The sequence below is a fragment of the Lynx rufus genome, unplaced genomic scaffold (assembly GCF_022079265.1).
Source record: "Lynx rufus isolate CCGP_SWC_20201006 ecotype Redwood Valley unplaced genomic scaffold, mLynRuf1.p SCAF_1, whole genome shotgun sequence".
NCBI lineage: Eukaryota > Metazoa > Chordata > Mammalia > Carnivora > Felidae > Lynx > Lynx rufus.
The window spans coordinates 100924950-101155004 of record NW_025814823.1 but is presented as its reverse complement, the minus strand read 5'-3'; the positions used below and the strand labels follow the sequence as shown (position 1 = coordinate 101155004).

Genomic DNA, 230055 nt, shown 5'->3' with positions numbered 1-230055 from the left:
AAAGTCTTTGAAACCACTCACAAAAACCAGCCCGAACCATACAGATGGGCTGAATTTCCACTCTGTGGCAGAAATCACTGTGTGACCCTGGGCAAGTGGAAGCTCTCTTTCAGTCCTGGTTTCTCCTGCCTGAAAACCAGGAAAGACAGTGCTGGACTCTTACTTTCCCAATGTTTACCATGAAGCTGACAAAACCCATTCTCCAAAGTCCAGAGGTGCTCTAAGTGGAATGAACACATATGCCATTGGGCCCCAGATACTTCCCGTTTTTGCTGTTATCCCAGCATGATTATCAACAGCTCCCCTTGCACTCACAAAAACTGGCCCACTGTCGGTCATGAATTCTATGGTCGCCCAGGTTTTGAGGAATTCTCATGGACGTGGCAGAGAAAAAGTTACAACACGAGCCTGACCTTGGCCGGACCCTGCACAGAGCACCACAATCATCTCAGGCATGCGCCCTACAGCGATGCAGTTAGCGTTACTTGCCCTCACTGTGTATCTTTCACATATATGCATATTATTTTCATTTACAGTTCGTTTCAGTACAGATGGAAAATATAGTCGGTATGTAGGATTGTATAATATTGTGTATCGAACACAAAATACCCAGTGTGTTTAATAATTGGATGATTGGCGTGCCTGGGAGGCTCAGTTCGGTGAGCGTCCAACTCTTGATTTCAACTCAGGTCATGATCCCATGGTCGTAGGATCAAGCTTTGCAAAAGGCTCCATGCTAAGTGTCGAGTCTGCTTGAGATTCTCTCTCTCCCCGTCTGCCCCTCGCCTCTGCTCATGTGCATGCATGCACTCTATCTCTCTCTAAAAAAAAAAAGGGGGGGGTGCCTGGGTGGCTCAGTCAGTTAAGCGCCTCACTCTTGGTTTTCGGCTCAGGTCACGATTTCATGGTTTGTGAGTTCGAGCCCCACATTGGGTTCTGCGCTGACCATGTGGAGCCTGTTGCAGACTATGAGTCTGAAGTTCTCTCTTTTCCAGCAAGAGAGTGGATGCAGAATTGAATACCAGAAAGGTTAGTATCCGGGAAGAGAGAAGAGCCCTGAAGCGGGGTTTCTTCTCTGTATTTACTGAGCGCTCAAGATCTTACCCATATGGCGAACGTGAAGAAAACAAGATCTTACACATGTGAACATGGAGAAAGCAATCAGATAGTAATCATTAACTTGTGTAAGAAGCAAAGGGCCTGGGTGACAAGTGGAATTTACATCAGAGTGGAAGAGTATATTGGCGTCAGATGGAAAGTGATTTCCTGCAGGTGATATAACAAGTTGCTCGTGTTCCCATTACAGTATCTCACCAGCCCACCTCAGGCGTTTTTGCCCCATGGTGGTGGCTTTCCACCCTAAGCTTTTTTTCTAACCATTTATGTAAGTAGAACCTATTTCCCCACAGGATTCTGCTTGGGATACTCTCTCTCTCTCTCTCTCTCTCTCTCTCAATAAATAAATAAATAAATAAATAAAAGATAATAAAAATTAGATGATTGGTGTTCTTAACATTTTATACGATGCAGAAATCCATGATGAACGGTTGTACAGACATCTGAGATGTTTGGTGAAGTCTGGAGCAACTTGATTGCACTTCTGGGTAAGCCTAGAGTTCTCTATGATTTTTTTTTATATTTAAAATAACAGAATATAGTCTCTCTCGTTCTGCAAATCCCCTATCTGGCACATTTTCAGGAGCAAATGAGATTGGTAAGGAGGGATACTTGTATGTCACTGGGTTGTGAAAACTAGCACACACGTATAGCAAGCACAGGGCTCACAATGGCTGCCTCGTCCCCTCTGTTGAAATGAAAACTCTATGCAGAGAGCAGGAATCCCAACCCCCATGCCCAGTGTGCAAGAATCCTCACCTGCTTTATTTAGAGTTCTCATTTAGGCTGCGTGACCCGTATTTCACGTTGCTTGGATGGAGCTCGCCTTGCCTTGGATTGTGACAGGAAATTCTGGGGCACTCCTGTGCCACCAGGCAACTGGGTCCTTGGTCACCAACCAACACGGTCATGGGGGGTGCGGAGGGCTTCCCCTGCCCCTGCATGTGGTTCCTTGAGCTCTCCTGCCGGCCTCCTGCTGGGCGCCACCTGGGGCGCGAGAGGTTCACCGCACAGCCTCCTGGGATCCCTGCCCCCACTGCCTCCACCTGAGCCCCAAGTGCTGCCGTAACAAATTACCACAAACACCACAGATGTATTATTACCTTGCAGTTCTGGAGGGCAGAAGGCCAAAATGGGTCTCAGGAACTAAAGTCAAGCTGTCAGGACCAGCTGGCTCCTCCTGGAAGTGCGAGGGGAGAATCTGCTCGTTTGCTTTTGCCACCTTCTTGGGGGGGCTGGGGAGAGGGCACCCGGGTGCTGGGACTCCCAGCGTTTTCCTCCATCTTCTAAGCCAGCAGGGTGATGTCACCACACCACCGGTGATCCTGTTCACCTGCCTGCCTCTGGCAAGGACCTTGTGCTTACACGGCATCCTGGGTACTCCAGGCTGATTTCCCCCATCGTGAGTTCCTTAACTTAATGCTATTTGCAAGGTCCCCTTTGCCGTGTAAGGTCACATATGCATAGATTCTGGAATTCTGGAGGGGCCATGACTCAGCCTAGCACACCTCACAGAGTCGTTCCTCCCTGGGGCCTTGCTGCCTCCCAGGCGCTCCTGGAAAGCAGGGCACAACCCCCTCTGCTCTGGGAACCCCTCTTCACATTTGTGTCCATGCACTCGCCCCTTAGCTCTCCCCATCCCCGCCTCAGCCCGGGAGAACCTTTTTTCAAGTTTGGAGGTGAAAGGAAAGCACCCCCTCCGGAGCATTTTGTTCAGATCCAGAATCTTCTAAGCTCCCCCCAAGATTTGGTCTATGGTAGCACAGACATAAGTAATTTCTAGGGTGCTTCTGCTTTTTGGCCCGGTACCTCCTTTTCCTGAGGTTATGGACCAGAGCAAACCATCTGATTAAAAGATGGGAGATGAAGGGGGGAATGTGACAAAAGTCTGTAAATTAATATCTCAAAGTATTATCCAGTTACATTTGCAAACCAACATAGCTCTGCGCGAGGGATAAAGGCAGAGGCGTGTCAGGAAGGCGTCCCAGAGGAAATCCGCCCGAAGGCTGGCTCTTCAGCCTCTCTCTCCCTCTGGTGACTTCTCACCCTTATTTCTACTGCGGTCACCAGTCCGGGTGGCTCTGAAAGCACCCTGCTTCCCCTTCAAAGTACTGCCCCTAATCTGCACAGAACTTTCGCCCGTGCTTCCCTCAGCACACCTAAGACAGGCTGGCACTTTCACAGAGAGTGGCACTCAGTATCAAAACAGACAGAAGGAAACAGCTACACGAAATACAAACAGCATAAAAATGATTATGACTCCGTCAGGCAACCGTCTGGCCATGGTAACAGCCGGCTGTGACAGCCGGCTAAAAAGAGTGTCTGGGGGCGCCTGGGCGGCTCAGTCGGTTAAACAACCGACTCTTGATTTCCGCTGAGGTCACCATCTCACGTTTCGTGGGTTCGAGCCCAGCGCTGGGCTCTGGGCTGACAGTGCAGAGCCTGTTTGGGATTCTCCGTTCAACTCTCTCTGCCCCTTCCCCTCCCCAACTTGAACTCTCTCTTAAAATAAATAAATAAACTTAAAAAAAAAAAATAAAGAGTGTGGCTTTCTCTCTTCTCTGCCATTTCTGCTGTCACCCCTATCCTTACCTCTCACTCTAGAGCAGGTGTCATATTATCGTCTGACACACGACAGCAAGCCAGGCAACTCTTCTTTCTGGTCCCCATTAAATAGAAACCCACATCTCCAAATGTGCCACCCACCATACTGCTCAGCCCTGGTTCATCAGGGCTGTTTTTGAGGACGGCAACATGGTGACTGACAAATGACCACAAATGAGAACCAAGAGACGAGGAAGGATCTTGGCCTTCAAGCCTTAGGCTCTGAGCTCCACCTGTGGAGAACTTCAGATGTTACACACAAGTGAAGAAGACCCCCGAACATGTACACACACGCGCACAAAATATCTTTTCTGTACATGATTACACACTTAGGGAGCAGGCAGGTAAATTTTCAAGGGAGAAGGTATATAGAATTTTAGTGGAGAAATCACAATTTCTTCAAATACAGAAATGACCCAGTTCAAAAGTGGGCAAAGGACTTAATAAACATTTTCCCACAACATATGCAAAGATATGCACAAGATATGCAAATGGCCAATGAGCACATGGAAAGATGCTCAATATTATCAGTCATTAGGAAAATGCAAGCCAAAACTACAAGATACCGCTTCACACCTGCTAGGATGACTACAATTAAAACACACACACACACACACACACACACACACACACACACACACAGAAGATAAAGCATCAGAGAGAATGTGGGTAAATTAGAACCGTCATACATTTCTTTTGGAAATGTAAAATGGTACAGCCACTGCGGAATACAGTTTGGCAGCCCCTCAAAAAGTTAAACGTACCATGACCACATGACCCAGCCTTTCTACTCCTAGGTATACACACGGTGAATTGAAAACATATGCCCACAGAAAAATCTATACATGAATGCTCATAGCATTATTCATAATGTTCAAAAAGTGGAAACAATCCAAGTATCCATGAGCAACAATGAACATTATTTGAACAAAGGTCCACAAATTCTTAGCAGCACTGCTGACAAAAACTAAAAAGTGGAAACAACCCAAACATCCCTCAATGAATAAAGAAATCATGGTATCAGCGTAAAATGGAATACTACTCACCCATGAGAAGGAATGATTCATGCTACAATGTGAATGAACCTCAAAAACAGTATGCTAACCAAAAGACAGGCACCAAAGGTCATGTACTGTATGATTTAGTTTACATGAAACATCCAGGAGAGGTAAACCCATGGAGCCAGAAGGCAGATTGGTGGATGCAAGAGGCTGAGAGTGGCCGCTTAATGAATGGGTAGAGAGTTTTCTTTGGGGGCAATGAAAATGTTTTGAAACTAGATAGAGGTAACTGACTGAATAATATTGTGAATGTATTAAATGCTACTGAATTGTACATTTTAAAAGTGTTAATTTCATCCTATGTGAATTTCACCTCGTTTTTAAAAAACGTTTATTTGTTTATTTTGAGAGAGAGAGAGAGAGACAGAGAGACAGAGAGAATCCCAAGCAGGCTCCATGCTGTCAGTGCAGAGCCCAACATGGGGCTCAAGCCCACGAACCGAGAGATCACAACCTGAACCAAAATCGAGAATCATCGCTTTACCAACTGAGCCACCCAGGCACCCCTCATCTCATTTTTTTTTTTTAAAGAGGAAAAAGAAATACAGAACTAGGAGTAAGAGGACCAGAGACTGAATCCTGATCTATTACTTGTTAGCCATTTTACTACAGGAATGTAAATTAAAGTCTCTCTGGGCTTCAGTTTCCTCATCTGTAAAGTGAGACTGATAATGTTTGTACCATCCACATCATAGGGCTATTGTAAGAACAAAATGAGATATTGTTTAGGACATATGACTGTCATGTCACAGTTTTATAAGATACAGCAAAACCTTCTATTGTGAGTAACTTGTTCTGTGAGTGTTCCCCAAGATGAGCAAACATTTCTAATAAATTTTAACTTGATAAACAAGTAATGTCTTGCAAAACAAGCGGTACCGGATCAAATGTCACATGATCACAACTGAGCCCATGGTTCTTCTCTCTCTCTCGCTGTGGGATTGGGGGTGATCATCACTGTGATGTCACATTTCCACAAAATCCTCAGAAGTAGGCAAAAGCAAGTGTCATTGGATAGGTTCCTTGTTAAAAAAAAAAATTGCACGAAAAGAAAAAGATTCCGCTGAGCCAACATATAGCAGTGATTCCATTAGTGATAGTGAAAGTTGTCCTACACAATCACCCTCCTCTCTTGTCTCCCTCACACCAGCCACAGAAGTTTGCAAAGGTAAGCGCAAGTTAATTTGTTTCTTTTTCTTTATATTTTATTTATTATTTTGTATTATATTACAGTATTATAATCATTTTTATATGAACATTTTTGGGTTGTGGAATGAATCATCTGAGTTTTCATTATTTTTTATGGGGAAATTTCCTTTGATATACAACTGCTTTGGATTACAAGCATGTTTCTGAAATGAATTATGTTCTCAAACCAAGATTTTACTATACTAGATACGATTATTCAGGTATTAGTCATTAAAATATACATTCCAGGGGCACATGGGTGACTCAGTCGGTTAAGCGTCTGACTTCAGCTCAGGCCATGATCTTGGGGTTCATGAGTTCGAGCCCCACATCGGGCTCTGAGCTGTCAGCACAGAGCCTGGAACCTGCTTCGGATTCTGTGTCTCCCTCTCTCTCTGCCCTTCCCCTGCTCAAGTTCTGTCTCTCTGTCTCTCAAAAATAAATAAAAACGTTAAAAAATATTTTTAAAAAATAGACACTTGATCAGAACATCAAGAGCTTCCTTTCATACTTTTGCAAGATCCGAGTTATGATAAATGTACTTGCAACATTCTATTTTTAATTAATTTATATATTATGAGCAAAGGATTAAAATAGACAATCCTTATCCAAATCAGCAAGCAACATCTTCAAAATTTACGCCAGGCTATCAAGCCTCATTATGGAATTGACCCTCAGGGAGGAAGATAAAACACATGACACAAATTCTTTGATGGACAGGTGACGGAAATGTGAGTCATTTTACATGCCCAACAGGCACAAACACATGGTTCCTTGTGGCATATCAGTCTTCCCTGGAGTAGGTTCTCACAATATTTTCAACAGAGTAGTGATAAAAATATGGGCAGGGACAGTAAAAACATCTGTGGTTTAAGAAAGCATAAATAGGATTTATCTCATGGTGGCAAGGACTTAACGGTTTAGAGGCTCTGTTAGTAAACATAAGGTCCTCCCTCCCAATTTCAATCTGGTTTCAGTCTAACTCAAATCAGGATCATGGGAAATTTGAGTTAAAAATATAAAATAACAGAGGCACCTGGGTGGCTCAGTTGGTTAAGCATCTGACTTTGGCTCAGGTCACGATCTCACGGTTCGTGGGTTCAAGCCCTGCATTGGGCTCTGTGCTGACAGCTCACAGCCTGGAGCCTGCTTCGAATTCTGTCTCCTTCTCTTCCCATCCCCAGCTTGCACTCTGTCTCTCTCTCTCTTTCTCCAAAATAAATAAACATTAAAAATATATATATGATATATATTAAATATATATTAATTAATATATACAGTAACATAAAAATCTCTACATATTAAAGAAATTAAGAAATAGTACCAACACATCAAAAGATCTCTCTCTTCCTCTCCCTTCTGCTTTTTTTTTAATGCCACAAACAGTCCCATAGGAATTTGGTAATAAACAAATAAACAGATGAAGTCTCATGAAATCATTAGGGTTTTTATAGTGTATTCAGGAGGCTGGTAGTTACTCTTCTTTGATTTTATATCTCTATCCTATCTCCCCAAAGTATTCTAGCTGATCATGTCTTGAAACATTTTAAAGAGTAAAATGCAAGTGAGCTGAGGGTTTTACAGGATTTCACAAATAATCTGGACTATTTAAATATAACTATTTTTCTTTAGAAGGCCATAGTCATTTCATGCCACTGTGAGATTCTGGCCATCTAATAATAAAAGTATGTGGTAAAATGATTCATTATCCACTATTTAGTAATGTGCAAGAAAATCCTCTAACAGAAACTAGATGTGTGCAGTTGTGATGAGTTTCAGGCAAAATTATACTCGCTTAGTCTAGTTGGAACATGTGTTTTTATTGTTGTAAAACTGTTGGTTTTTTTTTTTTTTTTTTTGAGGAGAGGGAAGAGGCAGAGAGAGAGAGAGAGAGAGAGAGAGAGAGAGAATCCCAAGCAGGCTCCAAGCTCAGCACAGAGCCCGGGACTCAGGGCTCAGTCCCACAACCCTGGGATCATGACCTGATCTGAAATCAAGGGTCCAACGCTCAACCGACTGAACCACCCAGGTCCCCAAAACTGGTTTAGTTTCATTGCTAAACACACTCAAAATGTCCAGCGGTGAACACCCAGTCCTCCAAACTCTGTAAGCCCATTGTAATTACAGAGCTGAGAGCCAGGCCCCAAACACGGGTCATCCTATATAACCAAAGATCCAACATAGTTCTAAGAAACCAAGGACACTTCTTAAATTTTGAGTGTTTGTACACTAAGTTACATATATGAATAGTTCATTTTTAATTAATCTGAGACATGCATGTTCTGAGAAAGATTGCCTACTAACATAAGACAGTAAGTTGATACATTTCCCTAAAGAGCTTAACGTTTTTGTTAATATAACAAATGTTGAAGTCAATATAACAGTTCTGTTCGTCTTTTTAAACCATTAAAACTAGTTAGCAGCCCCTTCTTACTACTTTCAAGTTCTATTAATCAGGAAGCTGCTCGGTGAATAGAAATGATCCAGCATTGCTGAGTACGTATGATGTGCTCGATTCTTAGACCATCCTAGATATATAATTTCACTAAACTCTCATCAAAATCTTGTGAAGGTTATCACCTCCTTTTTAGAGATGAAGACACTATAGCTCGGAGAGTTTAAGTAGGTGGTCTGAGGCCCCATAATCAATGGGTCACACTAGGGCTCAAACCCAGGGTCTTTGGACTCTAGGAGAAAGGCTTACAAACCCAAGTTAATGAGTTAATTATGGAACCTAGCATCTAGACACCCAACGAGCTTCCTGGGTGATGAGACTGGAGAGCAAGAACCAAGCCTGTTCCTCTAACAAGTATTTTCTAAGCACCTGCTAGGTGCCTTGTGAAGGGTGAATTAGACAGACCCGGCCCCCGCCTTCACAGTCTAGAGGTGAGTTAAGACATCTCTAAAGCCAGTGCGACTCAGTGACTCAAAAGAACTACAGAAATGGTAATGATAACATGGCATGGGAGAGGGGCCTTCTGACTCCCAAGCAGACTCTCAGGATGAGGGGGAGGAGGAGAACATAAATCTTGTAACTGTGTCAAGTATAGTAAGTTTAATAGGAGACCTGTGATTGATTTAACAAGCGTTGCTGGAACACCACCTTCGTCCAAGGCACCAAGCTAAGCCTTCCTTCTCATAAGGGTATTCCAATGTTTCACGCATTTCCTGTTTCCTAAATACAGGCATCTCCTAAGAGAAAGCTGTGCTTCCATGGAAAGATCACAAGTATTTCTTAAAGATCTCATTGATTATCATGAAAGTGGTATGGCTGCAAGAGTCCCTTCCATGTGGGGGAACTGGTCGGACCTGAGGACACAAGGGCAGGGTGTTCCAGACCAGATTACATGCAGGCAATGACCACAGAATTGAAGCATTCAGGCCGTGTCTCCCTCCAATGCATCCAACTGTGGAAACTCAATCAGGTCCAGAAATGAATCAATTTCCTTTGCCTGTGTCCTTAAATTTGATGAATAGAGCCTTTGCTTAGAGCTACTGAAGCTGCTATTCATCTCAGTTAGTTGCTAAATAAAACGTTGTTCTTGGATGTAATTCTGGCGAATATGACTTTGGAGATTTTTCATTTAACTATGTAAGTCCAAATTATTTCCCTAGTGATTCTACATTTGAGCTATTTTTGTTCCACATGCTCCATATTTTTTTCCATGTTAAAGACTAGGAATCTAGGAAGACCAGGTTTTCTTGTTGACCGTACAGAAGATAAACCCAAGTGCAAGTGCCAATTTTTGTGACAAACAGGTAAAGTCATCATCAAGAGTTACTTTTCTATTCAACGCGAATGGACAATCAGGAAAGAGTTTGGGACCTTTAGACACACAAAATTTAAAGTAATTATGAAAGATAAGGTTTAAATCAACAAATAAGCTGTATCTGAAGAGAGTAGCAATGATTTTGACTTGAAGTAGAGGGGCCACTGGAACTTCTCCACAGAACAGTTCAGAACGCCGTGGTCTTTGTGGTTAAGGACTTGCCTAGTCATGTAACTAGTAGTGAGTAGAATGTAATTGGACCTTGAGTCCTTTTTTTCTCTTCTTTCTTTAAATTTTTAAGCAGGGGCACCTGGGTGGCTCAGTCGGTTAAGTGTCCGACTTCAGTTCAGGTCATAATCTCACAGTTTGTGGCTTCAAGCCCTGAGTCAGGCTCTGTGCTGTCAGTCTGGAGCCTGGAGCCTGCTTCGGATTCTCTGTCTCCCTCTCTACCCCTCCCCCTCTCATGTTCAGTCTCTCTCTCTCTCTCTCTCTCTTTCCTTCTCTCCCTCTCAAAACTAAATAAACATTAAACATTTTTTTTAATTTTTTTTTAAATGTTTTTATTTTTTTGAGACAGAGCATGAGCAGGGGAGGGGCAGAGAGAGAGGGAGACACAGAATCCTAAGCAGGCTCCAGGCTCCGAGCTGTCCGCACAGAGCCTGATGCAGGGCTCGAACTCACAGACTGTGAGATCATGACCTGAGCTGAAGTCAGACACTTAACCGACTGAGCCACCCAGGTGCCCCCCCAAATTTTTTTAATTAAAAAAATAATAAAAATTTTTGAGTAAATTTTTATTTTTATCTAAGTGAGGTATGCTCATCATTCACAAAGTCAGAAAGTATCAACTAAAAGGCTTTTCATGGGGCGCCTGGGTGGCGCAGTCGGTTAAGCGTCCGACTTCAGCCAGGTCACGATCTCGCGGTCCGTGAGTTCGAGCCCCGCGTCGGGCTCTGGGCTGATGGCTCAGAGCCTGGAGCCTGTTTCTGATTCTGTGTCTCCCTCTCTCTCTGCCCCTCCCCCGTTCATGCTCTGTCTCTCTCTGTCCCAAAAATAAATAAACGTTGAAAAAAAAATTAAAAAAAATAAATAAATAAAAAATAAAAGGCTTTTCATAAAAAACACTGGTCCCTGACTCACCCCTTTACCATACCTCTCATCTCTGTCTTCTGCGAGTACCCCTTTGAATTGTTGCTTCCAGCATTTACACAGCTTTGTTTTTCTAGGTCCTATAACTTTATCCATAAATTTTTATTATGAAAAATTACAAAAAGCACATATCTACATCCACATAGTTATGCACTCACATTTTTGATGAATTCTTTAACAAGTAAGTCGCAACCATCAGTCTTAGATACTATATGTAATTATGCTGTCTTTGCTTCCTCTCTTTTAGACACTATCATGTGACTTTCTGTTTAAGGGATTTAAGGACTGAGGTTTTGTATACCAGCATCTATCTCTTTCACATCCCCCATCCTCCCAGTATCATTACAGTACAATTTTTGGGTAAACATATTCAATGTTGTATACTCTTTGTTTTTCCTGAAATGAATAAGTGCCTTGATTTTTTTTCATTTTCTTACTGTCTTTGCTTAGTTTCTTACTAATTCTTCCTGTACCTTCAATAGCTTTTTTTTTTTAGTTTTTTAAATGCTTATTTATTTATTTTGAGAGAGAGAGAGCACATGCAAAGGGGGGGGGGTGAGGGGGACAGAGAGAGGGAGAGAGAGTATCCCAAGCAGGCTCCATGCTGTCAGCACTGAGCCTGACGCTCGGCTCAATCTCATGACTGTGAGATCATAACCTGAGCCAAAACTAAGAGTTGGATGCTTAACCAACTGAGCCACCCATCCTTCAATAGCCTTTTAAAACATTAAATAGCCCCTGCACAGCCTATCAGTGTGTGTGTATATATAGGCTATATATATATATATATACACACACACATATAGGCCATATATATATATATATATATATATATATATACACACACACACACACATATGTATGGGCTTATTAACACACACACACACGCACACATATATGGGTTTATTTCTTTAGACATCTCTCTTAGACAACTCTACTCTCCCTTGGTTGCCATCTGGAACTGCCTTTGCCTATCTTCAGGTTTAGAATCCCTGTCTCCTGACTCTCATGCTTGGCGCACCCCCTCATTTTGGCAGAACACGGCCTCTAACAGGTTCATGAGGAGAAAAGAGGAACATAAGGGACGATGTCTATCTCCTGAGTCACACTGTTCCAGTCGGGACTGGTTTCCCTCCTCACCTGTTGTGCAGCTGTCATCCTGGCATCCTGTTCCCAATTATCCTGAGGATTGCTGTGACCATGCTCATGTGTTCCAGCTCTGCATACAGCATGCTGCGTCTTCCTCTTTCCTGGCTTATTTCCTCCCTTGCCTTGGTGGCACAGTCTCCGGGAGCTTCCTGAGAAAGGGTGCACAGAAGGGAAAAATTTTTAGAGCTTTCACATCTGAAAATGTTTTTATTCTACACCGGACTGATATTTCGGCTGGCAGTGCATTCTGGGCAGGAAATAACTTTGCTTCAGAATTTGGAAGTACTCCTCAATTGCGTTATAGCTTCCCTTGATGCAGCTGAGAAATGTGAATTCTGATTCCTTCGCTGTTTTTTTTTAAGGTTTATTTATTTATTTTGAAAGACACAGAGAAAATGCCAGCTGGGGAAGGGCAGAGAGAGAGAGAGGGAGAGAGAGAATCCCAAGCAGGCTCTGTGCTGTCAGCACAGTCAACATGGGGCTCGATTTCACCAACCATGAGATCGCGACCTGAGCGGAAATCAAGAGTGGGATGCTTAACCGACTGAGCCACCTGGGCACCTCGTGATTCCTAATCCGTTGTACGTGATGCTTTTTTCCTTTTCTGAATCGTTTAGACTCTTCCTCTTATTTTAACTGTTTAAAATGACGTCCTTCGCTGTGGATCACCATAATTCATGGTGCTGGATACCTAGTGGCTCCTTCAGTTGAGATGGGAACCTTTTCAAAAATTAAAAAAAAATTTTTTGCTTCCTCCCCCTCTTTTCTCTATGCTCTCTTTTTCTAAGCTATTGTTGAAACATCTGTATTAATTACCTAATATTATTGTCTTTAATCTTCTACTTTCCATTTCTTTATCTTTTTTCCTCCATCTTCTGGAAAATTTCTTCAACTTTCTTCTTTAACTTTTTTTTTTTTTTTTTTTTGAGAGAGAGAGAGACAGAATGCTCACAGGGGAGGAGCAGAGAGAGAGGGAGACACAGAATCTGAAGCAGGCTCCAGGCTGCGAGCTGTCAGCACAGAGACTGAAGCGGGGCTTGAACTCATGAACCATGAGACCATGACCTGAGCCAAAGTCGCATGCTTAACCGACTGAGCCACCCAGGCGCCCCTCTTCTTCAACATTTCTAATCCCAACCCTAGCACTGTTTTTGCTATTTTGCTCTTAGTTTCTAAAAATTATTTTTTGCTCTTTAGAAGTCTTTGGGGTTTTGTTTTTTTGTTTGTTTGTTTTGTTTTGGCTAATAGCATTTGTTCCCTAAATGCAGTATCTTCCCTTAATTCTCTGAAACTAGTAATGAATGGGGGGGGGGTGTTTTGCCTTGTTGTTTTCTTCTCTCTGCACTGCTTCTAATGTCTCCAATTTGGTTTTCTCCCTCTTGGTTGATTTTAGCGTCTACCTTCAGGGTTAGTGACGTCTCTCAGATGTTTGGCAATCTTTGGCTGTTGGCTTATGTTTAACATGGCAAAAATGAAAGCCGAGTGGAAGTTTTGAGATGTTTGGTTTGGGCTTACCCATGGTGGATTTTGCTGTAGAGCAATCTGTCTTTGGAGAGTTAAACAGCAGAAAAGGCTGAGAGGATTATTTAGTCCACAAACATTTGCTTAGTTTTGCTGTTTACATATGGTAGCCCCTCTCTCTGCCCTCCTGCTTAGTGCTGCCTGGCATCTTCCAGTCTGGACATCCTCTGGACTTCTACAGGAAATTAACCTCCAGGGCCCCACGGGGCTGGCGAGGGGCCGAAGCCCAGGGTGGAGGGCAGTCAGGGGTATATTCCATCCAGGCTACAACGGCTCTCATCAGGCCTCCGGATTTTGCTCTGCATTCCAACCCTCCCCCTCAGATTCCAGAAGCCTCCTCTGCTGCCAGTTCCTAGCCTGTGAGGACTGCACAGACAAGTCAGCTCGGGTCTTCACTGCCCCACTCCAGGTTTAGAATGTGGTTCCCTGCATTTGCTAAGACGCCTCCCATCCATCCATTTTTCAGTTTACAAAACGGTGTTCTTATCTCCTGTTATATCCATCCTGGCCTGGTAAGTTTATCTTTTACCTTAAACCTCTTTACCGTGGTCTTCATAGGGCTTCAAGAAGGAGCGAAATTAGACAAGTATGTTCAATCTGCCAAGTCATCCAGAAAACTCTGTTGTGTTTTTTTTCTACTATATTATAAATGTTTGTGCCAACTGGGTAAAGTGTGTAATTCAAGATTATATGATGAATAACTATGATGCTTCTATAAATATGATACTTTTATAACCACCTTATTCAGCTAGAGTAACCATGAGGTAATGACCAGAAATTCTGAATTTTTTTAAGAAATTTTTTTTAATGTTTATTTTTGAGAGAGAAAGCAGGAGCAGGGGAGGGGGCAGAGAGAGAGGGAGACAGAGGATCTGAAGCAGGCTCTGCGCTGATAGCAGCCAGAGCAAAGTGGGGCTTGAACTCATGAACCATGAGATCGTGACCTGAGCCGAAGTGGGACGCTTAAGTGACTGAGCCACCCAGACGCCCCCAGAACTTCTGAATTTTCAAAGGAAAAGATGGTTGAAAATGAGAAAGGAAGAGAAAGCATTTTAATGTATTTTGCATGATGTTATAAGTTCCAACTTCCATCAGGGAAAATAGAAATGACTAGGGAAAAAAAAAAAGGTAAATGTAGACTAAATCTCCCTTAAATGGTAGAGAGGAAGCTCCAGAAACAAATGTAACGTTGACATGCCCAGGAATAAAAGTTGGGAACAATGGATCAATGATACCTTATTGAGTACTTAATAGAAACAAACCCTAATCTGTCTGTCCCCTTTTACTGTATTTTACATACAATCAAAGTTTTTTTCATAATACTGAAACGCACATTAATTTGTACATGTCTGTAGGATAGCTGAAATCTACAGTCATGTAGTTAGCATGTTTGTCTCTTCATGTGGACAACTCAAGGAAGATGGTCTCAAAGCAACGAATTTTTCAGCACTTGTTCATTAAAAAAGTTAAAGTGTTGGGTACCTGGGTGGCTCAGTCGGTTATGCGTCTGACTTTGGCTGTGGTCATGATCTTGCGTTTCATGAGTTTGAGCCCCACGTTGGGCTCAGTGCTGACAGCTCGGAGCCTAGAGCTTGCTTCAGATTCTGTGTCTGTCTCTCTCTACCTTTCTGTCCCTCTTTCTCAAAAATAAATACACATTTAAAAAACATTTTTAATATAAAAATTAAGAAAATAAGGGGCGCCTGGGTGGCGCAGTCAGTTAAGCGTCCGACTTCAGCCAGGTCACGATCTCGCGGTCCGTGAGTTCGAGCCCCGCGTCGGGCTCTGGGCTGATGGCTCAGAGCCTGGAGCCTGCTTCCGATTCTGTGTCTCCCTCTCTCTCTGCCCCTCCCCCGTTCATACTCTGTCTCTCTCTGTCCCAAAAATAAATAAACGTTGAAAAATTTAAAAAAAAAATTAAGAAAATAATAAAAAGTCAGTGTCAGACACCTGGGCTACAGGGCACTGCAAATGGAATTTCTTCTGTTTTTAAAAAATATTTATTTTTGAGGGAGAGACAGAGCGTGAGCTGGAAAGGGGCAGAGAGAGGGAGACACAGAATCTGAAGCTGGTTCCAGGCTCCAAGCTTCCAGCACAGAGCCCAACGTGGTGGTTGAACTTGTGAACGGCGAGATCGTGACCTGAGCTGAAGTCGGACACTTAACCAACTGAGGCGCCCCACAAATGGCATTTCTGAAGTAGGTAGTAGAATTTGAACAAGAGGAAAGAGTTTGAAAAATCTTCAGTCAAATAGATTGTCCTTACTACTCGAAACTTAAAAAAAATATATACCATAATGTATTCATTGCATTGTTATGGGTAAAGAGGATAAAGGGGACACCTAGGGAATGACCTTCTTCCCTCAGGGAGAAGCAGCCAATGCCAGGCATGATGTATTGAGTTCTCTCTGATGGTCAGCTGCCTGGGCTTGTCCCAAGGTGGATGCCACAGAGATTGAGTTGGGGCTCAAAGCACCACCTAGACAAGCAAGCTGTGTTTTTGCAACAGGACTCTCCCTGCCCCATAAAACTTCCTTCCCTCTGAACCTCCTCCCACCTGTCAATCAAAGTACTGGTCCTTCACAGTTCTTCTGCATGGGGTTCACCTCATCAGAAGAGAGAACTTAACTTTGGTTTGCTTTTGTTTCTTCCCATTGACTAGCAAAGACAAGCCAAAGTAACCTGAAATGAAAACCTTTTTTTATGATATTTTGGCTGATTGAGCCAAATTGCTTCTGATTTATTTTATATTTTAAACCAAAATACATTTGTGATCTGATGTTAACTTATTCAGTATGGAATTTCCTTCATTCATCCAAAGAATATTCTCTAAAAAATGTCTATGATATCTGGGGAGGAGATAATCATTTCCTCATTTCCTCATGCCATGGGGGAAAAAAATCACTAATTACATTTTTATTTAAAAAAAAAAAATTTTTTTAACGTTTATTTATTTTTGAGACAGAGAGAGACAGCATGAACGGGGAAGGGTCAGAGAGAGGGAGACACAGAATCTGAAACAGGCTCCAGGCTCTGAGCTGTCAGCACAGAGCCTGATGCGGGGCTTGAACTCACGGAACGTGAGATCATGACCTGAGCCGAAGTCGGACGCTTAACCGACTGAGCCACCCAGGTGCCCCACTAATTACATTTTTAAAAATTATATATATATATGTTAACATATATATAATGTATATATATTTAATTAATTAATTAATTATATATTTAAGTTTATTTACTTATTTTGAGAGAGATACAGAGCACATGAGTGGGGGAGAGGCAGAGAGAGGGAGAGAGAGGGAATCCCAAGCAGGCTCTGCACTGTCAGCACAGAGCCCGAGGTGGGGTCCCATCACACAAAACGTGAGCTCATGACCTGAGCTGAAACCAAGCGTCAAACCCTTAACCGACTGAGACACCCAGGCACCCCGGCCACCACTCACGTTTGTCATCTCTGCCTCCTAATCCTAAAAATCATGTCTTCTTGGTGACAGCAAGGTCACATGTGGACACGGGCCACAAGGACGACTGGGGGAATGTAGTTTTGGCATTCCAGCCCTCACAGCACAAGAAGGAAGAGAGGGAAGTTAGGAAGGTACTGAGTGAGGCATTTGTGCCGCGCTCTGAACAGAATGGGGATTCCTGACATTACTCATCTGGGATGGAGCCCTCCCACCCTTGGGCCTGGGGCGTAGCAGCCTAAATAGGAGGATGTTCCCGGGATTCTCTTAAGGAAACAAGATTCTCTGCACAGGATTCTCTTAAGGAAACAAGCTCCTAGATCCTAAGTACAGACCCACGGTGGTGACAGGGTGTGGCTGTTACCAGTTGCCGCAGGATGGATCACCCCCCAAAACTTGGCGTCTGTAAGCAACACCACCTTCCTGTCTCTCACGCTTCTCTGGGCCGGTGGTTCCGGCTGGCTCCCTCACAGGCCTGGCAGCCGGTGCTGCTGGTGGGGCCCGATCCTGCCCCGCGTGGCCTCTCAGCGCCCCCGGTGGAAAGGGCAGAACTGCAAGGCCACTGGAGCCTGCGCCTCAGGGACCACCTCACTTCCACCACGTTCTACTGGACAAAGCAAACAAGGTCAGCCCAGATTCGGGGGGGTGGGGGGGGGCGGGCGACCCATCTCTGGATGAGGGGAGCAGTAGAGTGACATCAAATACTGGGCTGGGGCCTGGGACTGGTTGTCATTAAACGGCCTGCCACACAAGTGGTCAACGAGAACTGATACAAGGCAGCATTCAGGGAGGATACAGAAATCCCACTCTCTTCTTACCAAGGCAAACACAACCATTATTATGATTAAGAATTTCCCATTGGGTGTGATAGAGTTAAGAGCAGAAATATTTTTATGAAACTGCAGTGGAAGGCAGGAATTTTTTTTAATTTTTTTTTTAATGTTTATTCATTTTTGAGACAGAGAGAGACAGAGCATGAATGAGGGGAAGGTCAGAGAGAGAGGGAGACACTGAATCCGAAACAGGCTCCAGGCTCCGGGCCGTCAGCACAGAGCCCGACGCAGGGCTCGAACTCACGGACCGCGAGATCATGACCTGAGCCGAAGTCGGACGCCCAACCGACTGAGCCACCCAGGCGCCCCGGAAGGGAGGAATTTTAGTGACCTCTGACGATGGAATTAATAACCTCCTTGGTTTATTTGGAACTGTAGCTTAGAAGTCACCTGCTCATAACAAGAATACCACCGAGGGGCACATGGGTGGCAGAATCAGCTGAGTGTCCTTGACTCTTGATTTTGGCTCAGGTCACGATCCCACAGTTGTGGGATCAAGCCTCGCGTTGGGCTCTGCGCTGGGAGTGGAGCCTGCTTAAGATTCTCTCTCCCTCTGCCCCTCCCTCCCCTGCTCATTCTCCTCTCTCTCTCTCTCTTTCTCAAATAAAAAACAAAAATAAACAAGTTAGAAAAAAAATGTCACCAGAAAGAGCCCCGTCCAGCCACAAGAGTCTAGAACTCCAGCATCTACATCAAGCCTTGAAGGACTTTACTGGGTCCTGTTACCGAAGATTTCATAGCTTTCAAGTTTCTCTGGCATATTCCCTCAGCGAGTGGAAACCTTGGAGGCTTTTCAAAATCATTCAAAACAGTTTACCATGTGGCCTTGGTAGAAAGAGAGGTAAAAAGCCTCCTTCTCCCCTATTTAAGAACTTCCATCTGGTCTGACGCTTGCAGACAGGCTGACTGTGGCCCCAACGGCTGGGAAGTCCTTGGGGCACAGCACAGCCACCAGGCAATGCACGAGGGGCCCTGCGGTGACAGTCCCACCCAGCACAGACTTCCTCCCTTGCCCAGACCTTACATTCGTATCTGTCAGAGGACAGGCACCAGATGAACGCCTTTCCTGTTGTGGTATCAGAAGACTCGAGAAGCGGGGCAGATGGGACTGGGCATTTCTGCCAGCCCCCAGCCACCTTCCTCCCCAGGCCTGGCTAGCACAGAGGAGGCACATGAGGTGTGCCAGGGGCTGGTGTGGCCCTAAGAGTGGGGATGTGGAGGTCTCACCTGAGATGCGAGCGGGTCTCTGAAGTCTTCCTGCTGAGGCTGGGATTTTCTCCTTCCCCCTGCTACCTTCTCCAATTGCATTTTTCAGTTGCTACATCTGGAAATGACTATGCGGTGTTTATAAGATTTGAAAATCTTAGGGCGCCTGGGGGGCTCAGTTGGTTAAGCATCTGACTCTTGGTTTTGGCTCAGGTCATAAGCTCACGGTTCCGTGGGTTCGAGCCCTGCGTGGATTCTCTATGTCCCTCTCTCTGTCTGTCCACCCCCCCACTCTCTCTCTCAAAAATAAACAAACAACAACAACAAATATTGTCTTTTGAACAATTTTTTTTTGTTTTGTATTGCAGGAGTGACAATACTTATGCTTTTTCATTTCTGTAAGCCACCTTACAGATATCTTCCAAAACATTTTATACTTATGTATACCATAAAAGACATCCAAGAACATTACATTAGCTGAATTCATTGAAAAAATAAAATTCAAAGTAGGATGAACAGAGTAACCAAAAGTCTGAAAGAGAAATGCCGATATATTAACAGTATTTATTTGGGGGCTTGGGATTTTGAAAAGTTTTTTCCTTTCATTTTCCTGAAGCATAATAACCATTTTTATTATAAGACGTTTGTTTACATACAATTAAAATGAATTTGCTCCAAGTTATTTGTTATATTAGGCTTACACTTAGAGCCACATGTTTAAGGAGCAATTAAGAATTTTGTTTTCACTCCTAAAATAATCCATTAGCTTGTTTGTTTAGATTGATGTGAAAACAGTGGCCTGCAGTTTATCTTATATTTGACTCTAATTTTATGGCCATGGATTAGCCCTATGACAGTGAGTACAGGCTAGATTTACAATATCAGTGTCTCTTCTCTCCAAAGAAAGCATATTAAATGGCCACTCGGGTTCCCTGGGCCACATCAACCTGAAAGCTCCACGCCCTTTAGACCCTACCTTCAAGTAGGAAACAAACAAACAAACAGGGCAGAGGAGAAGAAACATTTTCTGAAACAATTTCAAATATGTACTGTCAGCTCTCTTTCTTGAGCAGGGCTCTTGACCAGAAATCCTCAGAGCTACTGGCTTATCAGCTGATGGAAGAAAGATACTCAAGGAGAAATCCACACAGATGTTGTTAGCCAGTGGCCAGCGCTGAGCGCACAAAATGATAAGAATGCCAATGTTTGAAAGAGCTGGAACTTTTTGAAACAGAGTAGTACATGGATTTTGTCAATCTGATGTTTTAACGAGGAGACAGATGCCACCATGTTCCTTTGCCAACTTATTTTTTTTTGGGAGGGGGGTGTGTTTGTATCTGAGGACACCACTTATATCTCATACTGCAGCCAAAGAAAAAATTGCTCTCTGGACCACTGCTCTACCAGGGATCGGGTGTTTTCCTACAACAGTAATGCTGGAAGTCTTTCAATGTCACTTAAAAATCCTAATAATTTGAGCTCTCCCAAATTTCCAGTTTTTAAAAAATCATTCAGGCAATTTCTATCACCAAGAACACAACCGCCATAGGTGTATTTATAGTGGGATTTCTCTCTTTTTCTACAATCGTGGGGTTTCCTTAAACACACTAAGTCGTTACCAATAGACCAGAGTCAATTTGTATTTCACCTTTTAAATGAAGCCTCATATATGGTATGATTCAGTTCCACAAACATGTTTTGAAGTAGATAACTATGTTCATAGTAACTTCATAAATGTCCCCTTGGATTTATTGTTTCAACTGTATCTGGTGAGGGCATTTCATATGCTTATAAATCTCTTCAGTTTCTTTTTCTGTTTTAGTGCTTCATGTTAATGGACTCCATAACTGTTACATAAAACACATCTATCAACAAAGGGTTGGGAACAAACATTTATCCCAAGACTGTTTAAAAGTTGGCAGTCCTGGCGAATAGTAAATAACAGTGAATAGGAGAAACATAAATATACACATCAATTAAAGAACAGATTGTCTCCAAAGAATTTTTTAAAACGTTGTCTGAATGGGCAAGGTAGACACATGTAGCACTCAGATCAATGCAGCACAATGTGGGAATCCTCAGAGTTCCGTAGCCCTCGGTTTTAGTACCCTCGCATAAATGGATTTTCCCTAATTTTGGAATATAATCAATATTTAACCAATCTCTGACTTCACTCTAGGTTGCAAGAACTATATTCACTGGCTCACCACTTCTCTTCACTCCCCAGTTATCATACTGAAATCCAACTGGACTTCCATGTTCCCTGAACTAACCATTTTTTAAAACATGTATTCATTTTTGAGAGGGGGGAGGGGCAGAGAGCAAGGGGGACAAAAGATCTGAAGCAGGCTCTGGGCTCACAGCAGCGAGCCCGACACGGGGTTCAAACTCACGAACCACGAGATCGTGACCTGAGCCAAAGTCAGACACTCAACCAATTGAGCTATCCAGGTGCCCCCTCTAGAGTAGCCGTTTTTGACTGCGCACTTTAGAGATTTGTGAGAACTCCATCACACCTGAAATTCACAGAAGCATGGCTCTTGGGCCTCCGGGTTGAGTTCGGTGCCTCAGTTTCATGTAACAGCATGCACCCCACCGGGGTCATAGTGTATGCAAGGTGCCTCGTACACAGTGGGAACTCAGTGTTTAGATTTCCCTTCTGCGATCCTTCTCACGGGGGGCTGAATGTCGTCCCACCTCATACCCTCTGGCCCACTGACTGGCATGCAGCCAGGCACTTTACGTAGTTTAAGCCCTTCTCAGGTACACAACCTACCTTTGAAGCTCCTTGAGGGCAGGAACCCTTGCAACTGTACGTCTTCGCCAGGGCCACTGCTTCTTCTCTGGCTGGGGAAGGAGCTCAGGGAGGGGGAGAAGGGAGACATCACCTGTCATTAAGAGTGTTGCTCAGCAGAAGGGGGCAGGGGTGGGGAGGGATGGGGAAAACGGGTAACGGGGATTAAGGAGCTCACTAGCTGTGATGAGCACCAGCCGACACGTGGGACAGAGTGAGAATCACTATATTATACACCTGAAACCAATATTACACTATACGTTAACTAACTGGAATTTAAATAAAAACTCCAAAAAAAAAAAAAAGAGTGTTGGTCAGTTTTCTTCAGGTTGGCAAATAAAGAAGGAAGTTACTTTCTAATTCCTTGGAGACTGTGTCACTGAAAGTCTGGCAGGATGGTCTGTAAAGGGGGGAACATTAGGGCAAATGACAGGCTCTGGAAAAATATGCCATGCGGATTAGGACAAGAACAATAGGAAAGTACCAGTAATTTGATCCCAAACCAGAGTTCTAGCAGGTAGACCCTAATGCCTCCTGATGATCTAAGGGGACTGCTCCCTTTCTCATCTTAACACGTGGAAGAAATGTCCAGGCAAAAAGTTCACCGTTCAGATAGCTAGTTGTTGACAAAAGCCTTAGGCATTTACTTGCTAACCATGAATTTAAGTTACCACAGGTATTTGTGCCAGTTTCACTGTAGTTTGAGGGGAAAGTACTACCTGACTCACCTAAGATGTTATTTATATAAATGAGGATAAAAGCTAACACAGGGCACAAAAAATAAAGGGTTTTGAAAGATAGTGAAAGGTAGTTTTGAGAGCCACCTTTATTTAAAAAAAATAGCAGAAATCGAAATTTGTTTTTTTTTAAATAAAGTTTATTTATTTATTTTGAGAGACAGAGAGAGAGAACACAGGAGGGGCAGAGACAGAGGGAGAGAGAGAATCCCAAGCAGGCTATGCAATGTCAGTGTAGGGCCCAATGAAGGGCTCGAACTCACGGAAGGTGAGATCATGACCTGAGTCAAAATCAAGAGTCAGATGCTTAACCAACTGAGCCACGTAAGTGCACCCAAAATTTGTTTCTTATATACTAGGAAAAAGGCTATAAATGATAAAACTCTACTTTCTGGTACTCATAAACCATTAATAAATGAAACACAAGCAGTCCTTTTTTGTAGTGAATGAAAACTAGAACAAAAATGGCAAGCTATAATATTTCACCAGTTTATTTTGATATTACAAACATAACTGCTAACAGATTAGCTAGTTCCTTTTATCATTCACACATGCAATACATTCGCATAGGTTTAATATTATTCTCGCATTTAACTTTTTAACTGTACAATTTACAGTACGACCGCTTCAAATGTTTTTTGAAACATGTGAAAAAGCCTCTAAAGGACTGTACACAAAACAAAGTAACTGCATTATGTAGTGAGATTGATTAAAAGTGATTTTCAAAGAGTTAATGACAGAGTTTTCCAAAACTGGTAAAAGACATCATTCACAAGAGTTAAGAGGCCTTTTGAATTCCAAGCGGGATAAATAAAGAGAAACCTATACCTAAGCAAGTTCTAGTAAAACTGTTTAAAAGATCAAATACAGAGAGAAAGTGACTAATATCATTGAGATTAAAAGAAGACAGATGTGTGGCTCCTAGCTGGCTCAGTTGGTAGAACATGTGCCTCTTGATCTCAGGATTGTGAATTGGAGCCCCAAGTTGGGTGGAGAGATTATTTAAAAACAAAATCTTAAAAAAAAAAAAAAGACAGATTAACTCTAAAGGAGGAACAATTAGAATAACAGCAGATTTCTCATTAGAAATAATGGAACCTGGGGGCGCCTGGGTGGCGCAGTCGGTTAAGCGTCCGACTTCAGCCAGGTCATGATCTCGCGGTCTGTGAGTTCGAGCCCCGCGTCAGGCTCTGGGCTGATGGCTCGGAGCCTGGAGCCTGTTTCCGATGCTGTGTCTCCCTCTCTCTCTGCCCCTCGCCCGTTCATGCTCTGTTTCTCTCTGTCCCAAAAAAAATAAATAAAAAAAAACGTTGAAAAAAAGAAATAATGGAACCTGTAAGTCAAAAGAAATGACGTAATTATGCTGCTGAAAAAAACAAAACCGTCATTCAAGAATGACATTTTCAGGGACACCTGGGTGGCTCAGTCGGTTAAGCGTCCGACCTTGGCTCAGGTCATGATCTCACGGTCCGTGAGTTCGAGCCCCGTGTTGGTCTCTGTGCTGACAGCTTGGAGCCTGGAGCCTGCATCGGATTCTGTATCTCCCTCTCTCTCTGCCCCTCCTCTGTTCGTGCTCCGTCTCAAAAATAAATAAACGTTAAAGAATGACATTTTCAGGGGCACCTGGGTGGCTCGGTCGGTTGAGTGTCCGACTTTGGCTCAGGACATGATCTCACAGTTCATGAGTTCGAGACCCACACGGGGCTGGCTGTTGTCAGCGCAGAGCCCACTTCAGATCCTCAGTCTCCCTGTCTCTGACCCTCCCTCACTTGCACTCTCTCAAAAATAAATAAAACATATAAAAAAAAGAATGACATTTTCAGATAAACAAAAAATAATTTCTCACCAGCAGACTAGCACTCAACGAAATACCAAGTGGAGTTCTTTGGGCAGAAGGAAAATGATAACGGGTGTCAAGTCAGAAATACAGGAAGTGATGAAGAAAAGTGATTGTATACATATGTGGCTACATCTGAATGCATATGAATTTACTAGGCAATAGTGATTACGTGTTGTGGGGATAAAAATTGCATGATGATAATTGCATACAATTCCAGAGGAAAAGTGTCCTGAGGTTTCCTATGAGCTAAAAAGAGTAAGAATAACAGGTAATATTAGGCTTTCAAAAATCAAGAATGCATGTTGTAATCTTTGGTAATACCACTGAAAGAGTATTCAAAGGAGTATGTAACTACCACACTGGCAGAGAAAGAACACAGAATATTAACATCTATCCCATCAAATCAGGATAAGGAGAGAGAGGAGAGAGGGAGGAACATAAAAGAGGGTACAAAGAGAAAGGAAGCATTAGGATATTAGGATTAACTCTAAACACGTATTTATTTTATTTATTTTTAAGTTGACTTATTTATTTTGAGAGAGAGAGAGAGAGAGAGAGAGAGACAGAGCAGGGGAGGGGCAGAGAGAGGGAGAGAGAGAATCCCAAGCAGGCTCCGCACCGTCATTGCAGAGCCCAATGAGTGGCTTGAACTCACGAACTAGGAGATCATGACCTGAGCCAAATTTGTACACTTAGCCAACTGAGCCACCCAGGTGCCCCTAAGTAAATACTTTAAATGTAAACAAGTTACATATTCTATTTAAGATAAAGATAACCAAACTTTATTTTTAAAAATTATGCTATTTACAAGAGATATATTAAAACATAAGGACACAAGGATTGACAGTCAAGTACAATCACAGAAGAAGACAAACCGTGTGTTCAGTAACCACAGAAAGATGGTAAGTTATAGTAGTATCTGGCTTTAAGGCAAAAAGTATCACTACAAATCACGAATGACACTTCATAATGACAAAAAATTAAATTCATCTAAAGATGGTATTAGATTTGTTTGCACTCAATAAAGTTGCCTTAAAACACATTTAAAAAATACATAAATAACTTAGAGACCTACAAGGAGACATAGATAACCTACAGTCATGATGAGATATTTTAATACACTTGTCTCAGTAACCAATAACAGGCATACAAGTCAGTAAGGATAAAGATATAAAATCCAGGATTGACAAACTTGATCCCATGGACAGACAGAGAACACAAAATCTTAACAAGGGCAGAATAATACACTGAATACACAGAAAACAGTTTAAAAAAATTGATCAGATCCTATGTCATTAACCAAGTGTCTATGTATTATAAAAGAATACAACTAAGAGACAGGATGTGGAGAAAGGAGAGCCCTCTTGCACCACTGGTGGGAATGCAAACTGGTGCAGCCACTCTGGAGAACAGTATGGAGGTTCCTCCAAAAGTTAAAAATACAGCTATCCTATGATCCAGCAGCTATTTACTCAAAAGGATACAAAACTATAGATTCGGAGGGGGTACATGCACCCCGATGTTTACAGCAGCATTATCAACAGTAGCCAAACGAGGAAAGAGCCCAAGTGTCCATCAACTGATGAATGAATAAAAAAGACGTGGTATACACATTCAATGGAGTATTACTCGGTCATCAAAAAGAATGAAATCCTGCCATTTGCAATGATGTAGACGGAGCTAGAGCGTATTATGCTAAGCAAAATGAATGGGGCAGAGAAAGACAAATACCATGTGATTTCACTCAGGCAGAATTTAGGAAACAAAACAGATGAACCTATGGGAAGGGGGGAAAAAGAGAGAGACAGAAAAGCAAACCATAAGACTCTTAATGATAAAACAGGGTTGATGGTGGGGGATGGACTAGATGGGTGATGGGTTTTAAGGAGGTCACTTGTTACGATGACCACTGGGTGTTACTAAGTGATGAATCATACAATTCTACTCCTGAAACCAATATTACACTATATATTAACTACCTAGAATTTATTTTTATTTTTAAATTTTTTTTAACATTTATTTATTTTTGAGACAGAGAGAGACAGAGCATGAACAGGGGAGGGGCAGAGAGAGAGGGAGACACAGAATCTGAAACAGGCTCCAGGCTCTGAGCTGTCAGCACAGAGCCCGAAGCAGGGCTTGAACTCACGGACCGTGAGATCATGACCTGAGCTGAAGTCAGATGCTTAACCAACTGAGCCACCCAGGCACCCCCTAACTACCTAGAATTTAAATAAAACTTTGGAAGAAAAAAAAAGAATACAATCAAGCTAGAAATCACTAACAAAAAGATTTTTTTTAACTCATATTGAGGAAATAAACTACTAATCTTTTTTTTTTTTTTTTTAAAGAAGGCTCCACTCCCAGTGTGGAGCCCAGTGTGGGACTTGAACTCACAACCCCAAGATCAAAACCTGAGCTGAGATCAAGATTCAGGTGCTTAAACGACTGAGCCACCCAGGTGTCCCAACTAATAGACTTTTAAAAACACATGGGCTTTTAAAAGTGTAAATTAGAAAAATTTTTAAATGGGAAGAATAATGAAAATACTACATATCAAAACTTGTGGGAAGCGTCTAAAGCTGTGCTTATTAAGGGGGATTTTATCATTGTAGTTGCACACTGAGCAATACAGAAGAAGAAAGGATAAAAATTGATGAACTAAGTGAAATAAGTCAGAGAAAGACACATACTATATGAGCTCTCTTACATGTGAAAGCTAAAAATACATACATATAAAAAATAAGTTCACGGGCACCTGGGTGGCTCAGTCAGTTAAGCATCTGACTCTTGATTTCACTCCGGTCGTGATCTCATGAGATGGAGCCCCCAGCTGGACTCTGTGCTGAGCCCGGAATGTGCTTGGATCCTCTGTCAGTTCTTCTGTCTGCTTGAACGTGCACGAGCACATGCACACACCCTCTCGCTCTCAAAATAAACAAACAGGCATCAAAAGAGAAAAACAAAAAAAAACCCCAGCACCTAAGTTCATAGATACAGAGAACAGACTGGTTGGTGGCTGTGGTCAGAGGAGAAATGGGTAAACTTTTATTTTTCTCTTACTTTAAATAAATTAAAAAATAAAACTAACTTCTTTGCGTCTTTTCAGGATTCTTTCTTCTCAGGGATGTTGTGATCTTCCTGGATTGAAAAAAAAAAAAAAAAAAGAATTCGGCAGCACCTGAGGTGGCTCAGTTGTCGAAGCGTCACACTTTTGATTACCCCTCCAGTCAAGATCTCATGGTTTGTGAGTTCTAGCCCCGAGATGGGCTCTGTGCTGACAGAGCTCTCTCTCCTTCTCTCTGCCCTTCCCCTACACATGCTCTCTCTCTCTCTTTCAAAATAACTAAATAAACTTAAAAAAAAAAGAATTTGGCTTATACAATATTATAAGCTAAAATACTACCACCACATGCCTATTAGAATGGCTAAAATCCAAAACACTGACAACACCCAGCACTGCTGAGGACGTGGGACAATAGGAACTGTCATTTATTGCAAGGGGGAAGCCAAATAGGTACAGCCACTTTGGAAGACAGTCTGTTAATTTCGTGTAAAACTAAACATACTCTTGCCATATGATCCAGTAATTACTCTCCTATGTATTTACCCAAAGGAGTTGAAAACTTATGTCCACACAAAGACCTGCACACAGATGTTTATAGCAGCTCTATTCATAATTATCAAAACCAGAAAGCAACAAAGAGATTTCTTTTGCTTGAGTGAATGGACTAACAGTGGCACAGCATATAAGGGACTATTACTCAAAGATAAAAAGAAATGAGCTATATCAAGCCATGAAAAGACACAGAGGAAATACAAATTCAAATTACTCAGCGAAAGAAAGAAAGAAAGAAAGAAAGAAAGAAAGAAAGAAAGAAAGAAAGAAAGAGGATCTAAAGGAGATACAAAAACTAAGAGTAAATTAAACTCAGAGAAAGTAGAGGGAAGGAAATAATAAAGTTAAGAACACAAGCTAATGAAATAAAAACAAATGTAATTACCAGCTCTCTTGGTGAAGCTGTTCAAAGAAAAAGAAACAGTGAGAGGAATGAAAAAGAAGACATTACTCTAAGGCCTACAGATCTATAAAATTATAAAAAGATGTGTTGGGGGCGCCTGGGTGGTTCAGTTGGTTGAGCGTCTGACTTCAGCTCAGGTCATGATCTCACGGTTCATGAGTTCGAGCGCCACATCAGGCTCTGTGCTGACAGCTCGGAGCCTGGAGCCTGCTTTGGATTCCGTGTCTCCCTCTCTCTCTGCCCCTCCCATGCTTAAGCTGTCTCTCTCTCTCTCTCTATCTCTCTCTCTCTCAAAAATAAATAAACATTTAAAAAATTAAAAAATAAAATACAATTTGAAAAAATTTACACAAAAGTAAAAAATATAGTAGAAAAAATTTAAAGAAAAATATTTTAATAAAAATTGAAAATAGAAATGAATTTTTTCCCTTTCTGTATTTAAGAAAAAGAAACAAAAAAGAGAAAAAAGAAAAAAAATTAAAAATAAATAAAAATAAAAAGATGTATTAAACAACCTTATGGGAGAGAATATTAAAATATAAATAAAATAGAGAAATTCCTCAAAATACGCTACATGTAAAAACTGGTGGAAGAATAGAAAAGTTAAATAATTCATCAACTACTTGAAAAAATTAAACCTATAATTTAAAACTTTTCAATAAAGAAAAGTCCAGGCCCTGACGGATTCTAAGAAACATTCAAGGAAGAAAAGGAGCCACACACACCCGTTCAGAACACAGGAAGGATAGCTACCATTTGCCAAGTCCTATTAAAAGGTCCAGAATAACCCTGATATAAAAACTTACAGGAAATTCCAAGAAAGGAAAATTTCAGGCTGGTCTGACTGATGAATACAGATGCCGACATTGTGAATGTAAGATTAGCAAACTTATCCATTAACATAAAGATGAAGTGTTAAAGATCAGCTTGGTCTGAACTAGAAAGCCAGAACCACTTTACCCACTATTTTTTCCCCAAACTTCAAGAGAAATGCCTTTTTTCAGTTTTTGTAAGTTTTTTTTTTTTTAAATAAGCACACAATATTTAGCAATATATAAAAAGGCCAATATGTGCTGGGTGTATTCCAGAATGCAATACTGGGTTAAGATTTAAAAATCAATGCAATTCACCACATTAACAGACTGAGGGAAAAACGCCTTTCAATTGATTTCAATAGATGATGTCGATCAAATTCATCACAAAGACTTTTAACAAATGAGGACTAGAAAGGAATTTTCATAAGCTAAAAATTAATACCCATTCCCAAAAGAACCTTCAGCAAGTATGAGACTTTATGGTGAAATACTGGAAGCTTTCCCTCTGTAACTGGGACTAAAACATGTTGACTTTGTTGCCTAGGGCTGCTATAACTAACTACCACTAACTGACAGCTCAAAACAGAAATTTATTGTTTCACAATTCCAGAGGCTACAAGTCTGAAATCAAGGCATTGGCCTGGCCGTGTTCTCTCTGAAGGCCTTGGCGGAGGATCCTTCCTTGCCTCTTCCTAGCTTTTGGTGGTTGCCAAAATCCTTGGAATCCCTCGGCTTATAAACACATCATTCCAATTTCTGCCTTGGTCTTCACATGGTGTTCTTCTCTGTGTATGTCTTTGTGTCTCGTCTTTTTAAAAGAACACTAGTCACACTGGAGTAGGGCACCTATCCTATTCCAGTATGACTTCATCTTAACTCTACATTAACAAAGACCCTATTTCCAACTACACTCGCATTTACAGATTCTGGGGCTTAGGGCTGCAACTTATCTTTCAGGAGAACACTGTTTAACCCACAAAACAAAGACTCCCCCTACTGTTACTTCCTTTTGTACTGATGGTCCTGGCCAATGCAATAAGACAAGAAAAAGAAAGGAAAGATGTAAAGATTAGAAAGGAATAAGTAAAACACATTATCTATGGACGATATAGTTGTCTCTGTAGAAAATCCTCAATAATTCACAGATAAATTATTACAATTAGTAAGTTTAACAAAGTTGATTTATTCAAAATTAATATGCAAAATTAATTTTGCTACAACAGCAACAAACAGGAAAATAAATGTTAAAAGGGTATAATTTATAATAGCGCACACACACACACAAACCCAAACACATTTTAGTCAATCTAACAAAAAACATAGAAGACCCTTGGGTAGAGAACTATAAAATCTTACTGAGAGGGGCGACTGGGTGGCTCAGATGGTTAAGCGTCCGACTTCGGCTCAGGTCATGATCTTGCTGTTCGTGAGTTTGAGCCCTGCGTCGGGCTCTGTGGTGACAGCTCAGAGCCTGGATCCTGCTTTGGATTCTGTGTCTCCCTCTGTCTCTGCCCTTCCCTCATTCATGCTCTGTCTCTCTGTGTCTCTCAAAAATGAATAAATGTTAAGAAAAATTTTAAAAAATCTTATTGAGATAAATTAAAGAAGACCTAAATAAATGGAGGAATATGCCATGTTCATGAACTGGAATATTACAAATATGGCAAGTCTTTCCAAAAGGATCTATAGATACAAGGCAACCCTAATCAAAATCTCAGTTTATGGAAATGACAAAGTGATTCTCAAGATCATACAGACATGGAAAGGGTCAAGAACAGCCAAGAATCTGTCATACAAGGTGACAGCATTTGCATTACTAAATATGAAGACTTATTATAAAGCTATTTTCATTAAGACAATGTGATACTGGCACGAAGATAGGCAAAGATGTCAGGTGGACAGAAGAGAGGGCCTACAAGCAGATCCATGCATGGAGAGACACTTGTTCCATGACAGAAGTAGCATTACAGAGCAGTTAGTAAAGGAGACTTTCCAAAAAATTGTGCTGGGATAAGTGGATATTCCTAGGGTGAGAAAATGGAATTTCATCCCTACCTTGTGCTATGCACCAAAATAGCTATGTACAAAAACATACATGCATTTCACCAGCATAAATTTGAGCAAAAGAATACATGCTATGAGATTCCAAATAAACGAAGTTAAAAAACTAAACAAAACCATAACGTAAGAAGTCGGGATTGTGGTTCCCATTTGGGGGAAAGAAAGTGTTAGTAACTGGGAGCAGGTACAAGAGGAGTTTTCAAGGAACTGTTGACTATCCCATCTCTTTGGGGGCAGACAGTTCTAGTGGTGTTTTTGTTGTGATAATTCATTGATTTTCATTCTGTGCACTTTTCTTTATTTGTATTAACCTTCTCAATACAGTGATTTTTTCTTTTTTTAAGCAGGCTCCATGCCAAGCATGGAGCCCAACACCAAGCTTGAACTCACCACTCTGAGATCAAGACCCTGAGATCAAGAGTCAGAAGCTTAACTGACTGAGCCACCCAAATGCCGCACAATAAAGTGATTTTTAAAACGTAGGTAGACAGATTCATCCACTGAACAAATATTTACTGAGAAATCACTATATGCCAGACATTGTATTAGGTCTGTGTCATCAACAGGAGTAAAAGCAGGTATGCTCCCTGCTCTGGTAATGCTTACATTCTGATAAGAGAGTCAGACAAAAACGATTACAGTAATGAGTGAGATAAATAAATACAAGCATTCCGTGTGATAAGTGCTCCGATACACTTAGACTGCTACAATTTATATACAAGAAGGGTGACTTTATTGGGGGCGAGAGGTTATGAGGAAAGCCACTAGATCTTTCACTGGACTGAACTATTAAAGTAATTCAGAAGTGTTCTACCTGCCCCTCTAAAATAGAAGTCACTCCTTTTATACATAAGAAATGGTTCCAGTTTAATTTTAGATCTACACTTACACAGAAGAATCCTATCTGCTTAGTCAAGGAAAATCTTGGTTTGAAAGTCATGGCACCAGCCACTCGGAAAACCAAGACAGGGGCACCTGGCTGGCTCAGTTGGTTAAGCAGCATCTCCTGGTTCCTGAGTTGGAGCCCCACGTGGGACTCGTGCTGACAGCTCTGAGCCTGGAACCTGCTTTGGATTCTGTGTCTGCTTCTCCCTCTGCCCCTCCCCAGCTCAGGCTGGCGTGCTCTGTCTCTCAAAAATAAACATTAAAAAAAAGAGAGAGAGGAAAAAAACCCCAAGAGAATACTATTCTTAATTTGCAGTTAATTTTGGAGCTATTACTCTACAACTTTAAAAGTCCTTTGAAGCCCTAATTCAGAAAGCACTGAGCTTTAAAATAACATTTTCCTGATTATAAAGTACTTACATGCTCGGTATAGAACACCTGGGAAATCAGAAAATTACAAAGAAAGCAAAAATCCCTAATTCTGTCACCAGAGCTACCGTAAATATTGTGGTACGTTTCTCACCGTTAAAAAAAAAAAAGCCTTTATATATTTATTTTCACAGATGAGATCAAAATTTCCATGTGATTCTGCAACCGGAGTTTTCCATTAAAGGATATAACGAGCTTTCCCCATATCATGAAAAAATCTTCCTAAACCTACTTTTAAGTTCGTAAAACTTGTATCTCCAACTTGCATCATCTCAGTGAAGGGTCGTTCATCATGTGCAATCGAGTCACCACATCCAGGGCTCCCAAAGCTCTGAGAGACGTCCAAGCCTTTAAGCTAAAGTCTCGGATGGAGCACGGGAAGCCGGCAGGCGCGGCGGGGGCTCTTCCTCTGATGTCGCGTCACCCACGCGGACCCTTCCGCAGACACCCGGCCGCGCGCAAGTTGCCAGGCGGCCCCGCAGCGCGGGGAGTCCTGAACTTTGCGGCGGGGTCAACGCGCTCCTACGCCGTAGGTTGCCGGAGATGCCCCGCGCGCGCTCTGCAGCTCTCGGGCGTCGAGGGGCCGCGCCTCCCCCCGGGCCCCGCGGGTTCGCTTAGACCCCCGGCGCCCCGCGCACCCGCCGCAGGAGCGGCCGTAAGCCCCGGCTGCGCCCTCCGCGGCGTGCCGCCCCCAGTCCCCAGCGGGTCGCCGGGCTGAACTGCGGTGGGGCGCGCCCCAGGTTCCGGCCCTGCCCCGACCGCCCCATCCCATCCCCCCCGCCTCCACCCCCCAACCCGGGAGCGCGCAGGCGCGGCCGCCCGGGAGTCCGGCCAACGGTCCCGTAGACTGCGGTGGCGCCCGAGCCGCTGCCGCCGCTGCCACCGCTCGCCATGGGCCCGGGTCCCCGGCTGCTGCTACCTCTCGCGCTCTGCGTGGGGCTTGGCGCACTCGTGCCTTCTGCGGGGGCCTCGCGCGTCGGCAGGCGAGGCCCCTCGGTGACGGCCAAGGTGATCGAGCGGCGGGCAGCAACTTGCCTTCGTGCGCGCCAGGGGGATGGGGGAACTTCGGGGACTGGGTCCTCAGCGTCCGCGGCGGCGAGGAGGGGGCTTCCCGGGCGCAGGCGAAGCGAGGCGGCCGCGGGGCGGGGGGGGGGGGGGGGGAAGGGGGCTGCCGGCGCGCGGGGGCGGCGCTGTCCCGGGAGACTTGGGGGCGCTGGGCCGAGCTGTTTGAACTGAGTCCCCTGGGCGGGTGGTCGGGTCCGACGTGTCCTGCCGGGGGGGCTAGAGGAAGCTTCCGGAACTATTGGGCCCTTTCTCCAGGAAGGAGCCGGCGCGAGTACTTCCTTCGGCGTGGCGGGGACTCGGGAACAGAAGGAGGAAAAGAATGCTGATTGGGGCGGGCGGAAGAGGCGCGCTCTGAGCCGCGGGGGCGCAGTGGGCAGCCGCCGCCGCTGTCACCCGGGCCTGGGGGCGGGGGGGGGGTCCCGGGGCCAGCCTCTGCGCGGGAGTGTGCGGGTCGGCTTTACGTGCACTGCTCTAGAGACCGACTGGCCTCCTGTACTTAGGAACCGTGGTCCTCCCGCTGGGGGTGGGGAGGGAGAGGTGTGCTTTTAGACTTAGACTTTTTTCGACTTTGGACCCTGAGCTTGGGATGGGACTAGCTCTGCCAGCCTTTTAAAATCTCTATCGGGAATGGAGGGGCAGGGGGAGGGCAGTGATTATCTACCATGAACTGTTTCTCTCCACTTTAAGCTCTTTTTTTTCCAGCATATTTACCCAGGCTAGAAGATAATGGGAGGGTGCAGAGAGCGAGGGAGGAAGGGAGGGAATGGTTTGGTGCCCTTGATCACCACTTCTGGAAAAACCCACTGGCAGCAGTGTCTTGGAATCTGGAAGGAGGGGCAGCTGCTAGTTGTTTTAACGATAAAGCTGGTGTTTGCCAGTGGAAATGATACTGTGGAGCTAGTGGCAGAGTGCCTAAATCCTCCACCACAGACCCCACGCGAGGTGGTGGGGTGGGGAGAGGGAGAGCACCCCAACATCTGATGCAGCCCAAGAGTGAACAGAAAGGCCATACCGCGCTGTGGGTGCGTGTGTGAAAGAGAGAAACTTAGCCCGATTGTTTTGAGCACCGATTTCACTTCCAGCCTCTCCATGTTTTGGGCTGATCTGATTTTTTTTTTTTTTTTTTTTAAGTAACACTGACAAGATTTGCCCACGGTTTAGAAGGGAGTGGGGGATACGAAGTAAACTGCCAGCTGAGATAGAAGTTTGTCAGTTAGGTATGAATTTCAGATAAACCGTGAACAATTTCTTAGTGTGAGCATATCACTGGCAGCACTGGGGAACAGACTTGGCCAGGGAAGCTTTAAAACCTAAGGGTGCGGTCACCCACCGCAGAGCAAGTGAATCAGGACGTCTGGAGATGTGTAGCCTGGGTTGGGAACTTCTAGAAGGGAGGCCGAGAGGGGAGGAAGCTGGTGGCTGCAGGAGGGGAAGACTTGGAGCCTCTTAGCCACTAGGCTGGGGTGCTGTCACTGAGGAAGTCTGCATGCACTCTACTCTCAGAATTATTTTTTTTATGTTTATTTTTGAGAGAGAGAGCACAAGCGAGTGAGGAGCAGAAAGAGACAGAGACACAGAATCCAAAGCAAGCTCCAGGCTACGAGCTGCCAGCACAGAGCTGTGACTCGGGGATGGAACTCACGAGCTGTGAGATCATGACCTGAGCCGAAGTCGGACGCTCAACCGACTGAGCCACCCAGGCGCCCCCACTCTCAGAATTTTTAATATATGTCCTTTTTCTTTCCTACCAAATTTATCATTAAATTCTAAAAGCTAATTGTGTAGGTGAGTCTTCTGCAGATTTGACCCTGTTGAATGACTTTTTCAGTGGACTTTTTAAAACAACTGAACCTACTGGAAAATAGAGACCTTAAAAACTCTCTGAGTCGGGAGAAGTAGATTAACTTGCACTAGTGTTTTCCCCATCAGTCTTTTTCCTTTCTGTCTGATTTCGTTTAAAAGTAGGAATCTGTTATAAGAGAGGTGGGAGGCGCTGTCACCCACAAGGCCTACAGTGGCACTCACCGGCCACCGCCTCAGCCACCTGCTCAGCCCAGCCCGAGAGCCTCAGGTCCAGGCTCTGGCTCACCGGTCTCAAAATCCACTGGATTGGCATGTGCAGCCCTGACTGTTTCAGCAGATGCCCTGGGGTGTGTGCAAGGTCAGGCACCTAGAGTGGGGAGAATAATGCTGCCATCTTCCTAACTGCCCAACGGCACAGCACGCTGGCACTTTCTACAGCATGGAGGGGCCAAGTGGCTATGGCCTGGTGACCCTGGGCAGGTGATTTCCTGTGTGAGGCTCTGTTTCCTCCTCTGTAAGTGGAGACAGAGATAATATCTACCCTCCAGGCTTTTGTGTATTAGATGTGATAAAGCAGGTAAAGTGCTTAGCGGTGATTAAAAAGGCCAGTTGTTACTGTTATTCACGTTACCTTATTAATCTTCCTGTGAACTTGCAGCCCTGAAAGGAATGGTCATCTCCGGAACAGATCCTCCCTGCATCCCCCCTGGTTGCTCTGGAAAGGGAAGCAGGATTAACCCAACAGGGGTTTGGATCGGGCTCTGAGTGCCTCTTCCCTCTAACCTCTTTGCCCACCTCCAGTGGCCCATCATTTTCAAATGACTTTCAAAAGTAGCCCTCAGGGGATAAAAGAAATGACTGAGGTGCTTACTCTTGAAGGGCAGTGTGGAATTCAGATGCCACCTCAGCCAGGAAGCCCACCCTGATCTGCACAGATAATCATCACCTCCAACCATAACATTTCATCTGTACTTGTCTTGTTATAAACCTGATTTCCCATTATGTTACACCTACTTATATATACATTTTTTCTTTTCTGTGGGACTGTAGCCTCACCGCTTGTCCGCTTCTCAAGGGCACGCAGCAGTCGGAGATGATCTTAGGGAGATAGGGTCTGCCTTGGGTCCCCTGGTCCTCCTGTAACATCACCTGGCATTGAACTAGTCACGTTTTGAGGACCCGCTCGAGCTGACGCTGTGCTAAGCACTGGGGACCTAAAAACACCATTTCTGCCCTTTAGGGGTCCCCTGCCTGGCCCGAGAGAGCCAGGATTAACCACAGTCCAGTTAGGTGTAACCTGGGACTGCAGAGCTGGCTTTCCTGCTCCCGGCTGGGAAACCTTGGTCAATCACTGAGCCTCCCTCATCCTTACTTTTCTCGTGTGTTAATCGGTGATGACAGCACGTGCCCCTCGCCCAAGGATGTGGGAGGATCAATTATACGAGACATGTAGGCACAGTGCCGAGACACCACTGACTAGGTCCTGTTTGTTTCCTTCCCTCTCTCTCCTCCTCCTCTCCCTCCTCCCTCTCCTCCTCTCCCCTCCCTCCCCCTCTACTCCTCCCCCTCCTTCTCTTCTGGTTCTTCCCTCTCTTCCCCCTCTACTCCTCCCCTTCCTCCCCCTCCTCCTCTCCCCTCCCTCCCCCTCCTTCTCTTCTGGTTCTTCCCTCTCTTCCCCCTCTACTCCTCCCCCTCCTCCCTCTCTTCCCCCTCCTCCTCCTCTCCCCTCCTTCCCCCTCCTTCTCTTCTTGTTCTTCCCTCTCCTCCCCCTCTACTCCTCCCTCTCCTCACCCTCTACTCCTCCCTCTTCTCCCCCTCCTCCCCTTCCCCCTCCCCCCTCCCCCTCCTCTTCCCCCCCCCTCCTCCTCCCTGATCTAAGAGCTCCCAGATTCTCCTCCCCCCAGCTTGAGTAATATCCCCCGTCTTCCCTGGATCCTGTTACTTCCCTTTCTACTGCCTAACAAAACCCAGATCTCATAGCCGCAGCCTCCCTTCTGAAACTGGTGAGATTCTCTCCCTGTTGCTTCTGTGCACAGAGACCACATTTCAGGAGCTCTGCCAGGTGGGGCTCATGATTGTTCTAGTCCCCCCACTCCAGGCCTGCTCCCCATCACGCCTTTTCCAGGATGCCTGCCCTCAGCCCTCAGCCCCCCTCTGGGCCCCCTCTGGCCCCTCGTGTGCTTGTTGCCCGAGTAAGATTTGACTTTATCATTTCCACTGGAGTCAGGAAAACTCTGCTGCGTTTTCGTGCTGTCAGTCATGAAGTTGAAAGCTCAGTTGGGGGGAAAAAGCTGTTAGTACGTGTGCTGGGCCGCACGTAAGAAAGTCAGATTTTTTTATTGACGCGTTTTGCTGGGTGACAAGCCCTCTTCTTCATCTTCTGCTGCCCTCCCACATTTTCTTCTTCGTGCTGTCTCAACACTCAAAGGCAATATTTTCTCTTCTGTATTTTACAAGTCTGGCAGGCTTTTCTAGCGTCTTGTATGGTGTCCCTAGAAGACTGTGTCCCTGAGTCTTTTCCGGATGCTGGTTCGTTACTGCCCGTCATTGAATTCTCTCGTTGGCTTGTAAATCGCTTTGGAGAAACGGCTTCTCTGCGACGTGGGCTCTGCACGACCGGGCTTGTGGCACATTCATGCAGCTTCCTGTCCCCCAGCCGCATTGACTTGTTCTCCTCAAGTGCGTCGCTGCATCTCAAGGGCCCAGTCTCTTATACATTTTATAAAGTTGTGCCGTATAAATAATAATACGGTTTTGGCTGCTGTGGCCACGTAAAAACTCTCAAATGCCACACGGAACACTAAATATCACATCACCCCGTGACAGACGTGCTGATGTATTGGCAGAAGCTCTTGTCTTGGACTAACGCTTCACAGTCTTTACTTTATGATTTTTCTAAACTGTAAGACATCTTTTTCCTCTGACAACCCTTCTTACATTTTTTTAAAGCCATCTCTTGAATGTCTTTTTTTACCCATTCAAACCGTAAATTGGTTCATATAATCTAAACTTGCTAATAGAATGCCCTTCAACTCGGTAGCCTTTTCAAGCATTCCACCCCGGAGTCCTCGTAACACAGTGATCTGTGAGGCAAAAACGTGGGTGATTTCGTTTCGGACGGAACAGGGTTTTGTTTTGTTTTTTTAATTTGTTTTAATGTTTACTCGTTTTAGAGAGAGAGAGAGAGAGAGAGAGGCAGAGTGTGAGTGGGGGAGGGGCAGAGAGAGGGAGGCCCAGAATCCTAAGCAGGCTCTAGGCACTGAGTTGTCAGCACAGAGCCCGACGCAGAGCTCGAACTCATGAACTGTGAGATCATGACCTGAGCCAAAGTCGGACGCCTAACCAACTAAGCCACCCAGGCACCCTTCGGATGGAACAGTTTTTTACAACATAGTTTAAGAGAACTTTCTAAGGTTTATCCACACAAGTGACTCACTCACTGTGGGTCCATGTTTCCTTTTATCTGCTCTAAAATGTGGTGACAGAAAGAGAGAACGCAGTTCCCCCCCCCCCAATTTCGGGAGCATGACCCCTGAGTTCAGTGGTGGAGTCCCCAGGGTGAACGGTTTTGTCGGGGGTGGGGGTGGGGGGTGCTCTGGATGAGGCTGGGGAGCCGGAGCCTCACAGGGCTCGCAGGGGAGTGGCAGGCCTTTCAGAGAACTTGCTGTGCGTTCTGATGTCTTACAGTTCCCTTGACAGCAGATGTCTATGAGAACTCACTGGGAATTGGGCCCTGTTCGAAGTCACACAAAAATAAATCTGGATGGTTAGACGATTTCTCTCTCCACCAGTTTTTCTCTCCTGCCAAGATTTGGAGCGTCACCCTTCCGGAAGAGCACAGAGCTGGGAGATGGGAGGTGGCAGCTGTGCGGTCTGGGGTGTGCGGGGGGCGGGGGGGGGCATGGAGTTTTCTCAGAGACCTCACTGGCTGACCAACTTCAGACCCAGGACCTAGCACAGGGCCCGGCCTGCGGGGGCTCACTGAGTGCTTGCGGAATGAATGTTTACAGGTGCCTTGCACCCACACGAGGGTTTTAGGGCTCCCTCATAAGCTGCTGTGGGGGCAGGGAGGCCTTTGGCATAGCGATGCGTTCTCAGATTTTAACCTTCTCTTACCTTGTACCTGTGCTCTGCCGGTCACACGCAGGTCTTCTTTGATGTGAGGATCGGAGACAAAGATGTTGGCAGAATTGTGATTGGCCTCTTTGGAAAGGTTGTGCCCAAGACTGTGGAAAATTTTGTCGCTCTGGCCACAGGCGAGGTAGGTCTCAGCTGTGGGTCCCTTAACTGTGCACAAAATGGGATCTTCCTTCTTTTAAGCCCAGCGTAAATACAGATGTTTTGTGGGAAAATAAGTGTGGAATTAGCAGGTCCGGTGAACCCGGGACGTCTTAACAGTATTTTACTTTATTTTTGTACAAAGTCTTACTCTTTGGGCACCCTGTGTCCTTGGGGTTCTAGAAATTGAGGGGAACTGCATCATATGAAAACGCAGATTGCTCTGTTTTCACTTACTCACATTAATCCTTGACTTCCACAGTTGGTTTCTTTATTTTGGGTCTGCCAATGAGAACATTTCTATTAGTACCTTGTTGCAGGGACCTCATCAGGTTCTGCCGATAGCTGGTGTCATTTTCTCATTGTGTCCTTTCCAGATAAACGCTGGGGTTTATCTTTTGGTGTGGGTTATACCTACTCATATATTCAATTGACATAATCTCTTTAGAAAGGCTACGGATATAAAGGAAGCACATTTCATCGCGTCATCAAAGATTTCATGATTCAAGGAGGAGACATCACCAGTGGGGACGGCACCGGCGGTAACACTGTCTTTTGCATTTTTCCTTTTCTGTCTACCAAACTGACACCTCAGCTCAAGTCAGTGTATCCACCCCATGAAGTGAATTCCCAGGTTCAGGAAACCAATTCATCAAGACCACCAGACTAATTCTTCAGAAGCACAGCGTTTGGGCTGGGGGTGGGGGGGGGAGGACCTCATCTACCAAAATCTAGTCCTAGGTGTGAATGAGCGAGCTTCCTAGTTTTATTTTTATTTTTTTATCTTTTTTTAAATTTATTTTGAGAAAGAGAGAACACATGGGGGAGAGGGAGAGAGAATCCCAAGCAGGCTCCACACCACCAGCACCGAGCCTGACGCAGAGCTTGAACTCACAAACCGCGAGATCGTGACCTGGAGGCTTCCTAATTTTAAACAGTATTGCTTTGGTGTTCCTTATCTTTTCGTGGTGGAGATATATTCATCCAGTAGACCACTGTGCAGTTTTTAAAATGCTAGACTCCCAGTTTGCAACAGTAGGGAAGGCTATCTGACACAGGAAGGAAAGGTTGAGTATAACACCCTGTGCAGGCTGGGGTGGCAGCCAGCCTCAGACGGGGATGCAGGAGAGGAGAACTTGCAGGGGAGGCCACCACTCTGGGAGGGCGAGCCTGGAATTTAGGAGGCAGGATTACAGGTGGCTTTACCCCTTTCTTTCAAAATTCTTTCATTTTGTTGTCAGCTTTTCCAGCAACGCTAATAATAAAAAGTAACAGAGGAGTGGTCAAAATTATAACATACGCTTTTGTAAACAAAGGCAGAGCCCTGCGAAGCACAAATAATTAAACTGACGCAACGTCGGATATCCCCGAGGCTGTGGTTCCTCACTGCGGATTGCAGGTGCCCAGCTCCCTGGAACGTCTTCCCTCGGGGTCGCCGGGAGTTTGTGACCTGGACACACACCATACCTACAACCACATTAGGATTTCAGTTTCATTCAGGTTTAAGATTTCCAGTTCAGCAAATAACTTGCTTTGATGGGTATTAGATTGCTAACTTTTTAAAGAAACACTCGGGCCGTGTGCAAGCACTATTGCTAAGTGTATGCTTACCGCCATGGCTTATCTGTAACAAAATGGCGACCATTCAGCCCTCGGATTGGCCGGGTCCTTCGGGAGAGTTACTTTCACTCCCTGCCAAAATGCCACAGGGGTATGGGGATGTAGAGTGGAGCAGAGAAGTGGTTCGGGTGACTCGGGTCAGTGGGGCCAGCCAGGGTGGATGCCTGGGGAAGCAAGCCCCCGCTGCTGCAGAGCTGGGCCTCTCTGGAAAAGCCTGCAGGTCCGGTGGCAGTGTCCTTTGAGACCCGCATCATCTCAGGGTCCCGCCCTGGGGCCAGGCAGGAACAGTGACTGAGCTTTCCTGTGGCCGCTTTCCTGCTTTTTTCTCCCTCTCTTTTCCTTCCCTGCCGTGTGTGTGCATGCACGTGTGCAAATGTGCACGCACGTCTTGAGTTAAAATTCTCTGAGTTTTGGAGAGAGGACCTTTCGGGTCCCTTCACTTCAGTCTCGATCTCTCTGTGAGCAGAGCTTTCTCCAGGCCACCTCGTCTGTCCCTGACCCGTCAGCTGTGAATCACTTGCCTTGGACACCCACTCCTGGTCCGTCTAACTGACCCAGGATGTTAAGGTTGGCAAGCGAGGGATAAGGAGCCCAGCAGAAGGGGAGGCGGGGAGGCGGGCGTGGCAGGCGTTTCAGGTGGGAGAGGACAGAGCAGAATCTTCTCATGGTCTCTCCCGCTGTCGTGTGAGGAAACCGTGTTCCGCTCCACTTGGGGCTTTGCCAGAACTCCAGTCCACACGCCCGCGTCTGGTTCTTCTGTTCAGGGGTTGGATCCCTGGGTGCTCCTGTTGCCACCACCCTCTGTCTCCTGATGAGACCGGAGGTCATCGTGCCTGATGACCTCCTGGCGGGCTGCCCTTGCTCGGAGCGCTGACGCAGGAGGGAGCAGCAGCTTTAGTGACAGAAAGTCCTCTGATTTTCCAGTTCTGCTGTGCAGTTTTCAAACTTTGGAACCCCTGTTGCCTCACTCACAATGGGATTGAGAATACCTGTTCTGTAGGGCTGTGAGAATTAGCTGAGGGTGGCAAGTGCTAATTGCATCACGGTTGGGTGCTGAGGTAGGAGTGACACAGGACAAGTGACTTGAAGCTCCGGACAGAGATTGAGCCAGGAGGATGGCTCACCCGCCTTTCCATGTGGCTCTACGATGTCATCCCGCCCTTCACTTCCTTAGTTCAGAGTGAATTGTTGGCTTAGCCAACGTTGGGGTCTTGCTTGGAGGCCAGAAGGTACTGCCACGTCTTTTGTGTTTATCTGAGTGTCTAGAGCCAAATTGTATCACCTCCTTTGTTTTCCTTTGTTTTACCATCTTTTCCCCATCCCCACCTCCAGAGGTTAACCAATTCTATTAAAACCTTATGTCTCCCTTTGAAGAATTTACTTTCATATAACATCTGGTGATTCTCCAGATTCTCTTTTTTTTTTTCCCACTTTGTCTCACCCAGGTATAAGCATTTATGGTGAGACATTTCCAGATGAGAACTTCAAACTGAAGCATTATGGCATCGGGTGGGTCAGCATGGCCAACGCTGGGCCTGATACCAATGGCTCTCAGTTCTTCATCACCTTGACCAAGCCCACCTGGTTGGACGGCAAACATGTGGTATTTGGAAAAGTCCTTGATGGAATGGTAACTTGATATGTTATTATTTCTCATTCAAAGCCTTCTATTTATAATGAAGGACTTTCAGTGATTTATTTTCATCTTAAAATGTGTCTGTTAGAGGTTCATCATTATATGATGACTGGCTTCTTCAGAGGTGAATAAACTGGTATTTTATTTTTTAAATTTTTTTAATGTTTATTTTTGAGAGAGAGAGAGAGACAGAGCACGAGTAGGGGGAGGGGCAGAGAGGGAGACACAGAATCCAAAGCAGGCTCCAGGCTCTGAGCTGTCAGTACGCGGAGCCCAATGCGGGGCTTGAACCCATGAACCGCGAGAACATGACCTGAGCCGAAGTCACACGCTTAACTGACTGAGCCACCCAGGCGCCCCATAGTGTGGTGTTCTGACTGTTAGGAGCACCGGGGCAAAAGCTGGAGACTTGACGTGGAAACACTGAGTACTTAATTTACTACTTGATATAAATGAAAACTTTTTTAATGTAACCAATTAAGACTCGGGTCCCATATGTGTACACAGTAGAATAATATTCTGCCTTAAAAAGGAAGGAAACCCTGTAACGTGCTACGACGTGGATGAACCTTGAGTATGTTAAGTAAAATAAGCCAGTCACAAAAAGACTGGATGATTCTACTTTGGTATCTAAAGTAGTCAAATGCACGGAAACATGAAGGAGAATGGTGGTTGCCAGGGGCTGGCGAGGAGGAAGAAATGGGAGTTGGTGTTCAGTGGGTGCAGAGTTTCAGTTTTGCAAGATGAGAAAGTTCTGCCCATGAGCTGTGCACTGTGAATATACGTAAGACTGCTGCATTGTCCATGTAGGAATAGGTAAGATGGTACATTTTATGTTATGTGTTTCTTACTACAATTAAATATAAACTGTTAAAAAAAAGACACTGAGCCCCAGGTGCTTCAGGACACAAACAGGTCACTTTCGAAGTCACAGTACAGCAACCAAAACTGCTAGAGAGAACTCAGATTTGCTGGTCTGTCTGAAAGAATAGCGGAGGGGTCCGACTCCTAATCCACGGGAACACGTCTTAAAATCCTTACTCTTCAGTTCCCAACACTTCTCCTTAGCAGCTAGCTGCCCACAGCAGCTCTCCCAACTCCTAAACTAGCAGCTGTAAGGTCCGCTCACCCCAACCCTGGACCATTCTTAACTCCCCTGCCCTCTTCCATATTTGCTTTTGTTTCATTCTCAGGTCCGAGTTCTGCCTCTTCCCTCCAAACGTTAGCTCCGTTATGGCGATTCTTCCCCACCTTCTCCCCGCTATCCTGATTCTGCCCATCGAAAAGCCAGGAACCGAGCTGACCCCCCTCAGAACCTAACCCACAGGGCAAGCAAGTATTCAGCCTGCAGTGCTGAAGATAGGGTTCTCACGGGCGAGTGAGATGAAATATGGCCAACACGGATGACTTCGCAGCTCACTTTACATCCTGTCACGATAAAGAACAGGCCTGTGTTCTCACGAGACGTCACTGTCCTCACAGGACTGTATTCTTACCCAGTCACAAGTGCACCACTCCGCCAGCCTCTAAGGGAATGCTGTTCTTGGCGTGAGCCGAACGGGGGTGTGCGTGTGTTCAACCAGTCTGGGTTTTTGACCAGTGGGCCGAACCAGGTTTTGAACAGTTTAATAGTAAACTGGTTCAGACATTCCCGCAATGAGTGTTGTGGAATACATCACGCTAACCCGTGAGAGAATGAAGAGTGCATGTGTTGTGTTTTCTTCTTCTGGTCATGGTTTTTCTAGATCTTCTGACCTCTCGATCTTCTGATGGCTGTAACTGACTGCACTGAATTCCTTCCACCCACTGGGGTGCATCCTAGGAGACCTGCCTGGCCTCAGAGGAACAGTCCTTAACATTCTGAGTCATAGACTTCTTTGAGAGATTAATGACAACTATATTCTCTCCAGAAAAAAAAAAAAATCACCAGACGTTTCTCTCCAGAAGGAAACAATCGTGTGTGTGTGTGTGTGTGTGTGTGTGTGTGTGTTTCGTACTGTTGCCCTCTTTGTCTCAACCCTGTGTGGGAAGCAGGTCAGAAGCCAGTATTCCTAGTCCTGGACAAATCCTCCCTCCTTCAGTGTGAAGCGTCAGGTGTGTACAGCCTTCCCAGGTAGAGATAGGGCTTTCATGCCACTGTGGGGCTGGGGTCTCTAACTCAACCTGGAGGTTAATGGCTGGGGTTGGCTTGAAAATGGACAAACCCAGACCCCGCTCCGCTTCTAAGGCTGCCTTCTGACCTGGTTTCTTAACGCCTAGACCGTTTACAGGGCAGAGCAGAAACTGATCCATGCTCCATGTTAACTCTTACGTTGGGTGTGAAGCAGGAAGAAATGTATTTCATGACAGCCATGTGTGTACAAAAATATCTAATTATGTTTAGAATATAAAATGCTAATTAAAAGAGGGAAATTCACAAATACGTTCTTTCACTAGCAAGGGAGTGGATACACTTTATTCTGTTATATGTAAATTTCCTGAATATGGTAAGTTTACCATGGTTGGCTTGTGTGGTTCTTGAAATCATACCAAGGTCGGGGGGTGGGGGGTGGAGAAAACCAATAAAGAGCAAAAACGAAAAAACAAAAAAAAAACACCTAAAAACAACAACAAAAAAACCCTGGTTTCCCACTTGGGCTTTCAGACTGGGCAGCGATTTCACCTTCTGACCGCCACGGTTGCCAGTCAGAAGCGAGCCATGGGTCTGCTTGTCTTTCCTAGACAGTGGTCCACTCCATAGAACTGCAGCCAACTGATGGGCACGACCGTCCACTCACCGACTGCACCATCGTCAGCAGTGGCAAGGTAGACGTGAAGACACCCTTCGTGGTCGAGGTCCCTGACTGGTGATACAACGGGCAGAAAACAAAGAACACACTCTGGCAGGGATGCGTGTGTGTGTGTGTGTCTTTTGATTCTCCAAAGTTATTGTTTGCCTTTCTGTTTTGTTTTGGTTTTTTACTTCTGTTTTCTACCCCCGATCACAGGGAAGTTCAGAACATCAGCCACTCAGTGTTTACTTTGCATGAACTGCAGTAAATCACTTGCCTTGGGACTTTGCACTTAGAAGACATATCCTCTTTCTCCAATGGTGCTATTTTTAAACTAGAAGACTTTGGATGATCTCTTTTCTTTCTATGAGCACAATCATTATTCTGCTGAATTAAATGTGATCCTCAGGTTGAGGGATGCTGAAGATTTGTCTGAAGAAGATGGGGACATGAAGTTTGTTATTTTATATTCAAACAAATTCTCTGCAGGTAAAGAGAGATGTGACTAGTGGAATCTGATATATGTCATCGGGACTTTTACCTGGTGGAAGGTGCTTCTATGTTCTCTATATTAAATGCTTTTTATATAGGTCAATTCTTTTTGCAAGAGTTTTTTTTTTTTTTAGTTTAAAGTTCTTTAAAAAAATCCATGTACAAAAATATACGTACTCTGATGTTAACAGTGAACAGACTAGAGGGGGTTCTGCCCATCAAAATACCAACACGATTGGCTAATTTGGGATGGGAATGCACACAAATGACGCCTGACCACATCCCAAACACTTGAGTGGATTAACTCACTAATTTTTAGTCACTGTAACAGTTTGAGAAAGTTCCCTTGAGTCCCACTGCAACAAAAGGGCACCTTTTTTTCCTAGTTACACAGTGGGCACGAAGATTCGGGCTGTGCTCAAACCGGATGAGAAAGTGGAACCCTCCTGGGGCCTTGCTGGAACATACCTGGCTGGAACAGAGTGCCTGGCCTCAAATGGGGGCAGGCTCTGCTCAAAAACGGCCCCAGTGCTTCTCCTCTAGGACCCACGCAGTCAGGACCCCCCCAGGATTCCAGCTCTTCAATAAAAAAAGAAAAAGAACAGTAAATAAATTTTGAGAACTACCTTTGAAAAAAATTCCATCTCTTGGGCTGTATTCTAAGCAAATTGTTTCATCTCAACTGGATGGGAGATGAAATGAGCATTCTCACTGCCGACGGGGGTGTTAGCTGCTGTAACCTTCTTGGTGAGCAACCTGCTCATTTTTTTTTTTTTTTCCTAAGAAAAATTCACTGAAGGCCTTCAACGTGCCCAGTACCAGTTTGGAGTTCCAGAACAGCAAAAAAAGGACCCCACGGAACTTACATTCTAGAGCTGGAGACAGAATAAATAAGGTGACAGGGTGCTGATGGGGTGAGGAAGAGACACCCATGTGTGTGAAGCAGGTGAAAGAGGAGTCCTGTTTGTGTGGTCAAGGAAGGGTCTCCTGAGGGGACGTTGGAGCTGAGGCCCGAGGCTGACAGGGTAGGTGGGGGTCAGGCAGAGAGGCCAGCAGAGGCCGGAGGGTCCCCAGGTGAGAAGGTGTGGGTTCCGGGGCTGCAGAGGAGTCAGGCTGAGACTGGATTGTGCGGGCCTGGGTGCCACAGCCGGGTTCTTCCGTTATACACCGTACAATGGGGAGCTATCCGTGTTAAGTTGGGGAAGGGTGTGATGCGGTCTGCATCGAAGAAAGATTATTTTGTCTGCTATGAGGAGAGTCTTTTTTTTTTTTTTTTTAATAGGGGAGCTAGTTTACACCTCAAGAAACTCAAATGGCACCTGGGTGGCTCAGTCGGTTAAGTGTCGGTCTTTGGCTCAGGTCATGATCTCATGGTTCGTGGGTTTGAGCATTGGAACCTGGGGCCTGCTTCGGATTCTATGTCTCCCTCTCTCTCTCTCTCTCTGCCCCTCCCCTGCTTGTGCTCTCTCTCAAAATAAACATTTTTACAAATCAGAAGAAGAAAAAAGAAACTCAAAGCATTCACATCCGTATTTTAAGTCCTATTCCTGGCACTTTGCTTTTGAAAGAGATGTGAAATGGTCATGGGCCCCAGTGTTTGGTTGGTCCAGCACCCAGTTCTCCCTGCCATCTGGGCATGGCTGCCCATTTTCTTTGGGGAATCACACCACTGCTGCAAGTATTTCGTATCAGTAGGGGAGGCTGACCCTACGGACGGGTACATCCATGGCCTGCCAAGCTCATTTATTAGCTCACTTGACAGATATTTATTGAGGGCTGGGTAGAGCTGCTCACAGTGACAGCCTAGTGGTTCCCATGAAGACAAATAATTCAAACATTTGCCACATGAATATATAGCAGGACATCAGGTAGGTGTAAGTCTCTGGAGAGAAATAGCACAGAGAGAGGACAGAGTGAAGAGGTGAGGTGGTCCGGGAAGTCGTGAGTGTAGGCTGAAGGGAGTGAGGGGGCAGCAAGCCCAGGGGACACAGAGGGAAGAGTGTGTGAGGCAGTGGGCCTGGCTGATGGTCAGGCTGGTGGCTTTAAGAAACATCAGAGTCCGGGTGTGCAGAGTGAGGGTGGCAGGGGGTGAGGTGGAAGAGGGAGCGGGGATGTCCTGAAGGCTAACCAGAACATTCCTTCACCCTGGGCCCCGTGACTGGCTCAGGGAAAGGTGTTTGACCCAAGTCATGGTAATGAGTCTCAATCGTGGGACTCCCAGTGGAAATATTGGGAAAGAGTGGCAGTCTTTCCTCTCAGAGACTGTACAGGAGCAAGGCTGAGAAACTGACACAGAGGGAAGTGGATCCAGGAAACGGAAAGATGTGTTCCGGAAGACACCATCGAGCCCCTGAGTCCCGCCATGCCTGAAGCCCATCTCCACCCCTAGCTTTTTAGCTATGCGAGCTAATACATTTCCTCTTTTGCTTCAGCCAGGGCAAATTGGTTGCTTGTGACTTGGAAGCTAACATCTTTGTCTAACACAGCAATATCGAATAGTTTTAAGTACAAAGGTGTGAATTGCAGGGGTGCATGGCTGGCTCGTTGGGTAGAGCATGCGACTCAACCTCAAGGTTTTGAGTTTGAGCCCCAAACTCATAGAGTTTATGAAAAAAAAAAAAAAAAAGGATGTGAACTGCAGGCTTATTTATGATCCCAAAATCCTTGAAGCCACTTGACTGTCCCAGAATGGTTATAAAATTTATGTCCCGTAACAGAAGAACATGTGTTCATTAAGACGATGATACAAAACTTAGAGTAACATGAGAAAATGGTTGTTTTTGAGAAAAAAGTAGAAATTTTGGATGCAGCTTGATCTCAAGTATGTAAATGCATTCTCATAAAGCAAATGCAACAACATATAAATTGACATGAAGAAAATAAAATGGTGGGATTTTTAAACTCTTTTATGTTTATGGTTTGGTTTTTTTTTTTTTACCTTTTTGGTCTCCCAATTTTTCTCTAAGATACATTTCTAATAACTAGAAATAATCTATTTTTTCATTTTTTAAAAAAATTATTTTATTTTAGAGAGTACAAGCTGGGGAGAGGGGCAGAGGGAGAGGGAGAGGGAGGTAGAGAATCCCAAGCAGGCTCTGCACTCAGCGTGGAGCCCGACGTGGGCTCGATCCCACAACCCTGGGACCATGACCTGAGCTGAAATCTGGAGCCGGCCTATCCAACTGAGCCACCCAGGTACCCCCAAAAAAAGGCTATTTAAAAAAAGTTTTTTAAGGTAACATGTCAGGAAATTGGCAACAAATACCTGTTAGATATATGAAGTGCCTTAAGTCTCATGTCAGAGGGCACATGAGCCACTGATGTCTCCGTGCACAGGAGCACAGAGTTCACCCTGTAGTGCTTTTATTAGCATGAGCATAATCATAGACATCTCTCTAGTGACAAAGCAAAAAGGAGTTCATTTTCAAAGTGCTGAAATTCTGAGACCACTTATCGCCCACGTAGTAAATTGTCAGGCAAGGTGCTATATGCCAGGTGGCTGATAAGCTCACAACACACACCCTGTTCAAAGCTGTTTCTTTCTTGTAGGCTCAGAGTTGCGCCTTATACCAAAACCATCGGCAGACTCACAACTCTAAACTACTGCTTTACAAAAAGCCTCTACTTTCTGCAAAAGCTTTTGAAACTAACAGTTCACTCTTTTGGCAACCGTGTGGTGAAAAGGAAACATAGTAGCCAAGGGCGTATACAGACTCAGAGGAAAATTATACTGGCCATCACCACCACCGTGCCCAAATTATTAAAATTTTGATCCCGAATCACTTTAACAAACAGTTGAAAACATTGCGGTATCCTTAGCCATACATTGTTTTATTCTAAGTGCTATTTTGCAATTTCGAGGATCATCAAATAAGATAAATTCTAGTAAAATTTATTCTTGGGACAGACTGATTAGAATGACACTTTCAAAACTTTTAACTACTCCATTTCGGATGAGTTTTTAGGTTTTGAACAGAACTCACCAGCCTCATATTTTAGTTCAGCCGTTTTGAGTTACATAAAGACAAAAACATGGCAAGGATTTTATAGCAGGAAAAGGATTTGTTTTTGTTTTTAACATTCCTATAATTCAGAGGGCTGAAGAAATCTTTGATCTGGAAGGCTTGGAAATCCAAAGCCCCCTCAAGGCATTTTTTTTTTTTAATTAAGAAAGAGGAAAAACAGTATCTGTAATGGAAAATTTTTGTGCTGTTAAGTACCTAACGGCTTTCACTTAAGTCTGTAATTCATCTTGTGGACTTCAGATTTCGGCCAAGCCTAAGTTTTAGGTGTGATATAATATCACCTGCTTGGAGATTCACTAGTGTTGCTGACATTCTCGAGTGATGGAAAGAAAACCGGCACTAAAGCAGAATTACAGTGGCTAGTCACAGGAATCCTGTCTGGAAGAGGAGGGAAGAAAAGTCCATCTCACAAATATTAAAGTCACAACAATATGCAACCCCAAATCCATACGTGGAATTTTCACCCTATGACTACTTCTATGAGAACGCTCGAGGCTCTCAGATTTGGAGGATCTGGAGAGAACTCAACATGCCAATATGCCCCCACCGCCCACTTCTGAACTTTTATTAGGAGTCATCTGTTGCCACATCCACTCATTTTTGAGAGGGTGGGAAGGATTTTTCTTCCCAGTGTGCTATTTAAAGTGCTATTCAATTGGCTGTTCAAACTCTGGTCCCTTTCTGTCCTAGGTGGCAAATAGTATGTCCTGTAATTTGGATAGATATCTCCATTTGAAATTGTTTTTTTTTTTTTTTAATGTTTATTTTTGACAGAGAGAGCAGGCAAGTAGGGTAGGGGCAGAGAGAGAGGGAGACACAGAATCCGAAGCAGGCTCCAGGCTCCGGGGTGTCAGCACAGAGCCCGATGTGACGCTCGAACTCATGAGCCATGAGATCATGACCTGAGCTGAAGTTTGCCGCTTAACCAACTGAGCCACCCAGGCACCCCTAGATACCTCCATTTGGAAACCTGAATCTTTTCTTCCAACCTGGATACAAAAAGAGGTCTGCTTCCTGTGCCTCTTCTGGGCAGCAGGACCCACACTGTGACGGGACGTCAGGAGGAGAGGAAGAAGAAGTGGTCAGCCTGGAGCAGAGAAAATTCAAGACTTCATTTGTTCCTGTCACAGCAGACCTCAGAACTCCTGAACTGCTTCCCAGCCTTGTACAAGCTGTTCACTCTGCCTAGCCAGCCTCCCGCATGCGTTTCTGTTCCGCGCGGCTTTAGGACTCAGTACAGGGCTCCCTCTGGGAGCCCTCCCTGGAAACTTCCTCCCCGGGGGGCTCTAACTGCTTGCTTGCTTACTTACTGACCTGCTTGCTGTCTCCCATCTCCTCTTGGACTGGAGGCTCCTCTAAGGCAAGGATTAGATCTTCATTGTAATCCTCCCCCTCCCCGGTATCTTACACATAACTGATGCCCAGCAAGTACATTCAGAACCGGTAACCAACAACAATAGGTCTGCATTTATACCATGAGGTACTTAAAATCTCGCAGGACCGTAAAGGTTGTTAAACGCGGGCATGCATCTTCCCACTGTTTCTGCTTTCCTCAAAGACTGTAATCTTCTAACAACTTACGCTTTTCCTCTTTACCTTCTGAGTGGAGGTGTGAAGGGCTTGGTGGAAGTAGATGGTCCAAAATGAGGTGGGCGTCAGACATTAAAGAGGAAGAAACCCAGGGGATGGTGAGGTTAAGGGGCGGTGTCTGTGGCGGATGCTAGCCGGCTTCAGTGTCAAACCGTGGTCATGAGCGCGGCTGGCTCTGGGCAGCTGGTGGAGAACCAGGCCCCGGGGGAGTACTTTGGATTTGACCTGAGAGGTGATGAGAAATCAGTCTCTCCAGCCTTCAGTACTGTGGAAGTCATGGCGTCCGCTCTGGAGACCACGGTCGAATCTTCGTTTGTTGGGGGCTTCACGTGGCCTGCCTGGAGGAGGGGGTCAACGACAGAAGTGTGTACAGTCACCCCACACACCGCCTGGAGACTCAGGTAGGCAGCAGTATGGAGCTCTCTGTGCTTTGCTTTGTTCCCGGCTGCAGAGCATGTTCCCGACCCTCGTGCAAGAAGCGAAAGAGGCTTCGGCACAAATCGATCACCACGGTGGGAAAGATCTAGGCGAGCTTCCTTCAGCTGGGGGGGGTGGGGGTGGGACAGTGTTGCATCTAGTTTTGCTTTCATGCTGCTGCAGATGAAACTCATAAAGGAGAAGTCACAGTATATCCACTGGAGAAGAGACCAAGAAGGAAAGGATTTATCCCCAAACCTGGAGCTCCCTGGGTGACAAGGGTCCTGTTTGCATTCAGGCTGCTACAACAAAACCATCGACTGGGTGGCTTACAAACAGCAGAAATCTATTTCTCACCATTTTGGAGGCTGGTGGCAAACTTGGGGACTGGTGACGAACCTCTTCCTGGTTTAGGACTCACGTGTTTTTGCGACAGCCTTGCATGGTGGAAGCAACAAGGGAGTTCTCTGCCCTCCTGCCCTGATCACCTCCTAAAAGCCCCGCCTCCAGAGACCATCACACAGGGGAGTGGGGTTCAATGTATGAATTTGAGGGGGACACAAACATTCAGCCAAAGGCAGGTCCCGACCTCCCACCCCCAGCCCTCATCAATGAACGGCACCACCATCGGCCCAACCGTGCCGGCCAAAAACCCATCCTTGACTTCTTTCTCCCTTCCTTTTACCCTCCACATTCAAGCCCACCAGCAAGTTCACCGGTAGCTGTGCAATAGATCTCACATATCCGTGTCTCATCCTCGTCCCTGCTACCACCCTAAAACAGGAGGTCATCTCTCACCCAGATTATTCAAGGGGCCTCCTAACAGTCTCTCTGCTTTGGACTGTGCACATGGCCAGTCTATTCTCCACGAGCAGCCAGAGTGATCTTGTTAAGTTGGCTCAAGAGGGACAAACCATGTGCATGACCCTAAACTGACGATCGCCTGCTGCTGTTTGCCAGCTGTCTGGAGGGTTTTTTAAAAATCATGTTTTAAAATGTCTCATGCCTAATTAATAAACGAATATGAAAGACAAAAATTTAATTTGTCAATAAACCTGAATGAAATAAAATAGATCACATCCCTCCTATGTACAACCCATCAATGGCTTTCCATTGCACACAGGCTAGGAGTCAAACTCTTGAAGGCCACCTCCCGAGGGAGCCCTGTGGGATCTGGCCCCAGCCCCTCACTATGCTCCACATTCTCTGGCCTTCCATGGGGAGCTTGGCTACAGCTCTCTCCTGATTCAGGGCTTTAGAACCTGCTGATGTCTCTGGAACACATTCTCCCTACTCGCATTCTTTGCCCAGCTAATTCCTCCAGCATTCTTCAGGTCTCAGATTCAATGTCACTCACTCAGGGAAGGGTCCTGCCCTGCCCCAATCTAAATTAGGTATCTTCTCTGTGCATAAGTAAACCTTCTTCATAGTCCTTCAGAGCCCTTGACACACTTCATAATGACACATTTTGGGGGCTTTTAGGCATCCAATATCACATTATTCTGTAAGTTCCATGAGGTCAAAGATTCTAGTTTACTCGGTTTCAAATTTAGAAAGATATCAAGGATTTAGAAAGACATTTTGCTGCCTTCTGTGCTGAGGAAAAATTACCATGATAACCAGATATAACAGTTCTTGTGAAGGAAGACAATTTCTAAGTGTGATGGTTCTTATCTTTTACTACATTTAAAATACCTTGTTCGTTTTGTTGAGATGCTGACGGGTTGGACTGTTGTCCTAAAGGTATCACCAGCGTTCTATTGTACCATCCTGACTTGATTTAACTTTCTGTCCGGTTCCCCTAGAAGTATTGAGGGTTTTTTTTTAATCAAAAAAAAATTGAAACATATAAAAAAATACACAACATGAAAATACTTTGAAATGTCCTAGGGTTACAGTTCTCACACTTTCTGTGCACAAGAATCATCTAAAGGGCTTATCAGATCTCCAGGCCCCAGATTCAGAGCATCTAAGACTGTAAGTCTGGGGCAGGACCTGAGAAATTATATTTCTTTTTTTTTTTTTTAATTTTTTTTCAACATTTATTTATTTTTGGGACAGAGAGAGACAGAGCATGAACGGGGGAGGGGCAGAGAGAGAGGAAGACACAGAATCGGAAACAGGCTCCAGGCTCTGAGCCATCAGCCCAGAGCCTGAACGCGGGGCTCGAACTCACGGACCGCGAGATCGTGACCTGGCTGAAGTCGGACGCTTAACCGACTGTGCCACCCAGGCGCCCCGAGAAATTATATTTCTAACAAGTTCTTGGATGATGCTGGTCCTGGGTCCAAACTTCGAAAACCACGCCCCATGGTGTCACACAACATAGGTTTGTAATCACTGAATTAGCTTAATCATTTGTTAACAGGAGAGTTTAAGAAATCATCCAAGTGTATAGTTACCCAACGTATTACCACTCTATATGTGAAGTTGATGAGGAAACTGTAGAAGACAGTTGTTTTCAGAACAATCGGGATGTAATGAAACATTATGGGAACTTGGGAAGATGTTAGCAAATCCTAACTCAAGGTCATTGACTCCACATGCATCTACGAAGCTTCTGCTGTGGAGCACGTAGCCAGCATTGAGCTGGGGCTGGGAAGACAGGGCGCTGGCTACCTACTCCTTCCACAGTGGCTCCTGAGATCTACTCCTGGCCCCATAATGGAGTGTAAACAAGTCAGAAAATGGCCCTGCTCTCACAGAGTTCATGTTCTTTGGTTAAATGCTAAGAAGGAACACTTTGCTATGATACACAGTAAGCCAGAGAAAGACAAGTATCATATGATTTCACTCGTATGTGGAATCTAAAACACAAATGAACAAACACACAAGCAGACTCAGATACAACCTGGTGGTTGCCAGAGGGGAGGGGAGTGGGGAGATGAGCAAAATAAGGGCATTAAGAGACATGAGCTTCCAGTTATAAAATAAGTCACCGCGATGAATAGTACAGCACAAGGAATATAATCAGCAATAATGTAATAACATCGTATGGTGGCAGGTGGGGACTACACTTACCGTCCTGAGCACTGGGTGAGGTACAGAATTGTTGACTCATTAATGTTGTACACCTGAAACTAATATATGTCAACAATACTTCGACAATAAAAATTCTAAAAACTCATGGTGCAGAGTGGCGGGATCAACGAGGGGCTCTTTGTGGAAGGAATATTTAAGCTGAGACCTAACAGGTGAGTATGAGCATCTTCTCAAGGGAGACACAAAGGGTGTTTCAAGCAGAGACTAGTAGGAGCTGGGTCTTTAGGGGGTAATTAGGGTTTGGTGCCCTTGTAAGAGGCTCCAGAGAGATTCCTTGCCCCTTTTCCACCACGTGAGGACACAGCAGAGAACGCTCACCAGACACTGAATGTGCCAGTGCCCTATCTTGGACTTTCCAGCTTCCAGAACTTTGAGAAATAAATTTGGTTGTTCATAAGACACCGTGTCTGTGGCATTTCTGTTACACAGCCAGAACCACTAAGATAAGTACCTCCCTGTGGCCACCTGCCACCCCAGGGCTAAACTGATGTTCTCCTGAGACTGGGTCCTGCACGAAGTATACAAGTCAGTAACCATTAAAGAAAGGTAGTTCGAGGCGCCTGGGTGGCTCAGTCGGTGAAGTAGGGACTCTTGATTTTGGCTCAGGTCACGGTCTCACGGTTTGTGAGTTCAAGCCCCGCACTGTGCTCTGTGCTGACAGCTCAGAGCCTGGAGACTGTTCGGGATTCTGTGTCTCCCTTTCTCTCTGCCACTCTTGTACTCAGGCTCTCTCTGTCTCTCAAAAATAAACACTAAAAAATTAAAAAATATATATATCATTTTAAAATCTGAGGTTGTCAGGGATATGAGACTAATACCAAGTAGGTGTGCCAAAATCTGTTCCGCACCCTGGCAAATATCATTAACTGGTTGTTACATCCTTACTCAAAAATCCTTTAAAAACAACTTAAAAATTTTTTCAGTAAAATAGGCATAACACTTACCATTTTAACCATTTTTAAACGTACAGTTCAGTGGTATTAAACACATTCACACTGTTGTGCAGCTCTCACCACCATCCGTCTCCAGATCTTTCTCCTCTTCCCCAACTGAAATCCAGTGAACATTAATGCCCCATTTCTCCCTCCCCCCAGCCACTGACAACCACCATTCTACCTTCTGTTTCCACGAGCTGGACTATTCTAGGTACCTCAGGTAAGGAGAACCACACAGTAGTCATCCCTGGTGACTGATTTCACTTAGCATATCTTCAAGATTCATCCATGTTGTAGCACATGTCAGAATTTCCTTCCTTTTTCAAGACTGAATAATATTCCGTTGCACGTATCTACCACAGTTTGTTTCTCCATTCATCCATTCATGGACGCTTGGGTTGCTTCCGCCTCTTGGCAAGAACGTGGGTGTTTAAACAATCTGCTCAAGTCCCTGCTTTCACTTCTTTCGGGTCTATACCCAGAAGTGGAATGGTTAGATCACATGGTCACTTTGTATACTTTTCTGAAAAAAATGCCATGCCATTCTCCACCGAGGCTGTGCCCTTTTACATTCTCGCCAGCAACGTACAAGGGTTTCAAGGTCTCCGCATCCTTGCCAACAGTTGTTATTTGCTTTTTTTTTTATAGTAGTCACTCTAAAGGGTGTGCCAGAATCCTTATTAAGTGGCCCTTATCATTTGATCACAGGTGACAGATGATATGAGAGCCATGTGTTATTTCTAAACTGTGATCATGAGATTTTGACACTTCTTTAAAATCAAAAAATATTTTTATTGGGAGGCTAGAATTTTAAAGTAAAAAATTTGTGTAAAATGGTTGGCAATTCACATATGTTGTTTTCTACTGACATTTTTATTTTTGTAAACCGAGTGGATTACATTTCCACACTTTGCAAAGCGAACTGAGGATTTACCAGGTAGGGACGGTTGGTGTATTCAGGGTGGCAGAGATAGAGAGCTGTTTGAAAAAGTGGGGTGGGTCAAAGAGGACAGAAGGGGTGCTGGTCAGGAAATGGCCAGATGATGGAGGTGAGGCCTGAGAGGCTGCGCAGGAAGCACGGGGAGACTGTCTGAGACCCAGCCCAGACAGAGATTCATGAACTAGGAGCACAGCAGATGACAGCTTTCCCGGGCTCCTGCTTTAAGGGACAGTGTGGTTACCCTTCCTTTTATTTTTTTCTTCCCTTTACTCTTTTACTGCTCTATTGTCTATGAATCCATGTCTTGGAAAATCCTTGTTTTGTAAAAAAGGGAGAAATGGAATATGTATACTAAACATGATTTTGTATGTATGTGGCTGAAATCTCTGTAGGTACACATATAAACTAAGCACAGTGGTTGTTTGGGGGGCGGGGACGGGATGTAGGAGACGGGGTGGGAGATTTTTCTTTTTTTATATATCCTTTTTTATGTTGTTATTAAATTTTCAACCATGGAAATATATTCCAGCCTATTTCCAATGTCCATTCCTGCAGTGCAGGGACCAGGCAGTTCCAAGCCCTCCTAGACTCCCTTGAGGCTGGGGATTGATCATAAGGTTCTGCCAAGTGGATACGCTTTTATGAGATGGAAAATGGAGGTGGGTGAACACCATCTTCCAGCTGTAGCTGTGGGCAAGCAAAGTCAAGGGTGTTGAGAGGGGATGTTAGTGCAGGTGGCAAAGGTGGACACTCTGTTCCAGGGCCCAGTCCCCAGATTCCTGCTATGAGGCAGTTATAGTGGTAACAATTACCTCCTGATCTTGCTTGCTGATACCCGGATCACAGCTACAGCGTAATTTTTTTGTTTTGTTTTGACCTCAATAGCTCCAGGAGCAGCCTCCTGGCTCCCTGAATTCCTGCTTAAGGCAAAGGTTGTAGCTCCCCTGGCAGGTGGGTATTAGATGTTGCTGGAGGATTCTGGAAGTCATTCCTGGATTATCCACTAGAAGTTCACTCTCCTCATCCTTCCAAAAGATTCTATGAGCATCCAATTTCTCACTATTCCATCCTGCTTAAAATACCTACCGTGGTTTCTATTTCCTATAACAGAATTGAAATGAAACACAAAATTACACATTAAAAATTAAATAAAAAATAAAAGTCATCACTAAATAAAAATCCTCAAAAAACGTTTCCTGAGGTGTGTGCCACCAACAGGGCTTGGTTTATATATTAAAAAAAAATTCTTACTATCTTGGTAAATCATCAACTATTTAATGGGTACCTACTGGCTTAATAGATGTGGTAATTTAACACTTCAATTGGAGATAAATGTGAGTATGTATGTGAGAAGTTGTGTGTGTGTGTGTGTGTATAAAGAGATAAGACACAACTGGTGTTTCCAATAAAATCCTAGGAGAAGACAAATTGAAATATTTCTTCATCTCTGTTTTTATTTAACTCAAAATAGCTAACAATGAAACATTTAAAAAATATCTCCCAACACTTGAGCATTCAGTTATTTTCGGTTCATGACACTTGATTATTTAGTCCTTGCGTGTTTCCAGCATGAAGTCACATAGCTATCATAAATGTATCTCTAAAAGTCTGCAGCAGGCTTGAAACATATATATATATATATATATATATATACGTTATATATATATGTGTGTGTATATATATATATATATATATACACACACACACACACACACACACACACATATATATCCTAACCAAAAACCATGATTCAGTTATTGGTCTTGAATCCAAATATTTTTCTCCCACAAAGCAGCTTAGTAAAATTAATAACCATAAATAGGCTAGCTATGAGTTTTCAATGAAATGCCTGAATAGAGCACATACATTGTTTGCATATATGTTTTTATCCTCGTACTCCTCAAAATACGAACTTGTGTGAGATGTAGAGTGGCGTTAGATGATACACACATTTAACTTACATAAATTCCATAGAGGAGGTAACAAGGAAACAATAAGGAAAATAACAATTAATCTGGTGGCAATTCTACTCATTTAATGAACGAGTAAACCTCGATGAGTGCTGAAGAACCGCGAGGAAATCAAAATGAGGCTTGTCACTCTGGTGTCTCCTCAGGCAAGTCAGTTCACCATCTGTCTCTCGGAAAGCAAGCATCTTCCAGGGCTAAGTACAATTCTAGTGTGGAAAGGTATGTGGTTTTATACAAAAGTGTCCCAAACAAACACCAACTCCCATTGGTCTTCAACAGAAGAAACAGTCATTTCTTCCAACATTGGCAGAAAACCTGGATGTGTTGGATGTACAGAGTTTACTGATGGCGCCTTTCTGAAGGGCAGTCGAGGATGATCTCGATGTTCCATTTTATTTTAGGTACTGACCCCAGAAGCTAATTCCTAGGTAAGATGCAACCCTACTGCAATGTAAATAGAAATGACGTGGTTTTTTAAAAATGCCCTAACATTGACAGTGAAATATAATTTCCAGTTTAGTTCCATCCTCACATTTAGCACAGCATGTTTCTGTGATACTCTCCCGGTGCGGGCACTTCAGAATACACGTATCGCTGACTGAGAAAATCTCATGATGAAAAGATTAGTGTGTCACGACATCTGAACAACAACGACAAAAAGTTACCAAAGTAGATGAGTCTCTGTATGTTTCAGGATAAGATGTTCAGTTAGCAAGTGGTGCAACGAAAGCAGAGAGTACCTTCGTTTTGTTACGCTCGGTGCTCACAGGGACATTCTACAACCTTCTCACCAGGTTCGAAATTGGCAGCTACCTTCTCCTTCTCAAATGCTCGGCCTTAACCTCAGCACCGCCCGGGGTTCAGTTTCTATTTTTAAAAGCACCATTCTAATGGAAATGTCCCTGCCCTGAATTAAGCTGGGACTGTGAATTTTACCACTAGCTAGAGCTGTTATGTCATAGAGTTTAGGTTAATTTGGTAGGTATCGATTTCCGTGAGACCTGCTTCAGCTCCTTCCAGCCATGTAGGATTTCTACCTGGGCTGCAGATGAGGGTAAAATATCCCGTGGAGAACTCCTTCAATAACCACATTTGGAAAATCTGAAAAACAAAAGGAACACAGCTTTTCTTAAGCACATCAGCGAAATACAAAATACAATTGCATTTGGTAGAATTTAACGAGGTGAGGCCCACGGTAACTTAGGGATCCGCACCACCTTGTTTAGGATGCGTTATCTGTCACGGTGCCTTGGCCTAAAGCCACTTTAGTGCAGGGCCAGGCGCTGCAGGAATGCACGGCCAGATTTGTAGCTTATTGATTTAAGGGATGTTCTAATGGTTAATGCTGCTAGGCCCCAGCTCTTTATCTGAATGTTTTCTCACAAGGAAGATGGATTACACTGGCAATTCAATTTCTAACAAAATCTCAATATACTTGAAGGAATTCCAAGATTTCTACAGGGAATACTCGGCTGCAGTTTTTCCATTGTGGTTTACAGGAGCGTTTAGTCCAAGTTGTCTCGAGGATGATCGTGCTGTTACGTGAGCTTCCAAGGAGCAGTAACATTGGGGGGCCGTCTTCAAAGCTTAAAAGGGCACATTTCCGACAAAAACCATCTTGTCAAACTTGAAAAACCAGCCATGTTTTTAGAGGAGATACAAAGGAAACCCAGAGGTGTATGGATGTGGAACCACAAGCCAGTGATCGGAGCAGGGAGAATACGAATGGTAAGCTGCACAGGGGGACCTATCCATCACACGGCTCAGAGGTTCAATTTCTAAACTTCAAGCTGCACATGATTATACCCAGGATCTATGCTAAGCCACCCACTTTAAATAATACAGTTATTATGTGAGGAAATTAGCTGGTCCAATACTTTAAGACAAAAACGTTCTTACAAACACTGTTCACGTAGTAATCCAACCTCTAGAGAGTTCCTACCCTGTAAAAGCACTCGCAAGGCAGGGCAGAAATGTTCTCGGAGGAGTGGACTGGGCAGATGAGCTAGCCATGTGGCACGTCTGTGGCAGGAGGGACCCTGGAAGGATCAAAGACTGAAATGGGGGCCAGGGTGGAAAAGGGAATGAGGGATGCCTGGGTGGCTCAGTCGGTTAAGCAGGTTAAGCGTCTGACTCCTGATTTCCGCTCAGGTCATGATCTCATGGTTTGTGGGTTCGAGCCTCACATTGTGCTGCTCAATGCTGTCAACACAGAGCCTGCTTCGGATCCTCTGTCCCCCTCCCTCCCTCACGCGGTCTCTCTCTTTCCCTCTCTCTCTCAAAAATAAATAATCCTTAAAAAAGAAACAAAAAAGAAGAAAAGGGAATGAGGGAGAGGCCTGGGGGCAGGAAGGCCAACTCAAGCACAGGAACTGGTTTCATCTGAAAAGCAACGGGAAGCTCCTGAAGGAATTTAAGCAGAGGGAGAAGGAAATGAATTGTGTTTTGCAAAGATGACCCTGGCTGCCATTGAGAGTAGACAGGAACACGGTCAAAGAGGTGACGAGTTCCACATGACTAGCGAGGGACTTCATAATAGTACCTACCTGATAGGCTGTAGTAGAAACTGGTGGGAGAAACAAAGCACTTGAACCCGACCTGGGCACACGATGAAGTACCAGCTACCATCAGTACCAAGTGCTGTCTAATTACCCGGGATCTAAGTAAATAGCAGTCCCTGCCCATGCCACAGAACTTCTACGCTAGTCAGGGAGGCAAGCAAATGAATACACAGACAAAAGAGGTTTTAAGAATATCTCCAAGGGGTGCCTGGGTGGCTCAGTCGGCTAAGCATTCGGCTCTTGATCTTGGCTCAGGTCATGATCTCATGGTTTGTGAGATCTAGCCCTGCGTCTGGCTCTGTGCTGACAGAGTACAGCCTGCTTGGGATTCTCGCTCTCTCTTTCTGTTCCTCCCCTGCTTGTGCTCTCTTTCTCTCAAAATAAATAAACTAACTTAAAAAAAAAAAATGTCTCCAGTACATGAGCATTCATTCAATCACCTTTGGGCGATGACACTTGATGTCTTACTGTTTGCTCTTATCCAACATGAAGTTAACATAATTTTCCATAAAACATATCTTTCATAATCTGCAACAGAACTTAAGCCTATATATGTTGATCTCAATCAGAAACCATGATTTTGCTAAGTGCATTTTAGTTCTAAAAGTTTTTCTCCCTCACAGAGGTATACTGAAACCAAGAGCCATAAACGGAAATATTGATCAATTTTCTTAAAAAATTTTTAAAAAATTCTTTATTTTTGAAAGAGACAGAGAAACAGAATACAAGTGGGGAAGAAACAAAGAGAGGAAGACCCAGAATCTGAAGCAGGCTCCAGGCTCTGAGCTGTCAGCACAGAGCCTGATGCAGGACTCAAACTCATGGACCGTGAGATCATGACCTGAGCCAAAGTCAGATGCTTAACAGAATGAGCCAGGTAGGCGCCCCATAATGATCAATTTTTAATTAGATGCCCAAACAGCATATATGAACATGCATTGTTAGCATATAGGCATTTATCTTTTACTGCCCAAAATATAAAAGTCTATTTGAAGGTTAGTGATTTACATCATCAGCATATTTCGTATGGATTTAAGTAAATAAGCTTGGCAAAAAGAACAATACCATGTATTACTCAGAGAAATTCTGCACCACCTGGACAGGTCCAGCAGTGGCTTAAAGGCAAAGGGGGAAAATGAAACGGCACGGGGCTTGAGGGCAACAGGATGGGAAGGTGAGGAAAGACCTCTGTGAGCAGGTGCCGTGTGAATGAGGGTACAGCAGCCAGCTGTCCTCACAGGTGCCAGGGCGCACACCTTGTCTGGGTGAAGGGCATTCCCAGCAGAGGGAACAGCACAGGTCAAGGTGCTGTATTTACTGTCCAGCGAGTGGTGAGCATTTGCTAGATGCTGGAGATTAGCAGGTAAACACGACAGAGAAAAAGAAGGGAACAAAGTATGCGATCACTACTATAAAGGAAGCAAACGGGCAGGACGCTAATCGAAGTGAATGGAACAGTGGGGTTTTTTTTATTCAAAAAATTTCAGTATTTATTTATTTTTTTAATTTTTTTTTTCAACAATTATTTATTTTTGGGACAGAGAGAGACAGAGCATGAATGGGCGAGGGGCAGAGAGAGAGGGAGACACAGAATTGGAAACAGGCTCCAGGCTCTGAGCCATCAGCCCAGAGCCCGACGCGGGGCTCGAACTCACGGACCGCGAGATCGTGACCTGGCTGAAGTCGGACGCTTAACCGACTGCGCCACCCAGGCGCCCCTACAGTATTTATTTTTGAGAGAGAGAGAGAGAGAGAGAGAGAGAGAGACAGAGCATGAGCATGAGCATGAGCATGAGCAGGAAAGGGCAGAGAGAGAGGGAGACACAGATCTGAAGCAGGCTCCAGGCTCCGAGCTGTCAGCACAGAACCCGATGCGGGGCTCGAACCCACAAACCGTGAGATCATGACCTGAACCAAAGTCGGACGCTTAACTGACTGAGTCACCCAGGGGCCCCTGGGTGTATTTTTTAAATGTGTATTTTTTAAACACAGAAGCAAATGCTAGAGAAAAGTGATTAAGTATTCCTTACTGAAAAGGATTTTATAGGAAAAATACTATGAGACTATACTCTTATATAGCAAAGGAAGCTCCCTCTGATCAGGGTGTTAAGAATGGACCCTCGCCAGAGCCGGGCTGTGTCCTGCCAGCCTTCTTTGAACTGACAGCTAAATCAGGGATCTCAGTGCATGGACTGCGGCTACAGAACGGTCCTTTCTCTCTTGCTGGTGATAAGGTTTTATTGTCAGAATGCAGGAATGGTTTCAACAGATAATTTATCTACTGCTGTTTAGCTGCCATGCTATTTAGTTACTCTCAGAAACAAAGGCTGAAAATTCACTCTGTGCACAGAGCACACAAGAAGAAATCAGGCACCAGGGGTCTGCCCATCAACTATGGAGACTGGGCAAGTCAGGGACCTCCTTGAGCCCCGATTCTCTCATTAACCAGTGATGATACCTGCCCTGCCTAGTTCATAAGGCTGTTAAAAAAATGCAATGAGATAATGTCTGAGAATGTACTCACAAAGAGCTGGACAAGGGAACATTTTGAGAGGGACTCTGAATAATTTAAATTTCTTGGCACAAAGAAAGGACCCAACTAAAATATTGATTATATTTATGCTTAAATTAATTCATTATATTTACGTATACATCTTCTAAAAATATACATCGCATCACCTAAGATGCCATAAATGAAATGGAAGTAGAGATACACATGTGATATATGCAGACAGCTTTTGGGAAAAAGCATTTAAATAAAAAAGAACCAGAGCCTTGGAATCAAACCTCAGCATCTGGATAAAAACATGCAGAGACCCAAATAACATCATCAAAAAAAAAAAAAAAAATGAAAAGACGATAAATACCTTTCCTCCTTATTACTCTAATTCAAAATCGCCTGGTAAAGTAGAAAGAAAAATTACATTTCTTGCCGAAAGCCCTGCCCCAATTAAAATTCTGAATGTCTCTTACACCAAGAGCACTGTTTTATTGGCAGATTATTAAGCCCTGGACCAATGTCACTCTGTTAGACCTGTATTAAAAACGTGGTTTATGTGGTGCAGGGTCAGATCAGTAAAGAGCTGTTAGCAGATGACAGGTTTGATTACCGCTGGCTGCAGGCAAGACGTATGGATCCCTGAGGAACAGTAGCACCGGCTGGTGGGACAGTTTGCTGGAAAGGTCAAGAACAGGCATGTCAGCATCAGGGGACGACGGTAAACAGAAAACACTACAAACTAGCTTTGAGGGGATCAAACTGCTGTGTGGGGACATCTCAAGGTTTATGTATCTAACCGCGTGGGTGAAGGATAGCAAGCCGAGTTACAGGGAATAAACAAGCCGGGCGCTCACCTTCTAAACATTTCTTTGTGGAATCTGAAGCAGATCTACAATCTATACGATAAATCACTGCTGAAAAGCGTCGCTGTCGTCTTTTTTAAGCTCGTAGCACAATTATTGATAAAAGAGTATTCTTATTACTTGCACAATACAAAGCAGGGCTCCTATGGCTTCCCTCCTGGATATAACTGTTTACTTCTCTAACTTTCTATCAAATATTTATAATCTGAAAATCAATTTGCTAACAAACGTTTTCAAGAAGATCATGACTTGATACCCTTACACCAGGGTTAACTAAACATTTCACAAAACCACAGTCCTATTCCTGGTTTTATGTAAGTCTTGACTGGCCAGTATTAGTTCTTACCTTGATTCTTCAGATTCTGTCTCATCAAACGATCTAAAAATTTTTTTAAAAGAGGAGAAAAAAGACCATATAAGTTGGGTGACTGTTTATACCAACCAAGGAAAAAAAAAACCAGCCAGCAATCCTAGAGCTCTGAAATGGGAAACATTTTGAAAAGAAAGGGGTTTTCCAGAGTCACAGCACGACTGACGCCTCCTTCTAAGGAATCTTATGAGCACGATATTCTCGAATGTCAATCTTACTGACGATCACTTAAAAACCTGATGGCTTTACTTTCAGACTTGTATAAGGGAGAAACGATTTCACTCTGTCATTTCCCACATTTCTTCTTAAAAAACATCCCTCTATAAACCCCCACCTCATAGCAAGTACACGCAAGTCAGAACAGGGCACACTGACAACGCCTGCTATTTGGTGAGCAGTGTGTGTGTAATTCTCGCTCTGGGGTGAGTGGAAGGTGGCCCTGAGCAAACACTGCCAGTGAGGGGGTCTAGTGTCTGCAGCGTCTTGTCCCGCGGACGGCTGGGGTGTAACACGACTTTGGGTGTGGTCAGCTGGAATCTTGTAGTTTGAATGAATACAACCCTTTCCTCCGCTTGGGCTCCCAGAGACTTTGTGATGATGTGTTTCTCCGTAATGGATTTAATTGGTCAGGGGTGTTGCTAACTGCTTTCAGCAACAAGCTTCACGCACGTCAGGGGCCTGGAGCTGGGTGAGGAGCTTGTCTCAGAGTTAATTCTGCAGAAGAACACCTTCCCAAGTGCTGAGGGTATCCAATGTTTGGTTCCTTGGAAGACAAAGACGGGGGTCTGCAGCCCCTCAGGAAAAGGTTCTGCGAGAGAGGCAGCAGGGCAGCAGAGAGAGTTCACACAGGAAGGCCTGGGCTCTACCAACTACAAGGTGAGAGATTGTGGGAAAGATGCTTAATTCTGTGTCTCTACAATAAGGCAGTTGGGTAAAATCATCTTAAGGTCCTTCTCAGCTTTATGATTATGTGACTGTATGTGTATGGGGATATAGACCTAGCTGAAGTATCCACAAATAAATATATGAGTCTCTCAACAGGCTATCTAGGTTCATAACTCCCGTCTTGTAACATCACTCCATGAAGCAGCAGAACTTAAAAAGTCAATTCCTTAAGTCTAAAGCTGAGTTACTAAGCCTTGGTCATTTGGCCACAATATAGTGATGAGGGCTGATGAGGAATTCCTTTGACTACAGGCAGGGGGCGCGTGAGCGCTGTCCCGGCAGAGAAAAGGGGTGTGGCCAGGCTGGCCCTTTCCAGTACCAATGGGGTTATTGGTTAGGCCAACAAGTGACTGCAGAGTAGTTTCAAATACATGTCCAATGGGTGAACAACAATCCTTACCCACAACTCTCTGCCTTTGGTAGAGAGGGCAAGTGTCGCACATTTAGGAAATCAAGGAACAGCTTGGGGAGCTCTTCATTTTCTAAAATGACAGCCTGCAAAAGTAGAAAACAGAACGGAGAAAGTGAAATTTGCTAGGCGATCTATCCAACGAACTACTTCCAAACATCATGAGCACCCATCTACGTTCTTAGCAGTATCATTCTTCACACTCTGTTTGGGGAGTGGTCCCCATCTTCCCCACTAAGAATTCAGGAGCCATGCATGCTGTTCAGTGCCAGCAAATAGTCCATTTCATCTATTCTCTCACCCAGTCGGCATTTACAGAACATCTACTGCATGTTAGGTGCTGACAAGGGCGCAAGTCAGTGGGCGACCAGGCAGATGTAGTTCTTGCCTTCATGGAGGTTCCAATCAGAGTATTTTAAAAACCTGGGTATGTCAATAATACCGCTAAGATATGTACATCAAATTTTCCTTACTGAGTGATAAGGTGGTCTGGGCTGTGTGTGTGTCTATAAGAGATCGCTATTGTTTAGGAAATATTACATATGGCTTTGCTAACTGGAAGACTGAGACAAGATCCCTCAGCTCTCACCTCTTTGGGCATTAGGATTAAGTGACATTAATTGCTCTGTGGACAGCTCCACTTAAAGGGTCAGTAACAACTTTACCACTAAGTGTAAATCAGCATATATACTAAAAAAAAAAAAATCTATACTGTTCTTCCATTTAGGGAATGCTGCTAAAGACGTGGCATAATGGCAGAACCATGTCAGTTCTCGGCTATCCGAATTATGCAAGTGCAAGTAGAAATCTAATGGAGAACTAGAGAGTGCATTTTCATGGGTACCTATTTTTTACAAAGAGAACCATGGTGTGTGAACCGATTGCACATCTGCCCCTCCCTCCCGCACCTCTGTTTTTGTTTTTGTTTTCAAAGACCATGGAGAAAGCATCAAAGACTGTACAATAATCTCTGAAAGTAACAGAACTCTCTACAAGGGTCCTTTTCATATTGTATCACGGTTCTCCTCCCCACACCCCAATAAGCATGTGTGGTTTACAGGACAGTGAGAAGTGATGGTCAAGTATCACTCACACGGCTGATCAGGTACAGCTGTGCAGCGTGATGCATAAGGCTCCAATGACAAAAAGGCCAAATGATGTATATTTAAAATACCTAGCTCAACATAATCTGTTGCTTTTAGTCATAATTTACGCACCAAGTGGTTGTATTTCTAGCACAGTTTGCAGATAGTTGCCCAGTTCAGGACAAAGAAATGGAATGAACAATATAGGCTGACCCCTGCACTATGCTAGTGGCTCAACCTTCCTGCTGTTCAGTTGCTGGAGAAGACTCATCTGGAAAGCCAGCTCTGTTTTGGTCTCTTCCTATTCCTTACATAGCCGGCTATACCCACTGAGGCTTAAGGACAGTAAGTAAAGAAGCAGGAAAACAAAGCAATACACAAAATAGAAAAAAAAAATCCCTTTTCCAGGGGCATGCTTTCATTACTATTTCCACTGACCTTCACCTAAATTTTTATCTACTCAAGGAAATTTTGGGAGTGCCTCTAAGGTCATTATTTCAGTGCCTGGAACTCAAAGGCTGTAAAAATCATCATATATATGAAGCTCCCAGGAATGTTTGCCGTCAAGTTGCAGTGATCATTTCCTCGTTTCTAGATATCTGTTTAACAGGATGATACAATACCTATCTGAATAATAAAGCTTAATGCTGTAACAAATACAGAGCTGGTAACCCAGGCAATAGTTTTAATTATGTGTACAAGTGGTAGCTTTCAGATTAAAAAAAAAAATGGGGGGGTAACACTCTTATCTCCACCCCCACCTTTTAAAATAAATTAAATCAATAACAAGTGTGGGACACTTTTAATGACCTGAACTACTTAATTTCCAGGATCTTTAGACATGCCATCCATCACCGCAGTATGGAGGAAGACATCTCTTGAGTGTTCAGGGGGTTAGTTTGGTTTTATTAATGCAAGATTTAGGGAATTTTAACAAGGTGAATTGTTTATTTGCCTTGACAGATTGGCTTACAATGCACTGGCTACATCTACAGCATGATCATTAATGACAAAAGACAGGCAAAAAGCTGTTTACACTGCAACACCAGGACAGGAATTAATCCTGCTCAGCCTCCCCAAACAGAGTAACTACAAAGAGATGATCACATTTTTTTTTTTTAGGTAAGATATACTTGCAAAAAAAGGAACATCGAAAACTCCAGAAATTTGTGAGCATTTTTGTTAACTGTTCGCTGAAAATTCTCAAATAATATTTTTCATAAAAGTCACCAATGTGGATTTCAGGATTTACAGTTGTAAAGAAAGTAGCATTGGGGGAAGAGGGTGGGTCCGTTAAGCATTCAGTTACATGGTGGCAATACCTCCTAAACTCTGCTAAGGCTTGTAAGAAAATGATTAATACTTCAATCCAAACAGAGGTAGAGTGTAAAATGGTAGTTTACCTAATGTAATATAATACGTACAAGTGAAATGACTGTCATTAATTAGCGCGAAGATGCACAAGAGAAATTACATGAGTTTCAACTAGATTGTTCAGTTCATAAACACACGATCTCACTCTCTGAGAACCCCAGCAGTGATGTGGGGCCTCATGACTGTTCAATTACAACTTTTTCTATGAGAAGCTTTCACTGAAGAAGATCACTCCTTAAAACTGCACCCTGGAGCGTTCCACCTTCTTGGGACCTCCGTCAGGTCTAAATACCCAATTTTATTCAATAGGTAAATAAATACATATAAACCTATAATAAATAAAAAATATTCTATATAGGGGCGCCTGGGTGGCGCAGTCGGTTAAGCGTCCGACTTCAGCCAGGTCACGATCTCGCGGTCCATGGGTTCGAGCCCCGCGTCAGGCTCTGGGCTGATGGCTTGGAGCCTGGAGCCTGTTTCTGATTCTGTGTCTCCCTCTCTCTCTGCCCCTCCCCCGTTCATGCTCTGTCTCTCTCTGTCCCAAAAATAAATAAACGTTGAAAAAAAAAAAAAAAGAAAAAAATATTCTATATAAATATAAATAAATATAAAATAAATATATAGAAGTTACATTTTAGATATCAAATTAAATTTCCCCATTGCTATAGCTTGCTTAGTATGATTTTTTATTAATTTTCAATGTTTCGTCATTTCCATTTCTTAGAGAGGCACGATGGTGTGGTAGGACGTATGGAGCTTTAGGACAAGAACTGGGTTCCAACACCCCTTATTTTTCTACCTTATCAGCTTTATAAAATCCTGTGGCTACCTCACAGGATTAGTGTGAGGATAAGATGATGTGATGTCCCCAATAGTCTTTGGCACACCATGAGTCTTCGACAAAGGTTCATTGTTTCCTCAGAATGTCTTGTTATATCAATTCCCAACAACCTCTTTTATTGGTTTTAGAAGTTTGGATCACTGTCCATCTAGTGAGCCGGGGCTTCTTAACCCTCCATGATTCATGGATCCCTTTCAAAATTGGATCAAACCTGAGAATCTCGTTTGCTGCAAAATATGTATACATATATAACTGTGCTGACAGTGGCAGGGGGGTCATAGGCCCCTGACAGTCCAGCCAAGGACACCCGCTTTCAGTTCCCATATGACAGTAACGCTGCTGGGCACACTCTTCATTTGGCTGGGAGCCTGCAGCACTCACTGTTGGGCCTGTGCTGTAGGCCAGCTCCCCAAAGGACACACTGGCCCTCTTGTTCTAGTTTTCTGCCTCTTTGTCAATTGCAACCCCCACTGGGCTGTGTGCTGCCTTGCTATTAGAATTCATTAGTGCTTTCGGCTCTGGGCTGTGGTTGAAAATATTTATCTGGCAGTGGGGCTAACTTTCGGAAGGATTCTTTCTGGTGGTTCAAAATCTACTAGTGCATTGAATTTAGAAAGGAGTCCAGGGGTGCCTGGGTGGCTCAGTCGGTTAAGCGTCTGACTTCGGCTCAGGTCATGATCTCACGGTTCGTGGGTTTGAGCCCCGCGTTGGGCTCTGTGCTGACACCTCAGAGCCTGGAGCCTGCTTCGGATTCTGTGTCTCCCTCTCTCTCTGCTTCTCCCCCTGCTCATGCTCTGTCTGTCTCTGTCTCTCAAAAGTAAATAAACGTTAAAAATTTTAAAAAAAATTAGAAAGGAGTTCATACTCATGGCTTCTGTGTCTTTCATACGAAATTCGAGAATTTAGCAATCTGTAGTGTTGAGGGTTCACAAGGTTAGCAAAACATGGAGGAAAATATTGTTTAAACGCCCATCACTGCTGGGTCAGAGTACAACCGAGGAGACATGAGTCCCCTACATGTGTTACAAGAGGAGCATTTTGAACTGCTGTGCAGTGATGGCCCCAGACCCAGTGCTATTTAATCGATTAACTGATCACTGTGATGGTAGAGGTCTGACACTGGATCCGAGTTTGGACAGATGGCTGGACAACTCATTTATGCAGCAGGACAACACAATTCAAAAATGAATATGGCAAGTTAGAGAAGAACTTGGAAATAAATCCCATTAAATTCCATTTTACAGGTATAAGTAATGAATCAAATACCCCAAGGGGCAGAATTCACACCACAGATGTAAGACAAAGAGTAGGTGCTTGTATACAAGTGCTGTTGTCTCGAGTGGTAGGTCAGCAAAAAGAGTTGCTTCCTTCCAGAACTTTTATAAAACGAGCTAAGCAATCAATCCTCTTGCTCCCCTTAATGCAATATTATCTAGCACCCCCAAAATGAGAAATAAGAATAAATTTAGAAAGGTCTAGAGGTGAGCAATGAACATGAAGAAAAGGCTCAAAATCATTTCCAAAAGTGGTCACCCAATAGCAGGTACCAAGCACAGAATGATGTGTCGTTGGGCCAAGGAGTGTGGTCCTTCGATTAACTGTTTTTGTTTTTTTAAAGGAAGGTGGGGATGTTCAAAGCTGCTGGAATGAGAAGAAAGCACTGTGCAAACCAGCTGAGAAGGTACCTGTCTACATCTAATTGAAACCTGTGCAATAAAACAAGCAAAAGTGGCCCATGTGGGGGAAGAGCCTGCTATGTTAAGAGCTTCCAAACAGCCTGGGCTCTGAATGTCTTTTAGTTGCGCTTTGATACACATGCAGATTGTAGAAGCTGTAGGATTAACAGAAGAACGCATTGAAGAAATGTGCATGTAATTCATCACGTAGGAGCCATGCAGACTAAAACCCAGGTTATTATTAAGAGGTACACGGGAAACGGGGTAAAATCAAGAAATGGAACAAGTTTGTGCTATACTATGTATGTAATGGAGGGCTGTTGCTGTATCCAACTCGGATACGCATAAAAACTGGGAAATTGAGTGCAACTTGTAAGAAGCAAAAAATATTAATTATTATTCTTTACACAGTGTTACTCGCTTTCAGGATAATAAATAAATGACTTTGCATACAACAGGTTTCCTGCAGAAACCTCACTCTAAAAGAATGGGTGCCCAAAACAAAAAACAAAACCGAAAAAACCCCCAAACCAAAAACCTCATAGTCTACAAAAACATTTACAAAAAAATCGCCTGAATAGGGCAAAAAAAACAACAGCATTGCTACCAGCATCCCCCGCAAGCTCAATGTTTACTCCAAGAGAAATGTCTTTTTTATTGAAAAGGTGCAATTATCATCATGTAACACAAATCACAAAATCCCGATTTTTCTACCTTATCAGCTTTATAAAATCATGTTCCCAGAGGATACCATTGATTAGTTGCACATGTTCTTTCTGTGACATCCCAAATACTTAATTGTCAGTTATCTTTTCTTCTTCGGTAAGTAAAATGCAGTCACAAAATTACAGAGGGACCTGTTCTGCCTTAACCTTTGCTAGATGCCATCATGCAGTGGAAAACACTGGTAAAATATCACAGGATAACGCCATCCGACAAGGGAGACATATAAACACTGTAATGATTTCCCACGAGTTTCCATTTTAGAAAATTGTCACTAAGGCGAGCATAAACGGTGACACATCTCCACCGAGGACACGGCGAAATCGAACGCTGGCATTCTAGTTAGGTCCAAACCTACCCAGCAGCCAATTATAACAGGAACGGAACATCTTGTTGAAAACTTGGACAAGACCACTTTGCTAACCTTCCGAGATCGCTGCACAAAGCTGCACTGTTTTCACTGATTTGATCCTTTTATTCTCTCCTCAAAACGTTAAAAAAAAAAAAAATTTCTTCCCTATCGTCGGTCAAGGTTTGTTACAAACTGCAGGGAACCTCTCTTGTCACAACAGCCAGGATGCTGAACTAAGTCGGGAGGTTTTCAGGAGTCTTTAAAGCCCTGTTCCTCCTCCATCTGGTTTGGCTGGAAATGTCCGTTTGTTGGGGTGACAAAGTTCATGACAGGTTTTCCTCTCCTTGCCAGGAAAGATGCTTCATACCAGACCTGCCTCAGAGGTGCAGCTAAGAACAGAGAGGGAGAAAAATCAATGCCTCCTCACTGCAGTAAGCGGGCTGCAGTGTCACTGTCCTCTGGGACCGAAGCTACCAGTGCACAGAGGCTCTGCAGTCCTCAGGCTTCTGCTCACCTGCACCCCAGCAACTGCTCAGAATTTCAAAATTGAGTCATAGTAAGCTTATCAAAGGAATAAATACTTACTATTGTTTAATGTTTATGTATTTTTTTGAGAGACAGCGAGCAGAGGAGGGGCAGAGAGAGAGGAGGACAGGGGATCCCAAGCAGGTTCTGAGCTGACATCAGAGAGCCTAGGCCGATGCGGGGCTCGAGCCCACGAACCATGAGATCATGACCTGAGCCGAAGTTGGATGCTCAACCGACTGAGCCACCCAGGCGCCCCTCAAAGGAACACTTTTAAAAAGTCAGATGACCACCTAAAAAAAAAAAAAATCAGATGTGTGTCTGAAGAGCCCAGTGTTGCCACGTATCCTTCATTTTGTGTGTGACACCATTCCCAACATGCACCTAACTCTGTGTCTGGAAAAAACTGCACTGTTCACAGAATTCAAAGAGACAAGTGCTATGGTTTCACAGGGCTTTACAGACTATCTTGGAAGAAATCTGAGGACCTTGAAAGCTGAATGCCACAAGAACCTATTTAAAATGGTAAAGAAAAAAAAATATGTGAAAAGAAATAATGTAATTTGGCTTACGAAAGATCTTAGAGAAGAAATACCATTTTATAGCTAAAAAGACCAAACTCATCGTGGAACAACAGAAACTGAAACACCAAGCATCTTCAGAGCTATTTTAATATAAAAATTTATGTGCTGTGTACTTCTGGAATATTCATCAAACACCTACTGGGTACAACCACTGACACAATGGTTGGCCAAACAAACAGGGCATACAGTCTAGTGGGGAAAATGAATGGTGTTCAAACAATCCCAGTAATAAGTGTAGGATTACAAACGGAAACAAGTACTTTGAAGGAAGTGGCTAGCTGTTTTAAGTGTTAGTAACAAAGCATCCTTGTTAACCTATGGAGCAAAGGAACGCTTCCCTGGGAAGGTGATCCAGGAACTGGGAGAATGAGCTGATAGGGCAAAGGAGCGGGATATTTCAGACACACAGCATAGCATGCTCAAAGGGGGAAGCGTGGTCATATTAGAAAAACAGACACCAGTGTGGCTGTGTCTGAGAAAACAATGAAGCTGAGCTGGAGAGGCTGGAGGGGGGAGGGGGGGCTTCTGGGTCATGTCAAGGATTGTACTCTTTTTCTGTGGATTTTGGGGCCAGTGAGCAGTGTTACCTGTGTGAGTGGTAGGTGGGGTATCCGGGTACACATGATATGATCTGAATGGTATGGTGACTATAAATGGTGACAGCAATAGTGCCCCTCAGATCCAGCAAATAAATCCTTTCTCTGGTTGTCTCTAAATTCCTTATTTTATTTTATTTTATTTTATTTTATTTTATTTTATTTTATTTTATTTTATTTTGAGTGAGAGAGCATGCACGCATGAGCAGGGGAGGGGCAGAGAGAGGGGGAGAGAGAATCTCAAGAGGCTCCACACCCAGCTGGGAGCCCAACTCGGGGCTTGATCCCACGACCCTGAGATCATGACCTACACCAAAATCAAGAGTCAGATGCTTATCCAATGGAGCAACCCAGGTGCCCCTCTAAACCACTTCTTAATCAAGCCACTGAGTTCATGGTAACAACTGTATTTTCATTTCTACTGGTTCTTTTCTAAATCTACCTGGCCTATTTTTCTTTGATGCTTGATCTTTTCCTATGCCTTCAATTATTTTAACACATCTTCATTTTTGGTTTTCATTAAATTTCCTTTACTTAAAATTCTTGGGGTTTAATCCTGTTGTTTTGTGTCTGTTGACTCTCACTCATAGCTATTTATTTTCTTCTGTGTTTTGTAGTTTTGATTCATAAGCTCATCATCAGCAGGGCATATCTGCGGGACAGTTCAGGTCAGGTTCAGGTATGACCTTTCTGTGTGATTTTGTTTCTGTTCCTAGGAAGCATAACCCTGGCAGGGATCCCTAGGATACAATCAGCTTTCAGCCAATGATTATGTTAACTTTTCAGATTGGAACTTACGAGACCCTGCGGAAACTGAAAAATATAAACCTGAAACTCTCATAAAACCTGGTTAGGAAGCATTAGGAAAACTGTCCATGTTCATTATGGTTTTCCTAGGTCAGTGGTCTCTAAAGTAGGCTAGAGGCATGTGGGAAATTCAGCAAGATCACCACGATTCAGGAAAACAGATATTAGAATTTCTTTTTATTTTGGGGCCTGGGTGCCTCAGTCAGTTAAGCATCTGATTCTTGATTTCGGCTCAGGTCATGATCTTATGGTTCGTGAGTTCGATCCCCGGGTTGGACTTTGCACTGGTGGTACAGAGCATGCTTGGGATTCTCTGTCTCTCCCTCTCTCTGCCCCTCCCCTGCTTGCATTCTCTCTCTCTCAAAATAAATAATAGACTTTTTAAATTTTTAAATTAAAAAAATAAATCTATTCTTTCTAATAAAAAAATGTTTATTTATTTATTTTGAGAGAGAGAGAGAGAGAGAGAAAGTATGAGCAGGGGAGGGGCAGAGAGAGGGAGACAGAGAATCTAGAGCAGACTCCACACAAACAGTACAGAGCCTGACACGGGGCTCGAACCCACGAACTGTGGGCCAAAACCAAGAGTCGGATGCTTAACCAATTAAGCCACCCAGGCGCCCCTATCCTTCCTAATTGTTAATGTATGGATTTATACAGGAGCACAGTTATATAAGTTATTACTAAATGTGCATATATTCGAATGTTTTGCTCAAACATTTTTCATGATAAGGATCTTGGGCCAGTAGACTCTGCCGTTGACAACAGAGCACAATAGAGCTGGTAAGATCTGGTGAGACTCAATCTATCCAGACAACACTTGTGAAACAGTCTACTTAGCTTAGTTTATCCTTTTACTAAGAGAGTAGCTCCATTACCGGAAATGCCCTTCCTGCCTCTTTTCAAAAGGCCAACGCCTACCTCCAAGTCTCTGCTCAAGCATTATTTCCCTTAAGAAACTTTCCCCAAACCTTCAGTATGGGCTAAATTCTTTGTGAAAGAAACAAAAACAAACAAACCAGAATCATTTCATGTGCTGTGAGGATTAAGAGTGGACTGAGTCATACTAACTTTCCAGAATTTTGACCTATCAAATATGGACATTTTCACAGTGGTTTAAAACTACAATAATATTTACTTAATGCCTACTTTGTGCCAAGCCCCTCATCTTAGTTAATTTTCACAATACTGTGAGACACCATCATCATGCAAATTCTACACAGGAAAGATTTGGGGCTTGGAAAGGCTAAATCACCTGTGCGAGGTTTCTCAGAGGGTAGGGGGCAGTCAGGATCAGAAGCCAGGTCCCTCCAGCTTGAAAACTACTGGGCCAAGTGATGTCTCCATTTGGTCATTCACTCATTCCATAAGTATTTACTGACATGTATTGTACTGTGCTACAAGTTTAGCTCTTTTCTTAGTGAAATTAATTGGAATCCTGATTTTTCCCAAAATATATTTCCCGCTGTATTTATACATTTAATTGACCCCGTTGACAAATGTAAAGGAGACACTGAAACTGACTCTCTTAAAATACATTCCTGATTTTCCTTGGATTTTAAATTTATCTTAACATCTCGACTAATTCTTACATCTTACTATTCTTCTTACAGAAGAAGAAAGGCAATAAATTCCATTAATCTCTGCCCTATATTAAAAAAAAAACAACAAAAATAAAACCACAAACACCTGAAAAAACAAAAGCATAATCCAAAAAAAATCTGGCCTCATAACACTTCAAAACCTATTTGACAATCTCTGACCAACTCAATTCCTTTTTGACTGGGAAGAATACTTTAAAGCCACATTTTATACACTTTTGATCTGTTCCAATGACCTAATTATATGTTGAATAACAATGTGACTCAATTACAGATTATAGATAACACCAGCATTTGTGAGGCATTTCCCTGATGATCCAATAAAAACAAATCAAAACAAACAACCAAATGAAACAAATTCTAAAAGCAATCATAAACTGACTGCTTACCTGTAAGGCAAAAGTAAGACCATGGGATGAACATTTGAATAAAACTTATTACAAAGCACACCAAACCTGATTTGGTAATTCAAATAATGGGGGCTGGGGGGGGGGTAAGACATTAATTTAAATACAAATTATAGGATATGCTTATGGAAAGGCTGTCTTAATACTTTAAAGAAGAAATAGTAATCAGAACTGGGCTTGTGTGGGGTTGCCTGGAGACAGCCTCAGGAGACTGGTTTTTAATGAAAGATTTACAATTAGAATAGCCTAGGCATGTGGATGAACTGATGTTTTTAAAGTATTTAAAGTGCTTGAAAACAATCTGCTCTCTCAAGTCCCTTAAACCTTCCTCCAACTACCTAATTTATGCCTCTGATTCACTTAAGCAGTCTCCTTCTTCATGAACTGTACACTTGGAGCCAGCTCTGGCACTGGTGGGGTTCATGTGGTAGGGTCAGATCACTTACGACTTCCTAGGCCTCCATGTCCTTATGACACAGCAGTTAAGACATAAGACACCAGGCAAGTATCTTTTCTTTTCTTTTTTAATGAAGACCCCTAATGCCATTTTATATTTGTCAAATTATGAGTACCGCATTGAGTCTCCTGTGTAAATGCTATAGTTGTTATTTTGCAGGAATTTAAGACCCTTGGATGAGCAGAACTCATCGTGTTTGGTACTCAGTGGGAAGACTTAGTGGAAGAGGCCAGATGGTGAGTGGAGACTGTGTCAAGATGCGGGAACAGGTCCTCAGAGAAATGACACAAAGGATGGGAAGTGGCCCTTGCAGAGACAGTTCAGAGGTTTAAAGTTAAAAACACACCTAGGAAGGAGTAACAAAGAAAAGGGGAAAGAAGCCCTTGACCTCTTGGCTGCAACCAAAAATGTAGTCAATAAAATCGCTTACATAAAACACACTGGTGGGTTAAGAGCCGTCCAGTGGGACCACACCAAGGAGGATGCAACACAATAGCAAGAAGAGAAGAAAGTAGGCCTATATGTACATGGCTGTTAATCATTCACAGGAAGTCTAAGTGGGACCCCATTCTTTGCATCCATGGAAAGAGCCTATCTATTCTAGCCCTTCTCCCAAATCTAACGCTGAGATAAATACTCCCATACTTGGAACTAAATTATAGATGTTTATTCAGGGATCATACTTTCCTGGAGGTTTTCAGGTTATACCAGCCTTTTTCAGATAAACTCCCAGGTATCCCGGGAAGGAGGAACAGAATGAACGCACGGGAAGCTACCCTACACCTAAGCAGAAACATGAAATTTCTGCCTTGCCTTCTGCCACTGGAGGCTGTGGTTCTGACCGTCAGGTGCTACCCAAGACCCATGCTTCCCTTCATCCTTATAAATGGAACATCAGTTTTGTTGGCGGGTGTGACCATTAGCCAAGGTTAAAAGAGCAAACAACAACAAAACCATCACAACATCTGTTCCCCCAACATTTTCCAAATGCCTTTGCCGTGGGACACAGAAACGGCCACTAAAATGTCAGTGGAAGTCACTGGATGGCAAAGATCCAAAACGTTCCCGAAGAGGAACGGTCAGGTTCTGCTGGCCCTCCTTCATCTTCCGCTCATCTCTCTACCTGCTTCCTCCCTCTTCTTGCCTGGAACATGAAGTGTGATCTCTAAGCTCAGCTACCACCTTATGATCAGGAGGGAAAGGCCACAAGAAACAGAGAGATCCAACCCCCGATAATCCTGAGCCACTGAACCAAAACCCACAATTACCTACCATTGGTAGCACGTGAGAAAATACTATGCCTGAGAAAGATAAACCCCAATTTTAGTTCAGTCCTTTTATTTGGGCTGATATCTGTGGTCAAACACACATGCTACTGATGGAAACCTCTTGCTTCCACAGATCATAAAGTCCTATTCTTGGCCCACAGAACAGAGTACTGGGGAGAATACTTTAAAAGAGAAAATGAAAGGAAAAAACCCAACTCTGCAATTCCACCTTTATTACTTCAAAGTGAGTAGAATAAAAAGGAAAGAAGGAAAGAAGGGAAGAGAAACAACCAACAGACCGTGATATTCTATTTTTAACTTACTAAAGATGTCCATACCATAAGGAACAGACTATGAAAAATGAAAAAGCAATTAGGCTCACATATATATTGCACAATCTATAAAAAGCAAGAAAAGGACCATTGTATGAAAAAACATGTCCATCACACACAGCAGGTACCGAGAACATGTATTATGGAACAGGAAAGAAATCAAGCATATAGCTAATGAGATGAAACTAAACAAAGAAAAATGTAAGCTGATTATCCAGAAAAAATAGTCTACCAAATTGGGTCTATTAAACAAATCATAGACAGTATCCCTGTGGAAATAGAAAGGGTTTCATTAAACTTATTTTACAAAGGATCGTCCAAATCACTGTAGAATGAGCCATAGGGAATAATTTAGCATTGGCTGGTGGAAGAAAATACAATTCTCCTTACCCGGGTCCTTTTAATCACAAATTTTATGATCTTTTAACAGCTTTCTATTAAGAGCAATTAAAGGAAGATAGTAAAGGTTTACACTAATACTCTAGCAAGTTAAAATGATTATATACATCTTCAAGCAGTTTATAGCTTCAAGATCGTAGCTAAGTTTGAGGGAGAAACACAAATTTATTTTTTAAAAAAGAAGAAGAGGAAGGAGAACCTGAAAGACATTCAGAGATAACACTTTTGGATTCCTTTCTGCTCCCTGTAGAGGTACCTACAAAAGTATGGCCGAACACAACACAGGACCCATTGCATGACAACCTAGACACCTTCTCAGTCCTATCCACTACCCACATTAGTCAACCAGACCAATCATCCCAGGCTCTGGTTGACTCAACTGCCCTCGCCTCCAGCCAGCCCCATAGGTGCCCTGGAAAAGGAGCCGGGGAGGTACCTGGGAGCAGTGGACAGGCACACTCCTGTATTTCTGTCAACAAATCTTTTTTGTGTGTTTCCACAAGATTCAGTAGAGGTGATCACCTGGGGCAGCCAATGATCAAGTGAAAATGACACCTGTTATTTCATACTTAGTACCAAGAAGTGATAGGGAGGTAGTTTCAGTTTACAAGAACTGTATGCACTTCCCAGCATTTATCTACCTCAATTATTTAAAATTAATGTTAGGCAAGTTTCTTAGTTTCTCTGTGCTTTAAGAGGGTCAAGTAATAGTATTCCTCTCAGATGCTGTAGTCATGATGAAATAAGACCCATGGCCATGAAGACACCACTGTGGTACCTGATAGACCATAAGGACCTAAAAAATATCATTATTTCTTCTTCTTCTCCTTCCCCTTCTCCTTCTTCGTAGCAGCAGCAGCAGTATAAGATGAACAAAAAACCCAATCTGACTGTGATATAATGATTTGGTCATTCAGATGATCAAATAATGTATTTCTTAGGTATATGTGGTCACCATCCATACCATAGTTCCTGAAAATGCTTCCGAGCCATAAAGTTGAAATCGGTGTCTTGTTATTAACGGAGGTGAATTTTGGACCCACCCAAGGTCAGGGGCTAGTTGCCAGTCAGATCAACCACATGATCAGAGGATTGGAACTTTCAGTACCAGTCCCCACCTCCCCTAACCTCTGGAGAGGGAACAGAGGCTGGAGGTTGAATCAGCCAATGGCCAATGACTTAGTCAACCATGACTATGCAATGGAGTCCCCATAGAAACCTAAGAAAATGGCTTTTGTAGTCCTTTTGGGAGAGCTTCCACACTTGGGGAATCGGAACACTTCCATGCACCCCCAAGCTGGGACCTAAGTTCACGAGGACAGAAGTTCCTTTGTTTGAGATCTCACTCTACATATCTCACCATCAGATTGTTCATAAGTAGCCTTTATCCTGTAATAAGCTAGTAAACTTAAGTGATTCCCTCAGTTCTGGGAGCCCCTCTGGCGAGTTACTTGAACCCAAGGAGGAGGTCAGGGGAACCTCTACTCCATAGCCAAGCAGTCAGAAGTACAGGTAAGAGCCTGAAGCTTACCACTGGTGTGTGAAGCCGGGGGTGGGAACAGTGTTGCAGGACAGAATCCATAACCTGTGGGATCTGATGGTATCCCTGGGTAGGTACTGTCAGAATGGAGTTGAACTGGAGGACACCCTGTTAGCGTCTGAGAATTTCTCAGTGTCGTGCGTGGGGAGAACCCCCTCGCCCATGATGGACCTGGATCTGGGAACTCTAAAAAGATTATTACGGAAGCTAAATAATGGAAAGAGCTGATTTAAAGAAAGGAAACATTTTCTTATATGGTTTTACTTGTGTTATTATTTTAAAAAGCTTGTGCTTTGTATGCGGTCCAACTATGTTGTAACTTCCTGGCCTCTTAATGCAGGCACTAATGCACGCACACAGGCCAAGTATTTGTTCTAAGGAATTTTTATGCAGAACTCATTTAGTCAGATCTTCAAAGCATTATCTCTACGGGCCAGTAAGCTCAGACATGACCTTGCTCTGCTATTATACAGATCCCTTCCTTGCAATGGCATTGCCCTTCCACTATGTGTGAGACCTCCAATGCACCGATCTGGGACTTTCTCATTTCCATCAGGCCCCTCTGGCTTTTCTGCCCTCCTCGTCCAGCTTAAGTTTCCATGATCTACCATCAGAATCAAACACTTCCAACCCCGTGAGTCCCTTTCCCTCTGTTGGACTCAGGACACCACAGTTCTGGTCGAACCCTAGCATCTCTTACCCATGCCTCAACCCAGATGCTAAAATACTACAAGAAAACCACGCAATACGAACAAGTTGTTTTCACTTTAAATTCAAGCTCTTTACTCACAAAATATGGTCTTGCTCCCTTACTCTAGAACAGTCATTCCCAAACTTCAGCCAGCATCAGAATCATGCCAGAAAGCTTGCTAAAACACAGGCTGCTGGGTCCCATGTCCAGAGTTTCTGATCCAGTAGGTCTGGGGGTGAGCACTCAGAATTTCCATTTCAACAAAGATTTCACGTTCCCAGGTGATGCTGCTGCTGCTGGCCAGGAGCCAGACATTGAGAACCACTGCTCCACAGGAACCACTTTTCCCCATTTCATACTTTCTCTTCTCTGAATCCCCCTGACTCCCTACGTCTCAGCTGATAACCACTCTTCACAAAGGCTTTGACGAGAATGCAGAAGCCACCAGATTTGAGGTCCCTTATCTTCACCCTACCGACTCTATCCACACGTCTCCTCCATCAACCTCTCTTTCTTCCTCTGCGTGAGTGGAAGAAATGCCCCTTCTTCTGTCAGAGGCCAATTCTTCTAGTTCATGCTCTGGTTCTCAGCCTGCTTCTCAGCCTGCTTCTTGACTTTCCCAAGTATTTCTTTCTTTAGTTACAGCCCTGGTCTCCTCAGCCTATTCCTGATCCAATTCCTTCCTTCTTTCCATCCATCCGCCCTTCTATCATGTCTGCTGAATTGTTCCTATCAGCATATAAACTTATTCTAGCATCTCATTTTAAAACAACGGGACAAAACAAATGACAAAATGAGAAAAAAAAAATACCCCCCTAGAAGATACAGCTTATTTCTCGGCTTCCTTTCATGGCAAAAGTTCTCAAGAATGTTCTGCAGATGTTGTGTCCCCTTCTTATCTCCAGTCCATCCATTACACCACTCTCTACAAAATGGCTTTGGTTTCTGCCATTCTCAGCTTGTCAAGATCACAGACCTCTTCCCTGTTGCTAAAGCCAATGGCCACTTTTGTCCAGACCTCACTCAGCTTCTGGGCAGCCAGTACTCAACCAGACAACCACTTGACCCACTTTTCTTTGCAACTCTTCTGGTGTTTTTCCTCATTCTTTTCTACCTGGCCTCAAAATATAGGGATTTTTCAAAGCTTAGCCACCAGTCTCTTCTCTCCTCCCGGAACACTCTCCCTAACTCAGCAGTACCAACTGCCATGGATTTTAAGACCTTGATGCTGATGAGGTGCGAATTCACTTCTCCAGGCTGGCTCTCTCTTCTGAAACTAAATACCTATTTAACATCTCCACTGGGAATTTCTTACAGACATCCTCAATTCAAAAGGTCCAAAGTATAACTTGATATTTCCTTTGAAAAACAAAACCAAAACACAGGGGTGCCTGGGTAGCTCAGTTAGTTAAGCGTCCGACTTCAGCCTAGGTCAAGATCTCGCCATTCCCGAGTTCGAGCCCAGCATCGGGGCTCTGTGCTGACAGCTCGGAGCCTGGAGCCTGTTTCGGATTCTGTGTCTCCCTCTCTCTCTCTGCCCCTCCCCGACTTGTGCTCTGTCTCTATCTCTCAAAAATAAAATAAACATTAATGACAAAAAAACAAAAAACAAAAAAAAATAAAAACAAAAACATGAACAACCCCATCCCCCACTACCACCCATCACCTTCCTCAATTTCTCATCTCAGCAAAGGATAGCACCACCACCCATCTTTCCCTCACCTTCCACATATAGCCTTTTATTAGCACCCATCTGGAGCTCCTCTCCCACTCGCTGAAAAAGGTGCAGCCACAGGGGTCACCAGAGCCACAAACGTGCCTTTGCTACTTCTGTCCCCAGCCCTTCCCTCTAGCTGCCTTGTACACATCTCCCTGGAGTTGTGCTCCTGGATCAGTGAAACCCAAGCACTCCCTCTTACTCCCTGGGAACTTGTTTTCTGGCTCCCTTATTTGCTTCCTTTAGAGCACACAGCACTTGCAATTATTTCATGCAAATGTCCACCTGGCTTTTACCATATACCTTTACTTTTTTACCTCTGCATGCAACACAGGGTTTTGAATGCATGAGGATCATTCCACAGGCACAATCGGGGCCAGCTATGGAAATGGTACTGAGAAGGCCAAGTCTGGCTTACTGTAACAGAAAACTTTACCACTGGAGTCTGCCATGATTGTTACACTTGCTGGAGGTAACCAGGGCCTCTGCAGCAACTATATGACCAAAAGCAGCGGGAGGTCCAGTTGCTACAGGATGGTGTAGCAAGGATTTACTGATAGGTAGGAAATGAAGCAAGGCCTTAGCTGAGAAAAAACAGTAATATGTATTATTTGCAGAATATTTTATGGCTTGCAAAGTTGTGTCACATACACGAGGTCACTTAATCCTCACTACCACCTTTGTGGTAGACAGATCAAAAGTATTCTGTGGATGAGCGATCATCCAAGCCCAGCAACACCAAGCCCAGATCCAAGTTGGAGAGTCTGCCCCTGGGGGAGGATAAGCTGAGGATCTAGGTCTTGCACTAATTCCTGGCTGTACTCTCTCCCTAAAGGGTTCTAGCAGTTCCGTTCTTTCTCTCACACCCAACTGATCCTTCAAGGGTCAGCAGCACCCCCCTTCACCCTATGGCTGGAGGTGGGCTCAGATTCCCCTCCTCAAGCTCTGGAGCACAGCCACGGTGTGGCTGAATATATAATCAAGATTCAACCAAGGAGGATGACAGAGGGAAATAAACAAAGAACATCATGAGACTAGATGAGGTGCCTTACAAACTGCCAACAAAATAAGCAAGTGCTCATCTACAAAAAATAGCCAAACAGAACAGCGATGCCACTATTTCGTGTCTGATTCACCCTGCTACTCGCATGAGACCCTTTTTGACCCCTTTATTACAGCTCATTAAAAGCTAAACATCAATAGGAATAAAAAGGGAACTGGCAAACAGCCTTGTTCAACTTACATTTGAATGGAAAAAGGTAGGATGAAAAGGAGTATGCTTAATTTGTCTTTAATTTTTTACTCGATCAGAGTAAGTGCTGAAAACTATAGTTCCAACTCCAAATGTTTTAATATCTTTCTTTTCTTTCTTTCTTTCTTTCTTTCTTTCTTTCTTTCTTCCTTTCTTCCTTTCTTCCTTTCTTCCTTTCTTCCTTTCTTCCTTTCAATGCAGCCCACCACGTCGTCATTTTTGGAGAAGGAAAACAGCTACTTGCTAGAGCAATCTTGTCTTGAGCACAGTTTTGCAACCAGAAAATCACAGAGCCAGACAGCAAATAGGAATCTTCTAAAACATGCCCCCAAATAACGAATAACGCGGTGAGAAGCAGCTTCCCGACTGTGATAACTTTTCTTGTTTTGTCTCACTGATATTTTCTTACGAGGGTTTTTGGGTCAGAGTAAACTCCTGAGGACTGAGCTGACATTCCCTCTGAAACTAATTACATTAAACAGCAGGTGCCCACTTCAAGTCTGAGCAGGAGAATGCAAGACGTTCAGGGAATGCAGTGCACTTGGGGTTAATGCTCTCATTTCTTAGGAGCCTCTTTAAGCTTAGAAATCCCCAACTCCACTAACTGTGTCATTTGCATAGAGAGAAAAGAAGGATCAATCGGATGCATTGAAATAACAACAACAACAACAAAAAAAGATACAATGCACATGTGGGCAGCGTACAGCAGCTGCTCTTAAAATACACTCTGGAATGTTGAAATGCTTAGCAACGAATTGGCTAATTATATTTTCAGGGGGGAAAGCTACCTTTCAAGGGAAGACTTTGAACAGATGGCTGTGATGAGCATATGAACAGCAGGGGGCAGGAGCTACAGCAAAGAAGGGTGGACTTACCCCTGTGTTTAAACTCTCCACAAGTAAACCCAGTGTTCAAAGAATGGGCATTTCTTCACGAGTTAATGCAAACAGGGATGACTCTGGAAAAAACAGTGGCCTCAATAATTTTTTAGTGGCCTTCTGTCACTGATATGATGAATGACTAGCACAATTAATGGGACTACTTGACCAACCCAAAAGGACACCTTTTCAAATACACCAGCTTCATTATAAATAAAAACAGGAGCAATACACACATAGTTTTGAAAGAATGGCTCATTACTCTGCTGGCTCTGTATGAAGGATTTTTTTTTTTTAATTTTTTTTTTCAACGTTTATTTATTTTTGGGACAGAGAGAGACAGAGCATGAACGGGGGAGGGGCAGAGAGAGAGGGAGACACAGAATCGGAAACAGGCTCCAGGCTCTGAGCCATCAGCCCAGAGCCCGACGCGGGGCTCGAACTCCCAGACCGCGAGATCGTGACCTGGCTGAAGTCGGACGCTTAACCGACTGCGCCACCCAGGCGCCCCTGTGTATGAAGGATTTTGATGAAATTTGAGCAGCCAGTCATGCTAACACTACAAGCTAATTCCTGGTCTTGGCTTCAAAGTCTGCCCTGGTCAGTGACTTAAATGGATTTGACTGAGGTCAACAGCATCTAAGGAAAATAATCTATATTTTACGTAGGTGGTATATGGTAAAGCCAAACACTGCAACAATGCTTGAAAAATCACGGGTTCTAGTTGCCCTAAGGGAGTCAAAGAAAAAGAGAAGACAAACTAGAAGATGCCTTTCGTTATGCCAAAGTCAATAGGATATGCAAAATTTAAATACTATTCCATTTAAGGGGCACCTGGGTGACTCAGTCGGTTGAGCATCCAACTTCAGCTCGGGTCATGACCTCGCGGTCCTTGAGTTCGAGTTCAAGTTCTGCGTCAGGTTCTGTGCTGGCAGCTCAGAGCCTGGAGCCTGCTTCGGACTCTGTGTCTCCCTCTATCTCTGCCCCTCCCCTGCTCATGCTCTGTCTCTCTCTGTCTCAAAAATAAAAATAAACATTAAAAAAAATACTATTCCATTTAAGAGGGAAAAAAAGGGATGGAAGTGAAAGAATGATCAAAATACAACCTAAATTGCTGCACTTGCAAAAAAAAGTATCAGGAAAGTTCACTTGAGCTCTTTATTAACAACAGATATGAATTTCCTTTACTTTTGTCTTTGGGACTCTTTTAAGCATTGAGAAGAAAATATTACTTATTGAAAATATAACTTCCCTTTAGTCTGATTTCATCAATTTCTTTCTTTAAAAAAATTTTAAGTTTATTTATTTATTTTGAGAGAGAGAGGCGGGGAGAGGCGGAGAGAGAGGGAGACAGAGAATCCCAAGCAGGCTTCACGCTGTCAGCACAGAGCCCGACATGGGGCTGGAACCCATGAACCGTGAGATCATGACCTGAGCCAAAATCAAGAGTTGGAGGCTTCACCAATTGCGGTGCCCAGGTGCCCTGTGTTATCAGTTAATATTTTAGATGACTGAGACGTCTCCTTTTTTCAGAAGCATAAATAATTAAGTTGTGCTATAATTCTAAAGTTTTGTAATAGATACACCAGTTTACCATGACACAGAACACTGCATCTTACAGGGTAAATGGGAGAGGATCAAATGGGTGCTAAAAGAACAAGCTTCACCCGGTGGAGTAGGACACAAGACCTCCTTCAGTTCAATCCCTCCACACCTAGGAAGCTAGGGGAGTCCCTCAGACACAGCAGGGGCTCAACAAATGTAAGTTCCCCTTCCCTTTCCTGCTGGATCCACCAGTAGGGGAGGCATCAGGGACAAAATGAGCATGGAAGACGTCTCTACTGTCTACCAGCCATTCTCTCCTGGAAAATACACGTGTGTGCCAAAGGAAATGACTAAGGCACAAATAAAAGGAAAGCTCCATTATTTCTTTCCTGTCTTTCCTTTCCCCCACTTCTTACCTCCTCTTTCTCCTAACTGCCTGGGAGTTCGAGTTCCAAAAGCCATATTTGAAGATGCGGCTACAACCTTGCAAGGTGGTCTCCACTGCAAGGACCTGAACTTGAAGGAGACCGCTGAGCAGAGAGTCAAAGACTAATGAATAAGAAAAGGGAGACATCAGGGTGCCTGGGTGGCTCAGTCAGTTAAGGGTTAAGCATCTGACTCTCCATCTCAGCTCAGGTCTTGATCTCAGGGTTGTGAGTTCAAGCTCCACTGGGCTGGGTGTGAAGCCTACTTGAAGAAGGAAAAAAAAAAAAAAAGGAGGGACCACCAACTGATAACATGTATTTGGTATTTCAAGTTTATAATAAAAGTTGCTCAAGCTGTGCAGGGGGAAAAAGGAGATTCTGTGGGCACAAAGGAAATTTTGCGGGTGAGAAAAATGTTCTAAGAAATGGATTGTGAGGGGCGCCTGGGTGGCTCAGTTGGTTAGGCATCCGACTTCGGCTCAGGTCATGATCTCGTGGTTCATGAGTTCGAGCCCCATGTCGGGCTCTGTGCTGATAGCTCAGAGCTGGGAGCCCGCTTTGGATTCTGTGTCTTCCTCTCTCTCTGCCCCTCCCCCACTCATGCTCTCTCTTTCTCTCCCAAAAATAAACATTAAAAAATTTTAAAAAAAACACAAAAAACAAAAAACAAATGGATTGCGAAAATGGTCACACAGCTCTCTTAAGTTTACAAGGAACTGTCCACGTGTAACATGCGTATTCCATGGAAGGGAGTTGACACCTCAGTAAAGTTATAACAAAAAGTGCCTGTTTTCTGTCTTTCCACTCTTCGGCAGGTGACATTCAAGAGTGTGACTGTCAGTTGATAGAGCTAAATAAATACTATATGCTAACCAAGTTTTTCTTGGGTCAGCCAAAAGACTGTTCAATAGGGCTGGTACTCGGTATTGCCACAAGAATGGGGAGGAATTTTTTTTTCTAACAAAAGACTAATTAAACATACCAACTTTTTGTATACATAATTGTATGTCAGGTGAAAACAGTACTTGCCTACTAAAAATATACTAAATTGGCTCCTATCACCTGTCTTACCTGAATTAGAACAAGTCCAAACAGAGAAGCTCGAAGGAGAGGTCAATAACCTACCGTATAAACTATCTAAGAGAGTCTATCAATCCTAACCTTCATAATTTTGCTTTCATTTCTTTCCAACCAACACAGTGGCATGCAAAGAGAGTGTCGGTCGCTTGGTCCTGAACCATTCTCATCTGTCCCTTACAATCTTGTTGCACCTTCCGCCTCCTGATCACCTGCTGGCCGCATGGACCCAGCGCTTGTTTGTTTGAGACAAAGCAAGAGCACTGCCAGTATCAGAGGTCCTGCCTTGAGTTTCCTTTCTCAGACGCGTCTCACTCACCCACCTGTAGCAAACAGGGAAGAGACGGGCTTCCTTGTCTGCAACTTTCCTTTTCGTTTCACAAACCTGATGCCAACTAGTCTTGTCTATCTACCTTGGAAACAAGAGCTTATTGTTCATAGAAAAAGCACTGGGGCGCCTGGGGGGCTCAGTCAGTTGAGCGTCCAACTTCCGCTCAGGTCACCATCATGCAGTTCAGCCCCGCATTGGGCTCTCTGCTGTCAGCCCGGAGAAGGCTGCTTGGGTCTCTCTCTCTCTCTCTCTCTCTCTCTCCCCCCCCCCCACCTCCTCTCTCTCTGCCCCTCCCCAGCTCAAGCTCTCTCTCTCTCAAAAATAAGCAAACATTAAAACAGAAAGAAAGAAAGAAAGAAAGAAAGAAAGAAAGAAAGAAAGAAAGAAAAGGAAAGGAAAGGAAAGGAAAGGAAAGGAAAGGAAAGGAAAGGAAAGGAAAGGAAAGGAGAGGAAAGGAGAGGAAAGGAAAAGAAAAGAAAAGAAAAGAAAAGAAAAGAAAAGAAAAGAAAAGAAAAGAAAAAGCACCAAGTAGGTATTCTCTGGGTCACCCTGGTCAGGGGGAGGGATTCAGAGTAAGTAAAATGTGGTGATGGCCAATCAGAACACACAACGCCCTCAACACACAGGCACTTCACACAAGTCCCTTTCCACCTCAAACTCCTCTGGTCTCCAAGTTGGCTTTTCTCATAGGAGGAGAAGAAGAGATGAGAAAGAAACGTGAGGAATAAATGCTCTTTGTTATAGAAGCAAATGAATAAATTTCACCTCCCCAAACCTTTATGGCCAAGGTAGGGGGGAGGCTGGGGGACATGGAGCTCACATGACTCAGGACTCCCCTGGGACCCAACCAGGTGAACTTACCCCTCTCCCCACAAACAAAACAAACTTGCCCCTCTCCCCACAAATAAACAGCCTGCAGTAAAATGTTTCCATTGTAGGGCCACCTTGGTGGCTCATAGGTTAAGCACCCGACTCTTGATTTTGGCTCAGGTCACGATCTCACAGTTTGTGGTATTGAGCCCCACTTTGGGCTTCATGCTGTCTTTCTCTCTCTCTCTCTCTCTCTCCCTCTGTCTGTCCCTCCCCTGCTCACTCTCTCTTTCTCTCAAAATAAATACATAAAACTTAAAAAAATGTTTCCATTTTAAAGAATAACAGTTATGGGAATGATTTTAGGACTGTCATTTGTACTAACAGTTTATTTATGAGAAAAAAAAAAAAAACCCAGTGGAGTAAATCTGCAAAATTTTGCTATCATTGGGCGAGCAGCTTCATGATACATTTTTGTTAGGAGTATTTTACTTATATTTAAAATTATAAATTACAAACAAAAATTAAGTTATTCAGCTAAACTTCACTTATATGTGCATCTCTGAGTAACAAATACATGCTTTATGATGTAAATAGATTTGCTATTTGTTCATATTGCTTTTGACAAGTGGTTTTCAGTATTTAATAAGTTTGGAAGGGGGGGTGAAAGTCACCACGGGTAGGTTAGTCTATCCTTAGTTTTTGAGATGTAAAGTCATTGTTGGATACAGCTTCAAGGAAAATATTTATAAATTCAACATCTGTAACTACCTATTACGGAAAGACATTTCAAAACCAAATGTGATTGCTGACAGAGGCTATGGGCGGACTGTTGTATAAATAGAGATAAAGCACAACTGGTTAAGCAGTGGACCGTCGGCACAGCTCACTCGGACATTTATGTCTAAGGCCAGAAGGCTCGGCAGTGGACATTACGTGATCTATCTGAAGATTACCTCATTCTACCCCAGAGGCAGGGGGAAAGATTTTATTTAGTTTTCTTTAGATACAACATGCTTAAAATGAGTATTCTCTGATTATTACTCAGTTGGCGATTCACTGGAGACATCTGCCTAAGTGATGACCACAAATGTTCTTTCTCTAAAAACACCAGCACACATCTGATTACATTAATTCAAGTTTCCATTTAAGTGGATATTCATGGTTTTCAAATACGATTTTTTTTTCTCTCCTTAGGATTAGAGGGAGGGCTAGTTGGTCCTTCTTGGCTTCCACCCTGGCCCCCAAACCTGCGCCCCTTTTCACCATGCAGCGGGCATGCAGGGTTGCACGCTGCTCCTTAACTATGGAAGCAAATCGATAGCAGCTGAATGCCATCTGCTTCGGGCCGCAGAACAGAACCAAAGTGTAAGCCATGCATCTTCCCTTATTGAAAGGTTATTTTATGCAAGTAAACAATTCATCGTCTTCTTGCACGCTTGATGCTCATTTACCACTGTGATCAATAAAATATGCAAAACAACAAAAAAATTGAATCCTAAGAGTAGTTCTGATGCCAGCGTGATGGTTAATCAATACCCGGCCTCTGCTCACGAGGGCAAGCGGTGGGGGTACTGCTATTGTAACCTGCGAGACCCACAGCAGTAGACGTGGCCGTTCCCGAAAAGACAGTTTCCAGAAAGGAGATACATTACGTTTACCCTAAAGATTAAACAGGAGAACACATTCTCGTTGAATTAAATCAAAACACTAACATCAACAGGCTTGAATGTTACTGATTCAAAGACAGCACTTCTCAAAGCTCAAGAAAAAAGTAATTTGGGTTTATACGCCTTTTAGAATCTCAAAGACAAATATCGGATGAGATCGCTGACGTGGACCTTTGGACAGCAAGCCCTTCTGCTCTTCCTTACGGTCTGTCTTATTAAGTCTTGCTTCTCAATGTATTCATGTTTCCGGGGAACTCAGTTTTTCTTGTAAAAACAAACTGCTGTGGGAATTTCATGTGCACGGTGTTTCTTTTAGTCATACCACAAGCTGCCTTATTATATTAAACCTCTTGACAATTGATTCAGGCAGAACACTTTTCTCCCAACAAAGAAAACTATATCATCTCACAGATGCTACCGTATAAAATCCCTCAATTCGAGACTGTTTTCTAGCAAAATACAAAGCACTAAAAAAAAAAAAAAAAAAAAAAAAAAAAAAAAAAGGAAAGAAAGAATGAAAAGACAAAAAAACCAAAACACATAAAAACCAAAAAACTGGAATTTTTTCCATTTTAACCAGGTCTCTCGAGCTGAATTATGAATTTCAGCATAGCACGGGAATAAGAAAAAAATTAAGATAAATTAGACAGCTTTTCAGAAAGTCTAAAAAAAGGGTTTAAGAGAAAGAAAAACAGTGCCAAGTGAAATAAGGATTGCCCCGAGAAGGTAGCTTTGCTTTTTGCGTGTTTTCAGATTTTCTGTATATTTTACCACAAGAATGACAAGTTTCCTACCAATCAAATACTCTTTAGTTTTCCAGAATACTATTGCAACAGTTTAAAGACCTAACCTTTTTCTTACTTACCCAGATCTACTGAATCTATCACACTTACACGTACCTCTCTGATCACTGGATAGAATGTGTACTGTCCAATAAACCTATCGTGTCCTCTGTTTTACATATATACCTAAGAGCACTGTTAAAAATCTGATATAAGAGGAAAATGAGTAATGCTATTTAATCTGTAGGAGGAAGGAAAATAAACAAATATTACAAGTGTTAATGGGGATCTTTAGCATCAAGGAAAAAAAAAACAAAGAAATATCCCACTGGATTTCTATCAGTATGTGTTTGTAGTCATTTCACGTCAAAGAGTTATCTTACAAATACTTTTCTTTACAAAGTAGTTAGAGTAGGCTAAAATCTCCCCGAAGTTCTCCATTATGACACAAGCTACATTAGAGAACATTGATTGTGGGAAGTAGTTTTCCTTGTCATATTCCTAGTTTCACACACTAAAACTCTCTATTTCTAGCTGCTATTTCAAAATCATCATTCTAGAACTGTATCTAATTCATCTTTGCGTTTTAAAAACACCACATAGTGCAATTTAAATATTTATTTAAGTCAAATAACAGTGATGCAATTAATAACAAGAGCTCGACTAGGGAAGTGGAGTAGCTTTGAGTCAATGACCCAACCAGCGGCAAGGGTATAATTTAAAGGCAGAAATTTCCAGTGCACGCACCGTTAGCCACAGTGAACCTGTTACAGCTCTAAAGGGAATTGTTTGCCTCTTATTAGATTTTCTACAGCACAGCCATAAGTGATAAATGTACTGCTGTACTCACTGTCAAGTTAATCAATGCTGCCAAAGTTTTGTTGACCTAACAGTAATCCATAAAGTAAGCAGCATTTTCTCCATGCCTATGACATCTCAGTCCACAGAAGGGCTACGAATCCAAAAGTAGCCACACATGATAAAGACTTGGGGTGGGGGGAAGCTGGAGTCAGAGAGGGTTGATAAGACACACCAGGTGATTTTCCAAATTAGCAGTTATTATGGGTCCCCTGCCTTGATAAAAAAGCATTTAAGATCACGACTACAAAAACAATTTTTTTTTCAATTTTGATGTTCAAAGTCCTAATAAATGACTACCTCTCCCAATGAAAGGCGATTTCTTCCACAACGCTCCCCGCCCTGACCTCAGAGCAAAATGAATAAACAAATAATGAAAACACCCAGAGCTTCCAGAATCTCAAATCAAAACAGCCATTTCTAGCGCATGGTCTATGCCTGTCTACAGTTCAATGCACTGATCAAATCCAGTCCAGGGCACCGGTAATAAGAATGGTAATATGGACAAGAAAAAAAGGCCCCAAATTTTGCTTCACTGTAAATCAGGGCATGTGAAAGACATGTCCATTAGAAATGAGGAAAGAAACAACGGGAGAGGCAAAGCCGCCCTGCAAACAAACCAGTGCCATGCTTTCACAAGCAATTATAGACATATGAAATATGAATTGCAATTGATTTTTCTTCCTGGGGTCACTCTGCTCCATGTTTTACGGACTCTAGGCATTTATTTGGGCAGCAAACTGACAAGTTTTGTAGAATGACCTGAGCAGGGTAATCTTTGCTCAGTCACGAGCACTTCATTGTGGCTTCTCATCCTTGACACTTGTCCCTCCCAAAAACTTACTGGCAAGGGATTCCTTGATAAAGACATGGAACAATGCAATTACCGCCGTAAAGGGCTGGCAGAACCTGACCAGGGGATGCTCAGCAACCTTTTCTGTGCCAATGAAAAATAAATAGCATCAATCTGGAAGAGTGACTGTCATCCTTGTATTTCCACAGCAAATTTTCTTATTCAGCTGGCGGGGATACAGCAGGATACTAAGCTCGTGTGATTTGTCTTGCCAGTAAGAAGAATAGCAAGACAAGGTTGTGGTTATAAGGATAAATAAATACCACGGATTTCTTCTACTTAAATAAGGCTTTTAAAAACTTCAACCATAAAAAGATAGGATCTTCCCCATTTGTCTGTTTTCTATGACTCCGATTACAAGATTTCCCTGTGTTTTGGTCTTCACAGAGCTCTGAATTGTGAATGTTACTAATCATAAGACAAAGCATTAAAAGGGTCTCTGGAAAATCTCCCTTATTTCTTCTGGCATCAGTCCATAATGCTTAGACATCTTTCCCTGTCCCTACATATAGACAGTTAAAGCATTCTTTGGAACTGCTGTGGAGTATTTTGGAGAGCTTTCCACCGTAGTAGAAAGGAGTAGTGTATTCCACTACATTTTCCACTAATGTGCACCTTATTGGGCAATTTTTAGTATAATTACACTGCAATGAAATAAATGCCTTACATACAGCATAGCCCAACTATGCAAGAATAATTGTAGGATAAATTCCTAGAGAGGGAAATGCCAAATTGCTTCTCCAGAAGGTTGCCACAACGGGCAGTCACCTTAAAGGTATAGTACAAATGTTTTGTTTGAATCTTTGCAATTCCATAAGTAAATATCTCATTTTAATTTACTACCCTCTGATTAATAATGAAGTATCTTTTTCTCTTGTTTCCTGAGCATTTATAATTTTTTAAATAAGTGAATTCTGTCCATTTTCCTACTGGGTTATCTATCTCTTAGTGATTTGTAACAGCTCTTTGCATACCACAGCAATCAGACTTCTGTCCTATGTATTATGCATATTTTTCAGGCTTTTTGTTTCATGATTCGAATTCGTGGTGACTTTTTTGCTGTATACAATTTAAAATTTCTATGCAGCCCCATTTTAAATGTTGTACATACCAAATAATACAGAAATAACACTATCAACTCAGAGAATACAATGCAGTGAAAAACTGCATGATGAATGTGGGCACTACTGTTATTTCAATCTCAGATTATGTCCCCAACTACCAGAGAGGAACAAAAAATAACAAAAGAAAGGGTCAGAATGATACCAGATATCTGTTAAAACCAAACTATTCATCTTGCAGGCTTGGACAGCCATCAGGGTGGGCTGAACTGAAGTTGGAAGATGTTTAGGGGAGCCCAGGTGGGTGGCAGGCAGGACTGAAAACTTGGTGTGGAGAAGTTAGCCCTAGGAGCTGTAACAGAAGGTAAGATGTGCTGGTGTATGTACAGCTAAGGTGCATTCAGGCTCCACAGTATCACATCTGGGTGTGGAGAATCAAGAAAGGTCTCACGAAGGAGGGGCAACTGCAAATAAGCCTTTCAGGATGCTCTGGGGAACAGAGATGCGAGAAAGGGACATACAGGGTATGGGGTACCCAGACATACAGGGTACAGAGTAGGATAAACACAAGGGTCAAGACAAGGGGGCAGGTAGTCAGCTAGTGTGATTGGCACAGAAGAGACAGGAAGAGTAAGGCTGGAATTCTGGACACCTGGCCTAGGAATATGACAGTTTGGTACCTGACAAAGAGCCATGAGACAATTTTTTGGCAGGTCAGAGATGACGGTGAGTAGGAATATCCACCTCAGGGTGAACTAGAGTACCCCAAGCGAATGAGGAAAACTGCCATGAGGATCTAGGAACACTGAATAATGATAATGGCAGGGTGATGACAACCAAGGAAAGTACTTCTCTGACTATGAATAGCTTGCAGGGCACAGTCATGGGACTATTTTTAGTGAAAGGAATGATTTTATAAAGGAACCTATGAATGGCCCAAAATGGCCCAGATTTTTCCAAAATAGTACCCGAGAGGCTCTGTGGAGAAAGCGTCCACCAGAGAGGTGCCAGCGCGATGATGAATAATGTTGGAAATAAGCCCAAGGCGCATCCTGGGTACAGCGGTGCCAAATTCCGTTGTGTATCTGGAAGATGAAGACGGTCTCAGTAGGGCATGAGGCACCATCGTGAACGGTTTGAAACAATAACAGAGACAGACAATCAGAGTTCCAACAACATATCCTCTGTTCAGATGTCGCTGCTCTACCTTCCTGCCCAGGTGGATGAGGGAGAAAAAGCAAAAAATCAATTTATGTATCTGCTACATGAAAGGCATGCCGAGGCAAGAGACAATGACCCAAATGTCATCTCAAATCACTAGGAGGGTCAGGGAGCACAGAAAACAGGGTAAAAGCCACAATCCTCACTGAGGAGGCAAACAGCATCTGCGGAAACAGTAAAGTTAAAATAAAATAATACTCATTCTGTAAATGAGAAGAAAAAGTAGAGAAGGCAAAGCCAGGGAATGCTTTAGTATTAGACATTCTGGGGCACCTGTGAGGCTCAGTCAGGTAAGCATCTGACTTCGGCTCAGGTCATGATCTCATGGTTTGTCGATTCGAGTCCCGCATTGGGTGAGCTCAAACCCCACTTAAGGTGAGCCTGCTTCTCTCCCTCTCTTTCCCTCTTTCCCTCATGGGATTCTCTCTCTCTCTCTGCCCTTGCTCAGTTGCCTGCTCGCTCACTTGGTCTCTCTCTCTCTCTCAAAAAAAAAAAAAAAAAAAAGTATTAGACATTCTTTAGACTCTAAGTGTATTGCCACAACTAGAATTTACTCTGGCTTCAGGGATATGGAGGTAAGACTCTCCGTCGAGGCTGAAAATAACCCGCCATTTTTAGTCCAAAAGCAAGATGGGAGTTTTCCAAGTTCTGAACTGGGAAAGGCCCTTCAAAAATTTTTTTGGGAAACTGAGCACTTTGTTTAATAAATTACAAATAAGCCCAACAGGAAAAAAAATATTTTTTTCACAAGTTCTAAACACACTGTGACTACATTAATTTTACTTACTTAAAACACCTTGGCACGAATGGAACAGGGGGTTCTGCCAAAGAGGGAGCAGTGTATCCCAAAGACTTTTCATCATAGGCCTCTCAAAGGAAAAGGAGTTCAGCCCCCATCCTAAAATATACATATTTACTTAATTATACACCATTAAGGTATCACTGTCTTAATTATGTGCTATGTAAGACATACACAAAAGGAAATTTTAAGAAATATAAAGATGAAATAAGACATTTATTTATTTATTTATTTTAACATTTATTTATTATTGAGAGACAGAGAGAGACAGAGCATGAGCATGGGAGAGACAGAGAGAGGAGGATACACAGAATCCAAAGCAGGCTCCAGGCTCTGAGCTGTCAGCACAGAGCCTGATGCGGGGCTCAAACTCACGAACTACGAGATCATGACCTGAGCCAAATTTGGATGCTCAACGGACTGAGCCGCCCAGGTGTCCCAAGATGAAACAAGATTTAAAACAAATTTTATTTTATTGTGCTTATTATCAATGATACAAAGAATGTTTATTTTTATTAAAAAGTACAAATAACGATACTTTTAACATGAGAATGTAACTGAGTATGCTGCCTTAAGGTGATCTCTTTTTTGTTAAGTTTATTTATTTTGAGAGAAAGAGAGATAGGGCAGGGGAGGGGCAGAGAGAGAGAGGGAGAGAGAGAATCCCAAGCAGGCTCCACGCTGTCAGCCCAGAGCCAGATGTGGGGCTTGAACTCACCAAGTGTAAGATCATGACCAGAGCCGAAATCAAGTGTCAGTGGCTTAACTGTCTAAGCTGCCCAGGAGCCCCTCTTAAGGTGGTCTTAAGTGACTATTCTGCACTATGTTTGAGAATGACTGAGAATTTCGTTCATTTCAGAAATATTTGGTGCTAAGAACTGCCTTTGTTGCAAACACTATCTCACAAAGACCAGTAGGTCCAACAGCTGCACTTGCTAAGTCAGAGTACCAATTTTTCCAATTCCAACCTCCAGGAAGACAAAGACATTTTAATGAGGTTTGGCCAAGAAATTCCCTGCTTTCCTGACGTCACACGGTTGTTCTTGGAGAGCAAGTGGAAAAATGTTGCATTTAGAAAAACCTGGATCCAAGACCCAACTGAAACTCTTCTTGTGAAAGGTTTTTGAACAGGCTAGAAAATTGTTTCCAAGTTTTAAGGGAGGTAGAGAGAATTTTAGGTTACACACATTCATCCTGGCAGCCAAATCCCATAATGATAGAAACTTTGTCAGACATCCATTTTCAAAACGTTCTCTCCCAGGCTTGTGTTCTTTCAAAAGCCAGTTACTTTCCCACTTGGGGTTCCCGGAGCCTTCGGAGGCTGGGGGGGGGGAGGGTGGGTTATGCCGAGGCTGCAGCCAGCTGGCAGGAGTTGGGGGACAGCGCCCGCACCAATGCTGCCTCCTTCCTGCTGTTCACCGGGCAAGCAATCTTTAGTTTTGTCTTCAGTCTGCCCTTCCTTTGCTAGGCTCGCTTTTAAGCAACTTGCGCCTTCCGTGAGGTTCAGTTGGTAATACAGCCTCATGAGGCACCTGACAGGCAATAAGCTATAACGAACACGCAATCAAGGGCACCAGGGCGAGGCCCCTGGTTGTGGACCCCAGGCTGCCTGACATCTGGACTTGTGAAAGGGTCGGAATCAGTCTGAGCAGCAATATTCATAAAGCTGGCTTCACTTGTTTGTCAGACAAAAAAGAAATATAATTGCAAGTTTCCTGACTGCTTTCTACATTCCAACGGGGGGACTGTGCACAGTTGGCCTTGTATACGCCGGTAAGAGGGCTCCAAGTGCTGCCCCCCAGGGATGAGATGCCTACACGGGCTCTCCTCAAATTGTCTCCCCTGACCAGCAGGTTCTTCAAAAGGTTTAAGCTGATTTACCTGATTTACTTCCTACTATTTTGTCTACTGAGGAAAACAGAGGGGCTTTTCAGAGAGCCTCAGTGCACGTCGTCCTAGACGAAATGGTCCATATTTAAACAGACTCACTTCAACCTCAGATACCAGATGACGCCGTTGAGCTGGGACTGGGAAGGACTAAACATAAAGCGCCATGCAGACTCTGCGGCCCAGCACAGGTCCTCCAAGGGTGTTTATTTTATGAATCAATGAGCGAGTGAATGGATAAAGCATTTCCATTGGAACTTCCTAGTGACAACATCTTGCAGCATCTTGGACATTTCTGCCCATGACGGCCCCCAATAGTATTTTAAATTAGTCATGGTTTGAGCTGACTTGATGAGATGGTTCCTGAAGGAATATCCTCTAATTTAATTTCCACGGCTAAATAATTAAGATTAGGCATTAATCCTTGTGGCTCTTCGGAGTCCTGAGGATATTCTGGGACTGGGGGAAAACAGATCTAAGGAAGAAGGGAGAGCTGCTCTTCAACATAGGCCTATTCTATTTTAGGAACTAGATGGTACTTCATATACATTAGCTCAAGTGGTCCTCTTTACCAACTCTAGGAGGTAGGCCTTTTAAACTCCCTTTACAGAAAAGGTGACTAGGGCACAGACAGGTTAAGTTACAACCCCAGGTGAGACAGCAGTGAGTGGAGGTTCAGGACTCTGAACCCATGTCCCCCCCCCCCCCCCCCCCCCCCAGTGCCAGGCCACACTCTTCCATTCCAGCCCTCTGCTGTTCCCCATCTGCCTCATTCTAGACCGGCTTTTAAATTCAAGGGTCAACTATAGACCGAGGCCCAAATCTGGCCTGCTGCATCCCCTTGTAAATAAAGTTTTATTAGAACACAGGCCCTCTCCCTTGCTACGTACCGTCTTTTAACATCTTACGGCAGCCTTCACACGACAGTGGCAGAGTCCTGTGGTTGTGACAGAGACTGTATGGCCTGCAGAGCCTAAAATATTTACCAGCTGGTCTTTTACAGAAAAATCATGCTGATTCCTGACTAGTATAGACACTCTGGTGTTTACAACCTTATTCCTTCCTGTCAGAGGGACATTATACTTTTCTCTTTTAATTCATTCGCTGAAGTCATGGGTCAATTTTGATTTAGAACACGTCAAAAGTCTTTCTCACACAACCTGAGATTCGAGAAAGCAAAGAGTTTTTGATACTAAAAACCGTAAGCAATATGGTAACCTTTCATCAATTTCCTTTTTTGATTGGCCAGAAGGTGTGACACTGTTCCCGTGCCAAAAATTGCCCCAAATCATTACTAATATTCGTTCACATGGCCTGTTTTCAGGAATCTGGAACTAACTGGTCTCAATTCATCTCCTCTACTCTTTGATCGCTTATTTATCAGACTGGGAAAGATAGATTTAATAGCACTTGCTTGAAACAGGTTCCTTAATTGGAAACATCACAGCATTTAGCTCACTTTGTACTCCAGCAATTAAGAACAATTTGGAAAAGTGTTGTTGATTTTTTTTTTTTTTACACTATTGTCTCCCTGATTAGTTTTCCAAAGATCCAGACAAAACAAATGACAATTGCAGCTAGCACTATTGGTCCCAATGAAAGCCCAACAGCCAGATTACTTACTATGAGAAATGTGAGGCATCCTCATCCATTTCGTCAGTGTCTTACATTTATTTCCCCGTGCCCTTGTCTCTTGTGGAGGTAAGTGGCAATACCTCTTAGAAAAGGCACCACTTTGCACGTACCTTTACACAATTATCTTTTCTCCAAATAAGCCAAATCAACAGAAGAAATTATTTTTCTTGATTAAGGACCCACATTTCTCTTGGGAGGGCCCAAAACAAACAATTAATCTTTCCTTATTTGTTCTCAGAAGTCCCTGCCTCCTTAAACGCAGGCTATCCAGGTACCTGTGGCAGCCAGTCGGCAGCAATTAGGCCTGAGCAGAAAATGAATGGACTCTGGGCTGAGGGCCTAATCTGCTGAGAGTCTGTGTGAGAGGGCAAGGTTAGACCAGGAAAATTCCCTTGTTGTCGGAACAGTGTTCAAAATTACTACCTGACTTCAGCATAATTAACCAGGCTTGGGAATTTATATGAACTAAGTAATTGGAAAGAATTAGCAAGAGATATGGACATTAATCTTTACCAGTTACACAGTGTTTAATGAAATTAAGGGTCTTGTGCTCATTCTCGCCTTGCTTAGTTTGCACACTTTCCCCTTCAGCAGGGGAGAATATGCCATATGAAGATCTACAAAAAACAAAAAAACACCGAAAACAAACAAAGACAAACCCCAAAAAACCCCAAAACACTCTAGGTTGAAAATTAAAAAGAATCCCAAAACTTAAGAGCAGGCTCTGAAATAAATGATAATGCATCCATAGCATAGAATATAATGGAGCGTTTATTAAAATAGTTTTTAAAAAAAAAAAAAACTTTATTGGGGCGCCTGGGTGGCGCAGTCGGTTAAGCGTCCGACTTCAGCCAGGTCACGATCTCGCGGTCCGTGAGTTCGAGCCCCGCGTCAGGCTCCGGGCTGATGGCTCAGAGCCTGGAGCCTGTTTCCGATTCTGTGTCTCCCCCTCTCTCTGCCCCTCCCCCGTTCATGCTCTGTCTCTCTCTGTCCCAAAAATAAATAAATGTTGAAAAAAAAAAAAAAACAACTTTATCTATTAAAGATACATCCTGAAATATTTATAGATAAAAGATATCTGTGAGTTTTTTCAAAATAATATGGGAAGGTGGGATATGTCTGGGAATATGGACAAAACTGTCTCTGAGTTGATAATTACTGAAGATGTAATTATCCCAATGACCCTGAGATATGTTTTTAAATTAAGAAAAGAGTTTATAAAACATTAGAGACATATCAAATCTATTAAAATATACGATTAAAAACATGCACAGAAAAAAGACAAATGAAGCACACCATAATTCAGAGATGTTTAAATCAGGGTTTGCCACTAGTAACATTTTGGAGCAAGTGTTGGGGGCTGTCCTGTGCACTGTAAGATATTGAGCAAGATCCCTGACCACACCCTCCATTAAATGCTGGTAGCACCCCATCCTCTGACAACCAAAAATGTCTGTATGTGTCATCTAATATCCCCTGTGAGGAAAAACTGCCCCTGGTTCAGAAACAGTGGTCTGAGTGGAAGAATTACAGAAAATTATTTTTATCCTTTATGTTTTTCAAAGTTGCTGAATATGAACACCTGTATAAATCAGAACAGTAACAAAAATACTGATATACTAGAAATACATTAATCTGCAAGGAAAGATTTTTTTATTTTAATGTTTATTTAGTTTTGAGAGAGAGAAAGAGAGAGAGAGAGAGAGAGATAGAGCGGGAGCAGGGGAGGGGCAGAGAGAGAGGGAGACACAGAATCTGAAGCAGGTTCCAGGCTCTGAGCTGTCAGCACAGAGCCCGACATGGGGCTCGAACCCTCAAGGTGTGAGAACGTGACCTGAGCATAAGTTGCGTGCTTAACCGACTGAGCCACCCAGGCGCCCCTGCAAGGAGAGAATGCTTGATGTCTGTGAAGAAATAAGACTGCTTATATCAGAAAATAAAAGACCATGGAACAGATTCTTTGATTAAACTGAAGTCATCAACCTAAAACTAAACCTGATGAAAAAAGCCAGTTCTTTCAAAAGTCATGAGTCTATCACATACAAATCTGATAAAATACAAATCAAAAGTATCTCAGGAATAATGTCAGGCTTGGGACACCTGCGTGGCTCAGTCGGTTAAGTGTCCGAGTCTTGATTTCGGCTCAGGTCATGATCTGATGGTTTGTGAGATCAAGCCCGGTGTCGGGCTCTACTCTATGCTGAGCATGGAGCTTGCTTGGGATTCTCTCTCTCCCTCTCTCTGTCCCTCTCCCCACTCACACATGCAGGAGCATGCGCGCGCTCTCTCTCAAAATAAACGTTAAAAAAAAAATGTCAGTCTTCATAACATCTTCTCTGAATGGAAAGTGGTAGCACCGAAGACAGAGTCAAGCCCACTATAGCCATCTTTGTAAAAGAACGAAAAGTCACAGAAACGTAATGCTGGCTCAGGGTGTTAAGTTTTCATCAGACAAAGGCATCCACATTGTAAGGTGAGTTTGCATGCGAAGAAAAAGAAGTATGTGGCTACCTTTGCGTCCATATAGATGAAATGGCACAAGGGGGACTACTTGTTTCTAGAAGGGGCTTGGAGCTGGCGTTCCGCAATGAGTCCAAGTCTGTGTGTTAACACCCCACATCTCACCCACCCCCTTTCTAGAAACAGCACGCAGCCCTGAGCTGGCCAACAAGCAGAGACAGCTGTCCAGGACGATTTAGCCCAGACATTCATCTTATCAACCCAAGGCTCCCGTCTAGGGCACTAAAGCTAACTTTATGACTACTAAGAGGGTTTTGGTTTTTAAATCAGTACATACCGCCAAATCAGGTGGTCAATATTTGGTAATTCATAGTCTTAAAAGTCCCCAAGTTTTAAGTTGTAAGCCTCATTAAAGGCACTTTGGAGCATACAGCTTGTTTGCCTTCCCTTCCCTTCTTCCACACAGGTTCCTCCCCATCACGTGTGAGGTTCCTAGAGCTTTTCACATTGCCTTTACTGCCCTTACCTCCACTGACCTATATTACCTCTGAAGGCTCAATATCCATAGCTGTGCAGGTCAGGCTTCCTTTGCCAGGCTCACCCACCCAAAGTAGGCAAGAATGCACTATGTGGATTTTCTAAATACCGGCAGGGGCTCCTGGGTGGCCCAATCGCTTAAGCGTCTGACTTTAGCACGGGGTTTGCGAGATCGAGCCCCACTTCGGGCTCTCTGCTGTCAGCACAGAGCCCGCTTCAGATCCTCTGTCCTTCTCTCTCTCTGCCCCTCCCCACTCATGCTCACACTCTCTCTCTGTCTCTCTCAAAACTAAATAAGCATTTAAAAAAATACTGGTTTCATGTATTTCCTCGAAAGAAAAAGGTATTGTTTTCTTTAAAGGAGTAATACATATGGCTAGTACCGGAAATTTAAAAAAATTGTTCTTTACTAAAAATTATTTTATTTTATTTTAAAAGTTTTAAAAATGTTTTTATTTCTTTTTGAGAGAGAGAGAGCAAGCAGGGGAGGAGGAGAGAGACAGGGAGACCGAGGGTCCAAAGTAGGCTCTGTTCTGAGAGCAGAGAGCCCCATGTGGTGCTCAAACTCACAAACCACAAGATCATGACCTGAGCCGACGTCGGACGCTTAAGTGACAGAGCCACCCAGGCGCCCCAAGTACTAAAAATTATTTTAAATGAAGTTCATTTCGAGATGAATGGGAAGCAAGCAAATCACTGAGAAAACGAAAAACACATTTGATATTAAGTAGCACAATTCTCTATAATTAAAATTAAAAATATTTATACAAGAAGAAATATCATATACTGTGCTAAGTACTTATAGCTTTCATAGTGTTTTCAGCTCGGCACAAAAAAGTCTTCAAGAACTATCACAAAACCTAAGAATCTAGAGGGCAGTGCCTACAAAAATGAAACTTAGGAAACACAGTTTTTCTTCTTCCCGTTTTGACAATTATTTCACCAAGTATGACAACTAACCTGCCTTCTAAATTCTGGATAAGCGGTTAGGGTTTTCCTATATGAACAACCAACCAGTGAAACAAGGTTCCAGGATTTCTAACCAGGCACAAGAGAAACGTATGCGCAACAGAATCTGAAAACACTTGCTAGCAATGATGGATTTAAGTTATTAACAGATCAAAAAGAGATGGATGGTGGTTTGCTTTTCTTAATCTACATCATCATCTAGATCTATTTAAAGATACGTGGCACACTAACAAACTTGGTTAAGGTTTCGATGAAATCACTAAAAATAATCTGCCCCGTTACATGGAGTCTGTATCGATCAATAAAATCACTTGTACAAGGAAAGTACTGTTAAGTACTGACAATCCCGGCCATTAATATTATTTAACACCCTGTTCACCATCTTTAACGAGAACAAAGAACAGTTTGTCTCGTGTGATAAGCAGGACCTTTATACTTACTGTGACTTCTCCAGGCTTTTATGGTGATTTGGTGAAGCCCAAATTGTACATCCCTCTTTTCCCGGTACGCCCCCCACCCCCAATACACGAGATCTTGGTCTTTACTTCAGGTGCATTTTAAAGGAAGTCCTTTGTAAGAAGCGAAACCACCATCATATGACTTCTTAATTTGTGAGAGAAACTCAAAATTCTAAGGACCTGAGCTGAAAGGCATAGATAGGGTGGCCATCGGAACAACACGGGGCTTCCCGGGTATGCCCTCCAAGTTCACTCAGCTTCATCAATGACACTACCATGCCAGGGGTGGATGAAGAGAGAAAATTTCAATAATAATTGAAATTCTGGCTAAATACCTCAGCCAGAACTGGATGGCCAGGAAGAGACACACGCATATATCTTAAAAATACCAAAATGGAAGGTAGAGAAAAAGGATGAAAATATTACACAGAAGAAAATTTTCACCTTTGGAAATATCTATGATTATATGAGAATAAAGAGGTGGAAACTCCTTTACGAAGTAAAACTAACTTAATGATAATTCTAAGATCTTAGATAGAAACTTGTTCCAAACTGAACCTTTCTGGTTCTGACCACTCACAATCCTGGAAGCTTATGACACATAGTGCTTTGCAATTTTGCTGGGATAAAGCAAGAGGGAGCCCCTCTCTGGTAAGTGAACCTTGAAAACATTAAAGACTTGAATCTCAGCTCAGTTTCATTTACTTTGTCCTTGTCAGCTCACTTGTGCCTACCTTACGATGCTCATGGAGTGATGAAAACAAAAAAATACATTTTAGGGGGTCTGCACAGCACATGGAGAAAAGGTGCCCCCAAAAGAATATTAATTCCTGGTGCACTTCAAAGAAGTGAACCCAAAATGAAAAAAACAGATCTAAAAAATGGCTGCTGGCCACAAAATTGACGTTTTATGTAATGTACGAGTAAAATATCTGGTTTATAAGTGGTTTATGGTCATTAAAAGATAAATCTAGAAGGAAAGGTACAGCATAGGGAATATACTCAGTAACATCTGTACGGTGACAGATGGTAACCGAGCTAATGGCAGTGAGCACTGCGTAGGGGAAAGAATGGTCCACTCACTATGCTGTATGCCTGAAACCAATATAACATTGTATGTCAAGTATACTTCAGTTAAAAAAAAGAAAACGGAAGGGTGGAAGAAAATGTGATTCACAAAATGGTTTAAGGGTGTGCTCCAACTAGTATAGAAGTTGCTTATTAAGCAAAAGAGGACAGTTCTGAGACAATGCCGTGGTGGTATCAGACACTTAATGACCATGCGATTCTGGGGGTACCTGGGCTCTTATTCCAGCATTTTCCTGTAGCACCAGGTGACAGGCATCACAACGGCTGTTCACCCAACAATTACCAAAATAAAACGCCACTCCAGCGTGTCAGCCGTAGTTTCTTACTGCAAAATGGGGAACGGGATCAAGTTGCCACAGAATCTTTAGAAGGGTAAAGAAGCTCATGAAAAAAGAAAGATAAAGACAGGTTAAAAATAAAGAAAGGCTGGCGTGTCTGGGTGGCTCAGTCGGTTAAGCGTCTGACTCTTGATTTGGGCTCAGGTCATGATCTCAGGGTTCGTGGGTTTGAGCCTTGCATCCCACTCTGCTGACAGCACAGAATCTGCTTGGGTCTCTGTCTCCTTCTCTCACTGCCCCTCCCCGACTTGCTCTCCATCTCTCTCTCAAAATAAATAAGAATTAAAAAAAAAAAAAAAAAAAGATACGGGAGGCTGGGTGGCTCAGTTGGTTAAGCGCCGGACTTTGGCTCAGCTCATGATCTCACGGTTCATGGGTTTGAGCCATACGTTGGGCTCTATGCTGATAGCTCAGAGCCTGGAGCCTGCTTCAGATTCTGTGTCTCATTCTCTCCTGCCTTTCCCTCACTTGTGTTGTGTCTATCTCTCTCAACAATAAAAAATAAACATAAAAAAAAGATAAAGAAAGGCTGGAAAGTATGCACAGTGGAATCAGGAAGCCAGCCTACTTTGGAAGAAAGTGTCTTCTTAAGTACACTGGGGTGGGGAGGGTGGTGGCTGAGTAAGAGTCAAAGGCAGATAAAAAAAAAAAAATTATTCTATGTACCCCATGGCATTAAGCCTACATACTAGCTATGTAATTTAAAAACAACAACAACAACAAAAACCAAAAAAACATGTTTAGGTCACGACGCAACCTCTTTGGGAACTAACTTGTGGGAACCTTTAAGGCCTATTTTCCAGCACATGTATATGACAGGTAGCATTTTATAAACGCTTCTGCTCCGGTATGGAACAAGACAAGTCACTTGCTGAGGCAGGTGGACCCTCCCAGAGATTCCTGCATAATCACATACCCTCCCCTGAATGAACAGGATATCAAATCCATTTTGATTTGGGAAGCAAACACTGTCAAACAGAATCTTATAATCAGTAAAATAATTAAACTTATTTTCCAAACTTTTCTGTGTTTGAAGAACGTATTGTAGCAAATTATGTATGTAACTGCAGAGAGAAGTCCATATGGTAAACCCTGGTAGTAGTATCTGGCTAACCATGAGGAGTGATTTAGCACTTGAACATTTCACTAAGCCATATTTTCTTGGAAACGAATACTGAGGATCCTAAAAATGCTATATATGTAAATACACTCACAATATATACATTTAAATATATTTCACATATCTTATATTTATAAATATAAATATATATTATTTTAAAATACAAATACATATTACATACAATTACACACACACACACACACATATATAAATATATATAAGAAATTTTTAAAAAATGCATCACTGAGGTAATAAAAAAGTAAGGAATCACGAGCATCCTTACATCAAATGTAAATTGAAATCCTGATAGATAAGCAAGCACCAGAGCTGGTCCTTTCCCACAGGCAAGTCGAACCCTAGAACTTTGAGCATCTACTATGAAAGCTGCATGGACAGAAGAAATGAAGATAAAGCCTAAGCTTTGCTCAAGACAGGTGGGCATCAGGGATCTAAGAGGCGAACTCCAAATGAAGCTGCTGAAGGATACATACCCAGAGGAAGGGAAAGAGAGAAAGAAACCCACTCACAGGTTTGGAACCTAATCTAATGCCTTTTGTGTGGTCCAAAAAAACTTTCAAGCTAAGAAGTCCCACCCAGTTGGTAGTGCTCCTAGGTGATTAGCAAAAGCAAACAAAAATTCTATCCCGTGTAAAAAGTAAATTGAATCCTGGACATGAAAAAAAATCCCCAAGGATGAAGGTACAAGGAAATGCATTACCCAAGCTAAAAACTGAAACAAACAAAAACCACACATAAATACACTAAGAGGAAACAAAGTACCATGTGCAAAAACCAGCAGAAACAAATGAGACCTATGAAGACATCACTTTTATCAGACTGAGAATTTAAAAAATAAAAAAAAAGGGGGGGGGACGGAAGAGGCAACAATCAAAGATATGATACCTGGGCATTTTCCAGAGACACTGAAAGGTACCTATATTTAGATTGAGAGAGCGTGTGCGCACCCACACAAACGCACACACAATACACAAAAATATAAATGAAAAAAATCTACACCTAGATACAGAATAACTACAGTAACAAAGTTCTACGGTAAAACAGAACACCAAAGATGAGAAGAAGAATCAGAAGAATGACAGATTACATTTAAAAGGCAGAAAATTAAGGGCGCCTGAGTGGCTTAGTCCATTGAGCGCCTGACTCTCGATCTCTGCTCAGGTCATGATCTCAGGGTTCATGAGTTTAAGCCCCGCTTAGGGCTCTGCAATGATGACATGAAGCCAGCTTGGGATTCTGTATCCCCTTCTCTCTGCCCCTCACCGGCTTGTGCCCTCTCTCTCTCTCTCTCAAGATAAAGGAATAAACTTTTTTTTTTTAAAAGACAGACAGAAAATTAAGTGTTTCTATTGATAAAAATTGGTATTTTATAACGTTTATTCTTTCTTACATGTCTTCCAAAAAAAGAAAATTCGTGTATCTTTAAAAAAAGAGAACCAAATTCCTTCACTCTTAGGATTACCATATGAATCAATTGGATTCTTTCCTAATACACATTACTGAATTTTAGTAATCTTATTTTTCCTATACCTTGCAACACTTTGCTACTTTGTGATTCTAAGTATCATTTCATCATTACTCATCAGTTATTCTCAACTGTGCTAAGAAAATATGAAAATAATAAGAACATCTATAGAACAACGGAATCATTTGGAAAGACAATGAAATAAATAATAATCATTACAATATGCTTTAGCTTTCTTACTATGTTGCCCAAAGTACTCATTATCTTTCAAGGTTTGGAGACATCATCTTTGAAGTTACTTAAAAAGTTTTCATTGAACACAGTTAAATATTTAGCAATTTTCATTTTCTACCCAAAAGAATAAAGAAAAAAAAATCAAGGGAGTAAAGTGTTTCCTGATTATTAGATGACTCAGATAATGACAACAGAGAGAGACAGGAATACTCTAGACCACCACGATCCAACAGAAGTAAAATGGAAGCCACAGATATACTGCATAATAATTAAAAATGCAAAATTTGGGGCACTGGGGGGCTCAGTTGGTTAAGCTTCTGACTCTTGATTTCGGCTCAGGTCATGATGCCGCATTTCATAAATTCAAGCCCCAACATCTGGCTCTGCGTTGATGGTGTGGAGCCTGCTTGGGATTCTCTCTCCCTGTCTCTTTGCCCTTCCCCCTCTCTCCCTCTCTCCAAATAAATAAACTTTAAAAAAAAAAGTAAATTTCACATTTAAATTATTTGGTAGCCACATGAAAAAAGTAAAAAGGAACAATATATTTTGTTCGACCCTATACAAAATATTACTTCAAGTGTAATCATTATAAAAGCTATTGAAATATTTTACATTCTTTCTTGTACTAAGGTTTTGAAATCTGTGTATATTTTACAGAACATCTTGATTCAGACTAGCCGCATTTCACTACTGGCTTCCATAATATATACCAAAATTGGGTGCATAGGTAAAGTCATAGATCATGAAACTTCAGATGCTATCACAGATGAATTTTCTCACACTTACAGATCAATGACGAAAAAGGAAATACAGTATTCTCTTGGAGATATTCATTCAATAGGAAGAACTTTACCATACATTACTTCACATCCAGAACTTGGACCATTTCATTTTGCTAAAAGAATGTGGAACACTATTCTTTCACTTTTTATGATGTTTGTGTACCAAGATTTATTTAACACATGCTTTATTTTACTTGACAAAAGCATATACAAAGGTGTCTGGAAGGAAACAGTAGAGTAGAAGTTTAAAAAAAGTTTATTAATTTAGTCATTCTAGTTGTGTCTCTAAATCTAAAAAGGAAAATATTTTGCAATTAGGCAGCAAAGATATAAGCCACTGTCTCTTCAACACATCTATTAACCGTCAAGGTTTCCAAAGATTTGGACTGTGAAAATGCATGTCTAAGAAAAAGAACCATTAACAATGGTAAGCTAGAACCTACTAGAGATATACTTAAAATCTGGAAGCTTTTACAAGGCTTACAAGATGATTTATGTTTCAGGTTCATGCAGAGTAGTTCAAGATCAAGGAGGTACACTGTTCAAAAGATGCTGCCCATTTAAAAACTAGGAAAATAAGGACTAAAACTTTTGAGTTTGTGATGCTGAAATTCCGATCAAAATTCTAGTGAAGTTGTATTTCACTTTTCTCATTTGAATTTCTGTAAATTATTCATTAAAAAAACTACAAAAACAGTAGTGATTACTACAAAAAATGGTGATAACCATTTTTCCTGGGAAACCAAGAGTTAAAGTATTTGAAAAAGATAAAAACAGACCTCCAAAGAAACATCCAGGCAGATTAGGGGGGAAAAATCAGACAAAATTTCTAAAACAAAAAAGTATAATATTAAAACCTAAAAAATCAAAGGACAGACTTCCAGTTCTGTTAAGATGGAACAGCTATACTTTTTCCCTTTCTCCTGCTGAATGCAACTAAAACATTTTATTGGACATTGTACCTAAGGTTGAGGGAAGAAATGAAACCTGCCAGCACCTAAGGAATGCCACAGAGGTACATTTTATCTTCCCTGGGATTTCGTTTTGCCTCACGTATCTTGACATACAGCAGAAAAAGCTGGCAGCCAGGAAATACCAAGAGTTGCAGACAAATAAAGCCCCGATAAAAGCCCATTTCCTTTAGTAAGAAAGCTGTGAAAACGATAGCCTAGTAAGAGAGAAAACTTTTAGACACCGATCACTCTACTCAACCCAATGACCACAGAAAGAATAGGTGTTCCACTTCCACTCAAGCCAGGGAAAGCCTAGAAGGAAGCCTAGACTTCCAACCTCATGAGACTTCAATGGGGCACTCAATGCCAGGGGGGTGTCAGAGAAGGCCAAGCAGAGAGCCAGGATTCTCACTGCCCCAAGACAGTAACGTGCCCCACCCAAAGCGTCAGTGGCAACCAAGGGAGAGCTGGGACTTCTTTCCTCTTAGCAGTAATGAAGAATACCCTTTCCAGCCCAGGTGTCAACCAAGGCCAAGTGGGAAATCTGGTCTTCTACCTGCATCTGGCAGAAATGAGATAAAGTCCCCCCACCTGTCCGCCAGGCTGAGGGGTATCAGAGAAGGCCAGCCAAGACGGGAGGTTTAAATAAGATCCAGAGTCTTGTCACAAAATACAAAAATGTCTAGGAATCAACCAAAATCATTCCTCGTATCAGACCCAGGAAGCTCTCAAACTGAATAAAAAAGACAATCGATAGACGCCAACACTGAGAAGACAAAGATGTTAGATAATAACTTGTAAGGCAGCCAAGATAAAAATATTTCAATGAGTAGGGGCACCTGGGTGGCTCAGTCGGTTGGGCGTCCGACTTCAGCTCAGGTCACGATCTCGAGGTCTCTGAGTTCGAGCCCTGCGTCGGGCTCTGTGCTGACAGCTCAGAGCCTGGAGCCTGTTTCAGATTCTGTGTCTCCCTCTCTCTCTGACCTTCCCTCATTCATGCTCTGTCTCTCTCTCTCTCAAAAATGAATAAACGTTAAAAAAAAATATTTCAATGAGTAATTATGAACACGTTTGAAACAAAAGAAACAGTACAAAAACTCAACAAAGACATATAGGGGGTCAGCAAAGAAATAAAAGCTATATAAAGAACAATCAGTGGGAATTTTAAACCTGAAAAATACAATAATCAAAATAAAAAGCTCAGTGGACAGGTTCAACAGCAGAATGGAAAGAACAGAGGAAAAAGTCAGCAAATGGAAAGACAGAACAACAGAAATGATCTTATCTGACCCACGCAGAGAAAAAAGTCTAAAAAAAAAAAAACCCAGAAGAAGACCCAAGTCTCCGTGGGACTACAGCACAAAACACCCCATGTATCCCTACGATCATAGTCCTAGAAGGAGAGGAGAAAGCAGGGAGGAGAGAAACAAAACTCCAAACAGGAAAAACCCAAAGCAATACACACCAAGGCACATAATGAAGCTTCTGAAAACTAACGACAAAGATAAAATCTTGAAAAAAGACATCTTAAAACCTCATCTCACATACAAGTGGAAAACACTAATATGACAGTGGATTTTATCATTAACTACAGAAGCCAGAAGGAAGTGGTACAGTATTTTCCAAGTGGAAAAAAACAAAACAGGGACCGTCAACCCAGAATCCTAGATCTAGAGTGGTCTAGAGTGATGAGATGTGAAACATCCTAAAATCCTTGTTGTGCTCAGGAGGAGACTAAAGAGAACAGGTAACTATGACAAGAATAGATGCAAACTAACAGAGGAAGGAAAATGGAAAGAGAAAAAGGGGGGTTGGGGGCAGGGGAAATCTGCTACCAATCCAAACGTGGGCAACAAAAGCAAAAGCTCACAAAAAAAGGGACCAAGAGAGAAAGGATGGATGTTTGAACTAAGCTCAATCATAGGAGCGATCAATCCTTGAAACGTAAGTGGAAAATTTGAACACACCTTTTTCTTGCAGATCAAAAAGCCACGTTTGACTGAATAGCACACTTAACCAGCTTCATTTGATTATATATAGCTCAGTGCATTCAAGAATTAGAGAATACGCGTTTTCAAGCACACGATGTCAATTTTAATAAATGTTTCATGCACTAGAGGAAGAGTTAAAAAATATAATACTCTGGTCCACCAGACTACTGGCCCAAGGGAACATTGTACTATATTGTACATGTTCAAAAAACAAATGAGGGGCAGGCTAGTCAGGTAATCGGGTCCTCTGACTATAGCACTCTGCAAGTGCTTTTTGACAACCCCCACACCAGCTGTGGACTGTTTTCTCTAAGTGAACTTTTCTTTTAAGGCATTTCTTTCTGGCTGAGATTATCCTTAGTCTTGATTTCTATGGGTCACTTGGATCTCTAGCTCCCAACACTCACTGCAGAGTTAACTGTTGTTCCCTCCTTATGAATAAGATGAAAACGTAAACTGCTGTTGTTCTTCAGTAAATGACATGAGATGTGTGTCCCTTTCTCAGAAACATAAATCTCACATTACTGCAACAAGTGACGCATGAGAAATACGCATGAAAAGTCTTTGTCTAAGCCCGGCCAGCTTGCGATTTCACGCTGCTACTGAAGAACGGAGAGGGACCCACCCATTCGACCAGTCTCAGATAAGAAAATGAGGCCAGGGCGGAACCTCAACCTTGCCCACTGTTTGTTTTTCTTTTCTGGAAGAGTATGGATCTTTATTTCTGACATACTGAAATTTTGCCAGCTGTGTCCGAGCCCTGGAGGGCTTCTATGGTTCTCTGGGTTCTGCCCTCAGGGCACCTGGTCTATATAAAGGCTTGCAGCCTCCAGCCGGGGAAAATGTTCAACTTTTTCTCCTTTGATTATTTCCTCCCCTACTTTTGTATTTTCCCCTCTCCCTTCTTTCTGGGACTCTGCGACGTTAGACCTGGTTAGGCCCTCTTTGTGTCTTATCTTTCGTTGCAGAGTAGGTGTACATGTACTTTATGGAACAATTTCACAACCAGAGAGAAGCTATGGAACTTTTCCAGTTGGAAGACACAATGAATCCTAAGAATTCTTTTTTTCTTTTTTACTTTTTTTAATGTTTATTCATTTTTGAGAGAGAGAGAGGGAGAGACAGAGCATGAACAGTGAGGGGCAGAGAGAGAGGGAGACACAGAATCTGAAGCAGGTTCCAGGCTCTTGACATGGGGCTCGAACTCACAAACCATGAGATCATGACCTGAGAGGAAGTTGGATGCTTAACCGACTGAGCCACCCAGCTGCCCCTGTAGGATTCTAAATAATCCAGTTATAGATTTTAAAAACTCCCAATCTATCAATCTATCAAGGGAGATGGGGGTAGGTAGTTAAATAAATTGTGAAAGTTTATGATTATAAGGACATTTCTTTTACAATTATTAATATAGCCTTAAGTAAAACTATGTCAAGGCTGAAAAATTAGAAACTCTACAATGCAGCTTGAAAAGAGCCTCCTGAGAGTTAAGAAACTAACATTTCAGGCCATCCCATTAACTAATAAATTCCAGGAAGTGAGGCAGGTTTTGTAACCATACTACACCTCAGTTTCTCCAACTCTAAAATAAAAGAGCAGTGTGGGCCACCTTAGGGAATGGTGTTGCACTCACCCATGGTCCAGAATGTACTACTAGTTGATCTCTGGACAAGTGTTTTCTGCGGCCCTCTCAAAGGCTAATCTGCCTGTTCTACGGGTGGGAAAGTGAGGCCAGACAGACAATCATGAACGTAAATGAAGGGCAGGAGACAGGTTGGACTAGGTAACGTCTAAGGTCACAGTGAGCTTTAGATGCTCTGACTTGGGCTATAATACTCTCTCAGGTTCATGGGCCAGAAAAGAGCCAGTTCATGAAAAGACTGGCCTACTCCTTTTTTTTATATATAAGTTTATTTATTGATTCTGAAAAAAAGAGAGACAGAGCGAACAAGTGAGCACAAGGCGGGGAGGGGCAGACAGAGAGGGAGAGAGAGGATCCCAAGCAGGCTCTGCACAGTCAACACAGAGCCTGACATGGGGCTCAAACTCATGAACCGTAAGATCATGGAGGCTGTCTTACTCCTCAAGAGGCTTACATACCACAAGTTATCCCAAAATGATGCATAACCCAGGGTGTTCATTTCACTTGGGACAGATAAAGCATTCCCACTCATCTTTCCAACTTCCACCTAGCTCCCACTGCCCACAAAGAGAATCAGGTAGAAAAGGGAGAAGAGAAGGCTCCCTGCAACTCCTTGGAGACCGAAGTGACAAGAAAACGAATATTAAACTCACAACAGGAACCAAGCCCTTTTGGTCCCTCAACCACATCTTTCAAGCCCCATTTCTGAGAATAGAAAATTCCAAGCCCAATTTGAGAGTCACTGTAATCTCCTCTCGGTGCCAGATGATTTTATCTGCATATTTATATTCAAAGTACAAACAACTTAAAATGTTTACACTAAGTAGTAATGGAAGTCATGTGTCAAAGACAATGGGAGGAAAAAGAGGAAAGCGTTCTTCACAACGAAAGCTTGAAGATATACAATATCCGTGGAAAATCTGGCTTATGAGTAAGAATGCACTGTTTACCTATTCCATTTAATTACAGAGAACATGACTTTCTACCCTTTGCATACACAATGTCTAAAGTCTCGTGTTTTGGTTTTTTGCTTTGGTTTTGCTCTGCAATGCTGCCAGAAACTTGGGAACACTCACAGCTCCATGTACAGAGTCCCAGGGAACACAGCCACACATGTTCCTGTCCTTTGTGGTCCCCCTTTCCTTTAATCTCCCACTTTCAGGGAGAGGCAGTGAAAACCGCCATGCCCAAAGGAAGAGAACAAAAACAGTCAAGACAGCCCTCCTCAGATGATCGCAAGGTCTCCAGCATGTCAACTCTCCTTGGAGAACACCATCAAGACCAAGAAAACTATGCAAGGCCACCAAGAGGCTCTTGGCATCTCTCTAGTGGGAGAGAGTCATCTGAAGCGTGCAGTGACAGCGTATCCTCCCCTTGTAACCAAGAGCGATTCAGGCACAACCACCCAGAAAAACTCTGTCGTGGAAACTGGGTCCTGGCTTCCCAGAGCCTCCAGCTACCTGCCTGCACAGAACCCACCCTAAGATTAAAGCTTACAGGGGTTACAAGGTATTATTCATAAAAAGGAGAGTAACAGCCGCTGTTTCTGTGATGTAACATGTCTCAAACGGATAGCTCATCACGGCGAATCCATAACCCTCAGGTGAGGTCCAGCTCTGCTCTTCCTTATCTTCCCAGCTATGCTCACCTGGGTCATTCCCATGCCTGTCAATTGTTCAGTGTCCCGGCTGAACACCTGACCTGTGCCATCCCTGCACCTGCCCTGTATGGTTCTCTTCGGATTAATGACTACATGAAATATTCATCTGAGGCCTTTAGCCTTTTATGTTTAAAAACAGAGAGAAGTTGGCACTGCTCTATCTTTTCTTTTGCTTTTCCTGTCACTTAGGACAAGCGTTGTTCTTTCTTCCCTCAATAGTTCCACTTGCTCCTCTCAGCTGCAGAAAAGAGCCTCCTATCGCATTCTTTCACAAGCACACATTCTAATTTTCAAAGAAGCCGACACTTCATCAGAGGCAATTAATTTTTATGCACTTGTTCTCAACTTGATTCCATATATGGACTGGCCAGGCCCAACAAAAATTCAGTTTCTCTATGTCCTCAAAACCCAAAACTAAAGGCTAGGAATGCCATGAGAAAGCAATAAATCTTGGAAAGCAAACAAAAAGGAAAAAGTAATTCACAGAGCTGAATTAAAACATGGACAGATTTGCTTTACATCAGTTTTTACCTTTATACTAAATTTTCACTTCCTCGATCCAGAGAACCAATTACAAATACAACTTCATTAAAGCTAAAAGGACCAACTGACAACATATTTTTAATTTTAAACTTTCTTTATTTTAATCTAGAATGTTTGACTGTTGATATATTTTGCATCTCGCCCAGAAGTTCTGACAAAAAAAATATCGAGACATAAATTTATTTAAACTGCATTTTATTGACTGAGGATCTAAACACATCTTACCTGTAAATATGTTTCCAAACCTTGTCGTCGTTGCTCCAAGACTTTTGGGACCCAGTTCCTAACATGTTTAGAAGGGATTTCTGGAGTTTTTATACATTTCTTAAGCTATAAAGATAGAAACAAACAAAAATACAGAAAAATGTCTCAATTATAAAGACATTATTTGAGGGGGAAAGGCAGTAAAAGAAAATGAGCCACAACTATCTCCAATAAAAAAGATACAAGAAAGTATAATTACAGTGAAATTTCGGTAACAAATTCTTTACTTGGCTTTCCTAAGTGTTTAGGTTTCGGGATAAGCGTTTAATGGTTTTGGTAGATTTTGCTATGCTTGTATATCACTGAGTATTTCAGACTGGATTACTTTTTTCCAAAAAATTTAAAGCTCAGTAAATGCATTATAATGGAGGTAAAGACATTTATAATCTTTTTAAATTTATTTTTTAACGTTTATTCATTTTTGAGAAACAGAGAGCACAAGCAGGGGAATGGCAGAGAGAGGGGGAGACAGAACCTGAAGCAGGCTTCAGGGTCTCAGATGTCAGCACAGAACCCGACGTACGGCTTGAACTCACAACGTGAGATGGTGACCTGTGCTCAAGTCGGACACCCAACCGTCTGAGGCACCCAGGCACCCCTATAATTTTCAAAATCAATTAATATAATGAAATTTTGCTCAGAAGAAGTAAAGTCTTTCTACATATTATTTCACATAAAAAAGCAAAATAAAATGCAATGTTTCTAACTATCTCGCTGGAAATGACACGTAAACTAGACCAAACTACTTGGAGAGTTTCTCAAAAGGTCTACGATAGAATGAACTTAAGTTTTTTAAAACAGAGAGACTGATCCTTCCAATGCTCCTAAGATTTAGGTCCAAATTCTGTTCATGAAAAATCACGGTTCTCAGCTAAGCCTTTCCGGGCAGCAGTTTTAAGGGACAACATATATAAAGAAAAATTCTACTGGAACCTGAGTTAGCGCTGCCTGTGGGAGACTCATCCTATGACATCAACATCCTAACCTGTGAAGGCCACCTTACATGGCCAGGTACTTTGCACAGGGGTCTTTTTTTTTTTTTTTTAATTTTTTTTTAATGTTTATTTATTTTTGAGACAGAGAGACAGAGCATGAACAGGGGAGGGTCAGAGAGAGAGGATGACACAGAATCCGAAGCAGGCTCCAGACTCTGAGCTGTCAGCGCAAAGCCCGACACGGGGCTTGAACTCACGGACCCTGAGATCATGACCTGAGTCGAAGTCGGACGCTTAACCGACTGAGCCACCCAGGCGCCCCTGCACAGGGGTCTTAAAATGGAACAATTCTCCTCGACTATCCAGGTGGGCTCACTGAAATAATAAGATGCCCGATGAGAAGGAAGCAGGAGGCTCCGATTCAGAGAGAGCCTGGAGGATGCCACGTGGCTGGCTTCATTGACAGAGGGAGGGTCGAGAGCCCAGGGGACCTCGAGAAGCTAGAAGGAAAGGGAATGGACGCGCCCCTCCAGCCTGGGGATGCCTTGATTTTAGCCCAGGGAAACTCGTTGTGGACTTCTGACCACAAGAAGAATAAGAAAATAAATATCTGTTGTCTTAAGCCCTCAGTTGGTGCTAACATGTTAGAGCAGCAATATGAAACCAACACACGGACTCAAATGGAATGAAGTTTAGTGTTCTAATTAAAAATTTGGAAACCCTGCTGAGACTGTGTAGCGGGAAGCCAGACCTGGTGTTGGAAGTAAGAATATAGAGATTAAAGGGGCACCTGGGTGGCTCACTTGGTTAGGCGTCTGACTCTTGATTTTGACTCAGATCATGATCTCACACTCTGTGAGAGCGAGCCTTGCATCGGGCTCTGAGCTGACAGCGCGGAGGCTGCTTGGGATTCTCCGGCTCCCTCTCTCTCTCTCTGCTCCTTTCCAATTCTCATACACACTCTCGCCCTTGCTCTTTTGTTTTCTCTTGCTCGCTAAGATATAAATGAGTAAATAAACAATAAAAAAAGAAAAGAATATGCAGATTACGACCTGCTGAGTAAGGGGCATACGTCCTGAACACCTGAGCTCCCACTTTGGGGAAATGGACCCTATGGGCTTGCTGTGAATGAAGGCAAGGTTTCACTACACCCGCGGAGAGGAAAGAGAGTCAGAAGACTTGTCAGAGACCCCAGAAGCGGGGGAGGGGTGGCAGGTCAGGAACAAGCAGGAGACAAGACAGCAGGGTGACAAGCACCTATCACTGATCACTTTCAGCTGGTCAGGACTGAGGTCACCAAATTTCCGAGGGCTTGACTCCAAATGGTTATTTTAAAAGGTGCCAGGAAAGCCAAGTGGGAATGTATGGAGGGAATCCTGAACTCAGGTCCTTACCTAAATGTCCAGACTCTGGGTGTGAGCAGGGTTATCATACTGTTAAATGCCTAGACAGCAGCCTAGGAAATCACAATTGTCTTTCAAAGTTTCAAAAACTCAGGGGCGCCTGGGTGGCGCAGTCGGTTAAGCGTCCGACTTCAGCCAGGTCACGATCTTGCGGTCTGTGAGTTCGAGCCCCGCGTCGGGCTCTGGGCTGATGGCTCGGAGCCTGGAGCCTGTTTCCGATTCTGTGTCTCCCTCTCTCTCTGCCCCTCCCCCGTTCATGCTCTGTCTCTCTCTGTCCCAAAAATAAATAAACATTGAAAAAAAAAAAAATTAAAAAAAAAAAAAGTTTCAAAAACTCAGATAAACAAGTTTTTCTCCTCACACATTGCTCCTTTTTAAAAAAAATTTTTTTAATGTTTATTCGTTTTTGAGAGACAGAGAGAGAGAGAGAAAGAGAGAGAGAGAGGGAGGGAGGGGCAGAGAGAGAGGAAGACACAGCATCCAAAGCAGGCTCCAGGTTCCGAGCTGTCAGCACAGAGCCTGTCATGGGGCTCGAACCCATCATCGAACTGTGAGATCATGACCTGAGCCAAAACTGACTGAGTCACCCAGGTGCCCCCATATCATTTTAAATGGGAAGCTTAGTGAATGTCTTGAGCAAGGGCATGACTTAATATAAATTCACTTTAAGGAGGTCATGAGAGATTCCATAATCAAGCAGCACTATAATGGGGCTCTTTTTCCTGACAGAAACGCGAAGCACTCCTGGAGCGACAGCCGCTGTACTGTAACCAGAAGAGTGAAAGGCGCGTGCTAAAATAAAGACGGTAAAGCAGAAAGACCAGAAGGAACTTGGAATATGGATACTGCGGAATTGCAACATCAACTTGGAGCGTCTGCTTTTAGTTTTGTTGCAGTGTGAGAATCTTCTTGCACCTGTTTAAGAAACTTAATCAAGTTCCTAATATATCCAATGAAAAATACTCCTAGCACAAAGGAATCCATTGTTTAGTTTTGGTGATTCTAAGTCTCAGATGCCCCCGAGGCACTCACATAGAGATAAGATGTAGGCAGGTGGAAAGGAGTCTAGATCTAGGTGTCAGAATACGTTAAGTGGTACTGAGAACCATGAAACTAGATGACGTGACAGTGGGGTGTTTCTCTGTTGGCACAGATGGGAAAAAACTGCTGTGATGGCAGAATCTGAAGACAGCTCCCAAGATCCCTGCCCCTTAGTGCATGTGTGCCTACATAATCCCCTCCCATGGGGTCATATGGGATCAGTGAATGTAGGCAGGACAGCCGTTCCTTTGATGAAGTTACCTTTTATGAGACCCGGTCCTAGCACACAGACTCATGGCTTTGCCATGTTCCAACCACATGGCATAGATGCTGAGAGCTACCCTTGGCCAAAAAATCAGCAAAAAAAAAAAAAGGGGGGGGGGCCTCAGCCCCATGACAGCAATAAACCTACTTTCACCTAAACAAGCTTGGAAGAGGACCCTGAGCCCCAGATGGGACCATAGCCTTGGCCACACCTGGATGCCCACCTGGTGAGACCCTAAGCAGAGAACCCAGTACACCTGTGCCTGGACTCGTGCTCCAGAGAAACTCCCAAATGATACAGTTGTCTTGTTTTAAGCTGCTGAGTGAGTGGCAGTTCCTTACACTGCAATGGGACATGGCTACAATGGCAGAGATCTCTGATTCTGAGAGGCAGGGCAGAGAAGCAGGCAGGCACTGAGCAGGGGGTGAAACCGCACCTTCAGACAAGAAAGGGTTCCAAGAAGCGGGTACAGTCCGACTGCCCAGCCAGGCTGGGGAAGTCAAACAGTGGGTAAGGAGGGAGTAGGAAGGGATAGAGCAGAGCCTCCATTTTCAAGGAATTCTACCAAGAAAGGAGAGTAATGCGGGCAACATGGGAGGGAAGCAGGGAGGCAAAGGTATTACGTTAAATGGGAAACACTAGCACATGTTCATTTATTTATGAGACTGATACAATACTGAGGAACAAGGGAGAGAGAGAGAAACCATTTATGACTGTATGGGAATAAATATATATCTCATCTCTACACCATTTGAGGTATTTCTCAAACAGAGACAAAGCCAAAGATGCTCAAGTATTCTGTGGTAATAAATTTATTCGGTTACAATTTAAACCTCAGGAAACTTCCTTTAAAACTGTTGAATCGTGGGGCGCCTGGGTGGCTCAGTCGGTGAAGCATCCGACTTCAACTCAGGTCATGATCTCGCAGCTTGTGAGTTCGAGCCCCACGTCAGGCTTGGAACCTGCTTCCGATTCTGTGTCTCCCTCTCTCTCTGCCCTTTCCCTGCTCACTCTCTCTCAAGAATAAATAAACATTAAAAAAAAAAACTGTTGAATCGTGACATTTCTTACATTGTAAAATAGAAAATCAACTCCATTATCTGTCTCTCCTTTTTTTTTTTTAAATCTTGAAGATAGAGTACTGAAAACACTTTTCCTTTTTATTTATGTCAGGAGTATGGAGGAGGCCGATCATCATAGCTGCGGGGATCTGTGACAGCGTTTGTAGGTGAGTAATGAATTGCTTTAGATGAGGAGAGACAAACCCAAGACAATATGTTTCCAGCAGGGCTCAGCTGCTCACAAGATAAATACTCCTCTGCCACTCTATGGGATGATTAACTGTTCTGGCCATGCTGCGTCCGGCCACACGGCCTTTCTGATCCACACGGATAGCCACCAGATTCCGTGATACTGAAGGCACAATCCCCTCTGCCTGGAGTCATCTTTTTATTTTTATTATTTTTTTTAATTTTTAAAAGGTTTTTGTAAGTAATCTCTACGCCCAACGTGGGGCTCGAACTCACGACCCCAAGATCAAGAGTCGCACGCTCCAGCGAGTGAGCCAGCCAGGCACCCCTCCCTTTCCTCTTTATACCATTCAAAGAGTTTACTCAGACTTTCCTCCACACAGATGTCCCACGTATTCACTGGTGATAGTGCCAATCTTCCAGAGAAAGGAACACAGATACTTTCCCAAGCACCTAAACAAAGAGCTGGATATGTGACAAAAAGGTTAAGGAAAGAAGTGAGGAGCCTTTGGGGTAAAATTCAACCTTTCCCTCCACCTCGGTACCCGTCCGTCCTCAGGGTTCCCTCTAGAAGCACTACATGAGGCGCTTCATTCCTGGTGTGACCCCATATGGCAGCTTCGGGTTCTTTTGAAATGTGTACTTCATTAATTTAAATATAAGAATGTACTATTTTATTCAAGCCAAAAGTAGGCAATAACAAGAATGAGGACAGTTAATTTCGTAACAAACCAGCACCGTATTTCCCTGAAACCTCTGGGCCGGAACGGAAAGTGAACAGCTGAGAAGGCATGTAAAATATGCTCCCCAGTTGGCCATGCAGGGCAGGACTTTCTCCGCACGCCCGTGACCGTGGGCCTGGGGAGGCAGAGCTGTTCTCAAGGACCACCATTTAAAGTGGTAACTTGCTTGTCTACAGGAGATGCGGGCAGGTGCCACTGGGGCACAGGGGAAACTCATACAAGCCTAAGGCTCTTCCCATCGCCGCCGGGCCTCAACAGTAGCGAGGAATCCCCATAACTTTTTTTTTTTTTTTAAAGATACGAGGCTAAGAGTGAACAGAGAGGAACAAAGTGGGGGCCCGCTTGGGTTGCAGTGTGGTGTGCGTGCCGGTCCCATCTGGGACTACACAGCTACAAAGGAATTACTCGTGTAACCTGGGATGGAAATTACAGGGAACTGAACTCCCGCAATAGAAATGAGTTTTTTAGCCAAAACATTCCTCCAGTTAATTCATAAATATGCAGAATGTCCTCCAAACATCCCATTTGCCGACTACTTATTTAATGCCTAATACGTGCCCAACGCTAACAGGCAGGGAGGAAGATATGAAAGATAAGATACGGTCCCGACGTGTATAAAACCCCCAAAAAAGTGTCTTCTAGTTAGACAAGACTTAGAGACAAGTAAATTTTAATGATCTCTTACATGCTTTAAATTTAAGCAGAAACGTCTACTCTAAAGGAAGACGAGGAGGTGCCTGGCTGGCTCAGTCAGTACAGTATGTGACTCTTGATCTTGGGGTCATGAGATTGAGCCCCACGTTGGGCAGAGAGATTACTTTTAAAAAAAAATAAAATAAAATAAAGGAACAGCAATTCCAAGAACAAAGACCTGAGGGAATAAAAGAAACTCCCAGGAAAGAAGGAGAACGTGAAGTATTTCAGTTTGGTTTGAACAGATCAGAACACAGAGGGAAGGCCATTCAGCACGGCAAAGACAGACAGCGATCTTCTTACACGAGGGTGAGTGGGGAGACTAATTGGCTGCCACCGCTGTTTTCTCATGAGAAAGTGAGAAATAAGGTCAACTAGAAAAGGAGTTTGTGGTTGACAGACTAACGGTTCCCTCCTGCAAAAGATGTCCATGTCCTGACCCTTAGAACTTAAGACTGTGTCCCCTTACCTGGCCAAAGAATGGGCTTAAGTCAAGCATCTTGAGCTGGAGACATTATCCTGGGGTATGCAGGTACGGCCAATGGAATCTCAAAGGAGAGGCGGAAGTGTCATCATCAGAGAGGGTAGAGGCAGAGACAGCAGAGGTGATGATAGAAACAGAACCCGCAGTGACCGACCGTACTGCTGGCTTTGGAGATGGAGAGGCCACAAGCCACAGACTCTGAGCAGCTTCTGTAAGTGAGAAAAGGCGGGGAAAGGATTCTCTCCCAGAGCCTCCCAGGGGGAACGAGGCCCGCCGATGCATAATAAATGCGTGTTGCTTTAAGCCACTACGTTTGTGATGACTAATCCTCCCAGTAATTGGAAACTAATAGAGAGTTTAAGATAAGTGGTCGTGAGGGTCAATGTCCATGGTACGGTTGACAACACCGACCCATTTCAATGCGTTTGCGCCACAGAATGATGAAAATGGTGTTTTAGGGAAACTGATCTGTACCAGAGAAAGAATCAGAAGACAAGGATCAGAAATTGCTAAAGCAATACTTAGACAATTAGTAAGACTCTGGCTTGGGAGGGAAAAAGAGAAGAGGAAAATTAAATGGTGCACATTATAGAAATTTGGAAGACTGAATCAACGGGACTTGGTGACGCTCTGAACACAGGAGGTAAGAGAAACACAGATAAGACCCCTGAGGTTTCAAACCTTGTGGCTTCAGTGCACCTGATAGGCAGAGGGTGGGTGAGGAGGGGTGTCTAAGACATGCCTCTAAAAATATAACCACACAATAGGAACTGTCAGACTTCAAGAGGCACTGAGATCACCTGGGATCCTGATTTAAAGGGCAGAAAACTGGGGTGCCTGGGTGGCTCAGTCAGTTGAGCATCTGACTCTTGATTTTGGCTAGAGCCATGATCTCACGGTTCGTGAGCCCCACATGGGGCTCTGCACTGACAGCGGGGAGTCTGCTTGGGATTCTTTCTCTGCCTCTCTCTCTGCCCCTCCCTGACTCATGCTCTATCTGTCAAAATAAACAAACATTTTTAATAAACAAATAAATAAAAATAAAGGACGCATTACGGGGCTCCATCACGGAGATTCTAATTCAGCATGTCCCGGTAGTACACAGAATCTTCATGTCATTCAATACTGTTCTGTTACAGATGGTCCAAGGTGCACACTATGAAAAATACCAATCTAGAAAAGCTAAGAGAAAATGGAAGCAGATACTCATCACCACTCTGGAAGAAATGACTACTATTCAGAATCTGAGAGAGTGAAAACTGACATAACAGATAACATACACATTTAAAGCTTTTGTAAATTAAAATAAATATCAGGGCCAAAAGGTCCTGTGTGAAAAGTACTTTCAGCTAATGGCTAAAATTTTATTAGCAGGCCACACAAACTAACGGGTAAAAATAAATCAGACTCTAGTAGATAGACCAGTCCAAAAAAAGGGAATACAACTTCTTTTTTTATTTTTATGTTTCTTTTTTTTTTGAGAGAGAGACAGACAGAGCACAAGCAGGAAAGGGGCAGAGAGAGGGAGACACAGAATCTGAAACAGGTTCCAGGCTCTGAGCTGTCAGCACAGAGCCCGATGCGGGGCTCGAACCTAAGAATGGTGAGATCATGATCTGAGCTGAAGTCGGATGTTTAACCCCATTGAGCCACCCAGGCACTCAGGGAATACAACTTCTAAACAAACTTAAGACACACCAATGAAAATAGCAACAAGGCAACACACATTGTTTGCTAAAGTAAATAAATATAATTTTGGGGGGTAATATTCAAACACAATGAGATTTTGTGGTACTTTCCAACGTGCTGGCTGCATTTTAAATCTGCTATAACCATCGTGAAAAGAAATTTGGTAGGATATATGCAAATCCTTTGACAGAGAAAGCTGCTTTTTGCAATCTAGCATAAGGAAACCACCCTGAATATGGAAAATATTATATCTAATGAAAGCCATCAATAATTGGAAGTTTACCATATGATGCACACACAATGTCATTTAGTTTGTAAAATAATCCTATGACGTTAGTACTGTAATTATTCCCATTCTCCAAATGGGGAACGTGAGACACAGAAAGATCTTGTAACTTGCTCCATGAACCTGACAGCCAGGAAGAGGTAAAGGCAGACTCAGGAAAGTTCTGCTTCCAGAGCCTACACACTTAACTTCGACACCGTAATTACCACCATGCAGGAACATGGTTAGCCCAGCAGCATTTGCTTTACTAAAAAATTCAAGAAGAGAGGGGCACGTGGCTGGCTCAGTTGGTGGAGTAATCGACTTGATCTTAGGGTTGTGATTTTGAGCCACACGTCGGGTAGGGAGAATGCTTAAAAATAAAATCTTTAAAAAAAAACAAACAAACAAAAACTTCAAGAAAAGAAGGAAAACAGCCATTATGGTAGCAGAGTAGAAATATGTGTGGGTAACAATGGGTTATTTACCCTGTCCCCAAACCTCCTGCAAGGTTTAGCTTTATGGTGTGAAAAAAATGAAAAAACAAAAAACACCTTTTGAATGTTCCCAAAAAATAGAAAGAAATCCTGAGAAAAGTGTAAACGAATGGGATAATGTTTTTGTATAGGGGCGCCTGGGTAGCTCAGGTGGTTAAGTGTCTGACTCTTGATTTCAGCTCATGCTTCAGGTCACGATCTCCATGGTTCATAACTTCGAGCCCTGCACTGGGCTATGTGCTGACAGTAACGGAGCCTGCTTCAGATTCTGGGTCTCCCTCTCTCTCTCTGCCCCTTCCCTGCTCTCTCTCTCAAAATAAATAAACATCAAAAAATTTAAAAAAATAAAATTATAAAAAAAAACAATTATTAAAGTTTGGGAGAAGTGATAATCATTAAGAACTTTCTTTAGACAACCAGATGAACTGTGAAATGGGTAACAGTCTCACCTTCTGCCTCAAAATTAGCCCGACAATAAGCCAGGAAGCATTTTTGTCTGAGGCACACAGAAGAGCTATGCCCCTGTTATTCTAAAGATGCAAAGCACCTGTTAATAGCTCATTTATCATTTTAGAATTAACTTGGGGACACTGGCCAAACACTTTTAACAAGTGAGAAGGAAAAGTAAAATTTCAGAAAAACCAGGACACTAGCAGCACAGCAAATTGCACACAGCACAGAAATAGTTGAGGATTGCAAGAAAACTACATAATAGACTTGACTGAATTTAAAAGGAAAATATTTTCGATAAAAATGTAACAGCCAAGGTGCGCTGGGCTGGCTCAGTCAGTGGGGCGTGTGACTCACGATCTCAGGGCTGTGAGTTCGAGCTCCGTGCAGGGTGCAGAGATCGCTTAAAAATAAAGTCTTAAAAAGAAATAGCACTCGGAACACATCACAGAATTCAAATACGGAAACTGGGGTATCAGAATGTAATAAAAAGGTCAAGTTGTACCACAGGCAGCAGCGATCAGTAGAGCTTGTGGATTCTGAGTAAATTTTTGGCTGATTTCAATCCTTAACACAGTTGTACACTCAAGATGACAGATTTCTGTTTTTTGCACACACTACTACCATGATCTGTCCTTAACTAGCTTCTATGGTAACCTTTTAGCCAAATCTAATACGGTCGCAATGGGGCAAGTAAATCCGTAACTAAAACTCTGCCTCACAAAGCTATTTTTATCTCTATGTACCAGCCAGGATGTTTTAAACACACAAAATTGAGACGTTTGAGAATTTTTACTCTCTCAACTCTGGTATAGGCCTGATTATATGATTGTAAGAATAGCTAACCTTCTTAACTGAAATGCAGAAATTGAGACAAGAATCCCAGAAAACCCAGGAATTTTTTTCTGACTCTGAGTATCTAAGAACTGCCTATAATCGCTGGGGAGAAAATAAAATCCTGTTCGAGAAGAGCACGGGGGGAACGACCCTGCACTGGTTAGAAGCACGGCAGGCTCTCGCTCGGGGTGGGCCTAATTGGCAGTCACCCAGCTGTGCCTGGTGTGGAGCTGCTCCTGGAATATCTGCTGGGGACAACTGGGTTGTGTCGAGGTCATGGTGAGCTAGGAGGTTAGGAAGGCAGCCTGCATGTGACAGGCGCCCTAGTCCGTACCCTGGGCATCAGAGGCTGAGCAGGGGGCTGAGATCTGGTTTTAATCTTAGCGTCAGAATTTATTACAGGAGGTGCCCAGCAGAAATCTCCCTGGGATCTGCTTCCGTGAAAAACAAGCAAACAAAAACAGAAGCCCTCGCAAAGGCACAGAGACCCAGAGTCCAGGTTTGTTCCTCTCTCAGACTCCTAGGTTGGAGCTTTCCTAAAAGCCAACAGCAACGTCTGGTTTAAATCTGTACCCACCTGCGTTCTTTCTTTTGGAAGTGAATCTGGATTTAACAAAATTTTAATTGAGGAATGACTTTTATGTTATCCCCTGCCATCCTAAGAGAAAAGTGTACAGAGGGAAACAGTTTCACTGATTTTTCAATAATATCCTGGTAAAGTTTATACTGAATACTCCATTCTCTTGACTTAAAAAAAAAGTGGGGAAATTCACTTTAAAAAAAATAACCAAAGAACTTTTAATATAGAGTAAGCACACTGTCACTTGATTTATGTACTGATAATTTCCAGAACATTTAAGAGGTCTTTAATAAAATTAAAAGAATAGACTCTTTCTTAACATATTCACTTAGTATCTTCCCATCTAACTTCTTAGCTAATAAAGTAACAGAAGTGAAGAAAATGAATTATGGCATACATTTACGTGTGTGTGCATATTCATGCATGTGTTTATATACTCATATATACATATATACATGTGTATATATATATATATATATATATACACACACACTATATATATATACACACACACATATATATTAAGGTAATGTCAGCACCCCAAAAATAATTTCTAGCCTGCAAAACATTAAATTTTGTCAGAAAATAAAAAGTATTCACTCTTCTCTTCTTTACCATTTCTCCCCAAACTCAGCCAGTCCTTTTGAATTCTTGTTTCTTTTATCTCAGACTTTTAATGAAATGAATCCAAGAACTCGAACGCCAGTCTTACAAAGTGGCCTTTACAATTCAAAAGGATCGTGCATGTTCTCCTTTTACATTTTCCCCAAATGCTCCTGGACACATGTGACATGCATATTACTTTTCCAGATACCTGTAAGTTGATTTTAATAAATTTCTCCCTGTAAAGTCATCATTTGCTTCTTTCTTTCCTTTTTGTAAAGCACATTAAGTGTATTTCATGGATGAAATAAGGCCTCAGTCTTATTCTTTGTGAACCCATAACACCCAAAGAGCTTACACCCTCACATCTATTTATGTAAAAGACCTTAACAGAAAACCCACCTACTCAAAAAGCACACCTTTAAGGGGCTGAATAATTTATTTTAAAAGGAAACCTCAGTCATGATAAAAGAAACTGTATTGTTCCAGGAACTGTTAATGCTCACAGAAAACACAGTCTTAACCTTACAGCATCTAACATACAAGGAAAAGGGAAAAAAAGTTACCTTTTTGTGCAAGGCATGAAATTCGCTGTACCTTTTTTCAACAAAATGTTTTCTTCCATTCATTAGTACTTCTACCTTAAACACCTAAAGAAAAGAAATTTAAAAAAAGATTAATTCCACCAGTTCAAACCCCTCAGTTGTCTGATGTGGTAAGTTTGTGACCATGATATATTTCATCCCTTTAATTACAGTAGCTGAGCCCCCAAAACCCAGAAGGCTCAGGAGACCCTGGTCCAACAGCACTGATTAATGAGCATTCCAGCCAAATGCTTTAGTTAGTACCAAGTGAGGTCTCCCTGTAACATGTCTAAAAACAACAGAAACTTAAATGCATTCGGATGCTCCTTAAACTTTTAAAATCAGAGCACATTCCTCCCTTAAAATTATTTCACCAATGAGTATGATGGTATTGAAACAAATTGTCTGACAACAGCGAGAGTCTGGCAGACACAGCAGGCTGGAGCATTCCATTACGGGTGGGTATTTCGACGCCCGGCCATGCTGTGTCACCTAGAAGACAATCAGGCAAACAGCAGTGCATTTTAGGTTAATTTCTTCCTAAGCTGCATATTCATCTCTAGCCTCAGCTGGGCTTATTCCGCTGTTTGCAAAACAGGGAAAACGTAGTAAAGGCTCATTTTCCCTGCATGATGCCAGTGACAGCTTGCGTTCCTACCTCCAGAAGGTTGAAAGGCCAGAAGAAAAGGCTCTCTGGGTGCGCTAATTAGTAGGCACTAACATGACATTTTCTTGATTCTTAGGTCATTGGGGTCAAGACTGGGAACAAGGGATGAGAGATATTGTGAAATCCTCATGAAAACACAATGTTAAGGTGGGGTGGGGGAAGGATGCTTGGCAAGAATGGAAGAGAAGGTGATCTGTTATTTTCAAGAGTTTGTCTTGAACTCCTGTTCTGCTGAGCGAGATGTGGTCAACACCAAGATGAAGGAACACTGTTCAATTACTTAGTAAGCCTATTTCCTCTTTCAGTCACCCTTCTGGAAAAAGCTAAACTTGAGGTCACAAGACACGAAAGAGTGTTAAAAGCATGCTTACTTTAACCCTAAAGAAAACTACTTAACGGTAGCACATGAAATATGAGGTCACAATGCCATGATTATGAAATCAGATCCCCTCTGGCTCTGTATTTCTACCTTATATGTATTACTTATTTGAAAAGACAAAATTAAATCACCAAACATAAAATATTTGTATATTTGTACTTCTTTGAATCAGAAACAAAGTCGTCTGTTCTTTGACTCTGTTTAAGAAACGTGCTTTTATCAAGCAAATGGTAAATATTTATGAATTTAATCAATATTTTATACTAACATTTGGTTTTTCAGGAAACCTCCCCAAATATACTTTTCTTTGGTCAATTAGTGAAAATAGAAACTATTTTCTTCTCAAAACATATCCATATGCTTCAAAGTCTCATATATATGTGTATTATTTTTTTAGAAAAAAAATTGGTTACTAATTCAATAAAGAAAATTCTTTTCCTTCAAAGATGCTGCCAGGAATCCGATGAGGAATACACCCTGAGAAACACAAACAAAAGAAGCACAGCTCCCATGTCCGGGCTTGGTTAATAGGATGCAGAATCCCTTTCTAGTGTCAGGTCCCAGAGTTAAAGCAGGACAGTGTGGAGGCAATAAAAGTAGTTTCCATCTGCTGAACTGCATGAGACAATTGAAGTTATATTCTGAGTCCAGTTACATGAGGCTTCATCGCAAAACCTACCATGGTAGATAAAGAACGGAGGGGTTGGTGGAGGGAGGTGGGTGGGGGGTGGGCACTAAGCAGGGCACTTGTGATGAGCACTGGGTGTTGTATGGAAGTGATGAATCACTGTATTTTACTCCTGAAACCAGTATTGCACTGTATGTTAACTAATCAGCATGTAAACAAAAATTTGAACACCCAAACCAAAAAATACCACTTTAATTGGCATGTTTGCTGCTGGATACACAGAAGGAGAGTGTTGAAGACTCAGAAAGGCTCAACCTACTGGGTCAGCCCTCAGGGTCACCCCTCTTGAAGGCCAGGGATAAGACACATCACACAGTGGCTGCCTCATGGAATGTCATCCCTTCTATCGACCAGATGGCTCCATTACTAAGTTCCACAGTTATTTTTCAGTCAGTCAGTTCAGGGGGGCGCGAGGGTGTGGGTGGGTGGCGGGGCGGGTGGACACACACACACACACAAACACACACACACACAGACACCGTGTGTGGTACATTTTCATGCCACTATTTTTACCGTGTTGCCATTTAAAAAACGTACAATATACCTAATATCGTTAGGGGTTTTTCTTTTAAATTCTGGGAAAATATCTTGGAAAGGAAGTTGGTTAATCAGAATTTCCAGGCCGATGTGAAGAAATGGCATCAATGTCATAAATCTTATTTTTCGGCGGGCGCCTGGGTAGCTAAGTCAGTTGAGCATCCGACGTGGGCTCAGGTCATGGTGTTGTGGTTTGTGAGTTCGAGTGCACTGTGCTGACAGCTGGGAGCCTGGAGCCTGCGTGGGATTCTGTGTCTCCCTCTCTCTCTGCCCTTCCCCCACTTGCAGGTGTGTGTGTGTGTGTGTGTGTGTGTGTGTGTGTGTGTGTGTGTGCATGCGCTATCTCTGAAAAATTAACATTAAAAAAAATTTATTTAATCTTATTTTCTTGAAATCCATGGCAGCACCCCCCACCCCACTCCTTTTTTTTTAAGAGTTTCTGATACATGTTGTCCCTGCTGCCTGGAAAATCTTTTTCCCTGCTTTGTTTTCCTGGCAAACTCCTCAAGCCTGTTACCTGCCTCTAGGGTTGGGACAGCACAGGCAGAGGCTGGGAAAGCAAAAGCGCAGGATTTGTTTGATTCACTCATGTCTTTAGCAGATATTTACTGAGGGGCTTGAGGGACTACAATGTACCCAGGGGTTGCTCTAGGCTCTGAGGATTCAGCAGTGAACAAAAGGGACAGGAGCTCAGGCTTCACGGCACATACAGCCTATCTGGTGAGGAAGGCTGACTATAAACATATGAATGAATATGGTAAGGTCAGGAAATAAGCACGTGAAGAACAAGGCATCAGGGTAATGAGACACAACTGAACAGGGTGCTGTTTCAGACAGCATGCTCTGAGAAAGGTGAGAGCTACAGCATCTGGAGAGAAATACCAGGAAAAAGGTGAATGTGGCTGCCTCTGGAATTTCAGACTAGGAGTAGGTGGACAAGGACTTTTTTTTTTTAATTTCTGCTTAAAAATTAAAAAAAAAATTGTTTTTAATGTTTATTTTTGAGAGAGCCGAAGCGAGTGAGAGAGAGAGAGAGAGAGAGAGACCCAGAATCCAAAGCAGGCTCCAGGCTCTCAGCTGTCAGCACAGAGCCCGACACAGGGCTCGAAGTCACAAACCATGAGATCACGACCTGAGCCAAAGTCAGACGCTTAACTGACTGAGCCACCCGGGTGCCTCTCCCGCAATTTTTTAAAGTTAAAGTCTAGGGCGGGGTGATTTCCACTTCTGTTCAAGATGGCGTAACAGGGAGTAGACTGACCCTCCCATGTGGAACAACTCAAAACTGGGCAAAATATGTGGAAAAGATGGCTCTCAAGACATCAGACACGAGGAAATGAAGAAAAGTGAGACACAAAAGAAACAAAAAGGAGCCCTATGGTTACCCCAAACAGAGCCCTGAGGTCCCCTGAGTTAGGGTGCAGTTGGTGGGTGTGAGGGGAAGCAAGTTCTGAGGACAGGATGCTGGACAAGAGTGAGGTGCACAGAGAGGACTCCTGTGACCTGCCAGTCGTCTCTCCCTCCAACATTCAGCTGAATCCTCCCCAAAACAAGGGATTGGACACGTTTACCAAAGGATGGGAAGACACAGTGCTCAGAGCTGACAGACAACTGGGCATACAGCCTGTCCCCAAACGTCAGGGTAGAAAACCTCATAATTCTTGAGGCACTAGTTAGAGTTCTCAAAAAGGTCTTGCCTCAGCAGTGGGACAAAATCAACTGTAGACTAAAGGCTCTTCTAGTGCAGCATAAATAAACAAATAAAACAAACAAACACAAATCCCAAAAAACAACATTAAAGGCAATGCCTAGAGAGTACGAACTGTTTCCAAGTAACTTAACCACATGCCAAGACAAAGTTCAAGAATATTTTTAGGAATATAAAAATAATAGTACCCAACAAGATAAAATTTACAGTGCCTGGCATCCAATCAAAAAGAAGCAGGAAGATACAATCATAATAAGAAAAACCAATCAAGAGAAATTGATGTAGAAATGACAAAGATGATAAAATTAGTAGACAAACGGATTAAAATCATTATTATAAGGTAATTTATTACATTTAAGTATCCAAAGGAAAGGGTGAGCATATCCATGGAAGATAATAAAAACACACACAGCAAGCCTGGGTTCCACTGATGAAATCAACAATGTCTTTGCTTATCACAAAAATACAATGGATGGGATTTACAGCAGATTAGATATAGCAAAAGAAAAGGTAAGTGATCTTAAAGATCCACCAACAGCAACTATGCCAAATGAAAAAGAGAAGGGGAAAAAAACTAAAAAACAAACAAAGCTTCAGAAAACCATGGAACATCCTGAAACAGCAGAATGTATGTATACTTGGAGTCCCCACAGGAGAGGAGAGAGAGGAGACAGGGCTGATGGAAAAGACAAATAAATTTAAAGAAATCACGACCAAATATTTTCCAAATTGGATGGAAACTATAGCCCCAAAGATCCAACAAGATCAATGGATCCAACTACAAGAAACATGTGAAAAATAAAAAAAATCTAAGGCAAATCATAACCAAATTCCTTAAACCCAGTAAGAAACAGAAAATCTGAAAAGCAGCCAGAGGAAAAAAAAGAGACATTAAGTAGAAAAGAAAGGTCAGTCTGATACCAAATTTGTCAAGTATTTCTATAAATAAACAAATAAGAGTGAGTCAATGCACATATACTCATGTTTTTAAACATCATAGAGGGGCGCCTGGGTGGCGCAGTCGGTTAAGCGTCCGACTTCAGCCAGGTCATGATCTCGCGATCCGTGAGTTCGAGCCCCGCGTCGGGCTCTGGGCTGATGGTTCAGAGCCTGGAGCCTGTTTCCCATTCTGTGTCTCCCTCTCTCTCTGGCCCTCCCCCGTTCATGCTCTGTCTCTCTCTCTGTCCCAAAAATAAATAAACGTTGAAAAAAAAAATTTTTAAACATCATAGAAATATGTGCTACGCGAAGACACCTGGCAGGGACAGGAATGGTGGTGTCCTGAGGTCTTTACCCTCAACTATTTGGAGGCTGTGCCCCTGTCAATGGAATCAGACCAATGATCTATATAAAAAGCATACAACTCTGCAGAGTACAAGGTGCTTTTTTTATATTACCTCCTCCTACCAGGCTCTGTGCTCACACTACCCCCTCGATCTCTTAATACTGTGGTTCCAAATGTTAGCTTGTATGGTTTTTTCTAAAAAAAAAAAAAAAAACACACAAAAAAAATGTACTGACGGGGGAAAAGTTTCAAAAAGTTCAGACTGTAAACTTAAAAGTAGAAGTTTCTTACAGAAGAGACTTGTATAAGTCCTTGCCAATTCAAGAGGGATCTCAAATATCCTTTCAGAAGTTGTCCACATACATATAAGCTCTGTAGGTACCCATGTATATAGAAGGTGTTTTATTCTCTTACACACTGGAGCCCCATCACACAGTTGTACTACTTCTACTATTTTTATTTTTTACCTTATTTATTTAATACATGTTGAATATCTTATCAGCACATTTTGAAACACCTAATTCTCTAATGGCTACATAGTACTCCTACGTATAACTGTTACCATACTTTAATTAGGACCCTGTGGTATATACTAAGTTACCTAAGTACTAAGTTACAGTACAAGTTACTGTACTATTCTGTCCCATATTTATTGTGTTTATATATGTATATGTTTATATGTGTGTCTATATGCATGTTTATGCAGTTGACCCTTGAACAGTGCAGAGGCTAGGGGAACCAGCCCTCTCCCCACCCCACGCAGTGAGAAACCTTATATAACTTCTGATTCCCCCAAAACTTAACTACGAATGGCCTACTGTTGACTGGAAGCCTTCCTGATAACACAGTTGATTAACATATATTTTGTATGTTATGTGTACATTATACACTGTATTCTTATAATAAAGTAAGCTAGAGAAAAGAATATGTTATTAAGAAAATCATAAAGAAGAACAAATATGTTTAAAGTACTATACTATATTTATTAAAAAAAAATCCAGATATAAGTGGACCCATAGTTCAGACCCATGTTGCTCAAGGGCCAGCAGTATATGTTTAGGTATATTTGTACATATATGTATACATATATAAAATAATGTATATATTATATATGTACTTGTACATATATATTATACATATTATATATAACATAATACATAATATACAATGTATGCATTATATGTGTATCTATATTATAAAATATATGTGTTATATAACATTATATAATCCACATTATATGTATACGTGTATATTATATATGTACACATATATGTACATATGGAATATACGTATACATTTTATAACATATGTACATATATTTTATATGTATTAATATATTCCTTATTTCGGTAAACAGACTTACACACAGAGACGAACACAAGATAAATTACCAAAAATTTTGCCAAATTTACCCCCACTTATATTTACTAAGTTACAAACCTGCTAAAAAGATATGGAATATATGGAATACATATAATACATATATATATATTATATGTACATATATAGAGAATATGGAATACGTAGATACAATTTTAAAGACACTATTTCCATTCCTAAGTATGGTATGATTACATGTTAGAGGCAATTTTCTTCCTTTGTGATAGTATCTCTGAAATTAAACTAAAGTCAAGGATAAAATATTTCAAAATTTGGGTGCACACCCGATTTTCCAGGAACTTATTTTAAGAAATAAAATAAACTTTGGCACAAAAACAGACACACAGACCAATGGAACAGAACAGAAACCCAGAACTAGACCCACAAATGTATGGCCAACTCATCTTTGACAGAGCAGGAAAGAACATCCAATGGAAAAAAGACAGTCTCTTTAACAAATGGTGCTGGGAGAACTGGACAGCACCATGCAGAAGGTTGAAACTAGACCACTTTCTCACACCATTTACAAAAATAAACTCAAAATGGATAAAGGACCTGAATGTGAGACAGGAAACCATCAAAACCTTAGAGGAGAAAGCAGGAAAAGACCTCTCTGACCTCAGCCGTAGCAATCTCTTACTCGACACATCCCCAAAGGCAAGGGAATTAAAAGCAAAAATGAATTACTGGGACCTTATGAAGATAAAAAGCTTCTGCACAGCAAAGGAAACAACCAACAAAACTAAAAGGCAACCAACGGAATGGGAAAAGATATTTGCAAATGACATATCGGACAAAGGGCTAGTATCCAAAATCTATAAAGAGCTCACCAAACTCCACACCCGAAAAACAAACAACCCAGTGAAGAAATGGGCAGAAAACATGAATAGACACTTCTCTAAAGAAGACATCCGGATGGCCAACAGGCACATGAAAAGATGCTCAACGTCGCTCCTCATCAGGGAAATACAAATCAAAACCACACTCAGATATCACCTCACGCCAGTCAGAGTGGCCAAAATGAACAAATCAGGAGACTATAGATGCTGGAGAGGATGTGGAGAAACGGGAACCCTCTTGCACTGTTGGTGGGAATGCAAACTGGTGCAGCCACTCTGGAAAACAGTGTGGAGGTTCCTCAGAAAGTTAAAAATAGACCTACCCTATGACCCAGCAGTAGCACTGCTAGGAATTTACCCAAGGGATACAGGAGTACTGATGCATAGGGGCACTTGTACCCCAATGTTTATAGCAGCACTCTCAACAATAGCCAAATGATGGAAAGAGCCTAAATGTCCATCAAGTGATGAATGGATAAAGAAATTGTGGTTTATATACACAATGGAGTACTACAGGGCAATGAGAAAGAACGAAATACGGCCCTTTGTAGCAATGTGGATGGAACTGGAGAGTGTGATGCTAAGTGAAAGAAGCCATACAGAGAAAGACAGATACCATATGGTTTCACTCTTATGTGGATCCTGAGAAACTCAACAGGAACCCATGGGGGAGGGGAAGGGGAAAAAAAAAAGAGGTTAGAGTGGGAGAGAGCCAAAGCATAAGAGACTCTTAAAAACTGAGAACAAACTGAGGGTTGATGGGGGTGGGAGGGAGGGAAGGGTGGGTGATGGGTATTGAGGAGGGCACCTTTTGGGATGAGCACTGGGTGTTGTATGGAAACCAATTTGACAATAAATTTCATATATTGAAAAAAATAAAAAATAAAAATAAAAAAAATTTTTTTAAAAAGAAATAAAATAAACTTAAGCTAAAGAAAGACTTAACCCACATTCCAGGTGGTACAGTCTCTTGCCTTCAGAAATTTGTACTCTACAAAGTTATTCACTTCCAATGAAAGCAAAAATAAAGCTTTTCCTTTAACATGCTAAAAGTATCTAATAAATAACTTAAAACCTTCCAAATACAGATGGGGACTGTATACACAAATAAAGCTTACAGTCCCGTGTTCCAAGTTGTCTGGGTTACAAAATTGTTATGCTGAGGGGCTCCTTGGTGGCTCAGTCAGCTAAGCGTCAAACTTGGGCTCAGGTCATGATCTTACAGTTTGTGAGTTCAAGCCCCATGTCGGGCTCTGTGCTGACAGCTCAGAGCGTGGAGCGTGCTTCGGATTCTATGTCTCCTTCTCTCTCTGCCCTCCCCCACTTGTGCTCTGTCTCTCAAAAATATATAAATGTAAAAAGTAATAATAAAAATTGTTATGCTGAGAACATGAGATACACACAAATGGCAAGTACCTGCTTCAAATATGACTTTTCTTATATATGTTTTAATACTTGCTCAGTTAGAAAAACATGGCCCAAATATTAACTCAGGGTTGAAGTCAACTCTGGGTTTGAAATATTTTTTTTAATGTTTCATTATTTATTTTTAGAGAGAGATTGTATGTGTGAACAGGGCAGGAACAGAGATAGAGGGAGAGAGAGAATCCCAAACAAGCTCCACACTGTCAGTGCAGAGCCCGATGAGGGGCTTGATCTCATGAACCACGAGATTATGACCTGAACCAAAATCAATAGTCTGACACTTAACCAACTGTGCCACCCAAATGCTCTGAAATATTCTCTTTCTTGACTTGAATGAGCAAGAAAGAAAAAATAAATTTAAGCTTTCTTTTTTTAATGTTTATTTTTGAGAGAGACAGAGACAGAGTATGAGTTGGGGAGGAGCAGAAAGAAGGGAGCCACAGAATCCGAAGCAGGCTCCAGGCTCTGAGCTGTCAGCACAGAGCCCAACACAGGGCTTGAACTCATGCACAGCCAAGTCATGACCTAAGATGAAGTCGGACACAACCGGCAACCCAAGAAAGATAAAATTTAAAAGGCTGTTATTAACTTTAAAAAATTACATCTCTAAAAAAGCCATTAATTGTGTGCCTGTTGGGGGCCTGGCTTATAGCAGGTATGAAATCACCCGACAGTTTTTTATGAGTGAAAGATGGTACTAAACCCTCTAATTATAAATGACTATGATATTCAATGACTAAGTACACAATTCAATAATGCTTGTATAAAAATTTAATTTGTTCTTATTCTGAACCTTCAATCATATTTCCTCTAAGATGCCACAGTAATGAAGTGACAGACATTATTAATTTAATTGTACTATATTTGGCTGCAGAAAACTGCTAATAACTGTTCTCATGCCTTTGAAAATATGTAAATTTCATACATTTTAAAGTATTTTGAGAAAAAGATGCAGTTTCAAATAAACTACTGCTTAAGGAATAAGAAGAATTCTCTAAATAATTGCCACTATCAAACAGTGCTGTAAGAGTTGGGCATAAGTAAATGTGTGTGTGTAGTTTTTAAATACAATGCTACTTGGGGCCCCTGGGTGGCTCGGTAGGTTGAGCAACCAACTTCAGCTCGGGTCATGATCTCGCGGTCTGTGCGTTCAAGCCCCTCATCGGGCTCTGTGTTGACAGCTCAGAGCCTGGAGCCTGCTTCAGATTCTGTGTCTCCCTCTCTCTCTGCCCCTCCCCCACTCATGCTCTGTCTGTCTCAGAAATAAATAAGCCCACATTAAAAAAATTTTTTTAAACATGATGCTTCTTTGCAAAGAAAACTCATGATACCAAAAAGACCCCCCTCCCAAAATAAGAAAAATCTCCAAAGAAAGAAGAAAAAATAAAAACACAAGCAAAATTACAGCAAAAGCAAATGTCAGATCAAAGGAAGTCTAAGTTTTCTAAGTTGGGAAGATCAAAAGAAATGACCATATCCCAGGGAAAAATAAGACAGTTACCTACTCTGGATTATTATTATTTTTTAACGTTTTATTTTTTTTTTTTTTTGAGAGAGAGACAGAGAGAGAGAGAGAGACAGAGCATGAGCTGGGAAAGGTCAGAGAGAGAGGGAGACACAGAATCCAAAGCAGGCTCCAGGCTGTGAGATGTCAGCACAGAGCCCACACAGAGCTTGAACCCAGAGACCCAAGATCTTGACCTGAGCCGAAGTCAGATGCATTATTATTCACATGAAAAGGCACAAAAAGTCCATCTTAGCTGTGAGCAAACCCAGAAAACAAACAGCCCACCCACACTTTTTGAAAAAATTAATGAAGATGTAGAATTGTCAGGGCGCCTGGGTGGCTCAGTCAGTTAAGTGTCTGACTTCAGCTCAGGTCATGATCTCATGGTTTGTGGGTTCGAGCCCCACGTCGTGATCTGTGCTGACAGCTCAGAGCCTGGAGCCTGCTTTGGATTCTGTGTCTCCCTCTTTCTCTGCCCCTCCCTACTCGTGCTCTGTCTCTCTCTCTCTCTCTCTCTCTCTCAAAAATAAAAAAAAAATTAGGAAAAAAAAAGCTGTAGAATTGTCAAGGGATAGATGAATCAAAACTAAGAACTCAAAAATATATCAAAGTAATATATTTTTATATATTTAATATATATAATTATTTTTATGCATTTATAGTTAATATAGTTTTAAATATATGTAACATATTTAAAATTTTTAAAATATAATTTATATTTGATATATAAAATAGATAATATATAATAAAATAACAAATACACATCAAAGTATATATCAAAAAATATGCCAAAAGTAATATAAAAGGCCAGCCATTGTTTTTGTCATTATCAGAGCCTATGATCCATGGACATAGTAAATGAATGTAGAGAAAGGCAACGTTATAAAGTGGCCACTATCCAGAGAAGGCTGAGGACTTCTCCAGCAGGAAGCATCATGGCGGCTTCATGGCCACATGGAGACTGCTTTCTCACAAGTTACTTTGCTGCTTGTTTCTACAAAGAAAGCATTTGGGGTTGAAGTACTCGGTACACAAAGAAACAAAAGAGCCTCCAGAAACCCACAGAAAACCCATTGCAAATGTTTAGCGGCATATACCTTCAAAGTTTGATGGCGAATGATCTTTACCACAGAATTCCACATCCAGGCAAATTCTCCACCAAGAAGAAAGTCAAGTGCTCTTTTCAGACACACAGGAGCACTTTATGGATTATGTAGATTCTGATGGGATTTTCTTTGACATTATTTCTTAAAAATGGAATTTTTTTCAGGCCACCTGGGTGGCTTAGTCAGTTAAGTGTCCGACTCTTGGTTTGAGTTCAGGTCATGATCTCATGGCTCATGAGTTCAAGCCCTACATCGGGCAATGCGCTGACAGTGTGGGGCCTGCTTAGAATTCTCTCTCTCTCTGCCCCTCTTGCTCTCTCTTTCTCTCAAAATAAATGAATAAACCTGGGGCACCTGGGTGGCTCAGTCGGTTGAGCATCCAACTCTGGTTCAGGTCCTGATTTCATGGTCTGTGAGTTCAAGCCCCGTGTCGGGCTTTATGCTGACAGTTCAGAGCCTGGAGCCTGCTCAGATTCTGTGTCTCCCTCTCTCTCTACCAGTCCCACACTTGCATTCTGTGCGTGTGTGTGTGTCTCTCTCTCTCTCTCTCAAAAGTAACATTAAAAATTTTTTTTAATAAAAATAAATAAACTTAAAAAAATGGAGTTTTTTTCAAGAAAAGCCAAAAAACTTGTGGCCCTAACCTAGAATAAAATGGTGGAGGGGCACCTGGGTGGCTCAGTCAATTAAGTGTCCAACTTCAGCTCAGGTCATGATCTCACAGTTCATGAGTTCAAGTCCTACACTGGGCTTTCTGTGGTCAGCACAGAGCCCACTTCAGATCCTCTGTCCTCTTCTCTCTCTGCCCCTCCCCCACTTTCTCTCTCTCTCTCTCTCTCTCTCTCTCTCTCTCTCTCTCTCTCTCCCTTTCTCAAAAATAAATAAACATTAAAAACATTTTTTTTAATGGTGGAAAAATCCTAAAATGGCAGCTCTGTATCCCCCAAAATATTCAAATTAGAATAAGAAGCCAGAGGGCTCCAAGAAACATGCCTTCAAGAAGAAAACAGGTATGATGAATATCAATCATAGTTAAGAAGGTTTCAGGATGGTATAAAGTATTTGCCTTTCTCTGCCAAGAAAAAAAAAAAAGGCTGCCTAAAAATTCCAAGAAAACCAACCAGATAAAATGGTATACAATGTAAAGTTCCAAACATAAAGCAAAATAAATATAAAGCAAAATAAACGTAATACGCATGAGATGAAAAAAAGAGTGGCTATTTGAAATAATGTTTAGAACACTCTCCAGTGAGCAGTACAGATTTCATAATTTATAAGACAACATTTCATCCTCCACAGTTCCAAACACTTGATTACAAAGTGAAAATATAAACAAATATATGTACACACACATATATAATTATAATATCAGGAACATCAACTCGTGCTCAGTTTTTAGAATCAATCTATACAACATAATTCTTTTTACAGAACGGACTATAAATACTTTTTGTCAGTATAAAAAGTAATGGCATAACCAGCAGAAAATAAGAGGTGAATGGGGAAGGAAACCAAATAGGGTCGAAATTATTTTCATCTTATATCATTGGTAATAAAAGGATACTGCTAAAAATTGGTGGATGAAGAAAATGGATCAAGTTACATTTATTATGTTTAATAAATATAAGTCATGATACTGCTTTTTGAATAATGAGACTAAAATCATACACATAGTAGAAACTGAGTATGGAGGGGAGGTACGACAGGGGTGGGTGTTAGTTCCTCTTTCAAAGTGGAGGGACACTAGAGATTTTCTAAGATTCAGACATCAAGAAATAGAGCTTTGAATATATTATTCAGAGTCTGGGTGCTTAAAACAAATCAGCAACCTTTCAACTAACTTATGGTTCTGGAAGGTATTAGACACATTTCGTTTTTCCTTTTACACGTTCATATAGTATTGGAAGTTTTTCTGTGTATAAACATTACTTTCAGATATCCTAATAATGACAAAGTCTCTGCTAAATGTTTTAGTTTTAAATCTCTCTGGTTGTAAAGGGAAGGTTTTTCTTCAGTTTGCCAGTGTTTATAGAATTACAGGTTTTCAAAGAATTTATTTTTAAGCAATCTCTACACCCAACGTGGGGCTTGAACTCACAACCCTGAGATCAAGAGCTGCACGTTCCACAGACTGAGCCAGCCAGGCACCCCTAGAATGACAGGTTTTCAGTGTCAACCCTAGTACTGACTAATTTTAGCTGCAGCTCCCTGATTATTTGATTAGGAAGTCTTCATTTTTCTTTTCCTCTTAAGCTGTATCTATATGCCATAAATCCAATCAGTCAATTCAGGGTGAGGGGAAAAATGCACTCAAATACATCACGTCATTACATGTTGATTGGCTAACATAGTTTTTCATTAGTTTCAACGGCATATAATTTTGACTTAGACTCTGTGAAAAGGAAATAGTGCTGGTCCTTTGCTTACCTGAATTGTTGTGGCAATGCATCAAATATGGTGGTAAACAATGAAGCATCCTGAAAGACAGATGCTTTATGAGCTTTATTTGTTCTCTTTTGTAACCTGCTTTGCAGGAATGAAAACAGATACCTTTTATCTGCACTACTTTCTAACTTGTGCCAATCTCTAAACACCCTGGAGCCATTAGTATCTCCGTTAATAAAACAGGAATGACAAAATGATGTCGAATTATATTCGTTTGTTGGCTAATAAACGTCTTGGTGCTCTGTAAGATGCTCTGAAATGGAACAGGCAATTGCTAATTATGAAGTGGGCAACAAAGTGTCCAGCAGGAAGCACACGATGGTTTCCAGGAGCATGTAGGCCAGCCTTCCTCACAGGCTGCTTGGGGAAGAGATCTGTGCCTGAAAGAGCTTGTCATAGAGCAGAACAAAAAGAATCTCTCATTCTTCTCCCAAATTACTCATCTGTAAACTGCCTCGCCTCATCACAAGCTCATGGCTTCTGCAAAAAGCAACTCTTCGATCTGCCTCCAACCCATCAACCCATCCTGTTCTCCACAGCTTTCCCAAGCCAATGACAGCCAACGCCTTCCTAAATCCTCCCTCACCCAGGCACCAACTACACAGAGCAGGCTCACCTACCCTAGGGCTTATGCTTCCAAGGGAGGCCCTCCAGGCCAAGGAGTCCCATCCTAGCCTCCGTCCAGCCTCCATTCCAGTGCCTTCCAGAATTTTAGGCATCGCTGTCTTCCATACCTTCCCCTTAAACAGACTACCTACGCAGTACAATATTATTACTTTTTTTAAATGTTTATTTACTTTTGAGAGAGACAGACAGACAGACAGAGTGTGAGTAGGGAAAGAGCAGAGAGAGAGGGAGACACAGAATCCGAAGCAGGCTCCAGGCTCTGAGCTGTCAGCACAGAGCCCGATGCAGGGCTTGAACTCACGGACTGCGAGATCATGACCTGTGCTGAAGTCGGACACTTAAACGACTGAGCTACCCAGGCACCCCAGCATAATCATATTACTTAAAGTGCAGTCACACTCTCTAAGTTTCGCCGCATGTATTCCTATTGACGTCATATAATTGTATTATATGCCCCAAACAAACTGGACTTTTTCTAAGGAGAAAATCATCACCAAAAAGAACCTACCACAATGTTGTAAGAAAGCATTTGCAATATATACTAGTTGGAAAAGCAGGAGAAAATATTTTATCCATACAAAGCTGCTGACTCTCAAATCTGCAGAACAAATGACAAAGGAAATCAAAATGATGCCAGAGTGGTTGAATTACAAATTATCATGATTTTCCCTGCAATCTGCATTTTTCTTGATAGCATGCATATATTATTTTTACAATGAGAAGACAAATTTCATCTACTTTCTGCCTTCTTAAGTCCTACTGGGGTAAATGTAATAAATGATTATTATTCAATTTTTTAACACGAATATCAAGCTCTTACAAAATTCATTTAATGAATTTCCCCAGATATTTACTGTGCATCTCTACGTGCCAAGCCCTTCGCTATGCTCAATATTAAGAACAAAGGCGGCGGCAGCTAACCTTTTTTAAATTGTCGCTATTTATTTATTTTTAAATAGGCTCCACTCCCCATGCGGGCTTGAACTGATGACCCTGAGATTAAGAGTTGCATGCTCTACAGACTGAGCCAGCCAGGCGACCCTACCATTTTTTGAGTGCTTCCTATGTATTCTGCAGTGTTCCAGGCACTTTCATTTATTAACTGGTTTAATCCACACAAAACCCTATGAGGTAAGCAGGTACCAGTATTATTCCCACTCCATATGTGAGGAAACCAAGCCACAAAGAGGCCCAGAGCTTAAAGACACAGAACTAGGAATGGATTTATAAACTCAGACAGTCTGAGTTCCAAAGCCCACAATCCATTAACTACAGAAACAGTGGTGAGCCAAACCCATCATTCTAGCCTTTGTGGTGCCTACATAGAAGAAAGAGTGAAATTAAGAAAGTAGTCAAAACAATATATAATTATGAGGTATGATACAAACTATAAAAGTATAAAAACCTATGTGAGCTACACTCAATATAAAAATGCTTATTTTTATTTTATTTTTAATTTAATGTTAAATTTTTAAAAATGTTTATTCATTTTTGAGAGAGACAGAGACAGAGACAGAGAGAGAGAGAGAGAGAGAGACAGCAAGAAAGAGCAGGGGAGGGGAAGAGAGAGAAGAAGACACAGAATCTGACGCAGGCTCAGGCTCTGAGCTGAGAGCAGAGAGCTCAGTGTGGGACTCGAACTCATGAGCCGTGAATCATGACCTGAGCCGAAGTCGGACAGTTAACCAATTGTGCTACCCAAACATCTCTAAAATGCTTATTTAAAAACAACAACAACAACAAAAAACAACTATGTACATAAGGGAAGACAAGATTTGCTCTCTGGAATCAGGGAAGGTTTCTTTCAAGAGCTGATGTTTCCGAAAAGACCTACGGTAAAGGTAGGCAAAAAGGAAGGGCAAGCACTAGGCAGACCATGTGCAAAGGTCCCAAGGCAGCAGGTGAAAGGAGGCAGAAGCTGAGTGTAGGGCACTCATCCTGGAAGCCTAGCACCTCTTTAAGAGGCTGGAAAGCAGACAAACAGTAAACTCAAAGGCTGGACAAGAACAATTACCTAGTGCATAGGGCTTAGTTCTACTCTCTGGAAAAGAAACTGTGAACAGGAGGAAGATCAAAAGCTTATTTACATTTGAATGGAAGGGAGACAAAGACAATCACACAAGTAAATGCATATTAGCTGATAAGTGCTACAGAGGCCAAAGAAATCAGGATAATGAGGACAGAGAGGGCCTGGATGGGGGCGGGTATGGCTGTGATATAGGATGGTCAGGAATGGTCTGACCAAGAAAGTCTTATCTGAGCAGAGACCTTGTATTAGTTTTCTACTCGTACTGCACAAACACAAAGTGCCATTTCTTCTCTCACAGCTCTGTGGGCGAGGAGGGCAGTGTGGCTGGCGGCCTTCTCTGCCTCACGTTCATGGGGCTAAAATCAAGGTACTGGTGGGGCGGTGTTCCCTTCGGTGGTTCACTGGGAGAAAAGGTTTCCATCTCCTTGTGGGTCTAAGACTGTGGTCCCCGTTTCCAGGCAGCTGTAGCACTGGGGTCCCCGTTTCCTTGCACTTGTAGAATGGTGGTCCCCTTTTCCTCACTGGCTGTCAGCCTAGTACACGGCTCCCACCTTCTAGAGGCTGCCTGTGATCTTTGGCTTATGGCCCGCTTTCTCCATCTTCAAAACCAGCCAAGCAGTCCTTCTCATGTGACACTTCTCTTACCTGCTTTCCTGCATTCTCTTCCACTTTTAAGGACTCAGGTGATTATACTGGTGAAAATACAAAATAGCCTCGATGACTCAAGGTCCTTAACCTTAATCACAAGTATGAAGTCCTTTCTGCACATAAGCTGACATATTCGTGGGTCTGGGGATTAGGGTATAGACATTCTTGGCCCATTAGTCCCTTTACCATAGGCCTGAAGGAAGTGAGAATACTGGGGGTGGGCAGAGGGGTCCATGGACATATTTGACATGTTATGTGCCTGCAGTGATCAGGAGGGAGAAGAGTTGGTAAAAGAGGTCTGAATGGTGGCACCAAGACGTGAATGGAAGCAGAAAGAAAAGCACAGACTGACAACGAAAAGTGGAGTCTGTTTAAAAAAAGAGGAACCAGGGTGCCTGAGTGGCTCAGTTGAGCATCAGACTCTTGATTTCAGTCCCGGTCATTACCTCGCGCCGTTCGTGAGTTTGAGCCCCACATCGGGCTCTGCACTAACAGTGTGGAGCCTGCTTAGGAGGCTCTCTTGCTCTCGTGCTCTCTCTCTCTCTCTCTCTCTCTCTCACTCCTCCCTCTTCCCCTTCTCTGCCCCTCCCCCCTCAAAATTAAATAAACATTTTTTTTTAATTTTCTCAAAGGAAGAAGAAAGAGGAACCAAATATAATGGGGAGGTTTGGGGCCTGAACAACACGAAGGATGGTGAAGCCATCCTGAGCTGGGAAGACCATACGTCCACCAGTCTGGGTCCAGCAAACAGGAGCTCTACAAGCACAAGGAAACAGGGACCCCAGTGCTACAGCTGCCAGGAAACAGGCACCCCATGTTAAGTTTGAGATGCATGGGAGAACACCATGTGACCATGTTGAGCAGCAGTGAACTGACAGCCTGGGTCTTAGTCAGACATGTAAATCTGGGAGTCATCAAGAGTGTGTGAATATCATTTAAAACCAGAAGACTGGATCGGACCGTGTAAGGAAGAGATGTTCACATTGGGGTGTATGGTTTTACCATTGAGGCAGTCAGAAGCCTTTGCTGTGTTTTAAAAGCCTTCCCCTTCCAAATTAAACTTCTCTCAAACACCAGATGACTTGGTGTTCAGGTCTTGCAGTACTGACCACCTTTTGGATAAAATACAGATTGTCATTGTTTCTTCTAAGATGTTGAATTCAGGACTCAGGAAAGAGAGGCATTTCCCCACTTAGTGAATGGAACTGATCTCCAGAATTCATAGTTGAAGTACTCTAAAACTCAGCACGGATTTTCTCATAGAATAAGTATAAAGTATTCCAACTCATAAAAAAAAAACCTATTTATCCCATAATCTGCATAAATTACAAGTGTGAAATTATTTCACCCATCAGATTTACAGTACAACACAGAGGGTCAGAGTTCTAGCTCTTCAATCAAACTACCTGGGTTTGAATCCTGTGTTTCCTGCTGCTCTCCTCTGAGCTGTCCTAACACTCCATGATTTGGGCCAACGGTACCTTTCAAACAGATCTATTGCTGGGATTAAATGTGATTATCAATGTGAATAATTTGCCCCCCTGTCTGGTATTTAGCAAGAACCCAAACAAGAGTCTTACCTACTAATGTCATTATCAACATTGAGTCACGGCTACAACTGTTTTTATCAGCATAAAGGAGGATAGACGTCTTGGTGGACTAAGAGGGGAAAAGATGACCCCGCATGAGAGTTACTTACTGACCATATCCGTTCATCTCTACGAGTGAGAAGTACTTTGCTCTCCATCACCAGAACTTCTTCACCCTGCAGTGCATACACATGGTGGGTCTCTGCAGCCACCTCTGTCAATACCCAATGGGAATCATGTGCTCCTGAAGAGACGTGACTGGCATCTAAGTCCCAGAGGAATCCTGACTTCGCTCAATCTGCGTTAAAGATTCCAGAGCTGCGATCTGTATCTACCTGTATGGTTTTGGAAGCCCTGTCTCACTGCTGATTCATGATACTGTTGAGGTCAAACAAAATTTCCAGGTCTTCCCCAAGAGCTCTTGAACAAGTGGTTTTCAGAATGGAGGTCAGGCTTTAGAAATGACCTGTTCAGGGCAGCCTGGGTGGTGGCTCCGTTGGTTAAGCCTTCAACTTTGGCTCAGGTCATGATCTCATGGTTCGTGAGTTCAAGCCCCGCATCGGGCTCTGTGCTGATGGCTCAGAGCCTAGAGCTTGCTTTGGATTCTGTCTCCCTCTCTCTTTGCCCCTTCCTTGCTCACACTCTGTCTTTCTCTCTCAAAAATAAACATTAAAAAAAGTTTTTTTTAAAGAAACGACCTGTTCAATAAAACAGTGTCCACTTGAACCCAGTGTACGAGGATATTGAGACTTTTGTGAAAAGTGTCACAAGTCATCCAAGTCATGAGCCAGTGTCTTTGCCAACCTTTGGGTCCTGTGCAAATCTAAAGTGTCTTTCTCCTTCCAGGCCTGAGATCTCACCTGCCGACCTCCCAACTGGTCTCTCTGCTCTACTCTTGCCCTGAAACAATGTGTGTTTCAGAGCAGCCAAAGTGGCCCTTGGCAACCCTCTATCAGATCATACCGCTGCCCTGCTTAAATCTTTCCAGTGGATTTCCATCACTCCCAGAACAGAATTCAAGTCCTTAACCCACACTACCGGGCCCTACACCCTCCAGCTCCAGAACCCATCCCTCCCCTCCTCCATTTCTCTAGCACACCCGTCTTCCTCACCCTGGTCCAGCTATGCCAGTGTCCTTGTTGACTATCAATTGGATGGAGCACATTCCCAACTCTAGGGTTTGACATGCTTCTTCTACTTAAAAGCGTTTCCCTCATTTTGTTCAAATGCTGTACATGGTCACCTTCTCTGAGAGGTGTTATCTAACTACTCCATCTAAATCAGAGACTCTCGTTGCCACCATTCTCTGTCCCCAGACACACACACACACACACACACACACACACACACACACACACACTCTGCTGGTTGTTTTACTGTCTGTTTCCCCACTAAATTACAAATTCTCTAAGGGCAGCACGTCATCTATTTTGTTCACTGTTATTGGTCCGCTGCCTTAAATGGCATCTGGCAATAGAACAGGTTGAATCCACAAAATAAACGAGGAAGGAAAGAGGGACAGAAAGAGTGAGCAAGTAATTAATGGCGGGACAACATGCTGCAGAGAACATGACTACACCCTAGGCCAGCACAGCAGTCTTACAGCAAAAGGGTAAGATGAGTTATTTTTGTTAGGAAAACAATCAGTAAGTTAGACATGACAGAGGTAGACTGTGCAAGATAAGATGGCTTCTTATAGAAAATGTGTTGCTCTTGGTCAAAAGAACACTGTTCATGAGAACCCGGAAGCTATGAAAATAGTTTTGAAATGCAGCCCCTTTAGTAAAAACAAACTAGGAGTCAGGGCACCTGGTTGCTCAGTCAGTTGAACGTCTGACTCTTGATTTTGGCTCAGGTCACGATCTCAAGGTTCATGAGCCTGAGCCCCACAGTGGGCTCTGCACCAGGAGTATACAGCCGGGTTGGGATTCTCTCTCCCCTTCTTTCTCTGCCCCTCCCCCACTCACACTTTCTCTCTCAAAATAAATAAATAAACTTAAAAAAAAGAAACTAGTAGTCCTTTTTTCTAGTTTGTATTTTACTTTTTAAAGAAACTACAAGTCTTCTTAATAATCAGTACTATTCTGTAGAAGCTATACACGATATGGTAGATAGAGCACCAGTCTGGAGTCAGATACAAATGACATCCAGATCTGCCATTTGCTAGTGGTGTTTCATTGTAGACATTGCTTATCCACTCGAAGCCTTAATTTCCTCATATGTAAAATAGGGAAGATAATACCTACTGCTTGGGGCTGGTGATGGAGTAAATAAATAAGCCAAGGTATATGAAACACTTAGCACCCAGCCTGGCATATGGTTGGTACTCCATATGTTCTAGTATCTTCCTGAATATCACTGTGTTTCTTACAAGCCTAAATGAAATCTGAGGCTATAAATTGTCTTGATTTCTCTAACACACTGAAGCACCATAATGCACTACACTCATTTCTTAAAAAACATATTCTCACTACAAAAATCTACACAATTCAGAAGATCAAAAACTTTAAAGCATTCTCTATGTAGATATACATACACATATATACATATACATACATGTGTAGACAGATTTTTTCTTAACCAAAAAAGGTGTAAAGAGTAAGTTTGAGGGGCGCCTGGGTGGCTCAGTCGGTTAGGCGGCCGACTTCGGCTCAGGTCATGATCTCGTGGTCCGTGAGTTAGAGCCCCACGTCGGGCTCTGTGCTGACAGCTGAGAGCCTGGAGCCCATTTCGGATTCTGTGTCTCCCTCTCTCTGACCCTCCCCCACTCATGCTCTGTCTCTCTCTGTCTCAAAAATGGATAAACATTAAAAAAAAAAAATTTTTTTAAAGAGTAAGTTTGAATGGCTGAGAATTACTGGTCTCATTCCTAATGACCTGGGCTCCATATTTCTATAGGCACCAAGAAGTTGAGATCCAAGATTGTCCTGTGTTCTCTCAATGTTGAACTTGGAGTCTTTACTGGACCCCAGAAAGTAAAGGCTGTTTGACTATAGGCAATCTGCAATATACATGTCAGCTTCAAAGCTCTACTGCTCAGCTTTGAAACATGGGCAGAGAGCAGGCGGGGAGGTACAAGCTCTATACCCATGAAAGGCTGCAGACCATTTTGTCAACTCTACAATTGAGAATCCTAAAGAGGTATTCTGTTATTCCTGTTGAGGAGAAAGAAGCTTCTGTTCTACAGAAAGGGGTTAGAGGGGATCTGTCCATACAGAATGGACCTGTAAGACCTACAAGACGTAAGCTCTTTAAGATTGTGGAATTCTCAGCCTTCTTTCTAAACTCAGAATTTCAATTCTTCCCAAGAAAAAAATGTTTATCACGTTTTTCACTGTCCCAATAGAAGCCTGGTTTAAAACTATCACACTGTAGGAGCGTCTGAGTGGCTCAGTCGGTTAAGTGTGAGACTTCGGCTCAGGTCATGATCTCACAGTTCGTGAGTTCGAGCGCCGCATCAGGCTCTGTGCTGGTAGCTCAGAGCCTAGGGCCTGTTTGGGATTTTGTCTCCATCTCTCTCTGCCCCTCCCCTGCTTGTGCTCTGTCTCTGTCTCTGTCTCTCTCTCTCTCTCTCATATATATAAAGATTTAAAAAAATTTAAACCGTCACACTGTAGGGGTGCCTGGGTGGCTCAATCACTTAAGTATCTGACTCTTGACTGGCTCAGGTCATCTTAGGATTCTGTCTCTTTCTCTTTTTGCCCCTCCTCCCCTCACAATCTCCCTCCCTCTACCTCTCTCTCTCTCTCTCAAAAATAAATAAATATTTTAAAAATAAATAGGGGCACCTACGTGGCTCAGTTGATTAAGCATCCAGCTCTTGGTTTCGGCTCAGGTCATGGTCTCGCAGCTTCGTGGGTTTGAGCCCTGCATTGGGCTCTGGGCTGGCAGCATGCAGCCTGCTTGGGATCCTCTCCCTCCCTTTCTCTCCGCCCCTCCCCCACTGGTGCTGTGTCCATCTCTCTCAAAAAATAAACTTAAATAAATAAATAAATAAAACTGTCCCACTGTAAAGACAATGATGATGAGGACATCAATCACTTTATCCAAGTATTTATTAAGGACTTAGCATGTTAAGCCCTGTTCAAGGGGTCTGAACTCAAGGTATCAGTGAAGTGAAGTGACAAGGAGTTCTGCCCTCATGAAACATACATTCTAGCAGGGGAGATGGGTAACCACAGATTTATAAAACAATAACTAAATTATACAGTGTGTTTTAGAAAGTGATTATCTGGCATGGGTGAGGCCAGCAGAATCAGGTAAAAGGCATTGGGAGTGCTGAAGGAAAGTTGCAATTTTATTTCTAGGTTTACTTCTTTTGAGACAGAGAGTGAGAGCATGTGTTCAAGTGCTCGAGTGGGGGAGGAGCAGAGGGAGAATGAGAGAGAGAGAGAGAGAGAGAGAGAGAGAGAGAGAGAGAGAATCCCAAGCAGACTCCACTGCCACCACAGAGCCTGACGTGGAGCTCAAACTCACAAACCATAAGATCATGACCTGAGCCAAAATCAAGAGTTGGACACTTAACCAAATGAGCTGCCAGGCTCCCCAGGAAGTTGCCGTGTTAAACAGAATGGTCAGAGTGGGCCCCACTGGGAAGACAGAATTCCAGACTTGGAAACTGTATCACAGCACTTAACTTAGTAATAGCTTCTATTTCTTGTTTACCTTTTCCTTTAAGTTTCTTGTTTATCTTAAATTTCAGTTAACCTACTTTTTAAAACGCACGGATACACGAGTGTTTAAAAACGAAGTCTATCTGATGTCTAATGAAAAATGCACAACTGAATCGCTGTATTTAACCAATTGCCATCCTTCCTAAGCCTATAGGATACATGCTAGTGGCAGACACGCAGATATGGGGGCAGAAGTTTGGAGCCTAACGAGGCCGGCCTCAGCATGTATCACTGTCATTCTTCTGTAGAATCAGCATTTCTAAGCCCATATATAAGGAGGTGCTAAGGAGGAGGCGGGGGCGGGGGGGAGGCTATTCCAAGAGCTTCTCATATTGATTTCTTTACCCTAAACAAAGAGATTCTCCTGGTTACATGATATATCATAATCACTTAATTTGTTTCACTCCTTTAAAGCAGGAACAATGAGTTGAGGAAAAGGTGTTGACTTGCAAAAATGTAATCATTTTGCAGGTGTTTTGTTGTCGGTATGGGTCATTTTCCCTTAGTAATATGACATATGTGGTCTCTATAGAGAAACTGAAAATGCAGAACCCAAATCCCCCCTGTTCCCTAGAGCCTGGACTAACCTAACGAAGCCTACATCTCAAGACTCTCACACTGTTCCCAAGGGTAACAAGGATAAAGCTCTTCCACAAGCCTAAGGCTTCATGTATTAGGCATTCATAATTAAACCACCCCCATTGCCTGGACATGAACAGATTTTTCCTCTCTCCATAGTGTTTTTGTACGCACGGAGCCAGTGCAACCATGAACCTCATGGCATGCATTCCCCACAGGGCACAACACACAGATTTAAAGGCAACTTTCTAACAAAGTCTCTTCCTGGACCGAAAAAAAAAAAAAAAGGTGCACAAGTAGGGAAACTCCAACCGAAACTAGTACATGAGTTTCATTTGGGAAAGCAAATATTCACTCCCTATGTGTCCATTACTCCTTGCCATGGCTCTCCCAAAGTTACCCCTTTACAAAGGTGGGGGGGGGGGCTAATCTCATAAACCATGAGATCATGACCCGAGCCGAAACCCAGACTCAGAGGCTCAACCAACTGAGCCACCCAGGTGCCCCTAAAATTTTTAAACATAAGCAGAGGCTACAGAAAGAGTACACTGTTTTGCATTTAAGTAAATACATGATCAGGGCACCTGGCCGGTTCAGTCAGAAGAGCATGTGACTCTTGAACTGGGGGTCGTAAGTTTGAGCCCCACACTGGGTGTACAGATTATTTAAGTAAATAAATACTTTAAAAATTAAGTAAATAATACCATAACAGTGTATATTTGTAGGTACTAAGTACAAAGAAAGATGGGACGGAAAAAAATACCAAAATGTTCTAAAGGAACAGATAAGGTTTTTCTCTTCTTCACTTTTCAAGATTTCTTCCTCCAATTTTTCCTCATTGAAGATGTGTATCTCATAGCATTTTCTAAAATTTTGAGTGAAAATGTTCAAAATGAAAAAAAAAAGTTGTAACTCAGGCATCTTGGGTTCCAAGTCCCTCTTTGACATCTAGCAGCCATATAGACAGGAAAATCATTTCTCATCTCTATTGTCTGTTCATCAGCCGGGACAGCTCATGTTTGACTTGTGCATGACAACTGCGTACTTCTCGATCGCAAGTGGTTTTCTCGAAGTCTGCTCTCAGGTACAGACTGTGCGGTATGCACATTTCTGGGCTATGCTTCACACAATGACGAGGGAAAACAAACGTTAACTCATTCGCAACTGACCAGGCACGCTTACCTTACTGTTCAAAATCACTGTCTTCCGGATCAGATTCTGTTCAGGGGATTGCCTTCTGCTACCTCTCTTTTACCAAACAGCAAATTCAGTTCTCGAAACAGGCGACCCTGCTCCTCTCCTATTCCTCCTCTACCTCGTGTGCGGTTTCTGGCTGTGAAATCAGAGGGCCCTATATAAGCTCCAGGTCGGTCTGTGGTTTTCAAAAAGACTAGACCACATGCCTTCTCATCCCACCAGCTTCCTTTGTCAAAATGCTCACCCCTCTCTCTTCCTTGGCCTGAGAGCAGGTGCTATCGTCTGAATGTGACTATTCACCTGAGTTCTCTAGTCTCTGGACATTTCCTCTTACCTTACAGGGACACATCCCAGTGCCACAGGTTGTGAGCAAGCAGAGGCTCTCAGAAAGGATGTGGCCACCCATTTGCTGTTAAAGGGACTCACCCAGGAAGTCCACGATAATGTGACCCATCACATCAAGCCCTTTTAAAGGCATTGTTCTAAAGCTGTAATAACCTTGTGCCTCCATAGTGTGAGCCCGGCTCACTGACTTGATGCCTGTGCACTATGTAGCTAGCGGGTCTGGTGCCAGGAGGGGAGACAGAGCATGAGAGCCTCCTTGGCCTTGGTCCTGGAGAGTGTGCAAAAACATACTGTCCGCCTGACAGGGGGAGAGGAGGTAGCATTTCTGTTCTGCACTTTTACTTAACGTCATTGGAGGTCAGTTTTTATTATTTTCCCAGGACCTAAGCAACTCTGAGTTGATACACTGTTGGCGTTTCTTTCATATGCTTTCTCAAAACGCAATCAAACTAAAATGACTAATTTTTCCGGCCACACAGTCAAAACCTGACACCAAATGCCACAGAAGTAAGCCACGTGAAGCCTGTCCACCATCTTCCTGGTCGGGTTTCTTTCTGACTGCAAGACAGGACCCCCAAGTGAGTACAGTTTTTAATTTGAAGGTATTCTCACTTCATTAACGCAATTGTTCATTTTTTACTTCTTTGTTAGTACCAAGGAGAAATTCCAGGCTTTAAAAGATTCAAATGACTTGTTCCTAAATCAGGCCTGGACTCTCTCCTTGCAACATGCCGATTTACATGAGATCTCTTGGAGTTTCTCTGCTTCCATAAAACGCGGATGCCAGTGGCCATCAGGCCTGGGTTTGCCTCTCTGCACAAACAGTCCAAAACAGTTTTCCTGATCTGTTTCAACTTGAAGTGTTGTCAATATATGGATTGTCTTGCTTTCTAATTCAGTGAAAAATCTAGTTTTCCATTAGTCTCTGCCTTTCTAATTTTCGATACAGCTTTACTAAATGTAATTATTAAAGGCAGATTCAAGAAAGCAATTACTGAGCTACTGGTTTGTATCTCTGAAGTCTTAATAAGTGGCAAAAAGTTGGAACTGCACCCAGAGTATAAAATAAATTTTTCTACAGATTAGACACACACACACACTTGAATTTGTATGGGGAGAGACCTATTTAAAATAGTACATAAAGTGTGCTTTCGTAAAACACAAGTTTTAATCTTCATTTAAACTTTGTTCAAAGGCAATGCTGTACGTTCTAAAGAGGAGGAAACGACATTTCAGAAATGTCTTTCTGCTCTGTGTCCAGGACTCTGTGACTCTGGTAAACCACCTAACTCCCCGGATTTCCTCTTTCCCTCCGTCTGTAACTATGTGAGAATGTTAAACTAGATGGCCAACAAGTACCCTTTCGGCTCTAAAGGCTACAAAATATTTATTAAATTCCTAATGTCTGCTAAGGTCAGTAATACACACAGGACAGAACTTCCAAGGCTTAAAATTTAGTCAAGAAGAAAGATAGAATTAATATCAAGCAGCACACAACAGTGCTAGCCCAATGAGATAAACCAAATTAGATTTCCAAAATGTCCTAGGAAATAGCTGTAAACGGGGTCTACAACTTCTCTGGTAGGCATCCAAGGACACAGTTTGGCTTTCCATCTCTTGGCAAATGGCGGTACATGCATTACGTGGTCACTTAACACCGGTCTTGGGCAAACAACAGATTCTGTGAATGGAACCACTATATGCAAGCCAAAACACCTATGAAACACTCACGGTCATGGATCAATCGGTTAATCATCCTCACTCATCTCAGTAGGGTGATATTATTTACTAACCAATGAGAGGCACAAGGTACAGGTGAATGTTATCATTTTACAGCTAAAAAGACTAAGGATCAGAAAAATAAATGCCTTTTCAAAAGCGTCATAACCACGCAACAGTTATGGTCATAAACAGCCTTTTTTGCAAAATGAATTATCAAATAGTGCCATAGGTGCCCTTGTCCCTATGCTGTCTACACGCTCCAGAAAAATCATCATTGCTCTTAATGATTTGGTCTGTCAGCACCATTCAAAATTGTGCTAAATGATTTACCTTGAACTCCATAAAACTAGAGTAACCATTCTAACTAACTCTTAGATTAATTTAGATGATATGCAAAGAACTCACCTTCATGATTTCTAGAATCTGTGCTAATGGATTTTGGATAGGGTCCTTACCCCGAGGCCTAGAAAGGGATGATGAACATTATTACTACCACCATTAGCTGCAAATGTAAAACCACCCTAGCGTGGTTTCTTCAAATCCTCCTTCACAAAGGTCGGACAAGCAAGTATGAAGCCAAGGGGAAAAAATTAAAAACAGACACAAGCAAGCAAGCAAACAGCACGCTTCTTCCTTTAATTCCATAATGAACTTGAAGACCTGCATACCAGGGCCATATTGAATCACTCTTCTACAGGATTACCAGGCTCGGTCTGGAGGCCACATTTTTCATCATGTCATTGTCACATGAGATCGTCTTTTCCATGGAGAAGCCAGAGCAAGCAAGACCAGAGGTCTATCCCTATGGCGTGTGTAGAGCAAGGAGAGATGTTTACCCCAGGGGAGCAGTCTTTAAGTATTTGTAGAGCAAATGAAAAGGGACTGTGGTGAAGTTTTGTCGATCCCAATAACAAAATTAAGGCCAGCCAGTAAATTTTCTGTACAGTCTAGAGCGCAGAAAAAGAATCATGACTTAGAGTTTGCCATGCAAGCATAACGAGCCCACATCCCAAATCACCCACCAGAGAAGGCTGAACTGACAGTTTCCAGGCAGTCCAGGCAGCTTATGTAAGGAGGGATTACAATTCAACCTAGTTTCAGGTCAGAGATTGTACTATGGGAAAACAGACGACACACCACTGTTAAATAAACAGGCTCTTTCTTTAAAGTGAGTCAATAAGGGCAAAGAAATAGCTACCACAGAATTTGAGATGGATAAAGCCAAAGGCCCCAGATCTACCATTCGAAACAAAAGCATTTTACAAGGAAACACCAAGATTGGGACTCAGAGTCAAAGCTTCTAAAATATAAAAGCACCAAGAATTACAAACACAAAACCTGAAATAGTCACTTGACAGAATTAAGAAAAGTAGGTAAACATTCAACTTCTGACCTTAAAACACCAAAACCACAAAGCAGGGCTCCGGTGATGAAACGCTACAAGGGGGCACAAGGAACGTACCAGAAGGAACCAACCCCACAGAGGAGCTAGAAACAGAACATAGATATTGAGGTACCCCTGGAAACAATGTCAGCAGCACATCTTCCTCAGGCAATCAGAATGAACAAGTCACGTGCATGGACAGAGACTACTAGTAAAGAAACAAAAACCAGGCCGTGGCAAGGGCTGGGAGTTTTATCTCAATTCTGGTAGTAAGTAGTCATGCCATCTTAGATAAATTATTTACTCTCACTTATGACTCCAGTTGATTTGTTTATTCAGTAAAAATGTATGGATCGCTTCTTTTTTTAAAAATTATTTTTCATGTTTTATTTATTTTTGAGAGACGGAGAGAGAGAGAGAGAGCATGAGCGGGGCAGGGGCAGAAAGGGAGACAGAATCCGAAGCAGGCTCCAGGCTCTGAGCTGTCAGCACAGAGGCCAACATGGGGCTTGAACTCAAGAGCTATGAGATCATGACCTGAGCCAAAGTTGGAAGCTTAACCGACTGAGCCACCCAGGTGCCCCGTATGGTCACGTCTATGTGGCCACAAACACTGGATGGTGAGGTTACAGTGAACTAACAACACAATGCACGGTATGACAAGTGCTCTGAGGGACAGACCGCCAAGAGAGTGTCAAACAGGACAGCCAGTTAGGGCTCAGTCTCTAAGGAAGTGATAAAGACTTGAGAGCAAGGTGGGGGTGGTTTGAGGCTGAGAGGAAGGCTACTTTAACAAAAGTAGCAGATGCACTTGAGGAAATGGGAGGACTGCAGCTCTTGGGGAGGAAGGATGGAGAGTAGGTAGGCAGGGGCCAGGTCACGCTGGGCCTGAGGACCCTTGGGCCTTTCCCAAGGGAGCAGGGAGAAGCCACTCAATGACTGTAAGCAGGAGCTGCCTTGATGAGATGTGCACAACAATCCTTCTGACTGGGAAATAATGGATTCTGCCAAGTTCTGAGAGGACGGGGAAAACCAAGCAGGAATGTGCTGAAGTCTTCCCCAAAGTTCTGTCCCACATCAAAAATTTTACGTTTCTTAACGTTTTCATGTAAGCATTTTATAATTACACCACGTCAGTTTAAAAATGGACTCAGTCGGAGCGCCTGGGTGGCTCAGTTGGTTAAGTGTCTGACTCTTGGTATCGGCTCAAGTCATGATCTCATGATTCGCGGGATCGAGCCCTGTGTGGGGCTCCATGTTGACAGCAGAGAGCCTGCTTGAGATTTTCTCTCTCCCTCTCTCTGCCCCTCCCCCATGCGTGCGTTCTCTCTCTCTCTCTCTCAAAATAAATAAACTTTAAAAAATAATAATAAAAATGGACTCAGTCATACAACAAGTTTAAAATGGGACTCTAAAAGTTTGCAAACAAAGTCGATACTTGACATTTTAAAAATGAAGTCACTAAGACCTTTTCTCCCTTCCTCACGCATGTAAGACCAAGAGAAGGTTGCTGGTTACCAGGAGAGAGCAAACCACCATAGGTCTGTGGGCCCCAGTCTAAAGAGGGAAAGCGAGGGGTGGAGCCCCCTCCAGGGTAATGAAGGCAGTGCAACTGAGCAGTCTGCAGGTGTTGGCAGAGGAAACAAACCAAGAAAAAGTAGTGGTGGGGGAGTGGGGAGAAGAGAGTGGAAGAAGGAAGGTCCTATAAAGGCTAGTCTCAGAAGAAAGGCAAAGGCAGAAGGCACCCACAGGGCTCTATCAGTGCTGGACCAAGGGTGAAGTCAGCAGCCCACTTAGAGTGGCAAAGAGAACACCAAAACCACCAGTGAGAGATAATACCACTGAGAGGGGAGAATTGTGAACGTGAGACTGAATTGAGTTGTCCTATAAAGGACACTGTGGGGGAGAACAGTGAAGTCCTCAGATTAACCCTCCATGCTGAGAGTATCTGATAACAGGGATCTCCATAAAGATGGGCCATAATCTACAATCCCCATGTTAGGGTTAATGAGTATAAAACAATGCATTCTATCAGTGACAGGGATTACATGTTACAATGGCCCACTTTGGGTTCCAGTCAAAACTGCGTAACGATGAGGCTGACACAGGACTCTGATGCGTAAAAAGGAAGGGCCTGGCTCTTCCCAGAGCATCACCGGGAGAAGGTGTCGTGGGTGTGCAGATTTAGCAAATGTATCTGTAGCCTATTCATGCAGTTTGGGAAATACCTGGAGTACCGAGAAGGTTCTTCAAGTGAGTGCTAGGAAAGGGATGGGGAGAGAACAGAATGGATTGTATACAAAGCAGTTCCCCCATGTATCTGTTAGCAGCCTTTCCTCCTACTTACACCAAAAACGGATTGAAGAGGGAGAGGGTCAGGATCCCACACTCTGTCTCCATCATCACCAAAGCCACCCGCTACCTACTGCCCTTCCTCCTTCCTCTCCCTCTCCCACTTACTCCTCAAAGCCCGTCTGCCTGCAGGCTGAGCCTTTGAGGAGCCATGGGGATGGCCCTAATTTTGAACCTCTCCCCACATCTTATAATGTGATCCTGAAATTAAAAGGAAAAGAATTTCAAAAGTGAAAATGAAAATAAATAAGACTAGAAATGGGGTGGACACAAAGGGAGCAGCCAGAAGACAGTCTCAAGGCGCTCAGATATAAGGCAGAATACCTCAAATCCTGAACATCACAATGGCAGGATTAATGTTCTACGGCAACTTTGTTCTACTGGATTTTTTCATTTAGGTTTCCCATTGTCAAGGTGAACCTTTTCTCTGGTGATTTTCTCAAGTTCCTAATCTTCTGCCTTTATAGCTGTGACTCCTATGGTAGGAAAGTGATGGTTCACTATTTATAGACTCAATTGTTATCTTTCAGCCCTGAACCTACAAGCTCTCAATCCACTCTGGCCTCAAGGCTGCATTCCTCATTAGGCAAAGCCATGCCCTAGAAAGAATTATTCCATTGTGTAGTTCCCAAAAGATAACCACACCAATGTCATCTTGTCATTACTACAGGGTCCGCCTCTGAAAATAAGTCATCCCTCTAGCAAGTACGGTTGACCTTGGAACCGCACAGGTTTGGTCTACATGTGGATTTTTTTTTTGAATACAGTACAATAAGTGAATCTTCTCTTCCTTAGGATTTTAAAATCTTCTGTTCTCTAGCTTACTTTATTGTAATTTTGTGGTATATAATATATATATAACAAACAAAATATGTGTTAATCAACTGTTTATGGTATTGGTAAGGCTTCCAGTCAACAGTAGGCTATTAGTAGTTAAGTTCTGGGGAGTGAAAAGGTATACGTGGGTTTTCAGCTGTGTGGGGGATGTCAGCACCCCTCACGCTTGTGTTGTTCAAGCGTCAATATTTATTAAATATTTTTGTGGGTCAGGTTCTGAGCTGGAATATAGCGGGCAGCAAAAGAGACATGGTGTTTCCCCCATGGAGCTCCGAGAAGAGAAAGAGGTTAACCAATTTTAAGCACAAGATTATGACTGAAATACCAGCAGGAAAGAAGTCATCCTATAGGGAAAGCTGGCTGAGTGGGGACACTGAGGGACACACTGCACTCTACTCATGATGCGTGCACGGGCTAAGGTAACTGTCCTTACAGGATGCACACGCCCACGTGGTTTACAGTCCTCTCCACTCTGATACTCGCCTCACTTATGTTTGGAGACCAAAGACCTGGGTTCAAATCCCAGCTTTACCACTTATTGGCCATGTGTCCTACAGTTATTTAAACTCACTGGGCATCAGTCTTTTTTCATCTCTTAAGTAGAGATAATAATACTTTCTCTGTAAGGATTTGAAATAATAAATATAAATTACATAGTATGGTGTCTAACATACAGTAAGGGCCTTATTTTCGTGACCTAACTGTCCTTGAATTTTAGCCCGTGGTTCTAAAGTCATTTAAACTAGTATTTAATGACCCCTCAATTCTAATATATTTGAATGTCTTTGTCTAGCTTTGATAGTGAAGAATCTAACCAGAGGGTTCTTGGAGTGTCCTTTGTTAATACGGTAATGACGGTATTTCTTTTAGAGTATTTAAGACAATTTTCAACACGAAATAAATAAATATATTTTAATAATTCAGTATTTTGAATAGATAATACATGCGTTTGATTTTAAAAGTGTAAGGGGGGCTGCGTGGCTCAGTCAGTTAAGCGTCCAACTTCAGTTCAGGTCATGACCTTGCGGTTCATGGGTTTGAGCCCCGCATTGGGCTCTGTGCTGACAGCTTGGAGCCTGGACCCTGCTTCAGATTCTGTGTCTCCCTTTCTCTCTGCCCTTCCCCCGCTTGTTCTCTCTCTCTCTCAAAAATAAAACACTAAAAAAAATTTTTTTTAAGTTTAAGAAAAAAGATATGAATAAACAGTGAAGACTCCCTTGAAACCCAAATCGCTCTGTGAGCAAGTCACACAAGTTGCTTTGGGCGCCCAGGCTAACAGGCCTTTCAGCCTGGTGACGTACAAGTTCAAACCGCATCCGTCTTACGTGCCTCCCTTCTACACAAAAGGCGCACATTACACACCCAACCATCGCTTGCTTTTTAACTTAGCAATGGTCCTTGGCAGTCTCCCCACGCGAGAGGACACAAACTGTCCTTTTCCTCCATTTACTGCTACATAACATCCTATCTCAGGGATGCTGTTATAATAAATGCTTTGCTCCGTGTCTTTCTGGGCTGACCCAAACTTTCCTAATTATAGTTTTGGCAGTAGGTGATGGAGAAAATGGATAGAAATGTCAGTATTTTCGTTTGACTCCATTGTTCTTAGTCAAAAACTAACAGCAACTAATTGTTTTTGTGATACTTCACGTAAACAATCTACATGAGCACTACCCTACCGTCTACAGTAATAATTTCTCCTTCAATTACTCTAGAACATCTGTTCTGTATTTTACACGTAGCGGGATCATTTTCCTTGATGTTTATACGGGAAAAGTGCCGGCTGCTAGTGTCCAATCGGTTACCCCGAGATGTCAGCTGTCAACCATGTCTCCTGCAGCAATTTCCCTCTCCTCCCCTCCCTTCCCACTCTGGGTGAGCTGTCAAGTTTCTAGTTTCTGACGTGCATTTACATCACTCAATGACATCTGACAGCAGTGAAAGGCCACAGAAAACTGCTTATTGATCAGAGCAAAACTAGTTGACGGAACAGATGAGGTTGTATCACAGAAATGCAGCCACATTCAGGTGATGACATTTTGCCCCCCGTACACGAGAGCTTAATGGAATACAACTTCATTATATCCTGCCACTAGTACTTACGGCCCCAAACCTATCTCCTGACTGTTTTGTCTATGTGGTGATGAGGACAATCTATTTGTGCTGGTATCAATGGATTACTAACCTGATTTGTTCATGAACACTTGCAAACTACTTGTGAATCTGTCCTGACAAATACACCAAGAGACACTGAAATCTCAATCTTACTAAAATCTAATTGGGCTGTCCTTTAAAAAAGAAAAATGGAATGACCACGTAGTGAGCTGTAACTGCTCAGTTTAAAACTTTTATGCCACTGGGTAAAGAAGTTTAAATGGGCATTTCTTTGATTCTTGTTACACTAGGGAAAAAAAAAGGAAGGAAATAGGAAAAAAAAAGGAAGGGGGGGTAACTTGAGAAACATTCAAAATTTACTTATTAATGGAAGAATTTGGGTATTTCTAGGAAGTAAAATACCAGATGAAGGCCCTCTGCATACAAACTGCTCCTTTTACTTTTAAATTTTTATTTAATTTTGAAAGAGAGAGAGACAGAGAGAGACAGAGAGACCGAGCATGAACGAGGGAGGGGCAGAGACAGAGGGAAACACCAAATCGGAAGCAGGCTCCAGGCTCTGAGCTGTCAGCACGGAGCCGGACGTGGGGCTCAAACCCATGAACCACGAGATCATGACCTGAGCTAATGTCGGATGCTTAACCGACTGAGCCACCAAGGTGTCCCTGTTCCTTTTACATGTAAAGATAACAGTTTTAACCACCTGCTATTTCCACTGCCAATAAAGACACATGACTGTAAAGTTGAAATCAGTACGTGTCTGGAATAGGGATCAGCAAGCCACACACCTAATACTTCGCCACAAACATAAGAAAAGGAAAACATAGTGCAAGGGACAAAATTACCAGCCTCCCATCCAAGAAGAAAAAAGAGCTAACACTTTACCCTGAGGGTTGTCTGGCCTTGATTTTTCCTTTTTAATTTCTCCTTTGAGGTGGGAGAGGTCTCCCAAATTACAAATTCCCAGACAGCCACTGCCCCCGCCCCTCCAACACACACACACACACACACACACACACACACACACACACACACACACAACCTGGCCACATTTGCATCTTCGCTGGACTTAATTCTTTTTTTTTTTTTAACCAAGTAGACTTTTTACTTCAGTAAAAAATAAAGATAACTTTAAAGTGAGTATGAAAAGAAATACTCATTTTTAAGATATGTTTCTTGCTGAAGGTTCTGAGGCCACAGACTGCTCTCTTCCTTAGAGAGACTGGTGAAACGTGAAGCCAAGTGAAAGCTTCCGGAGAACTTTTTAGAGGGCTGGGGAAAATCGGATAGGATCAAAAGTTACATGAGAAGCAAAAACTTTCTCGCTTGTGAATGAATATTAGTTAAGGTGGAGGCATTACTGAAATTATCTCCTGCAGCACCAATGGCCTGTATCCAAATGCTGGGAATGCAGCCAAAGGACAATGAACGGACAGGTGGTCACGGCCTGCTGCTGGTTCGAATACCTGTCCCTCCCACTTACTGTCTGACCACCTCCACACCAAGCTGTTTAACCTCTATGCAGCATCTCACTTTCCTCTCATTTATAAAAGATTTATAAAAACAAATGCTCTCATCTACTGAGAGCAGATGAACTTGAAGAACTGCTCTTAGAAGTAACTGAGATCATACGTTACAGTGCTCCACATATTACCTGACACTAAGAAAGTAGTTAATAAATGTTAAGTCATGGGGCACCTGGGTGGCTCAGTCGGTTAAGCATCCAACTTCAGCTCAGTTCATGATCTCGCGGTTTGTGGTTCGAGCCCCACACTGGGCTCTGTGCTGACAGCTCAGAGCCTGGGGCCTGCTTCAGATTCTGTGTCTCCTTCTCTTTCTGCCCCTCCCCGCCTCTCAAAAACAAATAAACATTCCAAAAAAATAAAAAAATAAATGTTAAGTCATTACTGTTTATTTTTTCCAATCTTCTTATAGATATAGTTAAAAAATTTTAAGGGGAGGGGTGCCTGGGTGGCTCAGTCTGTTAAGCATCTGACTTTTAATTTTGGCTCAGGGCGTGATCTCACAGTTCATGGGATTGAGCCCCAAGTCGGACTCCATGCTGAGTGTAGAGCCTGCTGAAGATTCATTCTCCCTCCCTCTCTCTCTGCCCCTCCCCTCCTCATGCACATACTCAAAATTTGTACTCAAAAGCAAATTTTTTTAAGAGTACAGAAGAAACTAAAGGTATAGGGCACACAAAGAAAATAAAGAAATGGAGAGGAAAGGAAAGAATATGCATACACTAACAAGGAAAAAATGGAATCTGAGCCAAAGGAGGGTGTTCAGACCCACTGCCGTGGCCTCCTTGCTTGGCAAAGCTTCCTGTTCCCACCTCACCATGTTCTGTTTCTTTCAGGCAATGACCACTGCTCTCCTCCGGGCTTCAGTAACACTCGGGTGAAGCCGTTACAAGCTTTGCGTGGCGGCCTCCCCCTGCGACCTGAGACCTTTTGGAGACAGAAGCCACATCTCCTGTGGAGTCCCCAGAGCCCAGCACGGTGCTCTGTCGACACACACAGAGCAGAGCAGTCTTGCTGACCGCACATCTTCCAGTCCGCCTGCCCAAACGCCACTGCTGGCCAGGCCTCAGCGGGGAAGTTACACAGGTCTGGATAAGGGACTTTCTGGTGTAGCTGACTTTTTACTTACAGCCCCGGCTTCCGTAATGAAAAACAGTACACAGTAAAGCAGAAAAGTCTTACGCGTGTTCATTTCAAACACGTTTGATTTTTCAAGAAATAGTCTAAGGATTGCCATGTCACACATCACACTATAAAAATGCTTCAGCTTCCCCAGACCAACACGTATGCCTTAGGACACTTGTCAACTCAGTGCTTCTGAACCACAGGCTATGTGTTGTTTTCCAAATACTTTCGCTTCACACACTGCGTCCTCTGCCTAAAAGGAAGCAAAAAATGGACTCAAATCAAACCCACTCTGCTGTACTCACAGTGAAGAAGATACAAAAAACTGGTGAATATAATCGTGTTAGGGACATGATGACAGACTACAGACATAGCAAGCAGGGTGGAAGCCAAGTGTGGGGTGATAAGCGGAGAGAGGGACCATGTACCCCAATGACCCTCAGACGTAAGTCCCAGCACAATGATCAGCATTGCCACGTTTTACTTCCCAAAGTACATCAGTTTAGATGATAAGTTTTGTGGTCACCCTAAGACTGGAGAAAAACCGACCCCATGCAGGCTCTCTGGTCTTAGAGTTCTTTGTGGACACATATTGCATTTGTGGTTCACTGGCCTCTACGCCTTTGTTTTTATACACATATCCTGCACCTGACTCTTAGCCATTATTCCAATTCAGTCTCCTTTTTTTTTTTTTTAAGTTTATTTATTTTGAGACATACAGAGTGCAAGTAGGGGAGGGGCAGAGAGAAAGGGAAAGAGACAGAATCCCAAGCAGGCTCTGCACTGTCAGCGTGGAGCCTGACTTGGGGCTCAAAGTTACAAAACAATGAGATCCTGACCTGAGCCAATACAAAGAGTCAGAAGCTCAACTAACTGAGCCACCCAGCTGCCCCTCCAATTCTGTCTCCTAATTGAGGCCCTGCCACATAGTAGGTACTTAAATGTGGTTGAACTATTAATCCTGAGACATCCACGATTCATTGGAACAGAATATAACTGGTAGGTCTGAGTTTGACAAGGAAAACCGCATGGTCTGGGCAAATGCATTTAAACTTGAATTCTTAAGCAATGTCCCAGAACCTGAAAACCATAATTACAAACATAATCTCAGAGACACGAGTAACATGAGTTGGAAAGTAAGACTGTTAAACTCCTGCTCAGACAATCTGGTCATATACTCCAAACAGGTGTTTCCAGGGCCACACTGTGATGCTCTACTATGAAGACTTCTGGAAGTAGTTGACCAGCGCCACCTGTATTTACCAAATCTCCTGAAGGAGTGGCTGATTCAGGCAAGCCCTAACCAACACAGTGAACATCTAGACTCACAGGCTTCTCAAGGGCACCAACGGAATGAACCCACACATCAGGAACTAACGCTCTGGGACACCCACCTACCCGTCTCCCACCAGCCTCTGCTTTTCACTCCTTGCTGATAAGCTCAAGATGACGTCAGGATCCTTACTTACAAAAAAGCAAAAACCACAAACAGAAACCTGAAATGAGACATGCCTACTGTAGTCCTGTGTTATATCTATACAGCCAGAACGAGGCCGTAAGTACACCATGTGTCTTAACATTTACTTCCACCAATGACTTTAAGGATTTGGAAGAACCTTTCTGAAGTGAAATACGTATATTCTTCCACACTTACTTAAAATGCCTCCTGGGAGATAACGCCTTCACCATGCCCCGAAGAGCCACCTGTGAGACACTCAGGAGGGGTAGATGCCCCATGGCTGCTCCGAGCTTGTCTGCAGCAACAGACCATGGTCTACATGCACTCAAGACCTGAGGGAGAGGCATTTTTTTCCCATGAGACTCCATGCAGTTTGAGTCAAAGGCAAAAAAAAAACCAATCTCAGATTCATTATCAATGAAAAAGCATTTCGCTTTCTTAATCGTGCTCCCTTGGTCACAGAGTTCATTTTATTTTTATTTATGTATTTATTTATTTGTTTATTTATTTATTGTTTTAATATAATTTATTGTCAAACTGGCTTACACACAACACCCAGTGTTCATCCCAACAAGTGCCCTCCTGAATGCCCATCACCTATTTCCCCCTCTCCCCCACCCCTCCAGCAACCCTCAGTTTGTTCTCTGTATTTAAGACTCTCTTACGGTTTGCCTCCTTCCCTCCCTGTAACTATTTTTTCCCCATTCCTTTCCCCCATGGTCTTCTGTTAAGTTTTTCAAGACTCGCATATGACTGACAACATGTGATATCTGTCTTTCTCTGACTTCAAAACATTGAAAACAGATCTACCCTATGACCCAGCAATAGCACTGCTAGGAATTTACTCAAGGGATACAGGAGTGCTGATGCACAGGAGCACATGTACCCCAATGTTTATAGCAGCACTTCCAACAATAGCCAAATTATAGAAAGAACCTAAATGTCCATCAACTGATGAATGGATAAAGAAGATGTGGTTTATATATACAATGGAATACTACTTGGCAATGAAAAAGAATGAAATCTGGCCATTTGTAGCAATGTGGATGGAACTGGAGGGTATTATGCTAAGAGAAATATTTATTTTTTAAAGTAAGCTTTACGCCCAACATGGGGCTTCATTGAACCCACAACCCTGAGATCAAGACCCGAGCTGAGACCAAAGGTCGGACATGCAACGACTGAGCCACCCAGACATCATCCCCCCAGAGTTCATTTTAAACAGCATGTTGAATAGAATTAACACGTTCTGGATCATCTGATGACTTTGTACATTACTAATACTTTAAGGGTCTATAAAACAGACAAAAGTATAACTTTGACATCATTTTTTTCAAAGTATGTAATTTCAGATTTGTAAAAAGGCATGTAAACATTTCATAACCTTGGGGCACCTGGGTGGCTCAGGTGGTCAAGCGTCCAACTCTTGATTTTGGCTCAGGTCATGATCTCACAGTTCAAAATAAAATTCATGACCTTAAGTAAGAAATGGACATATTTTTAAAATACTGGGGCATTCCCTTTGATGACTGTGTAATTTCAACAACCTGTCATTCTCAAGTTTTTATTTTTATGTTTCCTTATTTACTTTGAGAGAGAGACAGAGACAGAGTGCTCGAGTAGGGGAGGGGCAGAGAGGGAGAGGGAGACAGAATCCCAAGCAGGCTCTGTACTGTCAGTGCAGAGCATAATGTGGAGCTCAAATCCATGAACCGTGAGATCATGACCTGAGCTGACGTCAAGAGCCAGACGCTTAACTAGAGTGAGCCACCGTGGTGCGCCTTCTTGCCCTTGTTTTTAAAACTATGTTACACTCAAGGCACCTGGCTGGCTCTGGTGGAGCACTTGACTTTTAATCTCAGAGCTGTGAGTTCAAGTAATTAAAAAATAAAAATAAAACTATGTTAGACTTAACCCATATAACTCAATGATTTAGAAGGGGTGCAAAAACAAAACAAAACAAAACAAAAAAACCCAAACATAAGATCCCCTGTCCCTACTATGCCAACTAACCCTAGGACCAACTAGATACAAAATTCATAAATTTATGTTTTTAAATTTTTATATAGATTATATTTATACATCTTTTAATGTAGTTTCTGGAAGGTATTGTGTACCCTGGAAAAGAAGAAAACCAGAACATATCTGAAGAATAAATGGGGTATTTTAATTAACATTTTCTTTTTTTTTTTTTTTAATTTTTTAAATGTTTATTTACTTTTGGGGCGCCTGGGTGGCGCAGTCGGTTAAGCGTCCGACATCAGCCAGGTCACGATCTCGCGGTCCGTGAGTTCGAGCCCCGCGTCGGGCTCTGGGCTGATGGCTCGGAGCCTGGAGCCTGTTTCCAAGTCTGTGTCTCCCTCTCTCTCTGCCCCTCCCCTGTTCATGCTCTGTCTCTCTCTGTCCCAAAAATAAATAAAAAACGTTGAAAAAAAAAATTAAAAAAAAAATGTTTATTTACTTCTGAGAGAGAGAGTGTGAGCAGGGGCAATACTGTTCCTGAAGTATTTTAATTAGAAACAATAATCCACCAAATGGAATGATATCACAAATGCAGAAAGCAGGGGGTTATTAAAAGTATAAAAATTGGGGCGCCTGGGTGGCGCAGTCGGTTAAGCGTCCGACTTCAGCCAGGTCACGATCTCGCGGTCCGGGAGTTCGAGCCCCGCGTCAGGCTCTGGGCTGATGGCTCGGAGCCTGGAGCCTGTTTCCGATTCTGTGTCTCCCTCTCTCTCTCTGCCCCTACCCCGTTCATGCTCTGTCTCTCTCTGTCCCCAAAAAAATAAATAAACGTTGAAAAAAAAAAATTAAAAAAAAAAAAAGTATAAAAATTTAGGGGCTCCTGGGTGGCTCAGTTGGTTAAGCATCCAACTTTGGCCTCGTTCATGATCTTGCCGTTCTGGAGCTCAAAACCTGGAGCCTGTTTCTGATTCTGTGTCTCCCTCTCTCTCACACTCTGTCTCTGTCTCTCTCAAAAATAAACATTAAAAAAAATTTTTTTAAAGCATAAAAATGTATAAATTTTTATAAAACATTTATTCACCTCTGAGAGAAAGAGCACGAGTGGGGTAGGGGGAGAGAGAGAGGGAGACACAGAATCCGAAGCAGGCTCCAGGGTTGAAGCTGTCAGCACAGAGCCCGACGTGGGGCTCAAACCCACAAGCCGTGAGATCATGACCTGAGCTGAAGTCTGTGGCTCTTAAATGAGTGAAGCACCCAGGTGCCCCCAAAAGTATAAAAATTTAGAAATACAGTCTTCTCAAATGGATTCGCAGAATAATTATGTTTTAAATTACAGGAGCATGGGGCAGATATACTATGATATACCAAAATTTAAGGATCATTAAGAAATAAAAGTCAGGCGCCTGGGTGGCTCAATCAGTGAAACGTCTGACTTCAGCTCAGGTCATGATCTCATGGTTCGTGGGTTCCGGCCCTGCATCAGGCTCTGTGCTGACTGCTCAGAGCCTGGAGCCTACCTGGGATTCTGTGTCTCCCTCTCTCTCTGCCCCTTCCCCTGCTCACGCTCTGTCTCTCTCGTTCTCTCAAAAATAAATAGCAAAAAAACTGTTTTCAGAAAAGAAAGAAAGAAAGAAAGAAAGAAAGAAAGAAAGAAAGAAAGAAAGAAAAAGAAAACTCAACATTAAACACATGGCCCAAACTTCCCAGGTTTTGAAATTCCATTCAGTGGGGCCCTTGTTTTATCCCACAAAGAAGGACCGTGTAGGTGCCCAGGGCAATGGAGATCACTGAATCCATAAAGCATAAATTGCAAGGTCACAGTTGATACACCAGTGGAGGACAGACTTGTTCAGTGATCATTACAAGAGCTCAAGAGTTGGTATAAGAGACATAGGCAGGGTACAAGAAAATCACAGAGGAGGGGCGCCTGGGTGGCTTAGTCGGTTAAGCGTCCGACTCTTGGTTTCGGCTCAGGTCATGATCTCACAGTTCATGAGTTCAAGCCCTGCATTGGGCTCTGTGCTGCCAGCATGGAGCCTGCTTAGGATTCTCACTCTTCCTCTCTCCATGCTCTTCACCTGCTTGCTCATGCTCACTCTCTCTCAAAATAAATTAATTAAAAGAAAAAAACGCACAGAGAAGAGTGCAACCAAGTCCATCTGGGGCAGGGAGGCAGTAGATTCAGAGGACCAAGTCCTGAGCTGGGTAGTGGGTTCTCCATGTAGAGGACTGACATGGGCCCAGAGGGGTTGAGGATACTCCAGGACTAAGAGCAAAAATGGAGATCCAGAACTGACATGATACATATGTGCAAGAGAAACAAACTGGTATGCGGTGAATCTCAGCAGACTCTTGAGGGGCAGAGGGAGGGAGGAGACTGGAGGAGACAAGGTTAGGGAGGCAGACTGGGGCAAGACTGGGAAGGGGCTTTTGTCGACCATACCTACAAGTCTGACTTTGCACTGGAGACGGCCAAGAGGCAGCAGAAATATTCAGAAAGGCATATTCAAACTACACGTCAGCGGAGGGCAAAGCGAAGGGAGCCTCCTATGGAAGAGTGAGGTGGCACAGCCTCCAATAGTCCACAGGGAAGGTGGAGGAGGCTGGGGCAGGGACCAGGGCCATGGACATTTCTGGTAAACAGCTCGACGTCCAGATGAGGGAGAGACAATGGTTGCCCATATATTTTATGTTGGGAACCTGAGCAGATGGTAATGTCTGGATTCGAAGATACAGAAGGCAAAATAACTTTTTTTACCTGTTTATTTATTTTTGAGAGAGTGCAAGTGGGGAAGGGGCAGAGAAAGAGGGGACAGAGGATGTGTGTTGACACAGTGAGCCCGATGTGAGGCTTGAACTCACAAACCGTGAGATCATGACCTGAGGAGAAGTCGACCGCTCAACCGACTGAGCCACCCAGGTGCCCCAAGAATATTTTTTGGTTCTAGAAGAGGCAGAGAGAGAATGGAGATAATGAAGTCCATTGTGGACATCTTGAACTGGGAGACTTGCAGGATTTCCAGATGCAGGTGGTGAGTCAGAAGCAGGACAGGATGGAGCAATTCCATATGAGCCACTCTAGAAGAGGGTCCTGGGATCTAGAGGAGGGATCCCTGCAATCAGGCACCAGCTGGGCACTGTCTTTACCTTCAGAGGCCAAGGTCAGACAGAACAGGAATGAGTGTTCAAGACACTCCAAGCAGAGGATAGAGGGTCAGGATCTTGGAAAATAAATCTGTCAAGTCCAAGGAGCAATGACAAGAGACAAAGTCAAAAGAGTCACAGGCCAGGCAAATCTTGAATTGTAGCAGTACAATGGGACAGAGACAGCAGAGGAATGATGAGGCCCAGAACTTGAGCAGTAATGGGGCTAGAATGCCCAAAATATCTACTGCATGCCAGCCTCTCTGGACCAGGCTGATCGTCCCTAAATTCCAAGACCACTTATTATCTCTTTGTATTTGTTCCTAACCATACACTGGTTTTCATTGTTGTAACTGCAATCTCTTCAAACAGACTGTAAATTCCTAAAAGAAAGAAACTGCTTTTTATGTACCTTTGACATCCTCCTTAGCATCACCCACAGTACAAGGCATAAAGGGGAAACGTAACGGAAACTTGCTAAATGAAAAGAAAACAAGCTATATTTCAAGAAACCCCAAAGTAAGATATTATGGAATAGTCCCTCATAGTAAACACTAGCAATATTTGTTTTTAAAAATATCTAGATCAGGGGCACCTGGGTAGCTCAGCTAGTTGGGTGTCCAGACTTTGGTTCAGGTCTTGATCTTGTGCTTCGTGAGTTCGAGCCCCATGTCAGGCTCTGTGCTGACAGCTCAGAGCCTGGAGCCTGCTTTGGACTCTGTGTCTCCCTCTCTCTCTGCCCCTCCCCCCACTCACGCTTTGTCTTCTCTCTCTCTCAAAAATCAATAAACGTTGAAAAATTCTTTTAAAATATGTAGATCATTTCCCCAATACAGGAGCAATACTCTTATTAGTAAAGGAATAAAATCATGCCTCTCAGGACTTTGACAGATAAGATTTTACCTTTCTCCAATTATACTTTCTAATACCACACAATACCCATTTTTCCATAAGGCCATACAGAACTGAAATTTGAACATACTTTCTAATGCAAACACCTATGTCTTCCCTGCTCTTGATTTTTTTAAAGGTCTTCTATTTCACATTTTAAAAATTACTTCTACTAAGCCCATTGGTTTTTCTACCTGTAAGGTAATCATCAATGTTAAGACACCCCCACCGCTACCATGAGAATTATCCTCATAAGATCATATGCTGTCCTTAAAAACTAAGATCTCATTGAATTCCTTCATCACTGTAGGAAGCATGCAGCTGAGTCAATGCTCAAGTAACTGTTCGGGGAAGTTTCTACTATTCAACAGAAGCATTACTGACAGACTACATGCTACCAATTTTTCTTCTTGTGCAAATGGTACACTTCCATTGGCTTTATGATAACTATAAAAATAAGTCCACTCCAGCTACTGTTGCTACAGCTAGTGCCTCTGCTTAGCTCTGTTGCCAGAATCCTACCAGTGGCAAGGGATTGACTACACTAGCTCCAAAGTCACGTGACTCAAGCCAATGGAAACAAAGGGCAGAGAAGACTGTGCTCTTCCAGGTGGGGCAGCGATCTCAGAGGGAGGGCTGGCAGTAGGTGGTGAAAACTATTCCAGTGGGAATGGCGAAGACCAAAGCTTTCAAATCGAGAGAAAGACCATCAAAAAAAGCAGCTTTCAGCAATGGCCAGCACCACCAACACATATACACTGTAAGGCTCTAGCCAACAAGGAATACATAATACCCGCCAAAGGATGGGAAGCACGAGGTTCTCTGACTCCCAATTCTTGGACCTTGAGCTGGGAACTGCCCCACCAACCACATCTAGTCTATCTGCTTAGCAATAAGAAGCCCTGGAGGCCAACCGTTCCCACTCCTGGCTGCACAGGGGTTACTTGCAGAATGGTTTGAAAGTATCAGTGCATAGGTCTCCAACCAGGCCAATTAGATCAGTCTCTGGGTGGAAAACAGTATCTTTATACTGGTAGATACCTCTACCCATTATCAGGATTTAACAGATGCTTAGGGGCACCTGGGTGGTTCAGTTGGTTCACAGTCCGACTCTCGGTTTCGGCTCAGGTCATCATCTCATGGTTTGTGGGATTGAGCCTTGCGCTGGGCTCTGGAATGACAGCACAGAGCCTCCTTGGGATTCTCTCTCTCTCCCTCTCTTTCTGCCCCTCTCCCGCTCGAGCACACGTGCACTCTCACTCTATCTCTCAAAATAAAGAAACTTTAAAAAAAAATTTAACAGATATTTATATTTTTCTGTGTTTACTTTGATTTTGCTGTCTTTTAAGAAACAACGTATCACTGATTGAGCTAAAGCCCATATTTAACCTTCACAACACTTGTTTCCCCGTAAATAGAGAACGGGGACGTGGTGGTGGACTGGCCAGAGCCCCAATCCCCTGGTCCCCTGCACACAGCTCCCTGCCTGACATCACACTGCCTACAGGGACTCAGATTTTAATTATTAATTTAGAAGGTTACAAATGGAAAGGAATTTTGAGTAAGCCCCACCGTGTTTCAATTGTGTACATATCACGTCTAGGAGTCCATTTGCCGCTTGCCATCAGGCGGAACACCCCTCCATTTGTATTACGTACGTGAGGGAAAGTAAGACTGAAGATAACTGAACGCTAACATTACAGGAGCACAGTGAGGCCCCGAAGTTTCACTCAGGTACACTCAGTCACCATGAACCTTCTCTAAGTCACTCTGCATGAAAGTAACATCAGCATTCTTGGTAACAAAACAATCAACTCAAGTATTTCAGACAACAGTAACATGCACACGCGAACATGCACACGCACGGACAAGTGTGTGCGTGCACGCACACACATGCACACAGCTTTCCAGAACATTTGTACAGTCTTCATGTGTATGACTAAACTGAAGAATGTAGTCTATCACGGTGCTTATCTTCACATGAAAGACCTGTACATGAATAACGCACATCTTTCATTATTCCCCCAAAGCAACAGAAGACAAAAAGTCAAATACTCGCCCTTTTTTTAAAGGGACAAGCAGAAGAGTGAGGAGAGTGAGAGAGCCTCAGATATCTAAACAATTAAGCTCTACCAAAATGATAGGAACCACGATCAGGGAACAGTTTTTTCCATTAAGGAAAAATTTAGAAATCAGAAGAGAAGCCTAATAAATCTGTAGAGTACTGAAAAATACTTGATCAGAAAATCTTTGGTGGCGAACATGGATGCACCTGCACATACAAAGATTTATTCACTATCTCTACTTATGGCATACTCTTGTATTGTTGTGACTAAATATAAGTTATACATGAAGAAATCCTGCCTGCCCCTCCTCTGCCAGATAAGTTTCTAGCAATAAAGTTCTATGAGTGACCTACACACGTGCAAAAGAATTCACTCTTCCAATTACTATGTCGGGCTATTTACCGTCTTCTGAGCCTTAGGCATTCACCCAATATATATGTATTTAAGAGCTCATGTAAGGTAATAAGGTAGCAGGATGGGGTAAAGAAAGAACGCTGTCACGTTTTCTTAAATGTGTTGGGAGCTTAGTGTTGGGAGCTCTCTTTTTGAAAGACCGGTAATGATACTTAATTTTGGAAAGGCGCTTAATGACATCTTGGATTTCCATTTAATGTACACAGTGACACCTACTGGCATACTGATGAGACAAATAAAGACAGGATCTGAAAATTCACACACAGGCAAAGGCCTCTGAGTTACAGATGTTCATGCGTTTCCTGTTTAATGACACTTGAGTTAAGTACAATATTCTGAAACGCCATATCCATCTAATAGTGGGGAAAAGCTCCAGGAAAGCCCACATTTCTGGTGTCCAATTTCATGTTTCTGAGCACCATGAGAACGACATACACAGGGCTTGGGAGGCTTTACTTAAGCATTCAGCTCACATTTTCCAAAAGCCATAAGCATTTATTTTTTGGTGGTTGGAGTTAAACCTCAGACCTCACTAAAGTCAATATGTTTGGTTGAGAGCAGTCACATAACATGGTAATTTTTAAAAATCATATAAACCAAGAAAATCCTAGCTGGGAGGCATTAGCTGCTGTATAAACAAGGTGTGGCTTCTTATAAATAAGCTGTGGTCTATCACAGAAACAAGGCCAGACTTGTAAGACTTTTTTTCTTGACTGTACATGCAATTGTTGGTCACAGGGAAAGAAAGAAGCTCAAGATGAAGCAGGTGGAAAAAATATGGGCAAGCGAGTAGAGCGCTCACGGGGAATGTCTTAAACTACAAGTAGTCTAACTTTAAAATAGAAATAGAGGGTTTGGAACAGGACGGGGGCCACCAAGGTATGAGCTGACCCAGTGGAACCAAACAGAATGCCGTGAATTTGCGTGATCAGTTCTGTCTGTGAAATTAATTTGTTGACAGAATATAATACTCTTAATAGGATATGCATCCCGCACGCCAAATCTTAGTGACTAGGACGGCTTCACAGTACTGCTAAGGTTTCCAAGGCTGAGTCGACAGAAATGAGTGCTGGGATCAATTAGCAATGTCTGCCATGGGTACGGAGGAGGAAATAACATGCGTGTCAAAGATCTAGTAACCTCATTATCGTAAGATTAAAAACAAAGAACCGTTCTTCGTAAGCTCACTCATTACTATCCTGCTGCATTTTTTGCTTGTGTATTTGGACTTTCCTTTTGTTTCTCAGTGAAATTTACTTTGAAAACAGCCCTGCTTTGGCTGAAGTAGGGAAAAGGGGAGATTTTCTTGGGCTGGCTGGATAGGCATGGGGAGAGTGGCAGGGATGAAGCAGGGCACACTAACCTGGAAAGGGAGTGGCTGGTGGTGCTCATGGGACACAATTTGCCTAAGTCTCCTTCAACTTATGACAGGTGATCCCCTGAAGGCATACAATGCAACACAGGCCAGGGGTGGCTTTGTGCCAAGTCACCAGGACCCAAAGGTGCCACACTCTTCCCCAAGAGGTTGGTGATGAGATGGTGAGAACTACCTCAGCGTGCTGCCTCTTAAATCTCACTGGCAATGAGCTGTCCACCAGCGCATCGCCTGGACTTTAATGTTCATTTTTGAGAGAGAGAGAGAGGCAGAGAGAGAGGGAGACACAGAATCCAACGCAGGCTCCAGGCTCTGAGCTGTCAGCACAGAGCCCGACATGGGGCTCAAATTCACGAACTCTGAGATCATGACCTGAGCTGAAGTGGGGCACTTACGCCACTGAGCCACGCAGGTGCCCCGGTTACACACTTCAATGGTCAATTCTTGCGAAGTGGAACAAAATCTTAAATAGGAAAGAATCATACAGTTCTCTAAGGCAGAGTCATCTTATCCATATTTACTTACCTTTGGAGAGATAGGTGGATTCCAAATATATTAGGAAAGGGAAGTGCACACTAGATTTAAAGACCTTTAGGTAAGACGTGTCCCTCCTTAGCTAACCTGCTTATTTCACTGCCAGCTAACCCCCCAGGGCTGGATCTGTATTTTCAAGAATCCACAAGCACTTGGTTTCCAGAGGCACTGGCGTTACAAGTGGAACAGAAGGGAAGGTGAGTAGGGCATCGCACACACAACTGAGGGCTGACACAGGGCAGAGGTATTCAAGAAGCAGAAAGGGAAGGAGTTCCTCCTCAAAAAAGGATGTCAATTAATAGATGTGGGGGGAAAATGATCCAATTAGAAAATCACCATTTTTCCACTATCAATGTAGTACCTTATTTAGGCAAAGGACCATTACTCTGGTTGGTTAACCAATGAATCCAAGTAGTGAAGTGTTTTACTTTAGTGGGGAGAGTAAGTGTGCAACTTTCTTTCAATGGGTTCATCCAAAAAAATTAACGTGTGTGTGCGTGTGTGTGTGTGTGTAAAGAGAGACAAAGGCAGAGGCACAGAGAAAATATAAAGGAGAAGTGACAAAATGTTACAACGGGTAAATCTGAGGACATATGCATACCCCTGTACTATGTTTTCAGTATTCCTGTAGGTTTAAATTTCTTCAAAAGTAATCATAGGGGGGAACAACAAAAAGAAATTAAGTCTGCTGCTGTAACAACCTCACTGTTTGTGGATCCTGTGTTACAGTGACTCAGGTCTCTGACCTGACAACACACTCAGGTCCCCACATTGACCATTCGTATTTCACTGGCAGAAGGACAGTTTTGGTCCCTAGACCGTCTCCAGCTTACACACATGCTTTCTTCTTATATGTTTGTTCAGAGGTCAGTATCTAATGCTCATAACATACTTCTTCACAGAAGCCATTTTCCTGGCTGGTCCAAAAAGGCGACTCGAATAACATAACTGAACAAAACAATGAGAGTTTGGGGGAAAAAAATCAGTTCATACATAAATAACGCAGACCACATTTAATTCTTAATAAAAAAAGATGCAGTAATACCTTCCCTAAAATAATGAGAGGTTTTTTTGGAGATTCATTATTGCTGGAATACCAGTAAGAATGGGAGGAGACAAGGGAAAATTTCAGGTAACAATTCAAAAATAATCCAAATAACCCAGAAGTTATACTTTGAACGGTATATTTTTTAATATGGATGAATTATCAGTGTAAAAACTGCAAACAAAATAGGGACGTCTGGGTGGCTCAGTCGATTAAGCGTCTGACTCGGGCTCAGGTCATGATCTCGCGGTTCACACGTTCGAGTCCCACATCTGACTCTGCAGTCAGCATGGAGCCCGCTTTCAGTCCTCTGTTCCCCACACTATGCCCTTACCCTGCCTGTGCTCTCTCAAAAACAAATAAAAAACTAAAAACAAAACAAAATAAATAAAACCTTAAGAGAATGTTTAAAAATAACGGCAGACAAAACAAAGTTAAAATTACCACATTTTCCTCTCACCTAAAATAGTATCTTCCCTAGAGGTAACCATGACTGTCAACTTGGCGTGTGCACCGACAGAAATAAAACTGATTCGGCATTCTTTCCCACAAATAGTCTTATATGGCACCTAGTATTTAGTAGCTTGCTTTTTTTATTTAACATTTTGCTTTAGAGAGTTTTTAAAGTTTCCTACCCATCAGTATTTTTATGTTAATATTAGGATATTAGATTATAATTAGCATGTTAATATTAGAATAAAATAAAATAAGCATTTTAAAGTCAACACCCCAACAATTTCAACCAGAAAAAAAAAATCCTTAGGTAAAAAGTATCGGGTAAAGTTCCAACAAAGTCAAAACATATGATACACAAATTCTTTATTGAAAAAAAAAATGATTTGCAGGGGCACCTGGCTGGCTCAGTCAGTAGACCATGCAATTCCTGATCTTGGGGTTGTTAGTTCAAGCCCCACACTGGGCATAGAGATTACGTAAAAATAAAATCCTTAAAAAAAATTATGTCTGATTCCATTTTTGTCTGGAAGGGCATATAACAAACGATTACCCCTGAGAAGTAAGATAAAGGGAAGAAAAAAGACTTTTAGATTTTATTTCACAAACTTCCGTAATTTTTAAGTTTATAATTTTTGCAGAAAGTTACTGAAGGGATAAAAGTTTCAACTAATAATTGATGTCTGTGAATAGGTACAAAATGGATTAAACTCACTGCTCATCTAAGGCTCACTTCCTTAAAAATAAGCAATTACAGTCAAAGAAAGGATAACAATGGGGACTCAAGGGTCAAGACAAGGCTGCAAACGCACGCTTTTATAATGCTCTCTGAAGTGAAATCTCTGTCTTGTGGAGAAGGAGTGACGGAGTCTGAAAATGTCCACTTTGCCAACATCACAGTCAAAACTTATTCAGGCAAGAATTGCCCAAGGATGTTGACTCAGGGAAGAAACATTTGATCAGGAACAGAGTATTTATATAATCTCAAAGTGTCTCTCCAAATGTGACTTTACTAATTACAAAAGGAAAAACTAGTAAATATTCAACAATGAAAACCACCAACACCTAACCAAGCGGTCAAAATTAGCATCACCAAGAGGCCCCTGGATGGCTCAGTCAGTTAAGCGTCAGACTTTGGCTCAGGTCATGATGTCATGGTTTGCGGGTTCGAGCCCCACATCAGGTTCTGTGCTGACAGCTCAGAGCCTGGAGCCCGCTTCAGATTCTGTGTCTCCCTCTCTCTCTGCCCCTACTCTGCTCATGTTCTCTCTCTCTCTCTCTCTCTCTCTCTCTCTCTCAAAAATGAATAAACATTACATTTTTTTAAGATAAAAAAGCATAAAACAAAAGCACGTCGGAATTAAAATAAAATAACATACAAAAGCACATCAAATGAAACATACATAGGTAGGCATGAAAAAGGACCAAATATGAAAACCTAGGTATGATAAACACCATCAGTGAAGTTAAGAACTCAGTGTGTCGGTTTAGCAAGAGATTAGGCAACAATGAAAAGATCACTGTTGGTGTGGAAGAAAAATCCAAACAGGACATGAAAGCATGAAAGAGTAACAGAAGGGTGTGAAGGAGAGACTGAGAAGCCCCTGTATACATCTAAAAGTCATTCTGAGGGCAAAAAATCACCCAGAAGTCAATAAAGACATGAGTCTCAGAATGAAATGTAAATTGTCAAGTGTACAAAGAATAAGGATATATAAATTCTCGGGGCAGCTGGATGGCTCAGTCGTCAGTTGAGCATCCTTTTTTTTTTTTTTTAAACGTTTATTTATTTGAGAGAGAGACAGAGAGACAGAGCATGAGTGGGGGAGGGGCAGAAAGAGGGAGACACAGAACCCGAAGCAGGCTCCCGGCTCCAAGCTGTCAGCACAGACCTGAGCTGAAGTTGGACATGTAACCGACTGAGCCTCCCAGGCGCCCCATGAGCATCCGACTTTTGATTGTGGCTCAGGTCATAATCTCGCCGTTCATGGGTGTGAGCCCTGCGTCAGGCTCTGGGCTCACAGTGCAGAGCCTGCATGGGAATTCTCCCTCTCTCCCTGCCCTTCCCCCACTCTCTCTCAAAAGAAATAAACTTAGAAATAAATAAATAACCTCCTAGACATACTGTATTGAAAATGCTGAACAGCAAAGATGAGGAGAAAAATTTCAAAAGCCATTAGAGAGAAAATCTGATTGTTTACAGCTAAATGACACTTAGGCTGACTACAGACTTTATCAGCAACAAAACATGCATAAGATAACTAAGAAATATATTCAAAATCCTGATAAAATAATACTGTCACCTTAGGCTTCTGAATGGAGCTAAACCATCAACCAAGAGAGTATGAGCAAAATTAAGACCTTTTTTTCCTTTTTTATTCTATTAATGTTTATCATCAGAGATCCTTGTTTAAAATTAAAGGAACTATATTTCACAGCAAATAAAATGTGAATTCAGAGGGAAAAACTGGGATGTAAGAAAAAAGTACAAATACTGACAAAATGCTTGTTAAAATAATTCCATTTAAAAATGTGAACAAGAATTCTAGATTTTCACCTCCCCTCCCACCAACTAATATAAAGAGAAATGGAATCGGGGGTATCGTTTTTAAGGTGTGCTAAGGTTCTTGCTTTGCTCAGGAGAAAGATAAAAAATAATGATGAATTTTAAAGGTTATTGGAAATATATACAACAAAGGATAAATGTTAAATTTTTAATGCTAAATATTCTAAAATTTATAGCTTGCAAAATGTCTGGGGAGGCACATGGAAAGGAGAGATATAAAAAACAATCCATCCAATAGAACACAGGAAAGGAGAAAGAGGCAGGAATGAAGCCAAACCTAACGATCAGAAAACACAAATTGAAATGGAAAGGCACATGGGTGGCTCAGTCGGTTAAATAGGGACTCTTGATTTCAGCTCAGGTTATGACCTCACGGTTTGTGGGTTCCAGCCTCAAATCGGGCAGAGCCTGCTTGGCATTCTCTCTCACCCTCTCTCTGCCCCTCCCCACCTCACAGTCTTACTCACTCTCACTCTCTCAAAATAAACTTCAAAAAAATAAATAAAATAAAAATAAAATAAAATAAAATAAAATAAAATAAAATAAAATAAAATAAAATAAAATAAAATAAAATGGTGGAAATGTGTTAGTAATCAAAGTGAAGGAACCACTGTACTAAACCATTGATTTTCTTCTATAAAGGCCTATGTAAATTACTATAATGCTTTCCCAATGTCACTCATCAACTAAATATCTGTAGTCTACTTGAAGTCAAGTCTAAACTGTCAACCATGACGTTCTAGCATTTCCTTACACTCATCCTCACCTGCGACCATGCTCCTGAAACTTTTGAGACCTACCCCTTGCTCAGAACCTCACCCTCCCATCCTCTCGCACACACTATATCTAGTTCTATTTCAGCACCTTTACTCTTATTTTTCCAAAACCCAGAATCCCCCAAACCTCTGTCCTTAAAACCCATTGATTTCTTAACTGTCCACTCATCCATTTAGGTCAGGACACAGGGTTAAGGAAGACCTGCTTGGTACAGGGTGAAGTTGGTAGGCTGAGTATAGGCTCAGGCTTCTCCTCTGCCCTGAATTCCCCAAAATTACATTATATATATTTGTTTTGTTTTTTGTGCTTTTTTCCCCCCAGAACAAGAAATACCATGGTTTTATTAAATTTGTATTTTACAGAATTTATGTCGTTAAATGTCACGTATTAAATAAGCTAATTCTTTTTATTTATATTTATTTTTAAAAAATTTTTAACGTTTTATTTTATTTTTTGAGAGACAGAGGGAGACAGAGCACAAGATGGGGAGGGACAGAGACAGAGGAGGCACAGAATCCGAAGCAGGCTCCAGGCCCCGAGCTGTCAGCACAGAGCCCGAAGCGGGGCTCGAACTCACGGACTGCGAGATCATGACCTGAGTTGAAGTCAGACGCTCAACCAACTGAGCCACCCAGGTGCCCTAAGCTCATTATTTTTAAAACATTCATTTTTTAAGTATTTTTCTCTAAGACTGAGTAAAATTCTCAATCTTACAATGTGTAAAATATCCCCCAGCACACACACATACATACACACACACACACACACACACACACACACACACACACACAGACAACACCCTTACGATCTCTACAAGAAATAAACAATTACCGATTATTTGTGCCCACAGGGTGGGACAGAGGACTAACTTAAATCAAATAATCTTTGCAAATTTCCTTTCAAGTTCATGGCACTGAATTATTTAACTGCCCACAACACCTGGCGTGGTGTTTTGGCATGAATAGATTGAATAGATGTTCATATTTTGTTTTATTTTTAAAAAATTTGTTAATGTCTCATTTATTTTTAACACAGAGACAGACAGAGCATGAGTGGGGATGGGGCAGAGAGAGAGGGAGACACAGAATCCGAAGCAGGCTCCAGGCTCTGAGCTGTCAGCACAGAGCCCGACACGGGGCTCGAACTCACGAACTGCGAGATCATGACCTGAGCCGAAGTCGGACGCTCAGCCGACTGAGCCACCCAGGCGCCTCTAATAGATGTTCATATTTTAAAATAACAAATCCATGTCCACATTCGAAAATGAGAACGGGTACTCTCAACCGGCCTAGAACTGTCACAGATAGGAAGGCATCATAGAGAAATGAAGGAGAAAAGCATGATTCTCGGAGCATGCACAAAACAGGATGATATAAAATGAGCAAGAGGTTGCAAGGGACTCCAAATCCAGAAATGGAAGGACCGTGGAACAGGAGGGGCCTGAGGGCCCTGGGCACCTTGGGCCAGCCTGTGAGCAACAGGGGTCTAGTCCAGCCAGAACATAGTCACTAAGCTTGAGAAGAGGAGGCAGAGCACAAGTAGGGAGGCAGTGACACCCAATACGGTGGGCTGGTTACTGACGTACTGTCATCCAGCCCCACAAATCCAGCCTCTTTTCCTTTTACTCTCACAAAGCGAGACCCTCCCTCTATTCAAGGCCAACCCTTCACTTGGGCTTTCTAAAAATTGAAATCTTGGGGCACCTGGGTGGCTCGGTCTGTAAGCGTAGGGATCTTGATTTTGGCTCAGGTCACGATCTCACAGTTTGTGAGTTCGAGCCCCCACGTCAGGCTCTGTGCTGACAATGCGGAGCCAGCTTGGGATTCTGTCTCCTCTCTCTCTGCTCCTCTTGTAGTACTCTCTCTCTCAAAATAAATACATAAGCTTCAAAAAAAAATACAAACTGAACTCTTTGACCCATTCACTTCTAAAGAGTTTAAACGACTGCCATTTCAAATATGTCCTTTTCCACAAAAAAGCAAAAACGCTTCTGAACGGCCAGTGGAGGTGTGGGAATATGTGAGCCTACAGGGTACAACTGCCAGAAGAAATGCTGGTACAAAAGTATTCGGTTTTCTGCAGAGGATGGGTGTAAATCTGTAGCTACCCATTCAGAGGGGCTCCAAACCTTCCAGGTGAACACGGACGCCACAGCAGGGAGATGCTCTTTGCTCCAGGTAACCACCCGGGTGTCCCACTCCTTGACGCCTGCTCTCCCATCTCACACCCCTTCTCCACCCTTCAGTCAGAATCTTCCCCTTAATCCCGACCTGACATGCTTGGCAGTCTCGACTGCTTATGCTCTTTAATTTAATTTTTTTAATGCTTATTATTTTTGAGACAGAGAGACAGAGAGCAAGCAGGGAAGGGGCAGAGAGGGAAGGAGACACAGAATCAGAAACAGGCTCCAGGCTCTGAGCTGTCAGCACGGAGCCCGATGCGGGGCTTGAACTCACGGACTCTGAGATCATGACCTGAGCTGTAGTCGGCCGACCAACCGACTGAGCCACCCAGGCGCCCCTAATTTTATTTTTTAAGTAGGCTCCCTGCCCAAGGTGGGGCTCGAGCTCACAATCCTGAGATCAAGAGTCGCATGCTCTACCAAATGAGCCAGCCAGGCACCCCTCTATGGCTTATTCCCTATTATTTAGGTTTAAGGTGAGTTAACTGCTATTGAGGCTGTAATTACTGAATAGAGACTTGACTGAGAGAAATGAATTGTCTGACATATGTTTTGTCAGATAAAGAAACAACTGAGGGGGCGCCTGGGTGGCGCAGTCGGTTAAGCATCCGACTTCAGCCAGGTCACGATCTCGCGGTCCGGGAGTTCGAGCCCCGCGTCGGGCTCTGGGCTGATGGCTCAGAGCCTGGAGCCTGTTTCCGATTCTGTGTCTCCCTCTCTCTCTGCCCCTCCCCCGTTCATGCTCTGTCTCTCTCTGTCCCAAAAATAAATAAACGTTGAAAAAAAAAATTTAAAAAAAAAAAAAAAAAAAAAAAAAAAAAAAGAAACAACTGAGGCTAATTCAATACAGCAATAATAAGTAGACAAACGGTCCATAATTCATTCGACACCAACTTATTCCTACAGAAGCCCAAGGAAAAGTTAGAAAATGTGTTTCCTACCTAACACTTCCAAATCTTAATTTCATAAGTTAAAATGGACATTTATACATTCAACTGAATAAATCAAGTAGTGTTCATTAGCACTCTGACACTAAATCTGCTTTTTCTACAGAACCGATGACGCTGCCACAGAAAATATTTATCAATCCATCCAAGCAAAGTTCCAACCTAAGAATCAATGATGTGACCACCTTGAGTAATACATTTCTGACAGTTCTGAAAGCTTCCTGGATGCATTAACACTTTAATGCAATGGCCAGACATTAATAGAAGTTCACGGAGTTATGGCAGGAGCTAACCATCATGGAAGCAACCAATTAATCAAGTCAGCTTGAAATGTGAAAAGAAAGAAAAAAAAAAGGAATACTCAGGAAAACATGCCATTTATTCATTTTAAGACACATCAGGAGACTTAACCAGATACTAACCCATGAGCAAATACAGAAAGGTACTACTACGTTAATAATAGGGCTTAACAAAAAAGGAAACACAAATATAACTCAGTGAACAGCTTCCTCTTCGACAGGAAGGTGGTTTGGACCTGGGATCTGGACTGATTCTCAACTCTTCTTGGGGTCACAGATATGAAAATCTGGGGACCTCTGTGCAAACATACATACATGCAAGTTTTCCCATGTTACTTCAGGATGAAGAACGTAAGTTGACTAAGAGTTCTCTCCTACCTACTGAAACACGCTAAGCACACTGACAATGACCGACCTAACTGCAGTACCCGAGATGCTTCTGCCATTCAGCCTGTACACTCCCTGCTCTGTGATCCATGTCCCCTTGCCCTTGATCTACAATACCCACTCCTACTCGCCATGCCTCTGTCTCTCAGCCCAGCATTCCCCAGTTCCTGGCCCACCCGTTTCTCCATAGATATCCTCCCACCCCCAATTCCTTAACTACTTCAGATATGGAAATAAATTCTATGTTTCAGTGGCTCAACTAACTAAATTTGTATGCTGTTATTCCTCATTTTAAAAGCCTGTGAGCTGAAAACTTTACATTTACAGAGACGAAGAGATTTATCACGAGAAAAAAAAACAGGAAAAAAGAGGAAAATAGAGTTTTTCAAGAAAAAAAAAAGTTGTGTTATATGTAGCTGTTAATTTTTGTGTCTGTATTCCTCCTCCCTGCCCTGCCCCCCGCCTGCCACAGGTCCATACTAGGAAAAAATGCCTGTGACAATCAGGAGGCATTGGGAACAGAGAGAGCCCTGAGCACCCAGAGTGGGACCAGTACACAGCACACAGGGACAAGGGCAAGAGTTTCTTCCACACCAGGCCAGGACCAGGAGGCCAGGAGGCCAGGAGAGGGCTCTGGAAACAGAACCTGCAGATGCTGAGATGGTACTGAGCCCCAATTCCAGGAGTCAGCAGGTGCATTTTACACACCTCTTCAGGCAGCAGGCATTGTCCATGGCTCTACTATATATTCTAGATCATGACAGGACAATGCCATGGGACAAAGGTCAACAAGATAAGTGACTGGGGTGCCTAGGTGGGTCAGTCGGTTGAGCATCAGACTCTTGATTTTGGCTCAGGTCATTATCTCGTGGTTCGTGAGTCTGATCCCTGTGTCGGGCTCTGTGCTGACAGCATAGAGCCTGCTTGGGATCCTCTCTCTCCCTCTCTCTGCCCCTTCCCTGCTCATGAGCTCTCTCTCTCTCCGAAAATAAATAAAACAAGATAAGTGATTATGTATGGAAGGCCACTAAATGCAGCCACACTCAGCTACAGTTCATCTACAAAGTTGATAATCCCTGTAGGGTGGAAATTACTTGCAAGTGAATTATTTCCCAATTAGATCAAATGTCACGCTCTCAAGGTAAAGTCCCTGGAGGCACCACTATACCTCTTTCCTTTAGGGCACACTTTCCCCATGCCAAGCACTGATTGAGGTACAGGAAGAGACCTTTCTATCTCTGCGTATTCACTGTTGAACTGAATCATCAAAAGACCCGTATGATGCAGTTATGCAATCCCTGCTCAGATGGGAATGGGCAACTGACAGAACTGACCCAGAGCCAAACATACAGTCACAAAGATGGACTTTAAACACACCTCTCTCAGACTCCAAAGCCTGTGCTCTAAGCCTGAGTTTCTTCTCAGCTTCTCAAACTGAATCTAATGCGCATGCACACCCCTTGGCCATCTTGTGAGAATGTTGATTCCGGTAGGTGTGGGCTGGGACCCGAGACTCTGTGTTCTCACAAGCTCCCAACCCTGGTGGTGATCGTTGGGCCATGTTTTGAGGAGGAAGGGGCTCAATAAAGTATTGTGTGTGACAGATTCCATGCTTACAACTGTGATTTCTAAACGTCGAGATGGATGCCAATACATTCCCAAGGAGGTAACCGCTTTAACGACAACAACACGCAGTATGCGTTATAGCTATTAAACTGTGCAGGGAGGTTTCTTTCTTTTTTCTTTTTTTAATTCAGAAAACACAACCTTATAACCTAAAACCAACTTTTAATGAGGTAAAATGAATATCCAGTTTCTCTGCACATGCTCCTGTTGTCTTTAGCCAGCAGAGTCTCTCCCACGTCCTATGCCCAAACCAGATGCATCCTGTGTTTCTACGAGGAAACCATCAGAACCTATTAAAATTACTGAGCACTGATAGCAGCCGGGACATGACAAATCACAGGCCAAGAGTCAGATACCACAGACTTTCAGGGCTTTGGGGGCAGGCCCATTTGCAACCAAATGATATTGTGTGAGGCTGGCATGCTGAGTACATGACAAACTGATGCAATTTCAGTGCTGTCTGTGGGCCGGGAGAGATTTCTCTGATGCTGGCTGTGGTTAGTTTGCCCAATTGTGCAGAGTTCCCAGATTTGAATCACTTGGGGCTTGAAAGGGCTTCACTTGACAAGCTACAAATAATTACACTCTACTCCTTCCACTGTACTCTATTATTTTGCCCCCCTTATCTCCAGGAGTTGAGCTTTTGTGAACAGGCAAGGTCGGCTTCTATTTTGACCACGACACCACACAACATTGTTCTTTTCTGATATGATAAATAAAACGAGGCCCTGCAGACTAAACATTTTTATCAGGCCCATTTTCCACTTTTATAGGCGAAAGTCAACTTTGGGCCCAGTGGGAAGGGTTGAGCTGGACACAAGCCGGCAGGTAGGTGGCCGGGCCCTCCCTCAGGGATGCGCTCCAGGGCTGCGGTGACTATCAACGTTCCTTTGAACAATGGGACACCGACTGACAGATAAAGGGCACGTGAGCGGTAACTGTTACAGGTTTCCACAGCAAATCCCTTGCTCCCATTGCTCTCGTCACCGACTCTGTTCCACCAGCCTCTTCGTTCAGATATTCTTTTTTTTTTTTTTTAACGTTTATTTATTTTTGAGACAGAGAGAGACAGAGCATGAATGGGGGAGGGTCAGAGAGAGGGAGACAGAATCGGAAACAGGCTCCAGGCTCCGAGCTGTCAGCACAGAGCCCGACGCGAGGCTCAAACTCACGGGCCGCGAGATCATGACCTGAGCCGAAGTCGGCCGCTTAACCGACTGAGCCACCCAGGCGCCCCCAGATATTCTTAATGAAAAAGTTTTTCCAACTTGGGATACAATCGGAACCAAGCTGCCTTGTGTCCACGGCGCACTTCTGAGAAACCCCAGGGTCTCAGATTCTAGAGTGCTGTTCCACAGGTGAAAGACACTCACCGAAGGCATACCCTAAGAACACTATGTTGGGGCGCCTGGGTGGCGCAGTCGGTTAAGCGTCCGACTTCAGCCAGGTCACGATCTCGCGGTCCGGGAGTTCGAGCCCCGCGTCAGGCTCTGGGCTGATGGCTCAGAGCCTGGAGCCTGTTTCCGATTCTGTGTCTCCCTCTCTCTCTGCCCCTCGCCCGTTCATGCTCTGTCTCTCTCTGTCCCAAAAATAAATAAACATTGAAAAAAAAAAAAAAAGAACACTATGTTGATCACTGCTCCAGATATTTTAATTGACTAGATGTAAAACTTTGTATTTTCATATTTTTCCAAAGTAAAGTCCAAGATTAAAGGAGGCAGGTTTGTGTTTAAAATACAGGCCCAAATAACATTTCATAAAGTTCTAGTCCCGAGAAAAGCTTCTTTTTTTGATCTGTAACAATGATGAACGTGGACTCAGACAAATTCATCTAAATACCTTCTTTTAAAATTTATTTGTGAAGCAGGGACGCCTGGGTGGCTCAGTCGGTTAAGTGTCTGACCTTGGCCTCAGGTCATGATCTCATGGCTTGCGGGTTCGAACCCTGCGTCAGGCTCTGTGCTGACAGCTCAGAGCCTGGAGCCTGTTCGGATTCTATGTCTCCATCTCTCTCTCTCTCTGCCCTTACCCTGCTAGTGTTCTGTCTCTCAAAAATGAATAAAAATGTTAAAAAAAATTTTTTTAATTTGTTAAGCAGTAAGCGGGTCAGCCATCCACATGTAATTCTTACAACAACTCTGATGGTAAATACAGAATTTCCTAGAATAAAATTTGTGATTGCTATCCCCGTTTTATTTACTTATTTTTAAATATATATACTTTTAATGTTTATTCACTTTTTGAGAGGCAGAGACAGAGTGTGAGCAGGGCAGGAGCAGAGAGTGAGGGAGACACAGAATCCGAAGCAGGCTCCAGGCCCCGAGCTGTCAGCACAGAGCCCAACACGGGGCTCCGACTCACAAACCGTGAGATCATGACCCGAGCCGAAGTCGTACGCTTAACCCACTAAGCCACCCAGGCGCTCCTGTTATCCCCATTTTAGAGATCAGGAAACTGAGGCACAGAAAGGTACCTGATGCACTCAATGACTCACAGCTGGTAAACGATGGTGCTGGGAACTGAGCCCAAAGAGGGACTGGAGCCCCCTTCAATACTGCTTCCTATTTCCACAGCCCCACCTACATGAGCACAAGTCAAGCACAGGCTCATCTGAGTGGAAACCAAGAGCCTGGAGGGTACCCAGGTTGACCACACATACAAAACACAGTGAGATTAAATTCTCACCAGTAGCAGGGCACCCTGCTGGCTCAGTTGATAGAGCATGCAACTCCTGATCTCAAGGTTTTGAGTTCGAGCCCCACACTGGATGGAGAGATTACTTCAAAACAAAATCTTAAAAATACAAAGATTCTTGGGGCGCCTGGGTGGCGCAGTCGGTTAAGCGTCCGACTTCAGCCAGGTCACGATCTCGCGGTCCGTGAGTTCGAGCCCCGCGTCAGGCTCTGGGCTGATGGCTCAGAGCCTGGAGCCTGTTTCCGATTCTGTGTCTCCCTCTCTCTCTGCCCCTCCCCCGTTCGTGCTCTGTCTCTCTCTGTCCCAAAAATAAATAAACGTTGAAAAAAAAATTAAAAAAAAAAAAAATAGAAAGATTCTCACCAGTAGCTGAAGAAGCTAAAACTTGAGACTTCAGCTCCCCAGAGTGGAGCGCTTTACCCCTGCCTCGCTAGAGGTTTTGCTGTGAACTGGACCCCTCCTTGTCCCTAAATCTGTCTTGTCCAATATGGTGGCACGCGCCATGTGTTGCCATTGGGCACCTGAAATGTGCCTGGTCCCGAGAGAGAGGTGTCCTGTAAGTGTAAAACACATGCCAGATCTAAGGAATTACTACAAAAAAAATAATGTAAAATGTCTCATCAGTAACTTTTATATTGCTGACATGTTGAAATAATACTTTGATTTACTTGGCGCAATGAAATACACTAGTACAGTTCATTTCACCTCTTTCTTTTTACCTTTTTTAAAATATGGCTACCAGAAAATTTAAAATCCTTGTGTGGCTCACATTCTATTTCTCCTAGACAGCGCTGCTCTAAACCTATCCCTGAAGCCCCAACTTTATATGGGCTGAATCCTCAACACAAATCTGTAACCTGACAGGAAGAGTAACTCTAAGAACTGCCGTTTGCCCCCTCTTCTCCCCAAGTCTCATTCCCACTCATTCCGTCTCCTTTCTCACACCCTTGCCTCTTCTTGACCTTGAAACACTCACTGTCTGTGTTCCCAGTGAGAGAAAGCCTTTACCTGACCCTGAGTTCCCTTCCTGCTGCTCCCCCAAGGTCCTGCCTCACCTCCGTGGTTGTTCTCCCCCTCGTTCCAATGCTCTGCCGACCGCTCTCCCGACCGCTCAGTGGCCTCGCCTACCCTGGGCTTCCGTGCACTGGACATCAACCAGGCACTTGGAAGAGGCACCCGTCTCCCCGCCCATTCTCCCAACCCTGGTCCAAAGGAGGATGTTCTCTCATTATCTAGAAATTCTTGCTCGAGGCAGATGTGGCTGAAGGCGAGGCTGTTCATGGACCCTCCCTGAGTGGCCATCCTTCTGCTATGTGCTCTCTCTCCCCTCTGCCCTTCCTGTCTAGGAAGAGCCGGACTCAGGGTGAGCCTCAAACATCACCTGACGGAGGGGACATCCATGTGGCTGCCATGCCTCACGCATGGCCAGGGTGGGGTCCCATGGAGAATCCCCACTCATTGGTTTACAGCCTTGAAGACAAGGGAGTAAGAAGAAAGGTGTTGGCTGCCGGGAGGAAGTAAATGAAACTAGAAAACACAGCTGATCAAGTACAGCTGGGGCAGCAGGAGAGGCTTTGGGATGGCAGGAGAGGCAGGAATATGTGAGACTCAGAGGCATGAGCACCGGGGACGTCCAGGCGCTGAGGGAGGCGGGGAGCAGTTCAGGGGTGTCAGGTACCAGGTGCCACGTGGAGAGGTAAGTAGAATGAGCCAGAGGCCACTCAATTATTTTTTTATTCATCCTTTTCTGTTAGCTGTCAATTGCAGACAGTTTCTGAAGCCCACTGACATTCTCTTCAGAATCCCTCACGTCCATCCTGTGCCACTGTCCCGGTCCACACTGCCATCCTGATCATCTGCCCGTCCCTCCAGCCTAGACGAGGCCACAGCGACAGCCCAAAACGGGGCTCCAGCCAACCCCCTATGGAAACATCCCGTACAGCGAGCTAAGCTTCACCGACATGACTTCTCACTTCCACGTCGCTCGGCAGCTCAGAAACACGCTAGGCTGCCCTGTTGACTTCTGCACAAAGTTAAAAGATTTCAGAGCTTCGGATCCCACCCTTACCTGATGCCAGTGATGGGTGTTCTCTCCTCCGCACACCTCCCTCCAAGGCAACGCAGATGTTCCACCCACTTGAACGTGCCCTGCTCTCCCCACTCCTCATCAAAAGTGGAAAGGCCTCTGACACCTTCCAAGCTGGTGGCTGCCTGCCCTCCAGGAGCACAGAGAACAAAGCAATCGCCACGGGGCCCCTCTGTAAGCAGCTCTGCCCCAAGTATCCAGAAGACTTCCTTTCTCTCCCTACAACCGCCTCCGGCACACAGGGTACTGCTCCCTTCCCATCCCCTGTCATACAGTGTTCACTTACATGGTCCCACCTGTACTAGAGAGGGGCTCCTTCATACAAGCCCTATCCTTTCCACTTGCTTACCTAAATCATACGAAGCCTTCAAAATGCACCTGAAGCATGATTCCCTGAGGGCACTTTACTCTTCTGACCTCCTTCTCAGAATCTCCATCCAGTGCAATTTACCATTTTGTATTTGTTACCAAAAAGCATTCATTACTGCCTCGTAAGCACTGTCATCTCGTACAGGCACTAGACTGCAAAATCTTTGAGGGCTGGAATCAGGCCTTACAGCTGTCAATATATATATCTGAATACAAAGCAGGTATTCAGATACTTGATTTACTAAGTTACATTGTTAAGTATACTTAAAAAAATTTTTTTTAACATTTATTTATTTTTGAGAGACAGTGTGAGGCAGAGCATGAATGGGGGAAGGGCAAAGAAAGAGGGGGGGACACAGAATCCGAAGCAGGCTCCAGGCTCTGAGCTGTCAGCACAGAGCCTGATGTAGGGCTCGAACCCATGGACTGTGAAATCATGACCTGAGCCAAAGTCAGATGCTTAACCGACCATGCCACCCAGGCACCCCAATTATATTTTTTTTTGAGAGAGAGAGAGAGAGAGAGAGAGAGACAGAGAGAGAGAGAACGAGAGCAGGAGCAGAGGAGAGGGGCAGAGGAAGAGGGAGAGAGAGAATCTTAAGGAGTCTGCATGCTCAGCCCAAAGCCCAATGCAGGGCTCAATAACGCGACCTTGAGATCATGACCTGAGCCAAATCAAGAATTGGATGTTTAACTAACTGAGCCACCCAGGCATCCCTAATTGTGCTTCTTTATAACAGGTAAAGGCTTTGCTTCCACTGTATACTGAGACTAAAAGCCCAGAGGGTCCATGCCAGGGATCATTCATAATCTCTATCCATCTCTTATGGAACTGTTCCTTAAAATTCACTCACAATGTCACAAATATATACATATAAATATAGATATAGATGCAGTTTTATTTTTAAATTAATTTATTTAAATCAAGTTAGTTAACATACCATGTATATGTCACACATACATTAATTAAGGGGTTGACTGGTTCAAACTGTGTTATGGTGCTTTCAAAGACTAATATTTCTTCATTTTTATAACCTAATGCTATTATAAATGGCCAAAAAAAAATGAATATATCTGTAACATAAAGCAAATGTTGCCTGAAAAAAAAAAAAAACTCTCCAAATCTAAAAAACTGTAAAACAAATAATATATTTTCAAAATGACAGTACTGTAGCCAACTTAAGAACCCAGGGCCTATCCACATCCATTTAAGAACAGCACCTGAAGGAAACCAGTGGGCATGTTTATAAAGGCTTCAGTACAAAATAGTACACCAGAGATTCAGGAGCAAAGGGCATAGTTCCACAGTGTTCCATCATACAGTGAGGTGGTCTTGCACAGACCAAGGGCAGCCAAAGGAAGCAAAAAGTGGGCAAATCAAAGAAGAGAAGTGTTGAAGTCCATTTCAACATACAATCATTTTTGGCCACTGTTATTTAATAAGCCAGTTCTTGGCACTTCTGGTTCTATAACCGTTTTTTATGTGAAAATGTTTCCTATAGTTTAACTCTACACATGACTGAACACTTCAGGTTGCAGGGTACTTCTTCAAATTACCAAAACTCACTGTACCACAGATCATCCTTAGTAGAGTTTCTGTTTTCAGTTCCTTTCTAGTGCTTAATGATATTACTGGAAAACTCTCTTTGGTCGCTTAAGTTAACCCCCAATGAACTGGGAGCATGTTTCAAATCTGCCCCCTAAACCTGCTCCTTATGTGCCCAAGAACACCCCCCCCCTCCCCAATCAGGCACTTGGGCACCAGCAAGGGCAGAGCTCTCAGGACCCAGATGGTTCGGGTAGGATCCTGGGCTTTGGGGCTTCTGGCTCTTTGGCCAAGAATAACCGTGCACGGCACCAGAACCACAGCAGCTTCACTGCAATTTCCAGAGCACAAAGTCTACCACAAGCAATCCACCTGGCAGGTTAAACAGCTCCCCACTAAGCAGTGTGAACCCAAGAGACTGCGGGCCTCAGGGCCGGTGGCAACGGGCAAGAGAGCAGAGATGCCCAGGCCAGAGACAGAGGTGACACCACCAGAAGTAAAACGAGAACATACCATTCTCTGCCAGCTTGACGGATGCCCAATGATAAGAGCAGCTGCCTTTCAGTCCATGCCTTGCACTGTGCTAGGTGCCTGTTACTGATTATCTGCATGACTTTTCTCTCTTCGTGGCTCTCAATGCTAGTTCTCATCTTACAAACGAGGCGGCGCACTCCTAGAGTGTAAGCCTCAAGCAAAGGATGGCAGAATACTGAGAGAAGACTTCTTGACAAGTGCATCTTTGGATGGGCAATCCGTAAGACTTATATACTTTTTCTCCATAAAAACGAGGTCTTAATATGTGAGCTCTAGTGTTCTCAGTAATCTCTTCCCACAGCATCGATTTCTCATTTGTTAAAACTCTATCATTAATTGGTTTTGATGTTTATTTATTTTTGAGAGAGAGAGAGAGAGAGAGAGAGAGTGAGCAAGCATGAGCAGGGGAGAGGCCAAGAGAGAGGGAGACACAGAATCCGAAGGAGGCTCCAGGCTCCGAGCTGTCAGCACAGAGCCCGACACAGGGCTTGAACCCACAAACTGTGAGATCATGACCTGAGCTGAAGTTGGACTAAGCCACCACCCAGGCACTCCTATCATTAATTGGTTTTGACAGGGTCTGTCTACTGCTCAAAAGACACAGTTCTGGATAGTTCATGGATAAAATCAACAGGGGATAAACTCTAACTCAACTTCATGAGCCCCCACGTACTCAAATGTCTCTCAAATTTTTACTTGATAGGCATTCTTCTTGTTGTTTTAGTTTTCCTTTGGTGGTAAAGCAGAGAAACAGGAGATGAATTTATGGTTGCAATGGTACTCATGTCAGAAATCCCACACAATCCTCACTCAGGCAACCCTCTCTAGAAATCCAACATAAAGATGTAAGCTTTTAGAAACAAATGCCAACACTAACTACTACAGAACTAACTACATACGTTAAGGGCTTTACACCCATTATTTCATTTGCTTAAACAATCCCTATTAGTTATGAAGCAGGAACTATCATTCCCACTTAGGGAGCCATGGCTCAGAGCATTTAGGCAACCAGTGGTCATCAAACACATGGTTAGGAAGTGGTTCCATGTCACCAACAGCAAAGTGCACTCTTGAACCACACTGCTACTTCCCCTCTCATAGAACATCTTCCCAAGGAGGTCAAGTTTGCAAAATAACCATAACCTCAGCTTCTGCCTGACTCACAAGAGCTGGCTGTGATGCTGTGCAGTTCAATATCAGATCAAGTACAACACGCTGACCACGCTCCTCTCCACTTGACCAATCTCGTCTACTTACTGTCCCATCCCTCCTTCCCCAGCATCTGAGACAACCTGTCGAGAGTCCCCTCTCCCAGACATCCTCCTGACTTTAACAAAGGTTTCCTGACTAAACGTTAGTGCCTGGCCTTCTGGGAAAAGGCTAAGCTGAGACTGTGAAGGCAGAGAGAGGCCTAATAACAGGAGTGATACTTACTGAGCCAACTATAGTATGGGGCAAACACCTTGCCAGGCATATCACATGCACTCTTTTTTTTTTTTTTTTTTTTTGAGAGAGAGAGAGAAGGAGAGACAGAGCACAGCTGGGGAAGGGCACAGAAAGAGGGAGACACAGAATCTGAAGCAGGCTCCAGGCTCTGAGCTGTCCGCAGAGCCCGACATGGGGCTCAAACTCACAAACCATGAGATCATGACCTGAGCCAAAGATGGACGCTTAACCGACTGAGCCACCCAGGTGCCCCTCACATGTACTATTTCATTTAATGGTGGCAAGGACACTGCAGGTTGGGTACTTGGCAATGGCTGTATGGGTTAGGTACTAATGTTAACCCATTTTAAAGACAAGGAAACTCAAGTTCCCAATGTGTTCAAATTTAAGCTTATTAACACAACCATACATATATGTTCAGCAATCCGCGGGGCAACACACGATTAGTTTACTACAGCTCCAGTGTACCTTGTGTTCACAAACAGGGAGAATCCCTTTGCAAGAGAGAGTTTTGGAATGTCGTGAGGGTCTTGGAGAGAAAATAAGGAAATGATGGCATCCCCAGGGCCCAGTACAGTGCCTGGTATACTGCAGGCCTTCCAGCACCATTGGCTGAATAAATGAATACAAGTAAACATTGAGGTTGAAAAATTGTGTCCCACACTCCACTTCTCTGCCTCTTTGCCAACCCTCATCCGCTGCTACCTCTTACAGCTCCCACCTGGCATTTCTTCCTGGCTCTCCCGGGCAGTCCCCTCTTCAGACCACATAGAATACCCAGGTTGCAAATGTACTGCTGTGGAGCAGATCACATAAACTCTGAACTAAATTTCCAATTCAACAGACCACCAGCCTCCCCTGACACCCATTTAGAATCCTCTGGGCCACAGAAAGATGAGGCCACAGAAGGGCTCCGGGGTGCCTCAGTGGGTTGAGCATCTGACTCTTGATTTCAGCTCAGGTCATGATCCCAGGGCCATGGCATCAAGCCATGTGGTCAGACTCTGTGCAGACCATGGAGCCTGCTTAAGATTCTCTCTCTCTCTCTCTCTCTCTCTCTCTCTCTCTCTCTCTGGGGTGCCTGGGGGGCTCAGTCAGTTAAGCATCAACTTTGGCTTCGGTCATGATCTCACGGTCCATGACTTCAAGCCCCACATTGGGGTCTGTGCTGACAGCTCAAAGCCTGGAGCCTGCTTTGGATTCTGTCTCTCCCTCTCTCTCTCTCTGCTCCTCCCCTGCTCATGCTCTGTCTTTCTCTAAAAATAAATAAACGTCAAAAAAAATTTTTTTAAATATTCTCTCTCTCTCCCCCTCTGCCACTCTCCCCCACTCTTGCATGCTTTCTCGCTAAAATAAAATACAATTTTAAAAAAAGATGAGTTCCACGGTACTTTTTTAGACCCAAGAGTCAGTAAAGGAGCAAACCCTGACTGTAGAAAACAGCTTCAAAACAAAACTCTAGGTTAAAACATGATTTGTTAAAATTGAACCTAGCAAAGCTGAACAATGATGAGTCAGAAGTCAAAAGTTCTACTTCTGGGGGCACCTGAGCGGCTCAGTCAGTTAAGTGTCCAACTCTTGATTTTGGCTCAGGTCATGGTCTCACAATTTGTGACTTTGAGCCCCGTGTTGGCCTACAACTTGTGACTTTGAGCCCCACGTGCTGACAGTGTGGAGCTAGCTTAGGATTCTCTCTTCTTCTCCCCCTCTCTCTACCCTTCCCCTGCACTCGCTCGCTCTCTCTCTCTCTCTCTCTCTCCCTCTCTCTCAGTTCAGAGCAAAACACCAAGAATGGGTCTGGATAGGGGATGGCCTCACTCCCACTGCCAAGCCAGTGCCATATAATTAAACACTTAAAAATGGAGGCAGGATTGTCTGGCCTCTTCTAAAAAGACTTTATATCTGCAGAATGTAGAAAACCAATTCAAAGTTTTACCTGAGAACACTGTTAAGCACCTAAAGCAAAGAACAGTGGCTGACACATCACCTAGGGGTTCTGTGATTGACAAATAGTTGTCAATAACTCGATGTTTAAACATACCATTGGCACTCTTCACGTGTTCTTACAGATGAAATGACTAGGACACCGTAGATGTCATTCTCTAATACGAAAGCACTGCAAGGTTCTTTTGATATTACTTTTTTAAAAGAATTTGTTTAAAGCAGTGCATTAAATATAGAGTTATTCAAAAGTAAGGAAAAAGGAAAAACTTTCATAGTAGATGACAGGAAGGTAAAATATATTGTGACATTTTACCCATACTGTCAAAGATTTAATTAGGAGTACCAGAAATGGGGCACCTGGCAGGCTCAGTCCACTACCCATGTGACTCTTGATCTTGGGGTTGTAAGCTCAAGCCCCACCTTGGATGTAGAGATTACTTAAGATAACAAAAAAAAAGTACTCGAAATAACAAGAGCCGCCCACATGGCGAGTTCCTACTCTGTGCCCAGAACTTACAAGGATGCTTTCAGAGAAAAAGGAGGTAAGCATTTTAGGGAAATGAGGCCCAGGAAGGTTTATGACTTGTACAGCACAAGCACACTCACTAGTATCACACCTAGAATGTGGAACCAAGTCTGTCTGGCTCCAAAGTTTAGAAATGACTCTCCTTAAGAAGTTCCTCAAACCTGCTGAGGTCAGAAAAGCTTAAGTTCATTTGGTTTATGGCTCCAAAGAATCAAGAGTGGTTCAGGCCCTCAGTCCTAGATGCACTCCTGCTGAATCAGAATGTGAACCGGTCCTTCAAAGCTTTAAACAAAGCTAACGTTTCTCCTCCTCCGTGCTAACTCTGCACTCTATAGGGCGTCTTTTTCAGAACAGGGTAAGTCACTTACTCCATAATTTGCAGGCTTGGCTACAAATTAAAATCAACTGGAGAGCTTTGAAACCATACCAAAGCTGGAGCCCCAGTTACATGAGAATCTCTGGGCAGAGAGTCTGAAAAGTCAGTGTGTGTTTAATCTCTCCCAAGAACCATAGACTTACCCTATTAAGATGTATGGGGACAAGTAACCTGCCTTAATGATCTCCACAAGAATCTTGGGGACATTTCTATGGCAGTGCTCTATTTCTACTGCTCATTAGAATCACCCAGGGAGCTTTATAAAAACTCTCATGCTCAACCCATATTCCAGAAGCACCAGACTCCCTGAGGGTGGGACCCAGGCACTGGCAGTTGGTAAAGATCTCCAGGTGATTGCAGGGTGCAGCGTGGGCTGGGTGCCACGGCCTTAGCAGCTCATTATTTGCACCTGAAGCCAAGCCCTGATTTGGACAGAGATCCAAAGTGCTACCTACCAGCGGCACCATCACATCGACTATGAGCCTATTTTCTCCTCCTCCCTGCCTCCTCCCTTAGCATCGGCTGCCACCCAGAAGTCTTTCCATTCATCAATCACTTCTTACGGGCATGCCCACTTAAGAGAAATGCTACATGACTGTCTCTCTGTCCTTCAGAAGCCTTCCCACTACTGAATGATTCATCTCCTGGGCACATGCAACATTTGTCATTCTCTTGCCACTTTCAATTTTAGTATCCCCACTTCCTTTTCTCTCTTACTACTATTTTCAATACTGTCCCTTCTTTTGCCCTTCTGGGCATTCTGGGGTTAATGCTGCTCTGGGTACACTGAAGCCTAGTTACAAAGCTACCAGCTAAGGACCCACACTGTGGCTGAAACTGAACTGATATCCCAGCACCAATGCCATTCACTGCAGGCAGGCTGAGCAGACGTCCTTTTTGGCTTTGGAGGGGAGTGGAAAAGTTCCTGTGGATGCAATGTTTTAATGTAGAGGAGGTTTGTCCTGCAGCTTCTGGAGATGCCACGCAGCTTCTGGAGAAGCAAAGCTCAGAAGGTTCTCCTGAACTCCCAAAGCACACTCTTGATTGCCTACAAAGATCTTCATGGTTTAAAACAAAACAAAACAACCTTTGTGCATTTCAGTTCTAAACTTCCGAAGTATGTGAACCTTCTGGCATGGGTCATAAATGAAATAAATTCTACACTGATAGCAAAATGCTTTTTATCCAACAATATTTCTATGCAAAAGCAGCAGCGTTCATTGTGAAGACAGCGTCTCAAAGGGCAAATGAGCTGTTGATTAAAGCTTCCCTAGAACGTACACTACTTTGGACTACTAATGGCTGGCGGACAAAATCCACTCACATCTGCACCCTGCAAACCATCCTCCTTCCACATACACATGACAACATCAACGAAAAAGTTCAGAGCACTAAGGACACGCATTTGCCTGGTAATGTACTTCCTGCACTACGGAAGACTGTTCATTCCTTTGCAAAATTTATTTTCAACACTATTTCAGGTTATTTCTGCAAAATTACCCATGTAAAACCCACCATGAATTCAGAGTCTGTGATGCAAAAAACAGCGCATCTGATTTCTTTACAAATTATAAGGTAAAAATGTAGCAATAATTTACTCCAGTAATTTTTATGGGAAAGATCAGGATTATTGACTTTTAAAATAAGGTTTCTCTCGACTAAGTTAATTTCCCTCCTGTTCCTAATAATTGGTATTTGAGAAGGAATTTTAGGATAATATTTAAAAGTTAATTAAAAACAGTGTAAGCATTCGTGTCAGTCAAGCATGACCTCTGCTCTACAATGCATTTAAATGCATGCCACCTTGACCTGTAACACAGCAGTGTAAAAAATTTTGGTCAATATAAATCAAATGTACACTAATTTATTCAGCAGGTTCCCTGGTATCTGAATCAACATTAGAAATCTAACCAGTATTTGTTATTCTGTTATTGACAAAAGGAAGCATATTTAAATGATAACTAGTACTCATGGGTGTCATTTGGAAGTTAAATTGTTCCCCAAGGACAGCCTGCGTAAACATCTACATTTAAAGGTCATTTGCCACCAAATTATGAACAACTGTTGCATTTATTAGCACAGGCTCGATAATTTGGAAGCTGCCGCCATCAATTTTTACTGACAATGAGATCTAATTGTCCACTAATAATAAACAAGGAAAGCAGGCCTTTTCTACAAACTTTTATTCCCTGCACTACGATCACGTTTGGGAAACGGAGGTGCAAACTTTCCACGGGTATGCATCTGAAGGAAAGAACCTTCCAAGAGCAAGAAAGCACTAAACATAGTTTACCATAAATATCAGATCCTAAAATATTAAAGTGTGTTTTCTCGTGTCACACACATCTGAACTAAAACAAAAGAAAGAAAAACACTACCATGTTTATTGATGAAGTGCGTCTTTCAATCTTAGAAGGAAGTGTGATGGTGAATTCTACCGTGGGGTGCCCAGATATTTGGTCAAACATTGTTGTCTGTGTTTCTGTGAAGTGGTTTTGGGTGAGATTAATATTTCAACCTACAGACTGAGCAAAGCAGATTGACCCCTATGATGGTTGGCCTAGGGGTGCCTGGGCGGCTCAGTCGGTTAAGCGTCCGACTTCGGCTCACGTCAGGATCTCACAGTCTGTGAATTCGAGCCCCACGTTGGGCTCTGTGCTGACAGCTCAGAGCCTGAAGCCCGATTTGGATTCTCAATCTCTCTCTCCCTCTCTCTCAAAAATAAATAAACATTAAAAAAAAAAATTATAATGTGGTGGGCCTCCTTCGATTCTGGAGGCAACTTACTCTGAGTGTGTTATTCCAACCCCTTTACCAAATGACCCGAAGAGCTAATGCTTTCGACTAGGGTCCAGAACAAGAGAAGGATCTGCAAGAGGTCCACAGTGCTGTGCAAAGGGCTTTGCCACATGGGCCAATATGATCCACCAGATCGCATAGTGCATGAAGTGGCAGAAGCCGACAGGGATGTTGTTTTGAGCCTCCGGCAGGCCCCCGCAAGTGAACGACAGCACAGGTCCTTAGGAAGTTAGAGCAAAACCCCGGCCATCCTCCATGAATAGCTACTTTCCTTTTGAGACAGAGTTCTTGGCTTGCTATTGCACCTTAGGAGGGACTGGAGGCTTGACAAGAGACTACCAAGTTACCAGGTGACCTGAGCTGCCCTTCATGCAGTGGGTGTTATCTGACCCACCAAGCTATAAAGCTGGGCACGGCAACACTCGCTTACCAAATTAAAATGGCGTATGCGTGATCAAGCCCAAGCCGGTCCTGAAGGCACAAGTTACGTGAAGAAGTGCCCCTGGTCCCCACTCCTGCCGCACTAGCTTCCCTCTCCAGCCTGCACCTGTGGCCTCATGAGGAGTTCCCCAGAATTAGTTGACAGAGGAAGGACCTGGTCGATGGAGGAGTCTGTACCATATGCAAGCACCTCTTGTGAATGTACACCTGGGCCATCTAGTCCCTCTCTGGGACAGCTAGGAAGGACAAGTGTCAAGGGAAACCCTTCCTGGGGGCAGATTTCAAGCAATGCACCTAGCAGTTCACTTGGCTGAAAAGGAGAAGCGGTCAGATGTGCGATTAGATACTGATGCACGGGCTATGGTCAATAGTTTGGCTGGATGGTCAGGGAAGTGCAAAGAACATGACTAGAAAACTGGCTCTGAGGAAAGGGGAAGATGAGGTTACCTAGACAGACCTCTCTGAATAGGCAAAAGAAGAAGGAGGAGGCAACAAAGGAGTAGGAGGAGGAGGAAGAGGAAGAGAAAGGGAAGGGGAAGGGAGGGGGAGGAGGAACATGTGAAACTTTTTTGTGTCTCATGTGAACGCTCATCGCTAGTGACTGCAGCAAAGGAGGATTTTAGCAATCAAGTAGATAGGATCACTTGTTCTGCAGATGCCAGTCAGGCTCTCTCCCCAGTCACTTCTGTCATTGCCCAATGGGCTCACAAAATGGCCATGGGGACAGGAATGTAGGTTATGCACGGGTTCAGCAACATGGACTTCCACTTTGTGAGTCCAGTCTGGGTATGACCACCACTGAGTGCCCAATCTGCCAACAGTAGAGGCCAGTTCTGCACCTCCAATCTGGCACCACAGGAGGAGGCTGATTACATTGGTTACACTTCCATTGTGGAAGGGACGGTGTCTGGTTCTCGCTGAAATAGACATTTATTCTGGATAAGGATTTGCCTTCCCTGTGTGCAATGCTTTTGCTACAACTACCATTCTTGGACTTACGGAATTCCTTATCCATGACCGTGGTATTCCACACAGCACTGCTCTGATCAAGTGGCTCATTTCACAGTAAACAAAATGATGCAGTGGGTCCATAAACATGGAATTCACTGGTATGATCATGTTCCCCACCGTCTTCAAGCAGGTGGCTGGAAAGAATGGTGGCATGGCCTTTTACACGCTCAGTTACAATGCCAGCTGGGTGGCAACACCTTGCAGGGTTGGGACAAAGTTCTCTAAGTGGCCGTATATGGCCTGAATCGGTGTCCAGTATCTGATGCTGTGTCCCCATAACCAGAATTCGGAGTTCTAGGAATCAAGGCATAGAAATGGGAGTGACATCACTCATTATTACCCCTAGGTGCCCAAAATTACTGCTTCCAGTCTCTGTGACTTTATGCTTTGTTGGCCTGGAGGTCTTAGTTCCACAAGGATGAATGCTTCCACAAGGAGACACAGCAATTCTACTGAACTGGAAGCTAAGACTGCCACGTGGTCACTATGAGCTCCTTGTGTCTCCGAATCAACAAGCAAGGGAGGGGATGACTGTGCTGGCTGGGGTGACTGATCCTGACTAGCAAGGGGAAAGGGGGCCACAGTGGAGACAAGGAAGATCAAATGTAGGATAGGAGGAGATCCTTAATGGTGTCTCTTAGTAGTAAGATGCCCTGTGATTAAAGTCCATGGAAAGCTACAATGACTCAATTCAAAAAGGACTACTAATGGTCAGACCTCTCAGGAATAAAGATCTGAGTCACCCTACGTGGTAAAGAACGACAACCAGCTGAGGTGTTCGCTGAAGACAAAGGGAATACAGAGTGAGCAGCCAAAGAAAGTAGTTATAAATACCAGCCATGACCATGTGACAGGTCACAGAAATGAGGACTGGAATTGTCAAAATATTCCCTCCTTATTTTGTCTTCAGTACGTTTATGTGCTCACCTATTAACATATGTAAAGCAGGTATCTTTTTCTTCCCTCTCATCACTTTATCATGGAACATAAGAGGTAATGACTTCATATCGCAGAATTTGAGGAGTGCTAACTTAACATCATAGTATTTAACTTAGGGGATATCAAGGAGAAGAGGACACATGACTCAGGATTCATCACCTCTTCGGGGTAAGGGGTTCACGTGTTTTCAGTTGCACACTAGAGAGTTGTATCTTGCTGGGCAGAACTACGACCTTGTCAGTGTTTTTATTTGTAGCTTAGGTATGGTGTGAGGAGATGTGCAGGCGTGTCCACATGACAAAGGGTAGGTTTGTGATGGTTACTGTTATGTGTCAAGCTGACTGGGGCACAGGGCACCCAGATATTTGGTCACACATTTCAAATTGAGCACGTCCAAAATAGGATTTCTGATCTTTCCTCCAAAATCTGCTCAACCCCAATTCTTCATTTCAGTAGTCCTCCTATTGGGTCTTTTTTTCTCACACTCCAAATCCAATCCATCAGTGAATCCCACCGGCTCCATGAGCAGAAATCTACCCACAATGCAACCTTCTTCCACTATGTCTACTTATAGAACTGTTCTCAGCCATCATCATCTTTTACCCAGGAAAGTACAATAGCTTCCTAATTGAGCTTTGTGGCTACACCCAACACTCCTAGAGTCTGTACTCACCAAAATGAGAATGATCTTTTTTTTTTTTTAATGTTTATTTATTTTTGACAGAGAGACAGAGAGTGAGGAGGGGAGGGGCAGAGAGGGGGGGTGGGGTGGGTGGGTGGGTGGGAAACACATAATTCAAAGCTCCAGGCTCTGAGCTGTCAGCATAAATTCCGAGGCAGAGCTCAAACTCACAAACCGTGAGATCATGACCTGAGCCAAGTCAGACGCTCAACTGACTAAGCCACCTAGGTGCCACGATACTGATCCTTTTAAAACAACTCCTGTCACCACCACATAAGGGCAGGGATTTCCATGTGTTTTCTTCACCGGGTCCTCAGCATCTCAAAGAGGGCCCGGCACATGGCTGGTGGCCAATGCTTACTAAACCTCATTACTCCTGTTTCCCATCTCTGAAAGTAGAAGTCTTATCAGTGCCTACCAGGCCTACCGGCTCGGTCCTCACCACCCGCCAGTCTACCTCACATTATCCCTCTACCATATGACCTGTGGCCTCATCTCGGACCACCCTCTATTCTCTGATTCAGTCCAACTGCCCTGGACTCATTTCTATTCCTAAAACACAGGGGGCACATTCCTATCTCATGCCCTTGATGCACGTGCTGTTCCCTCTGCCCAGAACACTCTTCCCCTAGATTACCTCATGACTCACCCCTCATCAACCTCAGGGCTCAGTTCTACTGTTACTCTCCCAGGGAGGGCTTCTCAGTACTCTTTACTCCCCTTCCCACGTATATTTGAATCAGTGGCACTTATCACTATCTGAGATATTATGTATAATGTACTTGTCAGGTCTATGTCTGACCCTCTCCACCCATCCAACTAGAATGTAAGCTCCCTGAGGGGACACTTCACTGCTCTGTTCACTGCTCTATCCCCAACAGGCATATTAGTGCCTGCCACACGGCTGGCTGTCAATAAACATTTGTTAAACAAACGATTAGTTTCCATATTTTCTTGACATTATAAACAATGTTACAAGGAATAGCTTCATGTGTCTACCTTTGTGCATTTGTGGGTAGAGACCAAAAAATGGGAAAGGTTAAGACTAAGAGTATACATTTTCTTTAATAAATATTGCCAAATTGGCTTCCAAAATACATCTTCCCAGTTAGTCTCACCAACAGGGTGTTAGAGAACCTGTCCCCCCTCAGCCCCATTCCCATCAGTACTGGTTTTTATCATTTTCATTTTACCTATTCCTTTTTTTTGTCAGTATGCTCTATGCCCAACATGGGACCTGAACTCACAACCCTGAGATCAAGAGTCGCATGCTCTATCCACTGAGCCAGCCAGGAGTCCCTTGCCTATTCACTTTTTAAAAGTCTGTTTTACTTTGTTTTTCTTTAATTACTAGTGAGAGTGACTATCTTTGCATATGTTTCGGTCATTTTGTACCTCTGATGTCTTTATTCTCTTACAAACCAACCAAGCAACCAACCAACATGCTCATTATTTACAGCTGCTTCCAGGGTAAAATTCTGAGTATCCACAGTCCCACTAACCACTCAACCCAAACTCCAAACTCGTGTTCTACACCCACTACCTACCCCTCCTTACTGACTCCCATTACTTCCTACCCTTCACCACGTCCTGCCTGGAACCAGAACCGGAAATGATCTTCCCTTGCCCAAACTGGCAAACTTCCACTCATCCTTCCTGAGCAAGCATTCAGGTCAGTTACCCCTGAGCCCACAACACTAGTACAATGCCTGGGAGACCTAAGCACATAATACACAATCACGTGAATGAGTGTTTTCTCTACCTGCCTTGTGTAATCCTGACAGTAATAACAATATCCATCCACTAGCAAGGTAGACAGAAGGGTGAGGGTGAAGAGGGGAGAGAAGCTTCTAGTTTCTCAAACAACTTCTAAATGCCTAAATGCAAAGAACTAAGGAAAAGCAGCTGGTAGGACTCAACTTACACACTGATTCTTCCCTCGAGTGAGAATTATAGGGTGAAAACCTAAGTCATTTGCCTTTTTAATAAAAATCAACAAGGGGACGATAGTTTATTTCAAATACCCACCTACCCAATACCTACTTCAAAAAGAAAGAAAGAAAGAAAGAAAGAAAGAAAGAAAGAAAGAAAGAAAGAAAGAAAGAAAGAAAAGCAACCACAAGGAACACTAGCATGTTTCAAACATGCCCAAACTAGTCATCAGCCATTGAGCCAGCAAATTACAAAGAGTGTATACTGAAATACCACTGCTTACCTATCAGATTGGCAAACACCCAAGGGCCTGACAACACATTCAGCTGGCAAGCTTGTGGGGAAACACATAATTTCATAAACTGCTATAGGAATGCAAAATAACACAATCCCTAAGGAAGGGGATTTGACAATATCTAGCAAAATTAAATAGGCATGTACCTTTTGATCCAGTAACCCACTGCTAGGAATCTATCCTAAAGATGCCCTGACAAAAATACAAAAACACATATGCACAAGGCTAATGACTGCGGCCAAAAATGGAAAACAACTGAGCTATTGAAAAGGAGGTGGCATCTTTAAATATGCCCGTGGGGGGTGAGCTACAAGTATATTGTTAGGTTAAAAGAAAAAAAAAAGCAGGTGGAAAAAATGTTTTAATACACTACTGTTTAATTTTAGACTACAGTTTCATCTAAGGGTACAAAAATGTACCTATATTTGTTTATATTTTTTTAATGGAAAGATAAAAAACTTTTTTTTTTAATGGTCATCAAAGGGAGAGGAAGAGAGCAGAATGAAGGGAACATAAAAAGAAGCCAGTTTCAGCAGATAAACCTAAGGCAGCACATACCTCACACAAGTATAAAACAAAATCAGTTTCTAAAAAAAAAAGCCCTAAGGTGGAGGTTGGGTGACACAGTCTGTTAAGCACCCGACTCTTGATCTCACACTGTGTCTGAGCCCAGCATCCGGCTCTGTGCTGATGTGTATAATGCGAGACAAAGTAAACTGCTAATCATGATATTACAATTCCATCAGGCTCAGCATTTAAAGCACTGAGATTTTCGATGCGAGACAAAAGACACCACTGAAGATAAAAGATCAAGATAAAATTTCCTGTTGGCCTCAACTTAAAAAAATTCCTCTGCTGTGACCACCGAAGAGATCTCGAAACCTTCACAAATACCCTGTGCCCAGCTTATGGTCTCTAAATAGCATTTCTCAATACAAGCAACCAGAGGTCTTTAGGGAAAACCCTAATTCCAGACCTGGAGCAGGAAAGGTAAAAGATGTACCTTGAATACCTTGTTAGGAAGCAAGGAAGTGATCAAAGACCACTAAGATTGTGTCAGTGACAGAGCACCCAATTGGAAAATGCCAAACTTGAGGGGGGACTGGGTGGCTTAGTCGGTTAAGCGTCTGACCTTGGCTCACTCGGGTCATGATCTCACAGTTCGTGGGTTTGAGCCCTGCATGGGGCTTGCTTCTGTCCGCACAAAGCCTGCTTTAGATTTTCTGGCCTGCTCTCCCTGTTCCACCCCCTCTCCAGCTCGTGCTCTCTCTCTCAAAAATAAATAAAACGTTACAGGGGCGCCTGGGTGGCACAGTCGGTTAAGCGTCCGACTTCAGCCAGGTCACGATCTCGCGGTCCGTGAGTTCGAGCTCCGAGTCAGGCTCTGGGCTGATGGCTCGGAGCCTGGAGCCTGTTTCCGATTCTGTGACTCCCTCTCTCTCTGCCCCTCCCCCGTTCATGCTCTGTCTCTCTCTGTCCCAAAAATAAAATAAACATTGGAAAAAAAAAAATTAAAAAAAAAAACAAAACAAATCAAAGCTGAAAATGACCCAGCCTCTGCCTTTTCATGACGTAAGCAAATGAAAAAGGTATCATAGGGACGTAATCAGCAAAATTCAGTGGGGAAAACTCTATGGGACAAATGTCACAGTTTATACAACAAAATAATTGTAAAAGAAAAAAGAGAAAGAGAACGAGATGGTAAAAGAACTTAGAGATTAAGGGGCACCTGAGGGGCTCAGTCAGTTGAGTTTCCGACTCTTGGTTTCTGCTCAGGTCATGGTCTTAAGGCTTCGTGGGGTTCAAGCCCTGGTTGGGGCCTCCGTACTGACAGTAAGGAGACTGCTTGGGATTCTCTTTCTCTGCCCCTCCCCAACTTGCTCTGGGTATCCCTCAAAACAAACAAATTAAAAAAAAAAACAAAAAAAAACCCAGAACTGTTTAAAAGAGCCTACAGATTAAAAAAGATTAAGGACACATACTAAGCAATCACATGATATGGACCTAGTTTCAATCAAATTCAAACAAACTACATTTTAAAAAAGAACATGCTTGGGAAAATTAAGAAAATATAAAAATGAATTGATACTTATGATAATAGAAGAATTACTGCTTTTTTTCTTACTGTTCATTTTTAAAGTGTCTGATAACTATATTAGGATTACATTTTTAAAGGAGAATCTTCGTTTTTTAGACACACATGCTGGAAATACTCAGAGACAGGTCTGAGATTTGATTCACAATGAAAGAGGGGAGAATGTGATGGGAAACGAAGCTGGCTGTAAGCTCATTATTTTAAAAGCTTAGTAAAGGCATCATTTTCTTCACTGCTCTATATGTTGGAATTTTTCATAACAAAAAAGGGAGGGGGGGCAAGACAACAGGAAATTAAAACAGAAAAAGCACATTCAAAGCAAAATAACAGAAAATTGCATTGAAAATCTGAATAAGAACCTGGAAAACCAGCATAAGTATGCAAGGTGTGAGCCTGATGGCCCCAGTGTTTTGCAGGGGTGCTGGGAGTGGGGTAGAAAAGAGGAGGTGAGAAGCATGTATCTCTAGGCCCTCTAAAATATATCCTAATCACTTATGTAGCATCTTGGGGAAAAAAAAAACAAACATAGGCAGTAAATAGGCTAGAAAACAAAACCTGAATTGATCACACAGTTTGAAAGTTGTACTAAGAATATGAAATGAATCCATGGTGTTACTTCTGAAGTACTTCAGAGTATTTGCAAAGATTTTATTTTATATAGCAGATGACTATTTCTCCTGGACTTCTGTTTACATTATTCATTGACATTAAAGAGCTTAAAAAAAAAAAAGTTAACTTCAAGGCAGTCCCTACTATTAAGAATAAATTATAAACATAGCTTGATACGTTATTCCTTGCACTTTGCAAGAATTATGTCATTTGAGCCTCAAACCACTCTACAGGGTAGGTAGTAGTATTCTCTTTTACAGATGAGGAAAATAAAGCACAGGGGATGAAATGACTTGTCCAAAGTCAGACTTCAAGCTAAATGTTAGAGGCAAAATTTGAACGCAGACAGCATGAGTCTCTAGCCTGAGCCTTTCACCGTTAGGCTGTGTCAGCCTCTGTCACAAACTTGTGGAACAGAACAAGTAGGCTTTTTGCCAAATGGTAAAAATTATACATAAAGCAACTAAAATAGCTAAAATTTGATTTGATCCATACAGGTTCATTTCTAATGACACACGCGCCTCATTTTTGAGACAGTGTGCTGTAATTTGGACTACTAACTTAGTTTCACATCACGTCAGACAAAACTAAATGCAACATGATATCCTGGATTGGACATCAGTGGAAAAACTGGTGAAATGCAAATAAAGTCTGGAGCTTAGTTAATAGTAATATACCAATGCTAGTTTCCTTGTTTTGACATTACCATGGTGATACAGGATGCTAACGAGGGAAACTGGGGGAGGGGTATACAGGTACTTGCATTTTCTAACTTTGCAACTTTGCTGTAAGTCTAAAGTTATTTTACAATTAAAAGTTTATTTTAAAAAACACATATGGGGCGCCTGGATGACTCAGTCGGATGAGCGTCCGACTTCAGCTCAGGTCATGATGTATCTCACAGCTTGTGGGTTCAAGCCTCGCGTCTGGCTCTGTGCTGACAGCTCAGAGCCTGGAGCCTGCTTCAGATTCTGAGTCTCCCTCTCTCTCTGCCCCTCCCCCCATCTGAAAAATAAATAAATGTGTTTTTTTATTTTAATAAAAAATAAATAAAAAACATATAAATTACGGGGCACCTGAGTAGCTCAGTCAGTTGACAGTTAGACTGTTGATTTCACTCAGGTCATGATTTCAAGGTGGTGGGATCGAGCCCTGAGTTGGGCAGAGCATGGAGCCCATTTGAGGTTCTCTCTCTCTCTCTGCTTGCACACTCTCTAAAATATTAGTATACTAAAATAAAATTAAAAATATATATAAATTGCAAAATGAAAACTATTCAAAAAAAAAAGATTAAAATGTATTTCTAGCCCAAGGAAAATAAACTTCTGTCCCCAAATTTCTAAGCACCATACTTGCAGAATTCAATCCTCTTGTGCCCTATTTTGATTCTTAAGGTAGTATTGTGTTGGCTAACGTTCAAGAATATTTTCACAATTGTATATCCTGTCTTTAACGGTAAGGAGCATACACTACCCGTGCCTGGTTTAATTATGCAGCACATATTTAATGTTTGCTGATACTGTGAATTTATGGGCATGAGGCACTGTGGCGGCTATGTCCTTGTTACACAGAAGCCTCCTTCATCATAGATGCTTATAATGAGTGACTTTGAGATACTGTGGTGGACGTCGTGGTCTCACTGTCCTTCTGACCTTCTCCCACTGCCGTGCCTACTGGGTTAGGTGGCAGGAAGGGGACTGACCTCATTCCCAGCTCCAGAAAGGCCTATTATTTTAACTCCATCTAGTTAATGTAGTCTTGCCACGGTGATTGGTCCAGGTGGCTGTGGTCTCAGCCAATCAGCTCACAGAGCTCCCCCGGCAACAGGATTGGTTGAAAACCAACTGGGACTAATAGGATATGAAAGGAGAGGTATTTGTTCCGAGATTCTGGGGGGAAAGTGCCCATATCCTGAAGGAACGCCCTGGCTTCCTCTGGAAGTCAAGCACACACAATTTTTTTTTTTTTTTTTTTTTTTTTAAATCTGCAACTTGTTCCTTTCGGTCACCAGGTGAAAGCAGAGGGGAGGGCCACTCCTGAATAGCCAGATGCCCTCATTCAACTTCTCATTTTCACAAACACAAAATGGCAATAAAAATATTTCCTGCAGATCACTGTTAATTCCAAGGCAATACCTGCTTTGGGGTTACGCTAAAAAACAACAAAAAGAATTGAGAACTGGAATGATATTAAGGTGTCGATAATTGTGTGACAATACTGACATTTTGGTTATAGGTTTTTGTTTTTTTTTTAAGTCTTTACCTGTTGGATATCCTAAGTGAAATGGTTACAGGTGAAATTATAGCTTAGATTTGTTTTAAAATATTCCAGAATTTTAAAAAAATGAAAAATAAGGGGCGACAAATGAAGTAATAATTTAAAATATTGAAAATGAGTAATGAGTAAATGATTCCTCATGTTGTTTTATTTTTTTGTATTTTAATCCATAAAGTATTCTAAAATTTTTAAAAATTTTTTAACGTTTATTTTTGAGAGAGTGTGCACGCGCAAGCGGGGGAGGGGCAGAGAGAGGGAGAACCAGAAACAGAAGCAGGCTCCCGGATCCCAGCTGTCAGCCCAGAGCCCTACATGGGGCTTGAACCCACAAGCCATGAGATTGTGACCTGAGCCGAAGTTGGGCATTTAACCGACTGAGCCACCCAGGCGTCCATCTAAAAATTTTTTAATGTTTATTCATCTTTGAGATGAATTTGAGAGAGAGCGAAAGAGAGAGAGCACAAGTGGCAGAGGAGCAGAGAGGGAGGGAGACATAGAATCTGAAGCAGGCTCCAGGCTCTGAGCTGTCAGCACAGAGCCTGCTGTGGGGCTTGAACCTACAAACCGCGAGATCATGAGCTGAGCTGAAGTCGGACGCTTAACTGAGCACCCGGATGCCCCTATTCCATAAAGTATTAAAACAATAATGTTCCGTACACATATCTCAACATTATGATCGTGTATGTATGAAGCTGCCTTATGTAGCAAAAAAAAAAAAAAAAAAAAAAAAAAAAAAAGCATGATACATCAGGTACATCAGTGAGAGTCCAGAATCCAAAAAAAGATTTGTATAACCATAACACAGACACATATAACACAGTCACATATAGTTAAAGCAAACTCGAAACACCACCTAATTCAATGCCTTTTTTCACAGCTATAAAAAATGAAATCTAATACATTCAACTTTTGTGTTGCTACTTTTAGCGACAACATATCTGAAACCTGAAAACAGTAGCCTACGCTGTCCCCCACCCCGCCCCCGGGGACCTGCTTACCACCACATCCAACGAACTGTCCAACATCCTTACAAGGCCACTAGGCCACCGCCAGCACCCTCCTTGTGGTAAAGCACCTACGGTGCTCTCTCTTCCCACCCCTTTGCTTCCTTCCCCCTCCTCCCTCAGGGTGAAGTGCTGAGACATCCTTGCTCAGGCAGACTCTAGGAGTTTACTTTCAGTCCACCATCTTTCTTCACTCCACATGCTCTTCCTGGGAAGAGCATCAACTTTGATACTTTTTCATCTTTTGTGCTGAACGACCACCTAGAGCGGTATTTCTAGCCCAGACCTCTATCCTGAGCTCCAGAACTAAGCAGCCTCATCAATCACAAAAACCTCAATACATCCGGCCCCAAATGAAGTTTCCTCCTTGCTTCTGCTCTGATTTGGTCAACAGCAACGGCATCCACGGGAGTCACCACTGTTGCCTCACGTCCAGTCTCCAGGCCCTGGAGATTGGCGTTTTCCCCTTTCCCTTCCCAGATGCCTTTAGTTCAGGCTCTCACCCTCTCTCCTTTCTGGTCCTTCTGCTAGCATTCCTTAAATGATTAATGCTCCAGGGTCCTCTTTCTAAATGCAAAGCTCATCATCCTGTATTTACTTCCTTCCTAAAAATCCTCCAACGACTTCCCAAAGTCCAGCGCTGAAGTCCACAGTTCTTTACAGCTCTCAAGGCTACCGAGCTGGTGGTCTCTCCCCACCTCTCTCGAGGGTCAGGAGTCACCCTGCAGAATCCCTGCTGCTACTAGAAACTCCAGTCTGCACCCAGACCCCCACCCACCCAGGGAGCTGCTTCACGCCTCATAATAACTGTTCTTCTGGTGTTCCTCTCCTATTAGAAGACTCACTCACTCATTATTTACTCAGCGCACATGTACTGAATTCTGACTATGTGATAGGCCCTGTACTGGAATACAGCTGTGGAGACGGACACTGAGTCTTAAAAAGTGTAGAGCCTTGCAGGGGAACAGCCAACAAATAAGCTATGGGGACACAAGGTGGGTAGAGAATAACCCACCAATGAAGTAGTACTTGAGTGCATGTGAATTTTGTTAGAATATCCTCTCCGGCTTCTATATAAACTTAAATGATTTACAAGCGCCCCTCCTCCCAGCTTGTTTGTTTGCTTGTTTGTTTAAATCTGGGAGCTTAAAATGCCTTGCCCTTAAGATGAGATTTTTGCCCTGCAATTCCTCCTTCTAGACTTCACAATGTCAGCAAAAACCTCACCTGATTTCTAAAGTCAGCATTCCTAAGCAGCCGCCCCCGCCCTCCGCAGGCCCCATCCCCGCACACCACCCTAAGGCAGAGCACAAGTGCCCTCTCCCTCTGCCCCGCGAACACCAGGGCACCCTAGCCCTTTCCTACCTTGTCCCTCCAGGCTGAGAGTCCCTAAGGAACAACACCCCTGCACCTTTCAATTCCCCTCTCGACATCATGCAAGCCCACAATGTTTAAGTGCTCAAAGGGCAAAATTTCACTCTTTAAAGGTAAATTACCTTGTACACGGATCATAAGTTTGTATAATTTTTTTTAAATAACAATGGAGCAATATCTATAAAAACTTTAAACAGCCCAGAAGTACCACTTCTAGTTAAGGTTCTAGGTAGATTCTAGTAGTAGGCATAAAAAAAGCATGTATGGGGATTTCTCAGGCCAACATTTGACACAGGTGCTAAAAATTAGAAGCAAATGTCCAAGCACCTGGGTGGTTCAGGTGGTTAAGTGTCCCACTCTTGTTATCAGCTCAGGTCATGACCCCATGGTTCATGAGTTCGAGCCCCTGTATGGCATCAGGCTCCATGCTGACAGTGTGAAGCCTGCTTGGGATTCTCTCTCTGTCTCTCTCTCTTTCTCTCTCTGCCCCTCCCCACTTGCTCTTTCTCAAAATAAAGATTTAAAAAAATGTTTTAAAAATTAGAAGCAAATGCCAGTCGCCATGAACAAGAGATCTGGGTAAACAAATGATGGAGTATTCCTTAAGAGGAAGATCCTTTGCTAGTAGCTAGGAGGAGACAGACCTATCCATATCGGCACAGAAAGATATCCATGTTGTAGGATGAATCTTACAACTTATTCTAAGGGGAAAAAAGCATCATGTTTTCAGGGCAAACAGAAAAGTCTCTAAGACAGCAGCCCCACGTTTTATGTCTTTAGGGCAAGGGATTAGAAGCAAGGAGATAAAACCACACTTCGCTACAATGAACCTCTTATCACTGAATTTGTTTGAGCACACTATTTCTTAAATTTAAAACAGACATAACCACTAGAGTAAAAAGATGTGCTTTACTCCGAAGTATCCATTATTTCACAAGTTTCTTGTTGAGCAACCTGCAATCGTATTTTTAAATTCTGAGGGTTTGTTAAAGGCGAAATATTATCCGCTGCTAAATTCCCAGGACCTAGAATACAGACAGGGAGCAGACATTCAGTTAATATTTGCTAAATGAGTAACTGCTGAGCAGTTACAAAATAGCTGCTCAGAGGGAACAAAGTATCCAATAGCTGCTTCCTAGACTCATAGAGGAAAAAAAAAAAATCACTTGCAGTGGTATCTTAACAATATGGTTACCAGTCTAAAGGAGATGGGATTTTTGTAAAAAGTTAACTTTTAAAAAGCACGCCAACTGTCATCACATAGGCAACCTTCACACTGCCAAGTTGACCAAGAAACGGGCTCCTTCCAAATCGATTTAATTCACAACCTGGCACATGCCTGGTAGTAATACAAGTCAGGAAAAGGTATTTGAAAACTGTGGGAAAACACAGATGCAGTAAGAGAAGAGAATCGCTAATGGCCAAAAAGCCTTAATGTTGATTTGAAAGTGCTTCTTTGGAGAAGTAACTTTAGTTTGGATTACTGAGACCGCCTTCATCTAAAAATGACCAAACAACCAGGCTATGATCTTCAGATCCTAAAGAATGTCCCCAAGATGGTAAGCCCTCCATGACTGTTGATGCTGATGGGGGAAGTGACCTATCTGGAAGAATTAAAGACAACCCAGGTTTCAAGGCTTTAAGGAAAAGGGTTTGCATACGTTCAAGCTTAAATTCAATCTCCCCCCACACACACACACACCCCCGCCCTTTTTAAGTAAAATAGACAATATTTAACCAAATGTCAATTCATTGTAAAGACTTATTTATATAAATAATGGCCAAACAGATCTCAGCTCTGCCCTCCCCCACCCTCCCCAGTTGTAGTTTCCTCCCCAAAAGAAGGCACTCTGAGTGCTTCTTTTGGGACACCTGAACCCAGAGGTCCACTTAATCCTAAAAGCCCACATACTCCCTGATTTTGTTTTTTAATCACTGCTCTTAAGTCTCAAAATTCCCTTGAGAGGTAGATTTAATCCTCCCTATGAAAACACACAAGGTTCCAAATAGGCTGTCACCAAAACCCAGGAACGTTTAGAGGAGAGAAAGGTTCAAACCCTTGCCTGCCGAATTAAAGTCTCGGGTGTTTAGCAAGTGAGTGAGTTAGAGCTGAATAATGTGATCACTCCTTTCAGGCTGCCCTCTGCAATCTTCTCTGCCTACCTGCTCTTTAACGACTGGAAATAAAATTCTTTCAAGGTCCAACCAGCATGAGGAATTTCTCCCTTTAGCAATGATGGTCTAGATAAAGGTGCCTACGTTCACTGGGAAATCAACCACCCACACTTTACTTACTGAACTCGTTGCCCAAAGGTCCCAGGCCCTCCCTCGCCCTCCCGACACACTCTTCCACGCCTGAGATGAGGGGCCCTGTTTCTCAGTTCTCAGGGATCAGTCTCAGGTACGGAACAGGTGCTCAGAAAGTACCTGATGATGGCATCTCAAGGCACTGAAGAACGAGGAGAGGAAAAAAAAAAAAAAAAAACTTTGGAAGCCATCTAAAAGCAACACACGTGCTCACTCGGGCTTTAATAAATCGCTACAAATGATTTTTTTTTTAATTAGCATGTTTTCCATCTGAATGGACCCACGGAACTTGGAAACGGACATCAATCCGCCGCGAAGCCACTCCTGTCTGGGCGGAGAGGGGGCAGCCGTGCCAGACACGAACGCAGCCCACCCCGGGCTGCAGAGGGCGAGCGGCGGGGAGAATGGCGAGCGCGGCGCACGAGGGCTGGACTCCCCGCGCTCCTGCCCCGAGGCCCGGAGCGGGGCCGGGAGGGGGAAGGGAGCGAATCGGGGCCGCCGCGCCGCGGAGGGGGCCCCGTCTCCCTGACAACCGCGCCGGGGCGCAGCCCAGCCTCAGGCCCGGGGGAAGGGAGGGCAGCCCGGGGACCCCCCGCGCAGGGCGGGCGGCGGCCGGGGGCACCACCGCGCTCAGCAGCCGCGGGCCCCGCTCGGGGGCCCTGTCCGGCCGCGGCCCGCGCCTACCGTGTATCCCCGCTCCAGGTCGCTCTCCTCGTAGCGAAAGGACGGGATGTAGACCTCCATGGCCGCGCCAGCCGGCCGGCGGAGGGCGAGCGGGGGGCGGGCTCGCGGCCGCAGCTCCGCCCCCGGCCGAGCGCCCCGCCTCCCTGCCCTGCGCCCCCGGGACCCACAGGCTGCGCGGCCCGGCCGGGAGCCGCCGCCGCCGCCGCCGCCGCCGCCGCCGCCGCCTCCGGCGCACCACTGGCGCGCCGCGCTCCTGGGGGCACGGGGCGGGGAGCTGGGGGCCCTCCGCGGCGGAGGGCGCGGGGCTCCGGGCTCCCGGGTCCGGGCCCGCAGGGCGGCGGAGCGGAGCTGGGCCCGGAGGAGGCGGGGCCTGCAAACCTGTGAGTCTGCAGAAAAGGGGTGTGCGCGCCTCCGCGCCAGGCGCCGGGACCGGGCCGCACCCGGGCGCTCCCTGTCCTTCGGGCGCCCGCCCGCGCTGTGTCTGCAGTTCCCGAGACGCCACCCGAGCGGATGGCGGGACCGCGGGCGACAGAAAAGCATGGAGCTCCTGGGTTCGGTTTCGGATGCTTGGGTTTTCGTTTTTAACTCTCGGCTGGCAGGAACAGCAGCGAACCCTCCCAACTTTTTACCCAGACTTTTCTATTTACCTTGGAGTCCAAGGTCAGCGTCTCGTTCTGAGTTCGCCCGCGAAGCTGGGGATGGTATTGTAATACTGAACCTGAAAGTCAGCGGGCCACAGACACCCACGTTCTGGCTTCTAGGTCCAATTCTAAAATACTGCCTTTGAGTATCTGTGGCGTTTTAACTAGAAGACAGACAGACACACGAAGAAGAAAAGAGAAGAAGGAAGAAAAGAAAAGAGAGGGCCCGAATGTGCTCTTCAGGCCAGGACCAGATAAACTGAAAGTGCCTAACAGATGAAATGTTAGCAGATTACCTTTGCAAACTCTGCCTTAGATTAAAGCATGGAGGGGCGCCTGGGTGGCTCAGTCGGTTAGGCGTCTGCCTTTGGCTCAGGTCATGATCTCTCAGTTTGTGGGTTCCAGCCCCACGTCCGGCTCCGTGCTCACAGCTCAGAGCCTGGAGCCTGCTTCGGATTCTGTGTCCCCCTCTCTCCCTGCCTTTGCCCCGCTCATGCTGTCTTAAAAATAAGTAAATGGTAAAAAATAAATAAATAAAGCATGGAGCAGAATAGAAACTTGGAGGTGACTTTGGGTCACATTATGAAGTGACCAGCCAGTGAGCGTTGGGGCTGCAGGCAATCAGCTTCTCAACCTCACAACCCAGAGATCAAAAAGTCCCACACTCTATTGTCAACCCACAGATCAAAGAGTCCCACACTCTATTGTCAACCCACAGATCAAAGAGTCCCACACTCTATATCCTCAGAGCCAGCCAAGTGCCCCTAAACGCGTGCTTCCAACTCTGTTTGCTCTGGAGGCCAGGAGCATTACGACTTGGTAAGCTCTGAAGTTTATCCTGAGCCCCTAAATCATGGGAAAAGACAAAGCATCAGGCCCTTTCCTTTAAGAACTTGGCTGATGTGTGGGTTGCCTTGGTGGCTCAGTAGGTTAAGCGTCAGACTTCGGCTCAGGTCATGATCTCCACTGACAGCTAAGAGCCTGGAGCCTGCTTCAGATTCTGTGTCTCCCGTCTTTCTGCCCCTCCCATGCTCATGCTCTGTCTCTCTCTCTCTCTCTCAATAACAAACGTTAAAAAAAAAAAAAAAAAAAAAGAAAGAACGGGCCTGATGTGGACCTACAAAACCTCATTAGCTTCATCTGAAGACCTGTCTGCTGACCCACACACTTTCGACTCCAGCATCCCCCCCCTCAGAACTCCATGCCTCAGCAGAAATCTGTGCCCCGTGACCAGACTCATCTTCCTCTTTTCTTCTGCTGGCCAGCACCATCTCATGTTAGGAAACCGCTCTATGGACACCATGCTGAGTTCAGAGCCTGGCTTATAGGTTCTCTTAAGCCTCTGGTGACTATCACCGGGTGTTTTGTGATTCACTTCACTGCCTCACCCAGTAGGTTTTAGGGCATATACCTTTAAAAATATTTTTTTTATCCCCTGCTTGGCACTTTGCCTGGCACATTTTTCTTGAAAGCCTTGCATAAGCATTTAAATAATCTCTACAGGGGCGCCTGGGTGGCTCAGTCGGTTAAGCGGCTGACTTCGGCTCAGGTCATGATCTTGCGGTCCGTGAGTTCGAGCCCCGCGTCGGGCTCTGTGCTGACAGCTTGGAGCCTGGAGCCTGTTTCGGGTTCTGTGTCTCCCTCTCTCTGACCCTCCCCTGTTCGTGCTCTGTCTCTCCCTGTCTCAAAAATAAATAAAACGTTAAAAAAAATAAATAAAAAATAAATAATCTCTACAAAAGCAGCAGAATGCAGCAGGTACTATGGCAGATGCTATTAACTACCCTGTCTCAGTATTAAGCTTTCTGATAACCCCATGAGGAGGTGTGATCTGCTGTAGGACTTGAAAGAACTAAGAAGTAGTGTTTCTTTTTTGTTGTTGTTGTTGTTGAAGTTTGTTTTTATTTATTTTGAGAGAGAGAAGGGGGTAGGGCAGAGAGAGAGACGGAGACAGAATCCCAAGCAGGCTGTGTGCGGTCAGCACAGAGCCCCAACACTGGGCTCGAACTCATGAACCATGACTTCATGACCTGAGCCGAAATCAAGAGTTGGATGCTTAACTGACTGAGCCACCCAAGGCACCCCCTGTCTTGTGTTTTTTTTTTTTAATAATAATGGTGAGGTGCCAGGTTGGCTCAGTCAGAAGAGCATAGGACTCTTGATCTCGGGATTTTGAGTTTGAGCCCCATGTTGGGTGTAGAGATTATTGGGAAAAAAATCATGAGTCTTAAAGTTTAAAAAACATGAATAAAATAGGGGCACTTGGGGGGCTGGGTCGGTTAAGCATCCGATGTCAGCTCAGGTCATGATCTCATGGCTTGGGGGTTCGAGCCCCACGTGGGGCTCTGTGCTGACAGGTCACAGCCTAGAGCCTACTTTGGATTCTGTGTCTCCCCCTCGCGCTGCCCCTCCCCCACTCATGCTCTGTCTCTCTGTCTCTGAAAAATGAATAAACCCTAAATAAATAAATGAATAAAAAAATAAAATCTTTAAAAAAAAGTCTCAGTGGTTCATGTAACCCAGGATTATGCAACCATAAAATCCTTGTGCTAGAGATTGCTGAGCAAACTTTTAGCATGCTTTCTACACTCTCCTACCCCAAAGCCTGCTAGTAACCTGGCATACACATTTTTGTCTGGCATCACTCACCTGTTTACCTGTTGAACTGAACAGGCAGAAATGTGTGGATCTATGAAGATCTGACAGAACGGTCCAAGTGAAACCTATTTGCTGTATTCTAATAGCTGTGTATAATTTAATTTTGCCTTGCTGAAAATCCAATATGTGGGTGTGTTCTTGGGGTCTATCGGCTCAGCCATAAGTGGTATCGCTATTATTTCAGTTATTATAGATGGCGTAATTGAGGCTTAGACAAAATGAGTATGAAATTCCTAGCTAATAGAAGACCTTAATTTTTTTAAAGAGCTAAATTTCTTTTCTTTTTCTTTCTTTCTTTTTTTGGGGGGTGTGAGGGGGAGAGGGAGAGACAGAGTATGATTGGGACCAGAAGAGGGACAGAGGGAGAGGAAAAGAGAGAATCTTAATGGAGTCAGATGTGAGGCTTGTCTCAGGACTATGAGATCATGACCTGAGCCTAAATCAAGTCGATGATTAACTGAGCCACCCAGGCTAAATTTCTAACCAAATTCTGTGAGTAACCACTAAGACGGGGAGAAAAGAAGAACACTAAAGAGAACATGGCAACTATTTTATCCTGTTGTTCCTACATAATTTTTAGACTTACTCTACGATCAGCGACAAGCCAGCTAAATTTTTTCTCAGAACCTTAATAAAAATACATGGCAAATACATACGTAAGACATTGAACAGTTAGTATCTGTTAATAAAAGTAAAAAATATGGGGCACCTGGCTGGCTCAGTCGGTTAACCTCTGACTTCAGCTCAGGTCATGATCTCACCGTTCCTGAGTTCGAGCCCCACGTCGGGCTCTGTGCTGACAGCTCAGAGCCTGGAGCCTGCTTTGGATTCTGTGTCTCCCTCTCTTTCTGCCCCTCCCCTGCTCACACTCTGTCTCTGTGTCTCAAAATTAAATGTTCAAAAAAATTTTTTTAAACAAAAGCAAAAAATTTGCATAACCAAAATAATAAAATTCTGTTAGAACCCAGGTATAAAACTCTTACAGTAAAAATACCATATTTACATAATACTGGGTAGAAATATATTTTAGCAATATAAACTACTTAAAACACCAACTTATATTAGTTTTTGACCTGAGTTCAAGAGTTGAATGCTCTAACGACTGAACCAGCCAGGCACCACTATGTTAGAAGTTTTGACCAAAATCTATCAGGAATGTATTACATATTCAACATTCAATTATAAGACTAATACATCATGACCAAATAAGAGTTATCCCAGCAACATAAAGGTGGTTATGTTGTGGATTTCCTAAACATTAGGAAATCCGTTGACGCATTTCTTAGCATCATATTAGAAAAGAAAACCAAATGAATATTTCAATGATCCTAAAAAACATTAATAAATCAGTGTACCACTTCCTAATAATTCTTAGACTAGGAAGAGCTAGAAACATCTTTTTTTTTCTTTTAAAGCTTATGCATTTATTTTGAGAGAGAGAGAGAATCATGTGCATGAGTTGGCAAGGGGCAGAGAGAGAGGGAGAGAGAGAATCCCAAGCAGGCTCCACACTGTCAGCACAGAGCCCGACACAGGGCCTGATCTCATGAACCATGAGATCATGATCTGAGCCGAGATCAAGAGTTGCACGCTTAACAGACTGAACCACCCCAGCGCCCACCTTTAGCTTAATAAAGGTTAACTACCATAATCCCACAGCAAATCTATTCAGCATTATATGAGGAGACATCATAACAGTACCAATAAGTGTATCACAACTGTTCTTTCACATTTTGCTGGAAGCCAGTGAAATAAGACACGTAAAAGACCTAAGAGGTACAGATATTGGATAGGAAGACAGAAAACCAAGGTCATGTGTAGATGAACTCTACATAGAACACAGTCAACTAAAAAATTATTAGAATTAATTAAGGTTTCAAAAGGCACCATATATTAAATCAATATATACTAATCAGTAGATTCTTATACAATAGCTTTCTTACACACTAACATTAATCAGTTAGAAAACAACATTGGGAAAAACAAAAGATATCACCAGTAACAACCTTTAAAACTTATAATGTCTAAGGATAAACTTTACAATAAATGTTCAAGACCTTTTGAAGAAACATAAAAAACTTTATTAAAGGACATAAAGAAAGGTCTGCAAATAGTTACAGCATGTTCCCAGATGGAAAGAATCAATTATTTTAAAGATAGGAGATTTCACCAATATGATTTATAAAGTCAATGCAATTAAAACCCCAATAAGCTAAGAAAAGTGACAAGCTGGTTCTAAAATTCACATGAAAAATGAATAGTCAGGGCAAGTTTGAACAAGAAGAAAAATGAATGAAGGCATAAGTTAATTTACAGGACATCAAAACATTATAAAGCCATAAGACAGACCTTCTTTGACTTACAATGGGGTTATGTGCTGAGAAACCCATCATCAGCTGAAAATAGCATTAAGCCAAAAATGCATTTAATACTTGCTTAACCTAGTGAACATCAAGTCTTAGCCCACGATGTCCAGAACATGTCCAGAATGTTTCTGTTAATCTACATTTGGGCAAAATCATCAAACACAAAGACTATTTTATAATCAAGTATTGACTATCTCCTGGAATTTATTGAATACTGTATGGGACATTTAAAAAAAAAAAAAAAAGAATGCTGTAGGTGTGTTAGTTGTTCACCCGTGTGATCTCCTGGTCGATTGGGAGCTATGGCCGCCCAGCACCACAAGAGAGTATCATACTACACATCATCAACCTGAGAGAAGGTGCAAATTCAAAATGTGAAGAATGGGTATTGCCTTGGCACCAGGATAAAGGCAAAAACTCTTGAGCTAAACCAGCATAGGTCAGGGAGAGTCTGTAATGAAGCCAGGGTCATCCTGGAACAGAATGAGACAATGCTCCAGGGACCCAAGTAGTCCGGAAACAGATCCCTGAATATACGGCAATGTAGCATGAACCACACAGTGTTATTTCAAACTCATGGGGGGGGGGGGGGGGAAGTAGTCAATAAATGGTATTTACTTAGCTTTCATAAATGTTTAAATTGTAAAATTTCAACATATGTTAAAAATAAATGGTGTTTAGATAAATGGTATAGAGAAGAGTTTATAGACAACTGGCTATCCTTTTGAAAGAAAAATAAAATAGGTTTTAAAAATGAATTCCAGGGGCGCCTGGGTGGCTCAGTCGGTTAAGCATCCGACTTCGGCTCAGGTCATGATCTCGCGGTCCATGAGTTCGAGCCCCGCGTCAGGCTCTGTGCCGACAGCTCAGAGCCTGGAGCCTGTTTCAGATTCTGTGTCTCCCTCTCTCTCTGACCCTCCCCCGTTCATGCTGTCTCTCCCTGTGTCAAAAATAAATAAACATTAAAAAAAATTAAAAATGAATTCCATATAGAGTAAAAATCTCTATGAAAAAGCAAAGCTATAAAAACCTTCATGTGGACGAAATCTTCTTATTACAATATACAAAATGTCAAAGACATTGATGGAAAGCTATTTTAGACTAGATAAGGATTTAAAATTACACTTGACCCCTGAATAAAATAGGGGTTAGGAGCACTGACTCCCCCTGCAGTTAAAAATCCATGTATAACTTGGGGTGCCTGGGTGGCTCAGTCAGTTAAGCGTCCGACTTCAGCTCAGGTCATGATCTTGCGGTTCATGGATTTGAGCCCCGCGTGGGGCTCTGTGCTGACAACTCAGAGCCTGGACCCTGCTTTGGATTCTGTATCTCACTCTCTCTCTACCTCTTCCCCGCTCACACTCTGTCTGTCTGTCTCTCTCAAAAATAAACATTAAAAAAATTTTTTTTAATCCACGTATTACTTTTGACTCCCAAAAAACTAAAGTACGTATAGCTTACTCTTGACTAGAAGCCTTACCCAGAACATAAACCTTCAATTACACATTTTGTATGTTAGATGTATTATATACAGTATTCTTTCAATAAAGAAAGCTTAGAGAAAAGAAAATGTTAAAATCATAAGAAAGAAAATACAGGTACCATAATATACTGTATTTATAAAAAATTCCACATGTAAGTGGACCCGCACAGTTCAAACCCATGTCGTTCAAAGGTCAATTGCAATGTAAGCCAAAGAGAATAAAGTTTAAAAAAACATTCAACAAGCAGAGAAAAATATTTTCAACCTGTATAACAGAGGACTAATGTACATTATACACGTAAAGAATACACAATTTTTTTAACAGCATAATAGGAAATGTTCACAGTTCGAACAGGCATTTCCCAGAAGAATTCAATTGGGCCCAAAGATCTGTGTTAAATGTTTATTAGCACATAACAAATTACCTCCCGCCACAATTTAGCAATTAATACTTATCATCTCTCACGGTTTCTATGGGTCAGGAATCTGGGAGCAGCTTTGGCTGCCGTCAAAATATCCACCAAGGCTCAGTCATCTCCACAGTCTACTTACTGCACTATGGGACCCACCAACGAGGTGGGTCACTCACATGCCTGGCAAGTTCATGTTGGTCACTGGCAGGAGGCCTCCACTCCTGGCCTCTTGGATCTTTCCATCTGTCCCTCTGCATATCCTGAAAACATGGAGGCTGGCTTCCCCCAAGGCAAGAAATATAAGAGCTAAGGACAGAGGCCACAGTGAAACCACACAATGAATACTCCGTTGCTGTTTAAAAAAAGAAAGAAAGAAAACCTATCTAGAGAGCTCTGGGTTACGATAGGAAATTGAACATCCATAACTGATTTCACGTTTTCCTCCAGCCCCAGTAAAACTACAAGGAACTTTCCCTTTTTTTCCCTTACACCCATAAAAATAGGGAAAACAGGAGAAGAGAGAACAGCAACAAGATATTTGTGAGCTACAAAGCAGATGGATGAGAAGTAACTGTTGTAGCAAACAAGAAAAAGCTGAATTTCAATGGGAAAGCTGAAAACCAGCCTGATTTACACAGCACAGCAGTCAAAGGCACAGCAACAGGGAACAGCAGGTGCCTCCCAGAATGGGAGGGGGCTGGCTACAACTCGGAAGATGGAGTGACACCTAGCTGAGAATCGGGAAGACCCCTTCCTTCATCACCTCCTCACCTCCATGCTATTCTAGACGTGCTGGAGGTTATGTCCTCAAGAGAGGGGAGAAGACAGAGTCCTCGCATTGTAAAGACCACCTGTCTGAGGGTCTAGGGGTGGTGGCAATATACATGCCAAACGATGAACGTTGAAAACTTTCCTACCTTCCAGGCAGGAAACAGGAAAAGCATTCTCTGGAAAATCTGAGCAGCCCAAGAGGAGAAATCTGGAGACACCCACATTGGAAATTTCCTACAAACAGCTCAGTGAGATCACTCTTCAGTGATGCTTAAATCTCACAGGTCCCATGACTATGCTCAGAGCACCCAACTGGCTTTCGCTGCTAAACATGTTTCACTGCTAAATGTGAAGAGGCATTCAGTGATTAGTAGGTATCTGAGGAAAGCATCTAACGTGAAAGAGAGGCCAAAATAGAGAAAATAATTTTGAGGATACAGAAACGGGGAGGAAAAGAACTTTAAAAAGTACAATAAAAAGTAACATTCTCAGAGAGATACAGGCCTTAAAGATAGCCCTGAATTCCTGATCAGTTCCGTGTCTGACTCCAGCTCAGGTCATGATCACATGGTTCACGAGTTTGCACCCCGCATGGGGCTCTCTCCTGTCAGCACAGAGCCTGCCTCAGATTCTCTGTCTCCCTCTCTTACCGCCCCTCCCCCACTTGCTCTCTCAAAAATAAACATAAAATAATTTTTTAATGTTTATTTATTTCTGAGAGACAGAGAGAGAGAGCTTGAGCAGGGAAGGGGCAGATAGAGAGGGAGACACAGAATCTGAAGGAGGTTCCAGGCTCTAAGCTGTCACCACGGAGCCTGAAGCGGGGCTCGAACTCTTGAACTGTGGGATCATGACCTGAGCCAAAGTCAGATGCTTAAACGACTGAGCCACCCAGGCGCCCCCAAAATAAATAAACATTAAAAAAAAAAAAAGGAATGATCACAAAACAAAGAAGTATAATCAGAGAGTAGAAAAAAATGACAGAAATGGAAAATAAGAAAGAAAAATATTGGCCCAAGTCCGGGATATCCAATATCCAAATGATGGGTCTTCCAGAAAGAGAAGACAGAGAATACAGAAGGGAAGACATCATGAGTGAAACAATTCAAGAGAATTTCCAGAACTGTATGTCAGGTTTCCAGACTGAAAGCACCCATACTGGATTAAAACAGACATACACAACAGCAAATCTCTGTAAGATTCCAGAACACTAGGGACAAAAGACCTAGTGGAGTCCAGAGGGGCGGCAGGGTTGGGGTGGCAAACAGCTCATACACAACGGATCAGAAAACAGAATGGCTTTGGAATTCTCAACAGCAACACTGGAAGCTGAAAGACAATGAGGCACTGTCTTCAAAGTTCTAGAGAAAATCATTCTCAACATATACTTGGTTAAATTATCAAGAAGAAAACTAAAATAAAGTCTCAAAAGTATGGTTTCTATGTATCTGTTTTCAGGAAACTACTCGGTAGATCCACCAAAATGAGGGCTAAATCGAGAAACAGGAAGACAGGTGCCTGAGTGGCTCAGTAGGTAAAGCGTCCTACTCTTGGTTTCAGCTCAGGTCGTGATCTCACGGTTCGTGACTTCGAGCCCCACATCAGGTTCTGTGCTGACAGCTGTGGGGCCTGCTTGGGATTCTCTTTCTGTCCCTCTCTCTCTACCTGTCCCCTGCTGGTGCTCTGTCTCTCTCTCTCTCTCAAAAATAATAAACATTAAAAAATAATATTGCTTTCTAATATATATATATATATATATATATATATATATATATAATGAGGGAAATGAGATATTGAGGGGAACTATTCCCAAGATTCTGTAAGTCTAATACTGTTCTAGAAAATAAAGTTTGTTTTTTAAAAAAGAAAATCATGATTAAATATACTACAACTTCCCATGGTGAACAATATTTGTATAGGCACACTACTGCGAGCATTAAATACGGATTTAACCAGAAACTGTAACCTAACTACACTTGAACGGGGGCGGGGGAGGAGGGGCATGAGGGCATGAGGCAGACGGACAAAAAGCTAGCCGGACACGCACTTTATTTAGAAATGTGAAGGTGATGTAAATGGTAGAACAGCGAAAAGTAGAGAGGTTATCTTTCAGGAAAAGTACTGGGAAACTGAGGTACACGTGGGGCATAGAAACCCTCTATTTTGTCATTTAGCCTTTCCGATGTTAGTTTATTTTCCTCCTACTCAAGGATATTTATATGTATTTTTTGATATATATATCCTTGAATATATATATATATATATATATATATATATGATTTTGTTTCGAAGTAATCTCTATACCCAGCATGGGGCTCGAACTCACAACCCTGAGATCAAGAGGTGCCTGCACCAGCAACTGAGGCAGCTGGGTGCTCCCTGAAACTAGTTTAGTCTCCAAACTGTATGCAAGTAATAACTAGATGAGATAAACACTACTTTAAAAATCAGAAGACTGGAGTTGATTTTTATCTACTGACAAGCAAAAGCTTTCAATAGGTTGGCAAGCTGAAAGGTAAATTTGAGGAAATAACCTGAATCGCACCACTAGAGAGCCCTGGGCAGTTGTTTGGCATATTGATGGTATTCTTTTTTTTTTTTTTTCTTTTTTTAAATGGCAACATAGTAACAACTAATGTCAGGAAACTTAGGTTTCCTCCTCTGACCTCATCACTTCATCTGCCTCTCTCAGTTTGTGCCTCTGTAGTCTTTTATTCTTTTATATTAAAAAAATTTATTTTAATGCTTATTTTTGAGAGACAGAACGCAAGCAGGGGAGGGGCAGAGAGAGAGGGAGACACAGAAATCCGAAACAGGCTCCAGGCTCTGAGCTGTCAGCACCGAGCCCGACGCGGGGCTCAAACCCGTGAACCGTGAGATTGTGACCTGAGCCGGAGTGGGACGCTTAACCGATGGAGCCACCCAGGCACCCCTGTAGTCTTATAAACTTATTTCAAAATCCCCTTCCCCTTGACTTTCCCTCACACCCACCACCAATCACTAGTTCTGAATGAATCCAACAATCTGTGTTAGATCCTGCTTTCTCATGGCTGAAGAAATGGATATTCTCTCTGCTTGGCTTCACTGCAAATTCACGATTTCCAAGCTCATTTGTAATTCCTGTTCCTACCCATCTGTAGGC

General features: G+C 43.1%; 2 protein-coding genes across 5 annotated transcripts; one reads left to right on the top strand and one right to left on the bottom strand.

The window, feature by feature from the left end:
- Positions 1-33450: 33450 nt before the first annotated feature.
- PPIC (peptidylprolyl isomerase C) lies at positions 33451-46408 on the top strand. 4 transcript variants are annotated; one of them, XM_047083862.1, is made up of 6 exons: positions 33453-33648; positions 39656-39769; positions 40235-40328; positions 42852-43036; positions 45764-45847; positions 46030-46408. In XM_047083862.1, exons 1-6 carry the CDS (start codon positions 33532-33534, stop codon positions 46069-46071), a joined length of 636 nt encoding a protein of 211 aa, XP_046939818.1. In that variant the 5' UTR covers positions 33453-33531; the 3' UTR covers positions 46072-46408. The 4 variants fall into 4 exon arrangements, 3 of the variants coding, with proteins under 3 accessions (XP_046939827.1, XP_046939818.1, XP_046939801.1); XR_006962764.1 differs by having other exon boundaries at positions 33455-33648; positions 45764-45942; XM_047083871.1 differs by lacking the exons at positions 45764-45847; positions 46030-46408 and adding an exon at positions 44236-44692 and having other exon boundaries at positions 33451-33648.
- Positions 46409-58956: 12548 nt separating this feature from the next.
- Positions 58957-218676, bottom strand: SNX24 (sorting nexin 24). Its single transcript, XM_047083835.1, has 7 exons — positions 218582-218676; positions 129756-129839; positions 117416-117520; positions 66864-66958; positions 65495-65527; positions 64896-64960; positions 58957-60325 (listed from the first exon to the last, which is right to left on the bottom strand). Exons 1-7 carry the CDS (start codon positions 218639-218641, stop codon positions 60258-60260), a joined length of 510 nt encoding a protein of 169 aa, XP_046939791.1. The 5' UTR covers positions 218642-218676; the 3' UTR covers positions 58957-60257.
- Positions 218677-230055: the final 11379 nt, after the last annotated feature.

Coding starts and splice junctions, on each gene's coding strand:
- SNX24 (XM_047083835.1), bottom strand. CDS start 218,641: ATGGAGGTCTACATCCCGTCCTTTCGCTACGAGGAGAGCGACCTGGAG. Junction 66,959..117,415: donor GTTTGGAAACATATTTACAG/GTAAGATGTGTT, acceptor CTACTTTTGCAG/GCTGTCATTTTAGAAAATGA. Junction 64,961..65,494: donor ACAGAATCTGAAGAATCAAG/GTAAGAACTAAT, acceptor TGACCTTTCCAG/CAAACTGTCCCACCAGCCGG.
- PPIC (XM_047083845.1), top strand. CDS start 33,532: ATGGGCCCGGGTCCCCGGCTGCTGCTACCTCTCGCGCTCTGCGTGGGG. Junction 39,770..40,234: donor TCGCTCTGGCCACAGGCGAG/GTAGGTCTCAGC, acceptor TAATCTCTTTAG/AAAGGCTACGGATATAAAGG. Junction 43,037..45,763: donor GAAAAGTCCTTGATGGAATG/GTAACTTGATAT, acceptor TGTCTTTCCTAG/ACAGTGGTCCACTCCATAGA.